This window comes from Equus asinus, chromosome 15 (assembly GCF_041296235.1).
Source record: "Equus asinus isolate D_3611 breed Donkey chromosome 15, EquAss-T2T_v2, whole genome shotgun sequence".
Classification (NCBI taxonomy): domain Eukaryota; kingdom Metazoa; phylum Chordata; class Mammalia; order Perissodactyla; family Equidae; genus Equus; species Equus asinus.
The window spans coordinates 29,077,089-29,314,054 of NC_091804.1; the positions used below are offsets into that span (position 1 = coordinate 29,077,089).

At 45.4% G+C, this 236,966-nt stretch overlaps 1 protein-coding gene across 7 annotated transcripts; it reads left to right on the plus strand.

Moving 5' to 3' along the window:
- Positions 1 to 59,517: 59,517 nt before the first annotated feature.
- Positions 59,518 to 211,190, plus strand: CTNNBL1 (catenin beta like 1). Of its 7 annotated transcripts, none has more exons than XR_011494636.1 (17): positions 59,518 to 59,665; positions 89,927 to 90,118; positions 93,993 to 94,099; positions 102,400 to 102,551; positions 111,500 to 111,585; positions 118,907 to 119,000; positions 121,975 to 122,066; positions 130,184 to 130,256; positions 130,493 to 130,551; positions 132,224 to 132,372; positions 150,534 to 150,715; positions 182,872 to 182,969; positions 185,062 to 185,142; positions 196,617 to 196,669; positions 199,993 to 200,130; positions 200,369 to 200,441; positions 210,996 to 211,190. XR_011494636.1 is itself a non-coding variant. In XM_070485907.1 (16 exons), exons 1-16 carry the CDS (start codon positions 59,636 to 59,638, stop codon positions 211,082 to 211,084), a joined length of 1,695 nt encoding a protein of 564 aa, XP_070342008.1. In that variant the 5' UTR covers positions 59,518 to 59,635; the 3' UTR covers positions 211,085 to 211,190. The 7 variants fall into 7 exon arrangements, 5 of the variants coding, with proteins under 5 accessions (XP_070342008.1, XP_014702659.1, XP_070342009.1 ...); XR_011494637.1 differs by having other exon boundaries at positions 102,400 to 102,539; positions 111,488 to 111,585; XM_070485907.1 differs by lacking the exon at positions 196,617 to 196,669.
- Positions 211,191 to 236,966: the final 25,776 nt, after the last annotated feature.

Consider the following 236,966-nt stretch of genomic DNA (forward strand, 5'->3'; position numbering starts at 1 on the left):
TTTTTTTTTCTGCTTTATCTCCCCAAACCCCGCCACCCCGTACACAGTTGTATATCTTAGTTGCAGGTCCTTCTAGCTGTGGGATGTGGGACTCTGCCTCAACGTGGCCTGATGAGCGGTGCCATGTCTGCGCCCAGGATCCGAACTCTGGGCCGCCAAAGTGGAGTGCGCGAACTTAACCACTCGGCCACGGAGCCGGCCCCTCCTACTTCTTTCTTAAAGTTCTGCTGAAATGCTAGGGAGGGCCACTGCCTTAGCGCTGTTGTCAGTCATTTACACTTGAGTGTGAGAGAGATTCTATTTATTTTCTGAGAAAAGTGTATGTTGAAGGGGAATGAAGAGAAAGTCTGGGGGCACTGAATGCTTTGGAGAAAAGCTATAAAAAAGCAGAAAGAAAGAGTTGGGCAGAAAAGGAAAGCACGGGCTTTGAGACCAACCTGCTGCTTTTGCATCTTGTGGCAGCTGCCCGCCTTCTCTCACGCCTTCTCTCCCTCTGTCTCACCCACCTTGCAAGCTGAGCTTGGCTTGGCTTGGAGCCACCCATGCCCAGGGTCTGTCTTTCTTGAAGCCAGAGGGACAGCCGCCTATGCAACGTGGGGTGAAATGCTCCTCTCTGCCCAGTACTGCTGCCAACGTGCCACCGGTCACTGCCTGCAGTCCCGCCATTAGCATCTCATAGCCTGGGCTGGGGTTCTCAGGAGCTCCTTCTCATTCTGGCTCTCTTCTTCTGAACTTGGGCACATTCCTGCCTTTCTTGCACATGAGGAGGCCGTCGGACTCAACTCCTCTGAGGTCCCAGCAGCCCTAGCTGTCTATTTGTTTCTTCCTCACTCATTATTGACCTACGAAGGTTGCAAACTCAAGGTGGTGATCTGGCGACCCCCAAGAAGCTTGGGGATGCCTGAGCCCCTGGAACCGGGCTGGGCCCCTTCCTTGGCCCTCTGGCTGGCAGAGGTCGTGGCCCAGGAATTGAGAGGGAGAAGGGCACTGGAACAGGCCGGCAGCCCCTGTGGCCCTTTAAATGCTGCCAAAATGACTTCTGCTCCGAAGATTACTGCCTGCGGCCGTCAGACACGCGCCAAGGTCAGGGCTGTGCCTCTGCCCTGGACGCAGCAATAATGGCTTCTAATGGACTGTAAACAGGTGAGGTTTGCTGCAAAGATGCTGCCGCCACTGCTGGAACAATAAAAGCTCCTTTCTCCTTAACCCTTTCCCGGATTCTGGTCGCACCATCACTGCAGTGTCTCCAAACAGTGCCTTCCCCAGAGACTTTCCTGCCTGGCATCTCATCCACCTTAACAACAGGTCAAAAGGAAGGAGATTATTATGTCCATTTCTCAGATGGGGAAACTGAGGCCCAGAGAGGGAAAGAGCCTTGCCCGAGATGTCAGAGCTATGATGTGGCACAGTCAGGACTAGAACTTAAGGCTTGCCTGGTCTCATAGCCCAAGCTGCCTTATGCGACCCGTCTGACTCTGTCTGCAGCTGATGATTTGCATTAGACTTTGCTAGGAGTTGCAAGAGAGATAAAGAGTGGCTTTGGAGCCCAGAGTTCTAGAAGGAAAAGTGAAGGCCTTTGACCAACCGGAGTTCAAATCCTGATCTGCCTCTTACTTGCTGTGTGAGCTTGGACCCATTCTTGACTTCTCTGAGCCTTGGTTTCCTCTTTCTAAAATGAAGCAGGAGGATGAGTATGAGGGTTGAAGGAAATTACATGCATGAAATGCCTGGCACAGAGGTCTCAACAAAGGTCAGTCCCCTCGCCAGCCCCCTGGAAGGAAACTGAGATGTCTGAGGCTTCCTGCAGGAAGTGACCTTAGCCCTAGGGCTGCCAGATGAAAGGCAGTGACCCAGGCCCCCAAACCCATCCGTCCTCTGGGAACCCACGGGGATGCTGTCCCCAAGGTCATCATGCGCCAGGAAGGCAAGGAGCAGGCCCCTTCTCCCTCCCTCCAGCCCTGGGCCATAAATAAGGCCAACGAGGAGGCAGTCATTTGGCGGCCATTTCCCGTCACGCTGCTACTTTTAGTGCCGCCACCGTCACAGCTGAGGCTGCCGAGGGAGGGTGGATGGCTCCTCCCGGGCCATTCCCGTTCGTCCTGAGCCTGTTAGACGCCAGGCAAGGAGGGGAAGAGTGAGGGCAAGGGCGAGTGGGGGAGGAGGCAGCCACCTCACCCAGCCCCCCAGCCCCGCCACTCCTCACTGCTGCCCTTCACCCCCTCAACGGAGATCTGTCTCCTCTTGGATCAGCTTCTCCCAGGGGACCCCAAAAGAGGGGCCTTTGTCCTCCACTGTGGACACGCACAGGTTCATGCTGCCGTCCCCCTCCCCACCTGACTTCTCTCCATACCCCTTCTGACCAGCTGACAGGCTGGGTCCTTTGTTTACTAATTCGTTTGTCACCTGTTTCTCCCCAGCAGACTGTCTGTCCTCAGCAGAGTCCCAGGGAGCAGCGGGCGGGGATTTTTGTGCCTTCTTCCTGTTCTATTCCGGCACCTGGAACATGCCCAGCACACAGTAGGTCCTCAGTAAAGCGTAGAATGTGTTTATGCTCTCAGCCCCTCTTCGTTATCTCACACTTCATCCAAAACACTTTCCCTCTCTGAGCCTGAGTTCTTCACCCACACATCGTGCATTACTGCAAAATAATGAGAATAAATGGTAATGAGCGTGGAAGAGCCAGACCCATAGTAGGTGCAGTAAAGTAGCTCCAGCCACTGTTGCTGCATCTGTAAAACTAGGAGGTGGCGCTGGACAATCTCTCGCTGGATAGTGAAGTCCACCTCTCAGCTCCCATGAGAGCTGCTGAGGTGGGTGGGGCTGTTAGATGTCCCGAAGCCACATGGGCAGCCTCCCAGCTTCATGCCTACAATGGGCCAGCAACCTGCAAAAGGGGGAGTCGGCTTAGGGGTGGTCTGCAGGAGGCGAGCAACAGGACATGGAGAGGTAAGCAGGAGAGTGTTTGGGAGACGTTGACCGTCAGCCACGAGCGTCCAAGCATAAGGCTGGGCTCCGAGTACGGTCCACTGTGGAAGGCTTGGGCCCCTGGAGGGAAGCTCAGATGCGGCTCAGGCCCAGGGGAAAAGGAAAGGACACAGTTAACGGAATCTAGCGGTTCCCAGGAACAGAGTATGAGTGGCAGGAATGACGCTCAGGAACCTGAGATACCAGGAAGTGCCATCTGACAATGCAAAGAGCATTCAGTACACATGGTAAAATTGTGTAGAACCACACATACACACACACACACCCAATACAAGCAAAATTGAGGAAATCTGACTGTCAGTGGATTACATGTCAATATCCTGGCGGTGATACTGCGCTACAGTTTTGCAAGGTGCTGTCCTTGGGGAAAACTGGGTAATCGGTGCGCATTACCCCTCTGTATTATTTCTTACAACTGCAGTTGAATGCACAATTATCTCAAAATGAAAGGTTTAATTAAAAACAGAGAAAGAGAGAGAGAGAAAGAGAACGGGCCCTAGAATCTTGGGCTCAAATCCCAGCTCGCCCCCTTTCTCATTTTGTGACCTTGGGCAAGACCTTCACCCCTTTGACTCTCAGTTTTGTTATTTGCAAAATGGACATAAAATAGAAGCCATGTAGAACCGAAAGGGGTGAGAGTATGTCATATCCGACTGGCGGCAAGACAATATTCAGAGGGAAACTTTTACCTTTTAATGCATCTGTTAGAAAGCAAGATTGAAAAAATTAAATAAAATATCAACTCAAGATACTAGAAATATAACAAAATAAATCAAAAGAAAATGGAAGGAAGGAATTTAAAAAGACAAAAGCAGAAATGGACGAATCAGAAAATGAGATGGAGATGAGAATCTCTACAACGTAGAGTTGGGGCAAGAATTAGAGGAGACAGTCCACTCTCTCACTCGGAGAAATGAGCTGCACACACTGCACATCCAGCGCAGGCTGTATTCCAGGCGCTGTGCTGGGTCCTGCGGGATGAAGGTGGGCGGACACTCAGATCTGCCCTCAGGGAGTTTTCGGTCCAGTGGGAGAGGCGGAGGCTGCACTGTTCAGTGCCAGCAGGGAGGAGGTAAAGGGGACTGTGGGAGCCCACAGGAGGGGCACTGCCCGACCCCAGGGGAAGGGAGGGTCCCCCAGAAGACGATATCTATGGTAAACAGCGAGGAGGAATGGGTTGGTTATAAGAGAGTTCTCGGAGATGAAAATAGCCGGTGCCAGCTCCTGCTGCCAGCAAAGCGGTGCAGAAGCAGAGGAAATGCGAGCACTTCTGATATTTCCTGGCACTCAACGCAACCTGCGAGGCAGCGACTGTGACTATCGCCATTTATTGAGGGAGTCGAGCTCACAGAGGTTCCTTCACTCACCCCAGATCCTTTAGCAAGAATTGGTGAAGTTGGGGTTGAACCCAAAGGCTGAAGCAAAGCGTGCATACTTTATGGGGGTGCGATTCTGGGGCAGCAAAAACGAGGGGAGAGGGAAGTGGAGTAGGGAGGAGGGAGAGCAAAGATAAGGCGACAGGTTTCTGAGTTGGCCGCAGATTTGAGCCAATGCAGCCGGGTGCTGGGTCACGTGGGGTAGCACATCCAAAAGCCACGCGGAGCCTCCATTCTTTGGAACAGTCCATTAGTCTGTGGCTCCTTCCTCTCTCTTGACTGTCAGGACTCCCAATTTGCTCCTTCCTTGACTCCTCCGGGAAGCCACTGGGGAGGCCAGATCCCATGCCTGCATGTGGGGCTTTATCTGGATGCAAAAGTGGTAGAAGGAGCCAGAGCCTCCCTCAGGTTGGGCTGGACCCAGGTGTCAGCTGCTGCACCTTGGTTTGACAGAGGCCATGCTGAAGGCTGGTCCTCACCCCAGGGAGACTGAGGTAGCTGGGTGAGAAGATGAGGCAAAGGCAGAGGCCAGGCTCACCACTGAGCAAGAGGGCACGGGTGGGACTGAGTCAGTCTGGGAAGATGCGTAAGCTGGGTCTGGTGCACCAGGTCTGCCTGATTCTGGAACTTACCCACAAGTGGCCAGAGCTGAGGCTGGAGAGGTGGGCGGGGCGAAAGCTCACTAGAGATATGGGACTCTATCTGCAGGGTAATGGGAGCCATGGGAGGGTTCTTAATGAAGGCAGGACAGGGGCACCAAGAGCAACTCAGGACACCTAGTCCCACTGGCAGGAGTGGGCCCAGTGACCTCCGATTAGCAGGGAGTTGGGGGCTGCCCTACAGCCCTTGCCCAGCTCCCCCTGCCCTTAGGTCCCGCCATGACAATGACAGCGCACATCCTTCAGCATGACATTAGAACATCACTGGGGGAGTGAAGGGTGACGGAGCTCCATCCTGGGCGGTAATGGCTCCAGCGCCGGGAGGAAAATGACATAAATAATATCCCATTAGAGGTGCCGAGCTGCTCTGCCGAGAGCCTTGTTTGGCTGGCAACATTATGGGCTTCATAAACAGACTCATCTATTTTCCAGTCCTTGCTCTGGCTGAGGTGGGGGGCAGTTGGTGGGTGCCGGGGAAGGTCACTGGGGGCTGCAGAGGCGATGAGGGGCAGGACAGGGTCCAGTGCTTGCCCTGGCAGCTGAGGACCCCCACAGTCCAGCCCTCCAACCTCAGCCGGCACACCCCCCGCAGGTTCACCAAACCTGCTGCCCCCCCCCCCCTCACTGGCCATGCTCCCTTCTCCACCCAGAATGCTCTCCCCTGCTCAGTCTTTGGAAACCATGCTACATCTTTCAAGGCCCAACTCAGGTGCTCCTTCCATGCAGCCTTCCTTGATTTCCCATTCTTATGACCTCAAGGCTCCCTTAGCTCCTGGCAAGGCAGCGTGGCATACTGGAAGGAGCTCTGGTGACAGACAGATCTGGATTCAGATCCTGACCCTGCCATTTACAAGCCTGGTGACCTTGGGTAAGTCCTCTAACCTCTCTGAGCCTCAGTTTCCTCTTGTGAAAGGTGGCGATAATAATATCATATAGGCTTGTCCTGAGAAATAGCTTTTAGGCTTGTCTGACATGCTAGATTTCCATAAATAATTGCTCTTCTTGTCCCTTTGCTTTGTACATAGAAATTTGGGTTCTCCTCAAAGGGACAATTTATTTTCCTGCCTCTGTCCCTGCTGAAGTCTAGTCTTGGCCTTTGTGCACAGTAGGTCTTCAGGGCAGCTTTGAGGATGTAGCTAGAGGAGCTCCAGGCCAGGAAGGTGGACTCTGGGTCTTGTCCCAGCCTGAACATTGCTGAGCTGTGTGATCTTGGGAAAGTCCCTTCCCTTCTCTGGGCCTGTCTTCCTCCAAATGTAAAACAAAAGGACATTTGGGTCCGTCTCAGCTTCCACTTCCAGGAATCCAGGCCAGTACCTCACCCCTCCACCAGTTAGGAGATGAGTTCCAGCTTTGGGGTCACAGAGAATCAGGCTAGGATCTTGCTGTGCTGTGTTGCCTTGGGCAAGGACTGGACATCTCTGAGTCTCAGTTTCTTTCCCTTCAAAATGGGGAGAAAAAAGCCCATTTTTCAGGGCTGGTGTGATGTTTTAGTGAAATCATGAATTCAGTGGTATGTCCTGAGCCCCTATTGTGAGCCAGTCACTATGCAAGGTGCAGGGGGAACAGCAGGGAACAAGACAAGGATCCCTTCCCCCTCAGAGAGCTTATGTTTTAATGGAAGAGAGGGAGACAAAAATCAGCCATCACACAAATAACTGTGTAGTGGCCAGCTGTGGTGTGTGTTATGAAGAAAAATAAAACAGAAGTAGGAAGGCTGACCTAGTGCTCCTATTGGAGGGGCTTCCCTGGGGAGGTGATGCAGGAGCTGAGATCTTGTCCTGATTATCTATGGCTGCGTAACCAAGGAGCCCAGGAGCTCACACAACAGCAGTGAGTTTGTTACTGCTCGTGGCATCTGCGCATCGGGGATCTGGCAAGAGCTCGCTGTGCAGTTCTGGCTCGGGGACCCGTGAGGTTTCGGTCAGACGGTGGCTGGGGCTGCCGGGCGTCTCTTTCCCTCTCTGCACGTCCTCTCGGGGCTGCTCCGTGTGGTCCCTCTGCTTAGGCTAGCTTGGGCTTCCTCCCGGCATGGCGTCCTGCAGATGGTCATGCTGCTGACATGGTGGCCCAGGACTCCAGAGCCAGGGCCCTTAACCTCAACTCAGCAGTGTCCCAGTGTCACCTCCCCTGGTTATAAGCACACCATAAACCCACCCCAAATCAAAGGGAGGAGCGTCAATGTCATATTTTATAAAGACCCCATAGGATGAAAGATTGTGTGACCATCTTTGGAAAATTCAACCTGACATAGATCTAAAGGATAAGTGGGAGTTTAATAGGAGAAGAAGAGAAGGGAGAGGGTTCTGAGCAGAGGGCCAGCAGGTGCCAAGCGCCTGGGGGAGGAGAATGTCTGGCTTAGGAAGCATTCAGGGACACAAATCCATGACCTTTCGGAACTGACATTCTAGGAGGGAAGACAATAAGTAAATACACAAATAACATAATTTGGGGTTTAATAAGTACTGGGAATGGCATCTATTGGGTGCTATAATAGAGCGAGCTTGGGGGCTGGGGTGTTATTTCAGGCTGGGAAGACCTCTCTGAGGAGATGACAATGGAACTGAGATTTGTGGATGAGAAGGAGCTGGCCAGTCACGCAAAGAACTGGGGAAAGAGCTTTCCCATCAGAGGGGACAGCACGTGCAAAGACCAGAGGTGGGAAAGGACCTGGCCATGGAGCCGGTGGGCCAGCAGGGATGACTTGATGACAGACGGGGAGGAGCGGCCAGGTTCTGCAGGCCCTGCAAGGAGTTTGGATTTGCTTCTAGGTATGGCAGGAGCCGCTGGTGGGTTTTAAGCAGGGAAGTGATGTAATCTGATTTTGTAATAAAGATCCCTCTGGCTGCTGCGTGGAATGTGGGGTGTGGGAGCAGAGAAGGAAGCAGGGAGTCCAGGCAAGAGATGAGGATGGCCTGACTAGGGTGGTCGCAGTGGAGATGATGGTGAGAAATGGACAGGATCATGGCAGCCTGGGAGGAAGTACTGACAGATCCAGTGATTGGATGTGGAGCGTGAGGAGAAGGGGGAAAGTGATGACCCTCAGGTTTCTGGCAAAGCTTAATCTCATTTTACTGTCCAGAGAGGTTAAGGGACCAGCCCACAGTCATGCAGCATGTCCACGGCACCACCAGAGACAGAAGCCAGGCATCAAGCTCAGAATTCAGTGCTGCCCTCGGGGCCAGTCCTGGGCTTGGGATGCTGCTGTCATGGGGTTCTCGGTCCTCTCTCTGTGTCTCTCCTGCCCCACTCCTCCCATAACCTCCCTTCTCTCCTCCTGGGACGCTGGCGGCTCTGGCTGACGCAGACCCAGCAGGTGTGCCTTGCCAAGCTGTCGGCATGATGAACAGCTTCCCTTGGCCGAGCAGATAACGGTACACACACAGGTCAGAGGGGGCCCATGTAGCCCATCCATCAGGCCCGGAGCGGGAGGAGGGCCGGCACGCCCTCGTGCCTGTTATCTGCCACAAATGTGTTTTTCCCCCAAGGTTAACAGGAAGAGTGACGGCCAGGCGCCTGACATCAGCAGGGCTGGTGCCCACAAGAGCCAGCTAGGCCCCCTCCCTTCCTCCCTCAGCCTCTGAAGGCTCCTTCCAGCCTTTCTCAGGAGGAAGCCCGGCCTTCTGGGTGTGGAGACCCTCAGAGACACAGAACTGCAGACCCTTCAAGCCTTGAGCACTGAATCTTTGAAACATAGATGTAGAGAGTCCTCAATTCCTAAGGCAGCATTGTGCAGTGGTTAAAAGCATGGACTCTGGACCCTGCCTAGCCTTCTTGGGTTCAAATCCCAGTCCTGCCACTTATTAGCTGTGTGATCTAAGGCAAATTACTTAACATCTCTGTGCCTCATTATGAGGATGATAATAGTGTCTACACCATGGGTGGTTGTGGGGATTAAAGGAGCCACTCTTTGTAAAGTGCTTAGAACATTGTCTGGTGGGAGCACACGGCTCATGGTTAGTAGACATAAAGAGTTCTTAAAGACGCAGTCTTTAATTCGAAGACTCAGAGACACAGAACCTTAAAACCTTTGAATCTGGTCGAGAAGAGCCAAGATGGCGCCGTGAGTAGTCCTCTTTGTCTCTCGCCCTTCGAGTCTACAATTGTTTGGACACTTATCGCTTGACAAAGGATATCCAGACAGCATCTCAGGACGTCTGAGACACCCACGCGACTATACATCGGAAGGCGGATGGACTTTCCTCCGGGAGGATGTGGAAATAGGTGAAAACTCTCCGACCCCGACGGGCAGCCTAGTACCCACAAGCGGCTTTCTTCCAACGGACGCCCCCAGAGGATCCACACACATCTAGGGCAGGAGCGAGAACACAACAGAGGAGCGACGGTGGAAACAGGTGACCAGAACCCTACCTAAACCCCCTGCAATTACTCCTAAACGCAGAGGGAAACTTTGGAGTTGCACACCTGAGCCCGCGGGGAGAGTCTCTCCCCGCCATTGGCGGGGAGACCCAGCCTGGTGCTCGGGGCGCCCGGAGGGTCCCAGAGAGAGACACGGAGGACACGGAGATCTCCCAGCTGCCGTTGCCCGCCCCGTGGGACTAGGGATTGCCGGAGATCTCGGAGAGGACCGGGGCGGGGGGAACTTTCTAAGGCCGGTCCGGCGACCCGGAGGGGAAGCGCCGGACCTCCGCCAGGCAGCAGACAAAACTCTCTGTCTGCCATTAGCAGAGGGGCCACGCCCAGCATTCAGGGCTCCCGGCAGAGGCCCGGAGAGAAGCCCTGAGGGCGGGGCGACCCCCAGCTGCCGTTGCCCGCCCCGTGGGTCTAGGGATTGCCAGAGATCTCGGAGAGGACCGGGGTGGGGGGAACTTTCAAAGGCTGGTTCTGCGACCCGGAGGGGAAGCGCCGGAGCTCCGCCCGGGCAGCAGACAAAACTCTCTGTCTGCCGTTAGCAGAGGGGCCACGCTGAGCATTCACGGCTCCGGGAGAGGCCCGGAGAGAATCCCAGAGGGCGGGGCGACCCCCAGCTGCCGTTGCCCACCCCGTGAGGCTAGGGATTGCCGGAGATCTCAGAGAGGACTGGGGCTGGAGAGAGTTCCAGAGACCCAGCTTAGTAGCCTAGGGGGAAACCCTACAGGCTCACAGCAGCCTTAGGGAAAGCCTCTGCACAGCACCAGTAGAAGGCACCCAGCCGCCAGCCACAAGGCTGGAAGACCCCAGGGCAAAAGCAGCATAGCTAGGTGTACCAACCACAGACTGTAGAAGATGCCAATAGCTCTCCTGCGACCCATAGAGGACAAGTGAGATTTGGTGGGTGCCGACAGCAACGGAGCGACAAATATAAGTGATCCCACCCCTGGCCGCTGGAAAAGCCCATAACACCGTTGCAGACCCCAAGGAGAGAGCACATCTAGGTGGGCTGCAACAGTAGGCACCTGCAGCCTGAAGCCCCCCTGTGACGGCCCCCACGGCAGAGGAGGGAATCCAAAGGGCCACTGTGGCTACAAAGAGGGGCCCAGGCCCAGGTAGCAACTACGGACAGGGTTCCTGGTTGGTGAATTATAAACAGCTGCTCCTCCCACCGCAGCAGCTGAAACAAGTGAAAGGAGCAACTAAACTCTATCTCCATGCGGAGGCACAAATCAACAACATCAAGCAATATGAAAAAATACATTAAATCTCCAGAACAGAAAGAAAGCAACAAATACACAGAAAACAATCCCAAAGAAAATGAGATATATAACCTAAATGACGATGACTTCAAAACAGCCATCATTAAGATTCTCAATGAGTTAAGAGAGAATTCTGACCGACAACTCAACGAGTTCAGGAGCTATGTCACAAAAGAGTTTGATACGATAAAGAAGAACCAAACAGAAATATTGGAAATGAAGAACACAATAGAGGAGATTAAGAAAAATCTAGATGCTCTGAACAGTAGGGCCGATAATATGGAGGAAAGAATTAGCAATTTGGAAGATGGCAATATAGAATTGTTGCAGGCAGAGGAGGAGAGAGAAGCAAGACTTAAAAGAAATGAAGAAACTCTCCGAGAATTATCAGACACAATTAGGAGATGCAACGTAAGAATTATAGATATACCAGAGGGAGAAGAGAAGGAGAAAGGGGCAGAAAACCTATTCAAAGAAATAATGGCTGAGAACTTCCCAAATCTGGTGAGGGAGATGGATCTTCAGGTGACAGAAGCCAATAGATCTCCAAACTTTATCAACGCAAGAAGACCAACTCCACGGCATATAGTAGTGAAGCTAGCAAAAGTCAACGACAAGGAGAAAATATTAAGGACAGCCAGGCAAAAGAAACTAACCTACAAAGGAACCCCCATCAGGCTATCAGCAGATTTCTCAGCAGAAACTTTACAGGCTAGAAGAGAGTGGAATGATATATTCAAAAATTTGAAGGACAAAAATCTACAGCCGAGAATTCTCTACCCAGCGAAAATATCCTTCAAATACGATGGAGAAATAAAAACCTTCCCAGATAAACAAAAATTAAGGGAGTTCATTGCCACAAAACCTCCTCTTCAGGAAATCCTCAGGAAAACCCTCATTCCTGAAAAATCCAAAAAAGGAAAGGGGCTACAAAACCAAGAGCAGAGGAGATAAGTAGAAGGACAACAACAGAGAGTAGCAGCTCTACATCAGAACAGATTAAACCATGGGACGAGAAACAAAGGAAACTGAAGAAAACCGGAAAACAAGACACAAAATGGGAGTGGTAGGCCCCCACGTCTCAATAATCACTCTAAATGTAAATGGATTGAACTCCCCAATCAAAAGACACAGAGTGGCAGGATGGATCAAAGAACAAGATCCAACAATATGCTGCCTCCAGGAAACACACCTCAGCCCCAAAGACAAACACAGACTCAGAGTGAAGGGATGGAGAACAATACTCCAAGCTAATAATGAACAAAAGAAAGCAGGTGTCGCTATACTAATATCAGACAAGGTAGATTTCAAAGCAAAACAGATAAAGAAAGATAAAGAGGGACAGTATATAATGATAAAAGGGACTCTCCACCAAGAAGACATAACACTTATAAATATATACGCACCCAACACAGGAGCACCAAAATTTGTAAAGCAACTCTTAATAGAACTAAAAGAAGACATCAACAACAATACAATAATAGTAGGGGACCTCAACACACCATTAACACCAATGGACAGAACATCCAGACAGAAAATCAACAAGGAAATAATAGAATTAAATGAAAAATTAGACCAGATGGACTTAATAGATATATATAGAACACTTCATCCAAAAACAGCAGGTTACACATTCTTCTCAAGTACACATGGAACATTCTCAAGGATTGACCATATTTTGGGAACCAAAGCAAACATCAATAAATACAAGAGAGTTGAAATAATATCAAGCATCTTTTCTGATCATAACGCTATTAAACTAGAAATCAACTACAAGAAAAAAGCAGAGAAAGGTGCAAAAATGTGGAGACTAAACAACACGCTTCTCAACAAACAATGGATCATTGAAGAAATTAAAGAAGAAATCAAATATTATCTGGAGACAAATGAAAATGAGAACACGACATACCAAATCATTTGGGATGCAGCAAAAGCAGTCCTAAGAGGGAAATTCATCGCAATACAGGCTCACCTCACTAAACAAGAAAAAGCTCACGTAAGCAACCTCAAACGACACCTAACGGAACTAGAAAAAGAAGAACAAACAAAGCCCAGAGTCAGTAGAAGGAGGGAAATAATAAAAATAAGAGCAGAAATAAACGATATTGAAACAAAAAAGACAATAGAAAGGATCAATGAAACAAAGAGTTGGTTCTTCGAAAGAATTAACAAAATTGACAAACCCCTAGCCAGACTCACCAAGAAAAGAAGAGAGAAAGCGCAAATTAATAAAATCAGGAATGACAGAGGAGAAATCACAACAGATACCAATGAAATACAAGAGATCATAAGAGAATACTATGAAAAACTATATGCCAACAAATTGGACAACTTGGAAGAAATGGACAAATTCCTAGACTCCTACAATCTCCCCAAACTGAATCAGGAAGAAATGGAGAATCTGAATAGACCAATCACAAGTAAGGAAATAGAAACGGTAATCAAAAACCTCCCCAAAAACAAGAGTCCAGGACCAGACGGCTTCTCTGGAGAATTCTACCAAACATTTAAAGAAGACTTAATACCTATTCTCCTCAAACTGTTCCAGAAAATTGAGAAAGATGGAGAACTCCCTAACACATTCTATGAAGCCAACATCACTCTGATCCCCAAACCTGACAAGGACAACACAAAGAAGGAGAACTACAGGCCGATATCACTGATGAACATAGATGCAAAAATCCTCAACAAAATTTTGGCAAACCGATTACAGCAATACATCAAAAAGATTATACACCATGATCAAGTGGGATTTATACCAGGGACACAGGGATGGTTCAACATCCGCAAGTCAATCAACGTGATACACTACATCAACAAAATGAAAAACAAAAACCACATGATCATCTCAATAGACGCAGAGAAAGCATTCGACAAGATCCAACACCCATTTATGATAAAAACCCTCAGTAAAATGGGTATAGAAGGAAAGTACCTCAACATAATAAAGGCCATATATGATAGACCCACAGCCAACATCATACTCAATGGACAAAAGCTGAAAGCCATCCCTCTGAGGACAGGAACAAGACAAGGGTGCCCACTTTCACCACTCCTATTCAACATAGCACTGGAGGTGCTGGCCAGAGCAATTCGGCAGGAAAAAAAAATAAAAGGAATCCAAATAGGTAACGAAGAAGTAAAACTCGCGTTGTTTGCAGACGACATGATCTTATACATAGAAAACCCCAAAGAATCCACAGAAAAACTATTAGAAATAATCAACAACTACAGCAAAGTAGCAGGGTATAAAATTAACGTGCATAAATCAGTAGCATTTCTATACACTAACAATAAACTAACAGAAAAAGAACTCAAGAACTCTATCCCATTCACAATCGCAATGAAAAGAATAAAATACCTTGGGATAAACTTAACCAAGGAAGTGAAGGATCTATACAATGAAAACTACAAGACTTTCTTGAAAGAAATAGGCGATGACATAAAGAGATGGAAAGACATTCCTTGCACATGGATTGGAAGAATAAACATAGTTAAAATGTCCATACTACCTAAAGCAATATACAGATTCAATGCTATCCCAATCAGAATCCCAAGAACATTCTTCACAGAAATTGAACAAACAATCCTAAAATTCATATGGGGGAACAAAAGACCACGAATTGCTAAAGCAATCCTGAGCAAGAAAAACAAAGCCGGCGGAATCACAATCCCCGATTTCAAAACATACTGCAAAGCTACAGTGATCAAAACAGCATGGTACTGGTACAAAAACAGGTCCACAGATCAATGGAACAGAATTGAAAGCCCAGAGATAAAACCACACATCTATGGACAGCTAATCTTCGACAAAGGAGCAGAGGGCCTACAATGGAGAAAAGAAAGTCTCTTCAACAAATGGTGCTGGGAAAACTGGACAGCCACATGCAAAAGACTGAAAATCGACCATTCTTTTTCACCACACACCAAAATAAACTCAAAATGGATCAAAGACCTAAAGATTAGGCCTGAGACAATAAGTCTTTTGGAAGAGAATATAGGCAGTACACTCTTTGACATCAGTTTCAAAAGAATCTTTTCGGACACTGTAACTCCTCAGTTGAGGGAAACAATAGAAAGAATAAACAAATGGGACTTCATCAGACTAAAGAGCTTCTTCAAGGCAAGGGAAAACAGAATTGAAACAAAAAAACAGCTCACTAATTGGGAAAAAATATTTACAAGCCACTTATCCGACAAAGGGTTAATCTCCATAATATACAAAGAACTCACACTGCTTAACAACAAAAAAACAAACAACCCGATCAAAAAATGGGCAGAGGACATGAACAGACATTTCTCAAAAGAAGATATGAATATAGCCAATAGACACATGAAAAGATGTTCATCATCGCTAATCATCAGGGAAATGCAAATCAAAACTACACTAAGATATCACCTTCCCCCCGTTAGATTGGCAAAAACATCCAAAACCAAGAACGACAAATGTTGGAGAGGTTGTGGAGAAAGAGGAACCCTCATACACTGTTGGTGGGAATGCAAACTGGTACAGCCACTATGGAAAACAGTATGGAGATTTCTCAAAAAGTTAAAAATAGAAATACCCTATGACCCAGCCATCCCATTACTGGGTATCTATCCTAAGAACCTGATATCAGATATCTCAAGAGTCCGTTGCACCCCTATGTTCATCGCAGCATTATTTACAATAGCCAAGACGTGGAACCAGCCTACATGCCCAGAAACTGATGATTGGATAAAGAAGATGTGGTATATATACACAATGGAATACTACTCAGCCATAAAAAAAGACGAAATTGGCCCATTCACAACAATGTGGATGGACCTCGAGGGCATTATGTTAAGCGAAATAAGTCAGTCAGAGAAAGACGAACTCTATATGACTCCACTCATAGGTGGAAATTAGTATATTGAGAAGGAGATCTGATCGGTGGTTACCAGGGAAAAGGGGGGGTGGGGGGAGGGCACGGAGGGGGAAGTGGTGTACCCACAACATGACTAACAAAAATGTACAACTGAAATTTCACAACCTTGTAATCCATCATAACATTAATAAAAAAAAAAAAAAAAAAACCTTTGAATCTTCTTCGGGACGTGGATTTCTGGGATGTTGCTGTTGTAGACTATTGCAGTCACACCTGCAGTGTGAGTGCTGAGGCGGGGCTTAGCGGGGCTTTACCTCTCCAGGATTTCCATCACCTCTTCCTCCTTGCTTTCACGTGGACACTTGACACTTTCTCAATCTTGCATAAAGTGTTCTGCAAATATAGTCTCAATCCCTCTTCCAGCCAGTTTGTTGCAGCCACATAGAAATCCTCGAGCGTCTACTGCACAGCACCCTGCAGTCTCTATGGACCCATTTACCTATCCATCCAGCCATCGATCCATCCAGCTCATTACCCATTTACCCATCCATCCTCCTGTCTATCCATCCACCTATCCATCCATCCTTCTATCTATCCATCTTCTCATCCACACTTTTATCCACACTCCCATCATCCCTCTATCTATCCATCCATTTGCCCATCCCTGCTCCCTCCCATGCATCTCTTCACCCTCTCTTTTTCTTCTTTCTTTCTTCCCTTCCTTCCTTTTATTTTCTCATCCATCCATCTATCTATCCATCCTTTCACCCACTACTTACCGAACATCTGTTACATACAAGGCACTAAGTTGGGTTATAAAGGGGTATGTGAATTGGTTCAGTTTCCACCTTCTCTGAGCTCCCGGCCCAGAAGGCCAGATAAGACACAATCACAAGCCGGCCACCACAAGACTGGCCATACTCAGTAGGGGTAAAAAGCCCTGTGGAGTGACAGAAAGAGAACTCTCCTTTCTGCTGGGGCTTCTGGGCTGACTTCACAGGGGAGGTGGTATTTGATCAGGGTCTTGAAGGACCCTGTTTTGATGGCATCACAGGCTTGATGGCATCTTCATGTTTCAAGGACTGGGAGGAGGGGAGAGCCATTAATAGAGCTCGGGGGAGGAGAACTTTGTGTGTGTGTGGGTCCCTAAATAACATTTAGTCCAACTGGATAATCAGTGCTGGGAGGTTCCCTTCCAATACTATGTGACGTACTGATGCGATCCCTGCTTGCACACCCCCAGGGCTGAGAGGCTCACTGCAAGATAAGGAAGAAGGCCTCTAGAACTCCACTGCGCTCCAGGAGCTTAACAGCACCTCCAAACTCGATGTGACTCAGAACCTCTTTTTCAAGAAGTGTCTTACAGGACAGTATCTTGAGGAACATACTCTGTGAAATGATGCTCTGTGCTCTGCAAGCTTTAAGAGCAGGCCCCATCTTCTTTGATTTGTCTCCCTAGATCATAGCACATACAGACTGGAAGGCAGGAGGGAGGGAGAAGCCAGGCCGTTTTTTCTGCTCTCTACTTTCTTCAGCTTCTCCAGTAGCTGCATCTCCTCCATGGTTCCTGGTCCTGCAAAGACAGCCCCTCCCTCTGTGGTTCCAGAGCCCTACAGACAGCCCTAGATCCTGGGCTTTCAGAACATCACTTCCTCTCCTCGTCCCTCTGGCCTTAGGGTCCTTTCCCCCATAGCATCCTATTCACATGCTGTGGCACTTACTGGTCCATAGAAGATGCCTTGGACATGCTGGATTGGTGGATACGGTCTGGACACGCACTCACACTCACAGAGGAATACAAAGACTGCTTCTGCTGGATAGTGAAATGCTAATAGGACTTTCAGGAAATGAGAATAGCTTATCTCTTGTTTCACTTTAAAATGACCACATTTTGAATAAATCTCATCCTGGGAGGGTGGGCAGTGGAGTTCACTTTGGTGCGTTCTCTCTACAAAGCACAGGAGTCATTAATTCATTAATTAATTCAACAAGCTTTTATGGCAGCTTCCTCTCCTCTGTGCTGCATGCCTGGCACTTGGGGCACAGAGATTGCTCCAGCTTATAAAGAGATCATTTGGACGCAATGTGTAGGATCAAGACATGCCCTGTCTATTGGGAGCCTGAAGAGAGGCTGCCTATGACCACCCGGGAAGGCATCTAGGAGGAGGTGATGCCTGAGTTGAATCTGAAAAGGTGAGCAGAAGTTAGCAGGAAAGGGGGCCCTTCTAGGCTTGGGTATTCCAAGAACCAGCCTGGCCTTGGCCCTGGCTCCTTGGGGTCAGAGTCAACTGCAGTCCCAGGAGAAGGGCAGATATAATGGTCTGAGAGGCTCTAGCTCCCACTGGTTACTCCTCCACTTGTGTTGGGGATTGGTGTCCATGGGAGGAGCACCGGGCTAGGAGTCAGACAGTCCTGGACGCAAGCCCAGTCCCGCCACCCACTAATGTGTGACCTCGAGTAAATCGCTCCCCCTCTTGGAACCTCAGCTCCTTCAGTGGCAAACTGGGGATAGCACAGCTTACCTCCCTGGGCTGACGTGAAGAGCAAGGGAGATGACGGGTGAGCAAGTGCTTTGTAAACTGTTGAGTGCTGTGTATACTGTAAAGCCTTACGTATCTGCAACATGTTAGCTGTGTGTCCCAGCTCAGGGCACAGCTTGCAACAGAGGCAGAAAGAATTGTGGAACCGAACTCTTCTGCCACCTTTTAAGCTCTGTTCCTCCGGCTCCTGAAATCTTTTGGGTCTTCCTGAGGTCCCTTATTAATATGCCAACACCCTGAGAGGTGTTAATCCTTGTCAGCTAATGCCTTAGTTAGTGCTGGGACTTTCATTAGCAGTTAACACCTTTCGTTAGCAGCTAACTCCTTAGCAGAAATCACCTGGCATTTAGCTGAGAGAAGAACCTTCAGGAATGCGGCAGGAGGGGCTCCTGGTGGTCTTGGGGCACAAGGGGAAGAAAGAGGCTCTGAGAGTAGACAAGGCTGTCCAGGAGAGACACCTCCTGACACTGTCCTGACAGAACTGTTTTATCAAAGGACAATTCCATGTGCCCCCGAGTCCGCAGGACCCAGGACCATCTCCGCCACCTTCCGTAGCTGCGAGGCCCTGGGCAAACTGCTTAACCGTCGTGAGCCTCAGTTTCCTCCTCTAAGTGGGCTCTGCAACCGTACCTTCTGAGGTCGCCATGGCTAACACCGTGTTTTTCAAATTTCCCGTGCATTCGCAGGTGGTACACAACCATTTTTCATTTTAGTAGTGATGCATTTGTATCAATCAACTTAAAGAAAGTTCTGCCGTGCTAACAAAGGCCCGCCCCCAAATCCCAACGGCTTTCAACAACAGGGTTTAACTTTGGCTCACACTGGGTGTCCGTCACGGGTCTGCGTGGATTCTACGCCATAGCATCACCTGACAACCACGCTGAAGGGCCCGCCCCTGCCTGGACCATGCTGGCTCCGTGGCGGCGGGGAAAGAACAGGGGCCGAACCACGTGATGGCTCTTAACGCTCCAATCAGAGGTGGCGCAACAGTTCTGCTCACATTTCATTGGCCAAAGCAGGTCACGTGGCCAAACCTGATGGCAACGGGGCGGGAAGTGTAACCCTTTGCGGGGAGGCTCCTGGTGAGGAGGGCAATCAGCGTTTTTGAGTAGTAATAAGGCTAGTACGGTATTTATTGTAAGGGCCATGTGAAAAATATATAGCTATGCATATATACAGAGAGAATAATAATGTAGAGGGAGCAAAATGTATACAACTGGTGAATCTGGGTAAATGGGTGTATGGATATTCTTTGTAACTTTTCTGTAAAGTTTGAAATCATATTAAAATAGAAAGTTCCATGTACATGAAATATATATGCATGTGTGTGTGTGTATCAAATCAAACCACAAGGACATGGTTGCTTAAGGTGAAACGAAGGTAGAGAGAATAAAAACTAACGAGATAATTTAAGGAATATTAAATAGTAGTTCCCAGGCACGACATTTGCAAGAATAGGACTTGAAGGATAGCCCTTTGGGAAATCCTTGGGTAGGATTCATGCTTCACCAGGGCGTCCTCTGGCTGGCAGCCCCTCTGTTCATTCATTCATTCCACACCTAGTTATTGGGCACCTACTGTGTGCCAGGCCCCTGCAGGGCACCAAGGACACAGCAGCGGAGGACCCGTGGCAGCCACAGGTGCTCCGTGGAGCAGCTCACAGACTCATGGAGGTGTCACATAGAAAGACGCGGCCAGTGGCCGCAGGAGCGCAGCTGCCAGCTGGAGTCGTCGTCTGCGTGGGAAGAAACCACCTCATGTCCTGCGGTTCTGGGTTTTCTATCAAGCAACACACGTGTCCTTGGGCTTACGACAGCATGTGTGTGAGCGAGCGGGTGGGGAGCAGACAGGCAGAGTCACAGCGTAAACACTGCGCACCTTCCAGTAATGCTTATTTGATGCCAAGATTTGTTGCCATGGGGGCTGGAGAACCTGTCATTTTTATATTAAAAACAATGGAAGGATTGAGAAGGGGCACGGGGACTTTTCAGAATAATAAAATCATTTTCTTGATCATGGTGATGGTTACATGAGTATAAATTTGTCAAAACTTGTCAAGATGTACGTTTAAATGGGTACATTTTATCATTGGTAAGTTATACCTCAATAAAGGCGATTTACAAAAATAAAAACAAACACAAAAAAAACAGAGCAGTATGGAAATTATGCGTTTATTTTGGAGAGGTTCAGAGAAGTTGAATAACTTGCCCAAGATCACACAGCTCCTGAGAGGAAATGAGACCCAGGTATGTCTGACCCCAGAATTGGGGCTGTTAACTACACTCAATATATACCCGTTATTGACCCACATAACCAAACGCGGCTTCAATTTTGAAAGGCAACGTTAACAAACAGCGCAAAATCTATCCCAGGAATACAGATTTCAGGATTAGAAAGGAGCTAAGTGGCCCCAGAGTTCTCCTTCCTCCCCTGCGCCTGACACGCACAGATGCCCTTGTCCTAGCTGACCTCTGGCCCCTCAAGGGCCTCCCTGGAACCTTCCATCTCTTCTTACGCCCGTCCAGACTCCCTCATCCTCTGCTTCTCTCCTGCTTTCTGCCCCAGCCCTGGGGCTTCTGAGGCTCCCCCGACCTTGTCATACCCCAGCTGAACATCCTCATGCTGTCCTTGCTGTTTATTCCTCCACAGTCGGGAAGGCTGGGAGGGGGCCTTTGATCTGGGTGAGAGGCAGGGACTAAATTAGAGAGTTTACCATTGACCCACTTTATGGATGAAACAAGAAGGCTCAGAGAGGTATTGGAACCGGCCTAAGATCACATAGTTTGCGTGGGTTAGAGCCTGAACCCACCCAGTTCTGTCCGATTCCAGATCCTGGTCCTGTACCCAGGAAGGCAGGAGGAGGCCGAGTCATGAGGATGGGCGCTGGGGGGACACAGAGGAGTAGAAAGACCCCTCCAAACTGCCCCCCCCCCCCTTGCAGAACCAGCTCTGCCCCGTCAACGGCCGAGAAACCCTGAGTCCCTGAAGGGATGGGGCTGCTGGGGCCTTTTGCCGAGTGACTGCAGACCACATTCTTCTTAATCTAAATTGAAAACTGCTCGAGTAGAAAAATCATTTCATGGCTTCATCTCAGAAAGGAAAAGAAGAAGGGAGAACGGAGAGGTGGGGTAGGGGGAGGCGGGGGTAGCCAGAGAAGACAGGCTGGTGGCTATAGACAGCTGAGGCCCTCCCTGCCCGGATGGAGCCTGGCGCTGGCCGGACCCCGGCCCTGGTCCACCTGGCCACCCCCGCCCCACGCCCGAGGGCTGATGCAGGCAGTCAGCAAACACTGAGAGCCCTGTGCTCGCCAGGAGACGCTGGGCTGGGCTCCGGGGACAATAAAATGCTGTCGGGGCATCTCCGGTGCTTGAGGGGCTTCTAGTTCCTCGCTCCCCACCCTTCCTCCTCTCATTTATTCTTTCCTTCAACAAATATTTATTGAACATCTACCATGTGTCGGGCGCTGTTGCAGATGCTTGGGATGGAAGAACGCCTTTGCCCTCCTGGAGTGCTCTGCCTAGCGGGGCAGATGAACCATCAAGTAAACAGAAGGAAAGCTCTGGAGGAGCGTGAAGAGCGGCACAGGTGGGAAGTGTAGTTTGGGCTGCGTAGTCACGGAGGGGCTCCCGGAGGAAGTGATATTTCAGCAAAGGCATGGAGGGTGGGCAGGAGTTAGCCAGGCGAAGGCAGAGGAGGGTCAGTGCTGGGAGTGGGGTAGCACCTTCAGGACAGAGGGAAGTGGTGTATAGGGTAGACCCGTAAGCCAGGCTGATTGGGTTCCCATCCCGGCTCTGCCACTAACCTCTTGTTGGGTGATCTTGGACAAGTTGACTAAGCTGTCTGTCTCAGTTCCCTCATTTGTAAACATAGGGTTCTTGTGAGGGTTAACTATGTAATATGCTTAGAATGATACCTGGCACAGCATTTTTACCTAAACAAGCAAACAAAAAGCCTGCTATGCCTACATTCTCCCTGCCCTTTTCAGGACCCAGGTCTAGTCTGATTTGCTGTGTGTCCTTAGGCAAATCTCTTCCAGTCTCTGGGCCTGCTCTCCCCATCAGACTCGAATGTGTCGACAAGGCTGCCAGGGTCACACAGCTCCTCACTTCCTCCCTCAGCTGGCCTTCCTGCCCTGCCATCCATCCCCAGGCTCATTTTACAGGTCAGTTCCCTTTAATTAGCGAGGCTCGGAGCCTTTTCCCTCGCAAAATGGAAACCGCAGGTTCATCAAAATCTCATTAACCTCCATTCCCCCAGTGGCCCTGTGGGGGTCAGGCCTGTCTCGGGCTGGGGTAAGCCACCTCCCAGCAGGCCAGGATCTAGGTCTGTCTGAGGCTGGGGGTGGGGCGGGGGTTCTGGTTTGCTGGATCCAGACAACGTTCTGGCCACAGCCCCCAGCCCTGGCAGCCCTCACCGCCGGGGGTCAGGGGAAAGGAGGGGTCTTCAGCACTTTAATTTGAAAACTTGCCAGGGGACCGAGGGACGTTGGGAGCAAAGGGAAATGGCTGGCTTCAGATGAATTAATACTCAGCTTGTAGCTGGCAATTTTCTCCACTTTCATGTTGCCTGGCTCCTCTTTCTTCTTCTTTCATTATGTTTTTACTTGGACAGCTAACACGTCCGCTGCTGTTTCCTCTGTCACAGCCAGAACTTTGAGCCTGGGACTTGTCTGAGCCTGGCTCTGGGCAAACCAGCGCTCGCCCACTGTCCCTGCCCAGGAGAGCGGCCACTCGGGAAGAGGTGAGAGCGGAGCGTACCTGTGTGGGGTTTGGGGGCCCAGCACTGTCACCTACTTACTGTGGGGCCTTGGGCAAGTTGCTTAGCCTCTCTGAGCCTCACTTTCCTCACCTGTTCTGAGGATAAAAACAGATAGCATATTTAGTGCCTTAGCTGGCAAGCACTTTGAAAAACAGGGCAGCAGTTTCTCATAACATTAAACATGCATTTATCATATAACCCAGTGGGAGATGAAACCCAAGAGAAATTACAACATCTCTCCACCAAAGATCTGAACGCAAGTGTTTGTAACAGCTCTCTTCATCATCGCCCCAAACCGGAAACAGCCCAGAGCTCCCTCAGCTGGGGACTGGACAAATAACTTGTGGTCGGTCCATACACCGGAATACTACTCGGCAATAAAAAGAAACAGACTATCGATATCGACAACATCAGGGGTGAATCTCAGATGCATTCTGCTGCATGAAGGAAGCAGACTCAACAGGCTAAAGGCTAAGCGATTCCATTTAGTGACAGTCTGGAAAGGCCAAGCTGCAGGCACAGAAACGGCACCAGTGGTGGCCAGGGGCCAGGGGTGGGGGTCCGCTGCAAAGCGGCACAAGGCAACTTCTGGGGTGACGGAAGTGTTCTGTATCTTGATTGTGGCGGTGGTCGTACTGGTGCACACGTCTGTCAAAAGCCATCCGGCTGCACACTTTCAAAGGGGAGGTTTTATTGTATGGAAATTAGACCTTAATAAGTCTTACTTTTAAAAATAATTTTAGTCAATAAAAATGTCAGCTAATTTTAAATTTTATTTTGTTTTTTTTTATCGAGGTTTGGAACAGAAACGGTATAGTGCACTGTAACGTGCACCAATCCACTGTGTAGATTTTGAGGACTTTTTACATTTCTGTACATCCCGCCCAGATCAAGACATGCGGCATTTCCAGCCCTTCAGCTCCAAGGCTACAACTCTCAACCTGAATCACTGGTTTTTTTGGTTTGGTTTTTTTGTTTGTTTTTTGAGGAAGATTAGCCCTGAGCTATAACATCTGTTGCCAAGCCTCCTTTTTTTTTTTTTTTTTTTTTTGCTGAGGAAGACTGGCCCTGAGCTAACATCCTTGCCCATCTTCCTCTACTTTATATGTGGGATGCCTACCACAGCACGGCTTGCCAAGTGGTGCCATGTCCGCGCCCAGGATCTGAACTGGAGAACCCCAGACCCCCGAAGTGGAACGTGCACACTTAACCGCTGCGCCACTGGACCGAGCCCCTCAATCGCTGTTTTGACTTCCATCACTCCAGGCTAGTTTTGTGAGATTTTTGGATCTCATGTAAATAGAATCATCCATGATGTAATCTTTTGTGTTTGGCTCCTAGTTAGTTGTTGAAGTCATCCTTTAAAAACAGAGATCAGATCATGTCGGATCCTGATTGAAAGACCTTTAACGTCTTTCCAATAAGTTTCACATCGAGCCCCAAACCCTCACCCTGCCCGCCAGGCTGTGCGTGGTCTGCCCCGGCCGTGAACCCCCGCTCCTCGGCTTGCCCTCTCTGGCCACACAGGCCTCCCTTCCGTGCTGTGAGCACACAAGGCTCTTGCCAGCTGCCGGGTCGGCCCTCAAGGATTCCTCTGCCCGGAATATCCTTCTTCAGGCCTGGCTCCTTCCTGTTCTTTACATCTCTGCTTTGACGTCACCTCTTCTGAGAGTCCGTCCCCATATACCCTGCCCCTCCCCCCCAAGCAATGGATTCCCCACACCCACCCCGCGATTATTGACTACGTCCGTGCCTGTGGGCCTCTCTATACACCTCATCGCGGTTTGTAGCTGTTTGTTTGGGGGTTGGTCATGTTCGTCCCTGCCTCGTCTGAGACTGTGTGCCGGGGCAGGGACTGGGTCTAACCTGGTGTCCTAGGAGCCTGCTCCCGTGCTCGGCATACGCACGCGCTCATACCTGTTGGCTGAGTCAATACGCAGATGGCAGTTCCCAGTGTGCAAGCTGGGTCCTCGCACACCTCCTCAGGGACTCCTCACGGTGACTTGGCAGGGCCACAACGTCACCAGCCCCTTCTCCAGCTGAAGACCTTGGGGAAGATGACCTGGTTGCCCACGTCACATAGCAAGCCCTGACAGAGCTGGGGCCTGTCACCTCCTCTTTGCCCCCTTTCCTGCCTCCCTGGGCCAGCAGAGCCTGCCCCGGCTGTCATCCAGTTTTGCGTTGCTGTTGTTGGTTTAGTGCATGACTTACGTACTGTAAAAACAGAAGCACACAGTTTGATGAATTTTGGTTCACAGAACCCCCACCCAGACCGAGATCTAGAACACTGCCAGCATCTTAGAAGCCCCCTCATTATGGACCCCTTCCCAGTCAATACCACCAGCCTCCAAGGGGAACCATTATTCTCGTTCCCATCACCGTAGTTTGCCTGTTTCCCAACTTCATCTCAGTGGACTCGTTCAGTGTGTCCTCTTGTATCTGACTTCTCTCACTCGGCACGATATCTGGAGAGTGAGCCGTGTTGTGTGCAGCAGTGGCTTGTTTTTATTGCCATATGGTATTCTCGCGGGGACTAGATCACTATTTGTTTATCCATTCTGTTTGTGGGCATTTGAGTTGTTGCTAGGTTATGGTGCTTGTGAACGAGGCTTGTACGAATATTCTTTTGGTAGACGGAAGCACTTATTTTTATTGAGTATATACCTAGGGGCAGAATGGCCGGGTCACTGCGTGGGCACAGGGGTAGCTTTCCTAGATACTGCCAGACAGCTTTCCAAAAGCTTGCAACTCGCCCATTTTAGGAAGCCTGCAGCTGGAAAGTTCAGCACGGACTCCTCTGAGGCCCGCAGCCCTCCTGAGATTGGATAAGTCAGAAAGCCACTCCTCTGCCAGGCACTGGGACCCTGAGCCACCCTGCCCCATTAATAATCACAGCAGAGAGGGGCCAGCTGAGTGGCTGTGCAGGCCTTTCTGCTGGGAGGCTGGCTGGCTCGCTGAGCCCAGCAAAGTTCAGGCCGCCTTGCATTTTCCCCTCCAGTGATCTCAGCTCTTAGGGGCAATTAGCTGTCAGTGGAGCAGGGAACTCGGAATACTAACCAGACGTGGTCTTTTCTGGGGAGCACTTTTCACCTCCTCCTGGGCCGATGCCCCGCCTTGCAGATGGGGTGCGTGGGTAGGGACCCGGGGGTGGGGAGCATCCTTTATTATTGCCCCTGTGCATTTTGTTAGTGTTCTGGGTTACCAGACACTCTTCAGTGCGGAAACAGGAGCGACATCTGGTGCCACTCTGCTGTTGCATGCCTCCAGGGACAGAATACTCATCACCACTCCTGGCTGCTGCTTGCTTTCTCAGGCAGCTCTGCCCATCGCACAGTGCTTCTTTGTTCATTGCAGTGCTGTGTGTAATGGCCCCAAATGTATAAAAAACAAAAAGAGCTAAAAGTCCATTGGAAGGGGACCAGTTAAATAAATTACGTTACATCCAATTAAATATATAATGGATACTCTGCAGCCGTCATGTACAGAAATAAGACACATCAACATCACGTACCCCCGATACGATGCCCTGAGAAGGGCACAATGTCACTACTGTGTTATTCTTGCAAAAATTCACTCTCGCAGTCTCGTCGTGAGAAGATATCAGACAAAGCAGATTGATGGACAGCCTGCAAATGAACTGACCAGTACTTTTCAAAAGTGTCAAGGTCACGAAAGACAAAGAAGGACTGAGAAATGATCACAGATTGGAGGAGACCAGGGAGACGCGACAACTGATACCCCTAAGATCCTGGACTAGATCCTGGAACAGAAAAAGGACATTAGTGGAGAAACAGGCAAAATTCATATTACATCCGAAGATTCCTTAATAACATTGTATCAATGTTAATTTCCTGCCTTCAATAATTATTCTATGATTATGTAACATGTTGACATTAAGGGAAGCTGGGTGAGGAGTACATGTACTATTTTTGCAATTTTTCTGTAAATTTTAAATTATTCAGAATAAAAATTAAGAAAAAAGATGAGGGGCCAGCCCCATGGCCGAGTGGCTAAGTTCGCGCGCTCCGCTTCTGCGGCCCAAGGTTTTGCCAGTTCAGACCCTGGGCTCGGACACGGCACCGCTCGTCAGGCCATGCTGAGACGGCATCCCACATGCCCACAATAGGAAGGACCCACAACTAGAATGTATAACTATGTACTGGGGGCTTTGGGGAGAAGAAGAAGAAGGAAAAAAAAGGAGATTGGCAACAGATGTTAGCTCAGGAGCCAATCTTAAAAAAAAAAAGAAAGAAAGACGCTAGTGTAGATGAGAGCTTAACCTTTGTCATGTCATGGACCTTTTAGATGAGGCCCGTGGACCCTTTCTCAGACTAATGGTTTTAAACACATAAAATAAGATGTTTAAGCTTTCCAAGAAGACCAATTATATTAAAATACACTTATTGAAATATTTTAAAATTTAGGATATAGTAATATCCATGCACCTTTATTAACATATTCACTAACAAGATCTAGTGGCAGGTGTAATATAACCATTGGAATTTCAAAGTAGTGATGAGCGTAAGCAGTATTTTGTCTTATCTCCGACAATGGTAATTTGGTATGAAAATATCCCAGATCACTACTGGTTGCGAAGTCACAGATATGGCTAATACTGTGATGGCTTGTTGCCTATATTCGAGTTGAAGGAAATGAGAAACTTCAGTTAGAGGTTAGTGAAAATAAGGATATAATTTTTTCCCATTCAAATTCACAGACCCCTTAAATTCTATTTGCAGTCTGGCAGTATCTATTACATCCGTAATGTCAATGTATATTTATTGAACCGGAAAGAAGCTCATAATATATTGGTAATGGGGGAAAAGAAGGTCGTAAAGCAATATGTACAGTAGGATCCCATTTTTGTAAATGAAAAATGTGTGTGTGCATTATGTATTCATTCAACAAGCATTCCATGACCATCTACCTTGAGCCACACTCTGGGAATAGAACAATGAGACAGATCAGGGCAGCTAGAAGCATTAATAACTTGCAACTAATGTTAAGTGACTGGTGTTTTTCCTTCTTCTTGCTTATTTGCATTTTCTAATTTTTCTAAGTAAACATGTATTTTGAGTGACTTGAAATATCTTTTAAAATGAAAAAGAAAATTCATCTTCATCCCAAGCTGAACCCTGTCTGTAGGTAACACCATCCATCGTCCCTAGGTCTGTCTTCTTATGCCCCACAAAATGTACGCCCACCCCAGTGCCCCACAGTAGCCCTCAGGAACTGGCAGACAGTGATCTTCATGCCTTCTTTTCTCCAGGCTGACCAACCCCAAGTCCCATGACAATTCCTCACCCAACATCATCTCGAGTCTTTTCACCTCACAGGGACATTTCTTTGGACCTGCCCTGGTTTTCCCACATTCCTTTTACAGTGTGGCATTGAGAGCTGAGCTCCAGATGGAGTCTGCCTCACTTAGATTGCAAGCAGATTATCACCTTCCTTCTTCAAGACATCATACTTCTATTGATGTAGCCTAAGACAACAATCCCTTTTTAAACAGCTTTATGGGGATATAACTCACATACTATATGTATTCGTTTTCTACTGCTCCTGCAACAAATTTACCACAAATCTAGTGACATAAAACAACACAAATGTATTCTGTTACCCTTCTTCAGATCAGAAGTCCGACGCTGATCTTGCTGGGCTAAGCTCAAGGTGTCGGCAGGGCTGTGTTCCTTTCCAAGGCTCCAGGGGAGAATCCGTCTCCCTCCCTTTTCCACCTTCTGGAGGCTGCCTGCATTCCCTGGTTCACGGCTGCCTTCCTGCATCTTCAAAACCAGCAACATTGAGACGAGTCCTTCTCCCGGTGCCATCTCTCTAGCTCTCTCCTCAGAGTCCCTCTTCCTATTTTTAAGGTCCCTTGCGATGACATGGGGCCCACAGGATAACCCAGATTAACCTTCCTATTTTAAAGCCAGCTGATCAACCATCTTAATTCCACCTGCAATTTTAATTCTTCTTTGCCACGTGACCTAACATTTTCACAGGCTCTGGGGATTAAGACATGGACATCTTTAAAGGGCCATTATTCTGGCTACCACACCATATAATTTACCTTTTAAAGTATACAACTCAGCAGTTTTTGGTATACTCACAGAGTTGTTGTAAACCATTATCACCATCAATTTTACAACATTTTCATCTCCCCCAAAAGAAACGTCATACCTACTAGCAGTCACTCCCATTTCCTCCCAACTCCACACAAACCCTCCCCTGTCCCCACCCCAGGCAACCGTTAGTCTACGTTCTTCCTCTATTGATTTCCTGTTCTGAACATTTCATATAAATGGGATCATACGTTATGCAGTCCTTTGTGACTGGCTTCTTTCACTCAGCATAACATTGTAGCATACATCAGTACTTTATTCCTTTTTACTGCCACATAATATTCCATTGTATGCATATGCCACATTTTATTTATCCATTTACCAGTTGATGGACATATGGGTTGTTTCCACTTGTTGACTATTATGAATAATAAGTCATAATATTACAGGGTAAGGGTAATAAATTACCTTTACATTCTACAAACATTCACAAATAAGTTTTTGTGTGAACATATGTTTTCGTTTCTCTGAGATATATACATAAGACTGGAATTGCTGAGTCATATGGTAAGGATGTCTGACACAGTGAGGAGCCACCAGACTGTTTTCCAAAGCAGCTGCGCCGTGTTACACTCCCGCCAGCAGTAAATGAGGGTTCCAATTTCTCCGCATCCTTGCCAACACTTGTTATTATCTGTCTTTTTTATTATGACCATCCCAGTAGGTGTGAAGTGGTATTTCCGGTTTTTATTTGCATTTCCCTAGTGGCTAATGATATTGAGCAGCTTGTCATGCCCTTTTAGCCATTCGTGTATCTTCTTTGGAGAAACGTCTATTCAGATCCTTTGCCCACTTTAAAAATTAAGTTAGTTACCATTTTATTACTGAGTTGTAAGAGTTCTTCATATATTCTGAATCCAAGTCCCTTATTAAATATATGATCTGCAAATATCATGTGCCCTTTGCCCTTTCTTCTAGTGATATGGTGTATTATATTAATTGATTTTCGTATATTAACCCAACCCTGCACTCCTGGGATAAATCCCACTTGGTCATAGCGTATAATCCTTTTTATATGTTGCAAGATTTGCTTTTCTAGTACTTTACTGAGGATTTTTTACATCTGTATTCATATAAGATATTGGCCTATAGTTTTCTTTCCTTGTGATTTTATTAACAATCGTTTTTTAAAAAACCACATCACACTGTTGACAGCAATTTTGTCATCAGCAATTCCCTCCTGCACCAGCCAAGATGTCTGGAGACCTGAACTCTCCCAAAGTCGACACAATCACACAACGCGATCTTGAACTTGCCTTCTCTGGACTTCAGTCTCCTCTTCTGTAATTACAAGATTGTAAACTCTTCGGGGTCATGGCGTCTCAAGGCTGAAATGGACTCCCAGTCCAGTGCTCATTCCCCGGGACCAAGTCTGAAAAGGTCTTCATTGTCCCCCCTGATAAATAAGATAGGTCAGTGCTTTTAAAACAATGTCCATGTGAACTCGTCTATGAGTCACCAGGGAATCTTGTGAAAGCACACATGCTGCTTCCGTAGGTCTAGGGAGGGTCTTGAGATTCTGCTTTTCTTGCAAGCTCTTGGGTGATGCTGATGCTGCTGATCTGTGGATCCCACCTTGAGTAAAAAGGAACTAGAATGTTGTTTCCCAAACTGTGGTCACGTAAGTGCCAACTTCATATTTTTTGCCATATTCTTCTTCCATCAATACTTTTTAAAAAAATATTTTTCTTCTGGGGCCGGCCCAGTGGTGCAGCAGTTAAGTGTGCGCGTTCTGCTTTGGCAGCCCGGGGTTCGCCTGTTCAGATCCCGGGTGTGGACATGGCACCACTTGGTAAGCCATGCTGTGGTAGCGTCCCACATATAAAGTAGAGGAAGATGGGCACGGATGTTAGCTCAGGGCCAGCCTTCCTCAGCAAAAAGAGGAGGATTGGCAGCAGATGTTAGCTCAGGGCTAATCTTCCTAAAAAATACATATATATTTTGTTCCTTTAATTGACTAGAAATTAAATGGATTTTGGGGTGAAATTCACTCTCATTCTAGGCAATAATATACCTCAAATCACAGGTTTTATGCACTAGCTATATTTTTTCTCATACGCATTAAACATTCCTGTTCAAATAAAAAAACATGTTCATTTGTGTCCCGCCAGAAATTATCTCACGTATCACTGGTCCAAGCATCCCCATGGTAAGCGTTAGAACTTCCAAGGGGCTGAGAATGTGGTTCTTGCCTTTTAAACACCATCACACTTTAATTGGACACTTTTGACTTGTGTCTCATGATTTTGCCCCATTTTTCTCTGCTGCAATTTGGCCAGTGATTCCTGTCTTTCGCTCTATTATCCACTCTGATTAACTCAGCTGCACCTGTCAGCCTTTATTCCTGCGAGCGTGTGGAGTGAGGCAGGCTGAAGAAGTCATTAAAATGCATGAGTTCGATCATACTCACTCTTTCCTGTCCAACGCAGAGGGGTCTGAGTGCCTGGGCCCCGCATCTGGGCTTCATGGCCCTGGGCAAGGATCACTATAGGAACCAGCGGGACCAACCTGCAGGTTTCCTCTGGGGGCCATGGTTGGGTCGCAGGTCAGCTTGGTCTCTGAGAGACTGCGAGCTTCCTCTGGGCTGCCTGACACCATCGACTGCAGGAAGCAGGGACCAGGCTGCTGAGTGCATTTTACCTGTGTTCTCCATGAGTGGTACTTATGAAGATGAGCCAAGGCTAGCTTCGAGAATTTTTGATTCCTCTTGTTTCTGCTTGTTTGTTTCTTTCAGTACTTTTAGGACAAATCACTCAACCTCACTGAGTTTCTTTGTTTTCATCTGTATAATGGGGATAATAACGACTGTCACCTGAGAAGGGAGAGACATAGTTAAGAATTCAGGCTTTGACGTACGATAGGCTGGTTCTGTCAGTTATGATGCAAGTGATGTCTGTTTCTTCCTCTGTAAAATGGAGATGATAATGCCTACCTCACAGAGACAAAGGGAGGATTAAATGGTGCTAAGCCAATGGCTGGCATAGAGTGAGCCCTCAGTAGATGACAGCAATGACACCAGTCATCATCATCATCATCATGATTATTATATAAAATATTTAGCAAATCTGGAATATTTTGAAACTTGACGTTAGTTTCCTCTTCTTTCCTCTTTCCCTCTCTTTCTTCCTCTCTTCTTTCCTGTCTTCCCACCTTCCTTTCTTCCCATCCCACCTTCCTAGATGCATCTGATTGCAGCCACGAGGAGCAGTGGTGCTTAGGATAAGTGGAGTGTGGTCAGATCCTGGAGGGACTTAAATGTCAGGGAAAAAAGTGAGCAATAAAAGGGCAATATTGCAAAAGGGCAATAGTCAACCATCGAAAGTTATAGAGCAGAAATAGGATGTAGTGAAAGTAGGGAGATGAACCTGGCAGCACAGATTGGGGAGGAATGGTGAGGACAGAAGTTAGAGCCACAGAGGTGAGACAACCAGAGGGTCCTGGAGGTAAAGTGATAAAGGTGGAGAAGGAGAGGCTGTCTCTCTGCCCAAAGATTGTCTGGCAGATGCAGCCCCATTCCCAACCTTCACCGTGCCCACAGAACCCAGCCGGAGAGCCCTACCTTGCTGTGTGACCTCAGACAAGTGCCTAACCTCTCTGAGCCAGCAGTAAAGGAGCTCCTGGGCCTTGGTGACACCTCATGGCTTCCCAGCAAAGACACTGCTGGCTCCTCCAGGCTTCCATCCTCTTCCAGGCTGCTCCTCGTTCAGAGATTAATTTGTTTACTCCATTGCCTGGAGATGAACTGAGAACTAATCGTCCATCAGACACGGTTCCCCCAAACCTGCCCGCCCCTCCCCGAATGTCCATTTTCTGGTAAAATATGTCCTTGCTGCCACCAAGGTTGCTTGGAAAATGCTAATTTTGTCCTCCAATTAAAATTTGTTCCCTTACCCTCGTTTTAATAAAAATGAAGTGTCTGGAAACACTGCCACGGCACGGAAGAGAAAAATCGGACATAATTTTTAAAATGCCTTCAATCACGCTGCCTTCTGAATGGTCTGTCCTCTCACCCCGACCCCCACCCCCATCCTCCCACCCCCTGAGGCAGCATTTACATTTCTTAATAACCCCTCATTAATATTCATGAGAAGGGGCGGGTAATAATGGCTGAGCACACCGCACTAATTCAATTTCCACCGCCTCGGCGTGTTTACTTAATCACCAAGGGACCCGGGTTACTCGGTACAATTATTTATTTGGAATTAGATCTGGAGGCATCTGGACTGGAAACAGGGAACTAGCAGCAAAATGGAAATTGAATTCTCTTTGTCTTCCCTCCCAGCCGCCTCCTCCTGACTGTCTGCCAAGGCTCCAGGCCACCAGCAGGGCCTGGAGGACAAGTCTCTGTGCCAGTCGGGCCATTCCGGAAGGCACTGGCTCGTGCTGGGGTTGAATTCATTCCAGGTGCTCTGGCCCTGGCAGGAATCACTCACCAACAGGAGCCTAGGACATATGGCCAGGCCCAGTGGTGGGCCAGCCCATTGTCCCAGCCAAGAGTGTGTCCATACATGGCTGGCCACAGGGGGCACCTCCAGGGGATGCTGGGGGATTGGGCCAAGCCGGACACGAGACATGGGCAAGCACTTGATCACAGTCCCCCACACAGGTGAGAGTTTGTGACATGCAGTCTAAGTAATGCCTGCTCACCCTTCACCCTCAGCTTAACTGTCACCTCCTCCAGGAAGCTTTCCCTGGCTCCCTAGACTAGATTACGTTCTTCAGTACACACCTCCTGTTACAACCAGGATGTGGGAGTTCACAATCATTTCTAATTAGTTTTTCTGGGTCTGTTTCTCCCCATAGACTGTCAGCTCCGTGGGGGCAGGTGCCACAGCTGTTCCGGTCCCCCTGTGTCCCCAGCATCTAACAATGGCCAGCACAGAGGAGATGCTGGGCAAATATTTGTTGACTCCTTGACTGACTGATTCTGCAGCCTCTGTTTCCTTATCTGCAAAGTGACGACAAGAATATCCACCTTGCAGGATTCAGTGACTTCAGTGTAGAGAGAGTCAGAGGATTTCAGTGTAAAGAGTGCGAAGTGTCGGGCCCAGCATCGGACGCGTGATAAGTGCTCAATCAACATGAGAGGCTCTTCTCATTGTTCTTTCCGATTGCGGTTGAGCACAGAAGGTTAACCGCGGCCGGCCTGGGAAGACCCAAGGAGCCTGGGCTTGGACGGAGCTCTGCTCAGAGTCTTGAAATGACTTCTCCAAGTTCACACAGTGAGTAGGGTCAAACCTCAATCTTGGTTTTGCCCCGTAAGAGTTGGATGACTTCGGCAAGTTGCTTAACTTTTACAAGCCTCAGTTTCCTCCTCTGTAAAATGCAGATGACAATGCTGATCACCCAGTGGATGGCTAGGGAGGTTCCAGTGAGGTCCCTTATGCAACCTAGCATGGAAGCTGATACATAAATGCAATACAAAGGACCATTGTTATGGCAGATGTCATGGGTGGTAGTCCAAGTGGAGATGAATGTATGGATCTGTTGACTCTTTTATTCACTTATTTATTCATTCATTGAACACATATTATTAGTGCCTAGCAGGTGGCTGGCACAGTGCTAGGCTCTGAGAGGGAGCAGAGGGGACAGAGATGCACCTCCCTGCTGCCAGGAGCACGTGGCTGACGGGAAAGGTGAAGCAGGAAGGCAAGTTACTGGCACATCAGCAGATGCCAAGGCCATGAGGGGGTGCTGGAAGGTGGCTTCCGGCTCTGGGGTTTAGGGAAAGGTGACTGAAGGGGTGGCATTTGAGGCAAGAAGAATTTGGACCAGAGTGAAGAGGAAGAGCGTCCTGAGCAGAGGGACCAGCAAGAGTGAAGGCCTGGGATGGGAATTTTCTGTAACTTATAGTCAAACATCCTCAACTGGTGCACCTCTGTCTATGTACCCCTATTAGACTGCACCTCACTACTTTAATGCTCAGCAAACTTCTGCTCATCCTTCAAAGCCCAGCTCCAATCGACTGCCCATTGTCTGGTTTCTCCTAGTGAGCCACGACTCTTTCCTTGTGTTCTCCAGCACCGAGCTCCTACCCCCTCCTAAGACTTCTCACATAGGGTCTCCTGCTCACCCTGCTCTCTTCAGTCCTCCCTCTTCTGCCGGTGCGCTCTATGTCACAGGGGTGCTGAGCCTGCAGGCTGCATCTTTCAGCCTTCTGGGATGGCTGGTTGCCAGCTGGGTTTGGCCAATGGGAGGCACTGGTGGGAGATTGGAAGGCAGAAGGAAGGGAAGGGCCAGGATATTTTTCCCTCTCCGCCTTGGGCAGCATCTCCAGCAGTGGCTGTCTCTCCTCTGTGTCTCCAGCTCCCCCATAGCTCTGTTGTTCCATATTCCACCAAGTGACTCTGCTCCTGGGCTGGCCTCACTACCTCCTCCACCTTCTGTCCCTCGGGTCGGGGGGTAGGGCCGGCTCCTGCTGTTACTAGTCTTTAGGCCGCTTCTCTGTCTCCAGCTGGCTTCTTGGCTCTCCCATCACCCTCCAGTCCCTAGACTAAAGTTCCTTTTTTTGCGAATATTCAAGCGTTTCGTGGTTAGACACTGACCAATACACTTCCTACCAGGCTGCAAGCTTCTGGTGGGAAGAGCTCCATCTTGTACCCTCAGGGTCTGGACAAGAGAAGCTATCAAAAGGTGAATGAATGAATGAAAGAATTTGAGTTACATGACTTCTCTAGCCGTGAGAAGAGGTATAAGGGGAAAGAATTTATCCCTGAGGTTAAAAAACATTTGCATTAAAACGACATCAGTAATAATAATAATGAAGTGCTTAGTAAACAGGAGAAGGCTTTATAAATAGGTCTAAGCCTGTAAAGTTCTTTGCAAACTGTAAAGTTCTGTACTCACACTGGGTTGTCCTACTGCTTCAGCCCAGCCCAGCTCGGCATTCCTGCTAAGGTGCCTGTGGGCTGGGGCGGCTGATCTCTTTCCCTCAGAAAGGGAAGATAACGGATTGGAGGCAACATCTCAGCCAAGGAACAAAAGCCGAGGAGGAGCACAGGGGACAGCAAATGATTTACTCATCGCAGCCCCATTTAGAGAAGCTCCTCTCTCCCTTCCTGCCTCCAAGGCGCCCAGACCCCCAGGTGCCCAGCCAAGTCCCTTCATCAAAATTTCTCAGAACTAGGGCTAGGCTGGAAGATGGTCAACACCTGCCAGCTTGTTCACCCGAGAAGGGGAGAAGGCTGTGAGAGGGGGCATTTCTTTAGAAGTCACCTGGGAAGAGCAGGGCAGATGGAACTTGGGATTCAGAGAGGAGGATGAGCAAAAGGGAATTTCAGAGACGCAAGGGAGCGAGCCAGCCTGACTCGGATGATGTTCCCCCAAAGCGGAGCCTGAGACAAGGACTTGGGTACAATTAATTTCCTTGGGAAGTGATCACAGGAAGCAGGAGTGGGGGAGTAGGGAGACAGGGAAGGAGTTGGTGGACACTCTGGGCAACTAGGGGACCCTCTGAGTCTGTGTAGAGTCGTTCATCCAAAGGATAGAAGGCTGAGGCGCTTATCCACCAACTCCCATCCCCCCAGGGTTAAGCATTGTCCTGGGGGCGTTAACTTCCTCGTACCTCCAGGCTGTGCTTATGGGTGGGCTGAGCGAGGGGCCAGGGCTTCCAAGAAAGCCTTGAGGTGGAAAAGCTAAGAGACCGGGTGGGCACTTGAGGGAGGATGCTGCCAGGGTGCATGGGGCCCATGTGCCACGGCTACACCTGAGAGGTAGGATGCGGGCTCTGATAGGGGGCACCCACAGCATCTTCCACCTCTGCTGCCCTGATGTTCTCCAGCCTGAGTGGCCAAGCTCCACGGCCCTTCCTTCCTTCCTCCCCTCCTCCCTCTGTTCCTTCCTTCCTTTTCCCCCTCCTCCTTCCCTTCCTTCCACCTTTCCTTCCTTCATTCCTTTCTCCTTACCTCCCTCCCTTCTTCCCTCCCTCCTTCCTCCCTTCCTTCCTTCCTCCTTCCCTCTCTCCCTCTTTGCCTCCCTCCCTCCTTCCTTCCTTCAGCAAACACTTCCCCAGCACCTACTATGTGCCAAGAACTGTGCTAGGTGCCGGGGAGAGTGTCTGAATAGGGCCGACAAGGTCCCTGATCTTGTGCTGCTTCTGTTCAAATAGAGAAGACGGACAATAAATAAGCGTATCTGCAAATTAACAAGATGCTTTCAGAGAGTGATGAGTTTCTGAAGGGAAGAAACTGGGAGCTGGAGCAGAGAGAAACGAGGGGAGGGAGAGACGCTCCTTCAGCAGGGCTGTCGGGGCGGGCCGGGGAGGTGACACGGAGCAGAACCTGACGGATGAGGAGGGATGGCACACATACCTCCTGACCCCAATGGCTTCCGATGTAGTGGTTCTGAAAATCTGAGGTTTTAGGGACTGGTACAATATAAAAAAAATTTCTGAGAACCAATATAGGGTTACTCACCTTTTATTCTGCCAAGTAAAAACATTTTTAAAATCTGATTGACAATCACCATGATTTCCTACATGAAAGGACATTTTAAACACTCCCTCAGTAGGAAGAACATGATCTCAGAATGAAGATAGTCCCTTAGGTGAAATAAAGTTAGCTTTATCAAAAGTTCCCTTATTTTCCTAATTTTGGTCCCTGACTCTTGAAAACGTCTCTCTATCTCCACGTCTAACTTGGGCTCAGGACACATCATTGTTCCTTTCTTATTCCTGGGATTTTCGTAACAGGAAATAAATGTGACGATTGCATGGATACAGCCATGTCCATCAGTTTTCCCGTTTGTAAAGTCATGGTGGGTAGCTGCTTGAATTCATCTCTAAGATACGGACTAGAAAGTCAGAGGAGATCTTAGCAACTCATTTAACAGGCTCAGAAAGTACACAGAATTCCCCTCCTCTCACCACCACCTTCTCTGCCTGGTAAACTCCTCTTCTACTCACAAAACCCAGTTCAAATATCCCCCTGCTGCAATCATTCATCCATCCTCCTGCTCCCATAGAGAGTCCTGGCCTGTACGGGGGACACATCCCCATACATTGTGATGGGGGATGTTTCCTGGGTGGAGGGAATCAGTTCAGTGTCTCCCTTCCAGATAACCTCATATTTTCCCAAAACTCCTCAGCGTGAATGTGGATAATGCAGAAATATAGGGAACAGAGAACTGAGGGTAGAAGAGAAAGGGAAGTGAAGGAACGTTTATTAAGTGCCTGCCATGTGCCTGTCCGGTGCTTTCTGTGCATTATGGCATTTGAAGCCCTCGCTTGCACAAAGACAGTCCCTCCCACACAACGAATGCTCTTCACCCTCTCTCCACACACTGCTCTGTGCAGCTGTGACACCTCCCTCCTGTCTAAGTGTCCCCCTCCTGTAGGGTCTGCTTTCCTCCTGTTCGGCCTTGATTCTACACCCAGCACCTGGCAGCCTGGGGTTTGCCCACCCTGCCTACAGGAAGGTGGTTCGTGCCTCCAGGCCGCACAGTGAGGGTCTGCAGTCAGTTCAGGGAGAGAGAAATGCTCCAATGAAGAGCGTGCGTGGTCCTTTCCGGCCTGAAAATACTGGCATCCTTTAATCCAGAGAGTCCCTTGTTCCAAGACTCCAGAGTTGACAGTTTTGTGACAAAGGCCCTGGAATGCTGACTCTCCCCTTCCAAGATTCTAGAACTCTAAGTTTCTACAAACAAGGGAGGGGGTCTCTGCTTTAGGACTTGAGCAGTCTCTGCTACCAGGGGCCACGAGGCCTCAGGACCCCAGACGGGCCATTTGGGACTGGGACCAGCGTGGAGGAAAGCTCCAACATGCCCCTGTCTTCGAGCTTCATTCATAATCGATCTATTTGCTTGGTGACAGGGGGCTGAGAGCGCGAAGTTAGAGAGGGTGCCCCTGGAGAGACCTTCCTCTCCCCTCTGACGATGCAGTGGCCTCTGCCAGCCTGCAGGCCCCTTCCTCGACGGCAGCTGCTGAAGGCCTGGCAGTTCCCGCACCGGCCTCCCTCGCGTCCGCACCTGCTATTTCCTTTTTCTCATTCTCCTGAGCAAGGAGCCAATTTTCCCTCCGCAAACCTTTACCAACTGCCGACCAAATGCCAAGCGTGGGTTGAGCACTTGACATCTATCACAGGTTGGGATCTCCATAAGCAGAGCTCAGGGTGCAAGACATTGATTAGGGATCGACACCTGACACCTGTGAAAGCAAAGAAAGCAAGCAGGATTGGACAGGGGGAGAAGTCAACGGACGCAGGCTCCGCGAAGCCTCAGCCAAGACGGCAGGGCGCTCTGGATGAGCACTGCCTGGTGGGGCTGTCCTGCACCTGCCGAAATGGCCAAACCTTTCAACCCCTGGGGCAGTCACCAGATGCTGGCTGCCCTGGGAAAGGTGTGACCGCAGGCTGGGCGGCTCTCTGCTGCGGAGGCAGACCTGAAAGAGCTGATGGCACTCCCCGAGCCCAGCAGCAAACCCTTCCTCAAAGGCGTGCCTGGGCAGCCCCTCTCTTTGCCCACCCCAACAGCCAGGATGTGATTGAACCCCTCCCACTGCTGCTCGCAGCTGTGCAGGAGTTAACTGACCTGTTTGACAGATGAGTTCTCAGAGGTTGAGCAACTTGCCCAGAGCATCTTTCAGAAGGGAAGTCAGAATTAGAAGCCAGGTCTGTCCATGGCCAAAGTTTTACGGTCTCCTCACCAGACCATAGGGGTCCTTGGCACTGGGGATCCATTTTTATACATTCCTTTCGGAGGGAACGGTGGCTGGATGGGAGCACCAAGGATAATTTCCCCCAAGCTTTACCCGACAAGGGTCCTCAGCATCCAGCCGTCTTTTCCCTCATCTTCCTTTAGGACCCCCGACCTGGCTAAGTCCACGAGGTCCAGGTGCGGCTCCACGTCCTGCTCTGGGACAAGCATGTGACCCAGGCTAAGCCAATCAGCGCATCACGTTTCCCTGGCCAGACAGTTGGTTCATAGCTAGCACATGACCTGAAGGGGACCAATCAGAGCGAATTCCAAAACCTTTGCAGGAGCTGCCACAAGTCTTGCTCTTTCTAGCTGCACTTGAACCTGCAACAATGCAGATGTGGAGCTGCTGGTATGTTTCAGTTATTTATGCTGTGTAACAAACCGCCCCAAAACTAGTGGCTTAAAGAAACAATGGTTTATTATTTCTCATGATTCTGTAGGTTGACAGTGGTGCCCGTGTTCCATATGGTGCTGGCTGGGGGCACTCATATGGCTCCATGCAGCTGCGGCTGGACTGGAAGGGCCAAGAACTAATAATAGCCCGGGGAGAGGGTCAGGGGCCGGGGGGCAAAAGTAGAGGAGATGGGAGTGGTCCACCCCAGGTGCAGGCAATAAGGAGAAGCATTTTTCCCAGAAAATTTAGAAATGATAACACTGACTAAAAGTCAATCTGCTTTTTACCGTCACTGGATGCAGGTAATTCTAAACAATGTTAGTGTTAAATACCTCCCCCCACAAGGGCAGGCCGTCATTGCCCCTTGTTACAAAGGCCTCTCTTGGGGTCTGGAACCTTCGTGGTGACTGTTAGCTGGGGTACCTCGGTTCTCCTCTGTAAAGCCTTTTTTTCCATGTGGCGTGTCATCTTCCCAGACCTCTCCCCCGGTAGCTCTTCAGCAAGAAAGTCTGACTTCCTTACAGCCTGGCAACAGGACCCCAAGAGGGAGCATGCCGAGACGTCAGCACAAACGTACAAGTGTTTATGAGGCCTCAAGTTGCATCACAGATGCTAATATTCCACTGGCCAAAGCAAGTCACATGGTCAAGCCCAGTGTTCCGTGCAGGAGAGGACTCACAGGCACAAGTCCTGGGAGGCACGGCTCACTGAGGGCCACCAATGTAACAGTCCACACCTGGGGCTTCCTCACCACCTGGAGAGGAGGGTCAAGCAGAGCCATGAGCTGCTGGGTGTGTCAGGCAGGGCCCCTAAAGGAAACAGTTCCTCTCAAACTGTAATTTCAGGAGGGGCTAACAAATGGGCTATTTGCAAAGTTGTCAGCTGACAGTATTTCCGGGATCCAACAAATGATGGTGCAGTTCTTTGGGTTGGTAATGAGGGTGGGAATTCAGCACCCCTAAGCCTGAAGGACAAGAGCAGGGTGTGGTTACTAGAATCCAGGGAGAGTAGCTGTGCCTCCAAGAGGCAGCTGCCTGACAGGAGCTGGGGCCCTTGGTAGAGGGAGCTGACAGAGAGGAACCCGGGAGGGGAAAATAGTCTACACTCATCTCCTCCCTCCCTCGGATTGCCCTCCTTTGCCTCCCATTGGCTGAAAACTTGTGGAAGCCAGAGGGCAAGGGAGCCTGCTGATAGAGTCCGTGCAGGTCAGCCCCCAAGCCACAGAGCAGAGTGGACCAGGGGAGAGAGCAGATCTGCAGGACCCGAAAAAGATACCCAGCGCAAAGCCACCTTCAGGAAACCTGAAAACGGAGCAGCACAGCACGAGACAGAGGGGCTAGGAGGAAAGAAACTGGGTCCTGAACGCGTCATCCAGGCCCCTGAATCCAGCAGAGCCCGGAGCAGTGATGTTCCTGGGCTTTTTCCCCACGGAAGCTAACAAATCCTCTTTCTGCTTAGGCCAGTGTGGGTTGGTTTCTGTCTCTGACAATCGAAAGGGCCCTGACTGATGCACTCCCATGGAGGAGCTCCCATCTAGTGGAAGGACTGAGTTTCACTCTCACCAGAGTCCTAAGAGGTGCGGAGGGCAATTCACATTGCAGGTGAGTGAACTGAGGCTCAGAGAGGTCAAAGGCCTCGGTCCAGGTCGTAGGGCTCATTAGTACCAGAGATGGGATCTGACCTTGGCCGGTCTCAATGTTTCTGCGGCGTTTAGCTGCTCTGTCTCTTGCCTCTGGTCTGCACTCCGGTGAAGAGTGTCCTTCCTCCTAAAAAAGGTCCGTGCAAGGCCCAAGCCCAGGTGCCTGCAGAGGTGAGCTTGTTTGGAGATAAGTTCTTTGAAGATGTAATTAAGTTAAGAATCTTGAGATGAGATCATCCTGGATTTAGAGTGGGCTCTAAATGCAATGGCAGGTGTCCTTATAAGAGAAAGGAGAGGGAGACTTGAGACCGAGACACAGGCGGATGGCCATGGGAAGCCGGAGAGCAGAGGCAGAGATGGCTGTGATGCATTCTAAGCCGAGAAACAGCAAGGCTGGGGCTGGCCCGGTGGCACAGCAGTTAAGTTCACACGTTCCGCTTCTCGGCAGCCCGGGGTTCACCCATTCGGGTCCCGGGTGCGGACATGGCACCACTTGGCAAGCCATGCTGTGGTAAGTGTCCCACATATAAAGTAGAGGAAGATGGGCATGGATGTTAGTTAGCTCGGGCCAGTCTTCCTCAGCAAAAAGAAGAGGATTGGCAGCAAATGTTAGCTCAGGGCTAATCTTCCTCAAAAAAAAAAAAAAAATGAAGAAGAAACAGCGAAGGTTGACGACAACCATCAGAAGTTAGCAAAGAGGCATGAAATGCATTCTCTCTCCGAGCCTACAGAAAGTACCAGCCCTGCTGATGCCGGGATTTTAGGCCTCTGGCCTCCAGAATTTACTGTGAGGGAATAAATTTCTGTTGTTTGGGGTCACCAACTTTGTGGTAGTTTGTTACGACAGCCATAGGAAACTAGTTTGTTACGACAGCCATAGGAAACTAATACAGGACCTTTGCACATGCCGTTCCATTTGCCTGGAATATGATCCTCTTCCTTTTCCTAAACCTTCACTCAACTCTGCCTTTTGGGGCTTATAAATAGACAAACCTGCAGAAAAGAAAGGTGACCTTTCAGAGAATTGCTCACACTGTCCCCTCACAACTTTCCTCCTTGTTCTGCAGGTCTCGGCTCTAAGGCCACCTCCTCCAGGAAGCCTTCCCTATGTTCCTACCCTTTTCTGTGCTCCCATAGTCATCCGAGACTGCCTCCACCACAGCTGTGCTGGCACTGTCTGTTGACATGGCTTGTTTTCCACTCCCTCACTGGACCTGGCGCTGCTCAAGGACAAGGACTCCGCACGATTCCTCTCTGTGGTTGCAGCTGTGCCTAACACAGATTCAGGCACTGTAGGGACATTCACTAATGTTTGCTGAGTGAATAAATGAATGAATGTCCAGTTCTGTTCCACCTATGGCCCCCTGCCCCAGGGGGAGAAACCCTTTCTCAGAGCGTATGTGAAATAGCTCCAGATCACCAATGGCGGGCGGGAGTGGGACACCCACCCTTGAGTCCAGCGCACTTTAGCACAGCCCTCCTGCCCGAGTTGCCAAGGCCCTGTCAGAGACATGACAAACAGCTTGGCTGATGGCTTATAATGTCAGAGATGATGGAAACAGGGAGGCGACGGCTGAAAGAATGGGTTGGGGACGCTTGTCATAACTTTATTTGTGGGAGGTGAGTTCCTGTCGGCCAGGTGATGGATGGCAGCAGGGCAGGCACAATGCAGACCCCGCCACGGCGTCTCCCCCTCCTCTCTAAGCCAAATGACTTTGGGGATGAAAAATGACTTTCTGGGGAGGAGCAGGGGGAGGGCAGCTTCAGGGGGAGGGCGCTGTCCGGTTGGCACCTTGGAATGACTTTTGCTTTTCTTGCTGAGAGTTGGGTTTTGCCTGGTCCAGCCTGACAGGTTTTTTTGTTCCACCTTCCCTTCCTTCCAAGGAGACTATTGTTGCTAATCCCAGACACGTTGCCTGCCTTAATCCTCAAAGGTGCCTAAAAAGCAGTGTATACTTTACAGACGAGGAAACCAAGGCTTGAAGAGGGGAAGTAATATGTACGCAAAATTCCCTGTGAAGGAAATGGCAGACCTGGGATTCGAACCTGTCCACTTACTCCAAAGGCTGGCCCCTCTCCATGGCGACGTGATAAGGACCACATAAGTAATATGTGCCAAGTTCCTTGGAAGCACAGTGACGAGAACAGTTTATCTCAGGGGAAAAAGTCAGAGAAGACTGCCCGGAGGAGATGATATTTGAGTTGGTCTTTGAAGGGTGAATAAAATGTTAATTGGTAGAGAAAGAGGATATCAGGGATTGGGAAGAGAAAACAGAGGCATGGCAGACATTGCTGTTTGCTTACCCAAAAGCTGTCATTGCCCTCTTTCTCCTTTCTAACAGAACCTCAGTTTTGGGGGAGAGGGGTCTCCATCCTTCTACAAATGGTCATATGCTTTATCAAGACATTCTCTTTTTTTAAAGATTTTAGTTTTCCTTTTTCTCCCAAAGCCCCCCAGTACATAGCTGCATATTTTTAGTTGTGGGTCCTTCTAGTTGTGGCACGTGGGATGCCGCCTCAGCATGGCTTGATGAGCGGTGCCATGTCCGCACTCAGGATTCGAACCAGCGAAACCCTGGGTCAGCGAATCGGAGCTCACAAACTTAACCACTCGGCTACCGGGCTGGCCCCTATCAAGCCATTCTTGAAGTTTCCATTTCCTTTGTGAGTGATTGGTTTGGAAACAGGAATGGGAACAATTCTGGCCAATGAAATACGAGGAATTTTTGCTTAAGGGCTTCTGGGAAAGGTTTTCTTGTTCTCAGAAGAGGAAAGTCCCTCTTCTTTTCCGGGATGTGGATATGTCTGTTCACGATGCCTGGAGGTATGGCAGCCATCTTGTGACCAGGTGGATGAACTAACACACTGATGATGACAGTGGGAAGATGGAAGGGACATTACTGAGCTGCTGAATTAATGACTCCTGCAGCCATCATACCTTGGAACTTAAGCTTTGAGTTGATACACTTTTCTCATTGTTAATCAACAAGTTAGGTAGTTTCGTTCTTGCAATCCAAAGCATTCTGACTGATACAAGAGGCAGAGAGGATGCTAAGCCAAGTGGTGGTTTTCACAGCTCCGGCTTGGGGAAGGGATAAAGCTGAGGGTTAAGGGTAGCAACTTTGCAGTCAGACGGAGCCAGGTTCAAGTCCTAGGTGGGCTGCTTATTAGCTGTGTGACCCTGGGTAAGTCACTTAATGTCTGTGGGATTCAGTTCCTGGGGATGAAAATAATGCTCATGTCATAGGGCTTTGACAATAAACTAAGGGAATGCACAAAAAGGGTTGCTGAGCACAGTGCAGGGTTCATAACAAGCGTGCACTACATCATGCTCATGCTGGCTGCTATTATTATTATTATTGAATTTTTTTGGCCTCTGGAAGCATCTACACTGACCCTATACTCACCCTAAGGCTAGACTCCTCAGATCTCCACTCCCCGAAAGGCAGTTCCCCTAGCACTGGGGCTTATGCAGGGCTTGAGGTCTTGGAATGGCATTCCTGAATCTAGAGGAGGAGAAGGGAGGTGCTGGAGTTGGGTCATGAGCTCGCCGCATCATGCCTCACTCCAGCCGGAGTCATCACGGGTGCATGCGGCTCTGTGCCCATGGGGCAGCCTGGGATGGACCTACCTAGGAGACTTACCCCTGGACCACGGCTGCTTGGGTCTTTCATACCTCAAGCAGCTAAGTTATTCTGCATCTCAAGATCCTCAATAGTACTGAGAGGCAGGTGTCACTAAAGGAGAAGGACATAAGTGGCAAAAGGAGCAGCATGCCCACCCCAGCCCTGGGCCTCACCCACTGCGAGCAGGAGACCGCCCATACTGTTTGGGGCCTTTGGCTTGACTCGAGCCTTTGCTTCCCCTCCTCACTCTGTTTGACTCCCTGCCACTGTGGTTTTCATCTCTGGGAGACATCCCTCAGACTCACTGCTGAAGTCGATATTTCCCAGGGTCAAGGATGTCTGTTGTTGTGTTGGGTCTACTTTTTTTTCTTTTTTTGAGGAAGATTAGCCTGAGCTAATATCTGCCACCAATCCTCCTCTTTTCGCTGAGGAAGACTGGCCCTGAGCTCACAGCCATGCCCATCTTCCTCTACGTTATATGTGGGCTGCCTGCCACAGCATGGCTTGATAAACAGTGTCATGTCCGCACCTGGGATCTGAATCCACAAACCCCCGGCCGCTGAAGCAGAATGTGTGAACTTAACCACCAGGCCGGCCCCAGTGTTGGGCCTACTTTTATCCTGCCATACCTGTTCCCTGTGCCCCACTCTGTCCCTGAGCCCACCTTCTGGGAACCTCGCCTGCTTCCTCTAGCCATGTGGTTCCCAAAGGAGCGGGCATGCTTTTACTTGGCTCCCCCTCTGGCCACAGTTATTGGCCAGAGGTGGACACCCAACCAAAACTGAACCAAGGAGAATCCTTCGGTTAGATTTTTAAACCTGGGGCAGAGCGGATCACTTTCCAAGGCCCAAGTTGTGAGATTTAAATCTGTTTCCTGGTATGCGGAAGAAGTCAGGATGCAAGGTGAGGGGATGAAGAAAGCAGAAACTAATGATGGCGAGGTGGTCCTGGCAACCTCTGAGCCCATGGTGCCTGATTTTCTGAGGCCCAAGGGCACCACTGCCCTGCCTCAGCCTGGCGTAGTCAAGCTTTCTTAGATACCAGGAGCCGGTACATTCTCCTTTTTGCCTTAACCAGTGCAAGTTGGATTTCTGTCCCAATGACAAGAACCCTGACCGACACCCTCCCAAGTCCAGGGCCTGGCTTGCCCTCCCCATTCCAGGGTCTCTGCCCTGAAAACGGATTTGTGCAACCACCTCCCCCCTTTCCATTTCCATCCTCAGCCAGGAGACTGACCCAGCCCCTGGGGCCATGGCATGGCCTCTGCCCTTCTCCCTCCACTCACTCTCCCCGGGTGACCTCGATCACTTCCGTGACTCAGCCTCAACAACCCCCATATGCCTCTAACTTCCAAACCCTAGCTCCATTCTGGACCCCATCTGAGCTGCAGGCTTCTGAAACATGGTGGAGACATGTTGATTACCTTAACAGTGGGCATCAGAATTCTTCCTGAAACTGTTTGCATTGGGGGCACCTTATCAAAGCTTCCTTGGGGGCAAGTGAGACCCCTTAGGACGTGGATGTGAGCAGCACTAAGATGTCAAGTGGGGTGGCTGGAAGGTGATATGGTGGGGGGCAGCTGCTGGTCAAGGGCCAAGGGGAGGAGTTTGTAATCTAGGCTGGTGGAGGGTTGGAGGAAAGAAGTGAAGAGCTGGGGGCTGGCCCCGTGGCTGAGTGGTTAAGTTCTCATGCTCAGCAGCGGCCCAGGGTTTCTCCAGTTTGGATCCTGGGTGCGGACATGGTATCACTCATCAGGCCATGCTGAGGCGGCATCCCACATGCCACAACTAGAAGGACCCACAACCAAAAATATACAACTATGTACCGGGGGGCTTTGGGGAGAAAAAGGAAAAATAAAATCTTTAAAAAAAAAAAAAGAAGTGAAGAGCTGTTGGAGGCACAGTGAGGGGAAGGGAGAGAGAGAACACAGCAACATATGAGACTGGATGCTGTATTAAGGAAGGACCAAGAGAGCTGCCCCCCACCCCAGCAGCATGGGGACTCCCCCAACACTTTGAAAATGGGGGATTTCTTGTCTAAAGGAGAGTAGCACATAGTGGTTAACAGGGCATGTGCAAGGTTCACATGAACTTGTCGGAAATCTGGCTACACCTGGCTGTGTGACCCTGGGCAAGTTACCTAATTCCTCTGAGCTTTGGCTTCATTATCTATAAAACAGGAATAGAGTAGTTGTTGGGATTAAATAAGCACTAAGCAGAGTGCTGGCATGTGCTGGGCCGTGGAACAATAACAACAAAAAAATTACAGTTCAGAGTGTCTAGGGAATTACCCGAGATCACAAGGCCAGCCAGTACGCTGGAGGCAGGGTGCAACCACAAGGACACCTGGTCTCAGCGCTCCACACGTCACCGCTGCCTTCTCCTGCCTGCCCGAAGGTAGCTTCTTGGAGAGCAGGACCAAGGCCAGGGGCTAGAGCTCAGGACTGGGTTTCTGGCAGTGGAATCCTTGCTCCCTGGGCGCTGGCTCAGCCAAGTGTGGCTAAGAGTTGACTCTCCCCCTTCCCCGACCATCCCTCCTTCCTGCTCTCCTGGACAGTATTTCCCTGGGGCCCCTGTTCCCAATTTGCAGAGCAAAGGCGTGCACAGGCAGTTCAGGGGTGGTTGCAGGCTCAGCGGCTCTCATATTGTTTTTAATTCAATATTTTGTCGCTGTGCGCCAGCCTCCTTTATTGGATGAGAGCATCCTTATTGGATCCTGCCCTGCAGCAGAAAACGCAGGCTTCCCCTGACTACGGCGGCTAGGTGGTTCTAGAGTCTGATGTGTAAAGTCAGGGTGAGAAGACAGCAGAGAGGTCCAGGAAATCTCGTGGTTACAAGCTGTTCTGTGACACGCGCAAAAATATTAACATGTGTATTCCCGACCTTTCCCCTCACCCTCCCTTCTAGGGAGGAAAAGCCCGGGAGGCAGCCTTCACATCCCCTCTCCCTTTCCCTGCACATCCACTGCATCTCTTGGTCCTGCTGATTTCACCTCCTCTTTTCTCTGTGCCCAGGGCCACTCAGTCCAAGCCCCGAGCATCTCCTGCCTCGAAGGCTGGTAAACCCCATCCTCCCTGCTGCCCTCAAACCCATTGTCCTTGTGATAGACCATCTTATTTGGGATCTTCTGAAAGCCTGAGAGAAAGGTTCAGCTGCACAGGGTTTATTTGGAGAGTCATCCCAGAAAACACTGTCGGGGGAGTGGGAAAATAAGACTAGCCAGTCAAGGGGATGTGGAGCAGGTTACACTGTGGGCACCTGGGCCTTGATCCTAGTGGGGACCTCTGGGAGCCAGTGAACAACATGTCCTTCAGAGTTATCCCACCTGAGGAGAGAGGGAGCTGTGTATTTGTCTGCTAAGTCCTATTAGGCCAAGGGCTGTTTTGGAGCGGGAGAGATTGGCGTTAATTCTCTGGCACCTCTGACCCACTCCACAAGCAGGCAAAGCATGTCCCAGTGGTCAGAGGACGTGCTCAGGTAGAGAAACACACGGCCTGGCTTTGGAACTGGAAGTCTGCCTAGTGCACACTGAAATCTAAGGGCAAGGACATATGGGTGGGGGGCACTGAGAGCTCATCTTCTATACAGACACATTCCCTGACTTAAAGCCCCCTGATGGCTTCCCTTTGCTCTTTGGGGTAAAGACCCAAATCCTTTTTTCCATTCTACAAGGTCTGAGTGGGCTGGCCCCTGCCTTACCTTACCTCACACTCCCTCTCACTCCCTGGGCCCCAGCCATCTAGCCTCTCTCTTCCTCAAACATACTTTCTCCCACCACAGGACCTTTGAAAGTGCTGCTCCTGCTGCCTGATCCTTCCGCATCACCTAGATAATTCCTATACATCTTTCAGATCTCCGGGAGGCCCAATACCATCTCTCAGGCTGGAACATGTTCCCTCTATTCTCAGAGAACTGGGTTCCTTTTCTTCTGGGTCTTTATTTGTGTGATTATTATTAATGTCTGCCTTCTCTACCAGACTCTGAATCCCAGAGCCCAAGACACGGCCTGGCGTATAGCAAGAACTTGATAAATATTTTGTTGACTGAATCAACGGATGAATGAGGAGCCTGAGGAGCCTCCTCTTGTGCCGATTGGGCTACTGGGTACAGAGGGGAATTCAAAAGAAACTGAGAGCCTAAACTGATGCAGACAGGAAGGACCCAAGTTGGTGGGAGGAGGCAAGAGAGAAGCAGACTGAAATCTGAGAGGGAAGGGTAGGGGAAGGGAGATTTGTGCTGCTGCTGGTAGACCAGACAAGGGGGCTAGAAACAGGTGAGGAAGAGGGTTAGGAAGTTTTCCTGCTTGTTATTCAATGATGCCCCTTTGCTGTTTCGCCAACTCTTCAAGGTTCGTTTGCTTTTTGTATGTAGGTGCTCCTTTTGCCTGCGACCTCCTATGAAGACTGGCCCAAGGCAGTTCACTTCCTGTGGTCCATACCTGTGTATTCTGTGTGTTCTGTTGTATTGTGATTTGGTGAAAAAAAATCACAGGCTTTTGAGTCACATTAACTTGAGTTTCAATCCTGGCTCAACTCTTCCTAGCTGTGTGGCCTTGGGCAGGCTGCTTACCCTCTCTGAGTTTTGGTTTTTCTCATCTATAAAGAGAGGGTAATCTCCTGGCCTTGTGTGGTTGTTGGGAGGCTCAGCCCAGTACCTGATGCATGGTTTGGATGCTTAATAAATAAGCTATTATTACACAAACATAGCCCATGACTTCATACACCAACATTAACTGAGCACCTGCTCCATATTCACTCTTACTGGATCTGCAGCAACTCTGTGAGATAAGCGTTTGAGGCAGGCGGGTAAGAGTTCACTGGACCTCACTCCCTCGTCTCCAGGGGTCCACGGGGAGACTACATTTCTAACTTCTCTTGTGCCCAGGAGTGTCCGTGTGACTGATTTCTGGACGACGGGATGAGGGCAGAAGAGAAAGACACTGCTTGCCGGCTAGGCCCCTGCAGACATCTCTCATGATCCTCCAGGCTCTCTTTTCCTGTCGACCGATGAGAAGCGAAGGTCTTCAAGGCCCTGGGGGATGGTGAAGCCACAGAGTGGAAAGAACCCAGATGCCTGAGGTGATGTGTGGAAGGCCACGTGCCAAACATCCACACTGGATTATTTGATGAGCAAGAAATAGGGGCCAGCCTGGTGGTGCAGGGCTTGAGTTTGCACGTTCCGCTTCGGTAGCCCAGGGTTTCGCAGGTTCGGATCCCAGGTGCAGACGTGGCACTGCTTGGCAAGCCATGCTGAGGCAGGTATTCCACATATAAAGTAGAGGAAGATGGGCATAGATGCTGGCTCAGGGCCAGTCTTCCTCAGCAAAAGGAGGAGGATTGGAGGCAGATGTTAGATTAGGGCTAAGCTTCCTCAAAGAAAAAAAAAAACAGAAAGAAAGAAATAACCATTTTGTTGTTTATTACAGCAGTTAGAATATTTTGATTAATACACTATTTTTACCCATATTTTACAGATGATGGAAAAGACACTCAGAGAGGTGAAGTGACTTGCTCAAGGTTGCACAGCCAGATGTGGCAGAGTTAGGATCCTCACTCCAGAACATATACAAAATGTAACCGCTGCTGCTTTCTTCTTTGTAGGCCTTCAATAAATATTTGTTGAATGAATGCAATTAGGAGTCTTGATTCCCTAGCCTTTATGTTAAGAACCTAGGGGAAAATAGTTCAAAAATAAATGGGCGTGACAAAAAAAGTCAAGCCATATGGGTCTCCTCTACTATATTGTAAGTTTCTGGAAGGGATACGCTTCATCGTGATCAACTCTAAATTTTTCACCGCGCCTAGCCCAGTGCTTGGTATATTGTGGGTGCTCAGACATGGCTGCTCCATTGAATTCTTACAGACAGCAAGCACTGAGAGGTCCCCAAATTTTTCAGATGGTGGAGAAACACCTTGAAATTACTCTCCTTCTTGCAGAATACTGTGAAATAGTGACAAATTAATTTTAAAATGAGTAAATATATAATTTTGTGCTAAAATCAAATACCATCTTGTGCTAGGCTGTGCCACAAAAAGTGAAAATAGGTGCTAAAATTAGGGGAAATGCCCTGGAGAATAATTACAAAAGAAGGCCAGCCTGCCTATTAAACCTCTTCTCCGTGAGCTGGCCTGCTACCACCGGTCCTCCACAAATGGGTTTTAGAACAGCTGGGTCCAGCTCCTGCAGCTGTTCCACAGGAGTGTAATTTGATGACCACTAGATGAGCTGGTTGGAGTAAGAGGGAAGAATTAATTAATGGACAAGTTATCTGTTTTGATATTTGCTAGTTAGCTGCTTAAAACCAACTATGGGCTCCCAGAGCAAGCCAACTGGACTCTGCGTAAGGCTTTTTGTATGATCTTCATTTCTATCCATTTTATGCTCTTCTCCATGGTTTTCTCTTTCTCACACCTTCTTTTAATTTATGCTACCTTGCTGTGTTTTATGCATCTTTGTAAGCCACTTTAAATCCTTTCTGGAATAAGGTAGTGGTATAAATAAAAACATATAACATAAATATAAAAATAAAATGTAATAAGCTCTATAAAAACCTATTTCTAAAATAGCAACAGTGTTTATCATGGTTGTTTATCATGGAGAGAAATAGGATGATTAGAGGTACGTTGTTGGGGGAGTGGGGTGCTTCCAAAGGAAACAGATTTATGTAATTTTACAAAGCCCGAGGTGTGGCATTACAAACAACTTTAATAAATAGTGGGAAGATAAAACATTAGTTTTATTTTATTACCTTTATAGATATTTATATATTTTATATATTTATTGTGTTATTTACTTTTGTAATACTTGTTCAGGATAGAAATTGAGAAAATGCAAGTAGATAGAAGAAGAAAATTAAAGCCATTCGTAGCCCGCTACTCAGAGATCGTCACCACTAACATGCAGCACAGAACGTGTGCACCGTCTTCATGAAAGATTCAGAGAGGGCGTCCCAGCAGATCGAATAAGGCTTCGAGTCTGGTGGACTAACGCCCCCTAACCGGGCGATGAGGGTGATCAGGAGGAGGAGAAAGAAGAAAAAGAAAAGGGGGAAGAGGAGGAGGAAGTGGTGGTGGACAAGGAGAGGGGAGGGGAGCGATGGGAAAAGAAAGAATCTTTGAGTTTTTGTGTGTGGGCATCAGAGGGTAGATGGGGCACTGAAGGGCAAGATAGTGTCTACAGCTTGGTCTGACTCAGGGATGAAGGCTGACCCTCCTAACGAGAGATGCTGGGGACAGAAGACTTGAGATGCAGTGTACAAGCAGAACTGCTTTGGGGCCCAGAGGACACATGTCACCCAGCAGTGAGGAGAGGTGCCTGTGCCCTGTGTCTCTGCAGGACACAGTCTGGCTCTGCTGCTCTGAGGACCCAATCAGGAGGCCAGGGCACCTGCAGCATCCTGCAGCTTCTGGAGCACCAGAGAGCAATGCAGGGCAGCAGTGGCAGGGGCGAGGCTCCCCTTCAAGAGACTTGGGGGCAGCAGGTGCCAGTGAAGAGGGCAGAGCAGAGGGTCCCTTTAGAGGATCAGTCGAGAATATACATGGGCATACGCACGCCCGGAAAGAACTCAGTCTTTTATGAGAGCTGGGCTGACAGGCTCGTACCGTGCAGGTGGAAGCTCTAAGTCAGTGAATGTTATTTAATGTCAACGGGACATCACTTATATACTCAAGATGTCAGGCTTGGAAAAATTTAGGTCTTTCAAATCTATACATGGATACGTATAGATTTTTTTCTAAGGAAAAATTCGAGATTTTACTCTGAGTAGAGAATGTTTGAAACTTCTGAGGCGGTTAACATAGATCAGTTTTTCTTAAGGGGTGTATCTGATAACACTACTTCCACGGGATACTAACAGGTGTTACAGGAAAAATGGCTTCTGTGGTCAACTGGGCTTGGAAAATGAAGTTAGGCAGGTGTCCCCCTGCAAGGCTGCTCGGAGCTCTTAATACACTAATGTGCTTTGTGATCCCCTACAAGAAGGTGAAAATTTAGCAGCTGCCCCTCTAGTTGATCTGGGGTGCAAGGCCATTCTCCGCCTTCATTGATATCTGCTGGGAATCGTTCAGGGAGTTGAATGGGTTTTAATCAAATTCTCAGTTTATCAGTAGGTCACAGTGGCTGCCAAGGACGGGAATGCTACTCTTTGGTACCTAATCTGCTTCAATTTTGTGTATCTATTGCTGCATAACAAATTACCTAAAAAACTTAGGAAGCTAAAATACCAAAGCACTTATTAGCTGTTTCTGTGGATTAGGAAGTCAGGACCGGCTTAGATGGATGATTCTGACTCCCCACGTCTCACGAGGTGGCAGCCAGGATGGCAGCCAGGGTTGAGGTCATCTGAAAGCTTGCTGGAATTGGACGCTCCACTTCCACGATGGACCCAATGAGTCTGGCTTCCTGGCATTTGTGCCCTAGGTATTCCCCTCCTACTATGAATAGGTCTGGCCCGTGCAACCTATAGGATAGTGCAGAAATGATGGACTGTGACTTCTGAGACTAGGTCACAAGAAGCATCGTGGCTTCCACCCTGATCTCTCTTGCTCTGGGGGAAGACAGCCACCGTGTTATGAGAACACGTGGGCAAGTCTGATAGAGAGGTCCATGTGGCAAAAAATTGAGGTCTCTGGCCAACAGGCAGCATCAACCCGCCAGACACGTGAGTGAGCCATCTTGGAAGCGACTGACATCTTAACCACAATCTCAAGAGAGACTGATCCAGAACTATGCTGCTGAGCTGCTTCCAAATTCCTGATCCACAGAAATTGTGTGAGATGATAAATGTTCATTGTTATTTTAAGCCACTACGTTTTGTTACTTGTTCCACAGCAATAGGTAACTAATACACATCCTTAGTGCTGAGGCTGGGAAATAAACAGCTATTTCAGGTCCCTGCCTAAGGAGCCTGCTTAATTCCCAAGCCAGAAGTGGTCTTGACCAATGTCCTTTCACTGGCCCAAATAATGATTGCATATATAGTTCTCTCCATCTCTTACTAGGAAAGCATCTCTGGAAGGTCTGACCCACGAGGACCATTGATGTGGGGCATTGATGAGAGGAGCCCCTCAGAATTAGGGGTTTATGAAACACCTTACATTCTTATGAGCCATTGTGAGCTCTGGTTTTCACGGCTGTTCCAGACCTACGTGTTTGACCATAGAAGCCTTTCTTTGTGCAATGGACACAGTTGGTCCTTACTTTCTTCCTTCTCCCTTCCTCCTAAGAGAAAACCTCAGCAAAGGAAGATCGCTCTTATTCTTCTTGCTGCTGGTGTGCCTAGAACTCCTGCTGCCATTCTGTTGCCAGGAGACTCATAAAATGAACTCCAACGTATCCATCACTTAGTTTCAACAATTGTCAACTCACCAATAACCCTCTCACCTATAATTCCACCCACGTGCACACCCACCTCCTCCTTGGATTATTTTGAAGCAAATTCCAGTCATCATCTTATTTCATATATAGATTTCAGTATGTATCTTTAAAAGATCAGGACTCTAACAACATAATTCAATTCTGTTATCACACCTCTAAAAAACCCTGAAATAATTCCTTATCATTACATATCCATGACTATTGAGTTCTTACTTCCCTCACAGTGTATCTAAGACCATAAATTCTTGTGTCTAATTGAGACCAGTGCCTGCCACTAGAGATAATTACTCTTTAGCATTCAGTAATCACCTGTGTCTGGATCATAAGTGTCAGCACTGTTTGAAAGGTTAACTGAGCCCAAATCTCTACTGTACAATGCATAGTCAGACAGGCTTGGATTGGAGTGTTGCCAGTCACCGATTCTAAGACTGTGGGAAAGTAACCAAACTCTCTGCCTCTCAGCTTTCATAGGTATTTCAAAATGTTAGAGTAGAGAGGATCCAGGGACCTGGATTTTGGGAATAAGAGGCAGAGGGAACAGGGAGGGACTCCTCTGGAATCCTAGAAATTGCATTCTTCTCCCAGGAAAACATACGCCCCTTTCCACTGCTCCCCCCCACCGTAACTCTTCCCCATTTGTTCAGTGCCTAAATGGAGTCAGGCTTTCTTCGGTGCTGTCATATGTTTCTAATCAGCCCAGGATTGCAGTGTAGGAGCTCAATATTGGTGATAAATATACTTTATGAGTGTTTTTTTGAGGATATTTTCTTAAAGGCTGTTCCAATACATAATTTACTGGGGCAGTGAAAGATGGAGGAAGCGACTCTGATTACATCTCGGAGCACCTAAAGCTTGAAGTTTTAGGAACCTAGGCAGCCCACAGCTATTTAAAAATTTTCTGGAAGGGATAATTCTTCCACATTACATTTTTAAAAAAGGTTACAGCCCAGCAGCTGGTCTCTTGGGTGGTGCCCTTCTCCCATCTCCTTTGAGGTTGCCACCCTGAAATCATTACCATCACATGTTTTTGGACTGCTTGGTGCATAGCGCACAGCTCTTCTGAACTTCCGTTTCCTCATCTTTAAAATTGAATAGCATACTGTTAGGATTTGGGGTAGGACATTGAAGGTATTTGATAGTATTATGGCCAGGAATGAATGAATCAATCAGTAGATTGACTGCCTCATTTATTATATCAGCAAGTATTTAGTTAGTGCCAATAAGTGCTAGGTAGTATGGTAGGTTCTGAGGTTATTGTGATGAACAATACAGCAATCTCTGGCCTTCTGGAGATGAGAATACAGAAGGGAAAAAAGACCCCAAAAGAATAAAAAGCAAACCAAGATAGAAATACAAATCACAAGTGTTCTGAAGAAAATGGTCAGGAACCTTGTTAGAGAATCTTGAGTGGAGGATAGGGACTGTCTTAGATCTCATAGCCAGGGAAGGCTCCTCTGATGGGGGGACATTAAGCTGAGACCTGAAGGGTGAGTACCCCAAGCCTTATCCCCAGGGAGGTTCCCAAGGAATTATTAACGAATCCTCTCAGCAAGATAAAGTTGAAATATCTTAATATAGCATTCAAGATCCTCTATGATCAGGATTGCCAGATAAAATACAGAAGGTCTAGTTAAATTTGAATTTCAGATAAGTAACAAAAAGTTTTTAGTATGTTACTAAATATTGCATGGGACATATACTAAAAAAATTTTGAAGTTCATCTGAAATTCAGATTTAACTGGGTGTCTTATTTTTTGGGGGGGGAAGATTAGCCCTGAGCTAATGTTTGCCACCCATCCTCCTCTTTTTGCTGAGGAAGACTGTCCCTGAGCTAACATCCGTGCCCATCTTCCTCTGCTTTATATGTGGGACACCTGCCACAGCATGGCTTGATAAGCGGTGCGTAGGTCCCAACCTGGGATCCAAACCGGAGAACCCCAGGCCACCCAAGCAAAGCGTGTGAAATTAACCACTATGCCACCGGGCCAGCCCTGGGTGTCTTGTATTTTTATGTGCTAAATCTGGCAACCCTATCCATGACCTTCCTCTGCCCCCTTCTCCTGCCTTACTTACCACCATTCCTCCACACACCCTGTGCCCTGTGTACCAGAGATGGTCCAACTTTCATGTCTTTGTGTATGCTGTTCCCTCTGCGTGGGTCACTGGTCTCCCACCATGTCCTCTTGGTAGACTCTTCTTATCCTTTAAACCCTGGTCCAAATGGCACCTCCTCTGGGAAACCCTCCATGGCAGAGCACGCTATCCCCATTCCAGGGTGCTCACCAGACCTGGTTCTTACAGGGGTTTGCTTATGATTCTATGTTTTAAGGTCTGGTCTCTAAAAATACGTCGACAAGATTGGATGCCTGCAAAGGAAAGGGTGTAAGGAATGATTTCATCTCTCCTGCCTCCCCACCCCAACATTCCCCCTCAACTCCTCAACATATTAACATCACACATTGATGGGGCACTTTTCTGTGCCGGGCACCCTGCTAAGTGCTTTGCATACAGCATCTCATGTAAACTCCATAATCTTATGAGGTAAATTTGGTTGCATCTCCACTTAGCAGGCGAGACAATGAGGTACATAGAGGTTATGTCGCTTGCCTCAGTTTCCACATCTGTAAAATGAGGATCATAACAATACCCTCCTCCTCAGGGTTTCTCCCCAACTAGAATGTAGGTTCCAAGAGAGCAGGAACTTTAAAAAAAAACAAAAAACTTCTATATCCTCAGAGGCCAGGATTGTGTAGGCATTGAGTAGGCACTCCGTAAATACTGTCGAATGAATGAAAGAACCACTTTACAGATGAGGAATTGCAACTTCCAGAGAAAGCAACTTGCTCAAGTGCACAAAGTAGGTGTGGTGAGACTTTGACTAGAAGCAGAAGCAGTAGTGTGCTGGTAAATGTTTACCAACCAGCTCTTTGGAAAGACAACCCTGATTTGTGTCATTTGTTGATTTCCATAATGTAACTCCCACCACAGCTGATTTCAAGCAACCAACCTGATGTCAATCTGCTTGCACATTTCCTGAAAATTTAACCATAGGCTCTTGGAAGTCTGTCTGTACAAGCTGGCTCCAGCATACTTCCTATTAGAATATAGTTCTAAAGGGTACACAGTTCCAAAGGTGCACTCTCACCATCACTCTGTCCTGCCTTCCTGAACAAGGCACAGTCTAAACTCACAGTTAGGTAGGAGGAGAACAGACACCCAAATAACTCAGTTCAAAACAGATTGCATGGGTGATCCTTAAAAAACATAAACCCAATCACTAAACTCCCCTGCTTAAAACCTTTCAATATCTTACCAATGCTCTTAGCATGAAATTCCGTCTCCTTATCATGACCCACAGGGCCTGCTGTGAAACCTCCTCCCATGCCAGGCACTGTACGAGGCTTCTTGTACTAGGATGTAGCAGTGAACACGACATAGACAATCCCTGCTCTCATGGAGCCTGCGCCCAGGAAATGAGGCTGTCAATAAACAAGTACCCAACCACGAAGTACAAAATCACAGATCAAGATATATGTGCAGTAGAGGAGAGTAGGAAAGAGAATAATGAGGAGGGGCTGCTTACTCGAACTGAGGGTGAATTGAGGAAGGCTACTCTAAGAAAGTGACATTGGAGACCTCAAGGATAAGAAAGAGTTGGATGAGGTGTGGGGCTAGTGGCCAGGCAGAAGAGGAGAGGTTTTGGCATTTTGAGGAATGAAAATAATTTCTGTTTATTTGGAGACAGTGGAGATGGAGAGGGTGATTATAAATATTGCTCTGGTCTGAATGTTTGTGTCCCCCTAAAGTCATATGTTTAAATCCTAACCCCCAAGGTGATGGTATCAGCAAGTGGAGCTTCTGGGATGTGATTAGGTCATAAGGGTGGAGTCCTCATCAATAGGATTAGTGCCTTTTTAAAAGAAGCAGGAGAAAGCTCCCCTTCTGCCATGTGAGAAGACAGTGAGAAGGCACCATCTATGAACCACAAAGCAGCCCTCATCAGACAAGGAGTCTGCCAGCGCCTTCATTTTGGACTTCCCAGCCTCCAGAACCGTGAGAAATAAATTTCTGTTGTTTATAAGCCACCCAGTGTATGGTATTTTTGCCACAGCAGCCTGAATGGACTAAGACAAATAGGAACGAGAAGGGCAGGGTGCTAAGGGCTGGGGATACCAAGGGAGAGGCTTACCACCCTTTTAAGATGGAGCCTTATTTAAATGCCTGGAGCTCAGGTGCACTCTTTGAATGATTCTCTTCCAGAGATGGTCAACTTTCTCCACCTAAAACCTTTTTATATCAGTTGGGTAGAAAGAAAATCACCCGGTTCCCACCTGCCTTGCAGAGATGAATAAACAAGCCCAGAGAGGGAAATGTGATCGCCAACAGTTTCTCAGACAGGGATAGTCGCACGGCCTTGGACAATACACTTTCTGAGCCAGAACTGTCCAACAGAAATAAAACGGGAGCCACAAAGACAGCACATATGTAATTTTCATTTTCTACTAGCCATATTTAAGAAGTAAAAAGAAACGGGTGAAATTAATTTTATAATATATTTGACCCAATATTTCCAACATATCGTTTCAACATGTAGAAATTGGGTGTGCATTTCAGTTACACTTATGTCCCTGAAGGATGTGGGAGCACATGCGAAACACCCAACACTCCGCCCCGCGCTCGCGCTGGTAATCTGGGTTCCTTTGGGTCTTTTCTCTCGCCGCCCCGCCCTCCTTCCAATCTCCGCCCCCTTTCCCCGCCCCCTTCAGGCTCCAGGCGGAAGCGGTACTGTCCCCAATGCGGCGCGCTTTACGGTGGCGCCGCCTTTTACCGCAGTGTGGCCGCCTCGCGCGTCGCGCGCACTTTTACCTCATTGGCTCTGCGGCCCCGCTCACGGCGCTTTACGGCAGTGTGGCTGGAGCCGCTACTGAGGGGGCCGCGGTTTGGGCGTGAGTGGAGGGAACCGGAGTAGCCGGTGTCGGCTGGGCCTACAACCATGGACGTGGGCGAACTTCTGAGCTACCAGGTATGAGGGACGAGGAGGGCCGGTGGGCCGTTCCCTCACCCAGCCATCTCACCTCCTCCCCCCTCCGTCCCGGGTCTCCTCTCTTCTCGTGGCACCCGGGTCCGAGCCTCTCGTTTCCCTTCGCTCCCTCGAGACTGCTGGGCCTTTCAGTTCATTCCTTCTCACGGCCCGAGCCCCGTCTTCGCAGCTGCAGTCGGGGCCCCTTCTCACCCCACCGTGGGGCCTGGTTCCCTTCAACTCTGGAGGCCCCAGATTGTCCTCGCAACCATCTCCCTTCTCCCCCAGTCACTGAGTGTGCGGAGGTGGTGGGAGAGCCCTGGAGCCCCGGCTTCTCCACTCACGGGCTGTGTGGCTTTGGGACAAGTCACTTCGCCCTCTTCGAGCTTGAGTAGTTGTGTATATAAACCCGAGTAGAGTTGTTTGGGGACTAGATCAGTTAATGGATGTGAAAGCTGATTTTAAAGTGTAGAAAGCTGTGCCCGTGTTAACTGCAGTTGGGAGCTCTGGAATTCTAGCATGGGATGGGTCCCTAGGGATCTTCTTGTCCCCCTTGCTCAGGGTGCTTGTAGGGAAACAGTAGCCCAAAGGGCAGAAAGGACTTGTCCAGAGTCACTCAGCAGGTAAGAGGTGGCATCAGAGCTGAGGTCTCCTGGCTCCTTGCTCCAATCTCCCCCCTCTTTCGGCTTCCTGAAGAGGCTCCTGTGAGAAGCAGTGGAGCTGTGCTGCCCAGTATGGTAGCCACGAGCCACGGATGGCTGTTGAACACTTGCAATGGGACTAGTCTGAATTGAAAAGTACTCTAAGTGTAAAGTCACACTGGATTTTTGAAGACTCAATATGAAAACGTTAAAATGTTTATATTGATTACATGATCTTATTGATTATATCAGTTACCTTGATTATTGATCATATTGATTAGATAATTGTATTATGGATAATGGGTAGAGTAAAATACATTTAGAATAAATTTTACCTATTTCTGTGACTTTTTAATGTAGCTACTAGCCTTTCGGTGTGGCTACCACTGGCCTTATGTTTCCATTGGACAACTCTGCAGTAGAGAATAGGAGATTTTAAGAGCCACGAATCTGGAGCCCCATGTTGCTCGGAATCTCTGTTTTGCTACTGACTGGCTGGCTTGTTTGACCTTGAAAAAAATATTGAACCTCTCTATGCCTTAGTTTCCTCGTTTGTAAATGTGGGCAATGATGGCGTCCACCACATAAGTCTGTTGTTAAGCCGTCGTGAAATGTGAAGTGCTTAGACCGATGCTTGTCAAAGAGTAAATGTTTGGTAAATGTTAGCAATTATATTCATGCCACCTCCTCAACCAGTATACAAAGAACTGACCTTGGAGACTCTAGACATCCTGGGAAAGAACTTGTAAGCAATGGGAGATACATAACTAAGAGATTTCTCTTTTTAAGACAGTAATTGAACGTGAAAGAAGAAATAGGAGGGTTGTTGAATGAGTGGCTGTAGGCTTGTTTGGGAGTTGTAGAATGGCTAGCCCATTGACTCATAGAACATTAAAGCTAGAAGATGTTCATTCATTTGCTTAACAAATATTTATTGAGCACCTACTGTGCAAGGCACTGTATCCACTGAATATATGACATTGAACAAAACAGAGGAGGTTCTTGCTTTTGTAGAGCTTGTAGTCTGTTGGGAAGTAACAAGATAATAAGTGAGTAAACCCACGAGAAATTCAGATTGTGGTAAGTACTTTGAAGGGTACGCAGAGTATTCTGTGCTGTGCTGTCTGACATGGTAGACTCTGGGAACATGTAACTGCTGAACACTTGAGATGTGGCTAGTTCAAATTGAGATCTATTATGTGTGTAAAATACATACTGGATTTCCAAGAATTACTATGAAAAAAATGAAGGTAAAATATATTAATAATTTTCATATTGGTTCCATGTTGGAATGATTATACTTAGGATATATTGGCTTAAAGAAAATATATTAGGTGGCCAGCCTGGTGGCGCAGTGGTTAAGTTCGCACATTCCGCTTCAGTGGCCTGGGGTTCGCTGGTTCGGATCCTGGGTGAGGGCCTATGCACCGCTCATCAAGCCATGCTGTGGCAGGCATCCCACATATAAAATGGAGGAAGATGGGCACACATGTTAGCTCAGGGCCAATCTTCCTTAGCAAAAAGAGATAGTTTCGTGGCAGATGTCAGCTCAGGGCTAATCTTCCTCAAAAAGAAGAAAAAAAAAGAAAATATGTTATTAAAATTAATGTCACCTTCTTAAAAACTTTTTTAATGTGGCTACTAGAAAATTTAAAGTTTTAATGTGACTCATTGGTGGCTTTCAATATATTTCTATCAGATAGCACTGCTAAAGAAAATAACCCCTGGGAGTGGGAGGCAGGACCTATTACTTTAAATACTATGGTCTGGAAAGGACTCTGAGGAATGGACATTAAAGGGCTGAAGGTTGAGAAGGACCAATCACGTGAAAAGGGCAGAATGATCACGGCAGAGGGAATAGCAAGTACGTAGGCTGTGAGGTAGAAGCTAATGCAGCCTGTTAGAGGATCAGAAAGGATTAATGGAGCTGGAACACGGTGAATGAGGAGAGGAATCATAGGTGATGAAGTTGGAGAAGTAGGCAGATGACAGGCTACGTAGGCCTCCCTCTGGGCCACGATAAGGAGTTTGAGCTTTATTTTGAGAGATGTTATGGATAACCTCATTCATCCCACTTGTTTATAGAGGAAAAGTGAACCCTGTTCTGGGAAGGGGACTTCCCTGAGGTTGTGGGCCAAGGTAGTGGCGGAGTTGAAATCAGAATCCTGATCTCCTTATTTCCAGCTCTGTTCATTTCTCACTTGCACTATTCATGCAGTTTCCTGTTTGTCCACTCTTCTTGTTCTTCTAAAGGATGGTAGAGTCTGGAATCTAGTCTGTAATCAAATTCACCCATCCTCTTGTGAAAGTTATGAGGATTGTCTGAGTTAATGGATGCAAAATCGCTTTGAAAACACTAACATTTTATAGATGTGAAGGATGCATTAGTTAACTGCATCATCCCTCTAAGTCCTTGTAACAACCCTATGAGGAAGGCACTGTTTTTAATCTCTATTGTACAGATGAGGGAACTGAGGTACAAAAAAGTGCCTACCTCATTGCTGGAGCTCCTAACCACCGTGCTGTACTGCCTACTTACTCTGTGCCAGATGCAGAGCTAAAGTGCTTTCAGATAAGTTCTTCATTTAATTCTCAATGTGCCCTTGAGGTTGGTGGCATGCCTGTTTTACGGAAAAGGAAACTCAAGTTAGAGGTCAGTCACCTGCCCAAGGTCAAACAGCCAGTAAGGAGTAGAGCCAGAACTGGAACCAACTGAATACCCAAGTCTAGTTTTTCATGTTGTTTTTAGATTTGTAAAAACTTTAAAAATTGAAGTGTTGAACGCATGTAGAAGAATGCATAAATCTTAAGTGCTGTTGATTATAGTTATCACGTACAAAGTAGACTCAATATGACCACGAAGGTTCATTTCTCAGCAACATGTGGGAACAAAGTCGTCTGATTGAAACGTCCCCACCCTCAGAGTCTGATTCTGTAAGTCTCACATGGGACCTTAGAATTTGCGTCTCCAACAAGATCCCAGGTGATGCTGAAGTTGCTGGTCCGGGGACCACACTTTGAGACCTTCAGGTCTAGTATGATCTACGTTCCTTTTAAAATTCTCCCTGGCTGAGACATTCACCTCCCTTCTCGTGACCATTAGTTTGCAGGTTTTTGAGCTTGTTAGACTTTTTCCCTGCCATCTAAGATATTGAGAGCAAATCACTTAATCTTCCTGGGCCTCAGTTTCCTCACATGCCTAATGAGGGGATTAAGTAAGTCTCTCTGAGGTCCCTTCTAGCTTTAAAATTCTCTGATACTAATTATTTAGGCTAAGAGCTCCCAAGTTATCAGAGGATAAAAAAGCTTGATGTTGTAGAATGAACGGAGGCTGAAAATCTGGGAGATCTGAGTTTTAATCCTACTTTTATCATTACTTATCTGGGTAACTCAGGACAAGTTACTTCCCTTTTCTGTACCTCATTTTTTTATCTGTAAAATGAAGGAATTGCGCTATGTGACTTCTGGTTCTTTCCTTTCCAACACTTCAGAGACTAAGGTAAGCAAAGAAAATATGTAATGTCAAGACATGTTTATTAAAAATATTTGACATTTTTTGGGTGCTTACTAAATTTCATTTTTGGGGCAACTTGGTGGGAAGAGTCCAGTTTTCTACCGAGATTGGTTCTTCTGGTAATAGAGTTAGGCAGCAAGTGCCTCAGTATATGCCTTATATCCTTGACATATGTTAACTATTCATTTGAGAAGACAGGAGAATTACAGTGTGGACAGGAGGTGGTGGAAAAAGTCTTAAAGAGGAAACCAGTTACGTTCCCAATATGGAAATGTACTTTTTTGATGCCTTCAGGCTTAGACATCTCATCAAGAAGTCGGCCCAGCAGTTCCTTGGCTGAGGAGTTTCTGCTGCATAGGCGCGGATGTGAACTCCAGGGCATTCTCATTAATACTAATTCCACAGATGTCTGCAAAAAGTTCTTACCTCTGAAATTTTGCAATAAAGAATTCACATTTAGTGCAGCTTGGCTCGATGGGAATGGCTTACTTTGTGACATGAGAAGTATTCTCTTTGAAGCAGATTGGGGTCAGGGACCCTTGGTTTTGACAGTACTGCAGACACCCACTCCTCCAGTCACCTATCAGTAATATCATAGCATTTCCTTGAATTGCAGGGGCTTGCAGGAATCTGTAATCTTCTCCTTTCCCCTTCTTATTTCTTTCTTCTGAAACAAAAGTTTTTAAGGACAGTGAACTGACAGGAACAGTATTAAAAGAAGGTGTTTGAGAAAAGGGAAACTGCTACCCTAATCCAATAAATACTTTTATATTCCCACAGTCCTTATGTATTTTGCATGGCTGTAACCATTGTGTATATACTATTTTGTGTTCTATGTTTTTAATTTAACATTGCCAGAAATATTTTCTGTGTTTCTATATAGTATTCATGTTATTTTTAATGTTTGCATCCTTTTTGCTCGAGTGATAGACCAGCCATTTTTCCCTGAATTGTTCCTCTATAACTGAGTATTTAGGTGGTTTCCAGGTTTTTGTTTTTGAAGATAATATTGCAATGAACTTCTTTATTTGTGTGGCATTTTCCCCCTCCCATCTGTTGTTAGTAAGTAACGTATGCCATCTTCTGTGCTAAGTATTGCATATACTAAAATTATTAAGACATGGTCCTGGACCTTAAAGAATGCGTAACTTAAGGAGCGAGACTGACATTTCAACAACTCACTCTGTGAATAAAGTATTACGGGAGCACAATAGAAGGAATGATTGGGTGGATATGCCTGGAGAGCGAGTGTATTGATGGGGATGGATTTGGTTTGGTCGTTGAAGAAAAGGGAGATGACATTGGAATCTTAGCCTTGATGAATGAATAGGACTTCCGTGGGTAATGAAGGAGGCCGAGGAGAATCGTTCTTGGCTAGGATTAGTGAGAGCAAAAACATGGGAGTGAAATGTTCAGAGCATAGAGTAAATGGGGGGAGTGGTAGGAGATGATGGGGTCACCTCAGCTGCAGATAAGGTCAGCAATATGCATTGCCTGTGTGGAATTAATCCTTCATCAGTTTACAGTGTTAACAAGAGTGTGTGTTCCTATTTTACTGCAATCTTGATACCACTGGTTGTCCTAATTTAATTTTTTCCTGTTAATCTGGTAGGTATATAAAGTGTTAGTTGAAATTTGCTTTAATAAGTATTTTTTTCCTTGTGTGTATCATTTGTATTTCTTATTATCTACCTCTTTCTCTTAAGGTAGTGTTGTAGTTTGTAATTGAGCTTTTCTTTGTGTTTTTTGTTGATGGTGTGTGTAGAAGAAACATTATCGGAAGCTTGAACACTGTGCTCACATATATCTTTCATTCTCTGGTGGCCCCGTTTTACCTCTAACCCCGAGGATATTATCCTAATCATGATGTCGGTTTATAGCATTGTGAAATAGGCTCTTTTGCATGACAGTTGAGACTAGTGGTTTTCCAACTTACTTTTTCTTAGTAGTGGGATGATAAATAACAGATAAAGAGCTATTCTCATTGATATTCCCATTTCAGGATGTTTTCTGTTTCATCTCCTGAATGATTTTTTCCTTAAGTTCATTTCCTCCCTTTGCAACCTTCTCATCCTCTCTCTTTCCCCTGATGCATTCTTTTCATCCTCATTATATTTCTGTGTGTTGTTGGACGCTAGATAGTGCACTTAGAGGCCGGGATAGCACCTAGCAAGAGTGTCTCACTCATAATTGATGTCTAATAAATGGTTGTTTAATGATGGCTCTGGTTGTTTTCTCTTTTTGGAAGGCTTTTGTTTTAATATCTTGCTTGCTTGCTAACTTGTATCTCTTTGCTTTCATGTTAGACTTCAAGAAAGTTTGATTCAAATCTGCTACTTCAGTTTCTGAATTGTTTTCCTCTCTCTTCCATCTGTCTTGCGACAAAACTTACATTCTTTTTTTAAGCTTTTTATTTTGAACTAATTTTAAACTTAGAGAAAATTTGCAAAAATAGTAAAGAGAGTTTCCATATACTCCTCACCCAGCTTCTCCTAAAGTTAACATCTTATATAACCATAGTACAGTGATCAAAACTGGGAAATTAACGTTCATGCACTAGTAACTGAACTGCAGAGTCAATTCAGATGTTACCAGCTTTTTCCACTAATTTGGTTTTTCTGTTCCAGGATCCTATCTAGGATGCCACATTGCATTCAATTGTCATTTTCCGTGTCTTTTATGATCTTGACATTTTTGAAGAGTACTGGTCAGTTATTTTGTAGAATGTCTAAAACCTATGTTCTTGAAGATTGCCAGTGCCCTCTTTGCCAAAAATTTTCTTGAGCCTTAGCATTCTTTTTTTTTTTTTTTTAAGATTTTTATTTTTCCTTTTTCTCCCCAAAGCCCCCTGGTACATAGTTGTATATTTTTAGTTGTGGGTCCTTCTGGTTGTGGCATGTGGGATGCCACCTCATCACAGCCTGACAAGTGGTGCCATGTTCGCGCCCAGGATTCAAACTGGTGAAACCCTGGGCAGCTGAAGCAGAGCGTGTAAACGTAACCACTCGGCCACAGGGCCGGCCCCAGAGCCTCATCATTCTTGACTCTTCACTAGAATTTGGTTCTATAACCCTGTGCCTCGTCTTCTTAGAGGAATTCATCCATTCTTCTCATCTACTTTCAGCTCATCCATTTTAGCACCTTTGTGTAGACAACTCTTAGCTCACTAGCCCTCATTTAGGTTTTATGCATTTACTGAACATTCTGGCCAGGCGTTCTGGTATCACATAATTCTCTGCATCTCTCCACCTGCTACCCCACCTATCTCCTATTTTGCATTTTAGTCAGGGGTGTCACTCTTCAGCAGACTTGAAAGAGGCCTTGGAAGCTATTTCTGAGGATGAAACGGCTCAAAGATGAAAGACAAGGTTCTTTTCCTCATGGATCATACAAGCTCCTGAGCAGAGGGGCCAGCTCCTCTCTCAGGAGTCAAGAAGGTGTTCGGATATAAAAATACTTGTCATAGTTCTTGCTCTCATACAGCTTGCAGTCTGATGGGGGCGTCCCACAGATTTGAAAACTGATACTCCAGGACACAGTGTCAGTGCTGTTAGAGAGGTGTGCACAGATGTAGTGGCACAGAGGCAGGAGCAGCTCTGCCGTCAGGGAGTCGGGAAGGCTTCGCAGAGGAGGTGTTGCTTCTTCAGGAGTCTTCTCTCTATGCCTTCCTTTGTATTTCAACTGCCGTCATCTTAGTTTAGACTCTTGGGACAACATAAATAGCTTTCCAGTTGGTCTTACTTTCTATCTTTGCAGATCTCATCTTGGCATGGTGAATGTGGGTTTATTTCCTCCATAGACCAACAGAATACTCTTCTCTGGTCATAGACTTCAGTCCTACATATTTCAGCTTCCTTGGAGATAGGTCTTATTGAGATGCCTAATTTTGGAGGTGAATTTGAGGAAGACAGCCATAGCTTTCTGCAGTGGCTCACTAGATGTCATTGTTTAAATTAGGGGATTGAATTTTTAAGACTTAACCCAATAGAGAAGTTTTGCTATGTAAAAATGACCACATTGGAGAATGTGGATGGCTCAAAATAGCTTGTCAGCACTGTTGGAGAAAATAACTCAAAGCACATGCTCTTCTGAGTGTGCCTGTTAGGCATCTTTTAATGCTTAGTGCAATGGATGAATACTAACTCTGGGTCAGACTGCATGTTGACCCGGCAGTCCCACCTCTGCTACTTGCTAGCTGTGTGACTGTGGGTCAGTTAATTAATCTCTTTAAGCCTCAGGTCTTCATCTTAAAAATGGAAATTATATGATAGTGTCTATCTCTGCCCCACTATCTTTTAAGAAATCTCCGCTTTACCATCTTTTTTTAAAGTACAGGATTAAATGAGACAGTGTGAGTAGTTCTAAATGGTATGGTGCCTGACACATAGTAAGTGCCCAGTAAAGGTTAGCTGTTAATTTTTGTTATTGATATAATTATAAAAAACACACATGCTATAGCAAATGAGAAAGAATATTTTTCTTGAATTCTGCAAAGCTTCGTCAATATTCCCAAGGTCATTGGTCCCTTGGAGATTAAGGTTTAGAATGCTATAAAAGGGAATGAGAACAGTTTGTCACCTGCGCATGCCACAATATAGAACTGTTCTCAATAGATTAAAACACAACCCTATTCTGCCACGGTTAGCAGTCCTTGATATCAAGAATTATGTCATCAACACAGTAATTCTTTTCTCCAGGTCACTGATATTACTGAGATATCTCAGTTTTCTTCTTTTCTAGTACCAAGAGTCTCATTTACAAATTGCTCCTTTCTTTTTCTTTTTTTTCCGTAAGGTTCCTGAAGGAAGTGGTTGGGTTTGGTCTGTCTTGTATAGCTGTAGAGAAATTGGAACTAGAGGAAGGTATAGCAGGAAATTTCTTACCTTCTCCAAGGTCAGCCATTTGATTGTAATATTTCAGCTGAATAGTTCAAAACCATTTCCTTTTCCATAGAGTTCCAGGAGTGACTGATCTCAGAGTGTGTTGGCCTAAATTTTAGGACCCCGGCTCCGTGGTGGGTTGGTAAATAGAAACTAGATTATCTTCATCCTGAGTTCAGTGAAAGATCTAGTGAGACTACTGCAGTGCGGATCATCTCAGCTCATTTGAGGTTATCAGTTGCCTGTAAACAGATTATCTACTTTGGCTCCTTAGACTTCCCTTCAGCTCCCCAGCAAGGTCCAGAGTCGCTGACTGTACTGAGAAGTGTTTGAAATCAAGCACAGAGTGTTGTGATGCTTCTCTTCCAGTGTGTCTGACTGTATTCCAAAGGCAGGTATGACTGATGATTGAACAGTTTGTTTGGCATTATTCGTGTGCTCATTCTGTTAGTACAGAAAATTGAGGATTGATTACATTTTTCTTTGACCCCCCCATTTAAGAGCAACTGAGTTTAAAATTACTTTTGGGATCTTTAATAGACTTAAAACTTAACAGACTGACCTACTGATGTACACCAGTCCCCTGCTGGGGTCTCTGGGTGGAATGTGATTTTCTTTGCAACTTTGGATAAAAAGAAAAGAATTGTAGCTGCAATTTGTCATGTTATCTTTTACTGACCTCTTTGAACATTAATGCTTCCACGGGAACAGCTAATAGCGTCTCATATTAATGATAAAGGAAACTTGAGCATTTCAAGGTTACATAATTATTGACAGAGAAGCTGGAAAGGTGGAGTGGGGCTCTGGCTAGCAGTAACTTGGACAGGGGAAGGTGGAGATGCCAAGAGTCAACGGAATGCTGGACCTCAGCAATAAAGGAGGACAAGAAAAAAGATATTACCGTTGATGAATTGGGGGTTGTAGCTGAAAGAAACCCGTGATGAGGTTCCTTCTTTAAAAAGGTGATACAGCTATTTTGACTTGTGTTAACTCCTCTTTTATCTGGTGACTTTGGAAAATGTAATGTTCCTCATATACAGATTTTCCAGGTAACTGAAGCTTGTAAGTGTCATGAGAGTGCTAAAACAAGAAGGACCTAGACACGAGCTATTCCACCTCCTCTTTTTACAGCCTGGCAACTTGGAGCACAGAGAGGGAAAGTGACTTGCCTCAGGATCCCAACTACTTGGTGATAAACTGGGGTTCAGAGCAGTGCTTTTTCCACGGTCCTCCTCCTCCTCTACATATCCAAAACTTGAATTTTTCGTTATTTTATATGCAGTTCTTTCTAAAACATATACATTCTTACCTTTCTCAGTAGGTCACACTGTTGTCTCAGGATCATTATTATGAATACGTGGATTCTGCCCACATTCTCTCATGACCTTTTAAGGTGTGGAAAGCTTTTTTGTGTGTGTGAGGAAGATTGGCCCTGAGCTAGCATCTGTGCCAGCCTTCCTCTATTTTGTATGTGGGATGCTGCCACAGCATGGCTTGATGAGTGGTGTGTAGGTCCATGCCCGGGATCCGAACCCACAAACCCCAGGCCACCAAAACAGAGTGCCTGAACTTAACCACTATGCCACCAGGCCAGCCCTGAGGTGTGGAAAGCTTTTACTTCTGCATTAAAACACTTTGAAGTGTTGAGAGATTTTGAGATCTTGTGTCTACTTTTTAGTTTTTCTTGCTTCTCTTTGGTGTCAGCTGTCACTCCTTAGTGTTATTGTTTTTTTGATGGGATTTTATCTAATCTCTGAGGCCTTTTTTGCTTTCTTTGAATGGTGTCATGAAAAGTTGAGGTTGTTAGATGAATGAGGTGTTAGAATTCTTGGTCATCTTTGGATGAATGGTGAAACTTCAGGGCTCTGAAGTCTGTAAGATACTAGAAATCATGTTAGTGTAACTTGTCTTCACTTTCCATCTAGCATTTTCTCCAGCATCTCTTGCCCACCACTACCGTCCTGGGGATTGAAGAACATCTGAGCAGTAGCTGTTGCCCACTAATCTTGAGTCTTTCAGGAGAAATTGGTACTCACAAATAGGGGCTTAACCTGGCCTGTTATGGAGTGCCCCTTTCTTTTGTGCTTGCTTCTGTTTCTGAAGGGGAGCCGTCTCATTGCCTTGACCCTCTGTCTTTAAGCTAGTCTTATATCCGAATTCACATACTCACCATTGTTGCAATCACCTGAGACCCTGTGTGCTTGTTCCTGACCTTTTCATGCCTCTCCCAGTTCTTGTCTTGTGCTTGGCTCTTGGCTCTATCTCCATTTCCTATCTCTCCTTTCCCCCTCCTCTTCCAACACACACACACACACACACACACACACACACACACACACTCACACTCACACAGAGGCCGCTTTCTTTTAGACTTAGTATGTACGTCTGCTTTCTGGCTCCTAAGTGCTGTTTCATCCATAAGGACTCTAGTTGGCTGGGACTGGAGCTACCTCATATAGTGTACCCTGCACTAGTTGGACCTTCAAGATCCAACCTTTGGCCACAGCCCGTTGGTAATCATTGTCAGCCCATCTGATCCTCCTGTGAAAGGACAGTTTGGTCAAGACGCTACCTGAGAGGCTTGCAAGTTTTCCAGTTCTGCAGCTTGGAGAGTCTGCAAGTTCTCCATCTCGGTCTTGTCTCCCTTTGGCATTGTTTCCTGGTCATTCACCAGGGGTTGGCAAAGAAGCAACCAGTGTTTCTAGGGCATTGTTTCACATGCTCACAGGCTGTGAGCCAATTCAGATTTTTGAGGATTAGTAAATTTGATTTGGATTAGTGATCCATATTGAACTCTTCATTCTTTAGTTGTTCAACAAATATTTATTAACTGCCTACTAAATGCAAGATATTTTACTAGACACTGGGATTAGAGTGATGCACAAGACAGTCACAGTCCCTATCTTTATAGAACTTATGTTCAGGGAGGCAAGACAGACAATAAACAAGAAAAACAAATACAAATAAATAAGAATATCTGGACAAGCAAACAGATACTAAATAAACAAAAACAAGATAATTTCAAATAAGGATATCAAGGGGGGAAATGGCCTCATGTAATAGAGTGATGAGGGAGCATTGGAAGGTTCTAGAAGACCTCTCTGAGGAGGTAACATTTGAGCTGAGAACTGAGTGATGAGAAAGATCCAGCCACGTGAAGAGCTGTGCGAACAGCGATGTAGGCCAAGGGACAAACCAGTACAAAAGCCCTAAGGTGGGAACAAGCTTGTCATGTTTGAGGCGGTATGGCTAGCACATGGTGAGTGAAGAGGGGACAGTTGAGCTAAGGACAGAGAGGTCAGCTGTGGGGAGGTGAGGAATCCCTAAAATTTTTGGATTTTATTGTCAATACAATGGGAAGCCGTTAGGGGTTTTAAGCTGTGGAGTGATACAGTTTGGTCACGGCATCTGCGCAATGGAGAATAGATTGTAGAGGCGCAATCTGGCCAGCTTAGTTGTTCGAGGGGCACAGAATTCACCTTTGTGCTGCGTAGGGCCGCAGCTGAAGCGGTGCTCTCCCTAGGATAATTGCTTTCCTGCCTCGGTTGTTTTCCGAGTCTCTCAGTTCTAAACATTTAATCTGTTTTCTGGCTTAATCAAGAAGCAGCACTCTCCTAGTGCCAGGCTTGGCACAGAAACTATGGGCATGGTGCCTTTTGGTGAGCACCCTGGCCTGGAGAGAATGAAGAAAACAGCCCCTGGCGGACCTGAGGACAATGCACCTGACCCTCAGCACTTGGTAACTTGTAGGAAGCTTTGGAATCCATAAACTTTATGTGTTTCTGCAAAACAGTTACAGATGGTCTGGACTGATGATTAAATATCATTGCTGTTTTGCCCAGATCTGCCGTGGCCATCCTCTCCATGTCTGGTTTTACATTACAGTGGGTAATTAAAGGGGCACAGCCATTTCTGGTTATTTCCAGGACATCTTTTTCAGTTGGCTTAGGGGAAATTTCAGTTTCTGCCGGTTATATAAGTGACTGCAGCGAACAGTGGCTGTGAATGGCTACTTTTTTGTTTTCAAAATTAAAAAAAAAAAAAACAACTTAAAGAGAACTCTCTAATGAAAGGGAATTGCCTGCCTTTGCTGTCTCTGCTGATTCTCCAGTGGGAGTTCTGCCATCAGACTTGTCAGAGTTGGTTGGCAGGGACTTCTCGTGAGTTAGCACGTAGAGATCTGAATGGGCAGAGATAAGACAAATTAGCAGTAGTACAAGCATATCTACAGAAGAACAGATTTCCTTCTGACCAGAGGTGCCGCTGGTGGGCACCACCCTAATTCTTGATGCTTCTCTTAACCACTGATGATGGGACTTCTCAGCAAATAAAGAGAATTGCTTAAGCACCACCTGAGCTGGGCAGTTTTTACAACACTAGAGTTTCAAAGGCCCTCAGGCTGCTCAGCCTGCCAATATGAAGTCACTGAATATTATCTCCCTGGCGATCCTTATACCTCACTCAGCGTAACAAACTTGGGGAGACAGAAATTCTAATTCTTCTACCTCATTTTTTTTTTGCCAGAGATTTCTTCTTCCATCCCTACAGAACTCATAAGGACACTGAAGGCTCAGTGAGGGAAAAAGAAATGGTGTCTGCCTTCTGACTGACATGACTTGTGCCAATGGTCGCATGAAGATTCTATAATGAAGATTGCAAATCACTTTTCTTCCTCTTGGAGCCTGTCCCATAATTAGAAAATTAAACATTTCGTTTAAATTAGTAATTTTTCCCCTACTTCCTCTGTGTGGTTTTAAAACCACCATTAGAGCAAGGAGGAGACTGGTTAACTGTCTGATATTGGGCTCCACATTCTAGTTGTGATTGTCAGCAGGAGGTTGAGGAAGTCTTATTTTTTTTTTATTGAGTTATTGATAGGTTACAATCTTGTGAAATTTCAATTGTACATTAATGTTTGTCAGTCATGTTGTAGGTGCACCACTTCACCCTTTGTGCCCACCCCCCACCCCACCTTTCCCCTGGTATCCACTAAACTGTTCTTGGTCCATAATTTTAAATTCCTCATATGAGTGGAGTCATACACAGATTATCTTTCTCTCGCTGGCTTATTTCACTTAACATAATTCTCTCAAGGTCCATCCATGTTATTGCAAATGGAATGATTTTGTTCTGTTTTGCAGCTGAGTAGTATTCCATTGTATATATGTACCACATCTTCTTTATCCATTCGTCTGTTGATGGGCACTTAGGTTGCTTCCACGTTTTGGCTATTGTAAACAGTGTTGAGGAAGTCTTATTTTAATTAAAAAAGCAATTTTTAGTCTCGGCTCACCTTGTATGAGGCAGAGGCACTTCTGACCAAGTGAGCCTTGATCGCTGAGTGCAATGGGTGTAGCCTTTTTCAGGAGCGCGACACCAAGCCTTACAGGATAATATCTGGAGGTAGGTGTGCAGCTGGAAGTATTACCTCTGCCTTAGTGGCAGATTTGCCTTCGACTGACAGATTGTTTCTGTGTTTGTGGGAGAAAGGGGTCACTTATAGGGATAGTGTGTTCCTGATTTGAAGTGAATGAAAAGCAGCTCATACAAGAGCTTGTAGAAATTGTCGTACTTTCAGTGCAATAAAAGAATATGTGTTTTCTCCTCCATATGCCACCCAGCCAAAAGAACAGAACAAAGAGCTGAGAACTACCAGATATAGAAGCCCACTGAGAGCCAGGCTTTGTGCTGTTTGATTTATATGCAATATTCGGTCTCATCCTAAAGCCAACCTTAGGAAGTCAGTATTCTTGTTCCCATTTTATAGATAAGGAAAGGAAGTTCACAGAGGTTTAGTAACTTGCCCAAAGACACCCAGGAAGTGGATGGTAGAATCTTTTTCCTAATAAAGGGATCTGGTGGATGAAGGTAACTTAAAAAAAGAAATACCCTAGAGAGTAGAACGCAGCAGAATGCTACCATCATCCTACCTTGTCTTGCCTCCAGTCTATCATCTATTTCATTGTTGTCCAGCAGAACAGTGCACGGGTTATCCAACCAAGTGGAGCAGAACACTGTGCGTCAGTTACCAGTCCCAGGGGAGGACCCGAACACTTCTGCATCTTCATATTAGAGTTGCCAGGGAGAACACAACACAGCACTGGGTGGAACAGTGCTTTACTTACATAGAGAAGAGGCAGAGCCAGAGCAGCTCCAGTAGTGACCCGCCGCCCCCCTTCCCTCTGCGGCCAATACAGGACAGTTGGCCTATGCGCAGCCCTCTCTCTTGCAGCAGAAGGACCCTGACCTGAAAGCTAGTGCCTGCGGGCCATTGACATACATGCTTAAGCCGAACAAAGAAATTCTCATTGAGCCTGAAATAGGGACAGATACTCCCACGCAAGGTGATAAGCCTGGTAAGTCTGTATGAGCTCCTTATCTCTTGGTAAGGAAGTATTCCAGGTCCAAGGCCTATTCCTAAGGCATTGAGTGGGGTTTGAAATGCTGCATGCCTCAGACTGCCTTTCCCAGCAATTCTTTATTGGAAATAAGTTGATTACGTATCTTTCTTCCCATTGGATATGAGTTCCTCAAGGGCAGTGACCAGATCAGTGCCTGCTATATATAAATACTCAATAAATGTCTCAACTGAAGGAAGAGAAGAATGAGGGACAAGTGAATGACGCAGTGAATCAGTGATTGGGTGGCTGAATTTGTGTCTCTTCTAGGTATCTTTTTGTGTTGAGACTTTGCACCTCCGCAGTTGCCTTCTCTTTCTTGCCTCTTCTTTTTTGATGGGAAGTAGCTTAAGGTGCCTTTGTCAGTGATAGTGGCCCTAGTCATAGGAAACACTGGTTTGGGAGAAACTTGCTTTAAATAACAATAGATCTTCATAAAAGCCTGATTCCAATATTGTAGTAACCTGAGAGTTGACTGGCATTTTCTTTTTAAAGATTGGAGGCATCTCTCAAAGAGAGAGAGAGATTCATCCGTTTATTTGCCCAAGATTTCCTGTAAGTCTACTGTGGGCCATAATTACTGTTTTCTCTTTAACCAGCCTTATGGGCAAAAAATAAGAGAGAATACAAACAAGTTTAGTTTTTATTTCATGTTGGTGGTATCTGGCATATCCATTTCCATTTGATTTTTTTTCTTATTTAACATTTATTAAGTCCTTTTTCTGGGTTAGGTACTTCTCGTGTTATCCCACCTCGCTGTGAGGGCTTTTTCCAGGGATGAAACGAAGGCTGAGACAGTGGTGCTTTGCCCAAGATCACACACTAGTAACAACAAACTTAGGTGTCTGACTCCTAAGGTCCATTCTCTTCTCACTGCCTCACGATCCCCTATTAATGGGACTGGTTTAGTATCAGTTTCTTAGGTGCTTTATGTTTTGTACAGGCCTGGCACACACATGGGTTTCTAAAATGGAAAGTAGTAGAGCTGCTGAAAGTTGACGTAAGTTTAAGTAGCCTCAGGAAACAGGTCTGTAGTAAGCATAGAAACCAGTTAGGGCAGGGTGATTTATTTCCCAGTCACATGGTGGTAGTATGATGTAGTGGAAAGAGCGAGTGCTGTAGGCTTAGATTGACGGGCAGTGTTTGAATCCCCTCTCCACTATTTTCTAGCTCTTTGACCTTAGGCAACTTGCTAAGCAAGCCGCCTGAGCCTTCGTTTCCTCACTTGAAGAAACAGGGAATGGTATTACCTACCTAGCAGGGTTGTGCGAGGATTAAAAAGATAATGAAATGTTAAGTTCCTGGTACATAATAAGCGCACAGTTAATGGTAATTATTATACAGTTTGGATAATCACTTAGCGAGGAAGCTGTAGGAGGAATTCTTTATGGTTTCTTTAAACCCTGCGATTCTCTGACCTCAGTGCCTCCTAGAAGCTCTTTGTGAGATTTATATCTGACTTTGCCTATTGAGGCCCTTCCTGGCTTACTTATGCAGCTTTGTTTAAAAGAGGTCGCTGATTCCCTTTTGTACAGGGTTTTTCAGGCAGTGTATCGCTGTTTTTTTGGTATGTGTACCAGATTCTCAAGTTTCTAAGTAATTTCAGTCTGAGACAAGTGAGTAGGATTGATGTCAGGCTGCTTTAACACAGGTGTTATAAAGAAGATTAAGAGGTTGTTGAAAAGATATCAGTGGAGCTCTGGGGCTAGCTTTCTGGAGTCATTCTAAATTGACAGCTAATGGGTAGTTTGCCTTGATGGCTCTCTCTAAGTTGGTTGTAACTGACTGGAAATTCACCCACAGAGGAAACTTGCTTATGAAAAATCACTTTACTTTCCTTTCTCAGAAAGTAAACCTATCATAACATGTAATAATGTCTTTGCATCATGCAAAAAACAGTTGTCTTTGCATTGTTTTAAGATGCCTTTTTCTACGGTAGTCAATTCTTAGGTTTTTTTGATACCATAGGCCTGCCACGCTTCAAAGAAAACTTTAAAAGGGGAAGGTTCAAAACAATTATTTTATTCTATTATTTATTTATTTTTCTGGATGAGACACTTACTTAATTATCTTAACTCTTGGTAGAGTTTCTTCCTGCCCAACAAGGTATGTGTTTTGCTTATCTGGTCTACTAGATGCTATTGCTAGGAAACTGAGTATCCTAAAATATTCTTGAAGTGAGCAGTTACTAGTTTCAAATCAATTTAAAGTCAGTTTTTTTTTTTTTTGAGGAAGATTGGCCCTGAGCTAACATCTGCCACCAATCCTCCTCTTTCTGCTGAGGAAGATTGGCCTTGAGCTAACATCCATGCCCATCTTCCTCTATTTTATATGTGGGACGCCTGCCACAGCATGGCTTGATGAGCAGCACATAGGTCCACGCTTGGGATCCGAACCGGTGAACCTGGGGCCACTGAAGCGGAGCGCGTGAACTTAACCGCTACGCTGCTGGGCTGCCCCTAAAGTCAATTTTTTAGCCTCTCTGAGAGAGAGTTGTGGTGGTGGTCATAGAGCTTGTAGAGGAAATTTGTAGGTGGGCAAGAGGTGTTCACCCAGGCTACCAGAGGATTCCTTTTGATCATACTGCATGTAGCCAGGTGGTTAGGATTCTCTCTGTTTTCTAGGTGGAGGAAATATTGCTGACTCTAAGAATAACTTATTCACCATCCTTGTCATTATTGGGAATGGAGGTATTTTGCTAACTTTGGTAGTTTGTAGAGCTTCTGGAAATAGTAAAACCTTTGAGTTGAGGAAAATAAAGTGCATCTTAGACAAAAGCAGACATGAAACCATCTCTTTTCATTGTTTTTGATGGACTTATCAGCAGGCATGTATTGAGGCCATAACAGCAGATACTTCACTCAAGCTGAGAGAGAGGTAAATCGGTGCTCAAGTGCTGGGAAGTGTATTAAATAATCATGCTACGTTTTCAGACTCTAAAGTATTACCCATAATGTTGAAAAATATTCTTTTTAACAAGATACTCAGGGTAAAGTTTCATGTGAGTTCTGTCTACCTTGAAATAAATGTGGCAGCCATTGTGTAACAGACTTACGTGGATAAGTTTTAAGCTTTAAAAGAAATAATGGTAATAGCTAATGTCCTAGGCTTCTGAAACCAAAACCATGTCAGAACCCTTAGGAATTAATGAGCAACTGTGAAAGACATAGTTTTTGTAAGTGAATAAAATGATTCATTTCTCACTTAGGATCTGGTTCTCACTCATTGAGTCCCAGGTCATTTATTCTCACCTTCTCATTTCCACAAAACATCTTCCCTTTTTTCTTTCCTATCTCTCCTCCTGCTAGTATACACCTTTTCCCTCCAACCACTGGTGCTGTTTGAAAGAGGAATGCAGTTTTGAGTCTTGGTGATGACCTCAGAAGCAACTAATAGAAAAAGTAATTAAAGATGTCCTTGCCCCACTTTAGTCTTAATGACATAGGCCATTGTTAGAGGCAATATTCCACTGGCTGGAGACTTCTCTCAGCATAGTTACATATAACAGGTGTGCTGTGTAACTTGCAAAACTGCTGTGTGGGTCTGCTGGTTGCTGGATGCACCCTCCACTCCCCCCAACCCCTGTGACATACACTTAGAAAGTATCTAACCTTTGTGTCACCCTAAATAAAGTGAATTTCTGGCATCTGAGCCTTCGTTTAAAACTACAAATAGTTTAAAATAGCTTTGCCATAATAATTTGTTATTTAATGTTTAAAGATTCATAGTGGACTGGTGTTAATGGTAGATGCCCTTGGGCTGAGTGTGGTTCCCCAAATGATGTGGGAGAGGGAGTTCTTACTGAAATCTCCATATAGACAGATGACCCTAAGCTCTTCTGGTAGTGAACTTCCAAATGGGCAAGGAGCAGCTACAGAAAAGAGCTTTCCTGGCTAAAGGCATGGGCAGAAAAGGAGCAGAAGGGATTTTAATGTTGCTTGAAAGGTGATGGCAGCAGTGAGAGGTGATGCACATATGCCTTTGAGATGATAGTTTCTGAGGCTGTGACTAAGGCAAGGAGTCTGAGGTTGTATATCCTGCTCCTGCAAAAGTGAGAGTTAGGTTTCAGACCCGGTTCTATGGCTCAAGGCCTAAGTCTTGTCACTTCCTTGAGTCTTAGGAATTTGTGTGTAAATTATGAGGTTGTACTGACACTCTTTGTCTGAATCTGAGTTTTACTATTCTTACCCTCTGACTATCTCTTGGGGCCACTGTTAGAAAATTTACTAAGCGGTATATGAAATTTAGCCCAGGGTGGCATAAAATGATCAAGTATGTAGGTGCAGAACAGATGGGTTCTGCCTGGCTGCAGTCACCCTAATGACCCACAGAATTCTGAGAATGTGTATACATTGTATACATTTGCTAATAGTAGACTATGATTGCTAGGTACTTCATTGGTTTAGCTGTCCTCTCCTCATGTCTCTCGTTGATTTAGCAGCATGGATTAAGTGCCTGCCATGAGCTGGGCTAAGGTGTTAGGAGCAAGGGTTAGATCTCAGAGTTCCTCCCTGTGAGGCCCTAGCTTACGATTTGGTAGAGGAGGTGGAGATTTATTAATGCATGTGTTGTGTCCTGATAGAGGTATGACACACTGCTGAGGAAGCTCAGAGGTCTTACTAGAGTATTTGGAAGACCTTTAGAGAAGGTGACCTTTGAGCTGGGGCTTAAGGCTGAGTAGGATTTCTCTAGCTGGAATCAAGGAGGAAAGGAACGTGATCTGTCATTCATGGTAGCACTGTATGTATTTATCCCATTCAAGGTTATCATTTAAATAACTGAAGGTGACTTCTGGGTCCCTTCCCAAGTCTTCTGATTCCATACTGGTTTTTCCTGTAGCAAGGTTTCCAGACCCTGTACTATCCTGCTCATGCATTATCTGAATTGTAATATCTTTTTTAAAGTGTTGTGACTAACTCAGTGCTATGGGACTGTAGCTGAATTGGATGTTATGCTTCCAATAGTGCATCCTTAATATGCATTAGCTTTAAAAGAAATTAAAGTTGTTCATCCTGTTGATTCATTGAATTTGAGATTTACTAAAACTGTCAGCTCTTTTCTGAATGAATTGTTTTCAAGTCACATTTCCCCTGGCAGGGACTTGATATATTTCCTATTTTGAATTAAACAAAGGGCTCTACTCATACTCTTTTAGTTCAACCAGTTATGTATCTAGCTATCCATACTACCGTTCACCCACATTTCTCCACCTGCCCTCTTGGATAACTTTGTGAAAGATCTTATTGAGATAAAGGTACCCTTTATATTTGGTAAACCCTTAACCTTAATCAGCAGTAACAATATCAAGGGACTACAACCAGTTGGGCATGACTTGTTCTGCATGATTCTCTACTAGTTTCTAGTGGTCCCCTCCTTTTTTCCCATAAGTGTGTGCACAACCATACCATTTTGTGGAATTTACTTCAAATTTTTCTTTTTTTAAGAAATAAAGTATTATAAATACAGTTGAAGTCTCCTGTGTACCCTTCCCTAATTCTGTTCCGTTCCACTCCTTAATGCAATTTCTTTATTGCCCTTCTTAGAAGCAGTCATTATCCTGAATTTGGTGATTCTCATGCATTCTTTTTTTTACTGTTACTACTTATGTATGCATCCATTGATCATTAAGATTTCCCTTTTTTTAAATTACAGATATACTCCAGTGAACATTCTTTAAATATCTCCTTGTGCATATGTCTGAAAATTTCTCTAATGTGTATATACCTAGGAGTCGAACTGCTGGGATGGCTGTAGAATATATGCATCTTCAGTGTTATTAGGCATCACCAGTTAGCTCTACTCATTTATGTCCCTATCAGCAGATTTTAACAATTTCTGTTTCTCCACATCCTCACCAACACATGGTATTGCCAGATTTTTATTTTTTCATTTTTGCCAGTCTGATGACAGTCTCCTTGGTTTTATGTGCATTTCCCTGATTTCTATTGAGGTTGAGTCCCTTTTTATACGCTTATGGACTGCTCAGTATTTTTTCTTTTGTGAGCATAATTGTGATTATACCCCTTGTCAAAAGCTGATTTTAGATAATTCTAAAAGTCTGTTGTGTATACATAGGACTTTGCAGTTAGCAATCATTAAGAGGAATTGAATCCTAGGCCCTGGTTTCTTTTCAAAGTGCTCTATCTTCATCTTATTTGATCTTACTCTCCCTTATCTTACTAAAGATTTACTAAAGACAGTCCTCTGAGGTAGCAGAGCCAGGACAGAGCATTTTTATAAATGCAGTGCTGGTAAGTCCGATGACCTATCTAAGGTCATGTGACTCTTAAGTGATTGACCAAAATCCAGATTTTTCTAATATTAGTCTGCTGCTCTTTGCATTGTACTATGTTACTTCTTTTAGATCAGTGTAATTCTGTTGTTACTCTTGTTGGATTGATGTCTGATATTCCCTCTAGCACCTAGTAGAGTGACATTCAGGTTCTATTAGCTCTGTAAACTCTTCCTGAGTGAATGAATGAATGATAATGGTTCTGGTGGAGCTGACAAAACGTTCATAATAAGTCTTCTAAAATGGAGGTAGTTTACCTTCCAGTGGTTTTACAAGTATCTACTTCTGTTAGCCTTGATAAATAAAGAAACCGAATCAACATTCAGCTTTCTGATGCAGCTGCAGAGTTAATCAGAGAAGATGTCAAGGTAAATCATGGACGCTAAAGTATAGTTGGTACTTCTGAAAAAGAACTCTACACACCCTTTGGAGATGAGATGAATATGTATTCAGACTTTAACAAGGAGTAAGAATTTTTTTGGTAGGAAAAATTGATTAAGTGGAGTCTTCATAACTAGTGATTTAAATCATAAATCACATCCATGTTATTTGTCAGCCAATCAAATTACAGACCATAAGTGAGACTGCTGGTGATTTTAATTTTTGATACATTGATTTTTTTTGTCCTCTTATTGTGGACATTGATAAAACCCACATTCTTCAGTAATTACCGTGGTCTCAGTACCTATAAATTTTTTTTATTGGGAGTTAAATAAATGAGGGTTCTGCTTTATATTTGCAATAACTTTTCTTTGAGATTTTGAGGCTTTTTTGGTGCCTGTTTTCCTTCCAGAAAAAGAGGTAGTAATTGCCATGATTCATTGATTTATTTTTTTTTTAAACCTTGGGTCCTACAAAGGCATAATATATAATTATATATGAATATGTGGAATTTTCCCTCAGATGTTTCTTAAAAATACCATGATACTCCCTTACATTGGTATAAACTTTATAGTTTACATAGGGCCCCTTTGTAAGTGTTTCAGTCATCACAAGAACTCTTTGAGGTGGGTAGAATTTTCTGTCTCTGACGACTTTGATCCCTAGTTATGAACTGTGGCTGATGGTAGTTGAAGCATTAGAGATTGTGAGCTTTTTCAGTGCTGGTGCCTTAAGCAAACTTGCAAGGGAGCCCTGATGTTAACTTTGGCAGGCTTCATGCCTGCAAATATTGATTGAGCCAGAAGTCCTCGTTGTAAAATGTCACCAGTGAATGTGCAGCCAGCAAAGGCAAGGGAAAACTCATTTCTGCAGCTCATCTGTAACTTCTGGGTCAGACCACTCATGCCATCTGGTAAAAATGAGTGTTTGAAAACTCCCTTTTATTCTGACAAAATGTAATCAGGTAAGGTTAACAGCAGATGATTTCTGAGCATTTCAAATCCGTCTTCAAGCTTGAGTTTGTGACATTCCATATGTCTAATTATCTTAAGAGATATCAGAAAGGTTTAAAATCATGAAATCCCAAAATAATGGTAGGAAGGAATTCAGTAATATGTATACCTCCCTTTTCCCCCTCTGTTGCATGCACCCCTCCCCCATATTGAAAGTGTTTAATTCTGAAAAAGAAATAGGGTTATTGTCTTGAAATAATGTAAAGATTTTTTTTTTTTGAATGTGAGAGTGAGACTAAACCTGTTTTATATCATTTAAGGAGAAAGATTAGGGACCAGGGTAGAAAAGTGTAAGTTGAAAGGTTTCTTCTCAACTTAATAAACTCCATCCAAAGATGGAGGGGCCACAATTTAGGGGAGGAGGTAAGTTTCTGGTCACTGGAAATGTTAGGAAAACCCCAGCCAAGGCCTAGCAGAGATATTTTAAAGAGTATTCAAACCCTCAGATGACTAGATTAGATCAAAGGTTCCTAAAGTCTGGACTATCTCTAGTGCCTCAGAATTATTGCAAAAGGTTGTGGGTTTAGGTATACACAAGCATTTTCTGTAGAATGAATCTCAGTCTCTCAAAATCTCTCTCAAAATCCATCTCTATATCTTAAAATATGGGAGTTAAAAACACAAATTCAGTGAAAAATATTACCAAGTAGATAGCAATGTATATGTTTGTCATTGTGTGTTTTCTCAATCATTGGATACTAAAAAGTGCAGCTGGGAGTGGGGTCTGTCAAACATTTTGACATTAAAAAAGGGATCCTTGGGGCTGGCCCGGTGGTGTAGTGGTTCAGTTTGTGTGCTTCGCTCCCAGGGCCTGAGGTTCACAGGTTTGATCCCCAGTGCAGACCTACACACCACTTATCAAGCCATGCTGTGGTGGCATCCCACGTACAAAATAGAGGAAAATTGGCACAGATGTTAGCTCAGGGCCAGTTTTCCTCACCAGAAGAAAAAGGGATCCTCATTTTAAAACCTGTCCAGGGGCTGGCCCTGTGGCTGAGTGATTAAGTTCCCACTGTCTGCTTCGGTGGCCTGGGGTTTTGCTGGTTTGGATCCTGGGTGTGGACCTAGCACCACGGGTCAGGCCATGCTGAGGCAGCGTCCCACATAGCAGAACTAGAAAGACCTGCAACTAGAATACACAACTCTGTACTGGGGGGCTTCAGGGAGAAGAAGAAGAAGAAAAGAAAAATTGGCAATAGATGTTAGCTCAGGTGCCAGTCTTTTTATTTTTTAATTTTTTAATTTTTCCTTTTTCTCCCCAAAGCCCCCCATACATAGTTGTGTATTTTAGTTGTGGGTCCTTCTAGTTGTGGCATGTGGACGCTGCCTCAGCATGGCTTGACGAGCAGTGCCATGTCCGCGCCCAGCATCCAAACTGGTGGAACCCAGGGCTGCCGAAGTGGAGCACGGGAGCTTAACCACTGAGCCATGAGGCCAGCCCCAAAGAGATCTTCCTTATTCCTTTTTTTTTTTAATTCTTCTCCCCAAAGCCCCCCAGTACATAGTTGTAGATTCTAGTTGTGAGTGCCTCTGGTTGTGCTATGTGGGACACCACCTCAATGTTGCCTGATGAGTGGTGCCATGTCCGCGCCCAGGATCCAAACTGGTGAAACCCTGGGCGGCCGAAGTGGAGCACGGGAGCTTAACCACTGAGCCATGAGGCCAGCCCCAAAGAGATCTTCCTTATTCCTTTTTTTTTTTAATTCTTCTCCCCAAAGCCCCCCAGTACATAGTTGTAGATTCTAGTTGTGAGTGCCTCTGGTTGTGCTATGTGGGACACCACCTCAATGTTGCCTGATGAGTGGTGCCATGTCCGCGCCCAGGATCCAAACTGGTGAAACCCTGGGCGGCCGAAGCCTGGCATGTGAACTTAACCACTCAGCCATGGGGCCGGCCCCTTATTCAATCTTAAAAAAAAAAAACGGCAAAAAAAAAAACCTTTTCCAACTTCGAGGTTCTTTGATTTTGAATCAGGTATGTCAAAGAGAGGTGGAAAGCAACATGTATTGTCTTATACGGGCCAAACTGTCCTCAACACTTTAGAAACGTTGGCTTTTATGTGCATGTATGTATGTGTGTATATGTACATACATGTATAAATGTCTCTGTGAAAGTGGTTATTGTTCCCAGTCTATAGATTAAGAAAACTCACGAGTAGAGAGGGTAACTTATTTTCCAGGGCTGCTAAGTAGAGGGACCAGGATTTGAATTTAGGAAAATCTGACCCCAAAACTCATCTTCCATGTACGCTATCCCCGTTGCAAACAGGTTAGGAACCACTAGGGTGTATGGTGAAGAAGGAAGAGCGCTGTATTGAGAGTTGGAGGCCTTGTGTTTGTTGCCCACCACAGACAAGTTGCTTAAACCCCTGGGCTCAGATTTCCCTGTTTCTACAGAGAGAGGGGTAAACTAGATTCTCTCTTTCAGCTCAAATTTCTATGTGTTCGCCATTGTTTTATATTTAGGAAACAGCACTTCCTGCCCTCATTTGGAAGACCCTTTTCTGAAGTTATCTGAGCTTCTTGGTGCTGGATGAAGAATTCCTGGTTTATTAGAAGGTTATAGCAGATTTCCTTTGACTTTTTCCATTTGCTTAATAAAATTGAACATATTTTTTCTTCCATTGGCATGAAAGTACATTTTATGAAAATTATTCCTTCTTAGCCAAGTAACTTGGAATATTGAGCTATATTTAGGCATTCCCACCACAATACATATCTACACTGTTATATCCTGGTACAGATGTGCTCTTTACATTAATAATTGCACTGTGTGTTTTCATAATTTATCATAATGATCCCATTATTGCTTATTATAGAAGTCCCCTTTCTTCCTCCCCATCCCCAAGTCTAATTGAGGTCGAGACAGACCATAAATACGTTAATATAGATTGCATGCTCAGAGGAAATGGAGTTGGTTTCATAGTGGAGTTTTAATTTAGGATTCGTTCTGGTGATGTAGCCTCTTCCTATGGTACATTACTTTGAGCCCAATATAACTGCATGTTCCCACAGCCCCTCATTATAGCTACAGCTTCTCACTGCTTTTTAATTAAAAAAAAAAAGAAGAGAGGGAGAGAGGGAAAATGAAACCTAAAGCTTAGGTTGGATATTGTCTGGGTACGCAGGGAGTATCCTAGGCAGATTGCTTATTTAATTTTTTAACTCTTTCAAAGCTTTCGTGGAGATGTCTTGATTTCTGTTTCCAGGGGGATGGAGATATATGTATCCATCCAATTATATATATATAATTTCACACATACGTGTGCCTGCACACACAATAAGCTTCAAGAGTTTTGGAAAGTAAAAGCACCTTATTTATATAATTGTGAAGCTTACTATAAACTTTGAGTAAGTGGGAATCTTTTCTGTATCCTAGAAAGGCAACCAGCTGTGTGCTTAGATGGTGGCAAATGCCGAGTGAGCATTTATACTGCTCATCACCTATTGGGAGTAAGGCAGGAAATGTGGAAGATTGTAAAAATCTTTAAAGGCTGATCTTCTGGTACATCAGAAGTTAAGAGTTAATCATTTTTTCTCTAGTCCTGTGGGCAGCAGAAGCAGAGAAATGACTTTATTAAGAACAGTTTCTTTTGTCATTCCTTCATCTTGAGGGATTCCAAGCACTTTTCAGATACTACAACAAATGAATCTCCAAAGATGACGGGTAAGAATGGCTTAATCCTCTTGGGATTGGTGGTGTAAGACACAAGGAGAGTTTGCGCCTGAGCTGTTGGCCTCTCTGTAGGCTGTGAGAGTTATTCTTTTTCTGGATCCAGAGCCCTTTAGCTCTTCTGTACCGAAATCAGTTTGACAGCTCCAAGCTTCTTCCCCAGTTACATATGCTTTCTTTGTTTTGTATAACCAATCACTCTCGCAGTGGTGAATATTGGGTAAATATAATCTTGAAGTTAATTTCTGGGTCAGGGTGTTGTTAACTTCACAGTTTTTATTGGGGACCTTTCACTAACAGGACTTCAGCTTTATGAGTCCATATTTCGTTCAGTGTTGCTGGAAAGACAATTCCATTTTGCCTTTATCAAGGAACAGGAACCCTCAGATGAAAATCCCCTGGACCTGTGCTGTCCAGTATAGTAGCCACTAGCTTCATATGGCTGTTGGGCATGTGAAATGGAGCTGGGTCTGTGTTGAGACACATCATAAGTGCAAAATACCTGTACTAAATTACAAAGACTTAGTGTGGAAAAAAAAGAATGTAAAATATCGTATTAGTAATTTTTTATATTGATTACATGTTGAAATGATGCTATTTTGGATATATTGGATTAAATGAAATATATTCTTAAAATTAATTTCACCTGTTTCTTTTTACTTTTTAAAATGTGACTACTAAAAAATTTAAAATTATGTCTATGGGTTGCATTAATATTTTGATTGGACAGTTTTGTCCTAGACTGTTAAGCCCATTGGTAGCAAAGTAGTCTTTGTCTTATTCACACTTATGTCCCCTGTCCCTAGCACCAATGTGTTATACGTAACTGGTACTTAATAAATATTTGTTAAGTAAATGAATCCTCACTGTTATTTGGAGTGGTCAGATTTCGGAAATGAGTAGAAACGTCTCTATTTAGAGTGTTAGGATCTGAAAAAGAAACAATTGAGGGTTGAGAAGAAATGAAAGAAAAGAAGTTCTTAAAATTTTTCCTTGGGAGAGAAAAATGCTGCAGTAAAGTATATCAGTGCTTTTGAACGACTTACCCATCTGTTGGAGAGGGAGGTGGGAGCTGTTGTTGGAGAAGGAGCCATGTCAGAGCATCTTAATGGGTTCTGCTATGCTCTGCCACAGAGTTGTCATGAGGGAACTAAAGCTGGATACCCTGTGTGAGGGGGAAGAGAGTTGGAGAAACAGTTGGTGAACCTAGAGGTTGCTCTTTTAGAGATGTTGTATTTAGACCGTTCGTAAAGATTAACAAAGCTATTCCTGTCTGGAGACTCCATACTGGCCCTTTCCATTCCTACATCCTCATTTAGAGACATCATCCTAATGGAAACCTGGGACTGCTGCTAGGCCAGCTGATTACTGGAGGACTCCTCAAGCCTTGGTATTGTTTAATAAATTATTTGTTGAAGGAGTGGTTTAACAAATATTATTTTAACTTTGCCAAAGTCTTGTATGACTTATATTTATGGGTATATATTCTTGCCTGAAGTCCCTCAGATCTGTCCTCTTAGGATTCTGGAATCCTGGTAGATTAGCAAACTTCCCAGAGGTCAGGTGCAGCTTTTAGAAGGCACCAGGTTGTCTTTGTAAGAGGTCATTAAAGGATCTCGGGCATCCTGTCTCCCTACTTGGAAAATAGCGCTGTTAACCACCTTTCTGCTCCAGAGACGGGGTGAAGATGAAGAGCTTTAAGTTCTGCAGAAGGAAATTGCTATTTCAATGGAAATTGTTAGAGGTAAAAATGAGTCTCCTCCCCGACCTCTGAAGTGTTCATTTTAAAGAAGTGGATTGGAAGATGCGTTTAAGAGAGACATTGCCGGTGTTCTTCTATCTTGCGTTTCTTAACTGAGGTACTGTTTAGCTTTCTCCTTGTAATTGTGGTCCACTGCTTTTTCTCTCTGCCCTCAGAGAGAAACAATCCAGAAGTCTCCTTTCCGTGGAGAACTGTGGCGCTCGCTCGTGCTTTGGCTCGCCTGGGTAGTAAGCTCACGCTAATCAGAATCACAGCAGGGCTTGTTTGATGAGCCCGAAAGAATTAGTGCTCCCGGGGGCTGAAGTTCCTTACCTGCTGGGGAGCTGCGGATTTATAGTTTGAAGCCTGCCCTCCTTCAGGATCCAGCTACCTTTCCTTCCCCTTCTCACATGAAAACCATACCTCCTTTTTCTTGTAGTCCGTGCTTACTGGCATGTTGATTTCTTTTATTTTTTTAGATATAGACCAGTAATGATTACAATAGGTTTTTGTAATTTTCTTGTTTATGGAAATAGAGTGTGATCATATGAAATTATAATCTATCCCAGGGTAGCTAGGAACACAGTGAAAAATAGCAGGTGGTACCCTAGAAACCAAATTGTCTGATGTGAGTTTTCTAAGCAGTGTCATATGCTTAGACTTACTGAAGCACCTGGTATGTGGAACCAGCAGGGTACATGAGTTGAGAAAGGAATGACTTTGCACCACTGGGATAGTGGAGTTCAGTAACAGTGTGGGGTATAAGTCGCAAGGTGAGATAATAGAAATAGAAATTAGTATAATAGAAACTTGTCTGTTATCACCAAACAACTTAGCCGGCTGGCGGTGAATGTGACATTTTCTTCTGTTTAGTAGTAACATACCATGTCGCACCTACCACACTGTTGGTGTGTGCAGTTGTTATAACAAATAAAGAAAAGCTCATTGAAGAGCCTAACACAGATGTTTTGTGATGGGGAAGACACAATCATGTGGATTACCTTATATAATTTCATATATTTATTGCTGTTATAGTTGAGAGTTATTTCACTAATGTTTGCAACCTTTTGGTACAAACTTCCAGTTATAGGATGAATAAGTTCTGGGACCTTGCAGTGTCAGAGGCACAATGAGGTCCTGACAGTATGGTGGAAAGAGCCCTGGACTAGGAGTCAGGAAGTGCTCATTCTGTTTTCAGTGCTGCTGCTGGTTATTTGACCTCTGGGCCTTACTCTACTCTTCTGTAAAGTAGGAATTGGGAGTGCAGTAGATCCTTGGAAGTTACATATGTAATAGTCTCTGTTTGAACTACTTGTGAGTGACTGTAATCTTTCTTAGACATGAATTAAAACCACATGCTAAGGGATTGGTGTTGGGGCTTGTATCCTAACTAGTAACTTCCACCTAACCCAATGTTCCCATCTCAAAGTGGCTTTGTTCCCTGTGATTTCTGTATACATAGGAGCTTTTGTGAAGTGATAAAACGTTGCATGTTGAAAAAATTCTGTAAAAAAAAAGCCAACTACCTTAGAGGTGACTTTAATCATATTTTTATAGAATCATTAAAGGTCTGAAACATAACCACTTAGAACTTCACTCCATTTTGTGGGAGAAATTGTATGGCGCTTTCCAGTTGGGGAATTCCTGAAAGCTTTTAGAATATTTGCTATGTGTGCCCTTCTACATCTTTTCCAGCTCTAAAATCCTGTGTTTGTTTTTTTCTCTTTCTCAGCCCAACAGGGGCACGAAACGTCCCCGGGATGATGAAGAGGAAGAGCTGAAAATGCGTCGGAAACAAGCTGGTACTCGAGAACGTGGCCGCTATCGGGAAGAGGAAATGACTGCTGTGGTAGAAGAAGCAGATGATGACAAAAAAAGGCTTCTTCAGATTATTGACAGAGAGGGTGAGGAGGAAGAGGAGGAGGTAAGGTGTAGAGATTGGTTGGGAGCTAAGTTGGCTGGCCCTGCCATAGTATCTGTAGAGTGTAATTTTGGGCCAAATTTCTCTGACTTCCCAGCAGAATCTGTAAAATGGGGTTAAGGATACTTACTTCACAGTGTTGATGTGAAGGTTAAGTGGGATAATGGAGTTGGGAAAGCGTTTTGGAAAGTGTAAAGAACATTACTGATAGAGTTTGACAATTATTCTGAATTATGTGTTATAATTGAGGCCCAAGCACTGGACTGTGGGGCTATTGATATTGACTGAGGAGGGTCAGGGCGGCTTCCTGGACCGTACTGAGGACACAGAGAAAGCACTCCCATCTTTGCATATATTCGGTAGTCTGAAAGAGGAGTAGAATTTTATCAAACAAGTGGAAGAAGGGCTTTTCAGGCAGTTGAAATGGCAATGCATTTGTAGTTCAAACAGAGACTATTACATATGTAACTTCCAAGGGTCTACTGCACTCCCAATTCCTACTTTACAGAAGAGTAGAGTAAGGCCCAGCAAAGCAACAGAGGTAGAGAAGTTCAAGGGGGAGCTCAGAGATTAGGTGTTTAGGTGACGTAAAACACAGTTTAGGGAAAGAAATCCTTAAGTGTCTTTCTGTTTGCTGTTCCTTAAGATGTCTTAGGGCCTTTGCACTCCTTCCTGCCTCTGGATATTTTTACTTCTGTGCCATCTGCTGGAATGTTCTTCATCCTGTAATGCTTTCATGGCTGGTTTCTTCTCATTCAGGTCTCAGTTCAGATGTCTCCTCCTCAGAAAAGTCTTTCCTATCTCTGAGGTAGCCCTGTAAGTCATTTTCTCACCCTTTTATCACTTATTCTGTATATTGTCATCACAGCACTTATCATGATCTGAAATGCTTGTTTCTTTATTCTGCTCATTTCTTTTCCTCTCCCCAACCTCCTGTGAAAACAGGGTCTGGCTCTGTTTTGTTCACAGCTGTATCTCTAGCACGCAGAGCAATGCCTGGCTCTTGGTAGGCCCTTAATAAATATTTATTGAATGAATAAATGAATGAAGCTGAAAAGAGTAGAAGTAAAATATCAGTGATTAAAAATAAAATGACCTTACCTTTTTGTCTTTTTAAATCCTTAAGTGTTAACTTGTATGTTATTTCTCTGTGGCATTTTGTTCAATGTGAAATATGGAAATAGATTCTTAAAAGCCAGCTGCTTTTTGCTTCCCTCAAAGACATGCGAAGTTTGGATTTAAAAAATGAAGTTGGAGCATGAATCTGAGAAGAAAAAAAATTGATTCACATTCCAAAAATGTCTTTACTGTGTTATGACAATAAGTCTCTCCTCCTTAGGATTTGTACCAGTGCTAATTTGGGGGTCTGTTCCTAAAAGATGGTGACACTTTGGAAATCTATGGTGGAAGACAGTCCTGAATTTCCTCTCTGAGGGCAGCAGCCCTGCCAGGCTTGGACGAACTGTGTGCAGCACGACCTCCCTCTCTCCCTCCCTCCGTCCTCACTAGCTTCTGCTCAGTCTGTTAGCCCTGCAGCAGCATTTAATTGGCAGGTATAAGTCCCATGTAGGGCAAGGCTGGTACTGGAGGGTTAGGATAGTAGCTGTCATGGGTAAGTGGTTTCTAGCCCGGGAGACAGTTCTAGGCTGGGAGACCAGCCCTTCTGTTAAGGGACAGGGAAAAAGAGATCACTTTGTAAAAATGACACATGGAAGGCTACAGGTCCAGGAGTTATTTTCTCACTGCCACCAAAGTCCCATTTGATGAAAAACAAGTGATGTTTGCCCCTGTGAAGTCACGTGAACTTGTAAAATATTATTGTCCTTTTTGTGCTACATCACCAGCATTTATCTTTCTGAAATCTCCCTCTGGTTTCTGACGTTGAGCTATTAGAGATACTGCTGTGGCCGATGACTAAGACTGATAATTCAGTTTTCCGTCAGTGCTGGAGAGAAATTAAAGGAAGGAAGGCCAAACCCTGGAGAAGCTAAGACTTGGGGAATCCTGTGAGAGCTGTATTAACACTAATAAGGTTTTTTCTGCAGCGTGGGTGAGATGTTAGCTGGAGGAAAGAAAAGCAGTGGATATTGAGGTTGCTTGAAAGTGATCTAACCCGTTCCTAGAAATTTAGATTATTTTAGTTAAATCCTGGTGGTACATTGGGTACATCGTGCCTATTGCAAATAGTAAAAATAACAGCTTACAGTAATATAGTGTCATATAGTTTATAATAAGCAATTTTATGTACCTCATCTCTTTAGGTCATCTCTATGATCTTGAGAGATACGGGTAATATTTTCACCCTCCCTCCCTCCCTGCCTTCCTTCCTTCCTTCAATAGATCTTCACTGGATGCCTGCTGTGTGCCAGGCACTATAATAGGCACTGGAGACTCAACAGTGAACAAGTAGACATGGGCCACCAACAGGGATATTTGTCGTGGTTTGGGGTTGGAGAGATTATCTGGGCCAGCCAGATCCTGGTAGACCTTCCTTATATAGGTCATGTGAAGGATTTAGGATTTTATTCTAAATGCCAAATGGATGAATTCAGGAAAGACTTATGTGGTAGAATCAATTGGACTTGATGAGGGTTTGAGGATTGTTTTCAGCAAAGTAACATTGCTGTGTGGCTAGTAAATAGTGAAGCTAGACTCTGAGTCCCAGCTGAGCCAGGACACTGACGTTGGTTTTTACCGTGTCAGGGAACCTCTCTTTAAGCTGTGGACAATGGGGAAGGGGTGGGGTCCAACAGAGTACCTCAGGGTCCAGGAGTCATTGATACAATCTAAGGAATGTGTTATGCTCAAGATCAATTTATAGGTATCTCATTTAAAACCCAGTATATGAATATCGAAATTTAATAAAATAATAGCTAACATTTTTGAGTACTTAACAAAATTATGGGTTGATTCAGTGCTTTCCAAAACGATCTATTTCAGGTTCTCTTCATAGCAGTTTCTTTATTGCTTTTAGGTGTGAGTTATGGTTAATAACCACAAGGCTATGACACTGGGAGTTGGGAGAGGGTTAGAGAGGCAGAGTGCACTGCGGCACATTACTTTAACCTAGAGAATAAACTGAGGAGAAAACATTTCTGAAATTTTAGCGTAGATTTTTTGGAGGAAAATGATTCAGCTTTCAAAAATTCCTTTTATTTACCTTTGTAGGTATTATTCCAGTGCAGGAAGTAAGAAAACTCTGTATGGTCTACTAGTTTTTTTTGCTTTCTCTCAGCGAGGTTACTGAATTCTTGATGCTATACTGGGATTCCAAGTATCTGTCTGATCCCCCTCTCGGCAACTAGTAAGGAGCAGGTACAGTAATGTGTAAGAAACACAGAGCCGTGACTGTTGCTAATTAACAGCCGTTCTTATCTCATGGGCTGTTCAGAAATAGGCAGTAAGTTGGATTTGGCCTGGACCATAGTTTGCTGACCCCTGGTGTAGGGAAATAATTGAGGACCACTGTCACTAACTCAGGGTTTGGCCTTAAACCAGTTCTTTTAAACGTCTGAGTGCTGTCTTACCTGTATGACAAAGGACCAGGACAAGATAAATATTAAGTGATATTTATTTAACAGTGTTGCTTGCTTCATGCCATATAGTATGCTCAAGGAATATTTGTTGAATGAGCGAGTCTTTTAACACCTTAAATTGAACTTCCTGTGCTAAATGTGGGACAGACAGAGTGATGCAAAGTAGGATGTGATATAGACGCTTACCCTCATTCTAGTGGGCAAGATAAAAGTTTGTCCTGTACATTCAACCCAGAAAGGGGAGTGGCAGAATGGCATGTAAGAGCCATGGGGAAGAAGTAGTGATTAGTGAATAAGAAATCCGTTTGGGTGAAATTGTTGCATTTGTCCCTTTGTACCAGGAGGAACCATTGGATGAAAGCTCAGTGAAGAAAATGATCCTTACATTTGAGAAAAGATCATATAAGAACCAAGAGTTGCGGATCAAGTTTCCAGACAATCCCGAGAAGTAAGGCTCTGTTTTACTGATACCCTTTCTCCTCTGAGGTGTTTTATTTGCTATTTTTGTTTTGTTTTTTGTTTGTTTTGTCTGCTTTGGTTTTTGTGATTTGGATCAGGGGTCCCAGGACAACCGACTTTCTAGTGGGAAATCACTAGAAGGGCTCACAGTACTCAGAGGCGAGTAGTACTCAAGGGTACCTAACAGGATCAGCATGGGGAAAAGATACGTCAGGCAGAGTCTGGAGAAATTCATGTATAGGCTTCCTATGTGTTCTCTCTCCCACTGGGAGGGGTCAGGCAGACATGCTCCTTTCACCAGCAGTGAAATAATAACACATGTGCAGTGTTTCTGTTCAGGGAAGTCCGTTTGAGACTCCATGTCCAGGAGATTTATTGAGGACAGGTCATGTAGGCATTCTCTGCCAGCAACGACTACCAAAATTCCAGACTCCCAGAAGGAAAGCAGATGGTCAGTGCCACAGGTGGGCAAAACAACCTTATCACTTAAGGAACATTTCAAAAGCCAAGTTCCCGGATGCCAGCCTAGGATCAGGCCCTGCTAAAGATCAGACCTGTTATGTTAACTCTTTTCTATATTATTATTCTCAAGGCCCAAAGAAAACTGACCATGGCTGCCATTGCTGATAGCTTTACTGTTGGGAAAGTGCCAAATGCTTTGGGGTTAGACAAATATGGGTATGACTCCCACATGACCTTGAGTAAGTCACTTCTCCTTTCTTCGCTTCAGGTATCTTACCTGTATGGAGAAATAATACCTCCCTCACAGGTTGTTTGTGAAGATTAGATCAGAGTAGTGGGAAGTGTTTAGTTCAGCACCTGGCACATAGTAAGTGCTCATGAAATGATAGTATCGCTGTTCCTACACCAGCTCCTCAGTGTACTGGAAAGTGCTGTAGTGAGGAATCTGGTATCTTTCAGTCAGTCTTGAATCCTCACTAAAGGGATTTTCATATTTATACAGATTTTACTGTTCTAAATCTCTTTCTCCCTCCTGTCTTTCTCCCTCCCAGGACATACACTTTTAATGAATCTTAATATACCCAAGACCATCAGGCAATTAAGAGTTGAATAGTACAGTCTTTGCACTCAAGTTTATAGGTTACCAGGAAGACTGACTATAAATGCACAGTAGAAGGAAAAAAATATACCTTGAAAGAGATACAAGCAGAGTGCTGTGTGAGCATAGAGGAAAAAGCAGTGAATACCAAGATGGGGGCTGTTAAGGGCTTCACAGAGGAGGTGGTATTTGAGCTGAGCCTTGAAGAATGATTTTGATCTTTTTTTTTTTTTTGAGGAAGATTAGCCCTGAGCTAACATCTGCTGCCAATCCTCCTCTTTTTTCTTTTCTTTCTTTCTTTCTTTCTTTTTTTTTTGCTGAGGAAGACTGGCCCTGAGCTAATATCTGTGCCCATCTTCCTCTACTTTATATGTAGGACACCTACCACAGCATGGCTTGCCAAGCAGTGCCATGTCTGCACCTGGGATCCGAACTGGCAAACCCTGGGCCACTGAAGCAGAACGTGCACACTTACCTGGTGCACCACAGGGCCGGCCCCATGATTTTGATCTTAATAGGCAGAAAAAAACATGGAAGGGCATGCCAGGCAGTGTGACTACCATGAACGAAGGCACAGAGGTCTCAGAGGGCAAGTCATCGTGGCAACCTGTTAAAGCTGATGGGGTCCACTATGTTTTCTCTGCTGTGGAAGAGGAGGTAGAGAGAAGAGAACCTGTTACTGGACCTATGGCCACATCCCTCTTTGACAGGAGGAGTAGCTAGATCGGAGCTCAGCTTTCCCAACACCAGAGTCCTATGTGGTTTTGTGCTGACCTCCATCATACGGTAGCACTTGTCATAGTGCACTGTGTGTGTGTATGTGTTTGATTACACAGTTACACATGAATAGCTTGTCATTGTAAAAAATACCAACAGTGTGTAAGTAGAGTAAAAAATGAAAGTTCTCCTGCGCTGCGCTGGCTCCTTTCCATTCCCCTGTCTTAGAGATGGCCCCTGTGAACGCTTGTGTTAGTATCCTTTTAGACTGTTTTCTGTACACTTATTTAAATATATGTGTAAATTCGCAGATATTTTCCTACCTAAATTATAGTGTACATATTGTGCACCTTGAGTTTTTGGGTCACATAACATAACATCTTTCCATGTTAGTACACACATATTTACCTTGTGTTTTGTGACTGGTGCATAATGTTTCATGGCTTGGAGACTGGGAGTTATCTGTCATTTTGCTGTTGATGGACATTTGGTTGTTTTGAATGTTGGCTTTGTAACAGCGCTGCAGTGAGCCTCCGTGTGCGTGTCTTCATGTACATGTGTTTCTGCGGGATAGGCACGTAAATGTTGAGTTGCCGGATTGAAGGCTGTGTGCTTTTTAAACTTTGAGAACTACTGCCCAATTCCCCACTGTACTCTTTAATTCTCCCCCTAGCAGGTCTCTTTCCCTGTGTTCTTGCCCATAATTAATGTGATCAGTCTTTAACATCTTTGCCATTTGTTTTATTGTTATTTCTTTCCTCAGTGGTCTTTCTGCATTAGATTCTGTGTCCTTTTAGGAGGTGGACTGTGTCTTGTTTGTCTCTGTTTGTAGTACCTAGCACAGTACCTGCCATACTATAGGTGCTCAGTAAACAGGAGAGATCTTATATAATTGATGTCACTTTATTACATCCCCATTGCTCGGAACCTAAGGGTGCATAATGAGGAAGCTGTACCGTAGGCTGATAACACTGGAAATTTAAGAAATCCGGTTTACTTCTTGGAATGCCAGTATTGCGTTTGCCCACTTGGTAGGTATACTTCTGTCAGTTTGGAGCAGTGAGTTTCTGCAGGTTGTGTTCACCATCCACATCTTAGGTACCACAGGTGCTCTAGTGTTAAAATTCATAAAGTGGTTTTAAGAAAATTTATTTTATTTAAAAAAATCAACAGTGTTTTCCATTCAGACAAAATTTTATGTACTATTTTAGTTTTTAAATATGAACATTTGAAAGTTGAAATTATGTATAAAGAACATTCTTTTCATGGCCAAAAGCAGTTAGGAAACTACATTGTCTTTTAACCTTGAGTTCTTGAATTCTTACTGGTGCAGTGTCTTTTATAATTCTCTAGACCAGCGAGGTGCAATTAAGATGAAAATTGCTAGAGTGGATTTGAATGAAACTTTCTGGTTGAGATCAGAAACATTCAAATTTATTTTCCCGTATATGCAATTGTCATTTTGATTGCATACCCAAAAATGCCGCTCTTCATTTGCCTACATTTCAGATTCAATTGACAATTCTCCATATGCAGCCTCTACTTTGAACTGTGTGATCTTTCTCTCAAATATCACATTGAGTAGAGTGTGCTGTTTCCCTAGTAAGTCCTTTAGTAGGAGTTCTCTTCATTTTTGCAGGGGCAGAATTATTTAGTGGTTCTCAAACTTTTTAATCTCAGGACTCCTTTCCACCCTTAAATAATTAAGGACCTTAAAGTGCTTATCTTAGAAAATTCTAGAATACATAAGCACACATTTCATTAGCCATCAGGGCAATGATATCATCACATGGTGTATAGCCTTCTGGAAAACTCTGTACACTCCTAAGAGAATGAGAGTGAAAAAGGCAAATAATGTTTTGGAATTATTATAAAAATAGTTTTGCTCTTATAGACCCCTGAAAGGATCTCCAGCCACCTCCTACCCCGACCTAGGGGTCCTGGGTGGAAGAAGCATCATGTTCTCTGTGCATTGATAGCTGGTTTGTGATTGCAGGAGCACTCATCGGTTTCTGTTGTTTTTCTGGTATTTCTGAACTTTGCTGGTTGTTTGCAAATTTCACTCTTGTGGTTGAAGGAGAACATCCTGCTGGTCTGAAGTAAATGCACATGGGCAGGCCAGTAGAAGATTCTCTGTTATACCAGATGGAATCGATGACCTCATGTCAGCTTGGGTTACTCTTTTAATATCTTGCTCTATTGCTTTCCCATTGACCTCTTAACTTGATCCTTTCCCCAGCTGTGAGTCATCTGTTGCTGAAGGTGTGCCTAACCCCTGGGCAGCCCTCTGCAAATATTGTAGTGTGTGCTTTAAATGAGTAGGCTTGTACTTTGTCAGCAAAAAGAGAAGAAAATTTTCTTTGTTGTACCATAGCAAACTTGAGCTTACCTGGATTCTGTGAGCGCACTATGTGCCAACAATTGTTAGGCACTTTATATTTATCATCTCTTAATCCTCACTATAAGGAAGCTGAGGTTTAGAGATAGGTTGGTTGATACTCTCTGTCTCCCTTGACCACGTTGGGGCTCCGTGCTCTGTGTTCCAGTGGCAGTTCTCTTGGGCAACACCAGACATCCTTATGGCTAATTGTATGTAAAGGATTGTTTATATTTGTGCTAGGCTAGGAGCTCCATGAGGACAGCAACTGGGATTTTTTTGTTATCTGTTATAGCCTCAGCACCTAGCACAGTAACTGGCACCCAGTGTGTACCCGATAAATACTTGTTGACACACTGCTCATGGTTACGCAGCCAGTACATAGTGTGGCTGGGAGTGTGACTCAGGTCAATCTCATTCTGAAGTCTGGGCATTTTCCACTATATCTCGTTACTCGTGTAACATTGGACCACAGTGATATTTTTATGATGTTTCCCTGCTCACAGGTGACTTTATTTTGATAATTTTCTGACTTTCTAATCTAAAAAACATTGAGTTAACATTGCATATTTGAAAGAATTTCAAAGTTGGAAGGGACGGAAAGCTACAGTCCATTCTTCATTCTAATTCTTGATTTTTTTTTTGATATCACCCTTTATTAGTTAGGATCTCCCAGTGACAAGGGTCTGACTTTCCAAAGAAACGTATTTCGTTATTTGGGAGCTCTGTTAAGATTTCAACTCAGAATGAAAAAGAATTTCAACAAATTCTCATTTGAGAGGTATCTAGACTTCTTGTAATCTCAGTTGCTTCCCCAAATTAGTTTCTATGTCCCTCCTAAAGTATGGTTCCCAAAACAGATGTCACAAACTTTTAGGGTCGTCTAATCAAAATGATGACTCTATATTGTCTTCTTTAAGCATCCTGAAACCTCAGCAGCGTTTGTGGCAGCTGCTTTCCTCTGCTCCTTCATTGGGCAGGCATCTGCTGAATTTCTACAGTGGACCAGGGAGTGTGCCTGGGGCTGAGTGTCCAGAGACGAGTGAGAGGTAGTCTCTGTCCTTAGAGATTTGCTGAGCCTGTTAGGTTCAACGATTCTATGGATCTGCTGCCCCCTGGACTATCTGAATTTTCCTACCAGCCCTTCCAAATCATGATTCTGATTTAGCTTCTACACTTCAGGTGATAGAGAACTAGTGATCTAAAAAGGTAACCTATTTGTAAGCACAGTGGAAGGAATCTTTAAAAAAGTGATATGGGGGAGAATCCTGACAAAAATAACTTTGAAATTTACTTTGAATAATAAGCAGATGAGAATAGACAGGGAAGCATTGAAAAAGAAGATTAACAAGGGGGTGTTTTGCAATAGCAGACTAACAATATGGAAGTATGGTCCTGGCTCAGGAATTTGCAGACAAATCAATGAAATGGAGTGAAAAGCCCATAAACAGATTATAGAGTACACATTAAATTTAGTGTATGGTAGAGGTGGCATTTCTTCAAACCTGTGGAAAAAAGGATAGGCGATAGTAGTGGGGCATTTGGCCAAAGATTTGCAGAAAGTAAAGTTAGATCTTTGCCATATATCATACACTAGAATAAATTTCAGATTTATTTACTCCTAAACATTTAAATTTGTATAAACATAAAAGTACACCATAAAATGTATCTGATCTTAGCATAGAAAAACCTTGCTTAGGATACATGTAAAATAAAGTTCATAAAGGCAAAGATTTGATTACTTAAACCTTTAAAAACCTTTGTGTCAGAACACACAATGTACGAATTAAAGGGCAAATATTTTTCTCTGGTTTATTTTTTTTGCAACATATGACAGATTAATTTCCTTAATAAATAGAGTGTTTATAAATCAGTAAATAAGATGAGCACCCTGATATAAAAATGGGCAAAGAAGAAATACAAATAGCTAGTAAACATTAACAAGATTTTAACCGTCTTAGTATCAGAAATGCAAAATAAAAAGTTATATCTCCCATCTCAAATTGGAGCAGACTTTAAGTAGGTAATGCTGTTTTTGAAGAGGGTGAGGGGAAACAGGCTCTTCATACACCATTGATACCTTTCTGGCAGGATCTATCAAAATCTGTTAAGTTATGTGTACTCTCTGATTTGGCACTTTCCTTCCTGGGAACTTATGCTAACACAGTAATTATGAATACATGTGTCTTAGTGTCATTTGTCATAAGGGAAAAAATTGGAGACCATCTGAATGTCTGACAAAGGGGGATTGGTAAAATAAATTATGGTACGTCTACACAAGGAAATACCATGTAGCTTTTAAAAATGTGTTATTTGGAACAGGCATTTCAGATAGGCTTAATCTCCTACACTTGCTGTATGAGTGATTGGAGGTCTCTTCTTGGAACCTTGTGTAGAGAAGGATTCTGAAGCTGCGTGTGGGCTCAATGAAGGATTTTGCCACGGGAGAAGGAGGAGGACTGACAGCAGTGTGAGATACTGGCTTTTCCTATTGTAGAAGAATGTTTAACCATCAGGGGAATTGTCCAACCTATGTTCACAACAGCATCAAAAATTGAATATAGACCTGTATCCTTTGTAGGCTACTTTTGTGGGGAAAAAGGCTATGAGTTGAGAAAAATGACTTAAACATACCAGGGTATTATCAATGGTTGTTTCTGATTAATAAGACTATGGGTGATTTCTGTTTACTTTTTGAAGGCTTGTCCTTCATTTCCCAGTTTTCTACAAAAATTAGTATTATATAATCAGAAAAAATATATATAAATGTTATTATTAAAAATACTAATGGGAGAAAACAATAGTAAGAGATGTTGTCTAAAATATGGGCATGTTTTAAACAATTAGTCTCCAGATTTTGTTCCTTACAGAATCCAGATTTCTGGAGAGCTGGAATGTGCCCAGCCCCTCCACGTCTGGATGAATCCTGCATGACTTCAAGAGCCCCTGCTTATGTTTTTTTTTCCTTTGGGGCCTCAATTCAGTTAAGCAGGCCTTAACTGATTTATGGGGATAAATAGAGAAGGTAATCCCTGTCTTTAAGATGCTTACATTCTAGAAGGGAAGATAGACGTAATAACATAATAGTAGTAGTGGTAGCAGTAGTAGAAGAAATGAGAGCAAACATATAGTGCTTTTTATTTGCCAGGTACTTTTTAAGTGCTTTTTATGTATTTATTCATTTACTCCTTACAGTAGCCTTATGAGATGGGTAATTACTATCCCATTTACAGATGAAGAAACTCAAGCATAGAGAGGCTAAGTAGCTAAGTCAGTTTCAAACCCAGGCAGTCTGGCCCCAGAGTCTGTCTAACCACTGCTTCCTCTCAGTCACTCTCTCAGGTATTGTTCAGTTGCTTTACATGGGTTAGCTCATTTCCTTCTCAGAACAAGCCTTCCTGTCTCGTTCATCAGAGGCTTAGTGGACATTTCTTATATGTTAACCCTTGGGGGAGAGTGTGCAGAGGTGAATGCAAAGCAGTTCTCTTCTTAGTGCCTGGGTGTAGGTTTGTTGAAAGGCTCTGGTGTGGAAATGTGAGTGAAGTAATATCATACCATATAAGGAATGATGGTGATTACAGGATGCTGGAGACTAGAGCTGCTTTACTTTGGGATCTGCCTCCTAATCAGCTCACTGGAAAAGGTGTAGAGGAGGGGCGGGTATTTGGATGGCATAGCATCTCCGTATCTTCCTTTGGGTAAGGGGAATAATTGGCCCTTGATCTGAAGTGGCAAGTAAGAGAAACCCGTTTTGGATTAGTAGGATAACTGTGTTCAGGGCAACAGAGTGAATAGCCACACCAAGGGGTCATGGTAGCTAATCTGTAGGACTGTTGGGCAGATGGTTTAATGCTGCAGAATGCTTTAGGAGCCTCCAGAAGGCAACTTGTGACTGCAAGAGTAAGGGGAACCCTGTCATGAGATCTGAATTCAAGATTGATTTTTGTAGTGAGGAAATTGATTTCCCAAGGAAGTTGTGTGACAGTGTGATGTTCGGATGAGTGTACTTCTTAGTTGGTCTGTTGTAGACACTTTGACAGATTGTCTCTCTGTCTGGATTCTGTTGCTGTTTGCTCCTCAATGCTGATAGTACCCCTTTCCTTTCAATGATGCTGTCTTGTTTCCCCTCCTCTAGGTTTATGGAATCTGAGCTGGACCTAAATGACATCATTCAGGAGATGCATGTGGTGGCCACCATGCCAGACCTGTACCACCTTCTGGTGGAGCTGAATGCTGTGCAGTCTCTTCTTGGGTTGCTTGGACACGATAATACAGATATCCTTTCAGGTCTGTCCTTAGAAGGAAGGCTGACATGGTGGGGAAATGCTGTTTACTCTCTTCTCCTTTCTGTCTCTGCTGATGTCTGCTGTCATGTCTGGTGTTCTATTTCCATTCTAATTATCTCCCATCTTGAAACACACGCTGCTCTTTACTCATTTGAAAATCTGTTTTTTATCTATTAACAAATCTTAAGCAATCCTTAATTGTCCTGTTTTCTCTTATTAGTACTGGAATTCATCATGATGTATCTGTTCATACATTAACAGCATTAATTTTTCAGGATCTTGATTTGGAGGCCCATTTTAGAGGTAAGGCCAGACATGATTTGAATCCGTTGATCTAGACATCATTCTGCTAACACCTGGCCCAGTGGAGTTGAGATTAGAAGAAGCAGTGAATCATGGTAGAAAGCACATTGGAATGTCCAGGAAGACAGGAATTTTAATCTGTTTTGTCCACTGCTATATTCCCATTTCTTTAAAAAAGGCTAGGTGCACAATAACATTTTAATATTTGTTGAATGAGTATTAGACCTAAACAGATGATCTAGGTTTGACAGCCAGCTTCATTTCTTGTGTGAAAATTAGTGCCCCCCCAGTCCTTAGTATTCTCATTTGCAAAAGTATAGAGAATAACTTTTGCCTTTCAGTGTTAAGAGGATTAAAGGAGATTGTTTAAGTGCTAAGCAGTTTTTGATATATAGTAGGCACGTAGTAAATGTTACTTTTAACTGCGTCTGAATCATGACTTCCAAAACCATTTTATACTTTGTCTTTGCTGTCATATGTGCAACAGCTTCAGTGCAAGAGGTTTTTGATGTGCCTGTGGTCGAGGTTATGTTCGTTAGGGCAAATTCTCTTCCAATAGTTGTTCTGTTTGAATCCAGATTTCCGAAGGAAAGAGACAAATGTAGTTAGTCTGCATGAGTGATATTCATGGGGAATCTGCTGCTGCTTCATGTTATTTTCATCTGTCTGGTAATCTCTCTCCTGAGACCATGTCTGACTAGGTTCTTTCCTGCCTAATAATTCTCATAGAAGTAAATCAGTGAATACTTTTAATGCATGCTTCTTGAAGGGTGATCTTAAGCCATTTCTGATACTTTATGTAATGTTAGACAGTGTCAAGAATCGCTCTGTCAGTCCCCAGACTGATGAGTGTGCTCCCCAGCATTTACTGCAGAGTTCTGGGTTGTACGAGAACCGTAGTCAGTTAACTTGTTTGTGGGTGAGCTCGGTATAGGCACTCATGAATTCATTCAGTAGACATACTTTGAGCGCTTATTGTGTACCAGGCACTGTGCTAGACCCTGAGGAACCCGTAGACTCTACTGGATGCTCAAGCAGTGTCAGTCAGTACACCTATGTGGGGTATCTACCATATGATTAGCCCTATTCGAGGTACTACTGTTCCTCACAAAGTTAGTAACCAAAAGTTCTGGTTGTGACATCACATTTAAGTTCACCTACAGAATGATAGATTTTCAGAATCCTAACAGACCTTAGGGATGGCTTAGCCCAAGACTCATTTATTTATTTAGTGCTAATGCTGAGGTCCACATGTTGGACAGCTAACTGTTGAGGTTGAGGCTGGCACTCCAGGCCTCTGATTTCCGGTTCAGTGTTCCTTCTAGTGCATCTTGAGTTTTTTCCCTATAGGATTTACTCCATCCCTGACAGAGTTGCATAGTCACTCACCTATTTTGTTTCTGGAAACAAAGCTCTCATTGTTTTTTCCATTCCTGCTAACTCAAAATAATAGTAGCAGCTTTCCAAAGACACTGACATTCTGCTGATTCACCAGGCTGGTTCTTGCTGGGGAGAAGACTGACACAAGTAGTGCTGTTTGGCGTCGGCATACTTGGGGAAGGCAAGGGCACAGATGTTCCAAGTTGTTAAATTCTGGTCTTTAAAAAGGAAAAAAACAAGTCCGCTTATAATAACTTTTTCAGACTGCCATTTCCCTCCTGTTTCCTGAGAGCTAAACTGGTTTTTTCCCCTCTTGTATGCCAGCTTTCACCCTACTGTCCTAATGATATTTTTTAAAATCTGATTTTTAATTGTGCCCTACGTCAAATTTAAAGTGCATTTGAAATTTTTTTAATTACCTAATTTTAATTAGATGCAGCAGTTAGGGTAAATGTCATCCTCCTTGAAGTACAATTTTCTTGAAAGTGGTTTCAGGGAAGGGTAGGCCCTCTTGACTCGCATCTAACCTATCCTCTGTCGGTTGGAATGTTGGTCTCCCCGCAGCATTGCACTCTGCTGCTTGTCTTATCTGTGATCTATAATGGAAATTTTTCTTCAGGAAACGGTTGTTAACAATTTACTGTTGTACAGCTGTAACGGCCCGAGACACCTTACCATGAATAAACAATTTCATAGTAGTCATGACTTAAATTTTTAATCTTTTTTAACTCTTCATTTATCAACCAAGACCATGCATGGCTGGTTATGTTCCCAGCAAACACAGGTCATCTTCGCTTTGTCCTTCTCTGAGAAAACATGAACTATAGGGATTTTAATTGGCTCAGAGGCTGGTTTATTGTAACCTTAAGAGGCAGAGGATGTGAGAAAACAGCTTGTGCCTCGTCCTTTCAACCATGAGAAGCAGCTCCAGAGTTTATTCTGGCACTTTGCATCACTGCTGCTGTTGAGGGCTTGTCAGCGCTTCTGTGCCTCATCTCCCCCCTCGAGAGGCTGCAGCCCAGCCATCAGTTGGCTGCAGAGTGGAATTCTGGTCTGTGAAGAGCACCTCTGGGGGTGAGGGACAGAGAGGGAGGGGCACATCCCTCACTCAGCATTGAAGAGTCTCTCTGAACGCGTTAGGAGGGAGCACAAGGTGGGATCCAACAGCTGCTGCCTTTTAGAAATAGTGCTTTTTTAAAACAAATTTTCCTTTAAAGTAAATCATTTAGACATGTTTAGGGCCCGTTTTTGGTGAACCTTTTGGAGTGTTTCTACAGAAAAATAAGACCAAAGGTACACTTAAAGATATTTTCTTAAGGTATTGCTAAGCAAATAGTTTTTGTGGCCTGGTTTAAGACAAATTTACTCAATTTGCCTAAAGGAACAAGAGGAAGATAAAACCTCAGATGTTGGCAGATTGCCCATTCTGCCACCACCAAAAAGAAAAAAAAACCCACCATGGCACCAATCCATAAGTATCCTATTTTTGTGTGTCATTTGCTGCATTCTCAATTTTAGTGACAAGTCGGGATCCTTTCGAAAGTCCTTGGGGTAGATCACAGCATTTACTGGATTTCCCCTTTGTGTGAGAAGCCCTGTTGGGTACTATTAGGGAAACAAGAAATAATAACTACAGTTGGTAGCGAAAACAGTCAAATTACTATGTGTGGGGAGTGCCCATGGCGTGTTATCCTCAGGAAGTGCCATTGGAGTTCTGAGAAGGTGTGGGTCATCTCTGGCTTGGGGGCTATTGGGGAATTGGGCATTGGAGATGGGTAAGCTTTTGAAAGATGTGGAGATTAGAGTGCATTTCAAGTTTATTTTCATAGTCACTGCCTTGGCAATGGAAATTGCCATTCATCACATGCTGGAAGCTGACATGCTTACATAGTCACTACAAACTTAGAGGATATTTAAAAAAAAAATCATGACTACTGCTTCCTAGCTAAGTGTCCTATTTCTTAATTAAAAATACCAAATAATCTAAACCAAATTTATTCGAAGTCTGCTTTCTCTCCACCCATTTGTGATTCAGGAGAATGAGGTCTCATTGTAATGTTAACTGAAGGCATCAGTGCAGTGGCTGCATACTAACATGCAGGAGGGGAAATTTGTTTTGTTAGAAGATCATGGGTGCTGATGGGACAGCCCTTTTTTGTCTGGGATAATTTCGGGAAGTGGTCGTTAGCATTGTTTTTTTTCTACATTACTGCTTAGTTTTCTCAGACCCTAGAGAGCCAGGAGGACTTGCAAAGTTGTCCTGTTGGATTTTGTGAAGAATTACGTGGGAATTGGAAAATAAGGAGCAGACAGAGTTTTTTAGACCAGCAGGGATCAATTGAACTTGAGCAGTTTGGGTCTGAGAAGGCTAAAGTGGAACAGCTGACTGTGACACATCATGTTATCCCGGTGGACGTGTACACCCTGTGTAGAGCCCCAGAGTTAGTAGGCAGGAATAGGGCTGGGAAGGGTTTGAGCCTCCTAAGGCCTTTCTTCTCATTGGACTGGGAGGGAGTTGGCTATGGCTCCAGTGGTTTCCTGCAAGTGCTGTTCAACAAGACTTGTGTACGTCGAGCTGTTGTTTTGCTAAGAGGTATTCTCATCTTGATTATTTCCACAATCAACATTACATCAAAAATTTTTACTCTTTTTCTCATTGGTAGTCTTAATTTCCCTGATAATCTGTACTGATAAACCACTCATTTTTTTCAGCCATTTAAATATGTTCTCAAGAAAGTCAGATTAGAAAAAAGTGCCAAAATGGCAGTCTAGGAAAAGGGCCTCTTAATGTAACTTTTGATCCTCTTTATGAGGTTTAGGTGAATTCCGTATGTCTAGAAGGTTAGGGTGGTTGTAACTTGGTTTGGACATTTCCACTGTGGCATAATAGGGCCCACTAGCATTTAGTAGGTACTTAATAATTGTGGAATGAGCGTGTTTTCTCCCTCATGTTAGTTTGATCTAGGATTGGGATAAAATTAAGAGTCCAGGTTCATTCTAGGTAGCTCTGTGCCAGCTGTTTTAAAAGGAAAAAACTGTTTTGTCTGTGTTTTGAAATTCACCTGCATTAATTGAGTTGTATCTAATCACTGTCCTAGTCTAAGAATAAAGGAAAAAGATTTTTAAAAAACCGCACATTTGTTCTGTTAACTCGATTATATACTCTGAATCTATACTGGTTCATTTTTCTTAAGGAAGCCTTTTTGAAATGACTTTTAGAAAAGCAAACTGCTTAGTACATCTTGCTCCTCTTTCTCTATTTTTCTTAATAACTTCGTTCCTTATAGACACATCTCATGGAGACTCTTGTTCAATTTCTGTACCAAGACTCTACATGGGATCAGGCCAAAAAACAAATATCCAGAGCCAAAAAATGGAAGTAAATAACCCCTCTTTTTCCAAGAGCCATTGTGTTATGGCCCATTTCATGCCCAGCTGGTCTTTTCTACTTCACCTTTTATTACACTAGCTTATTGCCCCAGTAGTGGACAGGTACAGAGGGAGTGAGTGGGGTGGCCATTCTACTTGACATGACAAAATAGGCTATCAAAAACTGTGTTTTAGTAATTCGCAGAGAGACAGGCTCTCTGTTTTCCTATTATACTTGGATGGGAGAGCCTTTTACCTTGTGAAATTAAATTGTAACTACTGTGGAAAAACCTATCACCCATGCCTAGAGTCTGCTTGCGAAGGAATGCTGGATGGGTGGCAGACCGTGCTGAATTTTCTCATCAAGATTTAGAGTTCGTCTGTCCGTCTTTAGTTTTGGTTCTCTTTCCTCTTTCTGGTCTTCAAATGACCTCTGTCTCGTGGGTCATGTTACATTACCCAGGAGTTGATGATTACAATTATGGACTCATTACTGCCTTGCTAAAATGTTATTTGGTGAAAGTTGGGAATTTATGTAAAAATCATTTAATGGTAGGATTGAGGAGATGTTTACGAGATCTGGTAGCTGGTAACTGATTTCTTGTCTGACTTCTCAGCCGAGGCAGGAAAGTAGGCAAGGAGATATCCCCTGGAACATTATAAGAAATGACTTTTCTTGGTAAAAGTTAGGATATATCCCGTCCTATATAAAACCAGCGCCATTGTCAAAATTTCTTTTCGTTTTTTTTTTTGTAAGTTCCTAGGTTTAATATGACACATTTGTGAGCATGGTATAAGATTAATCAAAGACAAATATGCTACTTGGCCCATAAGACCTGAGAGGCTGAAAAAAGACGTGATCAATCTGAATGTCTGTGGCATAGCTAAAATTTAAAATTAGATCTTCCAACCCATTGTGACCCAGAAAGGGAGAACCGTGCTGTTGTTAGCTTAAATTTTAGATTTTACAGGCTTTAGGAAAAACGAAGGCAACAGTGAGGGCTTTGGCCATTCTGTCGGAAGACTTGACTAACAATCTTTATTATAGTGCTTTCATATCTTCTCAGTACTTTCACTTACTTGACCTTTGTTTATTCCTTATGGCTACTCAGTGAGATAGGTTGGGCAGAGACCATCACCACCATTTTATGGACGGGGATGCTAAGCTGGCAGGAAATAAAGGGGCTTGAGCAAGATCACGTGGCTAGTGACAATTTTGGGATAGTTGAGTTCACCAAAGATATGAAGCAAAGATGAATATGACATGAGCCCTGTCCTTAAGTTTCCTCTGCCTCTTCATTTGTTGTTCTTTCGTATATTTCATCTGTCTCTTGAAGCTATTGTTTAATAATAATCATCATATACTAGTTGGTAAGTACTGAGTCATGCATGGTGTAATTCAAGGGATGTAATGATAGTACTTATTGCATGCCTGATTCACATCCTTGTCCTGTAGACATCTGATTCTACAGTGAGTGGGTGGGTGGATGGGTAGGTGAAATGTCACGCATATTAAATAAGCATGTGAATAGATAACATTTTTACATCTCATGTAAGAACTTTTCAAGAGAATAAATATGGGCGTTTCTTAGCTGAGGAGAATGAGGGGGAGTTGTCAGCATTTTGTTCTTTTTCCTGGGACTTTTAATGATTTATGGTGGAAATAAATGACAGTTCTTTTCCCTGATTACAGTAGGGTCAATAGCTAGAATTTACCTGAATCTGTTTAAACCTGGTATGTATTCCCCCATCGCATTCATCTGAAATGTAATGGGAAAAGTATTGTTTTTGGAATCAGATGGACCTAACATTCTCCCTTACTGTTGCAGTGACTTTTAGGTAAGTTACTTAACCACTCTGAGCTTTAGCATTCTTACCTGTAAAATGGGGATCACACTTATAATGCTGTTGTGAGAATTCAGTAGCATAGCACTTGGCATAGTGATGACTTTAAAAAATGGTAGTTGTTATGATGGCGACTGCCGCAGTCTTTAGAGAGAACTGCTGATTCCTAGCAGTCAGGTGTTGCTCTAGGGCTTCTAGGGGCTAGTTTGGTAGCCTGTTTTGTTTTTTAAATTAATTCAAGCACCTTATGTATTTTGGTTTATTGTATGTTGATATGATACCTGGTCTTTTGTGTCAACAGCTGTCTGGTTACTTTGGTAATAAAGACTGTAAGCATGAAGGAGTTTGTCCAAAGACCCGTAAGCTCTTTATACACAATCAGTTTTATAGCTCTCCCATGCTTTGGGTAAATATCACTTTAAAGAGTGAAAGAATAAGACAGAAAGCTTAATGACTTATTCGTGATGGTCAGCTGGTCAGCTATAGATGAATAAAACAAACCTTCAAATTTCTCTTTCAGCAAAAGTTGTTCATAAAATACCTGGAATATCAGTTGGCAGTTAGCGAGTCCTATCATTCTTGTTACTATTTGCTGTACCTTTTATTTTTTCTTTCCAGTTCTAGTGAAACTGCCCTGATTTTGACCCTTGTTATCTCACTTCTGGACTCGTGTGTGTGTGTGTGTGTGTGTGTGTGTGTGTGTGTATTTCAGAAGGAGGTCTTGCTCCGTCAGGCTGGCTCCCTTCATCCCCCACACTCCTCACCTACCCTCTCCTCCTGCCTCCCATCTGCCCACCCACCCCTGCACTCACAGTGTGTTAGTGCATCCTGCATACAGCTGTTAGGTTAGGCTTTCAAAATATTATTTTCTTTGTCTAGTTTGAGTTATAATTTTCTCTCTACCCTGTTCTCCCATTTCTTCTCCTCCCCTCCCTAATCTCTTTCTTTTCCTCTTCAGATGACTTTGTGCATTCTGATCTCTCTGCTTTTACTCCTGTGGTTTTGCTTTCTAGCCTCCCTGCTGTCGTCTTTTCAGTTGCCTGTTTTCTGACCAGTCTTCCTCTAGCAAATTGTTCCTGATTTCCCAGTTCAATTTGGTTGCTCCTTTTTCAGGACGTCTGCAGTTCGTGTTGTCTCTATTCCTCCTTTGTTATATGTTGGTAATTGCCTGTGGTGTACAATTTTTTTCTTGTCTTTGATTATCTAACTTCCTCATTTTATAGATGAGGAAACTGAGGCTCAGAACGAGAGTAGATTTGCCTTTGTCACCGTCATGCTGCTTTATTCATTGTAGACATTCAAAAATGCAGGTTGACGGAGCAAGGTGTTTGTGTGTGTGTGAGTTTCCAAGCTTAGGGAAGGGAAGTTTAATTTAGTTTTGCCTTCTAGTTTCCAGACATAACTCCTTTTCTCTCTCCTTCATGTTTTCTTTCTCTTGTAGTTCCCTCTTCTATTTTTGCCTAGTGTTTAATTCTCCTTCTTGTCTTTATGTCCAGAGCAGCTTGGTGTTGGAGGGGAGGAGGGTTGGTGGGGTCCAGTGCAGACCAGTGTAAATTCTTCCGTCTACATTTTAAACCTATTTTGTCATGCCCTGATCTGTGAAGACTCCTTGGTGCACGCCAGCCATCTCATCTCAGAAATTATTCCTGCCTTTGAAGGTGAACTGTACAAGGTGGTTAAGATTATACCAAGTTCTAAGAATTTAAATTATGAGATAAGGTTAAGGATGTTGGCGTGTTTCTCACTGGAAAAGCGACCTCCCAAGCAATCTATTTGAAATTTCAAAACTTATGAAAATGCGGTGAACCTATGATGTAAGTTGCGAGGAAGACACCATAAGGAAAGACACTGAGTCAGTTAACAACATTTATTGAACGCCCACTGTGAGTAGAACCTTGTTGAAAAGATGTTAATACAACCACAGTGTATTAAAGGTAAATGGTGATAAAGCACATGACAAGGACATGGAAGGGAACCAAAGATTTTAATAAAATGTTGGTAAGATTTCAGTATGTACATAATACCCTTAACATTTTTCACATGTGTCCATAGCTGTGGTTGATTTGCTTCAGGAATTAACAGACATAGACACCCTCCATGAGAGTGAAGAGGGAGCAGAAGTACTCATCGATGCTCTGGTAAGTTGCACATCCCTCTGGGGTTTTGCAGATGTGTGTGTGGTGTTGACATCATCAACGCCATTGTCTCTCTGAGTGGCATCGAGTGGGTATCAGCTCTGTGGCGAGGCTGGACTGAAGGAGGAGAGTAAGTAGAAATGCAGTTGTGGGGTACTGTATTCTTTGGAACTGGTTAGGGAGGGGACTGTGGAGGCCTAGCATTTATTAAGTGTCTGCTGCAGGCAGGCCTTTTCTCATTCTTTTCACTTTAATCCTCACCATAGCCTCTCAGATGGGTATTATTGCTATTATTCTCATTTACAGCTAGGAAGCCGAGGCTTAGAGAGGCAAAACAACTTGCCCATGGTCAACAGCTGGGATTTGAACCTGTGTTCCCTTCGACTCCATGCTCCCGTTCCCCCGCCCACAACTATGTTTATTGACCTTTTTACAAAGAGTTTTCACCGATGTTTCTTTTCTCCTCTGGGCTTTATAATCTCAAGCGCTAGTGAGGACAGCTTTCATTATTACTTATTTTACAGATAGGGAAACAGAGAACATTAAAAGCGAAAACAAACCTTCTAACTCAACCAGGCCAAAGCTGCCGCTCTTGCCTGTAGAAGCCAGGGCCGGTTGATTTCTACATTCCTATACTCCTTCTGTGGAGCCGAGGCAAGGGCTCAGAATCTTCCGCAACTAGTGTTCTAGGCGGCAGCCAATCCAAAGCAGTTACATGTGAGGGGAACCGATCTAGTCCCATCGCCTCGCTTTGCGCGTGAGGAAACCCAGAGGCAGAGTGAAGCCTTCTGCCGAGTCACTCAGCAGGACCGTGCTGCTGAGATTGGAGCCTGCGTATTCTGGTTCCTGCCGCAGTCGGGTGCCTCCATATCAGCTTCCTGCTCTCATGAGTGATCAGACATGGCTCCAAGACTGACAAGGCACCCAAGCTGGCCAGTGGCAGGAGTGAGTCTAGTCCAGCCTCTTAACGTGATGCCTCCTCTGGAGCTCTGTCCACCCACCACGCTATCTCCCTCCTAGGGCTCTGTTGATTTTTCTTCCTGTCTGTCGTCTGGTCTTTTCTCTCTGGTAGGAATATTCTGGGAGCTGGTTTTGAGGCAGTTTGTAGAGTTCATCAAAGATGGCTGCATCCACTGTTGGAGAAGCACCTGGACTGCTCGTGTGGCTGCTTTCTGGCCCCATCCGAGACCTGCTGGATCCGAGTGGCCGGGACTGGGCCTCCAAATGGTTCTGACACCCCATTGCTATTCTGCCCACCCCCTCTTCACCCTCCTCTCTCTCAAGATTCTTGACACTAGAAATTTCCTGTGTGCCATGCTCGCTGCTGGCATTTGGTGTGAATGAAGGGGTTGTGAACCCACTGGGTATGAAGAACTGTCTCTTACAGAGAGTGAGGCTGGAGTCCAGCAGAGGGCCATTTGTGACTGAAATGATGAAAATTTCTATTGCCATTTTTCTTTCAAGCTCCTTCCTAGAGCGAACTGTCATTTTTGTAGAATTCAGGACCTTTATTTTTCCTTTGAACCACTGTGCAGAAAGAAAAGGATGATACTGGGGTGTCCTTTTGTTTTGAGGAGCATCTGAAGAAAGGCTGTGGCACTTGCTCCTTCCCTGTGTCCCTATAGTGTCATTTGTGTAGTCTTACCTTCCGGAGGTTAATTACAGAGGCCCTGAATAAGCTGTCCTGCCTGGTCCCTTGGCTGATTTTAATTACCATCCTTCGTCTGTGTGAATAGAGGAGATGAGAGAAATAGCTAGCCTGGCTGCTGCCTGTAAAACGTACCCAGAAACAGCAGTTTACACAGAAGCCCCCTTTGTGTTTGCTGTGTTGCCAAGCCCGCCAACAAAAGCTGGATCTTGCAGATTTTATTGTTTGTTTGGAAAGAAGCAGTTCATCCTCAGTCTGGGGAGCCATTAGGTAGCTTCTATACAGGGCTTTTTGTTTATTTTGTGTAGGGTTTTTTTATTATATTATTTTAAGATTTCGACTCTTACAGCTTTATACTGGTGGGGCCGATGTGAGTCACAAACAATCGAGCATTCCTAGACTCTCATGTATTATTTGCTTGTCTGCAGCCGGTCAGAAGCCATCAGTAAATATCAGAGAGCAGAACCAGTGGGTGGCCTTCCATTTATTTTTTTCCTACTCTTGTGCTGCATTCAAGAAGTTTGATAAGTATTTTCATAATACAAGGGTTGAGTTGTCTTCGTAGTTGTAATTTGGGGCCAATATCAGAGGCCTGGAATTGCGTGAGCAGAGGCTAGAGGCCATGTTGCAGGATGGATTGCGGTGTGCAGTCTGCAGTTATTGCCTTGGTCTGTTTCCCAAGTGGAAGTCCTAAGCAATAGAAAAGCACATTTGTGGGAAGAGAGTGCTGTCCTGGCATTCTCAGGGATCTTTGGGGTTTAAAATTTGTTTCACATCCACTGCTGTTACTGATGTGAAAGGTGAATATTTGTGCTTTGTAACAAGTTGATTTGGGAGCCTGGAAAATAGACTCTTCTGAAGAGTAGTGAACGCAAGGCAAAGCGTCTGTTGCCTTGACGGCAGTTCCCTGGCAGATCTATCTAAAGATGACTTCTGACTCCCTGAGAGTCGGGATTAGATTACAGCCATTTTTCTGCTTTCTAGGCCCAAAACTTGCCGTGTGCTTCGCAGTCCCATGCCTTTGCTCACATCTGCCTTCAGCTTGGCAAGAAGTCCTGGGCTACCTGGAATACTGCTGCACATCCTTTAAAGCCTGACTTCAACCTTATCTCTTCTGAGTTTTTTTCAGACTTATATCTCAGCAGAATTTGTGTTCCTCTAGCACTTTGTATATTCTGGCACTTGTCACATTGGCTTATAGACATCTGTTTATACGTTTGTCTTTCCTGAGATGTGATCCTTGTCAGGGGAGTGGCCCAAGTGTTGGCTCTGTCGCTTACCAGCTGTGTGTCCTTGGGAAGTTACCTAACCTCTCTGTACTCAGTTTCTTCTCCTGTAAAATGGGGATAATAGTAGTGCCTATTGTATAGGGCTGAGGTGAGGAATAAATGAGATATTTAATAAATCTTTAGAACAGTGTCTGGCACAGAGTAAACATCCAGTAAATGTTGGCCATTATCTTCACAAAGGTATGATGCCTGGCACATCTTAAGTGCTTAGTAAATGTCGAGTTAAAATGGTATCATCTGCCACACAGTCAAATGTTTGTGAATATATCTTTTTTCATTTTGGCAAATGTTCAAAAAAATTTTTGAACAAATACTCAAAGAAAAAAACCCAAAATATTTGATGGGTATGGGCCTAAATAAGTCATGGGAAGATAGAGGTTTAGTTTAAAAAAAAAAGAAAAAAAGATGAAATCAGTAATGATGATAATGCAAGGTAGAATATTAAGAACGATCTTGAGAGATGCAGCGAGAGATCCAGCATCTGTGGAAATGAGGGAGCATCGCTTCTGCTGGGGAAGAACCAGGAGACGCGCAGAGCTGCAGCTGTGGCAGCGGCCTCTGTGAGGAGGCTTTAATGTGGGCATGTGGAGGTGTTGGAACAGAGGAGGTGGAAATGTGGCTGGGCCGTGAAGCTGGCCAGAGCAGCCAGGAGCCAACACCTGCTATAAATAGTTTCACAGTAGTGGCTTTGATGTGGTGAACCAGGGGACTGCCCTCCATACCCATTCTTGCCCTCAATTAACCCTATTTAATGTTAAACTTTGAAGCCCCTATGGGTTTGGCTTAGGCTGGTTGGTGATGCATTTGTGCTGCTCAGGTGAGGCTGAGATTCGTAGGTTTTCTGTTGCTCTAAGGGTACTTATGTAAATTTCTGAATCCTATCACTTTTATCCCTTCTCATTTCTGTTAACATCTTTACCATCATCTGTATCTGTTCCCAAGCAAAATTCGTTTGTTCATTCACCAAATTTTTGCTGAATGCTTGGTATATTCTGGATTCTAGGAACTGAGTATATAGCAGTGAGCAAGACTTGACTAAGTCTGCTTTTGTGGAGCTCATAGTCTAGGGAGAAACAGTAAATAAGGAAACAAGAAAACAGACTGATTCTCTGTTACGTAGAGAATTAAAATAGAGTGATGTGATGTAGAGTGACTGGGAAATCACATTAGAGAGTCGGGAAAGGCCTGAGTTCTGGATGACAAGAAGAAACCGGCCATTCAGAATGACCAAGGGCAGGATGGGACGAGTACAAAAGCCCCAAGGCAGAAATGAGCCTGGCATATTTGAGGAACAGAGAAAAGGCCAGTACTTTTCGGGCACACCTGGGGTGAAGGAAGAGAGCGCAGTCAGGTCCAGACCACGCTGGGCTTTGTGGGCCTTGGTAGTAAGTTTAGGTGGAATGCCAGTGTGAAGAGGAGAAACTGGAGAATAATAAGCAAGGGAGTGCTAACATAGTCTCATCTAACGTTTCGGCAGATGGTACAAGATAGAAGGAGAATCCTTTAAACCCCCTCATCTGTCCGGTTTTTCTTTCCTCCTCTTCTCTAGTATCCATCCTCTCTGGTCAAGTGGAAGAGTGTGTCTGATCATGCCCTTGAACTTTGTCTCAGTAGGACCTGCTGGAATCTTGATTGGGAGACCTGCTAACAAGCAGAAATAATCAATGACTTAGCAGAAAACGTCAGGCTTAAGACAGTCATGATTTCCAAGGCCAGGGCTGCTTTGGCTGATACTTTACTCCCTAACCAGGATTTGTTTTATTTTCAGACTTAGTCATACGTCCAAAAAATAGGCATGAAGGGGATAGACCCAAAGGGTTAGAGGGAATAAGGCAGAATGCTAATTTGTGCTTCTTACTAGGCAATAACCAGAGCTATGCATAATATAAATATTTTTCCACGTGTTTTCTGAGCTAAATGTATTTTGACTGCTTTGACCCTCCTGCAATCAGATAAAATTGCATTTAACCCAGCTAAATATAAAGTTTCACACTTTGCAAGCTTTAAAAAGCTTTGCAAGCTTAAAAAGACTGTCTGTTAGAAGTTAGATTTCCATAGCAAGAAAAAAGATTTTCCTCCAGCAAGATACCCATTATCCATAACCATTCAGTTCTGGCATTTGAATGTGTTGTTTACTGCCACTGTCCCTGCCGCTTTCCAGACAGCAGGGATGGGAAACATAACTAAGAGTCAAGGAAAGGGGGAAAATAGTGCAGATAAAACAGCAATAAGCAATTGAAACTGGTGAAGCAGTTTGCAGAACTAACAAGCAGTGTGATACCCAACGGAGCTGCAGTGTCTGCTGCTTTAGGATTTGGGGAGATTATAAGTCAATCAGGGTGATTTAGGGAAGAACAAACTGTGACATGCTTCATATTTTTCCCCCCAGATGTTTTTCTGTTTTCTCTCACATACCCAAATTGTCCAATTAATTAGGGAAAACATTGCAGTGAATTTCTTTGGTGAAGCTTCTGCTAGCTGTGAGATTTGAGAGCAAGATTCTGTATCTCCTTGTTACAAGAGGGGAACACAGCTCTTTCTTATATTTATCGGTGCTCTCAGTTCTGGCATCAGTATCCTCTCAAATATGCATCTAGTGTCTCATTGTCCCTCACACCAGGGCATAAAGGAGAGCCTAGAAAACTCTACTTCATTCGTGATTCAGGCATCTTAAATTAGTCAATAATTTCAGCTTTTCCCCCGTCCAGATGCTTTCCTAAGTGTCACTGAGAAAGAGTAAAGAGGCGTTATTTCAAGATCTGTCCCTCTTGCCATTGTTCTGTCCTCAGGCTCAGTTTGAATTGTGTCTGTAGAGTGCCTTGTACACAAGTGCTCACGAAGTGTCATTTGAATGAGATCATTTCCTTTTCTCCTTTCTTCTCCTTTCTTTTCCCCTCACTGAAATGGTAGGGCGTGATGGGAAAAAATAGAGTCCTGAAATGGGTCACTTCTGCGACAAGCTTTGTGACTTTTGCCAGGGTAATTAACCTCTGTGGACCTTTGTTTTCTCACCTGTAAAAGCTGTGAGGATTACATGAGAGTAAATGGAGCAATATATATAAAGATCTGATTATAATATACAAAGTCAGTGCTGTGTCAGTTTATTTAAATTTAGCAAAACTTACTGAGTGTCTTCTATGTATAGCGTTGCTCTAGACTTGGAAGAGTGTACCCAGGTGAAGGAGGGTGCAGTGCCTGCCTTCAGAGAACTTGTCTGTCTCAGTCCTTGGGAGATATGAGCAGTGGATAATCAGGTGTCAGGAGGGATGAGGGGCTAGATTCTAACATTCTACTTAAGTTTCGAACCAGACCCAGGGTAAGGCATGCTGCAGGTTTTCATTTAATCTGTACGCTATGTTTCCATTTCCTAAGTGAGGAGACTGAGGCAGTGAGAGCGTATTCACCACAGTGTGCAGCACACCTTATCTTCCAATACAGGCTTCCTTACTGGCGACCACGGGGCAATTTATTATCAGGTGGAGAATCACTTCTTGATTATGAAGTGTTTCCTTAGTTATCTTCCTTGGTGTGCTGCAGGGTTACCCAAAGGCGGTCTCTCCAAGAGCACATATTGTGCCACGAGGTAGCATGAAGTAGTCTCGGCTTTCTTTCACCTGGGAAGGAAGCTTGGGTTTTGCTTTTGCTGCCACTGCTCACTAGCTGTGTGGTCTTGGTTAAGTCATTAATCTCTTGCATATCGGTGGTATGATGTGGCTCCTGAAAGTAGCCTGTTTCCTATAGTGTTGTGTGAATCAAATTACATGAGAGAAATATAACTGCTTTTTTACGCATTAAGTGTAGTACAAATGTAAGGCATTTTATTATGTTAATATTCTTTTCAAGAAGGAATTAGAAATTCATCAGAAATAATAGTTTCATAAAAGCTTAGCATGGAAGTTAGGAATGTTTTGAGTTTAACCCTAAATTTTGAGGTCAGTGTAGAGTACGGCTAGTAAACTTCCCAACTAAACGTCTCTTGGTGCTGTGGTCTAGAAATGTGCTTTTGACTTGAATGAACTGTTGACCTGACTTAAGATGGCATTTTTGTAAGGTGTTTAAATACCACAGAGAAATAGAAAGAGCATTGGACTTGCTTTTCGGAGGCCTAGGTTCAAGTACTAGCCTTGTCATCACTAACTTTTGAACCTTGAACTTTACTTTGTCTCCTTAAGCTTCAATCTTAAATTATGATGCCTGCCCTTTCCTTGCCTCAGGGTCACTTCAAGTCTCAACAAAGATAATGGGATGGGAGAGCACACTGTAAACCATAGGTGGCTGATTATTTACTTGGTTCATTCAGGAGACGAGTGAGTATGGGAATGGGAATGTTTTTGGGACTGTGTCGTGACATGTATCCCTCTCTTCTTCTGTTTCCCTGTGGCTGAAGGTGGACGGGCAAGTGGTAGCGCTGCTCGTGCAGAACCTGGAGCGTCTGGATGAGTCCGTGAAAGAAGAGGCAGATGGCGTCCACAACACTCTGGGTGAGGGCAAGGGCGGCCAGCATTCCCCAAGTTTGTGTGTGTTTTGGGGCTTGGTGCTCATTTCCCTTCCTCCTTCATAATAGAGTCAACAGTAGTAGTGTTTCCTTTCCTTCTGCTCCCAAACTGCCTTTTCAGAAAGGAAGACCCTTGTGTAAATTTCGTATAACTGCAGCTTTGGTTTGGCTGGCAGGTAGTAAGAGCAGAAATCCAGTAAGTAGGTAACCTTCCTGGACAAAAACTGCCAGCTCCTTTTAGCATACCTTTGCCTCCAAAAGTTAGGATGAAGTCTATGCAGGGTGAATTCTTTTCCTTTTTTCTTTCTTTTGTTTTGGAAAGTAAATTTTACAATTTTTTAATCTCCATATATTGATTTTTCTTCCTGCTTCCCTTCAGTGTAGCGACAAACTTTTGAACAACTGTGTGCCTTTATAGGACATTTTATTTGAAAAAGAGTTAGTTTTTCTTTCTTTTTTTTAAAGATTGGCCCTGAGCTGACATCTGTTGCCAATCTTTTTTATTTTTCTTCTTCTTCTTCTCCTCCCCAAAGCCCCCCAGTACATAGTTGTATATTCTAGTTGTAGGTCCTTCTGGTTGTGCTATGTGGATGCCTCCTCAGCATGGCCTGATGAGTGGTGCCACGTCTGCGCCCAGGATCTGAACCGGCAAAACCCCAGGCCACTAAAGCAGAGCGCCCCAAATTTAACCACTCGGCCATGGGGCCGGCCCCTAGTGTTTCTTTCTCTTCTTATGTATAGTTTGGCGTGTAAACTAGAAGTTGAAATATTGCTGTTAACCTGGCTGCCCCTTCATCGTCTGTTCATCTAAGTGGATTCTTCTGCAGTATTTCCTCTCCTCCACCTCATCCTGGAGCCTCCCCAGTCTTTCCCTCTGCTGAGTTGCCGAACCAATAGCCTATTTACAGTTGCACTTTTGGGTGGTTTTCTTTATCGCTGTTTGCTGTTTTATAAAACCAAAGGTGACATATCTGTGCACAGAGCTTGAGAAATGAACAAGGCCCAGCAGAAGCAGAAATTTTGATGAGATTAGATTTTCTCTCAGCAGCTTTGTGTCTACCACAGATTTCTCTTATAGTTTTATACTGTCTTCTGTGAGGATTATCATAAACAAGGAGGGAGACATAGCACCTAAGGAGTAAGAGAAGAGAGAACACAACAATCTGTAGTTTGGGAGTTGGCTATAGTCCAGGGCCAGAATTTGGCATTGCTGTTTGCCTATTGCTGAATTTTGCTGAAGAGAAAGCTTATCAAAAATCTTAACTGACTGTTAATAGAAAGGGCCTGGTGTAATGGATGAAGCACCAGGCTGACGGTCTACAGAGATCTGTCTAGTTTCAACTTGGTCACCTACCAACAGGTCAGGAGATTCATCCCTCTCTCCCTTGTTGAGTGCCTGATGTTTGTCAGGCATCTGCTAGGCCAGCGGTGTGGATTAAAGGTGAATTAGGCATGGTTCTACTCCTTAAGAGGCAGACTGATGGGAAAGTCTTGAACAGGAGGGAAAGATAATGCGGGTGACAGACGGTATAATAGGAGTCGGTGGAGAGCACTGTGGAAGTGAAGAGGAAGGGTCTCCAGATTGCTGGAAAGCAGCAGTAGCCGACTGGGGCTGAGTATGAAGGCAGGTGCATTTTGACAGAGAAATGTGAGAAGGACCCTTGGGTAGGGGAGTATCATTTGCAAAGCCATGAATGGGCACGGACTTTGGGGAAAGAAGAGAAATGTCTATGTGGGAGATGGGACCAGAGGAGTAAGTTTGTCCAGATTCTGGAAGACCTTGTAAACCATGGCAGGATGTTTGGATTGTATTCTAACAGGCAACAGGAAGCCATCTAAAGTGTAAGCAGAAGAATAAGATAAAGGCATAGAGGATTAAAATGAATGAGTTGATTTTCTTAGCAAATGTGAGAAAGTAATTTCAGGTGGTGTTATGCTCTTCATCTCTCAGGGGTCTCATTGTTACTGTGCTCCACCGCTTTGTAGTCCCCTCCCTGAGGGGCTGCCCTGTCATTCCTTAGCTTGCCATTGGCGAGGCTGACAGGGCCGAAGGAGTGAGGAAGAAGATAGGAAGTGTGTGATTTCTTCAGCCCTTTCTCCTAAATGTCAGATCAGAACTCACATCTGACGTCTTCTGGGCACTGTGCTTAGAGAACACAGAACTGTTTCTGCTTTATAATAGTAACACATCCTGGGATATGGAGTGGGAGGGGCCCTGAAGGAAGTGAAAGCATGGAATGTGTTACACTGGGACTGTAGGTGATTTTTTTTTAAAGTCCCCTTTTTTAGTATCATAGTCATGCAGTAACTTTTTTTTTTTTGCCTCCTAATTTTTAATTTTTCTATTAAGCAGCAATTTGTCTGTTGTAAGAGATAGCAGGACCAATTATATTTGCTTCTGAGCACCTGACAGTTACTTCTGCCAGCATGGCCTTTCCCCTCTGTGTACGTTATTTTGTTCAATTAAGAAGATCATGCTTGCTTCCCTTGCAATATCCAGAGAAAGGACTGAAAATAGAAGAGTCAGGAAGGGAAGAGACTCTGAATTCACCATTCCCTGATTTTTTCCTAAAGCTTCTGTCTCTTTGGTCTCCCCGTCTCTTTGGTCACAGGTCTCTGGGACTCTAATACAATGAAGACTACAAAGAGGGCCTTCTTAGGCAGATGTCCACCCTTCTGTGTGTTCTGCTCTAGCGTTGTTCCCTATTAGCACAGAAAATCTATCACTTATTCCTTCTGTGAATTCTATCATTTTCAGTTATGGGTTTTACTTGTAACGTGACTTGAAGAAAAAGCCCCATAGCTTCTCCCTGGTTAATCTAAAAATGACAACACTGCATCTGGCTGGGAGGGATACAGGGAAGTGGGAAGAGGAATAAAATGCCTGTCAGGGGAAGCAAGCTTGTTGCCGATGGAAACAGAGTTACCCTCCCAAATGACTGGCGTCTATCTCCCTTCAGCTATTGTGGAAAACATGGCTGAGTTCCGGCCCGAGATGTGCACGGAGGCTGCCCAGCAGGGTCTTCTGCAGTGGCTGCTGAAGAGGCTGAAGGTAAGTTGGCTCTGTGGGACTGCAGCTCAAACCTCTCTGCTCTGGCCGGGGCTCCTGCTGGGTCACTGGTGCGCATCGTCACCTCCGGGCTCTATGATCTAGTTTGGGAGTCTTTTGGTACCTCTTGCCTCTTTCTTTGTTTTCCTCTTTGGTTTGTTTTAAAAGAAGAGGTTTACAAAATAGCCTTTAGTACCTCTGAGAATAATGTAAACATATGTAAATACAAGCAAATTCATGTGGTACAGAAGGTAGAGAACTGAAAGTAAAAGTTCCCCTCTGCTGATTCCACTTCCCAGAGGCAGGCACTGTTAACAATATTTTATCAATCCTTCTAGAAATTTTCTGTATGTCTGTAGGAGTATGGGTGTATGTGTGCGTTTCACGAAGAGAAGTATACAATATTTTATTTTGCAAGTTGGTTTTTTCACACTGAACCACTGGCTGCCTAGTATTCCATTTTACAGATATACCAAAATTAGTTTAACCATTTACCTGTTTATAACAGTTTTTCACTGTTAGTATAATGCTGTGGTGAATATTCTTGTATACACACACACTTATTTTTTTCTTGCACACTTGTGTCAGTTTATCTGTAGGATAAATTCCTAGTAGAATTGCCAGGTAAAAGGGTATGCACATTAACATTTTTGTAGATATCGCAAAATTGTCCTTTAAAAAGGCTGCTCCACTTATTTGAGAGGGTCTTTTTCCCCTAGCAACATTGGGTATTATCAAACTTAAAATTTTGTTAATGTGATAAGTGAATGCTGATATTTTATTATTTTAATTTGGAATTTTAAAATCAAGGGAAGTGTATTGGCTTCCAGTTGTTTATTAACTATTTGTATTCATCTCTTTTCCCTTCCTATTTATATCCTTTGTTTGTATTTGTGTCAGATTATTCATTCTCTTTCCTTCTTAGCATAGTCCTTTTGACCATCTTTTTAACAATTAGTGCTGTCCCTTAGAGTAGATGAGGAAAAGGACACGCAAGAGCTTCTCTCAGAGTAGTTTTAAGCAAAGACGTGATAGGAGGCAGTTTGGAACTGCTTATATGCTACTCAGATGGCCCTCGGGCAGGGAAGGATTCCCAGCTTTCCAGTGAGGAGGCACTTGTTCATAGCTAGAATGCTTCTCTAAGTAGTCATGGCCTTGCTGTGGTTCAGAGCATCACAGAGATCCAGAAGGTCTCAGGTGCATCAGGTCAGATTTATCCCCCACTGTCTTGGCAAGGCTAAGGAAGAAGGTTCTACCTAAGATATCATATGCCCCATGATTCCCTCCGTCTCTGACATTCTAGGTCTTCCTCAATCCTACTTATTTAACCATTCATTCCCATTAAATCTCTAACATAGACTTTTATAACATGAACTGAGGATATTCAGCTAACCTAAATATTACTGTCAGTGGGTAAGGGCACATTTGCCTGGCAGAGGATAAACTTAATGCATAGTTCAATAGACTGCAACTCCTTTCACACATGCGTGCCCTCGCCTTTCCTTTGAGGAAAAAAACCAGGGCTGGTTAACATATGCATTGTCATTTTTGCAGCTTCCTTTTGACCTTCTCTCATGAGTCTTGATGTCCTTTGGTTTTAGAACTAGACTTGTTTCCCCATGTAATTTGCTTCACATCTCCCTCAGCTGCTGCTTTCCTCAGTATTCAACAACTTTTTATTCTCCAAAGCCTTGAGACATTTTGGGAGTGGGAAGTGGAGGAGAGGAAAGTAGAACACAGAGTTAAGGAGATGGGCTAGATGGCAGGGACCTGGCTTGTTGGTGCAGTGGCCATAGGTTAGGCCCCGAGCTTAAAATAGAAAATATACAAAATAATCCAATAGTTTTTGTCTCTGTGAAGTTAGGACTAATTTTTCTCAGAGACTATACTGATCATTAAACCAGATTGTAAGGCCGCCTCCTCCTTTTGAAAGCTGTTGAAACTTGCTGGAGTCTTTTTTTGAATTGGTAATAGGAAGGGAAATTGAGATCTTTGGGTATTTGACTTAGATTCCATTCCCCGTATGAGAGTAATAAGGAGGCCCATTTGGTAGTCCAAAAAGCTGTTGACTCTTGCCTTTTAGGCACAGTGTTTATATAATCCTCAGGGCATAAATAACCATGTTGCTCTCTTTAAAACAAGTTTTCAAGATTTCAGGGTACCTAAGCATTAAAATACCATTTGGCTATTTTACTAGTAAGCAAGTACCCTTAGAAAAATCCTGTGCTGCCCAGATCATTAATGAAAGAAAGTCCTGCTTACGGGTGAAGCCAGCAAGAAGGCATGTCTGTAAAAGCAGTGCCTTGCTCTTATTTCTCATAATATGGGAAAGTGCTTGTTATAATCTTCACCGTCAGAAACATCGTGGTAAGTCAGAGTGAGTGCTGGACCCAGACTATGACTTTGACCAGTGGAACTTTAAAAAATACTGATTCTTAGACCTACTCTCTCAGTCTCTGTCTTGGTATATTTTAGAGAAGTTCCACCTGTGATTCTAATGTACAGCCCTCACTAGGATCCACTGGTCTCTAGAGATGTGAGTGTTTTTGTTGCCCGTTTTTATTCTGCAGTACTCCCAGACTGATTCAAAACTGCATTTTCAGTATGTCATTCCCTATTCAAGAACCTACCTACAGTAATGTTAACGCCCTCTATGACAGATCCCACCTTCTCTGCTTACTTTTTAAGACCCCTTCACCTGGCCTGGTCCGACCCTTCCACTTTTCAGTTTTGAAAAACAAACAGTCTTATTACCTTTCAGACATCTCTTTTACCTATCCTCTTCTCTGCAAAGGTCAGAGTAATTTGACCTCTGTATCTGACTTTGCTTATGCTTCTCCCTCCACGAAGCATGAATCCTGTCTTTCCTAAATGTTTCTAAATTATACACAACCTTCATTAACCAGCTTAAATTCCTACCCTTCCATGTAGCCTCCATCATTTTTAGAACTGAAAGGAAATTTAAGTTTTGTTGCAGATAAAAAATTAAAAATCAGGACTATAGAGATGAAATGCCTTGCCCAAATGCATACAACTAGTTAGAGCTAGAGCTAGAGTTAAAAGCCAAGCCTCCAGACTTTCTTCGTGCACCCTTTCCCTAGCACTGCTTTGCCCTCAGCCCATCCTGCTCTCTTTCTTGCCTGAATATCAGCTGTTGTGCTTTTTTCCCACTGGTTCTCTTGGGGGAGGTAGCAGATCTGGGTTCTGATATATTCCCATAACTGGGTGACACTTACCTCCTGGAGCATCTTTTCTTCATCACCTGGCAGACTTTCATATTGTTATGTGTGCTCACTGTCTTTCTCCAAGTATTCTCAAACTTCTTAAGAGCAAGGACTGGGTCTCCGTCATAGTTGCATCTCCTTTCAGTGGTTCTCAAGGTGTGGTCCCCAACCAGGAGCATCAGAATCACCTGGCAACTTGTTAACAAATGCAAGTTCTTGAACCCACCCCAGACCCTCTGAATCTGCCCAGCTTGGGGTGGAGCCGGCAATCTGTGGTCTAATAAGCCCTCCAGGTGATTTGGATGTGTGCTAAAGTCTGAGAATCGCCATCCTAGAGTACTTATGTTTATGCATTACTTGATAAAACCTTGCTGTTTAACTGATCATTCCATATTCAGTATCCTTGAATAATTCTTAACTGAGTGACACATTGACGAATCTCCTTTTTGTACTGATAGCCTAGCAGCCTATAGAGATACTCATGGATTTTTTCACCCACCAAATGAAACCTCACTAATTTGTGCTAATGAGGATGAAGCCCATTGCAGATGATTGCGTTAAATGGTTTAGCAGGTAAGCAGATAACAGGAGTGTGAGAGAGGCTGCATCACAGTTCGTTGTTTAATGGGGAATACAAATTTATTAGGATATTGTGTACTATTGAAAATAATAACCAAAACCAGAAGTTTTATTTTTTCTTTTCTAAAGAAACCAAATTAAGATTCCCTTTTGTCTCCCAGCTCATGCTTCAAACAGTTGCAGCACTCAGCACGCGGACTAATGAATTGTGTACATGCGCGTCTGGTGCTGAGTCCTTAGCCTCTCATGACCGGGAGGGGCTTCGCAGGGCACCGTCTGCTTTGACAGTTGTACGGGGCTGTGGATGTGTCTGAACCTGCCTCGTGTGTTCCAGGTACCAGAGGTGAGCTGCGGGAATAACCTGCAGCTTCTGTCTGTGGGTGGCAGCATAATTGTTTTATACTTTCCGAAAAGGCGGCAGCTCCCAAAAAGGTGAAGTTTAATTTTATTCAAAGCTAGTACATGCTGAGTACAAACCCATGCTTGACTCTGTAATTACTCTGACAGCTGAAAGATTTAGGATTATCAAGCACCTGGATAGAAGAGAGTCCTAGAAGCTCCAAGTCCCATTGGTTAACTCTGCAAAATCCAAAAGACTATACTTGCTAAATGAATTCTCCTTTCTCCTGATTTTGACTAAATGTCCTTATAATTTGGCAGTTTGGTATTTTGCAAGCTTTGGAGGCTGTCATCTCTGCTGAGATTTAACAGAAATAAAACTTATTTGGTAACTTTTGTCTTTGGCTAGACATGAAAGATTAATCTCCTTCCTTCCTACCTAGTCCACAATTTCCCACAGTTTCTTTTATTTTTTTTTCACCAGGTTAAAATATTTGCTTGTCGCCTTCTTCATCATCATTATCACCACTAAGTTATCCTCATCCAATATGGGTGTCATATATTGGCTGTTTACTGTGTGCAAAGCATTATTCTAGATAGCTTAAATAGTTATTTCTGATCCTCCCAAAAACCCTCCAAGTGGGTGCTGCTGTCCACAGTTTACGGAGGAGGAAAGAATCCAGAGAGGGGAGGTGCCTCGTCCAAACTGCAGGGAAGTATGTGGGAGAGCCTGTGACGCTCAGGCCCGGCTGCCTCCACAGCCGCCGCCTCTTGCCAGGCTGCTTCCCACGTGGCGCCTCTTTCAGGCTCTGAAACGTTGCAGGGTTCAATATTGGGGAGTTTGGGGGCCTCATCGTTTTGACTTTCTGATTAGATTCCTCCTTCATGCCAATTTTTCAATCAAAGGACCTATATTTTATGAAAAAAAGTGACAAAACTATGATTTTGATTTTTAAAAATTTATTTTGAGCAAATTGGAAACTCCTGGAAGTGCCACACAGCAAAAGCTGGAGGTTTCCTGGAGGAATCAGGAATTCTCAGTAGAGGGGAACTCTGTTGTTGGGTGCCTGTTATGTATATACTGCTTCATTTTCTCCAACTCATGAGGAAATTATTATTATTTTCACTTAACATAAGAGAAATCCAGTTAAAGAGGTGGAGTAATTTGGCGAAGATCACATGGCTAGTAACCATTAGAGCTGAGATTCTAACCTGGATATTTCTTTTCTTTTTAAAGATTTTATTTTTCCTTTTTCTCCCCAAAGCCCCCCAGTTCGTAGTTGTGTATTTTTAGTTGTGGGTCCTTCTAGTTGTGGCATGTGGGACGCCGCCTCAGTGTGGCTTGATGAGCAGTGCCGTGTCTGCGCCCAGGATTTGAACTGGAGAAACCCTGGCCCACCAAAGTGAAGTGCGAGAACTTAACCACTCAGCCGCAGGTCTGGCCCCTAAGCTGGATATATCTGATTGCAGTCATCAAAAAAACTTGCAGTATCTGTGGTGTGTTAGGTACTTCCATATTATCTTACTTAATTCTCATAGTTACTCTCCAAAAAAGATGTTATTTCATTATTCCCATTTTACACATAAGGAAACTTGAGACCAAGAATTGTTACTGGGCTCATGGATGCCCATTCTCAGTTCCTGGTGCCATTAGTGTCGTGGTAATTTTCTTTTTACAGCATCCCTATGCCAAAAAAGACCTAACGGTCCTGTTTACTAAGTAGTTAGGTCCAAACAATGTGATACATATTTATGTCCTGACAATTTGAAAAAATACACATGAATTAAAAGAAAAAATATTTTTATTTTGTCCTTAAATACCACAATTACTTACTAATGGATGTGTGTGCCTTTTGAATACTGCACAGCTCCTAAAACTTTGGAAGCGATTGAACACCACCACCCTCATTCTTATTCCACATTGATTTTCACACAGTTCTTTTATCACGGCAGCCACGAAAACCCAGCTTCACAAAGATAGGTGTCATCAAAAGAAACATACCTGGAGCTAGTAGTTAGTGCAGTGTTGAACAGATAGCAGATGTCACTGGGCTCTCCTTGGAAATTTAAAATATCCTGTGATGCCCCTGTGAATTCAATATGATGCCCCAGGTACCTCGGCACATGTTTGGGAACTGCAGACTTTGTCCCACATGGGTAGTGTATGCCCATGAGTCACACGTAGGTGTGTCTGATCCCAGATTCATGTCCTTTTTTTTTAATGTAACTGAACTACTTGATAAAATTTAGCAGCCTGAGGTCTTCTGGCTCCTTCAGTTAAGTGTTTCTGGTTTCAGATAAGAACCCTGACCCTTGAAAGGCTGTATATAAGTTATTTAAAATAGCGATATCTGTGGGCCGGCCCGGTGGTGTAATGGTTAAGTTCACATGCTTCTCCTCGGCAGCCTGGGGTTGCAGGTTCAAATCCTGGGCATCGACCTAGACACCGCTTATCAAACCCTGCTGTGGTGGCATCACACATACAAAGTAGAGGAAGATTGGCACAGATGTTAGCTCAGGGCCAGTCTTCCTCTCTCACACACACACACCTACAAAAGCAATATTTGTAACTTAAATAATTTGAGTAAGTAATTTTACTAGCAAATCCTTGATTCTGATAGAGATGCTCACCACTTGGCTTTTCACTTTTGTGTTTTGATTTTTATAAAACTGTTTTTCTTAAATTTAAACACCCCCAGATTGCATTTAAACCCTGGCTGTTATACTGAATTTCTTGATACAAGGCCTTAAGCTTGCCCAGGGAGCATACCTTGCAGTCAGCACACGTAAGACCTTGCATTTACAGATCTTTTAACCTAAGATGGGTCATACCTGGTCAGCCTCCTGAAACCCTGTGGGGTGCACTTAGGCTTGACGAGGAAGACGTGCACAGAAAACTGAAAAGATGCTGGGTGTTGCTTCATTAGGGGCCACTCTTCCTCCTTAAGTACAAAATCAATGTCCAAACAGAACTGTGAATGGCGCTAAGGTGATGGAGGTGTTAGCTCCAAGATAAACACTTCCCTTGTCCTTTCTAGGTACAGAAATTATTTGTCACTTCAAAAACCTGGTTAGGTAGCAAGGCTGCTGCTGATTAACAGTCGTTGTGTATGTGCCTGCATTTTAAGGATCAAGGGTGCGGTAAATAGAAACACATCAGTGAGGCCTGCTCCTCTCTGGTGTACCTTTATCCGAGGGGCATTGTTAGCGGTGAGGTGTTTGAGTCTCATTGCTGAAGCAACAGTGTGGATGGCCGTGAAAGATAGACTCTGCAGTAGATGTGTCCCCTCTGAAACTCTAAGTAGCAGAGCATGCAGCAGGGAAAGAATTGTGGGTAGTAATTTGGGTGTTAAAAAATTAACACATTTCTGCATATTTAATGTGGTTTCCTTTTTAAATAGTAGGCAGATTATGGTGCACGAACAGATAGGTTTTGATTTCAAATTAAATTTTAAGCATTAAAAACCCAGGAGGAGCTACTTTGGTATAAATACATTCAGCTAATCTGAACTTGCTTTCTTTTCAACTGCTCGGATCATCTATCAGCTAATTTACAGCATAATTTTATGGTTGTCACTTAAAGAACGAAGCTTCACGATGGATTTTAGTCTTAAAAGTTCAAAACTTTCAATAATTTCATGCAGTTCACATTTGAGTATGTACTATTTGCTAGACAATAATCCGTAGATGCAAAATGGGGAATCTGGGAAGACTTCACAGAGGAGGCGACGTTCATGCCTAGGCATCAGGAGTATGAGAGCCCTTGTGTACATCTGCCATTTGTGGTTTTACTGTGTAGTACTTGAGTCTGGTCTCTCGAGAACAGAGGTGGCACTTTTCTTTTTACCCTTAACCTGCCTTTTCCCTTTCTAACTTCTACTTCTCTCTAACTCAGGTGCTAGTACTCGTGAAGAATTCCTCCTGGGGAAGCAAGCAAGGCCCCTTAATGTTTTTCTCATTTCTCCTATTTCCCCACAGGCAAAGATGCCCTTCGATGCCAACAAACTGTATTGTAGTGAAGTGCTGGCCATATTGCTCCAGGACAATGATGGTGAGGCTTCGTCTCCGTATTGATATTCTGTTAGGATAGGAGCCAGGCTTGTTTCAGATCATGACAGCAAGCTCTCTTGCCTTTGGCATCCCCTTGCTCTCCCACTCGCTCTCTGTGCAGCTTTTGTACTCTGTCAAGCTGTATTGATTTTGTTTGCTGATGTATCAGTGTTAGACGGCTGTAAAATCTGACAGTTAGCTTCATTTTTTTTCTTCCTCTATTTTTTCCCCTTTTAGAAAACAGGGAATTGCTTGGGGAGCTGGATGGAATCGATGTGCTTCTTCAGCAGTTATCCGTGAGTAATTCTGATGCTTCCTGTCTGCCATGAAGATACATGGTCTGCTTTAAATGGGAGGTGGACCTGGAAATTGTGGGAAGGAATGTGATGCAAGCCATGTGGAGTATGTTGGCAGGTTTGAGGTTACATTGGAGGTACATGGTTTGCCTCCTTTTCTTATTCATTTGTGCTTTATGACCAGGTATCATTGTGTATCTCGTGTGGACTTTCTCAGTCTTCTGGTATTTGTCAGTCCAAAAGAGGTGTGCCTCCCCCTTAAGTGTATGTTCTTAGGCCAAGAATACCAAATTATTTTCAGTTGACCCACTCCCAGGATTATTCATTTCCTTTCCTTTCAATCTGCCACTAAAGTGGAGTCTATTCATTTAGGATCCAGATAAACTCAAGGAGTACAAGTTCCAGTGCAGTGGGATAGAGGTCACAGAGGAGGATGGGGAGGGATGCAGTATGGAGGCTGGAATGAGAAATTGGCGATTACCATTTGCTCACTGTAAAAAATGTAAATCCAGTTGCAGTGCTGTTCTGCTAGCCTTCTGGAAATACTGTTAAGATTTCTTCTAACAAATCTCATTTGTGCTATTCCAAAAACAGGACTGAAAATAGATCATTTGGATAAAATCTTGAAAGTGTTGGAAGTGTCTGTGTTGTCAGTTTGCATACAGCTTCCATCTTGGTGCCAGCAGCCTGAGTGGCTTGGCCTCCTCCCCTAAAAATAGAGCTTTGAAATGTGAATCTGTTTCCAGTTCTGGGAAGGTGCTTAGTCCTGTTCCTGCAAGATTATTGATCATTTTGTAGTATGTATGGGTATGCATACAGTACTGTTAAAAGGCTTTTCCTCTTAACATGCCATATATCTCTGGCAAAGATAAAACTTCTGCTTTAAACTGTTCCCATGACTTAGAGCCACAACTGCTGTGTGAGGCCATTCAGGATCTCTGATGGTTAGGAAACTCTTCCTTATATTGAGCCAAGATTTACCCTTCTGGTTGTGGTTTCTTATTTTTTTTATTTTTTAAATTAATTTATTTTTTAATTGAGTATTTAATTAATTTATTTATTTGAGGATGATCAGCCCTGAGCTAACATCTGCTGACAATCCTCTTCTTTTTGCTGAGGAAGATTGGCCCTGAGCTAACATCTGTTGGCAGTCTTACTCTTTTTTTTTCTCCCCAAAGCTGCAGTACATAGTTGTATATCCTAGTTGTAAGTCATTCTAGTTCTTCTGTGTAGAATGCTACCACAGCATGGCTTGTTGAGTCGTGTGGATGTCCACACCCAGGATCTGAACCGACAAACCCCGGGCCGCTGAAGTGGAGCACACAGACTTAACCACTCGGCCATGGGGCTGGCTCCTGGAGTTTTCTATATCTGTGTTATAAGCAGTTTTATTTTTTTAAAATCTGCCTCCTCGGGACTATCAATCACTCATGGATCCAGTGGTTAGTTATTTTGGTTTTTTTGCATGAACTGATAGCCATTGATTTAATACCTGTGAATCAGAAAGCCCAGTTTCTCTAAAATGGAAACTGCTGAGAATTTTGTTTGCTGAGCTTCTGATAACTCACTTGTGGGGTTATCATAACAGACAGGCTTTGGAAATTGTTGAGGGCTGACTGATGAAAAGACATTCTCTTATGGCTCTGTGCTTTCCGATGTCTTTGCTTGACAGGTGTTTAAAAGACACAATCCTAGCACGGCCGAGGAGCAGGAGATGATGGAGAACCTGTTTGATTCACTCTGTTCCTGCCTAATGCTCAGTTCCAATCGTGAGCGCTTCCTGAAGGGCGAGGGTCTTCAGCTGATGAATCTCATGCTCAGGTATGTTCTTATCTCCTAGCTTTCCATCTTATTGGCCAAGTCCTCATTATTAACCTGGATTCAAGAACACGTAGCTGTGGTCTTTTGTTCCATTGAGTTTCCTAGATATATAAAACAGTAAAGTCTTCAGCTGTGTGTGTGGTCTTTTTAAAGTTAGAGTAGATGAATAAAAAAATATACTTTGGGGGTCAGCCCAGTGGCGCAGTGGTTAAGTTCACACATTCCGCTTTGGCAGCCCGGGGTTCGCTGGTTTGGATCCTGGGTGTGGACCTACGCTCTGCTTGTCGAGCCATGCTGTGGCAGGCGTCCCACATTAAAGTAGAGGAAGATGGGCACCCATGTCAGCTCAGGGCCAGTCTTCCTCAGCAAAAGGAGGATTGGTGGCAGATGTTAGCTCAGAGCTAATCTTCCTCAGGAAAAAAAATTCTTTGGTCTGTTTGCACCCTGTTGTTTTGTCAGTTGGTAATATGACCACTCCCATTGAAGAGGCATGTCTTTTTGCTCCTTCTCTTAGTTTGTTGGTTTTGGGAAATTTAGTCATTAACTTCTAAACATATCCTGTATTAATTTCTAAACTTAACCCAATTTTCTTTATATCCTACATAGACCTATCTATGCCATATTTGTCTGTATTTTTGTTATTGACAGTATAATATCATTCATATTTTTCATTTATACATATTTTTCATTATACATAGTACATGTGCTTTGTGGCTAGCATAGGAGATATGAAAATGTGCAAGACAGTTCTAGAACTTTTCTTTTTTTTTTTTTTTTTTTAAAGATTGGCGCCTGAGCTAACAACTGTGGCCAATCTTTTTTTTTTTTTTTTTTTTTCTGCTTTATCTCCCCAAATCCCCCCTGGTACGTAGTTGTATATCTTAGTTGCGGGTCCTTCTAGTTGTGGCATATGGGGTGCCGCCTCAACATGGCCTGACGAGCAGTGCCATGTCCGCGCCCAGGATCCGAACCAGCGAAACACTGGGCTGCTGCAGCAGAGTGCACGAACTTAACCACTCAGCCACGGGGCCGGCCCCAGAACTTTTCTTTATAGTACTTGTCGTGTATATCTTATTTATGCTCTAATTCCTTAAAGTATTTCAAGTGGATATCGTATAGTATATTTCACAGAATCCTAAAGTTGGAAGTAAATGGGAGGTAGCTTGCATCATAACTCTTGAGAAATCTGGGTAGAAAGGGGAGTAGATAAATGGGGGCTGGTAACTAGAGTGTGGTGTAGAGTCAAGGGACGGTTTTTTAAATTGAAAAACAGTAGAGCATGTTTGCATGGTTGGAAGATGCTAATCATTATAAAATTATTCTTCATGAAGTTGAGCCAGAGTCAGCTGTCTTGAAACTTCTATTCACATACATTGAAAACTCTGTAAAATTTTTTTATAAATTTGATATGTATCTGTTAAATGTAATTTAGAATATAGGCATGCAAAACTACTATTAAAACAGAAGAACATACAATGGAGAAAGGAAAGTGTCTTCAATAAATGGTGTTGGGAAAACTGGACAGCCACATGCAAAAGAATGAAAGTAGATCATTTCTTTTGCCATACACAAAAATAAACTCGAAATGGATCAAAGACTTGAAGGTAACACCTGAAACCATAAAACTCCCAGAAGAAAATATAGGCAGTACACTTTCTGACATCAGTCTTAGAAGGATCTTTTTGAATACCATGTGTGCTTGGACAAGGGAAACAAAAGAAAAAATAAATAAATGGAAGTTCATTAGACTAAAGAGCTTCTGTAAGACAAAGGAAACGAGGATCAAAATGAAAAGACAACCCAACAACTGGGAGAAAATATTTGTAAATCATATATCCAACAAGGGGTTAATCTCCGTAATGTATAAAGAACTCACACAACTGAACAACAAAAAACAAACAACTTGATCAAAAAATCAGCAGAGGATATGAACAGACATTTCTCCAAAGAAGACATACAGATGGCCAATAGGCACCTGAAAAGATGTTCAACATCATTAATCATCAGGAAAATGCAAATCAAAACTACACTAAGATATCACCTTACACCATTAGAATGGCTGTGATCACCAAGTCAAAAAATAACAAGTGTTGGAGAGGTTGTGGAGAAAAGGTAACCCTTATACACTACTGATGGGATTGCAAACTGGTCCAGCCACTATGGAAAACAGTATGGAGATACCTCAAAAAATTAAAAATAGAAATACCACATGACCCAGCTATCCCACTACTGGCTATTTATCCAAAGAACTTGAAATCAACAATTCAAAGAGACTTATGCACCCCTATGTTAATTGCAACATTATTCACAATAGCTAAGACATAGTAGCAACCCAAGTGCCCATTGACAGATGATTGGATAAAGAAGATGTGGTATATATATATACAATGGAATACTACTCAGCCAGAAAAAAAGACAAAATTGTCCCATTCACAGCAACATGGATGGATTGAGGATATTATTTTAAGTGAAATAAGCCAGACAGAGAAAGACAAACACAGTATGATTTCACTCGTATATAGAAGATAAACACACAGACAAAGAGAACATTTAGTAGTTACCAGGGCAAGGGGCTTGGGGGACAGGCACAAGGGGTGAAGGGATGCACTTATATGGTAACTGACAAATAATAAACTATTATGACCTCAAAAAAAAAAAAACTGTTTAAACACTGATCAAGTACTGTGTTAAGTGCTGGGCTTACACAGGAATGAATAGAACAGGATTCCTGCCCCCAACAAGCTAAAAAAACCAGCTCATCACCCAAACAACCCAACTTTGGGTGTACATTCCTTCTTTTTTTCTCTAATTGTTTTCTGGTTTTTAACAGCTTTTTAGGGCTGCCACACATGTAATTTTCTATACTGTTTCTTTTTAAACTTAACATGCTGTTTCCCATGCTGTGACATAATCTTCATGAGAGTTTTCAATAACTGCATGATAGACTCTAAGGCAATATAGCTTACTTAGTATTTTTCTGTTGTTGAATTCGAGGTTATTTCCAATGTTTTGCTATTATAACAAATTCTACAGTGACCTTATTTTGCTTAAAACTATTTTTGTATGTAAGATTATCAAGGTATATGTTTTTAAAATATCTTCTCTTTAAAAACTTGTTTGGGACTGGGGCACAGTAGACCTCTTCATTTGTCCACTGCATACCAGACCTTGGCTTGACCGAAAGTTTTCCCTTGTGGAATTGCTTTAAAAAATTTGTTTTAGGGGCCGGCTCTGTGGCCGAGTGGTTAAGTTCGTGTGCTCCGCTGCAGCGGCCCAGGGTTCGGATCCTGGGCACGGACATGGCACCACTCGTCAGGCCACGTTGAGGCGGTGTCCCACATCCCACAACTAGAAGGATGTGCAACTAAGATATATACAACTGTGTACGGGGGGCGTTGGGGGAGATAAAGCAGGAAAAATAAATAAATGAAAAATAAAGATTGGCAACAGTTGTTAGCCCAGGTGCCAATCTTTGAAAAAAAAAGAAAATTTGTTTTAAAGTGTAGAGGGGGTATTGGTATTATCCAGAGGCCTTCAGCGTTCAGCTGGTTTTTGCTAGCTTTACTCTCTTGTGTCTTTTGTTTATCTCCTTTACCCTTCTAATTGCCTGTCCTTTTGTTGAAATGACCTACCTTCTCCCAAGCCAATAGGAGATAAAGAAGATGCATTTGGCTTCCTGGGCCTTCTAACCTTAAAACTACACTCTGCAGGGACTTTTCCCTAAGCTTTTTAAAGGTCTGAACTGCCAGCGTCTTTGGATGGTTGAGTGGAAATATGAAGCATATGGCTTGGTAATGTGCAGCACTGGGGATCTGAATAAATAACCAGAAATACGGGTCATTCAAACAGGAATGCTGAGATTCTGGGAGCCTAATTAAAAAGGAGCTCCAAAAGACTTGGAAACTGTACCTCTCTAGGATCTCCTAACTTTTCATTTTTGAATGCTGAAGTTTCTGTTAGGTTAATTCTTTTGCATTAATTAGATATATTAGCAGGTTGAGCATTTCCTTTTTCTCTTTTCCATGCATTCTGTTCTGTGTTATTTTTCTTCTTCAGAATTTCAGATGGAAAGTTTAATTGGGAGGAATTTCTTTTTCTACTAGACTCATCCTTCCTAATCTTCTATCAAGAGCTGCCCTGTTGCTCTGTCTAGAGAGAGCCCATTCAAGACTAGGAAGCTGCAACACTAGAAGCTCAGGAAAATGTCTTTGGTGCCATTGCCCCTGCATACGAACCTTTACTTTGATTCAGGCATTCATCAGGCGGTTATGAAATGCCCAGAGAGGCAGCAGGATGGTACAGCCTGGAAGGAGGGCTTTGGAGTTAGGGCAGATGTGGGTTTGTAACATAGCTCTTTCACTTACTAGTTCTGGATATTTGGTGAGTTGTTCCAACCTTTCTGACCCCAGACCCTCAGTTTTTTCATCTGAAAAATGGAAGCCAAATTTGGGGGGGTTTTGTGGGAATTGGACTGTATGTAAAGCGTCCGGGACAATTCTGCAGCTATTAAAACATTGATAAACTACTGTATTAACTTACTGTGTTAAGTGCTAGGCTTATACAGAGATGAAGACAGTATTCCTGCCTTCAAGAAACTCGTGTTAAGCTTTGTTAAGCATGTTAGGTTTAAAAAGAAACAGTATAGAAAATTGCATGTGTGGCAGCCCTAAAAAGCTGTTAAAAACCAGAAAACAATTACAGAAAACAAGGCTAGATGGAATATACACCCAAAGTTGGGGTGTTTGGGTGATGAGCTGGTTTTTTTAGCTTTAGTGAGGAAGGTTGACATTAAGTAACTAATATAATTTAACATGTTAACAGTTAAGAGGAACAGTTAATTTTGCCTGTCTATACCCTGTTGAATTTTTTCTTTTGATATTTTAGACTACTGGGAAGGGAAGGTCACCAACAAGATAGTCATTTATACACGCCCATTATCACACATACATATGCATATGCACATGTATGTACTACCCAATTTAAGAATTTTATCCACGTTTTTTGAGGAATAAATTATGTACCATAAAACATACCCGTTTTAAGTATACGGTTTTAATTTTGACAGATGTATACACCCTAGTTTTCACCACGATGAAGGTATAGAACAGCCCTGTCCACTAGAAATGTAATGTGAGCGAGATTCATAGTTTCGTATTTTGTATTAGCCATGGTAAAAAAGTTAAAAGAAACAAAAAGAATTAATTTTGATGATCTATTTTATTTAACCCAATATATTAAAAATCATAATTTCAACATGTAATCAATAAAAAAATATTAGTGTCATTTTACATTCTTTTCCTCATCGTCTTTGAAATCCAGTGAATGTTTTACATTTACATTCCAATGAGTTTGCGGTAAAGTACTTGACTTGTATTTAGATTTCATAAAATTTACACTTGAAAAAGTAAATTCTCATACACGGGTTTCTCCAAACATACTTAAATGTTTTGCAATAACTGAATCAAGTATCAATTTTTAAATTCAAGCTTAAATTTATTTAAATTAAATTTAAATTTTAGCTCATTTGCATTAGCCACATTTTCAGATGCCGAGTAGCTATGTGTGGCTAGTGGTCACCATATGGGACAAGGCATATATAGATTATTTTTATCACCCCCCAAAATTCCCTTGATCCCTTTTGCAATCAGTTCCCACTAATCCACCTCTGGCCCCAGGCAACCACTGTCATTCTAGATTTCATGTAAATAGAATTATACAGTATGTGTTTTGTTTAGCTTATTTTACTCAACAGATTGTTTTTGAGTCATTTATTTTGCATGTATCAATATTTTGTTTCTTTTTCACGCTTAGTAGTAGTCTATTATATTTCTGCGTTCTGGTGTGTCAGTTTGTTTATTCACCTGTTCATGGACATTTGGATTGTTGCCAGTATTTTGCTATTATGAATAAAGATGCTTAAAAGTCTTTGGATAAACATATATTTTTATTTCTCTTGGATAAATACATAGGAGTGGAACGGCTGGGTCATACTGTAAATGTAACTTAACTATTACAAACTACCAAGCTGTTTTCCAAAGTGATTGTATCATTTTATATTCCTACCAGCAAGGTGTGAGAATTCCACTTGCTCCATATCCTCCACAATCCATGGTATTCTCAGACTTTAATTTTAGGCATTTGAGTGAGTGTGTATTGTGGTTTTAATTTGCATATACTTGATGACTAATGATGTTAAGCATCTTTTCATGTGCATATTGACCTTTCTTACATCTTTTGTTAAAGTCAGACCTTTGTTCAAACTTTTTGTGTTTTTTATTTGGGTTGTCTTGTTGAGTTTTAAGTGTTCTTTGTTGCAGATAGAAGTCACTGTCAGATACATGTTTTGGAAATATTTTTCTCCTAGTCTGTGGCTTTCCTTTTCATTTTTTAGCAGTGTCTTTTTTTTTTTTTTTTCAGATTTTTTTTTTTTTCCTTTTTCTCCCCAAAGCCCCCCAGTACATAGTTGTATATTCTTCATTGTGGGTCCTTCTAGTTGTGACATGTGGGACGCTGCCTCAGCGTGGTTTGATGAGCAGTGCCATGTCTGCGCCCAGGATTCGAACCAACGAAACACTGGGCCGCCTGCAGCGGAGCGCGCGAACTTAACCACTCGGCCACGGGGCCAGCCCCTTAGCAGTGTCTTTTAAAGACAAAAGTTTTACTTTGATTAAGTCCACTTTATAAAATTTTTCATTTATGAATTTTGCTTTTTGTGTTGTATATAAACTGTGTTATCCTAACACAGGGTCTCAAAGCATTTCTTTTATGTTTTCTTCTAGAAGTTTTCAGTTTTAAACTTTACTTTTATAGGTCTATGATCCATTTTAAGTTAATTTTTGTATATGGAGTGATGTATTAATTGAGGTTTTTGGTTTTATTATTTTTCCATATAGACGTCCATTTCTGGCACAATTTATTGCAAAGACTATCCGTGTTCCATTAAATTGCCTTTATACCTTTGTCAAAAATCAATTTATCTTAGATGTATGGATCTAGTTCTGTGCTTTCTATTCTGCTCCATTGATCTGTGTGTCTCTCTTTTTGTCAGCATCACACTGTTTTGATAATTATAGCTTTATAGTTGTCTTGAAATCATGTGGTATGAGTCCTCTGACTTAATATTTTTTTAAAGATTATTTTAACTATTCCAGTTCCTTAGTTTCTTTGTCTTTCCATATAAATTTTAGAATCAGCCTGTCAATTTCCAGGAAAACCCTACTGGGGTTTTGATTGGGATTGCATTGAATCTATAGATTATTCAATCTGTAATTGAGTCTGTAGATTATTTTGGAGAGAACAGACATCTTTGCAGTAACGAGTCTTCCAGTCCACGAAGCAGGTGTATTTCTTCATTTATTTAGGTCTTGGATTTCTTTCATCAGTGTTCTGATTTTTTCTTAAGACAATTTGATATTATTTTCCTAGAAATTTGTCAGTTTTATACAGACTTTCCAGTTTGTTAAGATAAATTGTCCTCGTATTCTTATAATTCTTTTCCATATCTTCCATTTCATTTCTTCTTTTTCATTTTCTGTACTTTATGTCCTTTTTATAATTCCTAATGTTATGTATTTAAATTTCCCTGCTTTTTTCCCTCAAATTTGTTAGAAGTGATTGGGATTGTTTTTGGTATTTTGTTTATTTGTATACTTTTTGCTTTCTTGGGCATTTTTTTCCTGCCTTTAATTCCTTGTTTCTAGTTTCTTTCCATTTATTGTGTTGCCCTTTTTGCAAATTTCTGGGTTGCATGGTTAATACTTTTAAAATAATTATCTTATTTTAAAATAAAAACATTTAGGGTTATAATTTTTCTCTTAAAATTGCTTAGCTTCATCACATAAGTCTTGTTTACTTATTACATTAACAGAAATATAGGCCAAAAAATATCTGCTTTTCTGAATTTGAAACTTTATTTGTGGCCTTGTAGATGGCTAGTTTTTGTAAATATTCCTTGGACGTTTAGTAGAATTGTGGTTCTAGGGCATAAAGTGCTGTATCTCCTAAATCAATTTTATAAATATTGTATCTTTTTTTTGACTGATTTGTCAAATTCTGAAAGAAGTATTAGTGTCTCACTGTAACTGGAGTATTTTCCTATTCTTGAATTTTTTGCTTGTTACGTTCTAACTTGCTTATTCAGCAAGTAAATGCTAATTTTATCTTAATCTTGAATTGTGTCTTTTGTCAATATTAAATAGCCCTCTTTGTTACAGGTTGTAAACTTGCCTTGAAATCTTTTATAAGTTTGTATTTATCTATTGTATTCCTGCCCATCATTTTATCTTTAACTTTTTATGTCATTTTGTCTTATATGTGACTCTCACTAAGAGCATATAACTGTTTTTTGGTTTTTTTAGTCCAATGTGAGAGTTTGTCTTGAGGTAGATGAATTTCATGTGTTTGTTTTTATTGTAATGATTATTACATTTGGCCCTTTTCTTGTCTATTTTGTTCTAACGGTTTTATTTTGTTCTGTCTTTTGGTTCTTTCTTCATTTTCCTTCTTCTATGGAAAGTTATTCTTTCTGTTTTCTTTCTTAGTGAAACTTATTTATTTATTTATTTTTTGAGGAAGATTAGCCCTGAGCTAACATCTGTGCCCGTCTCCCTCTATTTTATATGTGGGACACCTGCCACGGCATGGCTTGATGAGTAGTGTGTAGGTCTGCACCCAGGATCTGAACCTGCGAACCCCAGGCCGCTGAAGGGGAGCACGCGAACTTAACTGCTAGGCCACTGGGCGGCCCCTAGTGAAATTTAATGTTTTTTTAAATGAAGCTTTATTTCTTTGTCTATGAACATTTGAAATAGTACCAAGTCACTTCAGGATCTGGCCTCTGCCTAATTCTCCTATGGCTATCTCTTCTCATTCTCCCTTTTCCACACCTTTACATTCTACTCTCTAAACTAAACTATTTTAGATTCCTTAACATGTTTCATTATTTTCTCTGGGTGACTCATCTTGATGTTTATGCTAAACTTCTTTAAGAAGCCTCTGCCCCTGTTACTTCCCCCAGCCTGGTCCTTATACCTACTCCCCCTAAATTTTGAGGATTAGGTTCTAGCATGCTGTGGGAGCACTTCCCACCCTATGTGATAAACATCTCTTTGTCTCTGACTCTACTGTGAGACTCTTGAGAACAGAGACCAGGTCTTCTTTCTTTTTGCGTCCCCAGTACCTAGCAACAGATACACATTAGGCTCCCAGTAAATATTTTCTAAATGAATGAGACAAATCTGAGAAGCATTTTTACTGTTTAGAATCGTTGGGTCATAGACTCTCTGGCCAATCCCATAGATAGATCCAAAGAATGAGGAGTGACTTATTAAAAGCCATGTAGCTGAAAACTCACCCTCCTGCCTGGAGATATTTCATCCTGCTTTTCCCTGTCAAGCCCTTCAGTGTGTGAAGAACACAAAGCAGGCCACGGGTGGTTGTGGTCCTGATCTTCCAGGCTGCAGGGAAGCCAGGCGTCAGCTGTAGTCCTGGGCTCGCTGCCCTGTTTGGCCTGTGCCCGTGCTGGGCTTCAGAGCAGAAGCCAGCACAAGTGGCCCACTTCATTTATCCCCTTTTGGGACGCTTGGACCTCTCAACTCTCTTCTTCTTCCCTCATCCTCAGAGGTATTGCAGGTTATAGTTTAGGTACTCATTTCTTACGACTCTCTACTCCAGGTTCAGAGAAGTCCTTCATGCAGATTTGTAGTCTCTCGCTTTGGTTTCTGGGGACTTTGGGGCGGTCTAGTGCCTCTCTGTCCTTACCTCATAGGCCTTTCCCCTCTGATTTACCCTTCCACCCAGGTGTTAGGTTAGTTGTCAGGTGACTTTTTTTCATTCCTGTGTTGAGTGTCTGGATTTCACAGTGCTTGACAGAATCAAGAAGAAAAAAAGCTATTTTCAGGTTTGTGTGGTTTTTTTTCCTCTGTCTGCCAAAGGACAGATGAAGACATTTTGGAACAGAGGAAACGATTGTTGAGGTGGTATTTAAAAATGGAACTCATGCTGTGAAAACTGCAGGTAGCCATCCTGGAGTATAAGAATCTCCCCCCCCCACCCCAAAAAGGAATTTCTCATTTGGTGTAGTGTTTTGATAAGAAAAGAGAAAAGATGAAGTGAGGGTGGAAGGTGCAGAACCTCTTGGGCAGTGTAGAGCCATGTGCTGAAAGGAAGAGAGGACCCAAGCCCCTCCTCCTGTGTGTCCGGCAGCTTGGCCTCATTCTTTTGGCTTGATAGTCAGGAGCTGGGTACAGAGAGGATGTTTAAATGGTCTTTGGCCAGCAGCAGAAGAGTTAAGATACAAACATGAACTAAGTAATATTTTCATAGTCAGGGATAGAATTGACAGAAAAATGAAATTTAGGAAAGTCACAATTTATTTTGCAGTTTAACAGAGTGATCAGATTCAGAGGGCTCAATTCACAGAAAGAAGACTAAATTGTACTTATGGGGCAATGGCCATTTTAGAATTTAGCAGGCAATGAGGATAGAGCCATAAAAATGCCCTCATTGCCCCCAGATGGAGACTGGTTTGCCATTTCCATGTTCTTGGTTACAGATGTCTCTCTTTGGTGAGATGCTTGCTACAAATAGAAGGTTCCAATATATCAGGTTTAATTATAGGCTGTACTCCAAATCATTCTCTTCTTGCCACCACAAAGCACTTTTTAACAGTATGTCCTTGTACCAAATGGTTCAGTGTTCTTTAAGAAATAACAATGCCAGTGGGAGACAAAAGAATTACATTGTCAGTTTCCTTGAAAATGTTGACATGAAGCTTATTACTTCTGTTGTAAAACCCTGTTCCAGTTAGAGAAGAGACCACCGTGGTCCCAAGGGATGTGTACAAATGCAGCTTGGGGTTGTATGGCAGAAATACAGTGAACCCATCTTGGTTATTAACTGTAAAGGCTAGGGAAAAAAAAATGGAAAGAGAAGGGTACGTAGACACATCCATTTCAGGAACCACCAATATTTTTTCCTCTGAGATCTTTCAGTAAGATTTCCCTAAATCTAAAGAAAAATGTCTCTGACGAAGAACACAAATAAAACAGTGATGGTATGCCATCTGCAAAGTAAGCTTTGCAGGCCTCCTTTTGGGCTGTGCACTTGAACGAAAGCATGTAGGTAGGTAGGCCAGCCTGGGGAATTTTTTTAACCTTGAAGTTTTATTCTCTTGGTTTTTCCTTATTCTTTGTTGGTTTTGTTCCTAATGAACATATGAAGGTCTAAACTCTATTGCATTTTTATTCTTGTGGTCCTTTACAGGGTTTGTTGTTGTTTTTTAAGAGCTAGGGCCTTTTCTTCTGACCTTCAGTCTCTGGAATTCAGCTGCAAAAGCAAAATAATAATGCAAATATTTTAGCAGTCAGCTGTGCTTCCTGATGGGGCTGTATACAGTTTGTGCTCAGCTTAATATCTGGCACCTGTTAGATCCCTCATAAATATTTGATGAAAGAACAAATGGACAAAAAAATTTATAGTTCTCAGAATGCATATTCATTGCAAAAGTTTTTGTATAATGTAGAAGAATAAGCTAATTAAAACAACTGCAGAAAACTCTCCCTCCCCACCCCATCAGAAGGTTCACTTTGGCAGAATAGGGAGCAGTAGATGACTTTCGGTCATTTCCCACAACCACCCACTTTGATAGAGGCTACCATTCACATTGGTCCTGGCATGATCGACAACCTGATGAAGCCAGACAAGACTAAGACAAACTACTTGTCCTCCAGTAGAATAAATATTTCAAATAAAGTCAACCCAAGAAAGTCAGGCCAAACAGCTATTGATTGCTAAAAGCCTGAACTTAAGCCCAATGAATATTCCAAAGTTCACCTCCATGCAGCTTGCCTAAACCATGATCAATATGCAATTTCTGCCCGCTTTAAATGTGTCTTACACTGCCTACCTGAAGAAGGGTTTTACTTTTAAAATCTTTTGTTTGTTGAATTTGCTTAGGCAGGAAAAAAAGAGACTTGGCCAAACCAGAGTTCTTTCCTTTTAGTATTTAGTAAACGGTTTTATATTATTTGTGAAGTGGTTTGAATGTATGCTAAATGGTAACTGAAGGTGCCCTGTTATATGACCGCCATTCATTTCAAGAGGCCTTTTCCCAAGTGACTAAACAATGAGGATATTGTATCTCAGTTTCCTAATTTCCGCTCACATGATAATCTGCCCTAGTCATAACCTTAGTAAATTCAACTTTGTAAACTAGGATGCTAAAATTCAGCTGTAGTGGAAACAAATATATTATTTGTCTAGTATCCTGTTAGAATTTCATCTTGATGCAAAAAACCCTTTCTTGATGAATTTGGAAGCTTGTTTACCCTGCTCCTGATGCATAAGATTTCACGTCTCACAGATACGCCTTTGTAATACCCTTCCAGTAGTCAGAACCCTGTCACTTTCCCTTAGACTGTTGTTGTAGTCTCCCAACTGCCCTCCCTGCCCCCAGGCCCTGTCACTCCGTCCCTTCACCACACTGCCGCTGGGTTAGGCTTCCTAAAATGTGTCCATGTAGTGCCCTCCTTTTCTTAGACGTGTCATGCCTCCTCACCATCTATGGCATGAAGCCCAGGTTTCCTGGCAACACATCTAGGGCCTGTCGTGACCTGCTCCTGTCCGCCTCTCCTCAGTCCTCTCCCACCACCGGCAGCTCATGAGGACCTCTCGTTCCCCCATGTGGTATGCTCTTAGAGGCCTCCCAGTACCTTTGTACGTGCTGTTTACCTTCCACCGCCGCCAGTGTCGTCACTCTCCCTTCTCTGGCTGTCAAATACTCATTCTTCAGAACCAGTTCACATGTCACCTTCCGTTTCACACCTTCACTGACTTCTGGGTAAAGTTAATTTCTCCACCTCTTACCTCCTTGGACTTAATTTCCATTACTTCCAGCCTTTGAAGTTATTTTTATTTGTCTGTCCTTAAATTGCTTAAAGACAGGAAGCTTGTAATTCCCAGCAGCTAGTGTAGTGCCTGCTGCGTGAAGGCACGTGCTCAGTAGCAGCCCTTGTTTTCTTATTTTAAATTCAGGAGTTGGGTTGAATGTCATCTGTGAGTATCTGTGGATTGTTTTGATTAATCCCACAGCAAGGAGAATAAAGGTAGGAACATTCACAATACATCCTTGATCTTTGGAGGTTGGCACCGAGTAGGATGGCCAACCAGCTCAGTTTGCCCAGGACTGAGAGGTTTCCCGGGATATGGCACTTTCGATGCTAAAAATGGAAGAGTCTCAGGTAAACCAGGATGGTCTATCACCAAGGGGGCACTGTCAGCAAGCTTTTTACCTACTCTCCTTTCCTCCACTCCTTGGGACCCAATCCTGGCTGGATAGTCTGACCCAGGATAGCATGCTTTGTCATTGTTAGCACTTTAATAGTGCAGTGTTTTCATAGTGTTTCCTCCACAAAAGACTGTCAAAGGGATATTATTTCTGATTCCTTTTCTTTGGCTTTCAGGTGAGAAATTGGATGAAGGGCTTAATGTATGTTATTATCACCTTTTTGATCAGGCTTGCCTCCCCTTGCCTGACCAATCACCTTGCTCCATCTATTAATTCTCCTGTTTTTTATCTTTAGTCTCCTCATCACCGTTGGCTTCTTGACACCCTAAAATACAATTAAATTGTCCATATTATTAAAAATAATTTTTAAAAATCTTACCCTGGCTTTCCTCTGAAGTTGATGGACTCTGTTCTCCAGGCTTTACTGGTGAGTAGCCCACGTTCACTCCTCTTACTTTCTCACCTCCTTTCAAATATTTGTATGTGTCTGTCTTTTCCTATGCTCTCCCAGATACATACAATCTCTCTCTCACTCTAAAGTAACAAACACATAGTAGTCCCGGAACAAACATGTTGGATTGTATCTTCTTCACTCCTAGAATCGGTTCCTTACTTGGAGGCCTTATTGTGTGGTACAAGGCTAGGCGGCTGGCCTTTGATGTAGCCCATGTCTCTCTGATCTAAGCTGGGAACGCTGCTCCTCGGTGGGCTGCAAACATGTCAGCTTTCTGCCTGCTCTGACCATGCTGGCTACTTTTCACCTTAGGGCCTTTGTACTTGTTCTTCCTTCAGTCTGTAATGTTTTGCTCCTAAAATCTATATGACAAATTCATCTAAATACATATGTTACCCCTAAAGAGGCCTTCCTTAATAACCTAACCTAAGATATCCTCTTCATTCTTGCACATTGCTTTATTTCCATGACATTTATCATCTATCAAGTATCTTGATTTTTCATTTGGCTCTTGCAGTTAGAGTGTAAGCTCCATGAGAACTGGGATTTGATCTGTCGTGTTCATGTAACAGGTATCTAAATATTTGTAGATTGAATAATATGTGGGGAAAAAATTATATGCTGACTTTCTTTTTTCCCTGATTATTTAAGATTAATTTAGTCTCCCTAAATAGAATTAAGTGTTTTTGAAAACAGAAGCCACGTCTTAATTTTTATTTTTCTCTTGTGCCTACTACAATACTGAATCAGTGCTCAGTAAATATTGAATATTAGGTCTGTTGGTTGAATTACCACTATACTAAGATGTGAAATGACTGACTTGCTCCTCTCTACCTCATAGTATGTTAAGAAAATAATGTAAAGTTATATAAAATTGTACTCCATAGGGAAGTATCTGCAAAAGCAGTAGCAAGTGGCAGGATTATTCAGATATATGACCTTTGGATTTGAGGGGAAAATAGTTTGTCTTTTTAATTCTGAAGAGTACTTCATGTTTATTATGGAAAAATGAAAGATACTGAAAAGAAAAAAATGCATAAAAAGCATTTGACAAACTCCAGCACCTTTTCATGATAAAAATGCTTAAACTAGGAATAGAAGGAAACTTCTTCAATCTTTGATATACAGCATCTACAAAAAAATGCACAGCTAACATCATTCTTAATGGTGAAAGACTGGATGCTTTCCCCCTAAGGTAAGCAACAAGACAAGGATGTCTGCCTTCACCACTTATTCGGAATTGTACTGGAGGTTCTAGCCAGGGCAATTAGACAATGAAATGAAATAAAAGGCATCCAGATTGGAAAGGAAGAAGTAAAACTGTCTCTATTTGCAAATGACATGATCTTGTATATAGAAAATCCTAAAGAATCCACCAAAAAGTTATTATAACTAATAAATGAGTTCAGCATATATATGAGTTGCAGGATATAAGATTAATGTACAAAAATCAGTTGTATTTCTGTTCACTTGCAATGAACAATTAAAAAATGAAACTAAAAAAACAATTCCATTTACAATAGCACCAAGAATAAAATACCTAGGAATAAATTTTAACAAAAGAAGTGCCAAATTTATACTCTGAAAACTACAAATCATTGTTGAAAGAAATTAAAGATCTAATAAATGGAAAAATATTCCATATTCATGGATCAGAAGACTTAATATTGTTAAGATGGCAGTACTCCCCAAAGTTATCTGCAGATTCAGCACAGTCCCTATCAGAATCCCAGCTGACTTCATTGTAGAAATTGACAAGCTGATTGTGAAATTCATATGGAATTGAAGGGACCTAGAATAGTCAAACAATCTTGAAAAAGAAGAACAATGTAGGATTCCCAGTTTTAAAACTTACTACAAAGCTTTGCTAATCAAGACAGGGTGGTAGGCATAAATTGGTGAAATATAATTGAGAATCCACAAATAAAGCCATGTATCTATGGTCAGCTGATTTTCAACAGGAATACCAAGAACATTGAATGGGGAAAGAATAGTCTCTTCAACAAATGGTGCTGAGACAATTGGATATCTACGTGCTCACAAATGATAGTTGGATCCTTACCTCACACCACATTCAAAAATTAACTCAAAATCAGGCCAGCCCCAGTGGCCTAGTGGTTAAGTTTGGCATGCTCCGCTTTGGTGGCCTGTGTTCAGTTCCTGGGCACAGACCTACACAGCTCATCTCTCAGTGGCCGTGCTATGGCAGTGGCTCACATACAAAAAGAGGAAGACTGACAGTAGGTGTTAGCTCAGGGCAAATCTTCCTCAGAAAAAAAAGAACAAAAACCTCAGAATGAATCAAAGACCTAAATGTAAGAACTAAAACTTAAACTTTTAGAAGAAAGTATAGATATAAATCTTCGTGACATTGGATTTGACACAGTTTCTTAGCTATGACACCAAAAGTATGAACATCAAAAGAAAAAATAGGTAAGTTGGACTTAATCAAAATTGAAAACATTTGTGTTTCAAAGGACATTTTAAAGAAAGTGAAAAGATAACCCCTGAAATGGATGAACATGTTTGCAAATCATGTATCTGTTACGGGGCTTGTATCCGGAATAAAGATCTCTTACAACTTATTGGTAAAGATAATTAAGCTATTTATTTGCTACAATGAGCAAAGGATCTCAATAGACATTTCTCCATAGGAGATATACAAATGACCAGTAAACACATGAAAAGCTGCTTGACATCATTAGTTATTAAGGAAATGAAAATCAAAACCACAATGAGATACCATTTTACACCCAGTAGGATGGCTAGAACCCAAAAGTCAAAAGACAAGTGTTGGCAGGGATGTGGAGAAATCAGAGGGGCTGGCCTGGTGGCAGAGCCGTTAAGTGTGCACGTTCCCCTTTGGTGGCCTGGGGTTTGCCGGTTCAGATCCTGAGTGCAGACATGGCACCACTTGGCAAGCCATGCTCTGGTAGGCACCCCACATATAAAGTAGAGGAAGATGGGCATGGATGTCAGATGGAGCTCAGGGCCAGTCTTCCTCAGCAAAAAGAGGAGGATTGGCAGCAGATGTTAGCTCAGGGCTAACCTTCCTCAAAAAAAAGAGAAATCAGAACACTTGCGCACTGCTGATGGGATGTAAAATGGTGCAGCCTCTTTGGAAGACAGTCTGACAGTTCTTCAAAAGGTTAAACATGGAGTTACTGTGTGCCCCAGCAGTTCTCCCAGGCGTACCATACACCCAAGAGAAATGAAAGCATGTGTCCACACAAAACTTGTAAACAAATATCTATAGCAGCATCATTCATAATAGCCAAAAGGTGGAAACTCCCCAAATGTCCATCAGTGGATGAATGGACAGACAAGTTGTGGCATATCCATGCAATGGACTAATATTCAGCCATAGGAAAGAATGAAGGACTGATACATGCCACAACATGGATGAACCTAGAAAACATTATGCTAGGTGAAAGAAGCCAGTCACAAAGACCACATATTGTATGATACTGTTTACTTGAAGTGTCCAGAATAGGCAAATCCATAGAGACAGAAAGTAGATCAGTAGTTGCTTAGGGCTAGGATGGGATGGGGAGGGTAGGAGGATGATGGCTAAAGGGTAGGGAATTTATTAAGGTAATGAAAATGTTCTGTAATTGTGGTTATGGTTGCACGTATCTGTGAACGACGTACTAGAATCCATTGAACTGTACATTGTAAATGGATGAATTGTATGGTATGTGAGTTGTATCTTGATAAAGCTGATAAAAAGAAAGCAGCAGGAATAATAGGCGATCCGTAATCCTACCGCCTTGGACTAACCTCTGTTAGCATTTTGATCTGTTTCTTTCTAGTCATTTTTTAATGCATGTTTTTCACATAATTGAGGTACATAACTTTAGAATTAGAATAGAATTTTGAATGTAGAATTTTTTACGTATAAGTGTGAATATTACCTTTTGTACATTCTGACCGTAAGAATTTGTTCATTCTATGGCAGACTCTCCTCTAATTGTTAGCAAGCATGTAATATTCCATGTAGGTATACCATAATGTAATAATTTTGTCATTGGTGGACATTTAAGTTGTTTTTATTTTTCTTTCTTCTATTGTAAAGGATACTGCAGTAAATATACTTTTTTCAAAAAAAAATAGATTGGCACCTGAGCTAACATGTGTTGCCAATCTTTTTCTTCTTCTTCTTCTTCTTCTCCCCAAAGCCCCCCAGTGAATAGTTGTATTTTCTAGTTGTGATTGCCTCTGGTTGTGGCATGTGGGACGCCACCTCAGCATGGCCTGACGAGCGGCGCCGTGTCCATGCCCGGGATCTGAACTGGCAAAACCCTGGGCCGCTGAAGTGGAGCACGCTAACTTAACCACTCAGCCATGGGGCCGACCTGCACTTTTTTTTAAGACTAGAACATCCCCATGCAATGCCTTATATGAAACCTCTTTTGTTCCCAGAGAAAAGAAGATCTCCCGGAGCAGTGCCCTGAAGGTGCTGGACCATGCCATGATTGGGCCCGAGGGCACAGACAATTGTCATAAGTTTGTTGACATTCTTGGCCTACGAACCATCTTTCCGCTCTTTATGAAATCTCCCAGGAAGATCAAGAAAGTGGGGACCACTGAGAAGGAACATGAAGGTAGGGTTTACCAGAGAATTTACATGAAGGGCAGGGTTCACCAGTGCCTGATTTAGGTGCATTAGGAGAAATGGGGGAAATGAGAGCTCCTTGGAAAAACTCTTCAACTGAGGAGTAGACTCTGAGGTGGAAGAGTGTTACCTTTTTCTGTTCTGTCATCTTATTTTCTGTGCATGGAAAACAACCCAGAGACCACAGATCGCTGATGGTCTTGGTTGCACTAGTTCTCTGCTTGCTTGGAATCCTGGTGGTTCCATTTTCTTCTGGCCTGTTAATAAGTCTGTGCGTGAGGGTTTTTTCTTCGCTATAATTTGTAGCAAGGTGTCTCTCTGATGGAAGACCCTTTTGAAAAGAGTAATGAGGTGGCAACACATGTCACCTCCGGAGTGGTGCTTTCATGTATTTCTGTATTAAAGTATGATTCAGCCAACATCAGGAATTGCCGAAATAAACTATTTACAGCCCAGGTTCTCCTTTTTATGTTTCTCCTCCCTGATGGTGCACACTCCCAGCAAAATGCTGCCATGAATTGCGATGCTATAACCCAAGTAGTTACTGCTAGGCCAATCTCTTCCTGCTATTGTCTAGCGGCCTGCTGCGTCCCTCCCCCCAGTAGACAGCCGCAGTGCAATCGGGAAGGCCATGGATTTATGAGCATTGACAGTTTTACTGAAGGCTAACGGACACTTGCAGGGGATTTACGTGGTCAGAAGGTTATTTTAAAGTGTGGAGAGGGGGCAAAAAGTGGGGTGAGGATGTGGTATGTGAGAGAGGAGGAGCACCTGAGCTGATTGGCTAGTTTGGTTGTCTTTTCAGAAGTTAACAGTTGTCCCATGGTTTGGGTGATTGTTTTCGTCAGTGACTGGCATAGGTCTGCAGGATCTTTTGCATTCATCACCCTCCTGGATAAATGTTTGAGTATTCCCGTCTCTCTCTTCTCAAATTGACTTGGCTTATTAGTCTCTTCCAACTTAGAGTGGCTAAACGGAAGGTGATATGACCTGTCTTCAGTGGTCACCTCTACTGATATTTTCTCTGATCATACCAGCTCTCCAGAGACAACAGAAATCTAGCAAGGGAAGAACTGGCAGTGCAAAGGACTGTGGACTAGGGATGTGAGAACAAGTAGAGTTCAGTTCGCCTCAAATCAGATATTCGCCAAAACCCAGCTGTAAACATGTTCACCCACTGCTGGTTTTTTTCTTTCCTCAATGGAAATTCCACACAATGAGGCCATGGGAGAGGGAATGGGTGGTCTTGGAGACCTAGGAGATGAAATTTTGGTGACAGCCACCATCTGTTGAAAACCTGCCATGTTCCTAGCACTGCTGCAGTAGGTGCTGTCTTCTTTAGGCCTCGCAACCTATGAAGCAGATGGTGGTATCCTTGTTTCTTTAGATGAGGAAATCAGCTGAGACGGGAACCAGGCTGTGGTTCTACAGCTAACCAGCTGTATGACTTTAGACCCTTTGTTTAACTTCTCTGGTCTGTAAAATGAGGAAACTAGACTAGTGAACTAGAAACTCTGTTAACTGTACCTTAAGGTTCTGAGGCACAGGTCCTAGTTATCCAGGCTTTGTCCTATAATCCAGGAATCTCAAGGACTGTGCTGTGGCTGACCTGCTGGTTTCTATTGAAAGACTTGATGCTGCATCTTGAGCACGCTTGAAGAAAGTGAAGGAAAACAGCCCTTAGCAGGCTCTTGCTCTGTGTGCATGGTCCTGAGAGAAGGAGAAGTGACAGATTCAGTGAGCAGCTGTTTTCCTTCTGAAAAATGTGCCAGTGGTGTGCTGGTAACAGTACATTGCTTTAGAGTACCCGCATTAGGAATTTGATAACATTATATTAGTGAGGGCAATGGCTCGGTAAGACAGCCCCAGGAAGACATGTTTGGACTGTAATGGCTAGTGGTGATGAGCTCTGCATCCTGAACACACCAGCACCCAGAAAGAAGTGAACCTCATGGAGAAAACACAGCCCTGGGCCTCCTCCCACCCCTGCCGCCTGCTGCTGCTCCTGCAGACTGGCCCTCAGGCCCTGAATGACAGAGTGAGAATGGAGGCAGAACAGGGCAGGGGCACCTTGTGCAAGGTTTCTTTGTCCTGTCTTGTCCTCTGGGTTACTCTTCATGAGCTGGCCCTTCTGATGCAAGTGGACCAGGTTTGTGTGGTAAGCTAGAGCACAGTAGCCTCAGACCATCAGGAGTATTTGCAGAAATGCCCACCTCATTCCTGCCCCCAGACTTCCACCATGCTCTTGCCTCCATCCACAATAGTTTTCTCTGACCTATCTGCCTGGTCATCCTTTAGGTCCTTAGTTTTGATGTCACTTTCTCAGGGAAGCATATTATGAGCCCCTAGACTAGAATAGAGCCTCTTATTAAATGGACTCTTGGTCCCAGGACTTTGCCTTCATGGCCCTTAAGATTATGGAACCAATGGCCTTGTCACCTCTGAGTCCCAGGGCCTAGCCCAGTGCTTGGCATGTGGTGGATGCACAGTAAATATTTTTTGACTACATGAGTGAACAGCCACTTCCCTAAAGGACTGCTCACTGAGGGCAAACATGGACTTGGGCTTTCCCAGAACCCTACAAGCTTGAAGTCAATACAGTTCAGATTGACGGTTGTCAGTTATACACCAGGGGTGAGTGAGTGGTCTTCAACTCAGCTTGTTTGGAAGCAAAAACAAGTGGGTTGCTAGCCATAAGTTTCACTTTGTCTCATGGGCTTAGAAATTATGAGCAGAAGCCCCTCCTCTAGAGCCATGTCCTTAAGAACCATGTTGTGGACAGAGCTTCCTTATAGGTGAGGCCACCCTGTGACAAGCTGCTTTTGGGGATCCAGCAACTCCTAATTAAGCACTATGGGCTGAGAATCGGCTTGCCCGTCCAGAGCCTCTGGAGGGCAGCCCTGCACTCTTCCCTTTTTTGTCAAACCTCAGGAGCTTGTTGCATATCAGAGTTAGCCACTCTAATTTCACCCTGGTCCAGTCTCAGCCCCTGTCACTTCTCAGGACCTTCCCCAGACTTCTCCAGTAGCAATGGAGCCTCCTGTAGTACAGATGGATCCATGTTTATCAACCATGCCAGCTTGGGCAAATTCCCAGATTCTTGGAGCCTTAGTTGCCTCATCTGTAAAATGCTAGATCTACCACATAGAGTGGTTATGAGGGTCAGGTGAGATGACACGTGTTAACTTAGCACAGACCCCAGATAGAGTAGGCGCTTTAAGCAGTATGAGTTCTCTTCTCTACCAAACCTGTCTCCAGTTCTGCCCGCCCTGACCTTGGCCACACGCACCCATCCTTGTAAGAAGTTGCTGGGAAGCCAGGCGGAGACTGCCCACAGGTTGGCTGGGGAAGACTGGGAGAGTGTGGGTTTTACTGGCCTGCAGTCTAATTGCTCCATGGTAGCTGCGTGAGAATGGGCAAACTCCTTATTGATGCGAATGTCAGGAGTATGATATGCTAAATAGTGGGGTGGCATAAAGAGAGCTGTGTTTCCAAAGCTAACAAAAGGGATTGGGAGAGGAGAATCTTTAGATTAAGGTGACTCTAGAGAGGAGGGAAGAAGCAAAAACCCACCCTATAACCTAGAATTGCTGGTAATTTAGTTCCTCTTTTGTGAGTTGGGGTGGAGAAGGAAAAGAATCACTGTAATTGAAATCCATTCAGGTTTGCATAATAAAACCTTCAGAAATAGATTAGGGAGGCTCTTAGCCTGGGGGGATGGGTTGGAAAGAAGAAATTTACCCTTGGGTGCAATAGCATGATTGGCTGCCTCCTTGGTTTTCTAAAGAATAGCACAGTGTGTATTGTCTCCTTGGTATTAACTGCTTCAAAACAGGAGGGAAGAAGAAAAGAGCTGGGATCCAGGAATGGCATTTGACCTTTACTTCTTGTCTCTTTTTTAAATTCTTATTAAAATAGGTCTAATTTTCTTGGTATTGCTTCATTAGGTAGGTGAGTTATTGAGTTTGTAGCAGTTCTAGTTAATTGTGCTGTTTTAACATGGTTCCCCTGGAGGCTATTACGAGCTTTAAGGGGGTGAGCTCCCCAGCACTGTGTGGGTGTGTGGTGTGCATGCTAGGCATATGCACACATTTTACCTCATCAACAGTGACAGCAGCTGATAACAGGTCTGTGCTTTAAAGAATGCTTTTCTGTCTTCTGCGAAGAATTGTAAGTAACTCTGGTAGACTCCACATGTCGGGAAGTGTGTAGTTGCCTGGTGCTTCTTGGACTCTTAACAGCAAGGAAGTGCAGACCAGAGCTGCCACCTGCCAGGGTTAGAAGAGGGAAATGGCAAAACTTCTCCTGCAGTCAAGAAGAAGGGAGTTCAGCCAACATAGGTGAAAAAGAAGCACTTTGAATGTCTCCATGGTGGGCTGTGGTAATGACATGGCATTGTGGGGCCAGCTTTTGTTGGGGCTCCTGCTATGTTCAAAATTTAACAAAGAAGGGATGGCCCCGTGGCATAGTGCTTGAGTTTGGCGTGCTCTGCTTTGGCGGTGCGGGTTAGTGGGTTCGGATCCTGGGTGTGGACCTATGTTACTCGTCAGCCATGTTGTGGCAGCGACCCACATACAAAGTAGAGAAGATTGGCATAGATGTTAGCTTGGGGCGAATTTCCCTCAGCAAAAACAAAAATTAACAAAGACCTACTGTGTGACAGGAACGAAATAGAATGCCTGTCCTGCAGGAGGCTGCTCTTTCCTAGTGTTCCGTCTGCAGATCTTTTTCTTCAGCTTGTCTCCCAAGCGTTCATTTTTGCATGGGTTGGCCGTGTCTTCCCCCAGTTCTTTCTTTTTACTCCACGTATTCTCCTTCATCTTAGCTACTACCTGCAGCTTTACCCTCCATCTCTTTACTGTTGATTCCCAAATCTTCATCCTTGTCTCTCCACTAGATACTCCATGTCTGGTGAAGCAGACAACCCCACCAGATACTCAAACTCAATTCGTTCAAAACTGTACTCACTCCTTCATTGCCCAAGTCTCTTCTGCTTTTCCTATCCTGGTAAATGTCACCACCCTCTATTCTGCCACTTAAGACAGAAATCAACGCATTATGCTTAACTCTGTATTCCCTGCATGTAATTGATCATAAGTCCTATAAGTTCTCCCTTATAGAAATCTCTTGCATCAGTCTTCTCCATTGCCACTGACTCTGCCCTCATCACCTCTCCTGAACTATCACTGCAGCTTAATAAGTCTCCCTGCTTTAGTCTCCCACTTCTCCTGTCCTCTCCAAGTCTGTCCTCCACACCCAAGGGAGAGACTCTCAGCCCTCAACAAATTTACAGTTTAAAGAAGGAGCAAAATACACGTGGGGGAAAAAACAACTTTACAGATATTTACCAAAAAACTGTATTAGCAAGTACAGAGACATACCAGGCAAGAGTGCTTCATTATTAAAGGGAACAAGAGCAGGAATGCTTAGAGAGGAAGGCTCTTCTGATGGAAGGGAGATGATGACACAGCCTGGACCAAAGGCATTTCAGCCTACAGTTCATTTGTTATTACCTGTATCCAGCGTCTGTTGGAGTGTCTTCACACATCTGATTGTATTTGAACCTTACAACAACCCCACACGGTTGGTGTTATTTCTCATTCTGAAGATGAGGAAATTGTAAGACTCAAGGAAATCATGACTTTAAGCCATGCAGTGGGTAAGTGGCTAAACTATGGCTTAGACCCTCAGCTTCTGATCACTAATCTCACACTCGTTTCATGAAATCATGCCGTTGGTATTTGCTCTTCTAGTTTCAAATTAGCCTGCTCTCTTCAGGATGCTGGTGAAGTTGAAAGTTCTTGATCAGAAGACCTTGGTTCTAATCTTGGTGCTGACCTAGGGCAGGTTGTCATGGTGATGGGTACTCTTACTTATCTTTTCAAATTGTACAGGTTGTTAGAAACAAATAGCAAAATGACTTGATAAAATTGTGGTTAGGCATTTCTGGTGCCTATCACAGCACTTGGTACATAGTAGGTGGTCAGTAAATATTGGTTGAATGAACAAATGAATTTATTTAACATCTGTGTACCATGTACCATTTACAGTTAAGATCAAGACATATGCCAGTAGTTAAGAGCATTGTGGAATTCAAAGGATTCTTACCATGTTAGCCAAGTTATGGTTCTTCCATAAGGCCACTCAGCATCTGTCCCATAGTAGTGTTTAATACAGATTTGTTTATGCATCTGTAAGAATAGGATGAATACCTACCTTCTTGGGTTATTGTGAGAGTTATTATTGAGAGGTGACTTATGCAGTCTAACATAGTGTGGGGGGTTGATAAATGTTAGTTTATTACAGATAATTCTTTTAACAGTGACCCCAGACATCACACTGTGGTAATAAATGTTATATTAGAGGTTGTGGAAGCCCAGAGGAAGGATTATTCTAGGGGTTCTGGGAATGCTTAAGAGAAGAGATGGCTTTTGAGTGTTCCGTGAAAGATAGTATTTCATTCGTATACCAGTGAAGGGAGTGGTGGAGGGGACAGTGAATGCTAAGGCATGTATAGCTAATTATTGTGATACAGATGATAAAGAGCATGGACTTTGGATTAAGACAAGATTTGGGTTGGTGTCTTAGTCTTGTCATTTACTAGCTGTGTGACTTCAGGAAAGTTACTTAACCTCTCTGAGCCTGTATTTCCTCAATTGTAAAATTGGGATAATATTGGAATCTATCCTATAAGGGTGCCATGTGAGGATTAAATAAAGTTAATGTGGATCAAGTGCCTAGCACATTGCCTGCGTCATTAATACTAGTGGCTGAGATGAGGATGGGTTTCCCATTGGTGTTCCTCTTTCTTCTACACTGTTAGTAATTTTAAAAGTACTCTCCTGAAGGCATGCTTCCCCTCCCTGAATCTGCCATTCATCCAGGTGGATTGTAAACATGCCAGTCCTGTGTGGAATGTAAGACAAAAACCCAGAGAGGACATACCAGGGAGCCCCAGGTCCCCACCTTTCCATATTATATCAATAAACAGAGAATTCAAAGATTGCCCCCTCTTTTCGTCTTCCCCAACCTTGAAAATCACAAAGGGTTGGTTATAGTGGTCAGAACGATGAGCAAGTAAAGAGTGAACGGTGTTTAATTTTAAGAATGGCATTAAGTCATGTACTAAGAGGCACTTAATGTTAAACAAGGATGGAAATGTCTTGCTGCTTTTTTTTGTTGCTATTTGAAAACCTTATAATTGAACGGTTTCTGGATCAGTTCCTTTTCTCTCCCTCCAGCTGCTTGTCTCATTCCTGACCTCAGATGACGAAATGTAGGGATGCTGAAATAAGCAGTGTGTTTAGACTCTCATCAGGCTTGAGGGGATGATTTTGAGTGTTGCACATCTGGTTTGCTCACTGGTTCCAGCCATATTAAGGATTTACCCACAGGCCTCTCCCAAGTAGAGCACAGCATACTTGTTTGCCAATGAGGAAGACAGTGAAACAGAGGATGTCTTTGCCATCCTGCAAGAAACTAGTCTTCCCTTTTGTCAGGAGGAGGGGGAGAACATGCTAATGGCCAGGTCACATTTATTGGGCATCTACTAATATACCCAGGACTTTACAGATGTCATACTTTATGAATTAGGCATTTCTGTCTTCTTTTTACAGATGAGTCTCAGCGTCTGTTAATTACTAGATACCTTTTAGCAAGTAGGTGACAAAAGCAGAATTTGAGCTTAGGTCTGCTTCTAAAGCTTCTTCCAACACCAAGGTGGCTCTGGTGGTCTGGTGGCTCTGGTTGGTACCCAGTGCCAGCACAGAATAGGGGAAAGAGGATTGTCTTTGTAAGCAAACAGACCTGGCTTCAAATCCCAGCTCTACCCCGAAACTAGCTGATGGCCTTGGGCAAGTTATTTTCTCTGGACCTTGAATTCCTCTTCAATCAATAAGCCTGAAAAAACTTTTCTCAAAGAGTTGTGTGGAGAATAACGGTCATGAACATCCTGCGTGGTCTCTAGCATGTGGACATTTAATAAATGGTAATATAGTTGCTGCATATCAGCCTCCTTTCAAAAATGGTCATCCCTACCTCTCCCAGTTCTCATGTTTACCTATAGGATAGGATGCAAACTCCTTGGCTTTTGTGGGTGTGAAGTCCAGTTGTGGACCAGGACTCCATGTGTGGACAGGCTAGGTCATAACAAGAGCTACCAAAGAAATGGGACAGCCACTGTTTATCATGATGGCCTATTAACCTGGACCATTAGTCATAATCCTTAGGTAAGAGTTAGCCAGGTGAAGGAACGTCAAGAGACAAAAGCAACACGGATAAAATAAAAGCTGGGAGGGACAGACTGCAGTGATCCTTAAACCTAGCTGCCCATCAGAAGCATCTGGAATCTTGTTTAAAATGTAGTCTTCTGAGACACATTCTCAGAGTTTCCAGTTTAACCAGTCTGCATAATGTCGGTAAATCTGTATTTTTATTACGCTTCCCAGGAGTACCCTCTGAGCCCAGTCTGGCACCAGCCCTTGGTGAGAAGAGCATGCAGCAGGAGATTAGATAGTTAAGCAGAGGCCAGCCCTTGAAGGACCCTGCAGAGCTGTTGTGAGGATTGACTGAGTTCATATATGTACCATGCTTAGGACTGAACCTGGCACATAGTAAACATTCATTAATGTTAGTAGTTATTGCTGTTCTTATAGTTCTTTTATTATGTTATACTGAAAAATGACTCCCCCCAGGTTTTTACAGGTCATAGGTATGGTACTCATTTTAGTTATTTTGACTATTTCAGCTAATTTAGCACAAATTCAATTTTGACATTGAGATCCTGGGTGGAGAGGATGAAGGAGAAACATTTATCACTCCTGTTTTTATTTTGCATTTTTCATTCTGCCGGGTAGGAATTTAGTTCTTTAGTGGCAGCATTAGCTGAATTCTTATTTTGGATATAGAATTTTCCACTGGTACGTTTATTATTTTATCAATATGACTCTGTTAGTTTTCATTTATAATCTTGATTAAATTTTATAGAAATAGTTTAGTATGCAATGTATCTCCTTTATAGAAGTAAAACAAATACCAAGAGTGTAGACGCAACAGTAGAGAAATAACCAAACCTTTTTAGGTTATTTCTCCAACATTTTTAGGTGGTGCCAAAATCAGGAAATAACCTAAGGGCTAGGCAGTAATTAACTGCGGGCCCTGGTTTATTAAAATGTGACGCACAATCTTTCCTGGCATGTGCTTCCTAATGTTACCTTTTGAGCACTTTTTTTGTTCTGAGTACTCTGATAGGCTTTTTACATTCATTATCTCATTTCACCTATTTCTCACAATAACCCTTTGAGCTGTGTGTTATTACCCACATTATACAGATGAGAACACTGAGGCTTCAAGAAGTTGTCTTTGTCTAGAGATCACACGGCTGGTATACGGCCTCACTAGGATTTTAACCTAGAATTTTTCCTTCGTTTCTGGAAATTGAATCCTGTGCAGTTGTATTTTTCTTTTATCTAAATCAAGGTTGCTCCCCTATAGTGGGCCTAATTTAATCTTGATGTCTTTTCCTATTTGGTTTCTGTAAGTCATCAGTAGTCCTGCCCCCAGTACGGCATACGTAACATTTATCTCTCAATCTCGAACATTTCACTCAGCCAGTTTGTTCGCCTCTTCTTGGCTTCCAGCTTTAGGGTGTATCTGCCCCCTGATAGCCTCCTCTCAGCCTGTCACGTCTGAAGCTCAGCACTGCTTCAGCCTTCGGTTTCTCTTCCTAAACATTCTCGCCTGCTTACCTTGCAATTGCCTGCCGTTGGTTAAACACTTCGCTCAGCACTTTGGCCTATTTTCTCCCTCTGTTGGCCCCTTCTTGAGAACGAGACATAAATCTGTAATTTTTGACTCTCACTGATGAGTCTCACTTGAAGAGCTTTGACAGAATACACATGCCTGAGCCCTACCTCCAGAAATTCTGAAGACCAGGACTCTGAGCATCTATATTTTTCAGAAAGCTGCAGAGCCTGTTGCTCAGCTAGTGCTGAGAACCACTGGCCAGAATGCTCAGAGCACAAGCCTTGGTGACATGGTGGGTCTTAGGGGGAGCGTGTTAAAAATAGCTTTCTTGCTTTTTCTGAGTATGAATAAAATAACCTACTGTAGAAGATTCAAGCATTGTGGAAAAGGATGAAGGGAAAGTAAAAATCACCCAGTCTGACCCGCCCAGACTTAATTACTGGAAACATTGTGGACACTGTCCACTCACACATCTGTGTTAGGGGTGGGGTTGTATATATGTGCATATAAATGGAATCATGGTGTATATGCTATTTTGTAACCTGTTTTTACTCAGTGTGTCTTGAGCATCTTTGTCAGGGGTGAGCCTTTATTACACTTAGGAAGCTAGACTCTATTTTTAGAAGGCAGGATAGATTTCAGTTAAGTGACTGGGTTGAGGAGGTGCTGGCAGTTTGGAAAGGTAGCTGTGCTTGGACGGCAACGTTGCCTCTTCCAAGTGTTGTGAGTGTGCTGGGCCTTGAGGATGGTCAGGTGTGGGCTGAAGGCTGAGGCTTCCAAGTTTGTTTGGTTACAGAATAGGGGGAAGTGAAGATGCCTTTCAAATGGTATTTATTAAAAATGTGTGAATATTTGACTGTCTTAGACATATTGGCATCTAATAGTAGATATGATGTGGAAGAGAACAAACTGAAAATAGACTTGTATACGTTTCAGTGTGCATAAAGGATGCGGTTACATGTGTTGGATGTTTGTTAGTGTCCACCTTCCTGGACTCTCATGATATTGGATGTGAATTTTATACGCAGTGGCCTGCAGGTTGCTGGGGAAATGCTCTGTATTTAATCATGTTGCAGTCTTACTTGTTTGTTTTTTTTATGGTAAGAAAATGTCTTCGGCTTGCTTTTATAGTCAAATTGATTTTGCTTGTGGGTGTCCAGATGCTGATGAGCTGTAATTAGCATAAGAAGGAGGTTGGAAAGATGTTGAACATTCTTTTCTGGTAGCCAAACAAAGGGGCCCCCAAAGAGAAATTATTCTCAGGTGTCAGGTTCAAGAGGAGCAGCTCTTTTCTCCTTTAGATGCCGGTCTATTAAAGGATATGTGTGTTGGGCTAGGAGGTCACTGCTGGGGATGGAGTCAGAGAACCGTGCTGTGAAGCATCGTGGGGGTGGTTTTCTGCAGCCGCGTGCCTTTGTGAGCATAGTAACTTCAAATCCCTTAAATGGCCTATCAGAAAGGAGCCCTGGGCTGGGTTCAGAAGATCTGGATTTGTGTTTCTGTCAAGATTCACGCTCAGGGTCTGTGACTTGGGCAAGTCGTTTGCTCTCTCTGAACCTATTTCCTTGCCTTTAAGAGAGAGACAATAGTATTTCACAGTGTGTGAGAATTGGATAAGATAATGTCTGGAGAAAGTGCTTTGTATACTATAAAATTATGCACGTGTACAATATAGTGGTGGTTGTATTATATTCAGTGTTTTTCCCTTGTCTCTTCTACATTCCTTACATTTTTTTCCTTGTAACACTTTTCTTCCTTGTCCCTGGTTCCAAAGTAGAAAGAAAATGGTTGTTAATTTGTTCCCTATTTGCTGCAGGGTTACCATAAAATAAATTAAGCGTGTCATTTTGATAATCACTAAAAAGTATGCTTACAACTTTCTTAAATGTATTGATTACTAATAAATCATGTCTCTGTTAAGTATGCCTGCTGGCTGGTAAACTTATGGAATAACAATGTTTCTAACCTCGTTAGCAGTCTGATTTTCCCGATGATGTGTCAGCCAGTAAGGTTACTATTGAGGATGATTTCAGCGATGGTGTCTCACGTTTATTGAGTATCTGCTGTGTTCCACTATATACATGATGTCATTATCCCTAACCTCAGCTCTGTGTTCATTAGCCTATTTTCTTACTGAGGCAACAGCCCTAAAGAAGTTAAGTACTTTCTTAAATCATGCACACAGTTTGAATTCACATCTACTTGAACCTAAAGCCCAGGTTCTTGATCCTGTGCTTCAGTTTCTCAAGGAAACGTCTGAAAACCAAAAAGTTAAATGATTTTTAATCACCAAAGCAACCATCTAGTACCTTGAGTTATTTCTAGAAATAAAATAGGGAAATTTATAAACTGGCAAGGCAGGGCAGAAAAGCTCTGTTACCAAGGTTTTTGGTATTTGGTAATGTGGGATGTGAAGTTTTTTTATAACCTCAATCTAAATTTTTGAAATAATGAACCTTGTTATAATTTTTCCTTTATTTTTTATATTGAGTTAGATATGTATTTCTAAACTGTAATTTTGGCGTGGTTCTTAGTGTTATGCATAAAGGGGGTTCTCTGCCTGGTGCACATAACAAAGCCAGTTATTAAGGCATCAGCTTCTGAGAAAACAAAAGGCTTTATTGCGAGGTTGACCAGCAAGGAGACAGGAGGCAAAAGCTCTCAAATCTGTCTCCCTGATCCAGGGCTTGGGGCAAAATTTAGGGGATAAAAGGGCAGGGCCACCTGAAATACGGAGATAGGTGACTGGAGGCAAGGAGAAGGGAGGTAATTGATGATCTGCACAAGTGTAGTCAAGCTTCATGGCTCTTCATAGGCTGCATGTTCACAAAATGGTGGCATTAGCATGATCTGAGGGTGCAGTTTTTGGACCCCTGACATCAAAAGGGTCACCCATCTTGCATTTGCACAGGCCTAGTTGATGGTTTGTTTGGTGGTTTCTACTGGCCTGAACTGGACAAGGGATCAACTGTCATTTCCTGAAAACAACTCTTAATTACTCTGTTGATAAGATGGAGTCAGTTCGAATCCGTCCTAGTGGGCCTGTGGTTTCATTAATAGAAGTATAGTGAGAAAAACTCAGCCTTATAGAACATGCAGACTTGAGTTCGAAGTCAAGCATATACCAGTTGTGTAACTAAATTTCCAACATGGGAACAAAGGGATTTCCCCACACCAACAAGCACACCAACAAGTTCCATTCTGACACTATCTACCTGGAGATAACATCAGATTCCACAGGTTGAGGACTCTGTCCCACAAGACTGCCCCCCCACCTCCCACTTCAGACACCACTTGCAAGCCCAGGTACCTGGGCGTTGGACCAACTGGCTATAAATCAGAGGTTCTCAAGACCCCCTCCTTGAGTTTGGTTAATTTGCTAGAGCAGCTCACTGAACTCAGAGAAACATTCTACTTACTGGATTACCAGTTTATTACAAAAAGGTAAATGTAACTCAGAAACAGCCATATCAAAGAGATGCATAGGGCAAGACTTGAGGAAGGGGCACAGAGCTCCCTGCCCTCTTCAGGTGCAGCACTCTCCGAGCACCTCCACATGTTCACCAATCTGGAAGCTCTCTGAGCCTCGTCCTTTTGGGTTTTTATGGGGCTTCATTACGTAGTCATGATTGATTAAATCATTGGCCATTGGCATTTGATTCAACCTCCGCCCCCTCTCCTCTCAGGAGGTCTGGGGATGGGACTGAAAGTTCCAACCCTCTAATCACACGTTGGTTCTCCTGGCAACCAACACCCATCCTTGGGTGCATTCCAAAAGTTACCTTATTAACATAATAAAAGTACCTTTATGGCTCTCATCACTTAAGAAATTTTAAGGTTTTAGGTACTCTGTGCCAGAAGATGCCCTGAAGGTGCTCACTTTTCAGTGGGGAGACAGCAAGCAGATATTGATTACAATACAATACATTGAAGGTTATAAAGGAGGTAGGTGTAAGTTGCAGTTGGAAGCACTGAAGGAAGAAATAGGCTTCCAGTCTATGGTCACGTGTCACATAATGACATTTCGGTCAAAGATGGACCACATATGTGACAGTGGCCCTGTAAGGTTACTACCGTATAGCCTGGGTGTGTGGTATACCATCTAGGTTTGTGTAAGTACACTGATGTTTGCACAATGATAAAATCAACTAACGACACATTTCTCAGAATGTATCCCTGTCATTAAGTGAGACATGACTGTACTTGGAAATCGTCCTTGAGAAGACTATAAAGATTGAATGTGAGTAGGCGTGTCCCAAGTGGACAAGAAAGGGAGGAGCTTTTAGGCAAGGAAAATAGCATAGTCACAGGCACAGAGAATGTGATGGGACTCTGGAAAAGGCAGGTATTCCAGTGTTGTGGTCTTAGGGTTAGAGGCTAATAAGCTCAGTGAGCCAGACCACACTGACTGTATTTGTCAAGGCTGTAAGGGGGACCAAGAAGGCAGAGGACCTGGACCAGGACAGCCTGCTCCTAAACCGGCCGGCAGACACTTCATGGCTCTTGTATGTGCCTAAAACCTTCAAAAACTGAGAAAGAAAGGATCCACGGGCCACATGTTCTTGTCTTCCTTGGCTATCATCTGTAAATGTACTAAGTTCATTTTATTTTTCCAGACCTTTTATAGATTCTTCTCTATTAATCCCAGTTTTGGTCCCCTTAAAGTAAACCTCTCCTTTGGTCTCTACTTTGGTGTTCATATGATGACTTAAATTATAATCATAAATACCTCTTGAATTTAATATCCTAATTCCTATTGTTTCTACTAACCTTCATTCTCTTTAGTTCCTTTCTCAGATGATTGCAACATTTTTGTCCTCTAGCTGACTCGCTGTTGGAATTCTTGCCTCCCTCCAGTCCATTTTTGCTTCTTCCAAAGTCCTTGAGGACGCAGATGAGCTACCTCAGGTACCTCTAAAATAGGAATCTGATCAGGTGACTCTGCTGCCTAATCCTTTAGGTGGGGCTTCTTAGTACGGGTCTAGGATGAAGTCTAGACTCCTTAGCATGACATAGAAGCCTTGTCCGTTTGGCCTTCTCCTGCTGTTCCACCCTTCTCATCCCCTGCCCTGTCTGCAGCCTGAACTGTTGCAGTTCCTCCATGTCTTGACCTCCGTGTCTTGACACTTGATGCTTTTCTTGACTGAGACCCTCCTTTACTTCTTTCTCTGTGAGACTGATTACTTATCCTTTGGAATTTCCCCCAGTCCTGCTTCTTCCTTGAAACCTTCCCTGATTTTCCACTTTTGTTTTTAGACTGGTCCCTTCCTTATGCTCCCAGTAGCATCCCTTGCATTTGGTAGTTGTTAGTTGGCCTGTTTCCACTCAACTGTGAGCTCTGCCAGGGCAAGGACCATGTCTCATGTTTTGGGGGGATGGGAGGAGGAATCCCTTTTATCTCTTATATCCCTTTAAGTAGACTCAATCAAAAGAAAAAACTTTTTATTATGGAAATTTTCAAAAATATAAAAAGGTAGAGAAAATTATATATCAAACCCTTATGTGCCTATCACCCAACTTCAGTACTTAACATTTTGCCAATCTCGTTTCATTCCCCTCTACCTTTTTTTTCCTGGAATATTTTAAGGCAACCCTAGACATCATGTAATTTCATCTCATGTATGGAATTTTTAATTTACAAGTTAATGACTTATGAATGAGAGCCTTGGATCCAGCTAGGATGTGTATGTTAACATTGGGACCTGTTGATAGTTCAGCCTCAAACTATTAGACCTCAGAATTAGTCTAGATCAGGGTTTCTCAGCCTTGGCACTGTTGATACTCTGGACCACATAACTCTTTGTTGTGGGGCTGTCCTGTGCATTGGAGGGTATTCAGCAGCATCCCTGACCTCCACCCACTAGATGCCAGTGACATCCCCAGTTCTCACAAGCACACTTAAAAATACTACAACATGCCTCAGGCAGTGGGATCTTCCTCCCACCCCACCCCTCCATTGAGAACCCCTGACTTGGAGAAAGGGAAGAAGCTTATAGATGTTTAGGGCTGAGAGGACTGTTCAGTAGACACTTGGGGACACTAAGTCCTAGAACAGAAGAGTGCCTTTCTGATTATTACTGTGCTTGTTAGTATCATGCTGGAGAATAAAATTCTCTGTTTTGTGATCCCTGTGCCAGTGTGTGTCCCACTCCACCACACATTGTTTCTAGGAGCTCCCAGAGGGATGTCAGAGGTTTCCCAGGAGCAGGAAGAGTTCCTGTGTCCTGGTGGGGGTGTCCCTGAGCAGGGAAGATCATATGGTGGCCAGGCTGAGGAGAGTTCTGGAATACCACAGCCAGCAAGGACACACTGCTGCTGATTTGCAGCCATGCCCGGCAGTGGCCAGGGCTGCTCATCATTCCCCGTTACCAAATATTTATGATGAAGCAGGCTGGGGAATTCTTTCCTCGGGAATGCATCTTGGGTTCCACAGTGGTAAACAAGTAGGATTTGTTTCACAGAAATTACTTTGAAGTCAGTTTTTGCCGGAAACCATCTGTTTTGTATAAAGCAAAGGGACACTGGTGTTTCAGTTTATAGCTTTGTTCAAAATGAGCTCTTTGCTTATTTCTCACAACTCAGTTTGCTAAGAAGGACCCTTTGGGTGCTATTAAATTTAGTTCACCACTAGGAAGGCAGATTTGGGGCAGTGGAAGGAAAGCTGGCCTTAGGAGTCAGATCAGTCTGTGGCTCTTAACTAACTCTGAAAACTTGGGAAGGACACACAACCTCTCTGTGCCTTATTTTATCTCATCTGTAAAATGAGGAGAATAATTCTCACCGAGGGCAGTCATAAATGTTGTGAGAAAGAGCATGTGAAGCACCTAGCACAGTAATCTGGTATATTACACTAATAAATGTTTTTTTCCTTTTAATAAAGACCCATGGGGAAAGACACGAAGATCTCTCAGGCCCTTAGTTCTTTATTTGTACAACTGTGAAACGGTTGCACTGGTGTATGGAAACTTTAGCTTGTGAGAAAAGGATGATGGCAAAGTACTTCATATGTTTGCCAATTGTTGATTATATCCTGTTAGTGAAACAGAGCGTAGAGCTGTTCTTCACAAATGCAATGTGTTTTTTAGGATTAACCAGGTTCTTTCATCTCTTCCCTGTTATGAGTCTTATCCCTCCTAGAATATGATCCTGAAGCATTTTCTCAGAGATGACTTCATGTTTTTCCGGTAGGTTTTGTGTGTAAGATTATGGAGTGGTTTAGTTCGTTAGTCTCAGACTAGAAGTGGAAGAACTGTGTTCGTGCAGCCCTGAAATTCCTTCTGTCCCCTCACCCGGCCGTGCTGCTGGCTGCTGGAATGAGGGTGAAGAAGTCAGACTTTGAGGAACTGAACATCAGGCGTCCTTGGGTCTGCAGGCAGGTTTTCCTGGTTTCTGTGGCAATCGGCCAAGCCCTGGAGTCTGGAGGAAGAGTGTGTGGAGCTCACCAGTTGGTGAGGCTGCAACACTTAAAGGAGGACTTTGCTGCTAAATGTGGGAAGAATAGGAGGAGGAGACCCGGGCTGTTTGAAGAGTGCAAAGGCAGGACTGGTGAATAAGATGAAAGTAGTGATGAGGTAGCTTTAGATCGTTCCCTGAAGGCCCTGGAAATAGGCTTTTCTTTTTTTCTAAGCTGAATTTCTAATCTCAAACAGGCATCCAGGGAGGCCTCTCAGGAGCATGAAAACACCTCCCTTGCTTTGGAGCTGTGATGATCAGCTACGCTGCGCCAAGGCAGGCCAATACTTGGAAAGTGGGAAATTGGAACAGCCACGAAATCACTGACGAAGGGGAAATGTGGGAGAATTCTGGCATTTGTGCCTAACCTTGAGTGTATCCAAATCCAGATAGTACTATGTCATGCTATGACAGGGTTCTGCTGTGCTTTCCCCACCTGTCAGGACTATTTGAGAATACAGTTAGCTAACCATTGGAAAGAACTCTTTAAAAAAATAAAGTCACAGTATAAATATTCAGGGCAATTGTCTCATTTTAGGATCTAAAGTATTTTTATGTTTTTTGTTGGATGTGATTAGGGAGATAACATAATGTGCTTTTCAAACCCTGAGAAAGAGCCTCTAGGCCACAGAGTCAGTTTAAATTAACTTAGATGAAATATTCCTATAAGTGAAGTGCTGTAGGAAAGTGAACTGTAACCACCCCTGATCTATAGCTGTCTTCCTCACAGGGACTCACTCAAGAGCTCAGTCTGGTAGTCAGAAACCCTGCATCTGGGTCGTCTCATAACAGTTGTTCACACTACTGCTGGGTGTGGGTGCTGCCCATGTGAACGTTGGTGGGAATGCAGAAGTCAGACAGGTGCTGAAGCTCCAGGCATTTATTTCTGCCATTATAATAGGATGGGGGCTAATAAAAAAAAAGCTGCATCGGTCCTTCCAGCCAGGTCCTCCAGGATATAATGGAAAAGTGTTCTAAGGAAGCCCTTTGAGACAGTGAGGTAAAAAGAAGGGAAAGTGCCTTTTTACCAGCAGCTACTCCTATTTCTAGGACTTTCCCCGCTGGGATGTGTGGCTGGTCCAAAAATGAGTGACACTGTACATTCAGCTTTCTTGGAGCAAATACTTGAACTCTCAGGACACCAATCTCTCTCTGGAGTTCCCAGAAAAGAATTTACTGGGTTAGCATATCAGTTAGGAGTTGCAGTTGATTGCTAGTAAACAGAGACTGGAAATAACAATGGTTTAAACAAAATAGAACACAGAGGTTTATTTCTCTCTCACATAAAGCAAATCCAGAGGTCAGCAGGACTGGACCGGCATCTTCACAGTGTCATCAGGAGCCCAGGTTCCTTCTGTCATTCTATTCTGCCATCCTTATCACAGGGCCAGGGATGTTTGTTTGCTTATTGATGTGCCCCAAGCACCTGTAAAAGTGCCTACCTTTATTTTCAAGATTGCCTCATGGTCTCAGATGCTACTAGAGTTCCAATTATTAAATCTATATTCCAAACAGCAGGAAAGTAAAAAACGGGAGAGGGCAGGGCAGAAGGGGACATGTCCTCTCCTGTAAGTTCCAAATACCAGTTCATCTTAAAAATCTGACCCAAAGTTAGTCACGTGGTCATACCTAGGTATCGGTCATACCTATAAGGGAAGCTGCAGTTTTTTTTTTTTTTTTTAAATTGGGCACATTACTAAATAAATATGGTTTTATTAGTAAGAAATAAGAGGAGAAATTGGGTAGGCAGCTGGCAGTCTCAGCTGGTCAGGATGCTGCCACTTGGTTTAGAACATCTCTCTTGGGCAGATTTTGGCCAGGCCTTCTCAGAGTTCCTAGAGTCGCTGGTGCCTAGCCTATTCTTCATGCTAGTCCTCAGAACCAGCATCAGTCCCCAGTCCACACTGCTGCCCCTGGAGTGATGGGGTTGGTTTCACAGACAACGTACGTTATAGGAGCCGTAGAAAACTACAGATCAGAGTCATTTTCCACTGGAGATGGTTGTGTGCACACATGGGACGTACTTAAGACTTCATGAACCTCTCCTTCAACCGATCTGAGATATGGGCCTTCCCTGGTCTATGAACACTCGACTTAGGGAACTTCTTGCTTTCAGCTCAGACCCCTGAGAGGGAATGTTAGATGCCACATCACTCTGTTCTTTTCCATCTGAGCGCTTGGAGAATAGTTGTGTGGCAGAAAGAAGCATTTCTTGAGCATACATATCCCTTTCTTGCTGCAAGGCACATTTGCCCACAGATACAGGGCTGTAGATTAGTTAAGATAGCACTTAAATAGTTTTTTAAATCCACAGTGCTGCCAGAACTCTGAAAAGAGGGAAAGAAATCCCATGGGAGCAGTGAAAATAAGTCAACCAAAAGCAACACCTGTCATATTGCTTTGCACCTAGTAGGTGCTTAGACGATGTTTGTGAAATCTCATTGCTACTGAAAATTGAGCATACTGAATTAATTTGGCTGTATTTTCAGGTTAAATGGGTTTCAGTGGGTCTATTTCAATGGAAAATACATTCAAATTTCCAAACAACGTATTAAAAACTACTTTTTGAAAAAATAACCTTTAAGAATCTTGTCATTTGTGTTCCAAGTTCACATCTCTCACTTTTTTTCTTGCCTTCTTCCTCCCAAAATTTTCTTAGGAAAATTTTCATACAGAAAAGTTGAAAGAACTGTATAGCAAATGCTCATGTACCCACCACCTAGATTCTGCAGTTCACATTTTACTGTATTTGCTTTGTCATATATGTGTCCATCTCTCTGTCATCCATCTGTTTTATTTTTTAATGCAGGAAGTAAGTTACAGACATCAGTACACTTCCCCCCGTGAGTACTTTAGCATGAGTATCATTAACTGAGAGTTCATTTTTTTTTGAAGTCGTTTGTCTCCTACATCTTTATTTGATCTAAGGTAGCTTAAGTTGGCTTCTCTTCTCTCCATGCAGAGTTTTGTCAGGCTTTTGTTTGTTTGTTTGTTTTTTGGTGAGGAAGATTGGCCCTGAGCTAACATCTGTGCCAAGCTTCCTCTATTTTGTATGTGGGACACTGCTACAGCATGGCTTGATGAGCAGTGTGTAGGTCTACACTGAACCCGTGAACACAGGGCCACCAAAGTGGAGTGCATGACCTTAACCCCTACCCTAGCAGCTTGGCCCTGAGAGTTCAATTTTTAAAAAAATAAGATTGCATAGAGTGAAGCGCACAGATCTTTAGTGCACCATTTGGTGAATTTGGACAGATACATACTCTATCAAGGTACAGAACATTACCAACACCCCAGAAAGTTCCCTCATCCCCTTTCCTAGTCAGATTCCTCCTCCCGCGTCACAAGGATATCCACTGTTGTGAGTTTACCACCATGGATTAGGGTAGCCCCGTCTAGAACCTCATATCAGTGGACTCACACAGTGTTTACTCTTTTGAGGTAAAGCTTTCACTCAGCCTCCCGTTTCTGAGATTCATCCATATTGTTGTATGCATCAGTCTGTTCCTTTTTATTACTGAGTAGTGTTCCATTGTGTGGATGTATTTTTCCATTCTTCCTGTTGACAAACTGTTTCAAGTTTTTGGCCATTATGAATAGAGCTGCTGTGAACATTCTTGTACAAGTCTTTTTGTAGTCATATGTTTTCATTATCTCTTAAGTAAATACCTAGGAGTGAAATTGCTGGGTCATTTGGTAGTTTTTCACATCATTTTTTGATAACTAGAATCTTGTAGTTGAATTGAGGAAGGACCTTATAAATTATCCAGGCCACTTCTCTCCTTTTGTAGACAAGGATATTGAGGCCCAGAGAATAGGTGGAGAAGAGACTGGATTCAGTCACATCAAAGATTTTTCTTAAAGTTTGGAGTAGAAACTCATGTTTTCTGACTCTCTTCCGGTGTTCTTTATGTCGTACTTCCTTTCCCCCCCCCGAGAAGGGGGCAAGGAAACCGGGCTTCTTTCTGAAAGATCGTTAACTATTTCAGTTTTTGCTTAGGGAGAATTAACTGTGAGATATACCCAAATGCAGTATATTGTGTTTGTTGCATATATTTCTGTAATAATCTGGATCTGGTCCTGCTTCTTCTCTAGTGTACATTCCTGTAAATTTCCAGGATGACCTTCTGGAGCACAAATCTGATCATGCAGCTTATTCTCTGTCATCTCTTCTATCGCTCCTGTAGGGTAGAGTCCAGACTCTTTATTTGAGTGTGCATGGTTCTTGTTTACTTCCTTCTCCATCCCACTTCCTCTTCCATCCCACTGCCCACCGCCTGTAGCCTCTCCTATGTTGTGCTCCTTCATGTCTCCATGCCTTTAAACCCCTTTGTTTTGTCTGGAATGCTGTTTGCCTTTATCTCTCTGATAAATTTCTCCTTATTCTTCAGAATTGGGCGCCTCCTGACCCTCTAGGGGTCAGTTGTTCCTTTTTACTCATGTGTACCTCCTACAGCTAAGTTTTACCCTGGGGTTTTGTTAGGATGTCACATTCAGTATTGGTTGAACTCCTGGCACAAGACTAGACACTGAAGGTGTGAGATGCATAGAATGTGGGCCCTGCCTTTGAGGAGAGATTGGGGAGATTCCTACAGCAGAGTGGTTTCAGGACTGCATCATCACTACTCGTGTAGCCAGCAGTGTAGGAGCGGGCTCACCTCCCCATAGCGTCCAGGCGGCAAGTAGTTTGAAAACTTTGACAAATGAAACTGTCTCATGATTTTATTTGCAGTGCTAGTAAGAGTGAATGCTTTTTTTCATATGCTTATTGGGTATTTTTTAACTCTGAGCAAAATAGTCGTTTTATTATAGTGGAACTAACTAGGTCACTTCCTAGTCATGAAACCCTGGGAGGCAAATTTCTTTTCCTGGCTGAGTCTTCAGTTTCTTATCTGTAAAATAGAATAGTGACATGTTCGAAGGATTGTCCTGAGAATTAAATGAATATGTGTAAAGCGCACATAGGCGCATAGTAGGTTTACAATAAGTCTTGCCTCTTTAAGTCACCAGTCACTAACCCAGTACCTGCCACACATTCAGGATTCAGTAAATGCTTGTGAGGAATAGGAATATGTATTTTGTGTGTGTGTGCAGATGCTCACACATACCCGTCTGTCTTGAGAGGAGTGTTTGAGTTGACTCACATCAATGTTCAACTGGAGCGGCTGAGCACATGCGTGTGACTCTTGGGTTACCACATCTCCTGCTGGGCAGATGTCCATTATAATGAAGTGTAAAAAGGGAAAAAATCATAATAAAAGCAGAGGAGTGTAGTGTTATGGCTTGATTTGACAGGGCCTCCTGCTACTTCAGCTGCCAGTGCCAGGCATGGAACAGATTAATCTGTATTCCAACACACCACTGCTGAAGTCAAGATCGATGTAATTAGGGTATTTTAAGCATCCTGTTTGCATTTAGAGTCTTACCAGAAAGCAGGATGTCTGTCCATCTGGGGAATCTCGGGGTGGGGGAGGTGGGCAGCAAGATTCAGCAATAAAACAGAGATGGTTTTAATTTTAGAAATGAGAGAAGAACACCGCTGTAAGATTTCCTTAAAACAAAAGAGCTTAATGGCCTTAGATGTTCCATGGAAACAAAGGCGCTATACAGCATGGCCTTGAATTTTAACGTGGCCCTGCAAGATCTTGCCAAGACATGGGCCTGATGGTTGAAGTACAGGGACTATTTCCATCCTAGGAATAGAACTCTGGCTGACCCATATCTTTCTTAACCATTGGGCTGCTGTACGGCAGGTGCAGGCTCCGAAGCTAGGTGGGCAGAGTGGCCCTGAATTCATTCCCCAACCAACCAGGCTGGGCTAGCACCGTCAAGTGTCACTTAGCGACGGGGATATGGTCTGAGAAATGCATCGTTAGGTGATTTCATCATTGTATGAACACAAGAGAGTGTATTTATACAAATCTAGATGGTATAGCCTACTACAAACCTAAGCTATATGGTACTAATCTTAGGGGACCACTGTCATGTATGCGGTCTGTCCTTGACTGAAACGTCATTATGTGGCACATGACTATATTTAAATGCCATGCCATCAGGATATTGCTTAGGGTCCACTTTCCATAGTCCAGCATTTATATTTCTCTATGATCTGCACCCCTTCCCGACCTTTCCACCATCATTACCTTTCATCCTCCCTTCCCTCCCACCACACCAATCTCTTCCCAGTTCTTTGTCTGTACCCTGTGCATTCCAACTTAATGCCTTCGCTTCATGCTTGTCCATCTGCTTGGAATATCCTTGTTCCCATTGCCCCTTCTTGCTCCAAGGCCCTTCTCTTGCCTTCTTTTTTTCTTCAAGGCCCAGCTCAAGCACCACCTTGCTTACTAATCTTCCCACATCCCCTGACTGGAAGAGTATTTGCTCCATCAGCAGTTTCTGCCCCTTTCCCATTCACTATCACTTTCTGTCATGTAATTTTAGACATAATAGACCTCAAGCCCCTGGAGAGCAGGATCAGTGTCTAATTGTCTCTGTCCCCAAACACTGTATTTTAGAAATTTCTAGGATTCTGTTTTATGAATAAATGAATGAATCAGTGTCAGTTCCATTGCCAAAGATCCCTAGAGGCCTTCTACTGGCCCAGCTCAGCTTGCCAGTGCCTCTTCTTTCCTTCTGATAAATGTAATCTTCCCCTGCCTCCTGGTACCAAAACTTCAACAGAGATGCAAGTAGGACACCTCTGAAATCTAGAGGCATTTCTCTTGGCACAGAAGGGTGAGGATGTGACATTTAGGGATTGTGACTGTGCACCTTGTCACCTTCCCTCTGTTTCCCACCTCCCATCCCACTCCGCACCATGGGTGACCTGTTAGTAGAAATAATATTCCATTTATCCCTGACTTCAAGAATATGGTTCAGGTCTGTGCTTCAAGAATTAAATGTGGCCATAGAACCCAAAATCCTGCCCTCTGTCCGTCTACCAACTTTACCAGAGAAGACTTGAGGCTCTGAGCTCACAGCTACTCACTTGCCAGTATAACACACACAGTTCTGCATCCCTCCCGGAAGTCTCTGAGAAAAATGTTTTCCTTTTATCTCAATTCTGACTTTCAACTTCCAGTCCGTATAAGCACCCCTACCCATTCTCTCCTCTTTCCTTTTCCATCCCCAGCTGAATTAGGGGCCTTTTGCTCACGTGCTGTGCATCTGCCACGTGTGCCAGTTAATTGTGTGCTCTATTGTATCTGTTTACTTTCTAGCCTTGCTCCTAAGATGATGAGCTTCTCTAGAGTGGACTATCTTCTTTCATCTCTACAGTCCCAGTACTTGGCACCTTGCCTGGCACATAGTAGGTACTCATAAGTTTGAGTAAAGGAATGGTTGGTGTATGTACCACTTTGTGCCCTATAATTGTCCTGTGGTTATCAAACTCATGAAGAAGGCGTTTTTCAGTTCCTCTACAGATCAGGTGTTGTGTTTTCTGTTCTTGCAGCAAAATCAAAAGGCAAATAATTACCATGGCCAAGTATATTTATTTTTATTAACAGATAGGACCATCTCTGCTTAGATATGCTATGTACTTCAGCTTGCTAGTAAATAGCCCCTACCCACTTCAGGGCTGTCTGCAGGTCTCCCAGAATCTTGTATTATTTGGTTTTATAGGCAGACACACATAAGCAATTTAGCTTAATTTATTGTAGGATTAAACAGTCTGAGTAAAATTGGCCTTGTTCCATTAGGGTTAGAACAAATCTTGAGTTATAGAAAATAGCCCTACCAGCTGAGAAAGTCAAGTAATCTAAGCCCCTCTTTTTCTCAGCAGGGTCTAGTTAGGATGACCCAAGCAGACTGAAACGTATTCAGTGGCCGGCGTGTGATCAGGATGCAATATGGAAAGAGTTAGATGGTGATCTATGACAGGTGCATAAGTGAGAGAATCTCTTGTGATGTTTTTGTCAATGCAGCAGGACTCAAACTAATGTCTATTGAGTGCCTACTGTGCACATATCTCATTTGATACAATGGATTTAATAGATGGAAGGGACAGCCCCATTTTACAAATAAGAAAAATGAGACTCAGAGATCAAACAGTATGCTATGGTGTAGTTTAATCGGTTGTTGACTGCCAGAGGCAAAATTTGAATCCAAGTCTGTCTGATCCTAAGGCCCCTCTTAAGATTAATTCACTTGGTGCCTCTGGAGCATGTCCCGGGAGTTCATCCTCTCAGTGCACCTGTGTGTCTTTCTCAGCAATGGAACACTGGTGGACCCAGTTGTCAACAGGCCCATCTGTGCATAAAAAGCTCTCCTCACAGAGAGAGGTGATGTTAACCTATTGGAATCTGGACCATACTTTTTTTAAGACTGAGGATGGGAAATGCTAGTCCATTCTTTACAGAAATGGCACAAACTGTAAGAGATTGATTGCAGTGACTGACAGTCTGGTTGTACCGTTCTGGAAAGACCTCTGATCTGGGTACACCAGATCATGTGTTCTTAACCAAGGAACCGTCCCTAAGAAGTGGGAACACTCTGAAACTCCACGAAAATGTTACATTTGTGTACATATTTTGGAAGGAATAGCATGCATAAAGTTCATCAGATTCTCAAGTGTCTGTTGTGATTCAAAAAAAAAAAAAAGATAAATTACAGATCTAGATTCCAGTTGCCCACAAAGGTACTTTTGACCTGAAACAAATTACACCCCTTATCAGGGCACCCCTGGGGAGTTGAACCAAAGATTTCTAATTCTCCGTCCAGCTCTGAAAATTACAGAACTCTGACGGACCCTGGAGAATCGACCTGTTAGCCCCCCTTGCATATACCCAGAGGTCTAGCCCATTGCTAATCGCCCTCAAGTGACCCTGAAGAGATTTGAGCCAGGGGAGAGTGGGCCAGAACCTCCCCTCTAGGAAGTCTCAGTAATTACTGTCCGAGGCAGCCCATTGTCTGGCTGTTGAGCAGGGCACCAGGGACTTGTGCTGGCACAATTTCAATACTGGCTCCCTGACACTTCACCAAGACCCCTACCTCCCTGCCTAGAGACTTGAAAATGTAGATTTGCTTGGCCTTCCCCCATCTAGAACCTCGTGGATTCCTTTAAAGTGTGTGTGTGCATGTTTGTTGTACTCGTCCTGGGCCCTGCCGTAGAGGTTGTTCTCTGCAGTGGGAGCCGCCACATCCACCCCGTCTGTGTGGACAGCTCCATAGCCATCCTTCACCTCCGTTTTATCCTGTCGAAATGACAGAGCAGCTGAGCAGTGTTGGCCGGCAGATAAACCTGTTATCTCCCCTGCTCTCTGTGCCAGCAGCTCTCCCCTTCTCCTTGGTGTGTGAAAAATTGAGTCCACCTTGGGCTGAAATCTGTTCCTAGGGAAGCTGCATTTATTAGTAGCTAATGAAACTCTGTGTGCGTCTGAAACTTGTGTGGCTGAAGTGTTTTCCTGTCTGGCAGGCACCAGTGACCTATGACCAGCCACAACACCCAGAGAGGGAGATGGAGGGAACATAGGCAGCTTCAGGGCTGCTGAAATTGACAACCTGTCCTTTACTTAAAATCCCAAACAAATAGGTAGAAGTCATTTGTTCTTAGGTACCACTGCACTTGATCAAGGTATCTCCTACTCTAGGCTGGCGTGAGCTGTGGAAATGCATGCTAGTATGATCTAGTACCAAAAGAGATGATTCTTCTGTATATTACATTTTCCTCTTTGAAAATTACAACTCTTAATACCCTCTCTCTGCCTCTAGCACCCCTTCCCACCCCCCGTCTTGTTGAGATATATAAAGAACATTTGTTTGCAACTCTTTTTCATCCATCTTAATCAGCAAGATTAAAAGGGAAGATTATTGAGAAGTTCTGGTTCAGTATTTGTGGAACTGCCTAAAACCCAGAGTCTCTTCCTTATTTGGACTCTGGTAGAAATTGCTTCTGGAAAGAGTAATTCAGTAGAAGAGAGAAGAGGGGTTGTTATTCATGTCTTACTCCATATGGCCTTTTGCTTCGTTTTCCTCTCATTAAAACTGTTGAATTTGTTTTAAATCCACATTTCCCTAGTGTCTATCTTTTGGACACAGTGAGCCCCACATGAAGCACATATTCAGGCTTTGCGTGGTTTAGTTTCTGGTCTCTCTTATATTTCCTCTTTAAAAGCTTTAATGATTATGTTTTATATGTGGGAAGCCTGTACCATAGTAAGAAAAACTTATAGTTTGAAGTCAACTTAGGTTCAAATCTAAGCTCCCACCACTTACTCAAGGATGTGACCTTCTGTGAGGTAATTCACTTCCCCGAGCCTTGGATTCTGCGTTTATAAAACAGACATGAGAATAGTACCTTTCTCCTAACTTGGTAGTGAGGACTCATTGAGAAAAGTGTGTACAGACTCAAATAAGCCTGCTGTCATAGGTACACCATAAAAATGACAGTTATCGTTGTGCCCTACTTACTTTCAAGTAGGAATTTGAACCAGCTTACAGCAAAACAATATGGTGATACTAAATCTTAGCTTTGAATAAGAATTTGTCAAAGGACAAATGTCAGACTGGGGGAAATATTTGCAACATATATGACAGAAGGGTAATATTCTTAATTTACAAAGAGCTCATAGAAATCAAAATTGGCAAAGGATAAGGCCAGGCAGTTCACACAAAAAGCAAGACAGATGGTCAGTAAACATCAGAAAAGGTACTTAACCTTATTTATAACAAGACCAAAACATGCTAATCAAAAGAAGATTCCACCTATCAGATTGTCATAATTTCTAAATTGGATAATATCCAATCTGAGTGAAGATATGGGAAAATATACTCTTTTATTTTGTGTATAATTATATACTTCCACTCTCAGTATATGTGTCTGTATGTTGTATATATGTTTATATATGTGTGTATACACATAATCATATATAATGTATATACATTTATTATTATTGTAGCATTGTTTCTAATAGCAAAAACAAAACAAACTATCAAAAACTGGAAACCACTTAAAATACCCATGATTGGGGCACTAGTTAAATTATAATAAGTAAGTTCAGTGGAATTCTAGATAGCTATTTAAAAAAAACGAAGTGCGTGCTGATATGGAAAGGTATAATATTTCTCCTATGAAAATGTACACAAGATACTTTGTAGGATTTTTTTCCTTGGGAGAGAGGAATAGAGTGTTGAGAGGAGTATGGGAAAATAAAAATATTAGTAGGTGTTCAACAAATATTTGTAGAGTTTGTTTTATACCTTTTGGTATAGTTTGATTTTTACCATGTACATCCATTACTTTTATTTTAAAATCCATTGGTGGAGGATGAAAGCAATCAATAGTAAAACAATAAAAGAAACTACTTCCTGTGGTTGAACGTAAACTCATCTTTGAGCTTCCTAATAGCCAAGGCAAAGAGAGAATGGTGATAAGAAGCACAAAAATTTCATCAGGAAAGAGAAAGATCTTCTTCATTTTGATCTCTAAAAGGAATGTAGCTGCCAAGGATTGGTCTAAACTCAGATTTAATCTTCTCTCTCCCCAGCTTAAAATTCATTGGTGGATCCTTGTCACTTTTCTTCATGATCCAGCCTCTGCCTACCTGACTGGCCTCCCCTCCCCCAGGAGTATGGAACAGTCCATCCAGACTGACCTTTGCATATATTGTTCCCTCTGTCTGGAATCCAGTCTTTACCTAGTCATCGGCCATGGCTGTTTTTTATGGTTTTTAAAGATTTTCAGTTGCCTGTCACCTCCAGTGGGAATCCTTCTAGGTCAGATATCCCTCCCCTGTGCTCCCTAGGTCCCCTATGTCTACCTCAGTGGTGGAACTTGTCACACCGCTCTTTCATCAGTGTTTTGTTTTCCCCACTAAATAGAGCTCCTTAAGGTTAAGGATACTGTGGTGTTTGTTTGGGGGCCCTGAGCACCAAGCACTTGCCAGGTGCAGAGATCATTTAATGACTGAGTAAGTGAGTAATCTGAAGTTTGAGTTTTCTGTCTTCCACCAATTAGCTGTGTGGACAAGTCACTTCTCTCTGGGCCTTGATTTTTCCTTCTATACGAGAGACTTGGCGCAGATAATCTATGAGAACTCTCTAGCTGATTTTTTTTCCTTCCTCTATGGTTGTCAGGTAGTCCGTATATACATGGAAGTTTTTACCAGTTGTCATGCTAAGTAATTTCAAAGTTTCAGACTGAGCTTGTTAGAATTCGCTACATTTATTTTGGCCTCTTCCACATCTGTTCACCAGCTGAAGAGATCAGAGCCGTATCCACCTTGGTTGGCCCAAGATTGCATAACTGATTATGTTCCCGCTCATACTTCCTCTAATCTTCTCTCCTTGATATACAAGGAGGTCAGAGGACTTCCCCTGGCATGCACCTCCAAAGACATCCCTTCTTATGCTTTCTCGCTCTGAGCTGAGCTTTCATGGTTTACTGTCCTTACTTTGGGTTCATGATGTTTTTTGCATTCCTGTGAAGACAGGGCCTGTTCTGTCCACTCTCCACTTTCTGTCCTCACCCCTACCCTACTCCCTGTTCCCTACTCCCTTCCTTTTTTTCAAGGTAAAAATTACACTACCTCAATCCCAGCCTTACACAAAAGTTGAAAGGCTATTGGGATGAACCTGGGGTCTTGAGAAGGTATATAATATTCCTGTCCACAGTATATTTTGGGAAAAAGTTTATACTTAAAAAACTGAATCTACTGATTAGAAATATTTTATTGAAACTGACGGCTCCGTAGGAAAAAGCCATCCGCTTACTCCCAGATGCAAAAAATCTTTAAGGACCATCTTGTAACTGACAGTTTGAGAGCATGTTAGCAAGGCAAAGGCGGTATTACTCTGAACTTGGGATAGGTACTTACACAGAAGGATTTTAAAAAAAACCTATTTGAAAGATAGCCAGAATTCAAGAGTGGTTTGTTTGTCCTGTTCCCCCCCACCACCACTGCAAACTTGTATTGAGAGCCTGCTTTCTTCCCATTCATTCAGCAGGTATTTTAAAACACCTGTTATGTGCCCGGCATTGTTTTGGGACTGAGGATATACCAGTGAACAAAGGAGACTAAAGTCCTTACCTTCAAGGAGCTTCTGTTCTAATTGAAAGGAAACTGAACAAAATAAGTAAATTATATACAGTGTTTTAGAAGGTAATGTGTGCCGAAGAGAAAAATAAAGCAGATAAGACGGGAATAGGCAGTGTCTGAACATTGCATTTTTAAATAGGATGGTCAAGGGAAAGCATTGATGAGAAGATGACAGTTGAGTAAAACTAGATTTGAAGATTAATCCTTGCAGGTAACCTGATGAGGAGCATTTCAGGCAGAGGAAACAGCGAGCGCAGAGGCCCCAGGACAGAAGCATGCCTGACATTAGGAACAGCGTTTAGTCTGAGTGAGCTGGGGAGTGATTGGAAGGTTTTAAAAAGAGGGCTGATGGGATCTGACTTTAGATTTTAACCTAAAGATCATTCTGGCTGCTCTGTGGAGATTAGGCCAAAGTGGGCAAGCATGAAAGCCAAGAGACCCAGAAGTAGACTGTTGAATATTCCAAGCAAGAGATGATGGTGGTGTGGACCAGAGTAGTGGCAGCAGGGGCAGTAGTAAGAACAGATGGGATTCTGGATATAATTTGAAGGTAAAGCTGGCAAACTTTTCTGTGGGACATGTGAGAAAAAAGAGAATCAAGGATATCTCCACTGTTTTGGGCATGAGAAACTGGAGAACCTGGTTGCCCTTAACTAGGTAGAAAAGACTATGGGGAACAGGTTTGAGGAGGAAGCTCAGAAGCCTGGTTTTGGATTTGTTCAGTTTAAAGAACCTGATAGACAACCAAGTGGAAAGAGTAGGTTGAGAGGTAAATGCATGAGTCTCCTTTCAGAGAACAGGACCGACACTGTAGACACGAGTTTCAGAGCCATCAGCTTGTAAGTGGTTTTTAAAGTCATGGCACTAGATGAGATCCCCAGGGAAGTGAATGTAGCCAGAAAAGAGAAGTCTAAGGACTGAGTAACTCCAGCATTAGATATTGGGGAAATGAAGAGGTAGGGAATGCTTCTGATATAAGTGAGGAAAAAACAAATACAAAATTATATCTGGGCTACAGTAAGAATGCTTACTTGTGGCTTTAATAGTCAAGTGACTTTTTGAAAGCTCAGGGTATCTCTGGCTCTTCACTCAATTTTCAAATAGAATATTTATTGTCCACACTGTGGGCATTTTATTTCAAAGTAAACTTTACTTTGCCATTTCTCCATGAGTAGACTTCTGCCACCTCCTTTCCAAGGTCATCATTCTTGATTTAAAAAAATTCTTTTTAAAGAAAAGAATCTCTTTACAGCTAAAGCCTATTAATATACCCTTCAATTACCCTCTTCTTCCCAAGGTAGAAAAATAGTATCTCATAACAGAAGCCTGTGGGTTATGTGAGCTCAAAAAGCATTGTATCATTTTGAAGTACTTACTGTCTAGCTGCCTTTAAACTTGAAGTAGGGGTTTTAGCTGCACCAGAATGTAAGTGATAGCACTGGGACCCTATCATATTTCTTATTTAATTCTGGGATTTTTACTTGGGGAAGTTATAAGGTCGTTTGAGAATATGATAGAACATGTCTTATTTGTTCCTTATATGTTCATCTCATGGCCGATATTCATCTTCTGTTCACAGATTATTTCTGTAAATGGAGGATGTGTTTAAGGTTGTGTCATGGGCAATAAGAATCAATTAATTCCAGGCAGAATAGAAATTCTAACTTAGTTTTGATTCACTTACTCAAGTCATCCTTGAGGATACCATCTCTTTTGAATATGTTTCTTGTGTAGTATGTGAAGATCAATTCAGTTTTCCATGACATAGTTTAGGTTCTTGTCTTATTAATCAATAGCAGCTGTCAGGGAAGGCTTACTTATTCCTCCTTCGGTAGAAGCAGACCAGGCTTGAACAGAGGTAATAATTACTGCTCTGATCACAGCGTGTTCTCTTTTCTCCTTCCCAACCCAGAGCATGTCTGTTCGATCCTGGCTTCCCTCCTGCGGAACCTGAGAGGGCAGCAGCGAACCCGGCTTCTGAATAAATTCACAGAAAATGACAGTGAGAAGGTGGGTGCCTGTTAGACTATAAGGCTGGGACCAGGACCGGCGGGGATGGAAGGCTCTTAACCTGATGGGTGCCATCTGAGGGCTGCTGAGCTGGGTGTTCCTGCCCTAAAATGCCTTCTCCAGCTTTGCTTTGGATCACAAAGGTTTTTCTGGTTGCTCTGCCTCTCATCTCCAAATTCATTCCTCTAGGAGTAGTAACACCTTAGAGTGGCATCAACTAGCACTTCAGGGGGATTTTTGGACCCAATGAAAGTAAATCATAAGTGGGATTTGGGTTGGGGGTTGCACAGCCTAGCAAAGTGATGAAGAGCATAGGCTTTGGATTCAGACATCTGGATTTGAAGCTGCTTTCACTACTTTTGAGATGTGTGCCACTCTAAGCCTCATTTTCCAAATCCTTTAAAAATGGAGACCTTAATACCCGTCTTGAAGAGTCAATGAGAGGAAGATTAAATGAGGTCTTCCCAGGCAGTGGTGATGAAAATGAAGATGATGATAAGGAAACAGTAGAGTCTGTCCTAGATGGGCTGTGGAACACGGGAACAATCATGTAAATGAGATTAGATAGATATTTCATATTGTCTAGCATGCCGAACCGTAAGATTTTAAACAGTAGTAAGAACTACCATTTATTTAATGACTGCTATAGATTGGGTAATACAGCAGATTCCTTTCATTGTTGCATGTATTCTTAAAATACTGTGTGATTTATTTTTTTGTAGGTATTATTCACACTTACAGATAAGGAGATGGAAGCTTAGATACATTATGTGACTTGCCCAAAATCACACCACTAATAACAAGCAGAGCTGGGATTTGAACCCAGGCTGCCTGAGTGCAGAAAGCCTGTGTATTTTATCACACCAATCATAAGTAGGTAGTTCCAGATGAGTAAAATTAAGGACCAAAGCTCCCTTTTTAACTTAGAATAATTTCTTCCCTTCCTGTGTCCAAGATAAAGGCTGAATTTTTTTCCTATTTCAGAGAGAGGTTCAAGACTGTCTCTTTGAGCCTACCTCTGACCATTTTTTCTACCCTCACTAGCAGGTAGCATGGTGAAGAGGCCATTGAGTTAGGTGGAGAACATCTTAGCAGTCATCACCTTGAGGACATTTAACATCTGTGCTTCAATTTCCTCATTTTTGAAATTAGGGTTGCTAATTTCCCTGCCTACATTATCAGATTTTTTTTAAGGCTTAATGAAATAATGGACACGAAAATACTTTGTAAACTGAAATATTTAAGATCTTAGGGTCATCACTGTTATCCAGAGAGGTTTGGGCGCTATCTTCCTAGACTGTCGGATGCTATGTTGAAGCAACATCTGCTGTAACCAATATAAGCTCTTGGGTAAAGATCAGGGTTGCCAAGAACCATGGTGGTACCAACCTAGTCAAAAGATAGGTTAGAAGTTTAGGCTGGCTTCACAGTGTTCCTTCAATCTTTTGGAAGTCTAGGGAAAAAAACTTTTTCAAACCCACTGAGTATTCCTCAGGTCATGTTTGAAGCGTGACTTTTGCTAAGTTTAAAACTGATTTTTAAGTTATTGCTGAGCAAAAGTCAGGCCCTTTTTTTAAGTTGCTGGAGGAGTTTTTCTTGTACTCTTCTGACTCAAAAGCAACTAAAGAGATTTTACTCAGACCTTTTTAAAAAAAGATCAGCTCTGGGGCAGAATCTGAACATGAAAGGTTTCAATTCGAAAAGAGAAATTTCTGTAAAGTTCTAAGTGAATATCAAGTATGTAACTTCAAGCTCTGTCTCTTTGCAAGAAGGGACTTGAATTTTTATTTATTTATTTGTTTTTATCAAGTTGAATTCATGGGAGTCCTAGAAGAGCTGGGCGTGTATCGTCTCCTTTGGGAATGGGCCTGCGTTCACACTGCATCCATCCTGAGCATGTGCTCTGTTCTGCCCCAGCTCTTTGATCCATTCCTGACGTGTTCCTACGCAAAGCTCACATCCTGTGTAAGACGCAGTACAGTGCACCTCCTCTTGTAAGGAGTGACAGTGAGATGAATAGGAGCTCCACTGTTCTCTTGCCTTGGTGTTCTCTTTCCTTCTCAATCGTGTCTGTGAAATATCTCTCTTTCAGGTTGACAGACTGATGGAGTTGCATTTTAAATATCTGGATGCAATGCAGGTGGCCGACAAGAAGATTGAAGGGGAAAAGCACGTATGTGTCCCTGCCTATCTCTTGCCAGCTATTGACTTGCACTCCATTTAGGTCCCTTATGCACCTCATATCTCCCCACAGGACAGGTAAGGGCACAGGTGCCATCTACCCTCATCTGCCGCCTAACATGGTCTAAGAGCAGAGCAGACGAAAGTCTGACGGTGGTTATAACTGCTCTTCGAACAGGAGACAAAGTCCTTTAAGAGGAAGGATGTGTTGAATTGATCCAGGGCTGACCCTGGAGTCTGAGTGATAGTTCAGGTACCCTTAACAAGTGCTTCTCTTAGAAAATCTGTCCAAAGTTCAGTGCTGTGACTTGGTACCACATGGACAGAGTGTGTCTTGGTACACACTCCTGCTGGCTTCTGTAGTCATTGGGGAAGCATCCAAAGGAAGGGGGATCACAGGGTATAAGAGCTGGAAGGAAGCTGTGAGGTCATGGAATCCAGTTCCCGCATTGACAGATGAAACACTGGAGACCCAGAGAAGGGAAGCTCCGGTCCATTGCAGCAAAGCCTACACTCCAGGTTCACCATGACGGGCCCTAATTTTCTTATGCTGATGATTGCTGAGGGAAAGGAAACCTGCTGGGTTTTTCTTCTTAAGGGGCTTTGCTTACTATGGTTGACCTGCCTTCTCTATTTTTCCCCTGCTTCCATTTTGTTCTTTGCTGTTGCTGGCCTCTGCAGCTTTCTCATCTGTCTCCTTAATCAGGGCAGGTCTGTTGTTTAATGTCTTATTTGTATTTTCTTCCCTACAAGACATTCCTCAGTCTTGGTCACATTGTAAAATGATCCTTTTCTTGCATTTTTCTAAGTTTGTAATACCCTCATTTTCCTTGTGATCTTGTTTGCTATGTCACTCCGTTCTCGTTTCACCCTTCTTGCCTTAAGGATGCACTTGAGGCTTTTGAACCTGACTGGTGGGAGAGCCAGTTTGAGCACTGGCTGCCATCTCTGTTGGCAGGTCTAGCTCTGCGGAGAACTGTGTGCATTGGCAGTTACACCAGCATTTTCCCTCAAGCTGTGCCTCAGGCCAGGGTGAGAGACTAGAGTTTTGGGGAAGACAGTGACCCTATTGTCTGTTCTGTTTCTCTTCACCCCTTCTTATCCACCCCTCCCTTTACACAAAATATACCTTCATTTATGAATACTAGTAGAGAGGTAACTGTGTTTACCATTCTTGTGATTTCCTTGTGCTCCCTAACCCTGGTAAGTCCTCAGATGTTTGTTGATTGATTGAATTGATTGACTGGGACTGTCTTCTCTTGTCCGGTGATACAACTACAAGATAAAAGGCAGAGACTAAATTCTGAGGCTGGACTTCAGCCACCAGCATTGTTCCACACACGACTCTTTCATTCCACCCACCCCAGCACCTTTATTTTGTTCTCTGAGTAGACTTTCCTTTTCTATCTTTTCTTCGCTTTACAGTTACTTCTACCTGATGGACAGTTAGTGATTGTTGAAGTGCCAGAGTAATTTGTCTTTCTCTTTGTCCAAATGGTAATTAGAAACAAATTCAAATTTCCCTAGACTTTTCTAGGGAAACAGCTGTGAGACAATTAGAACTCTTGCTCTGACAGAACCCCCTGTGTTATCTGCTAGAGGACACTTTCATGGGTAGGAGGAGCACCTGGCAGTCAGGGGACCTAAAATTTTAGTACAAGCGCTGCCTGTAAATCACTGCCTAGCCATGGCTTGTATAGTCATGCCTCACATAGTCCGTTTCTTAGCTATAATGTGCTATCAGCCAAGGTGATCTCTAAGGTCCCCTGCAGCTTAAGGTTTTCCCTCAGGTTCAGGTGAGCATTCTTTGATAACTCTTTTGGCAATGGAATGGGTTTTTTTGGACAATGGACTGGATTAAAAAGCCCAGTGAGGGTAGACCACTGACTGAGTTGTCTCCTAGGTAGAGGAGCAGCAGCCTAGTAGAAGGGTGTGTGTGAGGTGGGGACTCCCATAACCCTGGGTTGGAATTCCGGCTCTGCCACTTCCTAGCTCTGAGACCTTAGACAGAGGAGTTGCTCTCTCTAAACTCTGGTCTTATCATCTGTGAAATGGAAATGGCACCTCCCTTTTGGGCTTATTATGAAGACTAAGCATAAAGTATGCAAAGCACCTCACTCAGTAAGTAGAAACTGCTGCTGCTGCTAGATTTTCCTAGCATTCTTTGGAATTCTTGTGTAATTTTTAAGTAAGCCAGGCAGTCCTTTTCCTGAGATCAAATCCTTGCCAGGTGTCCCAGAAGGAGTCACTCTAGCACACTGGAGTGTTGGCACCATCAGGTGCTTCTTCTGAGGTGAAGCTGGAATAGACCTTTTTTTGAGGGAGATCGAGTAAGCCGGGTGTCAGGGAGCAGCTTGCAGGTAGCTGTTAGGAAACTTGGCCTGCTTCCCACAAGATTATCTATTATCAGCATTGAAGAGGGTATGAAATTGATTAGCACTGACGGAGAGTAATCGCTGCGGCCGCTCTCCCCAGCATTCACAGAGCTGCTGTGTGCCACAGGCGCCAGGGCCCTGCCTTTCCCTGACAAACATCTGTCTCCTTGATGCCAAGGCCGTTTTGCTGGGCGCTGGCAAACGTTCCAAGGCCATTAGTGCTCAGCAGCCTCTGTTGCTCAGAGAGATGGGGCAGGGTCGGGGCAAGAGATGCATTTGTGAGTAGTGCTCTCTGCCAGCACTCAGGCTTCGTCCTGGCACATGAAGCCACCTCACAGGTGTAGTGACTTAGAACAAAATGACCTCTTTTTCACCTCTCATTCACGCAGTCTTTTCTCTTAACTCGTAAAAAATTTGTTGCTTCACCCCGCCCCATCGCCATTAAACTTGGATGTCCTACACCCTTTGGGAACTCTGCAAATATTTGCTGACTTGAACTGAATGCTTATTTCTCAGGCATTTGATGACATTGACTGTCAGATCAGTAATAAATAAATATCTCACGTACTTTGCCGAGTCTACCACAAAACAACCATACATAATAGGGTCAGGTATTGATATTTTTAGTGTCACAGAGCCACCATCTTCCCTGTAAACTTCAGACTTCCATGGGCGCAGCGCAAGTGGCCATGGTTTGCAGTTGACCAAGATTCACTGGAGAGAATCCAGTCATTAGGCAAGTGTTTCTCAGACGCCTGCTCTGTGAGGCACTGGGCCAGGCATGGGCCCTGGGGAGAGCTGGACGTGACAGTAGAGGAAGGGTCCCAGGAGCGCTGCTGCTGCCGCCGGCTAGAAGGATCCAGGGAGCAGGGAGAAGCCGTCCACACCTTGAGGCCCCTCGGCAGTTTTGTGAATGAGGCAGGGTTCAAGCTGAACCATAAAGATAGAGACATGTAGGGCGTTTCCAGTCTAAGGAGGAACAGGACAAAGGAGGGTCAGTGGGAAGCCAAGTTAAGTTTAGGGGCAAATGGTAAGTTAAATTCCAGGAGCAAAGGGTGTGAGAGGGAGCGCCTGGGCTGTAGAGCTGGGCTTCTGCCTGGTTTCTGACTGCGGACAGAGAGCCTAACTGCCCCTGTCTTCTTTTACTCCTCAGTGGTGTTTCCTTTTTAAGGTGTTATATCCCCACCTGTGTACTTTGAGGAATGACATATGTGGAAAGTTGGTGACTTAGATACAACACACGTGAAAGCTGCTTTCACAGGGCCTGGCACATAGGGGTGGCCAGAGAACCTTTAGTTTTCTTTTGTCTTTAAGGACAGTTTGCACCTAGACACGCGCATTTTCTTACTTCCCTGGTACAGCAGGGTTCTGCGGGATCTGACCCTCCCTGCTTCTCCCGCTCCCTTCCTGCCTTTGCCTCTGCTTCTCCCTTCCGCCCTGGCTCTTCTCGTGCAGTGCCTCCTTCCACCTTCAGGTCTCAGCCTACACGTTGCCTCCTCCAGCTTTTCAGTGATCACCATGTGTAAAGTGACGCCTCCCTCCCCAGTGCTGCTTCATAACCTGTAATTATTTTATTTGTTCGCTCTCTCTCTCTGGTACTGTAATTTCTCTTGTTCATCATATTCTCAGTGCTTACATAGTGACTGACATGCAGTAAATGAAGGACCACCACTCATGAGATGAAATTAATACTTGTCCGTGGGTGTTAAGGAAGATAGAGGGTCCTGGGTTTTCTACATTATTCCTTAACTCTCAATTTTTTTTGCCGGGGTGGGGGTGGTGTTGAGGAAGATTCGCTGTGAGTTAACATCTGTTACCAATCTTCCTCTTTTTTTGCTTGAGGAAGACTAGCCCTGAATTAACATCTGTGCCAATCTCCCATTTTGTATATGGGTTACCACCTCAGTGTGGCTGATGAGTGGAGTAGGTACCCACCCAGGATCTGAACCCGTGAACCTGGGCTGCCAAACTCCAGAGCACACAAACTTAACTACTATGCCACGGGCTGGCCCCCTTAAGTCTCTCTCGCTCTCTTTTTTTTTTAGGAAGATTAGCCCTGAGCTAACGTCCATGCCCATCTTCCTCTACTTTATATGTGGAACGCCTGCCACAGCATGGCTTGATAAGTGGTGCTAAGTCTGTACCCGGGATCCAAACTGGTGAAACCTGGGCCCCCAAAGCCGAGCGCACAAACTTAACCGCTACGCCACCGGGCCGGCCCGCCCTTAGCTCTCATTTTTAACCCTAACTTTTTTTTTTTCCTCGGTGATTAGCCTTATCATCAAAAATATCTAAGGATAACTATGGAGATTCTGTGGTATAACTGCAGCTGTATTCAACAAGGAAAAAGACTCCCATTTAGCAGAGTCTACAGAACAAACTGATGATTTTAATACACATTTAGTTCAAATCACGTTCCTGCAATAATCTTTGACTAGCAAAGACTTCCATGTCTTGGGCAGTGGCCCACTGCTTTCATGTTATATTCAGTGTCCGTTCAATTCCAGGGCCACGATGTATCTGGACTTACCCTTGGGGTTCCTAGTTAACAAGATTTGGCCTGAACTTTTAAAGGGCATATAGTTCTTAAGACTCTTCTAGTGAGCAGCGCTTCTCTGTGATCTGTAAATATCCAGGATGCTTGTCTCAGCAGATTTCACCTGACTCCCCAGACAACACGAAGCCCAGAAAATACCAAGGTCTGTGTTGTTGGGGAGATGTCCTGACTTCTCATAGGTTCCTTCTGGCTCTGTTAGTTAAATGTGCAGAGATGCCAGGCTTCTGGCTGTCAGAAGTAAGACATAATTATATAGGTACTGGCAGGGATTTTAATAGATGGAAGAGAGCCTTGGAGAGAGATATTCCCTTTTTAGTTCTTGGGAAAATTATACTCAGCAGGTTTACTCAATAAAATGTTCTCACCACATACTTTGCACCGTTAATGACTTACAAATTGCATGCTAATTTTGCCACAGTTAAATCATTCCAGGCTTCATCCTGGAAAGAGAAAGATGGACTCCTTGTAATGAAACAGTATCCACAGGACTTGCTGTCTGAAACAGACTTTGGCTATTTCCTTAGCATTTAAAACTCATTTAAAGATTTGTACAAAAGTGGGTACGTGATCCTAAAGCACTGGGTAAGTATGTAGACAGTGGAAGTGTGAGACTGCCATTGATTCTTGTGCTAACTGTGCTGGAAGCTTCTGGGGCACGCTTAAAAAAAGAGAATCCTGCTGAGAGTTCCTCTCAGCTGTTCTTTAAACCAGTAGTTCCCAAACTTTCTCAGTTGTCTGAGAAATCAGTTGTCTGAGAAATCAGTTGGCTGATTTGTCTGTATCCTTAAGAACTTTGGCAAAAAAATAAGTCAGTATATGTGTGTTGAGTGTCTGCCGTGTACCGAGCATGCTGCTTAGTGTTGCAGCTGAGTTCCTGCAGAAAGCCTTCCCTGCACTCCCTGCAGCCCGTCTGGGGCAGCCCGGTGCCCTGGTGTCCCATAGCCTCAAGCTGGGATGGAGATCTGAACCAGACTGGGAAGACTCAAGTCCTGCCTCTGCCTCCTACTGGCCGGGTGATCATAACAAGTACTTAAACTCGCTGAGTCCATTTCTTCATCTGTAAAAGGAGGAGAATAATATGCCAATCTTGTCACTTCCAGTGGTTTCTGGCACAAGGAAGTACACCTTATTGGTAGCTGTTCTAAGTATTTTGGGCCTGTATGCTTGTCTCTCCCTGCCTCTAAGCTTAAGTCTTCACAAACAGGGACTGATCTTAGTTTCTCTGCACCCTCAACAGGATTGTCGTTTTCTGGCCTTGTATTATTGTATCTGCTATTACGGAAGCCCTGGTTCTCTCAAGGCTGGCTTATATGTTGTCAAATTTAAATAAGCAGTCTCGGTTTTTTTTTTTTTTTTGAGGATGATTAACCCTGAGCTAGCATCTAGCACCAATCCTCCTCTTTTTTTGCTGAGGAAGACTGGCCCTGAGCTAACATTTGTGCCCATCTTCCTCTACTTTATATGTGGGACGCCTACCACAGCATGGCTTGCCAAGCGGTGCCATGCCCACACCCGGGATCCAAACTGGCGAACCCTGGGCCGCCGAAGCAGAATGTGCGCACTTAACCGCTGTGCCACTGGGCCGGCCCCCTGGGGTGTTTTATTTTGTTTTCAGTAAATTTAGAAGTTGAAGACACACCTGTGATGGAGGCATCATGGTAACGTAGAAGGAACAAAGGAACGTGAGCTCTGTTGTCATACAGCCCGAGGTTAAATCCCAATTCTGCCCCACGTGAGCTCTGTTTTGTGGGAAGTAACTTGTTCTGTGTGTGTTTTAGTTTTCACAATAACTTTGTCAGAGGGTCATTTTGAAGGTTAATGAGATTGTTTGCAAAAACCTGGCACATGGTCATCTGCAAAGGCCGGCCTAGCACATAGTTTCTCCTTTGTAGGTAAATCTCTGGCCTGAGATCCTTGGGTTGTTACCAGTGCTGTTATCAGTTAGCTGTGCATGCTCAGAAGAATTTAACAACCCCCTTTACTGATTCTCCAGCCTTGTTCTCCAGCCGAAAAGGACCTGCAGTCTCTAGGGTCCTTCTCTAACAGTCTGCCCTATTTTAGAAGCTCTTGGAGGAAGGTTTTGTTTTGCTGATGTTTGTGACCCTCCCTGCCTTCCCCTCCACTTACCTGTCTCTCCCATGGTTAAATTTTCCCCTTGATTTGGAAGAAAAAAAGAAATTGGCTTTTTCTAAATGGTGGGGCAATTCCTGCCCATGACTGCAGATATCAACTGGAACCCTGCTGGGGCCCTGAGTCATGTCCCCTCTTATTAAGGCAAGAGGGATTCCTTCTGGCTTCATAGCAGCTTCCTTTATGACTGTCTCCTTCCATCAGTGAGGGGCAGCTTGCTGCCTGTCAGGGGCAGATTAGAAATGGCATCCACATGCTCATTTGGAGGTTTGCGCCTGCCTGCTGAGAGAGATAGAGGCACTCGGAAAGGTGATGATTTGGTAGTGTTCCCGAGGACAGATTAACATATAAAGTGAGGATGTGGCCGGGGGAGGGGAAAAACACACACACACAACCCTGCAGAAATGGCACCTTGATGCCACACGTACTACCTCCTTGTGTATCTTTGGAGATGAAGCTGTTTATTTTAGCAGCCCCCAAACAGGCTTATGCTGCTGTGAATTGCAATCTGTTCTACTTAATGCGCCATTCACTGAATTACCATCTAAGTTTTTATTCTAGCCCTCTTGTATGGAATGAACAAAACAAAACCTTTCAGAGTGTCTTTTTTTTCTTTTAACTCTCCCAAATTCCGTGTGGAATTAGCTGGTCTAGCTATAGTTTCCACCCCTCCCCCCTTTTCTTTTAATTTCTTCAATTTATAAGGAAAAGACAAGCCAAGAAGTTAGATGACTTTACATTTAATGCTGCTGATTTCCATTAATCCCCAGATATGGCATAAAGAAAAAATTCTATCTATTTGCTCATATGCGAATGCTGGAAGAGGTCTGTAAAACAAAGACTTTTTTCTTCTTTAAATTATGAAAGTGATCACAGGCTTGGAGCCAAACTTGTGTGGGTTTTTATCCTGTCTCCAACACTTACTCAACCATAAGCTTTGTGACATTAGGAGAGATTTCACTTCAAACTTTAAGCCTCGGTTTTCCATTTAAAGTAATTCCTACCCCCTGGGGTTCTTATGAGGGAAAATGAGAAATCCATGAAAGTGCTTACTTAGCACAGTGCCTAGTACCCAGTAAGGACTCAGGAAATTTTGCTCTTGTTTCTATTCCATTTACGCTGCCCATCTCTTGCCAGAGTGAAAGGACAAATAGAAAAGGTATTGGACTAGGAATTCATGTGCCACTCAAGTCTCTAACCAAAACTCACTGACAGTCTTTTGACATGTGTCTCAGTTTTCCATCTATGAAATCTGAAAATGGTATTTGCTATACATACCCAGCACGGGGCATATACAGCAAGTGAGGTTAATGCAGATACTCTGCTTTGGAAAGTAAAGAGTGCTGCATGTGGATGTTGAATTGTCATTGCTTCACACGGAAGACAGTCACCTTCACTCTTCTCAAAGGTGAGAGTTGAATGAAGTAATTCGTAAAGACTTCCTTTAAATCTTAAATCTCTTGTCTTCAAATACAATTCAGTATATATATATAGATTTTCACTCTAAAATTTTGTAAAGTAAGTTACGTTTACAATACTTAAGGATGTTACTGGATTTTTGGAATCTCTCTTTAATCTCTGTTAATCGTATTCCCATTTAAAGAGCACTTGATTGACATGTCCACATTGTTTTAAAATGGCCCATCTAACGTTACAGCAGATCCAGGGGCTGTCTTATTGCAGGGAAATTTAACTTACTGATAAGAGGATGAGCTGATTGTTAGTGCTCACTGTCTGTCCTGTTGAGGTGGATGGGTCGTGTCTCCTCCTTGAGCCATTTGGGAACACTGTCAGTCAACAGCTTCAATTCACCCCTATACCTGGGTGCAGGCAGAAATCCATTCTATCTGGTTATGGGGGGGCTTCAGTCCTAGATTTGCCACAGGCTATCAAAGCTAAAAGGAACCTTCAGGAGCACCAGATCAGGGAAGACAAAGTTGAGGCCCACTACTGCTCCCCATTGTGTGGTCGGTGCTGACATTGCTCATTGATTTCAGTGCTCTTCCGCACTACGCTCCAACTCGGCTTCACACCCCTTTTCCGTGTGGTGCTCGACAGCCATCGCAGTAGATTCGAGTTGGCACTCTAAATGAAACCTGTTTGCCTTCCCTGATCTGGTTCATGCTTATTATTTCCGAGCAAAGATGCCGAGGTCAAGAAAAGTTAAATGACTTGCTTAAGGACACTAGTAAGTTAGTATTAGAGCTGAGATCTGATCCTATGTGCTTAATACTGTGTCCCACATTGGCACAGGAACTTGTTTGTAGAATGTATGCTTTATAGTTTAGAAAGGTCCCAATAGCTCCTTTAAATGCTTCTTGTGCTGTCAGAGGGTCTCTTGAGAGGGGAAGAAGGCAGGGGAGGTTGGGTACTTTCTTTAGAAGTACTGTGATATACTTTCTTTAGAAGTACTTTAGATGTACTGTGGAGGTGGGGGTGCGTGTTTGATCTCTGACTGAGCCATCTGGCTTCACTTTGTTGTTCTTCACTTTTGAAATGTGTCTCATTGGTCAGCTGGGCGTAATTCAGTTCCTCCCAGCCACTAGTGAAGCAAGTCCTCCTGTATGTTACTGGACTAGTGAGTATTCTAGATCAGACTCCTTCAGTTCTTTTGGAACCTTTTATGAGGGGAAATAAGGAGATGGGGAGAAGCTTGTGATGTTGTTTTTTTAATTCCTAAAATGTTAGTATTACTTCTCCAAAGACAGAATCCCAGCCAGATGATCATGAGTTCAGTTGTTCTGACCCATTTTGGCGTTTCAGACACTCTTAGAAGTTCTTTCAGATATGTAGTTCTACTTCCTTATCTCAGGATCGATTTTTTTCATCTGGTGTCTTTGAATCCCAGAAAAGGAGCCGGAAATTTATTAATCTACTTATAATAAGTTGACCCTGTCCACACATAGTAAGACTAAGGTGGATAATAAAGGTAACGTACCATCCTTCTATTTAAAACAGACAAAAACTTGAGAAGATGTTCCTAAAAGAACTGTACCCAAACTTTCTTATTTTCCATCAGAATGATAAATAATCATCCTGCAGCTTTTATTTTCCTTTAAACCCAGAGTACACATTTGTGCTCAACTTCCCTGAATCCATTCAGCAGTAAATATTCCATGCCACAGAGTTGTAACAGGCTAGATAAGGTGCTATCCTGACAGCATTCACCTTCTCTGCATGCTGGTTTCTGTGACGCTTCTAAAACTGTCAGGGCAGAAACTTCCTCTCAGAAGCCAATCTGTTTCATCTTTGTGCATGTTCAACGCAGCGATGGCGATGCCTTTCTTGGAGATGAACTGTAGTCATATCTCAGATCTACATTTGAAAATTTCACTTTCCAATCATGTGGCCGTATGTCTAAAAGTAGAATGTCGAATTAAATGTTGTCAGAGTCTTGAAGTTCTGAGGAAAGAGGAAAAAATGGGGTTTGGCATTGCTCTCATGTCCAGTCTTTGTAGATGACAATATTTAGGGAAACTGGAAGGTACAGTATGTACCTGCCTGGTTAAAAGAAGATCAGATTGCAGGGAAAAGTGTGGAAAAGGAAAAATCACCAGGGGCACTTCTGACCTAATTGGAGAAACTTAATTTTGCTCAGCTCCGTTCTTGGGTCTTTCTGCCATTCTTATTTACCATCTTCCTTTGCTCTCTAGACAACTCTGAATCTGTACCTACGCAAACATGGTAGAATGAAAAGAGCACAGACTTGGGTGTGAATCCAGGTTCTGCCTCCCACTAGCCCTGGGGAGGCTGCTCTGCCTGAGTCAGTGTCCGCATCTACATTGGGGATGATAATCCCTTCCCCCCAGTGTTTGAGAGAAGGAAAGGAGTCAGTGTGCGGAGAAGCCTCGGCACCATCCTGACACATGCTCAGCCCTCAGTAGACTCCAGCTGCTTTTCGGAGGTGGAGAGATGGTGGTGGCAGTGGTTATTGTTCAGACTGCCTGACACCATGCCTGGTAGGTAGTAACCAATCAAAAATAACGCGATCTGCCAATAGCTAGGATCTGATAAGAAAAAAAACGCTCCCTTGCTCCTTTCTTTTCTTTCTCTTAGTGATACTGATGCTCCACTGTTGTGCTCTCCCACCTTAGCCAAGGTGGCTTTTCTGTGCCTTCCTCCACACTATCATTCCTTTTGCTTAGAACGTCCTTTCCACTTTATCAAGTTCCTTCAGAATCTACCTCAAATGTTACATTTCCTTTGAACTCTCTTCACTCCCCCAGACAGACTTAGTCTGTCCATCTTCTGGGTTCCCACAGCATTCAGTACAGTTTGAAAGATCCTTTATAGGAGCCATTACTACAGTTTTAAAAATTAATAATTTGTTCATATTTGTTAACCCTATTAGACTATAATCTCCTTGATTATGTGGACAGTTTTGTTTATCTTTGCCGCCCCCAGCACATCATGACAATACCTGGCCCGTGGTGAAGGTGTTCGGAAAATCTTACCAGGTGAATGAATGAATGTGTTCTACTCCACATTCCTATGTTTACAAACTTCTAAGGGTTTTGTTTCTCTTCTCTCCCCTTCTCTTCCCCTTCCCTTTCCCATCTACTTCTTGCATAGGCTGATACTATGGCCTGCTAGCTATGCACTCTGCCTGCCTCTCAACACTTTAAACCAATGTGTCCATCATACAGGTGTTTGCATATTCTCGTTCATGACGTTTGCCTGCACAGTGCAGTCTGCAGCCCATCATCTCTCACTTCTCTGGCCCGCATTCAGGCCTCCAGCTAGCTAGCTCTCCAAGGCACTGTCCCCGCCATTTCCTGAGGTTTCCCTTTCTACCCCATTCACACGAGTCATAGCGCGCACAGCTCATTAAATAGCTCTGAATGTCAACCTGCATTTTTTCAGCCCTGTTTGACAAATGCTTTCCAAGAGCCTACTGTGCAAAAAGTACCATGCAAGGTGCTTTCTAGAGTACAAAGATGAGTAAAACACAGCTCTTGCTTTCGAGGCACTGCACAGGAAAGAGGCACACATCTGAATAACTAGTACAAGGCAGCCCATGAGAGGTCCCAGAAGAGGGGGAAATCCAAGGCTTGGGAGTTTTAAGGACTGAAAAATTGTATCTAGTGGAGAAGTTTGCAAGTTGGAAAACTTTGAAAGGTTTTGGAAAAGAATATCGCATTTTAGACTTTAAATATATTATGATAGAGATGGGGGGTGCGGGGGGTACCACCATTACAAGCCAAGGGAAGGAGGCCAGAAAAGGGAGGGCAGGCCTGTTTGTGCTGTGTGCGTGGATGGGGGCTAGTGAGCAGAAAATGTGAACAGTTTAAGGCATTTCACATAAGGTCTCGGACCACAGGAAGGCGTTCTTTCTGCTAACTCTGCGCAAAAGACACTGAAACCTTACCCGGAAATCACTTCTTCCCGGATACCATAACATCTTAACCAACCCTGATCAGCACCCACCGTTTGTAATTATTTTGCTTGTGGGAGCACAGTATCCCTTTACTTTTTGGTCATTTCCTGTGTCCCGGTGACCTGCCCTCTCAGACAGTCGCAGATCCTCAGTGCAGGATCATCCAGGGCCTCCCCTTGCCGCCGTGTTCATTTTTTTTCTGCTTTAACACAGTGCTTACAATGGCATCCCTGCCACTGGGGACTTAGCAGGGCTGGGATCTGAACACTTGGCACCATGTTCATTTCCACCTCAGAGCTGAATCAGACAGGATTCCTGTCCCCAGGGAGTCCATGTTCTAGGAAATGGTAATTATGTAATTATGAGCAACTTACTTAACCTCTGTGTGCTTTGGATTCTGAATTGTACAATGGGATTAATAATCCCTTCCCTGCTCTCTCTCTTTAAATTTTGTAGTAAGGGCTGTATATATAACAACACTTTAAACTCTACAGCATTATAAAACTGTAAAGTATTAGCAGCAAATGCTTTTTGCATGAGTGAAAGTCAGGAGTAATTTTCTTTCCTATGCCCCCAGATGTTGAGCACTTAGGAGTTCTGGAGCAGGAAGTTATGATCATGAGTAAATGAGAAACTAAGGAGGCCCTTCTATTTTTAAACTCTTAGGACATCAGTCCAATGCTCCATGACTACCTTGTGAACATTAACACTATTACTAGATTACTAAGGAATTTGCTACTAAATGGAGCTAGGAATTAGTGGTGGTGATTTACCCGGCAGTGCAGGGCCTGGCAAGTCTACAGCCCTCTTTTGCCTCATAGACAGAGGCCTTTAGGAGCGAGATGAAAAGTAGCCTTGTGTTGCTACAGGCTGGCCCCCTGGGCAAATAAAGAAGTACATTATCTGCGTCTAAATAGTCTCTGAAGGATTCTTGCTGGAGATTGATGACCACAGTGGTAAGTCCTTCGAGTTTGGGAAAGTGGAAAGCCGGGTCCCAAGGGCTTCTGTCAGCTACAGGAGCCTCAGTTATCAGAGGGAACCATGGCCATAAAACTGCTGGAAGAATTAAGAAATGGATTGTTGTCATCAAAAGCATGTATTAAGCACCTGTCTTAGGCCAGTCTGCTAGTTGTGCAGAATGAGTCCCTCACCCAGTTCTTACTCCTGAGAGCTGACAGCCCAAAACAGAGATGTCTTTTTTCTTTAATTCACTGCATGGATGTTTACTGAGCAGGGAATATGAAGACAAAATTCAGTTCCTGCCTTCACAGAGTTCATGGTCCATCCTCATGAAATAAAGGGAGGTAGAGAAACGGGGAGTTGACGATACCTGAAGTCAGTATGAATATGATGTGCAAGAAGCGGTCGTGTCATGGAGTGGCTTGTCGAGAGCGCTCTCATGAATTTCAGAAAGGAGCACTTGTTAGCCTTAAATAATCAGGAAAAGCTTTGTGGTAGAGGTAGCTTAAAAATAGTGTTGTCTTCAGAGCTATCCCAGATCCCTAGGAAGGAAGGCAGTAAAGACCCTGAGATGGGGAAGAGAGCTCTCTTGCAGAGGTGGTAATAGTCAACTAGATGCGGGGCTTGGGGGGGGTGATGAAAATGTTCTACAGAGGTTGTGATGATGGTTACACAGCTCTGAGTGTACTAAAAGCCGTTAAATTGCACACTTTACATGGGTGGATTGTATGGTGTGTGAATTGTATCTCAATAAAGCTGTTTTTTTAATAAAAAAAAGAATCCATTAGACAGGACTAAGCATGGGGACAGCAAGTCTAATAGGTCTGGAGTTACAAAGGTTTAGGAAAGTGATTTCCATCACTTATTAGGGCTTTGGCCTACAGGAGTGTCAGACCTGTGAAATGCAATGGAAAGGTTGGCAGCATTTTGCATCTGACAAAATGTAAGCTAGAAGGGGCATGAGAGTTGGCTGCCAAAACAGAGTTGTGGAGAAAGGGGACCTTTCTTCCCTATGTTAACTTGATTTGGAAGGGAAAGAGAGTTAAGTCTGTCTTGCAGAGACATTATTTATGGAGGCTGGAACCAAAGAGTGAAGAACAGGTGGAAGCAGATAAATGGCTTAGATTTTTGTCCCTGTAAGTTTGGTTTTTTTAGGTTGAATACATGGATGAGATCATTTTGACCTTGACTCATTTTATAGAAAAAGTGGGCTTTCAGTCTTGACTCCCTGAGCCTCTAGTCCCTTAACAATGAGAACACAAGAAAGATACTTTGGAATAATGGGAGAAGTAGAAGACCAATTGAGACGGAGTGGTTTTCTTTTGTTGTTGTCATCGTCGTCATAGTTGCTGTTCTTCTGTGTATCATGGGCAGACTAGAAGCGTATTCTTTCCTCCTCTGCTCGCTGTCCAGCTTTTCTTCCCAAATGTTCATTTGTTTTAGGACATGGTCCGGCGTGGAGAAATCATAGACAACGACATTGAGGATGAGTTCTACCTCCGGCGCTTGGACGCTGGGCTCTTTGTTCTCCAGCACATCTGCTACATCATGGCGGAGATCTGCAATGCCAATGTGCCCCAGGTAGGAGGGCTTCTCCTGGGTGAGTCTGTCCAGCCATGCCTCCTTCCTTGCCGCCTGCTTAGGTAGAGCCTTGCAAAGAAAGAAGCAGATCACACTCTCCTTGAATTCTTTCACTCTTCATTGGTCCGCTTTTTCAGGAATGAGAGTGAGGTAAATACTTCCACTGTGAGTATTCTGGTGTCTACCAGGGCAAGTGATGCTTTTTCTTTCTCTCCCCACTCTTCTTCTTCCTTATTAGATTCGCCAGAGGGTTCACCAGATCCTAAACATGCGAGGAAGCTCCATCAAAATTGTCAGGCACATCATCAAAGGTAAGTTGGATGTTGCTTGTGTCTGGGGCTCCAGGGAATTAGATGATGCTTGTTTTCTGAGTCTGTCAATAGACCTGGGGATTTGGTGCACAGGGTTCTCTGTACTGCAGGCTTACATGTGTTGTCTAGATCACTGCGTCCAGGTCATCTTTGTCAGGATGGCAAAGACTAACCTGCTTCTCTGCTTCTGACCCACCAGTTCCAGAATTTTAAAAATGTGTAACAAACAAGAAGCACTAGGGCTGGGAAATATTTGTTAAAAAGACAAACAAAAAGTTTAGTTCCAAGCTGCATGTAGTGGAAGAAAATTGCTTTCTTAAGGGAAAAACAGGGAAGTAAGAGGAAATACCTGGAATTATGCAAGACAGAAGGAAGTGAATTGGAGGGAGTGCCTGCCTTCCTGTCCTGGCTCTGCCTTCCCTCAGCGTGTGAGCGTGTCTAGAAGCTTTGCAGAGGTTCATGGGATACTACATGACAGTGTCCAGTCTAGTGCCCGGCATACAGGACGTGCTAGATCAGGTGATTTTTCCTCCTTCCCTCACCGACCCCAGGGAGTCCCTCAAATGCTACTGCATCTTTGGCTGGACCTGACTCAGCTGGAGTGGCTCCAGAGAGGCTTCCAGTCGCTGAGCAGGCTCTCAGTCACAAGGCACAGCACCTGAACTGAGCTCTGTGATGCAGAACTGCCCTGGGGCCACTTTGCACAGACTAACACCCACGACAGCTAGAGGCCTATATTTTACAGTACTGATAGCGCCAGAGTCCAGAGACAGTCAGGATGGACTGGGTAACTGCAGGGAAATCATTCTCTCTCTGGCCCTTGTTCTGCCCATTTCTAGATGAGGGGTTAGGCTAGATTTACTCAAAGAGTTTGCCTGTAAGTGGCTTATAACTACCATTACAGGTGGGATATGAAATGTGAAGATAAATGATACATATAATAAAGTGAAGTTAAAACATGAGCTCCTGGAATTGAGTCCTGGCTCTGCCATTTACTGTGTTTCCTCGGGCACGGTACCCAATTGCTCTGTGACCTCATAGACTGGGAGAGAGAATTAAATGAGATGATATATGGAAAATGTCTGACCCGTAATAAGCTCTCAGTAAATGTTAGCTATTATGAGTGTTATGAAATATGATGATGATAATTACCATCATCATTATTATAAGTGAGGCATGGCTAAAATCACATGGGAAGCCTTGTGAGAACAGTAGCATTGAGCTGAATCTTAGAGGCTGGGACAAGGACATTCCAGAACAAAGGGACAGTGTGAGTGAAGTAGTGCAGGGGCTAGAAACCAAATGTTCAGCACAGCCCTCCCAGACAGGTGGGAATGGTAAATTCATTGTGCCCATTTTGCAGGTGGAGGATTTGAGGCATCGGAATCTATTGTTTTCTCCCTCAGAGAAAGAGGAAATGGGGAACCGGTAATGAACCCAGCCCAGCATCTTCCCTTCCAGAGTGGCATCCTGGGTGCCCCCTTCTCGTTCTCAGTGTCACGTTCACATGAGTTACTGCTCAGAGCGTTGTGCCACCTCCTCCCTAAGGTGCAGCTGTGGCGATTTGCAACTCCAGCTTTTAAATGGCGTTTACTTTTAACGCACACATGTTCAATTAGGACTTTTTATTACTCTCTGCTCTACTCTCTTGTGTTTAGGCTTCTCCCTACACCTCCAGCCCTGTAATCAAAACAGTGATCTTCTGAGAAAAACTGTTTTTAATGGATACTGACACGTAGTAGGTGGATGTTTTTCTTTCTGAAATCCTAACACATATACTTGAGGTTATTCAGAATTTTCAGTTGTTGTGAGCCAGGCTTTGTCTCCCTCAGATCCTGATTATTCCCCCAGTGCTGTTAGAGTGCCAGGCACATACTGGATGCTGGATAGATACTTGTTGCTTGAGTGTCTGGGCAAGTGAGCAGGTGAGCGGGCAGATGAGTGGCCCTGCACAGATGCTGTGTTCATTCCTGCCACTCTTGTTCCTCTCCCCTGTTTTTTTTCCCCCTTCCTCTGTGCAGACCCTTGGACCCCTCTTTCTAGACCGCAGTCCACCCCTTCAGTTCTCTCTCCATCACCCTTCATAGCCAATCCATTAGAGAATCCACCAGTTCTACCTCCAGACTCAATCTTAAATCTATCCACTTCTCTCCATCTGCTGTTTCCCATCATAGCACCCAGTTTATTTCCTTCCTAGCCATTATCACAGTCTGTAATTGTTATTTATTTATGTCTTCGTTTCCTCATTTTGTGTGTCTCATACATTAAAACAAGCTTTGTGGCGTAGGGACATTGTCTGGCTTACTCACCCTATCTCCTCAGCACCTGTAGCAACACTGGGCACATAATGGGAACCCAGTGAATATTTTAAACACTACTGAATTAAACCCCACCCTTGTGTGAATTTAATTTGGCACATGTCTACTGAGACTCTCCTAGCCAGTGCTAGATACCACACTCCTAAGGTGTCACACGGCACCCGCCCTCATAGAGTTTAGTCTTCTGGGGGACTTAGCTGTAAAAACAGCCAACCGTGCTTCAGGCTAAATGAAATACACACGCCAGCAGCCACTCACCCAGCATTGCCCGCTGCCAGGCTCGGTATCCAGGACTAGAGATACAAAGAAGCTTAAGCGAGATCCCTATCCTTGAGACGTTCACGTCTAGTAGGGAGAGATACTCGAAACTAATTATAACGTGCTAAATGCTACGTTAAAGTTGTGAACAGTGCGCTAAGGGAGTGGTGAGGAGGCAGCAGCAGAGGCACAGCCATAGCGTGGAATCCCAGGAGGGCCAGCCTCCTCTCCAGGACCGGGAATGGTGTCACAGAGGGAAAGGCATACCCCAGGCAGAGGGAGCCGAGGCCGGGAGGCAGGATCGGACATCAGTGGCCTTCATAAGAACTCTGGCTCTATTAGCGGAGGCCGGGCAGGGATGCCAGAGGCTGGAGCATGGGTGGCATTGGAAGTGTTGCTGGGCAGGGCTCTTGAGTTCTGTTGGGCACATGGTGAATTTGGGGTACGGTACGTGAGCTGCACCCCTTTTTTGGCCAGCAGACCGTGGATATTCTCATTAGCACTCAGGAGAGATGCTAGTTTGGGCAGTTTGAAGTCATTAGTGTGGAGGTGGTATTTAAAGCTAGGAATTGCATGCCATTGCCCAAGTCAAAGAGGCCCTCACAGGATACTGACCACTAAAAGAAAAAAGAGTTCTTTCTCCCTGTAAGGTTCAGGTTATCCTAAAGGGTTCTTGACCCCTCTTCCGCCGGCATGCCCCCGCCCTGGCTCACACCCGCCGCAGGAGACCCCATCTGCCCGCCGTGTTGTGTGGTGGAGCTGGGCCGTGTTCCCCCTGAACACAGGGCAGGGAGCACCCAAAGGGCCGTGCTGAGGTTGAAAAGGGGTGAGGCTACCCTGGGGGTTGGTGGCTGGGCTGTGCTCAGCCTCGCCTCTTAGAAGCCTTCACTCCGTCCCCCTCCTTCCCCGCCTTCCTTCCATCAGAAAGCACGGAAAAAAGAAAGCCTTGGAAAGAAAACCAGCTCATCAGTCTGTCCTCTTTGATTTTAATTTTGTTTTTCAGTTTGGGTTGCTTCCCTTTTTTTTAACATACTAATTAGATGCAAGCTTTTCCTTTGATTTTATGGCCTACATATTTCCTGAGTTTTGCTGGCAGGATGACAGCTGATGTGTCCCTGGAGGTCTCAGGAAAACGCTGATGAGGCAAGCCCAGCAGGGGACTTTTCCCGTTATATTTCGGTCCCCTTTCTCACAAATTTCCTCCCTCCTTTTCTGTTGGGGGTGCCGAGAGAGCTGGGAATAATTGATGGCTCATTAAAGTCCCTCTTTCTGCAGACTGCTTGCATGACTCCCAGAGTCCAGCCTTCCCTGGAACTAGCCGCAGCTCTGGGTCTGAGGACTGTGTGGCCACGTAGGGGACAACGGTCTCTTTGCTAGAGAGGGGCAGATAAGACCATGTGCTCCGCAAGGGCAGCAGCCGTCTTCCTGCCTTTTATCTTCTGGTGCCTAGCCCGTGAGTGGCACAGAGAAGGGGATCAGTTAATGCTTATTGGGAGTATGCTGAGGTGGTGCTTCTGGCTTCTTTGTGCTGTTCCAGAAATCCAGGGCCACAGTAGGTAGAGTGGTCACTCCTGAGCACACCCTTTGTGTCAGACTTTCACTGTATGTTCTCTGGTTCTCACAGCAGCCCTGGAAAGCAGGGTTACAGTCTCCATTTTGAAGATAAGGAAATCGAGACACACAGAGGTTAAGGGATGTTACCTAAGTCACTGGTAATGTTGGAAACTGGATCTGGACTCAGAATTATACACAGGCAGTCTTCCATCTGGCAGAAGGAAAGCTCCAACTGTGTTGATTGGCTGATACATTCCTACAGGCTTTTAAGAAAGAAAAGAAAATTTAGGGCATCCACCTTTTCAGAGCACCCACTTGGCATCACAGGGTGCTAGGTGGGCTCCTAAGTTGACTGAGACACTTAGGAGGCCCTGTCCCCAGGGAGCATACAGTCCCATCACAGGTGCAATAACTAACTGACCACAACGCACAGCAGAGTGAAGTTAGTGCTAAGATATGGAGTGGGAATCAAGGACAGTTCATTCTGCTGGAGATTAAAAGGGGCGTGAAATCTGATCTGGAGGCCGCACAGAGCAAGTGCTTGCGTTTATTTTTCAATAGTGGTAAAATATACATAAGGTTAACCACCTCCGTCTATCCACAGAATTTATTTTCATCTTGCAAAACTGAAGCTCTCTGCCCATTAAGTACTAATCCCCGTACCCTCCTCCCCCGGTCCCTGGCAGCCACCCTTGTATGTCCTGCCTCTGAAGTTGCTGACTCTAAGTAAGGAGGTGGTTTCTTGAAGCGTGTGAAGGACCTCCACAGGCCGATGTGGATGTACATCATTGAGTGGTCATCTCTTTGGATGTGGAGTAGGAGCTGTGACCTGGGAATACTTCTTAGTATAAGTACTTGTGTCAAGGGTTACTGTGGACACTGCTGGCAAGTCTCTTAAATGTTATGGTCACTGGTGAAAGGTGTCAGAAGATCACGTGGGTGCTGGGCTGTTCTGCAGAGGAAAGCTTGGAGGATTACTGACTCAGAAGTCTTTCACTGGTGGCGAAAAGACTGAGCCAAAGACTTCAAAACGCTTTCAGAAATTGGCTCCTGGACCTTTGATTTGCTTGTGTTCTTTATGGCTTGAAGTCTCCTCTTAGAGGCCCACAAACATGTATTTCCATATTGATTTGGGCTTTGGGCAACCTGAGCTTTGCTTCTGTGATTTTAAAGCTGCAGTACCTGATAGGGTATCCTTTGATGACGTGTTGATGTGTGTGACTTGTACCAGGTCATGGCTACTGTGGTCGCTAGGCTGTTTGGAGACAGGAAAGGATCCTGGAGAGAGCCCTATGTGTCAACCTGAGGAGCTGCTTCCCCTCTCTAAGCCACAGTTGCTTCACCTGTAAGATGGGATAACTGGCCTCAAAAGGTGCTGTGAGAATTAGATAAGCTACTGCAGGTGAAGTGCTACGTGTTGGCTGGCATATGACAAGTGCCCAATACTGTTAGCTACCTTTCCTGTTGTGATTAGTGTCCCAGCTAACCCAGTAATAAGTAGAACTGAGATGCACAGACCAGTTTGAATCCTGGCTGTCTGTAACTTTGGGTAAGTTAGTAGATAAGATGTTTCAGCCTTGGTTTCCTCCTTTGTGAAAAACAACCCTAAAGGGAGTACTGCCCTCAGGAAGGCTGAGCTTGAAACGTAGTCAGGTGCCTGAGACAGAGTCTGTGCTTGGTACATGGAGGTCGTTTCCTTCCCTTCCTTGGCCTGATCCTTTGACCTGGAGCTGCCAGCAGCCTGGACTTAGATGCAGGAAAGCCCATGGACCAGCACCCAGACCAGACTCCTGGGGCCTGGCGGGGGTGGTTTGGAGTGGGGGGGTGCTTTTCCAACCAGCTAAAATGTCATCAGGACTGTGGGAAAATGACCCCGTTAGCATCGTAAGCAAAGGGTAAGTTTCCTTCTCCTTTTAGTGGGTTTCATTTTAATGATATCCCCGCAGAACTTATATCCTGTAGCCCCAGCAAAGTGTTCTCCTAGAGAAGTGTAACGTTAGACCTTCCAAGTTCGTTCTTGTTAAGGAATCTCTGTTAGACATGGGGATTTTCCTTACCCAGGTAGTTTCTATTTGCTGGTTATTTCTATGTTTTCAGGGGTTTTCAGTGTGAAAATACTAGCATTCCTCTTCTCCCTCCTCCCTCTTTCTCCTGCATTTTTTAAAGGGCGAGCATTTAAGGCTTAAGGTCCCGGGATCTGAACCAGGCTTCTCAGCGCTGGTCCAAGTCTCTGTCCTAGAAGACAGTTCTTCCCCATCTGCCAGCCCGGTGCCCCTCCCTCTCCCACTTAACAGAAACAGAACAGCTTGTATTCCGTGTCTGAGTAGTAAACCTGCTGTCTAAAGTTTGCTTTAATATTTATGCATTCGGCACTGCTGCCTGTTTTTGAGCTCCATCAAAGCCTTTATTGTAAGAGCCTTTGAAAAAGCTGGGAAGTAGAGGAGAGAGTTGATGTGTACACTGTCTTTCTCACTCTGCAGCCCCGCTCATCCTCTCTTCTCTCCCCCTCCCCATCCCTCTCCCACTCTCACTCCGCCCCAACCCTGTAGTTCTGTGTTCATCTAGAATCTCTGTTTTTCCTGCATTCTCTCTTCCTCTCATACACACAGCGCAAAGAGAACTCTTTCCCAAGACCTCTGGGAGGAATCTGTTCAATATTTATAAACTGCTGCAGCAGCTCTAATAACCAGAGGTAGCTGGCACCACCAAGATTTGCTCCAAATAGGATTCTACTCTGGAAACAAAGAACGAGTAGTGTAAGGGGTGGAGGGCGAGGGGCGAGCTGCACTCTTGGTGCCAGCTGCCAGGGCAGTGGAAGAGCAGGAGGGGCTTGTCAGACCTGGTTCTGGGCCTGGCTCCGTGGCTGGCTCGCTGTGGGACCCTGGCCAGTACCTGCCCTTCAGGGTTGCAGTACACTTCTGAGTACCCTGCCAGCTCTGCCATTCATTCGGTGACCTGGCATGAGAGGGTGTGGCCCCAGCAACCCACTCCACATCTCTCTGGCCCCTGAGGCTCCTTTACCACAGGACAGTCTGTCTAGAGTCTTACCTTTTATGAGGACTTTGTAGCCAGATGCCCTGCCACGGCTGGCTGCTTTGGAGTTTTTTCCCTAAAGTATGAGGACCAGGCGGGGTAAGAAACTGCTTAGGTAAGAGGATGCCACTTTGGGGACCAGCTCCCCCTGGATGGCTTTTTAGGTGCCCTTTCCACTCCTCACACATGTTGGTTTGAATTTCAGCTCCTCTACATTCTAGACTTGGGCAGGTTGCTTCAGTTCTCTAATAAGCCTCAGTTTGCTCATCTGGAAACAGAGATGGTGTTCTTTACCTTGTAGGTTGCTGCAGAGATTAAGTGAGACAGCGGATGTAAATACCTGGCACAGAATCAGTGTGCATTACGTCTTAGTTCCCGTTCCCCTTCCACTGTGTGTGAGACAGCCCCTCTTCCAGATTGCACTAACTCCATTCATGGCCCATTTCCAGGGAACAGGTATTCTGCCTGTTTCCTCCATCCCCACAGATGGAGTGACAGAGGAGACCTTCCCATGGGATGGGTGCTCTGTGTACAGTAGTGGCATGTTTTTTTCCTAAGGCCTTGGCAGAAGTGATTTAGCAAGGCGATTGATACAGGCTTTGGTTTCCTCTACTTTGTGCATCTCTAGAAAGAGATTAGGTCTCTCCAGGGAAACTGGCTTTACTTGGAAAATCACTGCCCCAAAGGATCAGACTCTTTCTCCACTTCCCTCCCTCCTGGGTCTGAGAATGCATTAGGAGAGCAAAGTGTTAGTTCAATCCATTAAGACTCGCTTCCAGACCATGCCTCTGGGGGTATTAAATGCTAGAATGGTCATTTCTCTCTCTCCTGGGGCAGCAACTGGATCATTCACGTGTGAGTAAGAGATACCACTTATATACAGCCCCATGGCCTTCTCCTGCAGCCTAGTTCCTATTCTCCCATCACCCCAGCCATCTCTTTGAGGGGCCTAAATGGAAGGCATCACAAGCATTTCCTGTTGGAGGTGATAGATGGGCCTAACAGAAGAGGATGATTTCTGGGGGGGAGACACGAAGCTGGCCACATCTGAATCCCAGATCCCATTTTCTGGCACATGTCCAAAGTAATAAAGAGGGAGGAGGAAGAATGAAGAAGTGGCAACAGCAGAACTATTTCCCCAGCATGGTGGGGGGTGGGAGGTCACAGGGGAGGGGTTGCACACTCTCTTGTCTCCCCCCAGTCTTTGTCAGATTTGGATCAGCAGATGTTTTGTTATGCAAAAGCCTCTTGCAAGAGAGTTCTCTATTGTTCTATCTCAGGCCACCCCAGTCAGGGAGCAGTGGGGGGATGTGCCAGCAGTCATCTTAATCAACTACTCTGAGAGCCTATTCTCCAGCCAGACCGAGAGTTGGCTCTTCGCCAGGCTCTGCTGGAGTTTAACTGAAAAAAGGCAAAAGGTCCTACCTTCACAAAGCTCCCAGTCTAGAGGGAGAGAGAGGACAAGCAGAGGATGATCTAGAAGTCAGGCCTGTGATGGAGACCAGTGGCCTGAGGACAGGAGCAGGAGTAAGAGATGACCAGGCGGGGTTTCACGGAGAAGATGTCCTTTAAGATGGACTTTGAAGGGTGTGTGGGATTTCCACAAGTGACGATGCTGGCCTGAGCAAAGGAGGCTCAGGGAGGGACCTAGTGTTTCTTGACCATCTCTTATTTGCTAGGTACCTTACACAGATTTTCAGAGGAGGAGACCACCAAGGTCACTTAGTATTGTGAGTCAGAGACAGGATTCAGACACAGCCCACGATACTGCGCCATCTCCTCTCTGGTGAGGGCGGGGCACGGTCAGTGGGCAGTCAGGAGCTCCATCGCCCCATCCTCCCAGAACCCTCTGCCCCATCTGCTCTGCGCTCTAGTCCCTAAGTTCTACACATCATTTCAGCACCATCTCCCAGCCCTCCCCACCTCCTAAAACCTGGTGACTACATAATTTGAGGGGACACTTTTGAGGATGAAATAGAGTATTATTAAGTATTGTGCTGGGATAACCGAGTCAACCGGATCATATGGTCACCCACCTTAAAACTCTTTGATTGTGTCCTGTGGAAATCTGTCATCAGCATCACCTCCTGTATCCTCATCCTTTGTGGGAATATTTTCTTTTTCTTCCTGCTGTCACTGAAGCCTGCGTCCCCTGGGGAGGGCCCTCTCAAGTGGTGGCTGTTTTCCCCCACACCCCTCATTCCACTGAAGGCAGGGGAAGGGTCTCCCACACTCCTCATGGGCATCTCTAGACCATTCTTGCTCTCTCCCTTTTCCCTAAAAACGCCCTCTCTTTGAATCTCATGTCCGTGGACTCTTTGTTGGTGGTGCAGGCACCTGTTCCCCTCATTCTTTGGAGGAATTGGGGCCTCACTGTCACCTTCCCCACTACTCTGACATATTTCTTGGTGATTTCAATATCCACATCTCTTTTTCTCACACCCTATTTCCAGTCTATCAGTAAATCCTGCTGGATCCACCTTCAGAATACATCTGAAATCTGAGGACTTCTCACCTCCACCATGACGTCCTTGGTCCAAGACACCGTCAGATCACATCCCCTTCCTTCTGCTCTTGCCCCCTTCACGGTAGCTCTCACACAGCAGCTAGAGCCCACAGGCCCTGCATGATTTGTGCCCTGCCTCCGCCCCTGGCTCTGAGCTCCGGTCACACTGACCTCCTTGCTCGCTTGCAGATGGACCAAGCGAGCCCCCGCTCAGAGCCCCTGCTACTTCCATTTGCTCCCAGATATTCCCACACTCTGCTTTCAGGTCTTTAATCAAATCTCCCCATCTCCGTGAGCCCTTCTGACACTCGCCCTATATATTTTATTTACTTTTGGGTTTGTTTCCCCCGTTAGAAAGCAGCCTTCACAAGAGCAGAGATTTTCCTCTGTTTTGATCATTACTTTATCCCCATTGCCTCAAATAGCGGTTCTCAAAGTTGAGCCTACATCAGCATTACCTGGAGGACTTGTTCAAACAGACTGCTGGGCCTAGTAAGTAGGTCTGGGTTGGGCCTCAAAATTTGCATTTCTAGTAAGTTTCTCTGTGCTGCTGATGCTGCTGCTCCAGGTCCATACTCTGACAACCACTGGTCTAGAGCAATGCCTGCCCGCAGTAGGCGTCCACTCCCTGTGCGCTAAGTGAGTAAATGAGTGAGTAAAGGCTGGGGCTAGGAGAAGAGTGTGAGCCTGGAAAGGTAAGTTGGGCCCTTTTCGCTGAGGGCCTCGAATGCAAAACCAAGGAGTTTGGCTGCACCTGCCACCATGGGGGCTTAGAACAGCATGCACCACAGTGGGAGCTGGGATTCAGGGAGAGGGGTGAAGTGACCCCACCACCATGGACCCCACGCCTCTGATTCACGCCTAACCCTGCCTTTGTCTTCCCAGAGTATGCAGAGAACATCGGGGACGGCCGGAGCGCCGAGTTCCGGGAGAACGAGCAGAAGCGCATCCTGGGCTTGCTGGAGAACTTCTAGAGGCCCTCGGCCCTGTGCCGCAAGGGCTCTCTCTGGGCCTCCCTCTCAGAAACAGTTTTTACACAGCTCACTGTGACTTTTGGACAAATTAAAGCTAGTTTTGGTATTCCTGGGCTGACGTTCTTTGTAGCAGACTGTCCCCTCCAACCTTTCCCCAGCTGCTGCTGCGGGGCACATCTGGGCCAGGTCCATGGTTGGCTCACTCCACCAGTGAGGGAGCCGAGGCTCAGAGAGGGATCAGTGGTGAAGCAGCCGCTGTGGCTGCTCTGGGGGTACTGCAGCGAGGCTGCCCGTCTGTAAGTGGGAAGGGGGAGGCATGGGCGAGTGACCTCTGTGGGGCTTCCGGCCCTGACACAGTCTGGGCGTGTGACATGAGGCACATGGCTCCTGCAGAAGCACCCCCGAGGAGGCTCCTGTGGCACTGTGCGGCCGGCCGCAGCGCCCTCAGAGCAGCCTTCTGAGCCCCAGCCACCATCAGAATCCCTCTGGGAGGGAGGGAGGCTTAAAAATACCTCGGTGCAGGGCCTCGCCAGGGCAGTGGCTTCAGAAGCTCAGGCGCCAGCCGGGAGCGCGTGTCGTTTCAGACTCCCGGGTGGTTCGTGCATCGGGGAGAGGGCCGCTCCTTTAGAGCAGACAGGCCTTGGGCCACACCCAGCTGCCCCTCCACCAGCTGCGGCGGTTTGGATACGCGGCTTTGCCTTCCTGCACCTCCCTGCCTCCATCTGCACAGTGCGGGGTGATCAGACCCAGTTGGTGCTTATGAGGATGAAATGACCCGTTTAAGCGTGTGGCACGGTGGTGAGCATGCGGCAGGTGTGTTATAAGTGGTTCCGTTTGTCCTTCCCTCGCTCATCTGTGGCTTCACATTGAAGTTTCACCATTGACCCGCGTTGTGAGAAGGCCAGTCTCCTTTACGGAAGTCAGCGGGCCTTTGGCGTGTTCTTAGCCTGTCACAGCAGAACCCTCATGCATGAGTGGGGAGGCGGAAGGCCAGCCGACTTAGAAGAGCAGCCTTCCATCAAGGTGCAGTGTTTACCCAGATGAGCAGATAGGCTACAGAGGCCGCCACACCCTGCGCAGCACCCCTCACCTTTCTCGAACCCCGGGGGACAGGGCTCCACGCAGCCACTCCCACCTGGCCGGAGTTGGCATGCCAGGTGAAACTCCTTTGCCATTCCAAGCCTCCACCCGAGAGGACTGTGAATAAGGTGGCCTCTGTGTTGTGCCTGGCATTGGGCTGGCGACAGCACAAGGGAGTAAGACAGACTCTGCCCTCCTGGGGTCCATGTCAGCCTGCGTGGACGGTACACCTGCGTCGTTACGTGGTAGTGTTCCCGCAGGGAGGTGGCAGGACTGTGTATCAGGCCCTGCTACAGAATCACTTGCCATACAGTCACATTTTGGATTTAGTTGTTTTTATTTCACTTTTCTGTGACTGTCATAGCTTCCATGTATCAACTGTCTGCCATATGCTACTTGCTTTACATCCATTCTTTCTGACTACACAGCAGCCCTGCTGGCATTGTTATCCCCGATTTCCCGAATCCGAGACTGAGGTCTCAGCAAGGGTAGCTTGTGCAAGCTCTAACTCCGCAGTCCATGGTCTGCTCTCCACCGAGCTGCCTCTTTCTAGAAGATAATCACGGATCAGTGACATTGCACTTCGATCTGTTCCACTGTCGATGTGTGGTTTTATGAATTTACAAATAAGGCATGTCCAGTTGTAACCTATAGAATCATAGACTTTTTGAACTAAGGTTGGTACTTTAAAGATCATTAGTACTTCAGCTTTATTTTCTTTTTAGATTTTGTTTTTAACCAGGTAATGCTTGTACGTGGTGCAGAAGTTCAAAATTTAACAAAAAGGTGTAGAGTGAGGAGTCCCCCTGCCGTCTCCCGCCCCCTCACCCTCCCTCTCCCGGGAGGCAGCCGCTGTTGCCTGATTATCTGTCCAGATCTGTCCCGCAGTTTTCCAGCTGTTTCTCCCAAAGCCCCAGATGCACCCGAAGCCAGCATAGCAGAGAAGGAGCGTACGGCTCCAGGCCGCTCAGCCCCCGGCTGTGATGGCTGCGCTGCCCTGCTTCATGTATTGGGGCGCCTCCTAAGAGTTTGTTTGACCACCAAGTCCCTCTGCTAAAAGCTACTCTGAACTCACACCTTCACTTCACAAATGAGAAAGTGGTCCTCTTCTTCGTCAGTTTTGTGACAGGACGGTTTGAGGGGATCGTGAAGTGTAATCCCTTAGGAATCAAGACGGGTCACAGTTCCAGGGTGGGGGACCAAGGAGACGGGGTGAGGAGAAATCTTTACCCTCTGCTTTCTAGTTTTAACAGCTCACGACACAAGGCTATGAAAAGCTTGGAACCAGGTGAAGATCCTCATTACTAACCTTGCTAACCCACGGGCTCCTGGGGTGTGGTGCTGCCTCTGGTGTGCTCAGGGCTGGAACGAGTGCCTCACAGAGCGGCCCCACCCCTCCTGAGGACTTCCTGGCCTGCCACGGAAGGCTGCCTCTGCCCTGTGATTCCGAACTCGACTTCGGGGCCTGCCCGCCCTTGGGCTTCACGAGCTCTCCGCTTCCAGCGAAGCCCCTTTGTGTCCATGCTTGTGCCCGTAGCTGAGTGGCGCCAGGGCGTTGCATCCCAGCGGGATAGTGCTCCTTTTCCTTTCCAAATACGGCAATAGAATAGCCTTTAAGCAATCTTAGCCAGGATTTCTTCGCGAGGGAGATGAGGGTTTCATTTTCCTCTTCCTTCGCAGCTCGCTGCTCTGTTTGTGGCGGTCGGCACGCCTGAACGCAGTGGCGGCGAGATGGGCTGTGTCTCATTTAGAGCGATTTGCATGCAGCCTGCATTCCTGCTTCATCTGGGGGAACGTCATCAGGAAGCTTGAAGGCATCCTTCAGTCACCCCCCACAGCAGCGCCAGTGCCCAGGTGGCATCTTCTGCCATTACCAGAAGCGTCAATTAGTGTCTACAGGGAGACGAGACTCGCTTTCCTAAAGGCAAAAACTTCTTGATTAGATTTTCTTACCCAAAAGTAGAGGTGAAAGCAGAGCCCCATTTTTCAATCTGTCCTGCTCCTTGGTGCACATGGAAAGTGGTTGATGGCACAGCGGTGGCCTCGTTCTCTGTGCCCGGAAAACGCGAGTGTTCCTCCAGTCTCCTTTTTCTTGATTAGGTAACACATGCCCTTGGCATAAACTTCGGAAGGTACATACGGGTCTACAGTGTGTAAATCTCCCTGCCAGCTGCGTCCCCTGGCCACCCAGTGCCCCTCCCCAGAAGCAGCCACTGCTAATGAGCCGGAGTGTCCTTTCCGAGAGAGTCTTATGTGTTTTCAAATGAATAAAAATATATTTAACACAAATGCTAACATATCATGTTCTCTGCTCCTCACCTCGCTTTCACTCCATGTCTTCCAAAGGCACATGGAGCTGCCCTCAGTCCTCTAGGAGCCGGACGCTGTCATAGGGCTGTACCGTCACCTAGTTAATTGTGTTAGTGGACGTTTGGGTTGTCTCGGCTCTCTGGCTATTCACTGCTGCAGTGACCATCCATGTATAGGACGTCATTTCACACACATGTGAGTTGAAATTCCAAGCAGAATTGCAAAGTCAGAGAGGATGTGTGTTTTTCATTGTGATAGATGCTTCCTCGTGCCCTGCTTCCATCAGTGGTTTGTGCGAGCGCCACCCCACACCCTCCCCAGCCCAGTGTTGGCGATCCAGGGGAACGTTTGTCAGACGAGTGAGGTTATTTAGTGTTTTAGAAGAAAGGATTGAGCGCGTGCCATTTTAGCTAATACTAAATGAACTCTTTCTATGAGTGAAGTTCTTTGCTCAAATTAGCTCATTTAACCGTCCTTCCTGAGGCGTTGGTACTTTTATCATCAAGCCCATTTCACAGATGAAACTAGATTGAGAGGGTCAGTGGCTTACAAAGTGACAGCGCTGGGGGTGGAGCCGTTCCGGAGCCCCTACTGACCTCGGAGCCACACTGTCTCCAACTCAGCGGGCGAAGAGGGGCCTGGGTGAGGCGGACAGGGCGGCTGCCTGGCGGTGCAGCATGCGTCAGAAGCAAAAGCCTTCAGCGGCCTTGTGCAGGAAGCCCCCGAGAGGCAGCCCTCCGCTGGCCTCTGGGCTGAAGTCCACGATGGCGTGGCAGGGCCTTAGCTCCCTGCAGACCTGGGCAGCCGGCCGCATCGCTCACCTGCCAGGGGCTGTGGGGCCAGGTTTCCTGGCTTGGGATGGCAGTCACCTGGACGCGGCCCTGGCTGCTCGCCCGTGGGAAGGAGGAAGTCCGAGAAATACTTGGAAGGTTAGGCTTTCCCTCTGCAGCACGAGGAGCAGCCGCTGTGGAGCTCGCTCGCAGTCGGTACCCCTGCCTGCCCGCCCCCGTCCACCCGCCTCTGCCCGTCCGCTGAGCTCGTACTCCTCAGCCCAGGCTACACGGCGCCGCCTCCTCCCAGTCATCTGCTCTGGGTCACCACCAGGCTGGGCATTGGGGGCCTGCACCCAGGTTCAGAGACAGCTGGAACTCTCCGCCGGAGCCAAACAGCATCACAGGAGAGCGATGATGGCCTGCGAGAGGCCAGCGGAGGCTGTGGGACAGAGGAGGCCCCTCACCCGGCAGGAGGATCAGGAGAGACGGGACATGCACCACAGCTCCGTCTTGAGTGACTGCCACAGAGGCCTTAAGATGGCCCTGAGTCTCACAGAACAAGAGGCAGAAAGTCATTCGAGGCAGAGGGATGCACAGCAAAGGGATGGGGGCAGAGAAAGCGGGGCCTTGAGGCTTTTCACAGTCACCTCATTGGATGCTCTGGCTTCCCTGAGGCCGGCAAGGCCGGGGTGAAGGAGCTCCTGGTTGCGATGACAGAACCTGACAGAACTACATGCGTGCTGAGTCTCTGCTTTTTGGGAACCTGGGGGCATGTTGGTCCAGGGTCACAGAGTTTGTTCCAGGACGAGTCATCTCTGCTTCCCCAGACTCTTTCACCCCTGAATGACGGGGAAGCAGGTGACAAAGCTGCCATTCTGACCCCTCAATCAGGATCTGGCCTCGCGGAGTCATCCACGAAGTGCGCAGGCCCCAGAGAGGCTGACAGTAGGAGCGAGGCCACTACCCCAAGGCAGCAGGAAGGCTGGTGGGAGGCCTCAGTCTGTCCACAGCCCCTGCAAAGAGGCTTCGCTCTAAAGCCCTAGAGAGCAGCTGGGGAAAGCCACCAGAGTCGAGGCTACAGAAGCCAGGGCCGTGGTCCAGCCACAGCTGGGGAAGGCTCCAGCCTGGCTCCAGCTCCTGGGCCCCAGCGGTCAGCGCATCCAGAAAACACCAGGGAGCAGAAGGGTAGGGCACCGGGGCCCCCATTCCAGCCCCTGTGAGACGTGAGCATGTCTCTCACCTTCTCAGGATCTCTGTTCTTCAGTAGGGGCCTGGTGAGAGGGTCTCTGAGGGTCTAGCCTGGGGAATCCCCACGGGCCAGTACCTGTGACCAGCTCATGGCACCTAGGTCATCATCCACCCCCACCCCATCATGTATTGAACACCTGCCCTAACCCATGCGGGAAACAAAGGAAATCGTCCCTGCCCTCAGAGCTCACATCCTCACAGGACAGATGAAAAGACAATAAACATGTAAACAAATACAGAGAATGATTACTGAGTGTTCTAAAGGAACACAAGGTGCAAGGTGATGGAGACTAGTTAACGGGAAACCAACTCGAGGCTGGCTGGTCTGGGAAGGCCTCATGGGTGAGGTGCCTTTGAGCTAAGTACTGAATGATGTCAAGGAGCAGGACAGCCCAAGAGCTGGCAGAGAGGGATCTAAAGGGCACAGGTGCAAAGGTCCTGAGGCAGAGAGAACACCATCATTCTCCCGCAAAAAGCCGAAAGAAGCCACTGTGGCTGGACCCAAGAGTGAGGCAGGGGCCAGACCTTGTGGGGCCTTGAGGACTAGAGGAGTTTTGAATGTGGGAGGGATGCTATCCGATTTTGAAAAGATCCCTTTGACTGTTGTGTGGAGGATGGCTCTGTGGAGACCAGTGTGGACATGCAGACCCAAGAAGGGCTGGCGTACTCATCCATGGAGGAGACGCCGTGCTTTGGACCAGGGGGAGGAAGCGGGGTAGAGACAAGGGGATTTGGACCTGTTGAGGCAGAGCCAGCTGGTCACTGTGCAGGGAGGGGCCCCTGCCCCGGGGAGCAACTTCCCGGGCCCAGTGGGAGGCGGTGGGGCCTGCAGAGAGAGCTGCTCAGTATATAAATATCTTTAATGAATAAATAGAAGTGCTTCTAGGGCTGGCGGAGTCGTATCATTTCCACCTGCCGTAAAATTTCATTAGAGGCAGGTGCTGCAGGGAGAGAGGAATGGGTGCGATCCATCTGCCCGCCCACCCTCAGGCCCGCCTCCCCCACGCCCTGCAGGACGGGCATCCAGGCCTTCTCCCCAGGCCTCGCCGGCCCGAGGTGTCTGGGCCTTTCCCTTCCCTACCTCCCCAACCCCACTCCTTGAACAGGAGCGGGCAGCCTGGGGGGGTAGGAGTGGCCTGCCGCCAGAAATGAGGAGCCGCCCTCTCCTCCCCTGGGGAACTGTCACAGTTCCTACCCCCGCACCCCTACGCCAGACCTGCAGGGACGTGACCCTCTCCCAGTCCCCTGCAGATGAGATGAGTTTCAGAGGAGCCGTGATCCACACCGCTGACTTCCTGTGGCAACGGGGCTAGGGGAAGCGGGCCTTGGGTCATCCAGTTTTACGAATGAGGAAATAGAGACCCCAAGAAAGTAGGTGACTGTCCTGATCACAGCATCAGCAGATCCGGCCCTGAAAAACTCCCATGGTGTGAGCCACGTTATGAACCCCTCCTTGAGGCCCGGCTCCACGTGGAGCGCTTGGCGTGCACCATCTCATGGAGGCCGCCCCACGTTCCTGTGACGGGAGACGATCTCCACCCTATTCTGCAGATGACAACATTGAGGCCCAAAGAGAACTGGGATCCAGGCCACCCCAGCAGTCAGCAACAGGACCGGAGGAGGGTGCAGGTCAGCAGCCCCTTTCTAGGTTTTTCAAGTGTGGTGGCACTAGGATTGTTTTCTTGCACCTGTAAACCATCAAAGTGGGAGTCTTTGAAGGATTGGGAGGGAAAATTCACTTAGTGCCTACATGTGCTGGGCAGTCTCTGAACTGAAGGCCACTGTCCCCAGAACCTTGCCACATCCCTATAGCATTTTCCAAGGTTGCCATGCTCACCTCCATTTTACAAATAAGAAAAGGAACCACAGAGAGATCAAGGAATTTGCCCAAGGTCACACAGCTCTGTCACTGCTGCTGGCCGCGGCTTCCAACGCTCAAACAATGGGGATCCTCGGGCCCTTCCCTTGGCCCCACTGCCACCCACCCTCAGTCCATGAGTGTGAGGCCAGGAAGGTTGGCCAAATGGGCAGGCTGGCAACCTGCCCGAACCCACGGTTATCAGTTCAGCTCATTAAGCGGCAGTGAAAGGGCATGGCTTGGCCCAGCTGCTGGCCATGGCGTCTCACTCTGGCCCTCTCGGGAGCAAGGCCCGAGGACAGGTCCTGCTTTGAGCAGCTGCAAGCAGAAATGTCTGTAACTGAGGATGTCCAAAGACACACGAGCCAAGCATCCCTGGGCCAGCCCGCGGTCCCATGAGGGCAGGGAGCCCAGGGTGTGGACGCAAGATCCTGTCTGTCATCTTTATGGATCCCCTTCTCTCCCTGTGCTTTCTCGCTCACTTCCCCGTGGCCTGTGAGCGATTCATCCGTGTTTGCACCTTCCAGGATGAATGGACAGACCCAGGTGGCAAACACCCGAGCCGGGGCCTTTATGAGCAAAGAGGGGTGGGGGGGGGGGGCAAGTGCTCTTTCGGGGGTTAGGAGCTGAACCAAAGCACCGTGGGCCTGAGCAATGGTCCAGCCACTGCTCACAGCCCTACCAATGCCCCCTCCCCCTGTGCCTGTGACATGCCCTCCTCCTCTGTGACCTGCCCCACTTCCCATTTCCCCCCGCTGGTTCTACTCATTGCTCAAGACCAGCTCTGCCAGCCGCCCTCTCTGGCATCTGGAGCACAGCCCCGCCCTCTGGGGCACCCAGCCCGTGGGGAGACCCATGCAGGCAGAGCCCCATCAGCCAGAGCAGGATAAGCCGAGGTCCCCAGAACCCGGCCCGCTCTGCCCTCAGCCCTGAGGCCCCGCAGCTCCTCTTCCACCCACTGCTGTGCATTCCTCAGGCCCCCGGGGAGCCTTCCCTGAGTCTGCTGCTCCCCACTGGCCCTGTGAGCTGCCCGGCTGGGGGCTGCCTCCATCCGTTTCTGCAGTGCAGCACCCAGCACGGGGCTGCCACCCAGGAGGTGCTCCCGCCACATTTCTTCAGCAGATATTTTCTGAGCACCTACTGTGTGCCAGGGCCTGTGCTGGGCTGTGGAGATAGAGAACAAACAAGGCAGACAGACTCCTTGCCCTGCTGCCTTCCTAGCAGAGGGAGACAGAAGTAAACAAGCGAGAGAGAAGCCAGCAAGGCAGCTTGAGGTGGCCACTGGAGCTATAAAGAAAATAAAAGAGAGTGACTGGAAGGAGGGCGGCTCCTCTGGATGGTCAGGGAAGACCCTGCTGAGGAGGTAATTTCGGAGTTGACACAGGATTGATGAGCAGAGCAGCTGCCAGGGGAAGTTGGGAATAAGATTCTAGGCAGAAGAAATAGCAAGTGCAAAGGCCCTGGAGCAGGAGTCTGATTTACATATGTGAGGAACAGCCAGATGTGCCATATGAAGGGGAGGAGAGTGGGAGGAGATGGATTTGCAGAAGTGGGCAGGGACCAGACCACACAGGGCCTTGTTAGCCACAGTAAGGAGTTGGGGTTTCTCCCATATGCCATGTAGATTTTAAACCACTGGAGGGTTGTAAGCGGAAGAGGGAAGTGATCACAGGGAGTGTGCTTGGACCACAATGAGGGAGCAAAGGAGGAGGGGGATGGATGAAGGAAGGGAGGATGAGAGGACAAATGGGGAACAAAGGGCAGAGACTGAGATTCTGGCTGCCAGCAACGAGGAAATGCCACCATGGACAGGGCAGGACCTGGGTCCCTCCTGTCCTCTGCGTCCCTTCTGGTCCACTGTCTGGAGTGACCGGTGCCCAGACTGGGCTCCCAGCCGTCAGCGCAGCAGACACAAAAGCAGCTGGAGCCAGGCTGGGAAGCAGGGGCTCTGGGGACGCCTGAGCTGAGCTGTGTCTGCGAGGTCCCTGACGCTTCTGGGAGGAGCAGCGCGGCCTGGGGTGGGGTACGACGGGACGGGGGGACGGGGGGACGGGGACTTCCCCAGGTGGGAAGACAGGACAGGCTTCCAGGAGAGGCACGAGCGAGCAGGGCGGAGTAGAGGCAGGGAGGCGGGAAAGAGTCCAGCTCTGAGCAAGGGCCTTACAGACCCCAATCCAATTAATTGTCACCACAACCCTGTGGAGGGCGAGTTGCTGACTCCCTTCTGTAGAGGGAAACCAGGGCTCAGAAAAGGGGAGAGGCCCGACTGTCGTACATCTGTTCCAGGGGAGAGCTGAGACTTGCACTTGAAGACTAAGAATGGTCAGTAAAATATATCCCAACATTCTTGTGGGCAATGGGGCGTCTACTTGGCAGGTGGGGCAGGGGGAGGGGGCTGATACTGTCAAAGACGTGCAGCAGGCAGAGTGGCTCGTTCTTCCTGAGGCATCAGGGAGGGCATCGTGGAGGAGGCGGCATTTACACTCAGCTGTGAAGAGTGATGAGCTTTGGATGGTGGAGAATTGAGCAGAGAGGAGGAAGGGGGAGTGGGAGAGGCTTGGAGGGAAGAGCACAGCAAAGTCCCTGAGGGAAGAAGCATGTCGCCGTTGGAGGAATTGTCACTGCTCGGGGCAGCCAGAGCCTGGGTGAGGGAGCAGGGCAGGGAGGAGGCCGGGAGAGCAGAGAAGGGCTGGCGCTGTTGTCTAGGTGAGCACAGCGGTGGAGGCTGTGAGCCTGAGGATGGAGAGAAGACAGACCTGAGAGCCATGGAGTTGGAGTTAGAATGACCGGTGGGGTCAGTCTGGCCACCTCGCCTGGCCAGAGACGAAAGCCATTCCTTAATGCATTTCCCCATCTCTCCAGCCATCCCCCCACCCTCTCACCCTCCCGTCCATCCAGCACGCATCGGTCCCCTCTCTGTTTCGGGAGGGAGGGCACGGGGAGGTCTGCACGGGTCCCTGGCTCTCTGGAGCACCCCAGGGTCCAACGGGGAGACCACCGTGACAAGAGGCGATCGCAGCCCAGCGTGTGGAGCACGGGAGATAAGGGAGACAAAGTTGGGAGGAGGGAGTGGGGGCAGGAGAGGAGGGAGGGGGCTCAGCGCAGCCCAGCTCCACCTCGGGACGGCAGGTCTGCAATGTCACCGTCCCAGACAAAGGACAGTACATTATTAGTGTTATTAATTATCATTAATCTAATTAAATGGCAATTACAATTGAGAACACAGTGATAAAAATGCCACCTTGGGTTTAAATGCTCCTTCTCCTCCGGCATCGGAGTGAGGGATTTTCCACAAGCTCAGCACCCCCCCCCCCCCCACCGCGGCACTGTGCTCGCAGTAGGGGCACAGCAGCCCTTGTGTTTCTGAGTCCAGCCGAGGGACCACGAGGTCGGACTCCCCTCATTTACAGATGGGCAAACTGAGGCCCAGGAAGGGGGAGGGACAGGCACCGGGGTCCCCTGCAAGTCTGGGGTGAAGGCAAATTTGAGCCAAGAAGCCTGATTCCCGGCTGCCTCCCACCCTACTCCATCCCTAACGGCCTTTTTTTCCTTAGGAAAAACAGCTGTCAGAGGCAGCCATCCTGTTACCGATTAAACAAGGCGAGTTCTATCGGAACAGAGCCGGAGACACCCCTGGACACCTAATTACACAGTCTGGAATGAGAACATGGTCAGGGAAGTAGAAGTACGAACAAACTGTGCAGTGGGAGAGCAGGGCCGCCCTCCGCATCGCCAGAAGCTGTCGTCTCCCCGAGGCCTCCGGACAGGACGCTCTTCTGGTCCTTGAACGACATCCCCCCTCCCCAGAAGGGCTCACAGCTGTGGGGACCCCTGCCGAGCACCACCCCCACCACAACCAGCCAGGGCTCCAAGGCTGAAGCGGGGCACCCTCTCAGAGCCTGCTCCAGAACTCCCTGGAAAACAGGTGTCATTTCAGGCCTCAGGCCAGGGCGTTTGGGGACCCAGCAAGGTCAGGCAGAGCTGGGCTGGAGCGCACCGGCCTGGCCCCGGAGCCAGGGCTCTGTGTGGGCGCCACCCGTGGGGGTGGCCTCTCCTCTGGCCAGGCCCCCGGAGGCCGGCCCAGGAGGCTTTGTCCCGTGGCGGTGTTGGCGCAGGGGGCTGGGGTTTGCTGTCCCTCCAACTGTGCAATCCTGCAATTCCGCGTGGGGCAGGACTGCGAGGTGGGGGCAGAACCCCGTCTGCCTCCGCTGCCGTGTCCCCTGCGTGGACTGGCGGCCAGGCAGACGCTAATGAACTAGCGCATCCGAGGTTCACCCCACCATGTTTCCAGAGCATCTCAGTGTCCGAACGTGACAGAGGAGTCTGCTCTCGAGGAACCCCTGAGGGGGAGACAGAAAGAGGGGAACCAAATGATAGAATTTCACACAGAAAGAAGTGAGATGAAGAAAATAAGGTAATGAGGTAAAGAGCAAATTAGAGCATGTGTGTGTGTGGGCAGGGGCGTCTACTGGAGATAAGATGGTTCTGGAAGGCCCCTCTGAGGAGTGTGTGAGCTGAGACCTGAATGGTGAGCAGGAGCAGCCAAGGGCCGAGCTGGAGGAATGTTCCGGGGGGACGAACAGTGAGTGCAAACTGAACGAACCGCCGGGGGTGTATGAGTGAGCGGGCCGGAGAAGGGAGAGGGAGTCTCCCGTGAGAAGACAGCCTGGAGCCAGGGCCAAGCCATGTCCCCCGCTCCCCGTGTCCTCCATGGCTCACAGGCCCTCTGAGGGTCCTGTGTCCCCACACTGTGCCCGCAGCGGTGGGGCGTCCTCCTTGGGCCCAGCTGTCTCCTCCCTCCCCTTCCCTACCCCACAGCCCCCACCCACACTACCCCCACACAGGGCCTCCTCCAAGGTGACTCTTAGCATTGCTGCTGGGCCATTAATCATCATTACCCCGCCCCTCTGCCCTGCTTTTCACTTTCCACCTCAACACAGGTCAAGGGGCCTAAGGAAAAAGTCACCAGCTTTCTGAGTGTGAGTGTCCATCTCTGAATGCGAGACCCACCCACGACCCTGGCATTCTGCCTCCTCAGGGCTGTGGGATCTGACTCCAGCCTTCGGGCCGGGTGACCTGGAACGAGTGGCTGGGCTCCCGGAGCCTCCTTTTTTGCCTCTAACGCAGAGATGGTGACGGTCCCCAGCCCCTCCATCATGCGCCTCCTGCATAGGCTCGCTGATTTACGCAGCAAGCCTGCAAGATGGAGACAGGACTTTCACCTTGACCACCCCCTTACAGATGCGGCCGGGGCCTAGGAGGGGCCATATGGCCTGGCCAAGGTCACATGGCCGGTAAGTGGTGCAGAGGGATTAAAACTCAGGCTCTGGGGGAAAGGTGGGGTGGGGGGTGGGCACAAAGGGTGAAGTGGTGCACCTACAACACGAATGACAAACATTAATGTACAACTGAAATTTCACAAGTTTGTAACCCATCATTAACTCAATTAAAAATAAAAAAGAAAAGAAACAAAAACAAAAAATAAAAAAACTCAGGCTCTGGCTGAGGTTAGACCATAGTGATGTTTCAACACAAATCTCCTGATTCTGAGAGTTGTCTTGTGGTTACATAAGCATATGTCTTTGTTTTAGCAAATGCACACTAAAACATTCAGAGTGGGTGGCGCAGCATGTACGTACTCTGCCTGCGACTTTTCTGTAAGTTGGAGACTAGTTCAAAATTTTCAGTTAAAACATCCAAAATACAGAAACAAAAACCAAACAGACAAGGCCTGTGCTCCTTCCGCACTGGGCCCAGTGTCCAGGCTGGGCTGGCTGCTGATGGGGACACCTCCGATCTCACTGCCCGCTGCGAGGTGGGTGACGTCTTTTTACCCCTCACTTTGCAAATGGGGAAGCTCAAAGCTGTTGGGTCATTTTCTGAGGCCCCACAACCAGCAAATGAAAGAATCCCTGCCCTGAGGAGCTCCCACTTAGTGAGGGGGACCTGCACGGGCAGGGGGTCAGCAGTGGCTTGTGACTGAGTGAGCCTGCGGCTGGTAGCCTGGCAGCAGGAAAGACCCCCGGGGGCGAGGGTGCTGGATGCCAGGCTGCTGGGGGCCAGGGCACTGGGCCAGTGGTGCCCCCGCCCCTGCCCTTTAGAGCCCTCGGTCCTCCCCGGGAGAAGAGGGGAGCCCCGGGCTCCCACCCTGTCAAGGGCTGACGGGTCCTCACAGGCCCCAGAGCTGGTGCCCACGTCTGCACCTCAAGCTGCTGCGTGTTTTCTTGTCTCTGACTGTAAACAGATTTGACTAAAGAGGTAAATGAGAAGTTAATTAGAGAGAACATGATTGATGAGGCAGTTTTCCGTGATTGGGAGGCGTGGAAAGGATGGGGCTCCGGGTGCAGAGGCGAGGGGGAGGGGAGCTGGAGAAAAACCCACGGCCGTGGACCTGGAGGGGCACCCAGAGCGGCGAGAGGCCGCTCAAGCCTGCCCTTTCTCCTGGGCTCCAGGGTCAACACCAGGCCCCCAGGCACGAGGGCCCGGGTGAGCACTCCGGAAGACCCCGTAAGTAGGACCAGGTCCCTGCTGGGCTCCGGGGTGGAGCAGCCACCCTCTCCTGTGTGTGGCCAGAACTTTTGCCCTGGATGTCCAGGCCAGGATGAGGAAGAGGCTGAGCTCATCGCACACTCACACGGCTCTGGGCCCTGTGCCTCTTCTCAAAACCTCGCAAGGTCCATGCTGTACCTCTGTTTTCTAGACTCGGTGCTCTGGGAGATTCAGAGAGCTGAACTAACTTGCCCAAGATCACACAGCTAATAAGGACGGAGCTGAAACTGACCTCTAGAGCCTGTGTCTTTCCAAATTCCAGACTATGTGCCCGGTCATTAGTCCGACTGCCCAGGGCTCCTCCCTACAGCCCCCCCTGCTTACATACCTCCGGCAATGGTGAGCTCCCTTCCTCCAGGGCAGCCCCTCCAGCAGCAGGACGGCTCTGGCTGTGGGAACGTTTGTCCTCGTGCAGACCTGGTCTACCTCTCTCCAGCCCACCTGCAGGGCCCAGCTCTGCCACTTGCCCGCCTCTTCATATCCCAGAACATGGACCCCCAGGGGAAGGAGGAACCTGAGAGGCCTCACCCAACTCCCTCATTCTCCTGGGGAAACTGAGGCCCAGAGAGGGACCAAAACACCAGAGCGACGCAGGGAGCTGATGTCACTGCAGGGCCCAGGACCCCCGATGGCTGAAACGCAGTGCTCAGGCCCTGCCACGCCCACATCTGCTGCTCCCCAGGCTGAATGACACCTCTGCACCCATCCATCCACTACTTCCCTCACTCATCCATTCAGCAAGAGGTGCTGAGGCATGAGGAAGGTGGGCCGATCCCTCAAGGCGCTCCCAGCCCAGTCAGGGGAGGCAGGGCTGCGAAGGGGAGGGGTGATGGGCTGGGTGAGAGGGAGAGGTGGCCGCTCCAGGAGGTGGCACTGGAGCCCAGCTCTGGAAAAGGTGCAGGTGTTCCAGGCAGAGGGATCTGTGGTGGGAGGAGCATGGCACATTCTAGAAACCCCCAGAAGGCTAAGTGGGTGGAAGTGAGACTGAGGGGGAGCTCGTGGGAGGTGAGGTCGCAGAGGAAGCTGTCGGGATTTTATTCTAAGGCACGGGGACCACTTAGAGCTTTAAGTAGGGGAGGATGACTGGGTTTGCATCTGTGGAAGCGCGTCCTTTGGCCTTTGTGGGAGGACTGCCCATGGGGTACGGGGTGCAAGTGGGCTGGGGGGAGGCAGGAGTTGCCTGCAGCTGCTGAGAGATGGGCTGTGGACCAGGGCGAGTGCGGAGCGGGGGGATGGATGAGAGGGATGTCCGTGGGCAGGGCCGAGGGAGTGATTAGATCTCGGGGTGCAGGAGAAGTGGATGGACGGGGGCGCCGCTCCTGAGATGGGGAAGCCTAGAAGAGGGCAACACCTGAAGGGAAGATCAGAGCGTCGGGTGGGGGCGTGCTGGGTTTGAGGAGCCATTCAAGAGGAGATGCGCTATAGACAGGATGATGCCGGGTCAGGGCCACCGAGGCCGGAGCCAACTGGTGAGGCAGGTGCTGTAGTGAGCGATGGATGTTTAACTCACACAACAACCCTTTGCCATAAGCTCTGTCTTTATTCCCATTTTACAGATGAGGAAACAAAGGCTCAGAGAGGGAAAGGGCCCAAGGTCACACAGCCTGCAAGAGCCGGAATTTGAGATCCAAACCCAGGCCACAGCCTGCACTCAGGGCAGTCTGCCAGCTGCCTCGTGAGCGATCAGCTGGGCCTTCCCAGCCTCACTGGGGCAGGTGGGGGTTGGGAGAGAGCCCCTGCTCTGGGGAGCCTGCCCCAGCTGAGGGGACAGGAGCACCGGAGGAGGGAATGGCGATCCTGAGAAGCTAGCGGGCTGCTCCTGCCTTCAGACTCCAGGGACAGGGGAAGCAGGAGGTGCTGAGGCCAAGGCTGGACTGGGGCTCGTGGGACACACACCTGACCTCTGGCCAGAGGCGGCCTCCATGGGGGCCTTCCAGCTCCCTTCCTGCTCAGTGCTGGGCCTTCCGGTTCCTCTGGCCGAAAGTGGAGGACAGTGACGGACGGGGGTACAGCTCTGGATCCAGGCCCGTCTCTCTCTGCCCATGGGATGTGTGGCTTCAAAAGTCTCTGTCCTTCCCTGGGCCTCGGTTTCCCCACCTGTACAAAGCGGTAGCGCAATAAGATGACATCCAGAGTCCCTGGCAGCTATAGACTATCCTAGAGACAGCAAGGACAAACAAGTGAATAGCTAGCATTTCTTGAGTCTCTGCTGTGCACCAGGTGCTGAGGAAGGTTTCTCGTGCGTATCTCACTTAATTTTCACAAAACCTAATTAAGATAGGGATCCTAATCTCCACTTTTGAGATGAGGAAACTGAAGCTCAGAAAGGTTGAGTAGGTTTCCCAGGATCACACAGCTGGGATGGGGTGAGATGGAATCAAGCCTGCCTCTGCTGGCTTCAAATAAGGCCAGTGCTTGTTCTCCGCACACAGCTCACTGTGCATGCGTGGGAGTGTGCGCGCATCAGGACCGCACCCTGTGAGGGCGTTCGAGAAAGCGGGGTTTTGGGGAAAGCCACGGACAGGAGTCTGGGAAGGAAAGTGCAGTGACTGTGGGTGGGAGTTAGCAAGAAGAGGCACATGTGTGGCTCTGGCCAAGTTTCTCTACCCTCTAGTCTCAGTTTCTCCATCAGTAAAATGGGGATAATCATAGCCCCCTCCCGGGCGGTTTAATTGAGATGGTGTTTATGGCCGTGGGCTTGGTGGGCCCGGTGGGCGCAGTGACTGTTTGTTCAAGGGGTGGCAAGGTTTGGTCCCACCTGCCCTTGCAACAGCCCTGGGGCTAGGGGAGGGAGGGGTGCATCTCTCAGGTGCAGAAACCGAGGCTCACAGAGGTGAAGAGACTAGCCAAGGTCACACAGGTTAGGATCTGAACCCAGTGGGTGAGCTCTCACCACTGCACCCCACCAGCAAAGAGCAGCTATTGGACAGATGGACAGACGGACGGACAGAAACACGAGAACGTGAGTGCAGTCCCGGGAACTCGTCCCTCCCAAGCTGCCTTGTTGTTCTTAACCTGGTCCTCGCGGGGGCGGGAGGGGTCCGGCTCCAGCTCAGGGCTCAGCTCTCTGCTGCATCCCCGTGCCCACTTCTGCCCCCGAAGGCTGCCTTCCCCGGGGTTGGGGAGGCTCTGAAAGCCCAGATGCTGCGCTGCGTTTGGCATCACAGCCGGAGACGTTCCCAGATTCGAGGGAACTGGTCCCCTCCTCGAGCTGCTGCGGCCTGATTCACGGGCCCAGCCGTTTAAATACAACTCCAGCTCCTGCATCCAGATTCAGCCCACAGATCATTAACCCGGGAGCCCAGGCTGCAGGACCATACTGCCCCTGCAGCAGGGACCCCTGGGAAGGGATCTCGGCCCCGCCTCAGGCCCAGCAGTCTGGGTCAAGCTGGTCACCTTGTCCCCACCCCATCCTTGCCTGAAATTCCACCATTAGAATCCATTCCTTTGGTGTAACCCTCCAGCTCTGGTTTTAGAGGGCATTTGCTCTGGTGAGGAGAAGAACCTCAGCCCGGGTCTCTGAAGGTCTGTCTTGGAAAGCTTGTGTGCTTCTGCCGGGTCACTATCCCGCATTTTCTTCTAGAATATTGAGCTGGAAAGGCTCTTCAGTGAGGGTCAAAGTGTAGCCTCCCATTTTAGAGATGGGAAAGGCTACAGTGCAGAGAGGAAGGCTGCCAGAGGCGGCCTGGAACTCAGAGGAGGAGGGCCTGCCTGACGTCCGGTCTGTGGGAAGGGGGATCAAACCCCAGCATCAGGAGGGGCTGCCAGGCGGACAGGAACGTGGCCCCTCCCCCCTCCCCCCCCCCCACCACGCGTGGAGATCTGGGCCCCAGACAATGTCCTTGGAGCTGAGGGACCTGCTCCTCGTGGTTAAGGGCCCAGGCCTCACAGACAGCCACTCGGTGGCCACTAGCTGTGTCATCTCCGGCTCGCCTCTGCATCGCTCTGAGTCCCAGCCTCCTCCCCTGCGACCAGGATGTCGGTGGGGTAACCTCACGTGGTCGTGACAGGCAGCCAAGAGGACAGGAACGTGCAGTGCTCAGCTCAGTGACCGGCAGGGGACAACGCGGCGAGTGTCATTTGCTATTTGGAGTCAGGAAGATCCCACCTGGACCCTGGGTCTGCACTTGCAGACCTTGGACACCTCTCGGGCCTCGGTTTCCTTATCTGTAAAATGGGGATAAAACGTCTACCTTTTAGTGTCATGAGGATTTAATGAGAAAACAGTAAACACTGGCATGCGACCTGACACATTCTAGGTCCTCAGCCAACGGCAGCTGCCGGTCACGGTAACACAGGAGGGAGGACCCTTCCCAGGCTGTGGCGCGTCGGGCCTCACGCAGGCAGTGTTGCTGGGGGCCCACTGTGTGCTGGTAGCAAAGTGATGAGCAGAACATCAGTGCTTCCCTCCTGGACCTCCAAGTCCGAGGGGGAGACCAGCACAAACAGGCTTCAGAGGCACACTGGGGGTCTGTTCAGTCCTTTACTGAGCAGCTGCTGTGCGCCAGGAGCTCAGCTGGAGAACAGGACAGGTTCTCGTGGGGTTACCTCGGAGTGAGGACGATAGAAAGTCAAGAAATAGTCACGTGAGGTGGCAGGTGATGGTGAGTGTTAAGAAAAATAGAGAAGAGTCAGGGGCTTCAGAGGCACGGGGACTACGATTTTAGAGAAGATGGTTGGGGACATTTGAGCCGAGGCCAGAAGATCTGAAAGAACCATGTTCCAGGGAACAGGAACAGAAAACACAAAGGCCCCGAGGCAGGAGACTTCCTGGAGTGTCTGAGGAGCAGTAGGGAGGCCCGTGTGGCTGGAGCAGGAGGAGCGAGGGAGATGTAAGCAGAGAGGTGACAGGTCATGATGGGCCTTGTGAGGTGTGAGCACCCTGGTCTTGCCTGAGTGAGGAGATGAGCACTGCAAAGAGAGTCCCCAGGATGGGAGCTGGCCTCGGGGTCCCTGGGGTCTAGCTCCAGAGCAGAGCGCAGGGCAGGCACTCCAGATGCGCTTAGAAAGAGAGAGAACCAGCAAAGGTGCTCTGGTGGTGCAGGGGTCTGGGGACACCTGGGCACAGACAAGAAAACATGGGCCTGGTGCCTGTCTCTGAACCTCTGAGAGGCTCAGAGTCCTCTGCTCTGGCCCAGACGGTCCACCGAGGACCGGCCTGCGGAGACAACCTGGACAGAAGCCTAACGATAACAACAGAGTGACACAAGGTGGTAACTGACACCCAGCAGAGCGCACAGGACTGCTCTGTGCCTTCCCTTCTCCCCACAGTACGGCCTGCCTACCTCCCAGCCTTGTCATGGGATTCAGTGAGAAAAATCCTGGTGCCTGGCAGACAGGAAGTGCTCAATAGATGCCCATTCCCTCCCCCTGTGGGAGCACCATCGAAATACCAGCCCCAGGCCTCCCCTAGGAGTGGTTGAGCTCTGCACTGTCCACTAGGCTGGTCATGAACCTCAGGTGACTACTGAGCACTGAGATGTGGCCAGTCCGAATTGAAATGTGCCATCAGGGTACAATACACACCAGTAAAATATCTCATGAATAATGTTTTATATTGATTATGTGTTGGATTTTTTTTTTTTTTTTGCAGGGAAAGATTTGCCCTGAGCTGACATCTGTTGCCAATCTTCCTCTTTTTTTGTTCTCCCCAAAGCCCCAGTACACAGTTGTATATCCTAGTTGTAGGTCCTTCTAGTTCTTCTGTGTGAGCCGCCACCACAGCATGGCTACTGACAGACGGGCGCTGTGGTTCCTCCACTGGGAAGTGAACTGGGGTAGCCGATGGGGAGAGAGAGCGGAACTTTAACTGCTAGGCCATCAGGGTGGGCCCTAAAATAATGTTTTTGGTATATTGGGTTATAGGAAATATATTATTAAATTAATTTTACCTGTTTCTTTTTCTTTTTTTTTAAATGGGGCTACTAGAAAATTTTAAATTACACACACGGCTCACATTTGATTTCTATTGGACAGTGTTGGTCTAGCTCATTACTCACAGCCGTGGGATATTTAGACTGGTGTTACCCACACCATTAAAGTCATTTCAGGATTTTAAAAGCACTCCCACAAATGGAGCATTGAGATGGGCAGGGCCCTGCTGTCCCGTCGTGGTTAATAAGCACCTGGTTCGCAGGGCGAAGGGCCCGCGGAGCCTCGTCTCTCTGATGCAGTTAATTGCCTTTGATGGGGATTACCTGCAGACTCCTTGCTGGGACAACACAGATATGAGCCACGGGTGTGTCCTGTTGGCCTTGGTAGAATGCAGTTTATGGGCTGGGGTTTGGATTTGAAGGCCTAGAGGGGTTCTTTGGATCTTGGAGAGGTGCCCCCGTTGGGAAGCCACAGAGTGGGATGTCTTTGGAGCAGCTGCAAAGGTGACAATGGATCCTGTCTGCCCTCCCCAGGCAGTGACATGTGGAGCAGAGACCCCGGCCTGGAGTCAGGAGCACTTAGTCCTTGGCCTGGCTCTGTCATTTCCTCCCTGTGACATCCTGGGCTTGTCATCACCCCTCTCTGGCCTCAGTTCTCCCATCTGTACAATGGGGGTGATGGCGGTTGATCCTTGGTCCTTCTTTGTTAAAAAGTGGAGATATTTAGATGATGTCTTCACTCTATGTGGTCCACCTAGGCTGGAATCCAGAAGAAAAACCTCTAAGTGGCCTCATGGGTCTTCATGTGGTTACTCAGCCTGGCAGGGGCAGGGGCTGGGGCCAGGCTGGATGACCTCCCCCTCGCCTCTGGCCCAGGCGTGGCCCTCAGCCTGGACATGGGCTTCCAACTTGGGCCACAAGCTCTGGGGGAGGCAGACAGCAGATGGAGGCTCAGAATCCACGCAGATGGGAGGACCTGGGTCTGTAACATGGGTGGGCCATGTGGGCCGAAGGGTCAGAACATGGAAGCTCATGTGACAGGGACGTGGTCTGACCCTAGAGGCCAGTCAAGGCTCCTTCCCAGCTTGTAGGGGAATGGATAAGGAAATCAGTCATCAGCCCTGGCTGGGAGGTCACAGCTCGGCCCCCTGCACTGCCCTCCAGATGAGAGCCGGGGCAGGTGCCTCCCTCGCCCCAGGACCCAGCTCAAGGAGCAGAAGAGGAAGACGCCCCATCCTCTCACCCTGTTGGAGTCCCCACTGTGGTCCACTGGATCTCTGCAGGACATACCTGTGGGGTGCTGGGTGAGAGGGCAGGCCCCAGATACCTCCCCCAGGCAGACTGAAAGAGGACCCCAGGGGTGGGGCCTGGGCCTCTGCAGGTACAACCAGCCTCCTCAGAGACTCTGAAGTCCACTGTTATCTCAGAACTCTGTGTCTAGGCCAGTGGTGCCCAACCCCAGCTGAGCGCTGGGACCACCTGGGGTACTTTTTAAAAGCCTGATACCTAAGCTTCACCCCAGACCAACTGTGTCAGAATTGCTGAGGTGTGGCCTGAGTATTAATATTTTTTTGAAGCTCCGCAAGTCATCTCAGTGTGCATTCAAGGGCTACCCTAGCTCCAAATCAATTCTAAGAGCCTCAGGATAGATGTTTGGGGAAAAGGGAAACTTGTGAGGCTCAGAGAGGGGAAGTAACTTGTCCAAGATCACACAGCAAGGTGATGGCAAAACCAGTCCTGAAACCCAGGCCTCTTTCCTGAGCCTGGGCCAATTTCTCTCCTGAGGCTGCATCTCCTGTTACAAACCAGAGCCCAGGCAGACAATGCCCACAGTATTTCACTTTAATAATATTGGAAACTGGTACAGTCAGGGCCACCACAGTGATGGGGCAGGAGCCTTGATGGTGATTAGCGGAGCCGTAAGTCTTTCGCTTTATCCAAATCTTGGGCAGTAATTTAGGAAATTTAATTAAAGGGGGAGAAATGGGGACACCTCAAGCTCCTTGCCTCCTGTTATAACGAGTGAAATACACCAGGCTGTAAAAGGAAATTCTGTCTGAGACACAGCTCTGATGCTTTACTGCCAAGTTTTATTCGCTGATGTAAACGTAATGGCTGGAAACCGGAGCTCCATTAATGCACATATTTTCACACATCCGGGCCCTGCCCGCCGCCCCCCCCCAAGCCCGGGTTTGTTCCCCCACCTCCTAGGGCCAGCCCCGGTGTTTCCTGGGCACGTCTATGCCAAGTCTGGATTTCCCTGCCGGTCTCATACCCTCCCATGGCAGATAAGAGTTTAATAGAATTCCATTGCTCCTCTGAGCTCAGTAATGCATTCTGGAAATTAGGCGGCTCCATACTGAAGCCATTGTTCCCCCTTGTAAATGGGTTCCCTCAAAGCCAGTGACCGTGGGGTCTCTGATAAGCTCTCATGAGTCTGCGCTCCACATGTCATTGGTGTGTTGAAAGGTGCGACTCTGGGCTCACATTGCTCATTGTTAGGGGCTGATACATTTAAGTACTTTCTCCATGAATCAGGCAGCTTAGGTATTTCCCCCCTCTTGGCAGTGATAGATGAGCGAAAGGAAGCCATTTAGACGGCGCTATATAGGGCCCTAGCCCACACGGTGAATGATTTCCAATGCCTGGTTTAATTTATTTTTAAATGAAATTTGTTATTGATTCTGGATTAAAAGGACAAATCTTATGGCTGTTACACTGACAGAGCCGTGGTGCTCAAGTGACACCTCTCACGAGGGGGAGGGAGGGTGGCCTCCGGTAGTCAAGGGGAGGGTGGAGACTCTCCAGGGAGCTTGGGTCAGGGGGAGAGGACAGTGCGAGATTCCCTGCTGGGGAGCAACTTGAAAAAGGTCAGCTTTCCCAGCTGAAATACTTGACACGGTGTTCACCTTCTGAGCCTCATTTGGGTGATGGAAATTGCAGTGATATTTGCCTCGTGGCATCCATGAGACCACCAGATGCTTGTTTAATTGCCTCCAGGGGTGGGAAGCTTACTATCCCTGGAGCATTCCCAGAGTGAAGGAGTGACAAGAGTCACGGCCCCCCCCAGAGAATTCCTAGAGACGATTTCCCAGGATAGTCTGTTTACCTCCTGCCTCCACTGGGCCCTAACCTTCCACTGTGCCTGCTGTTTGCACTTGGATCAGTGAAGCAGGAAAGAGACAGAATTACACAGGGGAACATACGGCCTGAGGATTCATCCTTTCACATCCAGCCTCTGCCCACCTCATTGTGCAACCTTGTACAGGTTACTTCATCTCTCTGAGCTTCAGTTTCCTTATCTGCAAAAGAAGGGAGGTAACTATAGTGGCCTCAGGGGTTGTTGCATAAGTTATATGAGCTCATGGATGTAAATGTGATTTACAAATTGTAAAGTACAGTTTAGGTGCTGCAGGAAATACAAATGGCCAGGACGGGATAGTGGGAGAGCCCTGAGCTGGGAGACAGCGCACCTGGATCTAGTTCTGTCGTGGTTGGCTGTGTGACTCTGAGGAATTCACTCATCCTCTCTGGGTCTTAGTTTCCTAAACTGCAAAGAGGGTGGGTTGAACTAGATGTGCTCAGGTATTATGCCAAAGAACGTGGGCTCTGGGGTCAAACATATCACGGCTCTACAACTGTCTTACTGTGTGGCATTAGTCAAGATACTTAATCTCTCTGAGCATCTGTCTCCTTATCTGTAAATAATAATAATATTCACCATGTATCATGTATTTACTATGTGCCAGGAACTGTTCTAAGTTCTTTCCATGTAGCAAGTTATTTAATCCTCACAATAATCTTGTAGTGGACGTATTATTATCATTATTTTACGGATAAGAAAGCTCAGGCACAGAAAAGCTAACTTGTCTAAGATCACATAGCTGGCAAGTGGCAGGATTCAAAACTAGAGGTCACACTTATAACCATACTATTCTACCCTATATGGCCTGGTGGTTCTGAGGATTAAGTCGGATAATTAAAGTTCTTAGCACAATGCTGGGTAGGCAGCGATGGGCCAACAGAGTCTCAGGGACTAGGAGAAAGTAGCAGGCATTTTTTCTGTGGGGGACTCAGACTGGACCTTGGCCAGTGAGGGACTCAGCTAGACAGTGGGGAAGGGAAAGGATGTGATGACGCTGGGGCAGGTTCCGGGAGGGAACGTGGAGGGAACAGTGCCTGGAGCAGAAGCGATGGGACTTTGAATGCAAACTGGAGAAGTCGGGATTTCTCTGACACACCAGGCCATTGGAGGGTTTTCAGCAGAGCCATTACAGCACAAGCACTTTCAAAGTCATAAAACCCCTGGAGGTCTGTCCTTGAAGGAACCTTAGAGGTCACTGGGATTAACCCTGTCCCAGACTCTGAGGAGAAAGGATTCCTGAAGGTCGGCTAGTGGGTTAGCCGCAGAGCAGCCGTGTGCGGCTGTTTCCCCCACCTCCTTGCCCTGCAGCCCCGAGGCAAAGTCTCTTGTTTTCTCCCTTCTAATCTCCTGACTCTCCCCGTCCCCTTGCCTGTGCCGCCTCCCTCCAATATGTGGTTTAAAAGGAGAAAACCCTGGGTTTGAGCCCTACTTCTGCCACCACATTCTCCTGGTGAGGTTTCAGGCTGGGATTGAAAGAGTCCTGGGTTTCAGTCTTGGCGCTGCTATGTGATCTTGAAGATTCTGTTTTTTCATCTTCATAATGGGGGCATGGACCCCATTTCATTGGGAACGAGGCTTAAGTGAATTAATGAGAAAACGCTTTTGTAGAGTCCTCCGATAGCCTAAATACCACCTCTCTGTGGGAAGGAAGTGAGAAGTGAGTTAATGTGGCAAAACCGGCCCCTTCCTCCAGTGAATGTGGGCCGGAAGGAGTGTGTGTGTGTGTGTGTGTGTGTGTGTGTGTGTGTTTGGCGGGGGTTGGGGTGGTGGTGACGGCGGGGATCTGTCCGCGGTGTTGAAGGCAGCGCGGCGCCACCAGCTCTGCGGGGGTTGTCAGCTGTGCTGAAACACAGTGCTGTAAGTGGGCGACACTTCAGGGGGCTGTCCGGTTTTGAATGAACTGAATTGTTGCTGGGGACCACAGGCCACATCCGGTGTGTTGCCCGCCATAATATTGGAAGCGGGGATGAGAGGACAGAGTAAAGAAAGCGGAGCTGGGGTCTATCCCTCGGGCTGTAACCTCATTCTCAAACTTGGGGCTCTGTCCACAATGCTGAATCCACCTGTGGTCTGGAGCGGGGAGTGGGCCGTCTGCGGTGCTCCCATTCGGCGGGGGCGGGGGCGGGGGCGGACATCGGAAGCTCTGTCCACGGTGCTGAACCCTCGCATCTGAGAGGCAGCCGAGGCGCCGTCCACCAGGCGGAAAAGATCGGCGTCGGGGTTGGCGCTGTCCTCCTCCGTGGTGCTGAACCCGCGGCGGACATGGCCGTGTTGGGAAGAAGGCCTAGCTAAGGACAAGGGATGCGGGCAGGAGGGACCGTGCTCAGGAGTCAGGGACTTCGCCCCAGACTCGCTGTGGGACCTCGGAGAAGCTACTTCTCTGATTTAATGTGCTTCCTCACCTTTGAAATGCGGCCACAGATCTGCTCTTGCGTCAGTACCGAAAGTCTGTCCCAACAGCCCCAGTAAACCGGCCAGAGGAGGAACTAGAGGCTTCCTGCTCTTGGCAATGGGAGCGGCTTCGTTAACATCCCCCTCCCCCTCCAACATTCCATCTAGATCCAATGGTCGGAGGAAGGGAGCCCGACAGTCCAGGAGGGGGCGATCCAAACCACTGTGCGGCGCCCAGCATCTCTAAGCTAGAAGGAGCCCCAGCAACTGGCCTGCCTCACTCCCATTATACAGACACGAAAACCGAGTCCCAGAGAGGGCAACAACAACAGTAATATCTACTGAGCTCCTACCATGAGGGCGGCATTATGCTAAGGGCTTCACATACACGATTTCATAAATCCTCACCACGATCCCTGGAGGTAGCTGTTATTCCCATTTCTCAGATGAAGATCGTGAGGTTCAGATAGGAGTAGACACGCAGACACGATCACACAGGGAGCCCAAGGCTGCGGCAGGGCTCAAACCAGGTCTCCTGGGCCTCAGCCCAGGTTCCTACCCTCCCTCACCCTCGCCTCCACCCCCAAGTGCACCCCTGACCCCGGCACCGCCCTGCCAGCAAAGTTGTGGAGTCCCTCTGAGCGCGCCGCGTCTG

Coding starts and splice junctions, on each gene's coding strand:
- CTNNBL1 (XM_070485907.1), top strand. CDS start 59,636: ATGGACGTGGGCGAACTTCTGAGCTACCAG. Junction 90,119..93,992: donor GTGAGGAGGAAGAGGAGGAG/GTAAGGTGTAGA, acceptor CCTTTGTACCAG/GAGGAACCATTGGATGAAAG. Junction 150,716..182,871: donor CACTGAGAAGGAACATGAAG/GTAGGGTTTACC, acceptor TTCCCAACCCAG/AGCATGTCTGTTCGATCCTG.